Genomic DNA, 288,358 nt, shown 5'->3' with positions numbered 1-288,358 from the left:
GACGAAAATAAGTCCAGAGTTTTTGTTTTTATTTGGCACAGAGTGGGTTGCCCCTGTACAAAAAATGTAGTCATATCTGCCATGATGCACTGCTTTTGCCATGCTTTTTCAGTTCTGAAAGTCTGCCATTAAGAGATTTGAGAATAAAGTTCAGAATCGACTATGGGAAGTGCTATAAATTACATAAATGGTGCCAATTAAAGAGTTGTGAGTGCAGGGAACATGTGGGCATGATGAAGAAGGATGATTTGGGAAGGTTTGGGGATAGCTTGATTTTTTTTCCCCCAAGTGTTTTGGCGAGCACGAGAAGCAGTGTTAACACATAAAAAAGAGTAAATAATCAAAAACGATGGTACATTAAGATGCAGTAATCAGTGTGGTTGCTAGTTAGGGGAAGACAAGTATTTCAAGGTAATTTAGGAATTTATTTGTGAAAATATACATATTTAAAAAAAAGCTTTGCCATGGTTACACTGTGTTTTGTTTTGATTGGATGAGGTTTTCATATGGTTTGAAGGAATTCTTCTCGATTCAGTGTTCTGTTTGGAGTGTATCTCAAAGTCAGGCTTTGCATAAAGGTTAGAAAGAAGTAGTGTGGATGGAGATAACTGCATTATTTGATATGTTTTCAAGATTCAGCAGGAGTGACCATCTAGAGGATTATGTACATTATTTATTTGTGTTAAGTGCACGATATACACTATATAAGACTATTTGTTTGTTTGCATATTGAGATCGAGTAGAGTTTTATAAAAGTTTTCTGAAAATGCAGCAAATCACTAAGATGTGTTCATGGCTGAGCTATGGGTACATTGTGGATTATTTTGATTTGATGAGGTTTTTCACATGATGTGTAGCAGCGCTTTTCGATTCAGTGTTATCTTCCACGCGGTTCTTCGAGGTTGGTGTTTCTGTAGATTTTGCAAAAGTTAATTTGGGGATTATTTACTGTTTCATTTGGTTGAAGGGAGGATGTGAGATGTGCAAATATGGTAGATGTGTTGTTAGTTTTGGGGAAGGTGTAGTGTGTATAGAGATAAAGTTGCACTAGTTCACATGACTCCTCGATTTGTAATGTACTGGAACGAGTATAACGGAGAACGAGTAAGAGGGGAAATTATCAAACTTTGGATTCTCGAATCACTCTATACCTGTGTGCGGTTGTAGAAGTAGGTCTTCATAAAGAGTGATATCAAGGACTAATAAAATACTTGGACGTTTCAGAGGTAAAAAGAGTACAAGTTTGGGTTCCCAAATCAGTCTATTCCTTTGTGCGGTTCTCAAAGTCAAACTTTGTACAGAGTTTATAATAGTCGGTTTTAGGATGTTTAATTTTTTATTTGGTTGAAGGGGGAATGTAAGGGGTGTAAAGGAGGTAGGTGAGTGGTGTTACATTTTGGGCAAGTAAGAAAGGAAATGAGTGAGAGGGATGTATGGATATTAGTTTGAGATTTCTGATGAGTGGTACAAGTAAAGATCAGAAAAGTAAGAGGTCAATTTTACATTGTGTGGGTAGTGTACATATTAGATCTGATCGATTGTAAAAAAGGTTGATTCTTGATTCAGACTGTTTATTGCATATTAGAAGTTGATGGTGTTGTGTTCACTTTCCTATGTTTACATTAAAATACTGTGTGGGAGCGAGGAGCCAATGGGCCCCTCTCAACCATCACTTCTCAATACAAAACTTGGACCAAGTGCCTCTAGTGGTGGGTACGCCCCTCGCCCTTATGCGATGCTAACCGATGGTTATATTCGCGTAGATGGGACCACCGAGCAGGACACAGGGCATCCATTTTTTGTGCCCCCTTTCGACTTCATTTTGGTAACTAGGCCTCACTGCGATAGTACAAAATGCATCTCTCCATTTTGCCCGCCGCTGTAGCTCGGAGCACATGGCCCCCACCCTCGTCCCCACTCCAACTGGAAAACTCTGCGGCTCCATTCTCACGCTGAGGCCGGAGCTGCTTGCAACAAATAGTAAATGTAACACATCCCTTTTCCTCTGAGATCACTGTCCTGCATGTGAACCAACATGAGCCTAGCACAGTGCTCGTCCATCTCCACAAAAGTGTCCTTGCCCTCTTACCCTTGCCAGTTGAAACTTATTGCCATTCTAACCCTGTGTCCTTGCAAGGCATCCCTTTCATGTGCCAGACTGCCAACCTCACTATGAAGCCCACCCAACAGACCCCCCAACTAACATTAGACCCTGTGTAGTATATCATGCCCAATACTAACAAGTGCCACATACCTGAGATTCTTTTGAGACTAACCCTATAGTCCAATGACAGTATTATAGTGGTCAAGGCCCATACACCTGTGAACTGTATAACCCAAGTGTGTAGATAACATAAACTCTTGAGTGATTTGTATAACAACATGACACACTACTGAGAGTCTTTTGATCAACTGTTATTTAGTGCATGCATTACTCAGAATGTATTGTCTTAGCTTAGATAGTGACCATCGTGTTTCACAGCGACCTGACCTTCACCCATCCGGAGCGCAAATGTCTGACGTCAAACATCCCGCCAACCAAGTAACCAACCCGGAGGAAGAGATGATGCCCACACCTAAGTCACCACCACGGCTGACCAATCCGGTCCAACGTAGCATCATATGTTAAAAATGTAGATGTACTATATAAATGTGTTGTAACCTTGATGTTGTCAGAGCGCTCTCAGAGATCTAGATAAACATTTTCTTGAACAATCGCAGCCTGCACTTTTGTGCCTTATTCCCTGCTCAGGGAGTGTCTGTTTTATTCATTTTACACGTGTGAGTCAGGGTGGGCACAAACATTTGGTGATCCCCTACGACGTGATCGGAGAGAGGTGCCTCGAGGCCGGCGCCGTGTGGCGAGATCCGGGATGCCCCCCAGCGAAACCATTGCCTCCGCGGCCGACCAGCCTGTGCGCACTACGAAGAAGGGTCAAGGGTTCCCAGTTGACAAATACCCGACTGAAAAGCTGCTCGCCGAGGTGGGCCACGGCTTGGTTGGGGTGCGAGCCTGACTGGGGTCGGACTGCGAGCGGCGACCCTCGGGTCACCTGACTAAACACGTGAGTGCCGGTTGCGAAGGTTACGAAGGAAAGGTAAGGGGAAATAGGGGAGCCAGGTGGTAACGGGTGATAGGGAAGAGCAGGACCTGTGTGAGTGATGATGAGGCTTTTCTGATCTATCCTTAATGTGGCCATTAGGTTTTGGTAAAAAGTGAAGAGAAAAAGAGAAGTGGTATCCTAGCCCGAACGGGTTAGAAGGCGGCACCGTGTAGCATTGTCTCGTCCAGTGCAGAATAAATAAGTGAAGATAAGGAGAAAATAGTAGGAGTCTCGTATATTGAGTAGACTCGGAGTAGTTATTTAGAACATTCTTTTTCTGGGTACGAAAGGATTCTTGGAAAAGAGTAAGAAGGTGTAAGAGGTGGGGAGTGAATGAGAAGAGTAGGAGAAACAGGAAAGGGGTGGCAAAAAGGGCAACGGGGAGAAAACGCGCGCAGGTAGTGCAGGTGCATGATAAGTGTTATATGTGCTTTTGTGTTCTGTCCATTTTTTGTCAAGGATATCCAAATATTGTGATTAATTGTGGTTAAACTGGAAAAATATGCAACAATGAACTGTTGAATTTGAACATGCAATAACTAAAAGGTTAACGTTGAAAAGGGGGTTGATATATATATATATATATAAATCTTGATACATATATGTGTATACAAATTGCAAGTAATTGACAAGACTCGTGGTATATTATCCAACAAGTGAAGAAGTGATTAAGGGGAGGGAGGTTGAAGGTAAGTGCAGACAAAGGGAGGAAAGGAAATACATCGTCATGGGGGGAATAACACCACTAGCTCATATTTGTCAGCACCTTCCGTTATACAGTGAGAAAATACAAAAGTACCATGATCAATGGTTGACGGAGATTAAAGGGGACAGTGTGACGCCAATCTGGCCAAAGGGTGGGTCATTCGACAAGAGAGTATTGGATTTAGCCTCTACACACTTGTTAGCAAAGTATAAGGGGAAACAATTGCAAAACAGAAGGGAAGTACTAGACCTATGGCGAATGTTTGAAGAAGTTACGCCTACAGCAGCGGTAAATAAAGAGAAAGCGAATGAAACACAGAAAACGCAGGAAGAGGTAAGTGGAACGCCAAAGGGCGAGTGCACAACCACTACAACTGAAGGTGATACAACTAAAATATATCCTTTAATTTCAAGACCGGCAGTAGGATATAGTGAGCCCCTGTACGTACCAGCATGTCCCACTCCCACACCCACCACCGGAGCAGTTGCCACAGCACCAACCCCCTATGATAAAGGAGGTTTGTATGACCCAACAAGCGCACCCCCCGTGAATTTGGCACATATCACTGGAGAATTAGACCGCCAGCTAGCGCATGCTCAGATGGAGATAACGCAGCTACGAGCGTTGTGCAACAGGAGCCAAATGCTGCCAGGGGGAGGAAAGGTGCCACCATTTTCCATGGCGGATCTAACGCCAACATTGAGCACAGCAGGGGAAGTGGCGCAAGCAATCTCAGAGCCAGCACGGTCAGTATCATCACAAGGAACACGCATACCACAAGGGCAAGAGAAAGAGTGGCGGTCAGGGGAATTCCTGTTCCATCTAAATGACAAACCTGTGAGGATTATACGCCCACCCACCCCAGAAAGTGAGAGAGGGGAAGGATGTGAAGGGAACAATGAGCAAGAATCAGAAATAGAAGAGGTGTGGAGTGACTTAGACGAATATGAAGAGGCATCGGCCGAGACCGGGGCCCCACTGCCAAACCGCCGGTACCCACACACCATCGCCACCACTATGGCAGGGTAGACTGAGACAGCGAGGGGGAAATATGATGGTAAGTAAAATAAAGAAAGGTGTGGTAAGTAAGGTAGGGAAGAAACACAAGTTACAAATGCCATTGATACATAAAGGAGCAGGTAGGCCACATTACATTCCATGGGTGCAAATGGATAAAAACAACTTGCTAAAGGTCCTCGCCCCACTGTCGGGTGGGGCTGGGAAATGGATACACGCCTTTGAGAAAAACACAGCAGGAGTGCCGCTAGCGATAGGAGATGTGAAGATCTTATTAGTGTCAGCAATCGGTGACCAAGCAGACGCAGTGTGGGAAAAGGCCGGATTCCCCAGAGTAACAATGAGTTGTGACCGCCACGATGGATCGGCGTTCAATAACGTTCGAGCACAAGTATGGGATGCATTGAGGCGCACGTTTCCAGATATTCCAGATTTACATTTAGTGATGCAGTGCACAATGGAGGAGAACGAGGATCCGACGCAATTCATACTGCGGGTGCAGGATTTATGGAGAAGCAAAACTGGCACGGCGTAGAACCAGTCCACCGCCTTGTTTTATTTTATCATCAAAAAGGGGCTCCCGAAGGAGGTACAGATGGCCTTGGACAAAATAGCTGGGATAGAAGCCAAGGGCTGGCCTGAAATACAGAGTATATTTGTGCACCACTGCAGGAGGATCAAAGAGAGAGGAAAGGAGATAGCACAAAAAAGGCTGGCAGACGAGGCGAAGCTGGTGCAGAACAAATTAGTGAAGGTCGCCGCCGTCAACGCCAGCGCAACCACAGACAGAGAAAACGAGGGGTAGAAGGAGCGTGAAATAGACCAGCAACAATAGCAGCACTGCGGGCCACAGGGGGACAAGGGCAGTGGAACGGAGAAGAGCAATACGGTGGGCAACAGTGGCAAGAAAGACCAGCAAGAGGAAGAGGTGGGTACTGTGGCCAGAGAGGGGGGTTTGGAGGTATAGGAAATAGGGGATTTGGTGGCCAAGGAATGAGAGGCGGACCACCAGGGTCATGTTGGAACTGTGGGAGATGGGGACACTACTCTAGAGATTGTAGAATGCAGCCCTCAGGGTATTTCCAGGGGCAACAGCCCATGGAGAACGAACAAGGGTAGGGGTGTCCACACCCAGGTAGCCCCTACGGACTACCGATGGGAAGTGGGAGACAGCAAGACTACTGCTATAACGAACCCCAGGTACCACAAGGACAGCAACCACCACCACAACCAATGGCAAGACAAAATGCAGTGGGAAGCGCAACCAATAATTGTTATGCAACATCTGCAAATGGTGCGCCCGCCCCGTACCGTGGCGTGACCGGAGATAATGTCTTCTCAGTGCCAGGGCAAGAAAGACATTCAGATTAGGACAGCCCACAGGGAACACTTGCATGTCCAGTCTTATCCACCACCCTATGTGCAGAAGAGGAACCACTAGTGGGGGCAGAGATAGGAAATAAGCAGTTTATCTTTATGGTAGACTCTGGAGCGGAGAAATCATGTCTTATGGAAGGGCAGTTTCCGCTCTCAGGCAGGAATTTAGAGACGCAGGGGTTCTCTGGGGCTATTTTAAAAGTTCCTTACACTAAAGATCTTGATATAACGGTGGGGGGAAAAACTGTGCGCGCACCCTTACTGTACCACGAAGACGTGCCAATCAACTTGCTTGGGAGAGATTTGTTAAGCAAATTGAATATGACGATCTCGTTTACAGAACGAGGAATAGTGTGCTCAACACCAGCAGTATGCCCAGTACGAGCAATGTTGATGATCAGCACAGTAATGAACGAAGTTGTGGTGGGAGGAATACCCATTGATATAAGCATGTTTGTATATGGTATCAAGGTGTTAGCACGAGTGGTGCCAGAGATAACGGGAAAAGAAGGGAGAACACCATCAGATTTTATATTCCGCCCAATTGCACACACAGACATTGTGCCAGGCACGATTATGTCCATAGACATTGAGGCAGTTCAAGTATCCAACAAACGTGTTGTGGTCATAGGGTTGGATGCGCAAGGGTGCGAGTGGAGAACTGTGTTATGCATAGACCCAAACATAATGCTACGAGACATAACAGATGAGGAATTATTCACTGATGGTGAGGATGATGGAGAAATAATAATGGAGATAAACATACCATGTGACATTATGGTCCAATACAGAGAGGTCTATAACCCATTGATGGCAAGCCCCACTGACTATATTTGAGGAAGACATGGCAAAAGTAGCACCTGAAATTTGGACCACCAGGCCCCACGATGTAGGGCTGCTGCATGAGGTGACACCAATAAAAATAAAACTTAAACCAGGTGTAATGCTGCCGAGGGTAAAACAATATCCCATATCAAAAGAAGCGGAGGAGGGACTTAGAGAGACCATAAATGCACTCCTGAAACAAGGCATCATAGTGCCATCAACCTCCCCATGTAATACATCGATTTTCCTGATCGAAAAAGCAAAGGGAGGGGCGTGCAGGATGATCCAAGACCTCTGCCCACTCAATGACGTTATTCAGAAAGAGTTCCCATTAGTGCCTAACCCGGCATCAATATTGTGCAGTGTGCCAAAAGAATCAACTTGTTTCACTGTAATTGACTTGAAGAATGCTTTCTTCTCCATACGACTCGACCCAGGATCCCAGTACCTGACAGCGTTCACAATAGGGAACAACAGGTATGAACACCGCCAACTCCCGCAAGGGTATTGTGAAAGCCCCAGCATTTTTAACAGGGTGTTACGGGAAGACATTGGAAACATAGATGTAGAGAGCACCATCATTCAATATGTAGACGATTTGCTCGTCTGTAGCCATACAGAGGGAAAGTGCAGAGAAGACTCGATAGCACTACTGAATGTGCTAGCTGCCAAAGGATACAAGGTAGATAAGGGGAAGTTGCAATACTGTCTCGCCGAGGTTGTATACCTCGGACAATTAATATCAAAAGATGGGAAGCGAATACTGCCAGACAGAGCAGCTGCTATACACAACATAATAATACCAAAAACTGTAAAAAAACATGCAAAATTTCTTGGCATTTGTAATTTTTGTCGAGCATGGATCCTTGATTACGCGGCATATACATGCCCCCTAGTACAAGTATTAAAAAAGGCACAGAAAAATAGAGCAGCAATAAAATGGACGCAGGAAATGAGTACTCGAAATTAAAAGAACTCATTGCGGAAGCCCCAGTCCTCGCGAACCCAGACTATGAGAGGGAACTTTTCTTGTTTTCGCGCTGCAACGGGACACTGATGACAGCAGTACTGACACAGAAAACGTCATTAAGTCACAAACCATTGGCTTACTACAGTGAGACACTAGATCCAGTAATGCAAGGTCATTTCGCGTGCGAACAGGCTCTCGCAGCTGCGGCCTTTGCAATTGAAAAAAGCGCCACCATTGTCATGGGATGTTCGGTAATACTATATGCGGAGCATTCCCTGTTCGCCATCCTTGAGCGATCAAAATCAACACTAACGACACAAAGAGCAACAGCATACGAAGTCATAATTTCAAGCCCCAACGTACACGTTGTGAGGTGCAAGACAGTGAACCCAGCAACATTTATCACAGAACCATGCACAACAGAGGACATACAGGAACACGATTGTGCCACATATGAGGGGGAAGGTGACGACATCCCGAAAGCAAGTGAGAATGCCCTACAGGAGGGAGAAATATATTTCATAGATGGGTCAGCATCAATAGACCCCGAAACAGGGGAAAAACACGTTGGAATGGCGGTAGTGCGCATGGAAGAAGATGAATATGAGACAATTGTACAAAAGCGCCTCCCATCCCATTATTCAGCACAGGCAGCAGAATTAACTGCCCTGATTGAAGCCCTGCGCACAGCCAAAGGCTGTGCAGTGACAGTATACTCAGACCCAGCCTATGCAACTACCACGGTGCACTCAGGGCTGTCACGGTGGCGTAGAAGAGGATTCAGGAGGGCAGACAGCTCTCCAGTACAGCATGCAACAATATTGAATGAGTTGATAGAGGCATTAGCAGTACCATCGGTAGTGGCAGTGGTGAAATGCCAAGCCCATACCAACAACACAGACGCAATCTCATTGGGAAACGCGGCAGCCGACACAGCAGCGAAGGAGGCCTCGTATTTCAATGTGACACCAACACTCGAATGCATCGCAAAAACAACCTTCACAGATCCTCAAGAGGAAGCATAAAATAATACCCCAATAGCACAGATAACAGAGTTACAAAGACGAGCATCCAAAGAGGAGCAAGAACTGTGGAGCAAACAGGGATGTAGACAATCAGCCACAGATCTCATTTGGAGGCAAGAGACAACAGGAAAGGTTGTAATGCCCATAGAGTTACTAGAAATAGCATTCCAACAGTTGCATTTCCCCGGCCATGTAGCGAAACAACACATTGCTGCAAACATTTAGGAACACTGGTTCGTCCCCAATTTACAAGAGCACCTGTCAAAATTCATTGTATAATGTATAACATGCCAAACATATAATTCAGGAATTACATTAAGAACGCCGCGGAAATATGCCCCAACCAACAGGACCATTTAGAGAGCTTCACATAGACTATGCTGATATGGGAGAGCGGTGTAATGGAGCAAGATATTTGATTGTGGTGGTGTGCCCCTTTTCAAGGTGGGTGGAAGCAGGCCGATGTCCCCACCCAGACGTGAAATGTGCGGCCAAGTTCCTCATGTGGGAGGTGTTTTCACGATGGGGGATATGCGATGTGATTAGATCAGACAATGTTACGCACTTTGTGAATGACCTCTTTAAGGAAGTGACATCACTCTTGGGGGTGAAGCACACATTATGCAACATTAAAAAAGAATTGGGTGTATTGCTTGCCCCTAGCCCTGTTCCACCTCAGGACGCAACCGTGTAAAGACCACCATTTAAGCACCCACGAAATTGTAACTGGGAGGAGAATACACACACCAGTATCTCCGATTAGAAGAGCATTGGATGCACACGGGGCTGCCACAGTGCTGGGGGAAGAGTTCAAGGAATACCTAACCCAGTTAACACGCGCAGTACGCAGCATAGCGAGACAAATAGCACCGCCTTTTACTGAAAATGTGATGACTGATACTACTACACCGGCCACAGATAGTTCAAGCGGGCCACTGATGCCGGGGGCACATGTGTATGTCCGCAGCTTTGTGAGAAGGTGGAATTCACCCAGGTTTCATGGCCCCTACGAAGTGATTTATAGTACAACCACTGCGGTGAAGGTGAAGGGATTGAAGTATTGGGTGCACTTATCCGATGTGAGGAGGGCACACAATAGAACAATTCCCCAGGAGGAGCAAGACAGAGCTACTGGGACAACAAATGAGGTTGAAAGCAAATAACAAAAGAGTCAGTAAAAGAATATGCAGATATAAAAGTGATGATATGTATTTTGTTCTGAACAGCTTACCTCCTCCTTCCTTCTTTTCTGTCTCTTCCCCCTCTCCTCTTCAAGTGGCCAGCATATTGTCTATATACCTCACCTATCTCTCCCCCTCTATCTCCCACCTTCGTCTGATAATTATCTCTATAGCAAAAGTACATGAGCAATAGAATAACAGAACAAGCCTGACTGAAAATAATGAGTAAACGTGAAGTTGAACAAGAATGTAAATATATGTATATATATTGTGGTGACTTAACAAATTTATATCGCCCTTCCAGGTGAACAATGTCCCAATGACCTATGATCGGAGAGAGCGAACTAATGCTAGATAGTGATAGGGTCGCCATTAGGGCTAAAAGGTTCAGTGATGTTGAGTGTGTTTTGAAATGTGCTGCAATCTTTATGTCAGTAATGTTGTTTTTTGCAGCTTGGTACTATACCCTTTTATCTCTTGTTGATGACATGCAAAGGGGGGGGAGCGGGGCTAACATGATAAGAGAAGGATCTCAAATTATATGGACTGGGGGGAAGACTATATGGCAGGAGTCACATGAAATTAATGTTAACAAAACAGATGGAATGCAACCCTCAGACTACCTCACTGTGGGATCAACAAGTGAGCCAGTGTTACATTTTGATGTAAATATGAGTAATGCTTATGGATATAACGAATATGATGGAGATTATTATTGGACAAATGATTTAATTAACACTAGTATTAATGCACAGACAACTATACACCCTACCTCACACAATATTGCTGCTACTGATGATGATCCATATGACATATTGAATAGTAATGACACAACATGGGCTGGGATGTTTCCAATACATTACAAAAGGGTGAAAAACAATGATCAGGAAGCCAGGAGGAGGAGAAAAAGGGGGGTGGGAGGGAAAAGATACGACATCTATCAAGACCTGGGGTTAGATGAAATAGAAGATCCCTGCCACCCTGATCAATCAAATAAATGGTATTCTGACATGAGTGCCACGACGAAGCAAGCAACAAATGAGAGCTGCTACGTCTGTTCACTCATCCCGCATGCATCAGGAACACCGAAAATGTTAGTACCACAGGAAGTTCCCTTGCCGGAGGGCCAATGTTTAATTCATCTGGTTTTATGCAGAATAAAGAGCACATTCCAGGCGCACACTGTCACATTGGAAAAGCTGGAGAATGAGAAAACATGCACAAGCCGGTGCCAAGGAGTAATTTGCCTCGAGGAACCATTTCTTGTCATCAAGGGGACACGATTTGCAGAAAATAAATGGCATGAAGAAACAATCCAATGCAAAGCGGAAGCACTTCGAGGCCTTCCAATTGACACTTTCCAATGGATAAAAGGAGCATGTGAACCCATCTGGTCGCAACATGTCGCAAAGCTATCATGGGTCACGGCATTAGAGAAACCTATCAAAATACAAAAAGAAGTACCACACGAACTGTGTTTCCGTGGGGAAGGGAAAGTGAACATGGGGGAAGCAAGGAGATGTAACAAAACGGTAATAATACCCGACATGAAGAAAGGCACAGCTGCACTAATGGACATGTATTGGGTTTGCGGCAAGCAAGCTTACCTGCACCTCCCCGCATTATGGAAAGGAACTTGTGCACTAGTGCCTCTCCACACAGCCCTGATGGTAATACCAGAAAGCCATATCCAGGGGGCAGCAGGGCAATCGGCTGGCATATCGGCAGCAGGGCAATCGGCTGGCATCGTCGGCAGCAGGGCAGTCGGCTGAACCATCGACAGCGCCCCAACTAATAAGAACAGAAGCTCCAGCATATGAACTATTGTCAGAATATGAGCTAACGAAAAGATTGATGCGGAATAAAAGGTCCTCCAACTACATCTCATCCGAATCATCGAAGCTCCTTGCAGAGATCCCGCAGAAATACAAACTCTTCTCATCAGCAGAGACATTTTTCGCCTCACTTCTTGCCCCGGGACTGCAAGCACGAGCAAACGCCAAATGGTTGCAGATAGTGCGCTGGGAGCTCATTCAATTGGCCAATGACACTGAAGAGGGGTTCAACGTGATAAAGATAGAGCTCCGCACGTTGCGCCTAATGACAATGCAAAACAGATATGTCCTCGATCTCCTCACAGCGATGGACGGTTGTGTTTGCTGAAAAATTGGGGGGGCGTGTTGCACTTTCATGCCAACTGAAGATGCTGATAACGGGACACTCTCCCATGTGATAAACGCAGTGCACAATTTAGGGGAAAGAATGAGAGCAGAAGGAGGAGCAGAAGAAAGCACATGGTTCGACAATTTGTTCAGCTGGATACCATCATGGGTAAATGTGGCAATGAACATACTGATTCCCATCATCATTTTTGTGCTCCTGTTCTTTTGTGTGTGCCAACTGGGACTACGGTTTTGTGAGAAAAGCATGCCAACCACGGCTATGATGATGGTGACAATGGGCAACCGACAACGGTAGCTACTATGATAGATGCACAAATGCAAACAGGGGAATACACTACACCACAATACAGGATGACAGCAATTTACAGGCAATATGGGGATGTATTGGATAATTTGCATCATACAACAATTAAAGAACCGAGAGAGTTGCATGGGTACCAAGACGTATGGGTAGATCTAGATGGGGATGGAGGTATTTACCTAATGTGTACACCAGATGAATATGCTAGAAGAGGAAACAGCCTTAGAAGCATTTGTAGAGCATGGATGCCCATAAAAGGCACCCCCGCATGGGACGAGGCGGTGGCGGAAGCTGAGTACTACCGAAGCGAGAATGAAAAGAATAAAAAGTAGAAGTATTCGTTACTTTAGATGTAACGAAAGGGGGGAATGTGTGGGAGCGAGGGGCCAATGGGCTCCTCTCAACCATCACTTCTCAGTACAAAACTTGGATCAAGTTCCTCTAGTGGTGGGTATGCCCCTCGCCCTTATGCAATACTAACCGATGGTTATATTCGCGTAGATGGGACCACCGAGCAGGACACAGGGCATCCATTTTTTGTGCCCCCTTTCGACTCCATCTTGGTAACTAGGCCTCACTGCGATAGTACAAAATGCATCTCTCCCTTTTGCCCGCCGCTGTAGCTCGGAGCACATGGCCCCCACCCTCGTCCCCACTCCAACTGGAAAACTCTGCGGCTCCATTCTCACGCTGAGGCCGGAGCTGCTTGCAACAAATAATAAATGTAACACATCCCTTTTCCTCTGAGATCACTTTCCTGCATGTGAACCAACATGAGCCAAGCACAGTGCTCGTCCATCTCCACAAAAGTGTCCTTGCCCTCTTACCCTCGCCAGTTGAAACATATTGCCATTCTAACCCTGTGTCCTTGCAGGGCATCCCTTTTAATGTGCTAGACTGCCAACCTCACTATGAAGCCCACCCAACAGACCCCCCAACTAACATTAGACCCCTGTGTAGTATATCGTGCCCAATACTAACAAGTGTCACATACCTGAGATTCTTGTGAGACTAACCCTATAGTCCAATGACAGTATTATAGTGGTCAAGGCCCATACACCTGTGACCTGTATAACCCAAGTGTGTAGATAACATAAACTCTTGAGTGATTTGTATAACGACATGACACACTACTGAGAGTCTTTTGATCAACTGTTATTTAGTGCATGTATTACTCAGAATGTATTGTTTTAGCTTAGATAGTGACCACCGTGTTTCACAGCGACCTGACCTTCACCCATCCGGAGCGCAAATGTCTGACGTCAAACATCCCGCCAACCAAGTAACCAACCCGGAGGAAGAGATGATGGCCACACCTAAGTCACCACCACGGCTGACCAATCTGACCTAACGTAGCATCATATGTTAAAAATGTAGATGTACTATATAAATGTGTTGTAACCTTGATGTGGTCAGAGCGCTCTCAGAGATCTAGATAAACTTTTCATTGAACTCTCGCAGCCTGCTCTTTTGTGCCTTATTCCCTGCTCAGGGAGTGTCTGTTTTATTCATTTTACACGTGTGAGTCAGGGTGGGCACAAACAATACGTTGTTGACTCTTAAAAGAGCCTTTTGGGTGTTCAGTGTGTTCATAAATACTAGTCTGTGAATCAATCACTAAGGGTAGCTTTCAGATGCAAGTTTGTTGTTCTATCCGTAAATGATCTGATTAACTCACAATGTTCATTTTTCATATGAGAGGTTTGTTTTTTTCTTTGCAAAGGAACATAAAAATGTGAAACCAGTCGGGAAGAGCTGACCGCATTTTGCACATGAGGCAATTTATTCTTCAATATTGTCAAAAGTGTGGGTAAAGAACATAAATAACAATACACCCTGTGACTTTGTGTTCATCGTTATCCTCTTCTGTGCTTCCTTCTCTACTGGTAAGATCACTGTAGCTTTCTTGTGAATAGAGGACTTTAGCTGAAATGATGCTCCATTATCACCCATCTTGTACAACAGTAAGGTGTGCTATGGTAGACAAGGGAGGCAGCTAATGTGATGAGACTAGAGTATCTGAGTTCTAATTAGGCCATAGAGTCATCAGTCATAAAATGACATTGTGTTATTGGATCAATAGCTGAGAAACATGTGAGGTACTTGACACTTTATTGGTCACTTGTCAATTTCTATGAAGAGTGGGGCACCAATGACAAATGAAATAGAAAGAGTACCTCCTTCTCTGCCATGCTAATGTGTTTTAGTTTTTCATTCTAAAAAAAGGAGAAAGGGAATATTTTGAGTGTTTTGTGGAAAGTACTATGTTTGGCATGCTTTAGAATGGTTAGGAAGCAGAAGTGGTTGGAGGAGAATTTACCCTCAAAAAGGAAAATGCAGGAGGTGGACACTGAGGTACTGATGCATGGAGGAAGCTCCGGTTCTGGATTATGTGAGTTTATTGTTTATGTTCCTGTAAAATGTATTGAAGACTAATCAATGTCAGTTATAGAGATTGCTGTGGTTTTAATTATGACTTACAGTAGGAAAGTAGATAGTTATGAAATTGAATACATTTGGTTGGAGTGTTTATACATAATAATGTTTTTATTGTAGCTTAGGTTCAGGCTATAGGAGAGTGTTAGCATGAGTGCCATGGAAGAGGAATAATAGGCCACCATGATATCAGTAGTGAATTCATTTGGCAGGGTGGTTATCGGTTCTGGTAATGACATGGTGTGATGTAAAAGTACTTGGTTAATTTGCATCCAGTTTAGACCGTGAGTAAGTGTTAGCATGAGCTTCATGGAGAGAGAGGAACACGCCGCTATGATAATAGGCGGGAATACCTCTGGGCAGGGGAGTTTGGCCTGGTAATGTCATGGGCCTAATATTAAGACATCTGCCTTATTTGGATCTGTAAATCGGAGTCAGGTTTTCTGTGAGCTAGTACTAAAAGTCAGTTATAGAGATAATTGTGGTTTTAGGTATGCCTTTGCATTTTCAAGTAGTCATTATTGAAAGCCAATTTTATGAGGATGGTAGGCATTTTTAATGATGTTCTTTACTGTAGCTTATGTTTAGGTCACAGGTAAGTGTTAGCATGTGTTCCATGGAGAAGGAGGGACATGCCACCACGATAATAGGCTTGACTACTTCTGGGCAGGGGCATTATTGAGCATTGTCATGGGAGCTAATGTTAAGGCATTTGCTTAATTTGGATCTCTAAGTTGGCGTCAGATTTTCTATGGCCTACTTATTAAAAGTCAGTAATAGGGATCGTTGTAGTTTTAGGTATGACTTTGCATTTTAAACAAGATAGTATTGAAAATACAAAGGGCCTCATTAGGAGGCTGGCAGAATGGGTTTAATGGCACCGTTAAAGGTGCCAGAGCTTTTAAACCCATTCCGCCCTATTACGAGGTCCACTTGTGGGACCCGCTCTGGAAATCTGGTCAGACCAGACCTCCTTTGCGGGTCCCCTCGGGGGGCCAGGGAGCTAACAACGGGCCGTTATTAACGGGCCCGTTGTTAGCTCCCTCCCCATTCCCATTGAGCCCTATGGGGGCTCAAATGGGAATGGGGATGGGTAAATTGAATGAGGAATTACCGGGTCCTCCAAGGTTGGAAAGGCCCGGTAATTCCTCATTCAAGGAACCCGGACCCGACTTTGGAGGCAGCCATGCCCTTATTAAGGGCATGGCTGCCTCCAAAGACGTAATGAGGCCCAATATGTGAGTGAGGTAGTTATATGGAATAATGTTCTTTACTGTAGCTTAGGTTTAGGCCATAGGTACGTGTTAGCATGAATTCCATGGAGAGGGAGGAACATTCTTCCATGATACTAGCAGTGAATGCTTCTGGGCAGGGGAGTTATTTGGGTCTGGTAATGTCATGGGGTACATGTTTCAGCTGGGTTTGTAAATTGGCATCAGGGTTTGTATTACCTAAGTAATAAAGGTCAGTAATGGAGATAATAGTGGTTTTAGGTATGCCTCAGTGTGGTAAAGAAGATAGTTTTGAAGGTAAAATATGTGAGTGATTTATATTTACAGGTTTGTAATTCTTGTGCTACTAGTAAAAGTACTTTGTAGACAATTATGTGTTATTTGTTTTATAATATGTTCTAATTTTTGATAGACGAAGAAGTCATTCGTGTGAGGGGGGGATTCTTCGGCAGCCACCCGAGGAATTGCCAAAAATGACATTAAAGAATCTTTGAACCAAATTAAGGTTTTTGTACAGAATATTGAGCTGCAAATGGGGACTTCAAAAAATGAAATTATGGACCTCAAAACAAAGTTAGGTAATGTGATTGCGGTCATACTGAAGGTGATTTCTGTTTTGAAGCTAGAAAATGAAAGGGAATACTAGCAACCACCTTCCCTACTGAATAGTTTTCTTGAAAATCTTTGTTTTGCATGTTATACCTTTTACAATTGTTAGTTATCATTGTTGTCGATGGAAGACGTAGTAACAGGTAAGTAATTGAAGAGTTGTGAATAAAATTATGGTCTAGGTGGGCATGAGGGACATTTTAGGTAACTGTTTAGCTTGAATTAATGGGATGCTGTTGGATTGTGACCAGTTTATTCAAACAAAACACAAATTGTAAACAGCATTGTATGTTCAAAGGTCTGGGTGCTAACATGTATAATATATTTTAGTGTAGTTTGCACGGGTTGATAATAGGAGCAGTGGCAATTGTTGAGAATGTTCTATTGCTTGGGCCTATACCTTTGATCTTGGGGTGTTTATGACTGATGTAGTTTGGTGTGTCATGGGTTAATGCCCAATTCACCCTCTGACTCACTGCTCTCCCTCTGCTTTCTTGCCCATCACTACCGATGTGGTTCATTGTTCCCCTTTTTCTCCTTCTCCCTCATATTGTGATTATTCCTAAATTATTAAAAAAAATAGATTTTGGGTCAGATCATCAAGAAATGGAACATTTAAAAATAGAGCAGATGATATGCTATTTTTAGATGCCCCATTTTTGGAAATTCACAGGCGACCTTTTTCCCAAATGTGACCTGCACATTTACAGGAGGTTGAGTTGTAGCGGAAAGGATGTGCTGGACATCTACTATGAATATAATTTGAGTCGGGAGCACTCTCTATTGTAGGAAATGGAGATATAATCCATGGCTGTGGACTGAGACTGCTGGTAATGGTACCGCTGCCTGAGTTAAGGCACCCGTGTTTCATTTGGGTCTTTAACTTGGGTGGCAGGCGGTTACCATTAGGGTTAGCCCATTGCCATGGTGCTTAATGTTAAACCCACCTCTCCCCAGTTTTGAACTTTAAAAAAACTGTTATGGTGGCTTTGAAAAGAAAAGCTGTGATGTTAAGAAGGGGATGAGAGGTGGAGGTAGTGAATGTAGGAAACATAGGTGGAAAATTGACACTTTTTTTGGGACAGTTTTATATTTTAGATATTTTTGTAATTAAGAGTCAGGTAAAAACTAACTTGACAAAGGGATTGAAAAACTCTCAAAAACAAAACAAATCTACTTGCAATTTCACCCATGCTACACCCAGCCATCCTCAATTGTCTCAAAAGTGGCTATTGAAAATACCACCTACTGGCAACCTGAACTGGCATGGACGGTCCAATGCAGGGGCAGCAGAGGCGACACTCCTGCCATTGGCACAAGATGAAGTTGATCAGAGATGTCCAGGGGATGACGGAGATGGTGGAGGTGGTCCAGCTTCCACCTCAGCTTGGTCTTGCAGGTTCAGTGGTGGTTTGCAGGGCACTGCAACCAAGGTGGATTTCCTGTTGCTGGAACCTGCTCCTTAAACATTTGTCCACTTGCCGCTAGTTGTAAAGAATCGGTTGTTTGACGAACACCGTGGTGCCCAGGCTCTGTGCAGGAACTGAAAAGAATCATCTCCTGCACACCTCACCACAAAATGTGCACTGCCTCTTCTTGACATCTGACAGTGGAGTGTCTTGAGGCACCTTGAAATACTGCCAGTACATGGAAGGTGTGAAACCCCTGCATTAGTACTTCTTGAGTGGAGCTGGCTGATCTACCCACTCCGTGTCTCCTGGGTCTTTTCGGGAAAGTGACAGGGTTGATGACTTCATTGCTGGAGCGTGCCTTGGGATGTTGTGTTGCCATCTCCAGAAAATAATCAAAAATAAAAATCAAAGGAAAAGAAAAATAATTAAAACAATAAGGAGAAAACAATCCTTAAAATGGGAATCAAAAATGAAAACAAATATAAAACAAACAAACCAACAGAAAACAAAGTACAACCAAGAGAGAACAGACAACGAAAGCTTTGGTTAGGAAAAAGTGCACTTTGGCCAAAAATGACAGTCAAATTTGGCACCCTGACTATCTGGCTTTGTCTCCAATGCAATGAGAAAGTGTATGTTTTTCGTAGTATATAAATGTGATTATTGATCTGTGTGTCTATGAACCAATGAGAACCAATAAACACTTGTGTATGGGCGCGTTATAAATGCCATATCATACCGTATCTCAAATTTCATACCATGCACATGCCATTAGGCCAATCCGTTTAAGGCTATGAAGCATGCCCACTGATTCATAGCCAAAAGTATTAGCCAATACCTATGAATACTGAGGATTCAATTTATTTTAACTATCATTTAAAAATATGGCATTGCTTGCTCAGGAAAGTGTCCCCTGTGTTATACAGTGTACACAGCAGAGAAAAAGCATTTTTGTTCTTATTTAAATGTAATCATCCTCAATTCAGTACAATGAAAATAGGATATAACTCAAACGAACAAACTGCAATACCCTATAGTCATTTGATTAACAATAATGTATTAGCTCCCAAGCTCATGTGCGCAGAGAAATGCTGTTTCCTACAAGCATTCATTTCTCACTTACCTTTAAATATAGGGAGAAAGTACTGTTGCTTTTCACACAAAATATAAAAATATTGTATTTGGAATGAGTGTGCCTCGTGGATATCACTTCCCCAATCCCCTCCACACCCGTGCTCCAGGGATTAAGCAGGGCAATGATCCTAGAGGATGCTTTTAATGGAATTCAGGGAATCCTTGTACTCACTTTAAAATATTCTTTTTAGTGCTGAGTCAGAATGGGCCCTACTGCATTTCAGTCAGCCTCTCCTCCATCTTGGAAATGGAAAGCAGTTCTGCTCCAGATAAGCTTGTTCTCATGGGTATGGCTTAATTTGTAAGATAATATCCAAGTTCAGCACTCACCAATTTGGAACAGGTTGTATCCATTCAGTGTAGCTTTTGATGCCAGAGTCAGGTACTGATTCCTTGTGTGTTTCTGCATTTGCTATGGGTCATATTCCCACACTTAAGTCAAATTTTTTGGATTGTTTCATAGCCAAACTCTCCCACAAAATACACCCCAGTTCTTACAGTTTAATCATAATTTCAATATATGTGAAAAGAAAGAGGAAAGTGAGGGCTACTTGCTCTCCCACATTTAAATGCAGAAATAATTCTGATTCCATATTTCATAATGGCAACATGACAAATCAAAGAAATATGGATTTCTGTGATCCCCAGCCTAGAGGAATGTGTGAATATGGGGCATGAATGTGTGCCTTTATTGTTCATAAAGTTTTTGACATTAACAGTTTTAAGAATTATTAAAACTATGGCCAATTATGAATTTGGTATCTAGTGATAGAAGTGGTTCTGATGGTTATAACACATTTTACTGTTTGTTTTTAAGTGATTTGGTTGTGGGCAAAACTGCTTATTAAGGTATGAGTGATGTTAATCCAATGGTACATTATTTCTTAAGTAAAGTCCCAGCTTTAAGTTTTGCTTCTTGGGATAGTGAAACCATTATGTTACAGGCCTCTCAGCCTATAATTCCCCTGTACCTGCTGACACAGGGCATCCATTCTTTGAGTTTCTATTTTGGCTGCATCTCGTCAGCCTCATTTCCTTCACTGATGTCCACAGTGGCACATTAAATGCATCAGTGTTTCTTTGAAGCCCAGCCTTTTGGAGGGCAGTCCCAATTCAGAACACCATATTTCAGCCTGTACTGCTATTATAAGATGTATTTATAGTAACATCATCTCTTTAAATGAGTCTTGAAAAGTCCCCCAAAAACCTCCCCCACATGTGACTATCTGTGCTGGGCCGAAGTGAAGAAAGGAGTTATTTTCAGAGATTTTACTGGCGGAATAACCAGCATTGTTTAAGCCAACTCAAAATCTGCAGGGAACTAGCCAACCCCTCTGCAGTCTCCTCCTCCCCTGTTCCTTCACAAGCCCTCTACAACACACTAGCCTCTCACTTCACCACCAAAACTCAGGACATCCTAAACAGCCTTGTTACTCATTCTCCCAACCCATCTCTCACCCCCTTGCCTACCTTGGCCATTCTCCCTCCTCCTTCCTCCTTCTCCTCCTTCACCCTTGTCACACCTGAAGAAGTCACCAGAGTTGTCTCCTGCATGAAGGTCTCTTCCAAAAAGGTTTCACCATGCTCATCCAGGACCATCAAGGACAACATTGGCTCTCTTACCTCTGCACTCTCTGATCTCTGCAATCACTCCTTTGCAACTGGTTCTTTCCCCTCCTCCCTCAAGAATTTACTTTTGCACCCCCTCCTTAAAAAACCATCAGCAGACCCCACCTGTCCAGCCAACTACTGCCCTATCTCCATCACCCCCTTCCTGCTGAAAATGCTGGAGAAGCTGGCTCTGCCCCAACTCAACTCTCATGAAACGAGTAGGGAGGCGTCCTGCCACTTGTTTTTAGATCTCTTTACCTATACATTTTGGTAAAGGGTGATTATTTAGCATGCAAAAATAGGATTTGACATCAGCTTTGTTACTTAGCTAACTGTCAAAGGATATTCTAAAAAGATGAGCAAAAGAGGCCCTTGGATTGCCACATTTTTTAATTTTCTTTTTAGGAAAAAAGAATTACTTAGTGCTAGTAGCTGCACAACATCATCTATGCAATTAATTTTATAAGAAGATGTATAGGTGTTTTTTAAGGTACATCGTTCGTCAAAATACATTCATTTTCTCATTTTTAGAAGTGCATTTGAGAAAGGAACAGAAAACAAACATATTTGTGGCAAACAACTTGAAAAATACAAAAAAATATTAATAAACAAATGAAAAAACCTTGAACCATCATTAACAAAGTTTTTTGTCTTAAGTAAATAATAAGTGCAAGACAATTGGTGTCTGTAAATTCTTAGGAAAACAGGGACCTAGTCCAACTCAACTCTCACACTGAACTCGTTGGTGGTCTTCATGACCATCAATCTGGATTCCAAGGCATGGAAACTTCTCTATTGAACACCCGTGAAGAACTGCTTGTATCCCTGGATTCCAACTCCGCAGCTGTCCTCATCCTTCTTGATCTCTCCTCTCCATTTTACACTGTCAACCACTCCATTCTCATACAAAGGCTCCTCGACACCCTTGGTATCTCAGAGCGGGCACTGGACTGGCTGACTTCCTTCTGAACCGACCGTTTTTCTCAAGTCATCATGGGCACCTTCACCTCTCCAACTTCCTTCTCCACCTGTGGTGTCTCCCAAGGTTCTATCCTCTCCCCATGGCTCTTAAACAACTACATTGTTCAGCTGGCACTCTTCATCTCTTCCTTTACCCCAACTTCCAGTGCTATGTAGATGACAAGCAACTCTTTTTCAAACTTCCTTCAGACCCTCTTGCACCTTCCATGATCACTGACTGCCTATCCGCCATCCAGTCCTGGTGCACTTCCAACATGCTCTGCCTCAATGCCAGCAAAACTGAGATCCTTACCATTGGGACTCCTGCTCCCACCTTCTTCCCTTTACTCTAATCTGCCTCCATGGGCTCTCCCCTTTCTCCCTCTTCTGCAGCCAGAAAACGTAGAGTCATCTTCGACTCCTGTCTCTCCTTCCTCCCTCACAAACAGGACATTTCAAAGAAGTCCCACTTTCAACTCTTTCTTTTCAAAGGAATTCTCCCTTTTCTCACTTTCCCTCAGAAGCTCAATGTTACCTGTTGGGGAGGACCCCCAGGTATGCCAGAGGGACACTGGAAGTCTGCCAACATGGAAGGTCCAACTCCCCACCCCCAGAGGACTCAGTCAATGGCAAGTTCAAACTGTGGTTTATTACAGGCAAAACAAACAGGAATCAGCACAGGAACAGAGAAAATCCATGCACATGTCGCTCGTTCTCGGCTCGCAAGCTGGTCTCGCTACCCAATTTTGTCAGCATGACGTCACAACTTGGGCCCTTCTTCAGAAAGCCTATCGGACAATGGTATTGGGTAAAGAGCGATCTGCCACCTATAGTGGACATTATAGATGTTCCTCTACTGGCCCTCGCATGTCAGGTGGGCGGCCTGGTCCATCCCCAAGTCACTAACTATAACATTGTTGCAGTGTAGTGGACTTACCATTGGTTCTTGCCCATTGCTTCCCACACCTAGGGTACTAAACTGTGATTGGTTAGAGCCGACGTCCCAAGGCCTGAGATCCACAAAGGTTTTCAGCACGCTGTGTACCTCTTCAAGGTAACAAGAATGACTATGTGTATGCATTGTAACTTGTGTGTGCCACCTTAGCTCATGAGAGTGCTCTCCTGACCAGTGCAACACTTGTTACATATTGTTGCATAGTTGTCGCTGTCTGTGTCTGCCAGCCTGGGACCAATGCTTCTTTCCCACCTCTGCTCGCAGTCCATTGTCTACTACCGCCACATCATGTGTTCAGAAACCACAAATTTGAGCTGTGCAGCTCTGAATTATGAGGATTTATTAGTCTTTTCTGCAGCTGGTCCCTTTGTCATCTGAGGATTGGAATGTCATCCGCATCTCTTGGCTGCGGATTCTGTCTAACACATCTTGATCGCTGCACATCCTGAATCAGCTCAGCTCATCTCTTGCTCTGAGGCTCGAGACCTGCTGTAATTTTCCTAAACCTTACATTGCGGTTTCTGCGTTGCTGCGTTTGGCTAATGGCAAAAATAATAAAAGCACTGACAGTCTCTGGGGGTCATTACGACCCTGGCGTTAAGGGTTTAACGGTACCGTAAAAGGTGTCGGCGCCGTTAAACCCTTAACACCTGATTACGAGGTCCCTTTGCGGGACCCGACCTTAACGGCTGGTTTTACCAGCCGTTAAAGTAGGGTGCCGCAAAGGGACCTCGGTGCTAATTACGGTACCGCAATTTGCGGTACCGTACTTAGCGCCTTCACCAGTCCCATTGAGCCCTAGGGGGGGAAAATGGGAATGGGGAAGGGCCATGGTGAAATGGGGAAATACCACACCGCCAACCTTGGAATGGGGCGGTATTTCCCCATTTCACCATGGCGGACTCGTTACAACACCGGCACCAACCATGGTGCTAATAGCGCCATGGTTTAGCGCCGGGGTTGTAATGAGGGCCTATATTTGTATCTGTCCTCTAACTATAGAACTCTACGTTCATGTTCTTCATGTATTCGGGTGCGTTTTTTGTGTCCCGAAGTGCGGATGGCACGTGTGTTTCATGTCTAATGCTACTATGTCGTGGTGTCTCTAACAATGTCATCAACATGGCTGCTTGGTGGTCAATCCAAGCTGTCCATACATGTATCCTTAAACATGACCTGTGGCTCTTCATCCACACATGGATAGGTCTGTATGTTCCTTGGCTGGTAGGGCTGGCTGAGGGGATACCTCTCGACATATTTATGAATCATGGGTCCATTGGGGATTCGTCTGAAATAGAATGGGTGATTGCAGTGTTTTCTGGCCTTCTTCCTCGTCATGAATTTAGTAGGAGGGGAGGGAGTGGTAGCCTTCCACATCCATCTTCATTCCTCCCTCTGGTCACCCTGTTAACCACATCCTTACATGACAGTCTTTTTGCTCCTGGCTGCCATATCTTCATTATTCCTCTGAGGTGCCCATAGTAGTTAGTGTGGTCATCGAATGACCAGGTCACGTAACAGCACACTCCTTCGTGCTTACACCAAACCCACTTTCCTTCATAGTACTTTGCATCGAATGTGTTGTCCAGCTTCATTGATTAAGTTAGGAACAGTTGGCATTGTGCAATTCTTTCTCTTATCTTGTCAATTTCTACAACAATCTCGTCCTTGGCTCCTCCTATGTTTACATCCATCAGGATCTGCATCCCGATAGCTTTTTCCACCATCTTCTTGCAACTGGCCATTCAGATTCTGATCCCACACATTGATGTTGCTGCCAGCACAAGGGCTCCCATTATCACCTTTAGTCCATCTGACAGCCATGATGGCATCCATGACCATATGTGCGCTATCCAGCTTTGGACCTTTCCTGTTCCCCTTGCTTCATCTTCTATCTTGGCATGCATCTGTGCCAGCTGGGCCACTTTATCTGGGTCCCATTATCTTCATCGTTGACAGGTGTGAATGTGCAACAGGAAGTCCCAATCTTTGAGCAAACTCCTCATTCCATAGCTGGGAGTAGATCCAGAACGTATCTATTCTGGAGTGCCACCAACCTTATTGCTCATAGCTCTTCCTTTATTGCGTTGAGCCCATTCACCATTGAATTGTTAGTCACCATCAGCTACCAGCGAGTGATTTGCAACCACTTTGTGTTTGTGTACATCTGAACAGATGGTATTATCGATACAAAGAACATTTGCGTCCTGCTGAAAAGACTGTGCTCTTCTGGAACTTTGTCTAGTGCTGCTTCTGATGCTCCTGAGAAGTAATTTCCTCCTCTCTTTACTCTGCTCAATCCTACTGGCTTCTCTGCCTTCTCTGCCCTGGCTGTTGGTGCCATTTCAATCAATCTCTTCTTTCTTTTGTTATTGTGAATCTTCGGGAACTCGTCAAGCTTCAAATCCCTCCATCGCATGACCAACAAAGGCATGTTGATGTGCACCAACGAGCAAATTGCTCCACAGTCAGGTGGCAACTTGTCGTATGCTTTTCGATTGACAAGCCCAGTAATATTCCATCAGTACTGCTGTTCCTGCCTTCACAGCTGCGTGTTTTTCAATGCTTCTGCACCCAACATTCTCGCCAACCTCACCTTCGCCATTGTTCTCATAGCACAGTGCAGTTGTCTTCAGGGGTATTATCGGCTTTGGACCTGCTTCATTTTCCACCAATGTCAGTAACTTGCCACTTGTGTCCCATTCCTTCAGGCACTTGTCATTTTCTTCCTGTACCTGGTTCACTGGTAACTCTGATAGTGTTAGTGATTTGCTTCCCACCACTCCATCCTGCCATACACTGTCATGCGATTGCCCCTTTGGAGAACATGGGACCGATGGAGATTTCGGCGTCATTAGAATGTTCAGTTTTCTCACTATCTCTTCCTGCTTTGACGGTCTAGTCTTTTGCAACATGGCCACCGCTAGGAGCTCTTAGCCCTTCCACTCCTGACGGCCCTATTCACATGCTGATGCCTCTTTCCCTTTGTTGCGATACGCTTTGGTCATTTCTCTTTCTGGCATTTCGCTGCCTTTCCTAGCTTTCTGTCCCTCAGCTGCTTTGCCATGCTGTGCCTTCACGCACTCCGCTTCAGTCTTTCTCTCTGCTCGCTTCTGTCCCTCTCTCTTTTTCTTCTTTGCTACCGCATCTGCTTTTGGCTCTTTTCTCTGAGCTACCGGACCTCCAGTTTCTCTCTCCTGATTTCTCTTTCGCTGGCCGAGCCCGCCGCTCGGAGTCCCTTGCTGTTCCCTCCTCTGCCCGTGATCCTTTTGTCTTCACTTCCTTTCGCGCATTCCTCCGGCGGCAGTCCCTGCTTTCCTTGGATGCATCTGCCTCTTGTTACTATCTATTGGAGTACCACGTCTTTCCTTTAACACCTGGAAAAAGACACACACCTTACCAGCGGAATTCATACCTACCAGTTGGATCACTTGGCTCAAATCCAGCTGTGGATTTATAATTCGGCTGCATACAGCACGGACCATCTACAAGGGTTTTTTTGTGCCCGGATAGATTTTTTCCCCTTTTGGCTGCTGCAGGACCATGGCCATTGGTCGTCTGGCTGGTAACAGACCACTGTGGCATCGTCCCGCAGTAGATCATATCTCTACAAAAAGAAAACAGAATCCAAAAGCAAAGGAAGAAAGAAACTGCCAGTACGAATCACCAACACTTCAGATGAGGATTTGGACATAAGCCCTGTATTTGAGAGTGAGTTTGACAGATTGCAACACCCATCCACAGCAAAGATGTGTTAAGCATTTCAATCAGGGAATACACCCGGGTCTCAGCCTAGCATGCAATGCACAAATGAAATACTTATTTATTGTGTCTATAGGTTCAATATTCTGAGTGATATACCACTCATATCACACCCCTTCTCAAAATACCCCCAGGTCACAATGGACCAGGAATCAGGCTGGTTGGTAAAGGTAATATTTATTTATTTATTTAAAATTCAAATCAAACACATGTTTTTAAATATGGGGCAGCAATCACCAATGTGGTGATAATACAAATAAGAAAGTAAGTAAGGCAGTGAATTCACTTATAGCAACACAGAATATAAAACACAGGGGAAAGAGCAGTTTTGGCTTGTTGAAAAGATAGCGCTTAAGTTAAGATTTCCCCCTGCACATTTCTCAACTCACAAATAAACAATTCTACACAGATTTAAGGGAGCAGCAGTTATTCCTGAATATAGAACAGTGTCAGGGTTTGAATACAATATTCCCTCCCCAAACAAGAGAGAAAAACGTTTTGGAAATTTTACACTTTTAAAATGGCATTCGAAAATGGCTTAGAAAAACAATGAAAAGTGTGCAAAAAATCCTTAAATTGATATAAATCTCTATGGGAGCAACACTGAAAAGATCCTAACAAACATGAGCTATAGTATAAGCAACAGTACGCACTTTGAATCAGAATGGAAGTTGGGACCAACAACAACCCCGTGTTCAGGGGCGTTGACACTTTTTTGACACTTCTGAAGAAGACCTTTGAACGTCCTGAAGTCACTTTCATTGCATGTGAAGATTTGTTGGACATTCAGCAGGGATAGATGGATATTTTGGCCAATATTACTCTCTTCAAACGTCTCGCCACTGAAGTCGGATGGCCGGAACAAGCCCAATTTGCCATATTTAGAAGAGGACTCAAAGAGGAACTCAAAGATGAGTTGGCCAGGATTCCTCATCCTTCCTCTTTTCCTGAGTTGCTATCAATGGTCTTGGAGATCGAATTTCGGCTGGTGGAATGCAAGTAAGAAATAAAGAAAGGCAGAGGATCCAACTGGATGCCTTCTACCTCAAGTGGAGGTCCGTCCTCAACTCTACGGCAGAACAAAGATGAACCTATGCAAATAGATGCTACCCGAGCCCCACTCACACCGGAGGAAAGAAAATGCAGAAGAGATACCAGCCTATACATGTACTGCGGATCATCAGCACATCTATTGCGGATTTGTCCGGAAGTGCCTCGAAGGCGGTCAGGAAATGGGTGATCTCAGACCTAGACATCTGCACTATTCTCACAATCCTTCAGTGCTCTTGTAGGAGGAGCCTGGGGAAGATGCATGCGCCATCCAGATCCCACCTCATTGGGCATTAAAATGGTGGTTGGACGCAGGCTTATTGCGCAAGTCAAACAGTGCAAGAGGTAAACAGTGCAGCCAGTTTCTCTTAGTGCTCTGCTATGTCTTAGCTATGCAGTCCTTGAGAAGGCCGTTAAGGCATTCACACATCCAATTTACTTGCAGGTGGTACGCACAGGCACACTTGTGTTGGATGTCCAACAATGTTGTGATGTGCTGAAACACTTTGTTGGCGAAGTGAGGCCCATTGTCAGACCTCACACACTCCCCATCTTGGGAAAACCTCCCTGCCGTTCTAAGGGCATCAGCATGTGAACAGGGCCTGGACTCAATCCACCTGGAGAATGGGCATACAACCACAATCGTGTAGCGGTATCCTTAACAGACTTGGATCATGTCGAAATAATCCATGTGTAGATGGTGAAATGGGCATACTGGTCTTGGTATGGGTCCTCTCACAACTCTCAAGGTATGCCCTGCTGTAAACTGCTTGCAGGTCAAACAGTTGCTCACAAATTCAGCCACGTATTCAGTTAAATTAGGACAGAACCATGTTTCTCCAATGAGTGTATCAACTACTTCCTTCCCTGTGTGTGTTGGGTAGTGCAATTGTGTCCATGCAGTGTTCAATAATGCTAGTAGCATCACCACTTTACCTGTGTTATCCTGCTGTCACAGGGCATCTGTCGCAGACATTGAGCATCTCCTTCCTACCCACAGTTCCTTTTCTTCCCTGGGTGCAGCTCCATGCAGCGCCATAATCTGTGCTTCTGGTAATACATTGTACCTTTCCTTTAGTACCATATTCCTGGTGTAATGTCTTGTATTTGAAGCTCCTCCTGGTGTCATTGAAGGGAAGGTACGTCTGGAGACAGCTTTCTCTCTTCAAAAGAATAATTGCTCTGCCTAAAAATTCACTTTATGAGAATCTTAAGGGTGCTATGTATATTTGTGCATCTGAAGAGGATTTGATTCTTAGACCAGGGCATGTTAAAAAGATTCTGTTCAGGTCTGACTGGGCCGAAACCATTGATTGTATTCATTCATATACAAGCTTTGTGGAATATTCAAGGTTTACTCATGCTAGGGAATGTTTGCCTTTATATATTCAAAAGTTTCTGAGAAAGTTAAGAATTGGAATAGCATGACTATGCTGGATGAGTCAAATGGACTAAATAATGAAATAGGTGTTGTGGGGTAAGCAACACCAGAGAAACCCTGAAACACTTGGTAGTTGAGTGTACGTACTTTGATAAAGAACGATCTGGGTTTTTCAAGGACAACACCATTGAATGCTCAGAGGTATTGAGAAACTTGTTTTGGGGTCGTTGTATTTGGGGCACTGCTATTTCCTTAGTCTTATCTCTGAATCGATTTCTTATATTTTTAATTTCTGAGTTGAATAAGAAAAATGTATCCTTGGAAGTATGAGAATTTGTAAACTGAAGTGATTTCTGTATTTTAATGTTCCTTTGTCTTTGGATTCTTTTGGATGTTTCCTGTGGAATGTTATTTTATGCGTTTTATTATCTTTTATCTTTTTCTTTTTTTGTATTTTGTTGTGTATGGTTTTTTGTAAACTGTAAATGCAACACTAAAAAAAAAGAAAAAAAAGAACCTCCTCCTAGCTCCCATTCTTCCCCAGTCTGCTGCTTCATTTCCCCTCGAGATGGGGTCTTCCCCTTTCGTGTGTGCGTGGCACTTCACTATTGCTACCTGTGTAGGATAAGCAATTACTTCAATCAGTCTGCCCAGTAAAAGTGCATGCTGTACCGGAGTCCCGTCTGCTCTTCGGAACCCTCTCCTGAGCCATCGTGACCATCCAGAGTGTACTGTGGTTGCCACATAGGCAGAATCAGAATAGATGGTGACCTCCTTCTCAATGCTGTTTTCCAGTACTAATATTAGCGCTACCACTTCACTTGTCACGTCTTCCTTCATTCTTGCCACTGCAGACCCAGTATATCTGACCCCATCTGTCCGGTCAATTGTTGACTACCCACCATTGTAGAGCACATCTCCCGCCTCAAGTGCATCCTTCTCTACCTCTTGAATCTCCTGAATGTACTGCACAGGGTCTTCGTCATTCCCTAATTTTCCATGACGTAATTGCCCCAATGTCCGACTTGTCTAGGTATTGTGTCCTAAATGCTTGCCATACTACTGCCCTGCAGTTTGCAAATGGTGAACCGTCATGTGCTGTGTTTTGTGTCGTCACACCTGGAAACCCCGCCCTTTTCCATATGTCATCAGCTGCATCTCCTACAATCGATACTAAAAGTCCCTTTACGTCCCCTACAGCTAACCAGTGCCGCACTGTCATTTTCTCCATCTAGTATATCCATTTCCCAGCCTGTGCACTTAACAAGGGTAACCTACACTTCACATTCTCCTTGTCTTTGTGCTTCCATGGTACATACTGAGGTCAGACCCCTCCTCTCGCTAGTAAGGGCATCTGTGTGAAATCTGCTTCCTCCTCATGTGTCCTTCTAGTCAGCCTGACTTGTCGGTCCTTCTCTTACTCTCGATGCCTGCGCATACATCTATTGGCTCTAGTATGGGCACTCGCTTGCTGTCGTGATACCTCCTCATACATCATCCCCTCAAACAAGCCATTGCTGTCTCCCCCTTCCTTCATCCTGGGAGGTCTCTAAGCCTATCGATGTATGTAGTGGTGTCATGTAGGGTGTGCACGTCACCCGCCGGTCATGCCTGCTCATTCAAACTGCCCCTTCCTTCTTCCCCTGTGTGCGTCCTAAACTCCCACGATACTCACTTGTTTGCTCCTGCCCGTGTTGACTGGGGCTCGTGCTGCTCCCCCCTCTCGCCCCCACTCTGCCTGTCCTCAGGGTCAGACCCTGTGGCCATGTTGCTACAAAAATCATCTGCGAAACTCAATCTCCTCGAGGTTAAGTCTGTGTTATGTCTTGTACTTAGGTTGATGTCTCTCAAGTCGTACCTGCTTTCCCCTGCCCAAGCCCCTAGGTCTGCTCCCTCCCTGTCTACAGTATTCCTGCCTCGTGAGCTGGTGCTGTGTGGTTCTGTCCATCTGTCCTCCTCGAGCCTGTTGCCTCCCCTGTCTAGAGTTCCTTACGTCTTCACCACCTTGACTGCTTGCTCATGCGTGCTCGTTCTCTGCCAACCTCTCCAGCACTAACTTCCTCTGTTCCCATTCAGCTAACTTGCATTTTCCCCCACTCTGCTACTCCCTGTCTCCTCTCCATCTCTTCTACTTCCCTTGTCCTTTTGTCAGGCTGCTCTCGCTCAGCCCTCTTCCTTTCCTTGAGGTCTCTTTTGATCCTCTCCTCCCTCTCCCTTTCTATGTGCTCCTTCTCCTCCTCCTTGCTGTGTTCCCTATCCACCCTCTCCAGCTTCTCTTCTCTCCCGAGCCTCATGCTCCAATCTCTCCTCCCGGTCCTTCTCCTTCCTATCCTCCTCATCCATTATCTCTGCCGAGTCTGTTGCTTTGCTGATCTCTTCAGACCCTCCATTGCCTTGGATTCCCCTTCTGACTACCCATCTGTCTTCCCCTGCAATTTCAGGAGTATCTGTCCTCCTATCCATTCATTCGTAGCTATGCCCCCAAGCCCCTCATTCAGGCCCTCCTGTACCTCGCTGGTTGCCTCTCGCTCGATAGCCTGTTGCCCTACGCCTATCGGTTTTTCCTCCTTAGTGTATGGTGGTGGCTTATAAGTCGAATTTGAGTTCCCTTCTGCTGCCCTTAACTCTTGCATTGGATACCTCCCCTGCTCATCATCTGTGTCATCGGATTCTACACTTAGAGGGACATGGGGAGTTGTGGAGGGATGAGTACCTGGCTCCTTCACCTCCTGCTGGCTTAGCATCCACTGACTCCTCACAGCATCCCCCTCGCCCTCCTGAAACATGCACCACAACTCGAATATAGCCATGTGCTTTATTAATTTCTTCCCCTTATAAGTACCCTGTATGTGTGTCAGTAGTGATTGCTGCACGTCTTTGGAGAAACTTCCACAAAGTGGCCATGATTTAGTTAACTTTCCCTCAGTACTTTGGACCATTCTATGCTATTCTTGCAAATCTTTTCTCTGTAAGGCGGAAGTGTGACACAAGTGCTGAAGGGGCATGTCCCCCCGCATTTCCCCTGATACATTATTTCGTACCTTTATCTGACCTCAAGTCGAGGGTTTCGATATTCCACTGTTAAGGGAGAAAGGCAAAATGTAATGGCAATGCTTTTCAGTTTCTACAAGCTTCTCCTGTTCTGCAACTCATCAGGAATGTTCCACGCACCGCACCTCCTTTACACTCGCTGCCTTCTCATGCACACCCACAATCTTGCACACGCCGCTGGTTCACCTAGTCTGGCGATCCCAGGTTTCCAATACTAGCATGTCTCGTGCTCTCTGTGTCCTATGTGCAACCTTATGGGTGACGTCACCAGTTCTAGACAAGGTAATACACAAACAAATACTGTGCACACATGTAGCATGTTAAACATAAACCATAAAAAAACATGTCTGTCTTCCTGTCTCCAGGCAGAGTATACCAATATTCTCTTGTGATCAAACTGCAACCGATAGCGTGCAAATCGTCTCACTCCAGGAGACTTAACCATTAGACTCACCTTTCACAATCTAGGCCAGCTCCCTTGCTAACTCTTATGGAGATACCGTCATCTATGACCCATTATACCCCCAAAATACTTTCTATTGCTATCTGGGATTTAATTCATTCTTATGACATTTGTCTAAATACTCTGGATCATTGTAATCAGTTTTGGTAAGTCTTTCAACAGCGCAGGACATTTAGGGGTATCAACCGTCTTCAGACAGCCACACCACATTAGCTTTTCCTTTCAGTCTGTCCTCCTCCTCCCAAAGGTAATCAAGTTCTGTCTTCCAAAAGACCTGCTTATTCAGTTCCACCTGTAAAAGGCCATCTTAAGATTTTCCATCAGCTACTTCCAGTTGGAATCCCAATCAGCGTTTCTCCTCTTGGATGGGCACTATTGCTTTTCTGATTTCTCAAAACTTTCTTCTACCTATGTATTTGAGTTTAAATACCCAACAAACTCCAGCCATTGAACATCACTTGATGTAACAATTTTGGAATTGACAGAGCCTGTGATAGTTTCCCTTCACTCACTCACATCCTCCAGTGCTTTCTTTGCTTTCATTGGCCGCGTGAATTATCTGTGTCATATTGGGAGGTGTTAGCTGGGCTCAGTCCACCACTTAGATATGAGGAATCTAAGTGGACTGGAATATTCATTTTTGTTATAATTCTTGGTACAGACATGTGATATTGATGAGAATTATACATCCAGATTCACAAGATTGTTATGAATTCGGAGATGAGTTTTATGTTTTTGTCACTTCATGTATAACAGTTATTAAAATATGTGAATGTATTAATGCATGCTATACTTTAATATATCATTCTTACATGCATTTAGTTCGCTTTCTACTGCCAAATTCACATCAAACTTTGTTTCTCAAATCAGATAAACAGTTCTGAAGATATAGCTAACATGCTTTTCCAACTTGCCCTCTGTGAAAGTATGCTCCTCTCAACAGTGACAACTGTTGGAGAATTATATTCTTTGGGACAAAGGGATCATTTAAATAAGCTGTTTAATGGAACAGATATATTTGTCATGAGGCCTTAATGCTCTGCCAAAGTCAGCGGTTAGGGTCTGTGTAAGCAACTGCTTCTTTTGAAGCCGTATCCAATCGTCAACCAGACACGTATCAATATATTCCCAAGGTGGGCCCATTAAGTCTTTCCTGCCTTTATCAAAGTGATAGGTGATGGGGCCTATTTATTCTTGGTTAACAAAATAACTGACATCTGCACAAACAAGGGTGCATGTGAATTGAAGTTTACAGATCATGTTTACATAATGTCAAACCTACATGAGCTATATTCTGCAATATGCGACAGAAAGACTTTCACTTTAAATTGTTTCTAGTTCTATTTACACCTAAATAATAGTATTTTCCATTAACAGTACTATATTTATACTGTGATGCATAATGCATATTTTAAAGTTGTACCTAACTTTTGAATCATCACTTACTTTAAAGAACACTAACATTAAAGCTGTACAACTCACCATGTTCCCCAAGCAACATGACAACATACATGTAAAAGTATATTTCAAATTACATTTTCCTGTGTTCATTAAAGTCTACAACAAAGCATGTTTCCCTATGACTTCGTATTATCTATTTAACATTAATTTCTTGATATTTTGGTGCAAGATAAAATTCTGACCTGACATTATTTAATGGAGATTATTGCATTCAATCAAATAACACCAAGCACTGTGGACCTACATAGATAAAGGGGAGCGAGTGGTGCCAAAGAGGCCTGTTCACTGGGGATCTGTGAACTAGCCTTCTAATTGGTGATCTCCGGTTCATCTGCTGGGTGAGCTTAATCTGGATCAGCTGTACACCTGTGTGATCCAAAGGAAGTGGAAATCCATGGCAAATGTGTGGTGGGATCCTGGTCTTGGAACAGGAGCAACTTGCAGTGTATTTTCGTCGTGGTTGTTTGGTGGAAAATTCTGCAAGGTGTTTGCAGTTCATATTCCTGACCTAATGCACCATGATATCATTCTCAGCACACAACACAGGCATTATTTGTAATCCTGGGATTGTCACTCTGGATCTACAGAATATAACAGATGAGGGTGGCCACCATGAGCATTACAGCAGTTCATACAACGCTATTTAGTTCCTCAATTTGCGCTATGTCCCTGTCTGTGGTGCTCAGCAGTTTCTGGACCACAGTGTATGGTTGGCGTAGACAACCAAACTTCAATCTGTATCTGTGGTTCTAGATGACAGGTTTCTATTTGGGCATCGGAATACCTGTCAGGAGATGCAAGTAATTCAAAACTCTACCTGCGGGAGTTTCAGGTAAGAATTGGTGCAGTCACACTGGGTGAGACTACACAACACTTATCTGCTTGGTATTAGGTAACCCACCTTTTGGTATAGGCCTGTACTACACAAGTTGGTAGTGTGACTGAGCAGCCAGGACTATCTCAAGAGCGTTAAATGTGAGCTGTAGAGCTATATAATTGAAATTCATGAATACAAGTAGCCAAGTAACACTTACACTCAAGGTTTCAGTTATAAATAGTAATGTATTTATTTAACGTTAGTTTTAAATAAGCATTCTTTAAAAAGGCAATTTGTTGTAACAATTCAAATACACTTTAAAATTACTTTTCAGAATCAAATAAAGCCAGTGGCTAATCTTTGGATATGCTTAATACACTACTCCTACACCCTGAGGTGACTTCGATCATAAGGATTGTATTTGCATTTATATATCACATCAATACACTTTTGTAGACTCTGAGTTGCAGAAAGGAAAGGGTTAGGGAAGTAAAAGGTTAGAACTATTTATCAGCAATTGTGTCCTATGAACTCTAGAGAAGTCTTTCCCAGCAGTACGAATATACAACAAGCTACCACCTATGAGGGACAAACAGTATCAAAGTCAATAGATTTAGACGGGTGCATTTAGGGAGCCATGACAGCCAAAGTCATTTGGAACCAGTCTACGGAATCTGATGCACTTCTTGGACAAAAGTTGTGCACAAAGTTAGAGAGTTCTGAAAAATCGCTTGTATCTGTGAAACTTGTGAGAAGAGAGTTGAAATCAACTCTAAAAAGGTAGCCAATGCAATTCCCTAGTGAGAAAAGCACGGCTAAAGGCAATAATTTAAGTACCCCAAGCCTAAACAGTACCTCTGGTTAGAAGCAGAGTGGTCCAGCTGGATTCCGTCTTGCTATTTGCTTCCTCTTTGCTTCTGCTTTCTCTCCTCCTCTCCCCTGCTGATCTCCTGGTTCCAACTGCACTGGTTACCTGGCTACCCTCTGATCTCGGGCCCAGGTCCCCTTCCTGCCAGTTGCACACCTGCACTGCCCCCTGGCAAACCTTGCACTCTAGGTCTGTTCTGCATATCTACAGCCCCCTACCAGCACGTTGACACCTGATGTCTGCACTTACCCTCGCACTTGCCACCATCAGGGCACACTTTTTATTTACTGTCTTCATTTATTTTACTGCTGATCCTATGCACTGCACTGCCACCTCCCCCTTTCTCCCACATTGTTCCCATTCCCTCCTCCCCTGCACTTGCGCAATATCAATGTTGCCTGGCCTAGTAAGATCGTTGTCTCTGTCTTCCCTCTGTTACCCCTCCCTTGCCTCGTCGCGCCTTGAAACACTTGTGTATAGATGCGTTATGAATGCCATATCATATCATACAGCGATGCAGATCCTGGTTCCTGAGCCTCAGTCGTGGGGACAAGAGGGAAGATGTCTGGAGGGCTCTCGCGGCAGTACACAGGAAGGTTGTCATCAGCTATGGGCTCTTTTCAGTTCAGCGTCACTTTGCAGTTTCAGCGCTTAACAAACAGCACTGATGGGGATCACGGACACTGGTTGGACTTCCTTCACTCCCTCAGTCTAGCACTTTGATGAGGGGACTCTGGATCTAGATGTCCTGCTTCTTGAGGGTCCATAGGAGGCTCCTGAAGCTTCTAGCCGGATTGGTTTGACGGCAAACGTTGCACTCGAATATGAACACTCGACCCAGGGTATTGGGCTCTTGCAGCAACGGAGAGCCACAGCAAGTCAGGGATGGTGGTCCAGTGGAGTTCGTCTGAGTTAGTTGGTCCCACTAATTCAAGGGAAGAAGACCTTCCATCCGGAGCTTCTCTGTCGAGGTGAAAAAGTAGGCCAGCACAGCAGCAGGGCTTCACCGGGCAATTCAAAGGTCCAGGAGGTTGCAGCAAGCTTTGTTCACGGTTTCTTCGCTGGGTGTTTCTCCCAGTGGTTGACCCTGCCTGTAGTCCCAAAGCCCTCACCTTTTAAGCAGGTTTCTCCCATTCATGCACAGCCTGGGCTGTCAATATCACAACAGAGTGGCAGTCCTGAAAGGACAGCCAGCCAGCCAATCAGGACTAGTTTCATTCAGCCATTCCTAGAGACAAAGGACAGGGAAGTTGCGGGACCCTTGCTCACATCCTGTCCTTCCAGACACACTGGAGCCAGGGGCGGGCTTCAGGAATAAAGCCCGCCAAAGGCAAGACAAACAAAGGGCTCAAACTTGTCTCAACGCACAGAGTGAGACCCAAGAAAGACCTCACAAACAGAAAATGGTGAAAAAAGAAGACATGGGCCATTTTGACTAAATGGTCACCCATGGGTGCTGCACTGCAGCTGAGGGTTCAGCCTGTGGTAGAAAAGCACAATGGTAGGAAAATTAAACCACTGCCACAAGCCATTTAAAGTAGTGAGCGTAACATAAAATGTTTACATGATAAGGTGGGATAAGTAACTCCCCCACCACACTCCACATAAAATGGTGTGTGTTGGACCCACAAAGAGAAAAGGTAAGTAAAGTCAATTTGACTTTACTGTTCTTGGGAACTGTAGTTCACCCAAGAAAATGTATTTAAACCTTATGAAAAATCCAAAGGATTTCCCAGTGACACTGCACTGAAGGGGCTGTGTGTCCCTATACAAAAAGCAGATGCCCATGGAGCTTGTCAGATTCCAAAAACAGTGAAAACACAAAATCCAAATTAGGGAAACACACATGCGAGAGAGAAAAAGGTCTCACTCACTCCAGGGTTAAAATTAAAAAAAATCCTAAGCCCAGCAAAAGAGCTGGGGGTCTCTAAGGTTGAAGGGAATTAGCGCAGACATGGAAATTCTCCTTAACACTGCCCTCCCACCCCCCAGAGTAAGGGGCAGGAGGATTTAGTCCACTCCTGGATTAATCTCTTATTCCAGTCGGTTATACTTTCTGGAGAGACCAACAGCATTTTGGTGAATACACCCTGGCCTTGGTTCTATAGTGAAATCAAACCCTTGGAGGATGATAGACCATCTCAACAGTTTTGCATTTTCCCCCTTCATCTGCATTAACCATCTCAAGGGTTGGTGGTCAGTCTGAATAATGAAAGTAGAACCATACAATTATTGCCTAAACTTCTTCAGTGACCACACAAAGGCAAAACATTCATGTTCTATAGTTGCCCACCTTGTCTCACAATCCATCAGCGTCCTGCTGATGAAGCAGATGTGGTGTTCTCTGCCTTTCTTATCCAGTTGGCTCAAAACTGCACCTATCCCTCTAATAGAAGCATCTGTCTGTACAATGAAGGATTGGTTATAATCAGGAGCTCTCGAGATTGGTGGTTGACAAAGGGCTTTCTTCAGTCATTCAAAGGCCGGATTGCACTACTCATTCCACCTGACCTTCTTGGGGAGTGTGGGTGAGGAGATAACATAGTTCTCTATGAAATTCCTGCAGTACCCAGTGAGACCTAAGAAGGTTCTCACAAGGCTTTGAGTAGAAGGGATGGCCCAGTTTTTTACAGTTTGTACTTTGCTAGGAAATGGCCTAATTTCACCTCCTCCTACCTCATGTCCAATGTAGACCACTTTACTCTGTCCAATTTGACATTTACTAGAATTTATGGTCAGATGGGCCTGTTCTAGAGTCTGAAAAACATATTCTAGGTTGTGAAGATGCTCTTCCAAAGTGAGGCTGAACACTGCAATCCATGTATGACATGCAGAAGTCCTCCAACCCATATGGAACTTGATTCACCATCCTTTGGAATGTAGCAGGTGCATTCTTGAGCTCAAAAGGCATAACCTTAAACTGGTATACACCTCCTGAGGTAGAGAATGCCGTTTTCTCCTTGGCATGGTCTGTCAGGGCTATTTGCCAATAGCCTGAGGTCAGGTCAAATGTGCTGAGGAACTTGGTTGAACCAAGCTTATCCACCAGCTCATCTGTCCTTGGTACAGGACGGGCATCAGTCATGGTGACTGCATTAAGAGCTCTATAGTCCACGTAGAATCTCAACTCTTTGGTTCCTGCTTTGGGTACCAGTACAACTGGACTAGCCCATGGACTGGTAGATGGCTCAATAACCCCAAGGTCAAGAATATTCTTGACCTCCTCCTTTATATGAGATCTGACATGATCTGACATTCTGTAACCCATGCTTTTGACAGGGAGACTGTCACCAGTGAGAAGGTCATGCTGGCCCCAAGGGGTCAAGCCTGGTGTCAGTGAAAACACCGAGGCACATTGATTCAACAGAGCCTTGCACTCCTCCTGTTGTTGCAGAGTCGAATCTGAAAAGAGTTTCACTCCTTTAATTGTCTCATCTGAAGGTTGTCCCCTGAGGAGATCGGGGAGAGGCTCACTCTCCTCCTCCTCTTTAACAGAGGCTAGAGCAAAGCTCCTATTTCTAGTCTGGAAACATAAGCCTTCACATGGTTAGTGTGATAGACCTAGCTTATGATCGTAGGGTCCCGTAGCACACTCGCCAAGCAGTATTCAGCATACAGGAGCTTCCAACTTGGCGATGTGAAGATCAACACACTCAAGAAGGTGAAATCCCTTGGGGTCATTCTAGATCAGTATCTTTCCATGAAAGCCCATGTGGGGAGTTTGGTGTCTGGAGCAGCTTACTATCTTAGATTCTTCACCCATATGCGTCGTCTCATCTCTCGGGACAATGCAGAAACCTTAGCGAGAGCCATAGTAGGCGCTAAAATTAAATGGACTATTGTTGTAGTCTTCTGTGCAGTATTAGTAAAGCTGACACCAACTGCCTTCAGGTGATTCTAAATGGGGCCTTTAGAATGGTCATGGGCCTAGCACGACATGATCACGTCTCAGCAGCAAGATGAGCCCTGCACTGGCTCCCTGTGGAGGCGAGAATTAGCTTTCACCTCCTCACGATCACCTTTTAGTGCCTACAAGGGACTATACCGTGCTATCTGAGAGAACTGATAATGTTTAAGATCCGTACCAGAGCTCTCAGATCTAACAAGCACAAAATGCTGTCCATCCCTCGAAGCAGATCAAAACAGGCAGAAAAGGAAGCCTTTGTAGCGGCGACTCCAGCTGCCTAGAACAGCCTTCCACTGGACCTAAAACTCGAGCCTTTCAGGAAAAAGTAAAAAACTTGGCTGTTTGCCTAATCTTCGCCTAGCCCTGTGTCCTGAAGCTTCTTTGGTTCTGACTTTTCTCGCCCATTTGTTTATGTACTTGTTCTTTGTATTGTCCACGCCATCATGCCTCTGGGTCCATTGATGTGCTATATAAATATATTAAAGTAAAGTAAAGTAAAGTAAAGTTAAGTAAAGTAAAGTAAAGTAAAGACCCTAGGGGCTCTTTGAGATTGCCCAAGTCCACTAATTAATTGACCTCTCTGAGCTTGCCTACAACCTTGAAGAATCCAATCCACTTGTCCTGTAAGGCCCTCTTCCTTGTAGGCATCATAACCAATACTAACAGGTCTGGAGTGAACTCCACCATGTTGGCCTTCTGGTCATGCCAATGCTTGACCAGAGCAGGACCAGCTTTCAGGTTTTCACAAACTTCTGTCATCATCAGTGCCATCCTCTTCCTGAGGCCTAGCACACAGTGACTGACTCTCACTGGCTGTAGGGAAGGAGCACTCTCCAACCCTTCCTTAATCAGGGCAAAAGGGCCTCTGACTGGATGATCATAAAGATGTTCACAGGGGCTAAAACCCACCCCTGCTTGAGGGACTTCTATTTAAGCAAAGTGAAGGCGTGGCAGTAGAAGGTCCCTCTTTTTTCTAAGGGGTTCCTCTAAAGCACCTATAATGCTCTTTATAGTACTGTTACACCTCTCCATAAACCTATTGGTTTGGGGATGGTAGGCTGTTGAGAACTTTTAAGTCACTCCACAGTTTTTCCACATGGTCTGCATGTAGTGGGACATAAAGTTTGATCCCACGCCAGAGACGACTTCCTTAGGACCCCCACACTGGTTAACATACCAAGGAGGGCATAAGCCACTGCCTGGGTAGTAACAGTTCTCATAAGTATTGCCTCAGGATACCTGATAGCATGATCAACCACAACCATTATAAATCAGTTGCCTGAGGAGGTTGGAGGTTCTACGGGAACAACAATGTTAAACCCCACCCTCTCAAAAGGGACTCCCACCACAGTGCCACATTCTTGGGTCCACTCTTGCCAGAAATCTGACAAGTGTGGCAGCCCCTACAGAACTGATCTACATCAGCCCCCATCTTGGGCCAGTAGAAGTACAGGGATAGCCTCCCTTTGATCCTCTTGAAACTCAAGTGACCAGCCAGAGGGGTCTCATGAGCCAACTGTAGGAACTTCTTCTCACCTCCTGGGGCACTACCAGTCTCCTCTAGTCCCCTGGGGTAGACTCAGTATGTTCACTGTAGAGGAGACTGTATACAAAGTTAGAGTCTATGAGCAGCAATCTCTGCCTGACGCTCATCGATTTATCACACAATACTGGCAGAAACCCTTTGATTTAATTGTTCACACCTTCTACATCTATAGTAGCCTATAACTCGCTTAATATCCCTTTCATAAGAAGCTAACTAGAGACTCAGTTCTTGTTCTTCATTTGGTAGAGTAACAAGAGGAGAGGAGGAATACTATGGAGAAGTCCCCACTGCGAGTGAAACAGTGAAAAGATGAAAACGAACTCCAAACAATTTAAGTGAATACACTGGTAAGCAGAGTAACTTTCTGTTCAGTGACGTATAACAAATGGTATGTGTATACTACAGTGGAATACAATAGACACACATGTTATCTCTCTCTCTCTTGCTTACAGGCAGAATGTGAGAGCTGTGTGAGAACGGCAATCCTATAAGAGAAGGAATAGAGGGTAAGTCACCAGTACCTGTTTCCACATAATTTGGTTGGTCCTCCCACTCAGCATCAGCTAAGGAAGGGATCACTGGGGTGACCTGGGACAGTTCTCTCTGGGATGTCCTTCTTTTGTGCACAGTTTTTGGTTTCAGACATTTCCTCTTTCCAGAGACCCTGGATTTCTCCTTAGTCTCTTTTCTTTTTTTGGAAGTTGAAGGATGGCCTTCTTGTATACTGGAGGTATTGAATGTCTCCTTAATTGAAAAATATATCGTGCAGCCTAACAAACAACTGTTGGCGAACTGGATGTATAGAATGGTATGATTTCTTATGAACAGTTCATAGGGTGCTGCGAGTGGATGACTATATCACTCAGACTGCAGAGTGTCTCAGGAACTGGAAAATGGTCAATGGTTGTAGTCATACAGCCTGCGCACCTAATATAAAAAAAAATTAGATTTTCCAAAGTTTTTTTCAAACAAAAGTATTTGAATGTCTCCTTAACCTCAAACTGAGAGTCTCTCAAGGTTGCCTCTCTGGCCAATCTTGTTTGCTCCTGCTTCTTTTTGCTGGGATGCCTGGGGGTACTACATCCTACTCCAAGGGCCTTCAAGTCATTCCCCAACAGGATGCTCCCTGGCACTTCATTCTGTACACTAACAGGGATCATAACAGTAATGTTATTGCACTGGATGGGAGCTGGCAGAATAGGAACCATTTGGATAGGGCCTCCAGCAAGTTTAATGGGACCTTTGGGTGCCTTAGATACATCCTCAGGTTTGAAAAAACATTGACCAACCACTGTTATGCTTGCCCCAGTGTCTCTTATGGCAGGAGTCTCCTGGCCATCTGCAAGAACACTGTCCTTATAATATTCTTTGGTGTTATCTGGAATGGTGTTATACACACCCACATGCTGTTGTTCCCACAGACCCTGGGACACTAAAGCTACACTGGTTGAATTCCAATGGGGTCTTCAGCCAGTAGTTGAAAGTGTGCACTTGCCATTTGTGCTTATCCCTCAGGGATGAAGGCTAAAGAGGCAGTGTGGACCCCTGAAGGTTTACCCTTACATCTGGGATGCCCTTTCACATGATCTACAGACCCACATCCAAAACATTTACCAAATGTTCTCTGGCATGAGGAATTCTGTTGACCTCCCTCTGGTTTGGCACCAGAGGGTTCCATAGACCTAGCAGGTTTCCCATGGGATCTACCCTTGTTATGTTTGGGGCCCTCTTTTGGATGGTTGGAATACAAATTCTCTTTACCTTGTGCTGCTTCCCCTCTTTCTTCTTGTGAGTAGCCCTGGAATCCTTATGAGTGGCCCTATTAGCTACCCATAAGTCAACAGCTTGTGCTAGCTTCTTAGGATCAATTTCCTTAGAGTCAGCCAAGTTCTCTCTCAGCTCAGGGGAGCAGGCATCAACAATAGATTCAAGTAAAAAATGATTTCTCATTCCTTCATAGGAGTTTACTCTGTAACGCTTAACCCAACCATCTAAGTTCTTCAAACATTCACATACCCAGGTAGCCCTATGGGTACCATCAGTCTTTTTGAGGGGCCTAAACCTCTTAAGGTACTGGGAAGGAGTCTTCCCAAATCTGGCTATTAAAGCCACATTAACAGACTCATAGTCCTTTCTGTCACTGGCACCCAACTCCATAACAGCATCACAACCATTCTGGGGGAGCCTAGACATGAGCCATGGAATCAAATCATTCCCACGTATTCCTGGAAGACCATAGGTGTATTCGAATGTACTCAACCAATCCAACACATCAAGCTTAGGATCATACATACTCAATGCTTCTTTAGGCAGGTGGGGCCTCTTGGGACTAGTAGACCTAGAATACCCTGAAAGGGAAGCAGAATCAAAGGACATCTTTCTCATTTCCATTTCATGCTGCATTTCTCTTCCTCTGAGTTTCACTTCTTGATGTTTGTTTTTAGATTGTACATCCAGCTTTTTGAATTCCAATTCTAATCTTAGTCTCTCAAGTGAAATATATTTTGGGCTTAGATTTGGACTTTGTGGGGTCACAATAGGAAGTGACTGAGTTATCGGGGCAGGCTGTGAAAGAGGGTGGCTCCCTTCTGGAGACTCCTCTCTCTCCTCTGACTCTTCTTGCTGATTGTAGTTTAGCTCTAAACTAGCATCCCCATCATTATCTTCCACATAATTTCGGTTAGTATTAGTTACTAGCCTACTACCCATGCTTTGGTGATTAAACAACCTTGTAATTAATTCACATTTTTCTCCTTTCAGAGGCAGACCCCTAGCTTTACACAAATCATTTAGTTGATCTACAGTTAGGCTAGCGAGGTCTGACCCATTAAGGTTATCCATATTAGGCATGTTAAAAGTTGCTTATCTTTTTGGTGGAGCTTAGCCTTGTGGCTGGTTTAGTTGGGCACAAGTACAACAAATAGTCAATGTAACCACTCTACACCAATCCCACCACCTGGCACCAGTGTAAGGTAAGAATTGGTGCAGTCACACTGAATGAGACTACACAACACTTATCTGCTTGGTAATAGGTAACCCACCTTTTAGTATAGGTCTATACTACACAAGTAGGCAGTGTGACTGAGCAACCAGGCCTATCTTAAGAGGAGTAAATGTGAGCTTTAGAGATGTACAATTGAAATTTGTAAATACAAGTAGCCAAGTAACACTTACATTCAAAGTTTCAGTTATAAATAATTATTTATTTATTTAACATCAATTTTAATAAGCATTCTTTAAAAAGGCAATTTGTGATAACCATTCAAATACACTGTAAAATTACCTTTCAGGGTCAGATAAAGCCAGTGGATAATCTTTGGATATGCTTCATACACTACTCCTACACTCCTGAGGTGACTTTAATGATAAGGATAGTATTTGCATTTATATATCACACCAATACAATACACTTTTTTGTAGACTCTGAGTTGCAGAAAGGAAAGTGTTAGGGAAGTAAAAGGTTAGAACAATTTCTCAGCAATTGTGAGGACAAATGAATCCTCCAATGAAGTATATATGAATCTTTTTCAGCAGTACCAATATACAACAAGCTACCACCTATGAGGGACAAACAGTATCAAAGTCAATGGATTTACAAGGGTGCCTTTAGGGAGCCAGGACAGCCAAAGTCATTTGGACATAGACTACAGATCTGGAGCACTTCTTGGACAAAAGTCTTGCACAAGTTAGAGGGTTCAAAAAAATCACTTGTAGGGTCACAAGCTGTGAAACTTGTGAGAAGGGAGTTGTATCAGCTCAAAAAAAGGTAGCTATTGCAATTCCACAGTGTAGCTAAAGGCAATAAGGTAAGTACCCCAAGCCTAAACAGTACCTCTGGTTAGAAGAAGAGTTGTCCAGCTGGATTCTGTCTTGCTACAGCGATGCAGACCCCGGTTCCTGTGCCTCAGTCATGGGGACAAGAGGGAGGATGTTTGGAAGGATCCTGCGGAACTACTTGGGAAGGTCGTCGGTAGCTACGGGTTCTTTTCGGTTCAGCGACACTTTGCGGTTTCAACGCTTAGCAAACGGCACTGATACGGATCACAGACACCGGTTGGACTTCCTTCACTCCCTCCTTCCCACACTCTTGCCTCGGGAGGATGCCTTAGGGGCAACGTGCTCGCCTCGGAAGCAAGACGGCACAGAGCAACACAGGTTCAATCCCCGGGTCCTCGCTTAGAAACCTCTGGGTATTAAAGGAATGGTTCGGTCAAAAATGTTTATTGCCCCTACGGGTCAGCCATGTGTTTTTAAGCCTAAGTCGCTTGATTTTAGAAAAATTTCCTATGGACCTTACCTGAGTTTTCGTCCATTAAACGCATGCGAAAACAGGCAACAGGGAGCTGCCATTTTGTGATAATCCTATCATTTCCCCCATCACCCTGGCTGACCTGCTTTTGTGGCACTAAATCATGTCCCCCGCCCCTGAGCCTGTCATCAGCAGACGCGTACCGCCCATTTCACAACGCCAAAGCATGTCTCATGTCAACATTCGCTGCGCTTCAGCTAATGACGTGTCGCCATGGAAATGGCAGGACGCCTCTTTCCTCAATAAGTATAAACAGATCGTTTCACAACAAACAGCAGCAGATTTTCGATTCCATTCCTCTCTCTGTGTTACTTTGAGTATTCTCTGACTCGTTTCTGTGCTCTGGTCAGCTACCTTCGCCGCTTGTAGCCCGTGTGAACAGATACCAGTACCACCGCTATCAATTATTTTAGTTTGTTTAACACACAATGCTACAATAATGCCCTACATGTACGAGCCCGAGTATACCAAGGAGAAACTACTGGAAAGGGAAACACGTGAAAACAATGGGTCTTCGGACGGCAGTTGGGAGGACGATTCAACAGCTGAAGAGCCTGGACCTAGTCGCATGGATGGTGTTTCCACCTGGTGCACATGCAATCGGTGCGAGCTAATGCCAACCGAGGACGAGAACTGCTGCTGCTGTGAAAACTCGGGATGCATGGCCTACATTTCGGAAGGTGAGCCACGACCGCAATGCATCACCGAACTGCCAGACTTCAGGGCAGCCTGCCTCACACGGTCCGTGTTGAGGATAATGATGGTGCATATGCACGAACTTCGCGCAACTGTTCGTCCTCGTAATCCGAGTAACTAGTAAATATACTCTGCTTGTCATGCCACTCCCATTTCATGGTCTTCTACTATATCCAAAATTACATATACATATCATTGTAACGCACGAAAGTCTTTGAATAGTGTGCAGTGTCTAGATAGCATTTGTCCAAGCAGAATGTCATTAGTTACAAGAATTGTCATTGACAACAAACGTTTATTAAACTTATCTTGGTCATTTAAAAACAGTTTGTTTCATTCCTTTTCACAGGTGGTTCAGGCTGGTGGCCTATCATTCCTTTACATGGTGGCTTCACGGGAGGCTTGGACACTGCGTTCGAAGAGTGATACCCGCCTGTGCCGTTCGTGCCATAAGAGAAACGTTCCTGAGTGACAGCGGTCAGTACAGGGTATTTTCTCACGCTGTGCTGCAATGTGTAAAGTTTTGTATTTTTGTGTCATCAAAATAAGATACAAAATAAAACACCACATATATTTTAACAACGGTTGTTTCGATTTTTTAAATGAATCAAGTGTGTCTCCATTCAAGGATGGACGTCAGACATCTGTGCTCGGAATGGGTGAAGTTCGGGTCGCTGTGAAGCGGGGTTGTCAATATCTAAGCTAACATAATATATTATCAATAATGCATGCACTAAATAACACTTGTTCAAAGTCTTTCAGTCGGTCATGCCTCTATAAAAGTCACACATATATCTATACGATCAATTAACATTGGATTATACAGGCCTTAGGTCAAGGGTCTTGACCACTATAATACACTGTTTGAAGTGTGGGTCTGTGTTCACAAGAATCTCCGGTATGTGGCATTTGTTATTGATAGGCAACGATATACTGCAGTAGGGGTCTAATGTTAGTTGGGGATCTGCTAGGTGGGCATCATGGCGTGGTCAGTGGTCTGGCACATGAAGAGAATACCTTGCAGGGACACAGGGTCAGAATGGCAGTAAGTTTCCACTGGCGAGGGTGCGTGGGCAAGGACACGTTTGTGGAGATGAACGAGCTATGTGCTTGGTTCAGGCCGGTTCACATGCAGGACCGTGATCTCAGAGAGTGATGTGTTACATTTATTAGCTGTTGCAAATACCTCTGGAGTTTTCCAGTCAGAGTGGGAACGAGGGTGTGGGCCATGTGCTCTGCGCTCTGTACTATCGCAGTGAGGCCTGGTCACCAAGATGGAGTGGAAAGGGGTACAAAAATGGATGCCACGTGTCCTGCTCAGTGTTCCCATCTACGCGAATGTCATCCAAAGTTAACATCACATAAGGGCAAGGGGCGAACCCTCTACTGGAGGCACTTGGTATGAGTTTCTACTGAGAAGTAAAGGATGAGAGGGGCCTGATGGCCCCTCGCTCCCACACACTTGCCTGCACGCCCCAGGCTCTCTATCAAAGGCGGTTCGCACCCGGGGATGAGCACTGGCATGGGGGGCTGTCACGGGCATAAACAGCCAAGGTGCCAAACAGCATGTACACTTCAAAAGGTATCCCACACCCAGGGCCCATCGCTCACATGGCCTCCTCACACCCCGTGTCTCCAGGCAGGCCTCCCCAGAGGCAGGCCGCCCCCCTGCAATCCACATAAGTGTGTCTCCATTGAGCAGTCTTCCTGTGCCTTATCTGCACGCCCCAGGCCATTACATCCCACCCCCTCTATCAAAGGCGGTTCGCACCCGGGGATGAGCGCTGGCATGGGGGGCTGTCACGGGCACAAACGGCCAAGGTGCCAAACAGCATGTACACTTCACAAGGTATACCACGCCCAGGGGCCATCGCTTACATGGCCTCCTCAGACCCTGTGTCTCCAGACAGGCCTCCCCCGAGGCAGGCCGCCCCCCTGCAATCCACATAAGTGGGTCTCCATTCAGCAGTCTTCCTGTGCCTTATCTGCACGACCCAGGCCCATCCGTCCCACCCCCTCTATCAAAGGCGGTTCGCACCCGGGGATGAGCATTGGCATGGGGGGATGTCACGGGCACAAACGGCCAAGGTGCCAAACAGCATGTACACTTCAAAAGGTATCCCACGCCCAGGGGCCATCGCTCACATGGCCTCCTCAGACCCCGTGTCTCCAGGCAGGCCTACCCCGAGGCAGGCCGCCCCCCTGCAATAAACATAATACCACGACATACACACGTCATTCATTCACAAACACACCCCTGTTTCTAATACTTTATAAACCACTTGATATGTCTCATGAGAACATCTTTGTGCTTTGCAAGTCAACTCCTGAACCTTCTACCTGAGAAGCACTGAGATCTATGCTAATCTGCTCATCGCCGTGATATCTGTGGCCGCTTCGAGCAAACTCGTCAGTGTGCTACCTGTGGCCATCTACCTGTTCTCCTGCAACATACTGCTCGGCCTGCTGAATCCAACTGTTTGTTGGTCAAGGTAAGGCCATGTATCCTAGTCATATTTCGGTAATTTTTACATTTCAATCTATTTGCTATTAAAGTACCCAGTAGAGCTGTGGTCATTGGTCTAATTGCTATTGACTTGAGTTTCAATTGTTATGCTATCAATAGATCTATTTATTTTCATCTGTGTCAATTGTCATCGAATGGCATCCTTCGAGGGTCCAGTCTATAATGTAAGCATGTTTTTCTTTTTTTCGTGCAAGACAGAACATCCAAGGGACGAGTCACATGTTCAGAGTTTAGTCACATAATGAAAATAAAGATTTCTGTAACTTATGCAAATACTAAGCCGCACATGATGAACTGGTATGGTTCCGGCAACCAAAACAAACCTTGTATTGAGCATGGTATGGTTCATTTACTTTTTTATGACATTTTTATTCATCAAGGTTTTATAATAATCTTGATATTTAATTTTCAGAATTTTCAACAATGCCTGCCTGTTCGATTAGCGTTTGCCCTTCGAAGACCCATGTTAAATCTGAAGGCACTACAATGCATGTTTTCCCGAAAACTGTTGATCGAATAAGAGAATGGGTCAGACATTGCGGATATACACTGGATGAGCTGGAAAGTAGAGTCCAACAAGTCTTTGAGGACAAGAGGGGTGATCGATACCGCAGCTGCAGCATACACTTTCTCTCGAACATGTACACCACATCTTGGGTAACAAAGAAGAATAAACGGCAATCGACACGAAAATCTCTCGCAAACGCTATTCCCACTCTATTCGTCCACAATCCGCCACTGGTGAGTCAAGTGTCCATTTTTAGCTTTAGGCCTTGCGGTAGTGTGTAGGTAGCCGAATGGATTCATTGATATTTTAGGTGTTGTTTCCAATTTGTAACACTTTCGACATTGATATGAGTGTATGGCTTTTTGAATAATGACATTTATCAATATATTATTTTTAGATTTCATAACGCACAAACGAAATCTATATATGGGCACAGGCAACTGTTCTATATTGCGCATTACTCAAGTATTCTGTCTCCTTACATGGCAATTTTAAATATTGGCATTTCATTATCAAACAATAATTTACCTTTACAACTTCTTGACTATCCCTTGAATCTGAAGCAAGAACATTCTACTTTCATCACATGCTTGCTGTTATCAACCTCTTCTAGCATGTATCAGGTAATCATACTTGGCTATTCCGCTGCAGACTTGTTTTATACATGTCAAGTAATAGTTTTTATGTATCGTGTGATTATTTTACCAATTGTTTGGTTAGTGCTTTCCAATTGATATACACCTTAGTTGTCCTCCCCTGGTGTTTGTTTTCAGTTATAATTAGTGTTATCCATACTAATGCAAGTACTGTCTTTCAGGGAGATGCTGAAGCATCCACCACATTGACAACAGCCCTAGATGTTCTTCAACAGCACGAGGTATGGATACTGACAGCTCCATTGACCGTGATCATCAGGACTGCAACACTTGCCGTTTGATTGTTCTACACCATGTTTCATTCATGGTTAGCCGTTGATATGTACCTGTGCGGTCGACCCCAAGCGTGTGTTGTGTTTTCAATATTGTAATCCTTACTAATGCAAATACTATGTTTCAGGCAGTTGTTGAATCGTCAACCCACGCAGTTGATGCAGAGCCTGACATTCAAGTAATTCCGGTGGAAGCGGGACCATGCGGATACGAATCGGCGCAACAGCTTTCGGAAGTGCGCACCACATTGACAACAGCCCTAGATATTCTTCAGCAGCACGAGGTATGGATACTGACAGCTCCATCGAGCGTGATCATATAACGTGATTCCATTTGCTATACTTTCTTCCCTATTAACACAAGTACTGTGTTTCAGGGAGACGATGGAGCTTCCACTACAATCACAAGATCCCATTTAGATGATGCAGATGTAAAGAAATCGGAGAAATAAGTCGATTAAATCTGATCATATTTAAATATTCCTTGATTCTTTTAGAGAATGCAACATTTGTGGTTATCTCTTTAGATGTACCTGTCCCGTTGACCCCAAGTGTGTGTTATGTTTACAATATTGAAAACCATACTAACGCAAGTACTGTGTTTCAGGGAGTTGCTGATGCCTCCTCTTCAATACAATCATTCGTGGGAGTCCACGCAGAGCCAGAGGTATGGATACTGACAGCTCCATCGAACTAGGTCATCAGAGCTCAAATACTTGTCGTTTGATTGTTCCACACAATGTTTAAATCGTTTTTGGCTATTGAGATGTACATGTGTGTTCGTCCTCACGTGTGTTTTATGCTAACAATATTTTGATACACAGTAATGAAAATACTATGTTTCAGGGAGTCGATGGAGCCTCATTCCGTGCTGTCTATGCGGATACAGAAAATATAGTCGTTGCAGCGCAAGAGGAAGGGGAGACATGCGGATACGTATCGGAGCAACAGCTTGCAGATGTTGAAGGTCGAGTAAAAAAAGTTGCAAAAAAAAGAAACAAAAATAAGGTTAGTTACAAACAGTTCATAACTTTAGAATTTATTTTGTGCTGGTGAGTATTTTATGTTTTTTTCAAGTCAATTGTACTATAGTTTATCTTGTGTTTAAACTGAACATCCCTTTTCCAATCTATCCTCTAGTTACCCGTGGGTGTCCGAACTATACATACACAGACAGTGAAGCGAATGAGAGATGTTGCTTGCCAGACCATTTACACTATGGAGGAACTATTAATTCAGACGCCGCGTGTTGAGACTAGAGATGCTCATGTCCAATGGCCAGAACATTAAATGAATGTGTCCGGAGAATCCAGTAAAGTTGTAAAGGACCATTGCTACAGTGCGACCGCACCACCACAAGAAGCTGATACTGAACGCATTGACGATAGCTCTGAAGTAGTCGCAGATCAATTCACACAATCTACAGCCGCCAAAAAATTGCCACCCAAAAAGCTGTCGACATTGTTGTGTTCTCCCATCAAGTAGCAGATGTTGAAATGACAGGGTATGAACCAGCAGCATCATTCACCAATGCATCCGAACTTGATAGCAGCGATATTTCTTTCAAATGTGGTGATATGTCCTCAACGTCACAGGCCGAAACAACTTTGACGCAGGATGACAGTCTAATGAAAGAGGGCAAATACATAGTATTCGACAGTTGTTTGATGAATATTTTAAGTATGCTGAAATGTGGGTATTCAGTTAGAGGGAAAGTATGTGGGAAGCCATTGACTCATGTGACTCGTCAAAAACAAGGCAGTAACGTCAAAATACATGCCACCTGTAGATTACATCATACGTTCTCATGGTCTGCACAACCGATGCTGGGGAAACTGCCAGCAGGCAATCTACTGTGTGCAGCTGCCTCACTTTTTAGTGGGTCCAGTTTTAGAAAGTTAGAGTCTTTCTTTCAGTTTGTGGGACTCCATTTCATTTCAAAAACACAGTACTACAAATACCAACATGAATATCTGTTTCCGGCCATTAGTGATGCTTGGAAAATTGAACAATTGTCTCTAGCAAGTACATTCGAAGGCAAACGATTCAGGCTAGCCGGCGATGGACAGTGCGACAGCCCTGGATTTTCTGCCAAGTACTGCACCTACCACTTTCAGGACATGGATAGTAAGAAAATTGTGAGTTCGGTGATCGTGCAGGTAACACAATGTACATCCTCAGTGGCCATGGAGAAACTAGAATTTATAAAATCAGTGGAATATCTGCAATCGAGGGGAATGCACATCGACCTCATAGCCACGGACCGATACGTTTCAATTGCCAAGACAATGAGAGAGCAGTTCCCACATATTAAACATCAATGTGAAATATATCATCTTGCTAAATCAATCAATAAGAAAATCTCGGCTGCAGGGAAAAAAAAGGTTTGGAAAGTATTTCAGAGTGGTCCCCGTCTATCAGCAACCATCTTTGGTGGAGCTCCAAAACTTGTGAAGGGTCAGTGGAAATACTACTTGAAAAATGGCGGTCACTGATGCACCACTGTACCAACGTGCACCGCTGGTCAGAAAACCTACATTTCCACCAATGTGAACATGGCCCTTTGTCCCCAGTGGAGGGACAGACGAAGATGTGGTTGAATCCATCTTCACCGACACACAAAGCCATTGAGATGATTGTTTTCGATAAAACTCTATCAAGAGATTTGAGGGGACTGACAGAATTCTGTCACACAGGAGGTTTGGAGGTGTTCCACAATATGTGCCTAAAGTACAGGCCAAAGCGCTTGCATTTCAGCATACAGGGCATGAGACATAGGACTCTACTAGCGGTCTTGGCCCATAACGAGAATCTCGGCCGTTAACAATCTAGGACTAAGGGTAATGTAAGGATGCCTCACTACACTAAGGCCTTTTCAAAAAGAAGTAAGCAATGGGTGATCAAACCAGTCTATGAGGAAATGGAGTTCGACTTTGTCAAAAGCCTTATTGTTGCTGTATTAGAGAAGCACAGATATGGAATTTTGAACGTTTCTGTGCAGAGCACTGATCCATTGCCACCCAACATTGCCACTGTGCCATGTCCACCCAAAGGAGAGCTGGTTGTGAAGTACAAATCCCGGTTTAAATAATTGTAATACGATTGTCTTTTTGTAAATAAATGTTATTGTACTGTGTGCATACAAAGTACGCTAACCCTAACCCCTACCTTCACCATCCTGGGTGCCGAACAACCTGGGTGTCATCTTTGAATTCTCTCTCTATTCACCTCATATTGCTGACCTTGTCTATATGTGTATGTATATATTTTTGTTGATGTAACTAATTTTCGCAATCTCTTCTAAATGCTGGGCACTGTTAACCGAGGGGAGGCTTGCGTATTGCAAATAATAAAACAAACAAACAAACAATAAATCTCACTTTCAACTCAACTCCTCGGGTACTTTATACTTTCCCTGACCTTCCCCAAAAAATTAAAAGTCTCAATAGTTATGGTTCTTAGAGCTTCAAAGCTCGCAGACAATGAGGACAAAATTGGGGGCCTTAGAACACGCCAAGCGAGCCGTTGCAGATGGGAGAGAAGCCAGTTAGCATTTGCACATTGAGGCGCAGTACATAGATGGATTCGAAACTTCAGGTTCTCACAGATGGCTTTACTACGGGATGTTGCAAAGAAAGAATGTATGCTCATTTCTAGTGAAGGTCAGCGGCTTTGATTTTCAGCTCGCGCCCTGAAGAGGCCCACAACTCGCACTGGCAGTATAAGGTTCTATTGTTTTTTGACCTTGAGAGACAGGGACTATGCCGAAAGAACTTCATTTGAAGGGGGTGTGGGGGGTGCAATAACGTAAGAGATGATAAGGCAGAAAATTCTTAAACTAGACTGAGTTTCATGTTAGTTCAGTATACGAAAAATCGTTGTCAAGAGCACAGTGGGATTTACGGACTGCATTACGCAGAGACACAATGGAAATTGCAAATATAATGTAAGTAACTCTTTAGACGCTTTTATACGGGAATGACCAATTAATGAATGATGCATGAATAAATGAATGAATGAAGAGCTTTGAAAACGTTTGTGGGATCGTCCTTGTAGCGGGCACATGGGCATGCAGGTCCACATTCAACACGCATGTAGACAAAAAGTCGTTTCTCATTGTGTACTAACCTCGATTTATTTCGTTAGTTTTCGCATTGATTTTAGAGCTGAACATACTCCATTGCACTATCCTTGAAAGCAAATAGTTTCAGCTCGGCCGTAATAAATAAAATGAATAATGTTAATAAAGATCGGCTGGCGAGACTGATTATAAATTTTATGTTTTCAAAACAGGTATATCCTTCCCTTTTGCCACTGCCACCAGTTTCAGACACCGGCAGCTTAATGTAAACAACTGCACCATTCTGATGATCTTATGGGACGATCGCCGAGGGCCCATATGCCCTTAAACGATACTAGCGGCTAGAAGCAACATATCAACCTTTACGCTGGCCTAGTGCCTACTTGATGGAACAGCCTTGCGGTTCAACGTGCGACAAAAGTGCTTCTTTGAACGAAAACCAACACCCTGTGTACCATAAAGGAACAGCGTGTGACTCACAATAAATCTTTACGGATTTGCGGATAGAGATAAAAGAAAATAAATGACTTTCGGAGTTCATATGGCAATTGCTGAATATTCTATAAACATTTAATGTCAAATAAATGTACTTTACCAAATTTGCTGTTTGATTTTAAAGTACAGTTTCATATTCCAAATTGTGGCGCGCTGTGTTGTGAGCTGATCTGCTTTTGGTTTCCGGGTTCTGTGTGAAGTCGCGTAGAAGACGACTGGGTGTGTTTGCCTGCGCAGCACAGAAACATCACGGAGAGAGGCAGGGAATATGAATGTTTTGATAATGTCAGGCTCAGGGGCGGGGGATATGATTTAGTGCCGCAAAGGCAGGTCAGCCAGGGCGATGGGGGAAATGATAGGATTATGACAAAATGGCAGCTCCCTGATGCCTGTTTTCGCGTGCGTTTAATGGACGAAAACTCGGGTAAGGTCCATAGGAAATGTTTCTAAAATCGAGCGACTTAGGCTTAAAAACACATGGCCGACCCGTAGGGGCAATAAAATGTTTTGACCGAACCATTCCTTTAAGCGGTTTATAAATAACCTATCATATCATATCACTCTGGTGAGGGAACTCTGGATCTGGAGGTCCTGCTTATGGGGAGGCCCTAGGAGGCTCCGGGAGCTTCTAGCTGGATTCGCTCCGCAGCAGACGTTGCACTCGACCATGGACACTCGACCCCAGGCATTGGGCTCTCACAGGAATGCAGAAGCACAGCAAGTCGGGGATGGTGGTCCAGTGGAGTTCGTATCTGGGTTGGTTGATCCCACTAACCCAAGGGGAGAAGTCGGTCTGTCCGGAACTTCTCTGGTGAGGTGAAAAAGGAGGTCAGCACAGCAGCAGGGCTTCCCCGGGCAATTCAAAGGTCCAGGAGGTTGCAGCAAGCTTAGTTCATGGTTTCTTCGTCGTATGTTTTTCTGAGTGGTCGACACTGCCTGAAGACTCAAAACCCTCGCCTTTTAAGCAGGTTTCTCCTATTCATGCGCAGCCTAGGCTGTCAATCACACAACAGGGTGGCTGTCCAGCCAATCAGGACTAGTTTCATTCAGGCATTCACAGGGACAAAAGACAGGGGAGTTTCGGGGCCCTCCCTCACATCCTGTCCTTCCAGATACACTAGAGCCCGGGGCGAGCTTCAGTGCGGAAGCCCACCAAAGGCAAGACAAAGGGCTCAAGCCTGTCTCAACGCACAGAGTGAAACCAAAGAAAGACCTCACAAACAGAAAATGGCGAAAATGGAAGACATGAGCCATTTTGACAAAATGGTCACCCATGGGTGCTGCATTGCAGCTGAGGGTTCAGCCTGCTGCAAAAAAAGCACAATGATAAGAAAAAGTAAAACAATGCCACCAGCCATTTAAAGTAGTGAGGGTAACATACAAATGTTACATGACAAAGTCGGATTGAGGGCTACTAAGTAACCCCCCAGCACTCCACATAAGATGGTGTGCTCTGGACCCACAAAGAGAAAAGGTAAGTAAAGTCAATTTCACTTTACTCTCCTGGGAACTGTATTTCACCCAAGAAAATGTATTTAAACCTTATGAGAAATCTAAAGGATTTCCAAGTGATACAGCACTGAAGGTGCGGTGTGTCACTGTACAAAAAGCAGATGCCAATGGAGTTTGTCAGACTCCAAAAACAGTGAAAACACAAAATCCACATAGGGAAAAAACACATGAGAGAGTGTGAAAAAGGTCTCACTCACTCCAGAGTTAAAATTAAAAAAAAAACTAAGTCCAACAAAAGAGCTGGGGGTCTCTAAGGTTAAAGGGAATTGACACAGAAGGGAAAATTCGCCCTAACAGGGAGCCTGGCACGTGATGTAGCCATTGATTTGTGCATCTTGATTCATGGTGGGGCTCGTTCACAAAACCCATGTTGGGCTGTGACCTGTAGGAGACTGTGACATGGGTACATCTGCACTTCCCAGTGCCCCCCCTGGTAAAGCACATTTATCTTGTAGCCAGTAGTAGCATGTAAATGTGTGGCTACTGCAAGTAAAGGGATGCTCTGATATTCTCTACTATCAGATTCTCACAGTGGCAGTGGACTTCCTTACTGTCCACTTTCCATAGGAATTGAGGCATGTCTATTTCACTTTAGTCTCCCCGACCAGTGGTTTCAGTTCCTAAAGTCAATGCTCTTCTCTTGGGTCCACTGGTCATTGGCTGGTACCCTATGACTTCTCCTGATGACACATACGGCTAGTCCACATTAGTGGTGATATAGTGTAGCTGGTGGGCAATTCGAATTAGAATGGAAGTTAGCTCTGGGGTTTCTAGAAGGGTGTATGATAGGCTCTTCTGCTAGCACTGAAGAGCTTCTCTAAAAGATGTCTGATCTTGTGTACCATGCATGTGGGCTACTTCCTGTTTTGTTTTCTTAGTGCTCTCTTTTATTACCTTGGAATAGATTGGAACAGCATTCAGTTATTGTGTAGCAGAATATGTAAGGGGTAGCCTTTTGTGGATCGTCTGGCCATGCTCCTATCTTGGGAGGGAGTCTAGGTTCTGGTAAACGCTCACAAATCATTTTTATTTCTGTGCAGATGCTATTATAAGGGGCTCCTTTGGAGTTTAGCAGCATTATTCGGAGGTGTTGGCTCCTGCGTGTGGAAGTGGAGGTAGTCCCTCTGCTCTGGATTGCAGTCTATAGCTCTATTATAACATTACAAATCACCTACATGCCCAATGGGGCTTGGTCTGTAATGCCAGTATGTGGGGATGTTCTGTCCCTCGATCCTTTGGGGTGTCTTTGGTCTTGATTTTGTGGAAAGGAAATGGCTGTTTATCTCTTAGGGATTCCCATTTCTAAGTGGGATGTTCCGTGAGTTGGAGCACATGAATCATTGGTTCTCGGCAATTACTTGTTGAAGTGGATGGCACTGGCTTGCGCATCACCTAGGTGTGGCCTTATTTTGTAGGGAAGCACAGCAGTGGGTTGCTTACCTTTTTCCTTTTGCTCTGGTCGTGACTCATCTTCATTGGGTGTTTGAGTTCAGGTGTTTGGTACATGGTTAGACAACTCCCAGGATCTCCTACTTGTTTTTCAGCAGTAATGGGGGGGGGGGGGGTGACTAGGGCTCATGGAGTAAGGATGTGCTCAGACGGAGCTCCTGTCCGGATCCTGATTAAGATCCTTTAACACAAGGCAATGGTTTTATAACAAGAAACAAGAAAGCAAGTGCCTGAACATTATGAGCGTTCTTGCATCCAACCGGAACAAAACCACTGCAAAACGGAGCTCGTAACCTGCAGAACAGGACTTCTGAACCTGTGCCCCGGAGGAACCAAGATGGCGGGCAGCGTTGCGGCTTGAAGGGGAGGCGGAGCGGGCCAGTTTGGGCGACACAGCACCCCACACTGAGCATGAGCGAGGAGACAGACATCCAGTAGACAGCAGGCTGGCTGAATTGGACCGTCTTTGCCGCAGCATCAGGGCAGGCAGTGAGCGCAAGGCTACCAGCGAACCCACGAGTACTGGACACTGGCGAACCCGTCTGCTCGTGGAGAAGGAGGAGGGAGACATCGAGGTGTATGGCTGGCAGCAGTGAAGCTGCGGACCTGCAGGGCCGGACCAGCAGCGCCGTCGGAAAGACACGCAAGCTAAGACACTGGCTGTGCCTCAGCAACCAGAATAAATCCAACAGTCAAGCCACCGGGCTTGAACTGAAAATCGGGGCGCTGCGCAGGAGCGCTACGTGGAAGCCAGAGGCAAGCCCGCGTTGAACGACACAGAGGGGGGAGCATTGTGATCCAACAGGAGTAGCGAGAGGTTGGCCCCTACCCAGCAGCAACATCAATAAATGCATGCAGTGTGAGGAACATTCCGGGCTAACTCTGGTGAGAGTAGCACCGAACGTTGCAAGGGACAGTGACACCCCGAGGGGAGGCTGCACCGAGACCGTGCTCACGGCGGTAGTCAGGGCCATGATCTCATCAAGATGATGGCCCGACTGATGGCGAACAACCACGGGGCCCCGCCCAAAGCACTACTGCGCCTGAGGAAGGCAGTAAAGAATAAGGCAGCCAGGTAAAGTGAGTGGACTGAGCAGGTAGCGTGGGACAAGCTTGAAGGAAGGGGGCCCTGTCTTTTGTGGCGACACCAAGGAACAACCCTGCAGCCCACTACACATGGGGGTAGACACCGCTATGCAAGACAAGGACACTCCAAGAGACAATTCAAACAAAAGCTTGGCGAAGGGACGAAGAGGATGGCGGTACTGGACTAACAGGGTCGTTTGAAAGGTAAAGGGACACTCACACCGCTCCCTCCCCCAATATTAGAGAAAGCTGCAGCATGTGAAGGGACCTGGCAAGTAACACGAACCTGAGAGCAGGGCGACACTCCCAAGAAAACACTTACAACAAAACACAGCCACCAGGGTCAGTGGGCTACACACATGCAAACCGGGGGCAGGTGCACGAGCGGTGGAGATCCGCTGGGTGTTGAGAGAGACAGTCCAGCCATGAAACTAGGCATCCAGACCAGATGAGACACCGAGTGTTGATGGGAGCTGGAGGATAGACTGTGAAGTGCAGTACAAATGTGCCAGTGTGATGCAACTTCCCCAATTGAACTAAACTTCTGACCCAGAAGGGGAAGAAAGAACAGGCCGTCTGCTGGCAGCAAGCACCACAGGAGCAAAGGCAAACCGCTGACTCCAGCTGCCAGTTCCAATTACATTTTGGATAACTCAAAGAGAGCACAGTACCCCATCTGTCAATGCGACATAAAGGGCACAGCGGTGCAGCGGGGATAAGAGACTAGGCCACCAGAGGCTTACCTTACCATCAGTGACGGCCCCCGGTGGACGGCACTCGCCATGCACCTGTAAGCTGCAAACACCATAAGCCAGGAATCGGGAACCGGGGTAGGGGGGTGAGTGCAAGCAATTGAACGAGACAAAGCACTAAGCCTCACTCGTGGGCCAAAGCAGCCTCAGACCACTGCAGGTGGCTATGTCCCCGCCCAAATGGAAGAACAAGACCACCATCATGGAGTCCCTCGCTGCAGCCAAACCGCAAGAACAGAGGCAAGACAACAAAGGGGCCTGCACAGAACAGACGACGTCGGAGGAAAGCAATAAAGACAAACAAGTACTGGAGGCCATTGCTGGGCTTAGCTCTATTATTGATACCGAAATAGAGGAGGTGAAATCAGACATGCAGTTAATGCGCCAATACATGCACAACCTCACAGAGCACGTAACCATTACAGAGTCTGGGCAACGAGAAACAACTGAAACACTGAAAGATATGCAGGACAGAGTGCAGGAATTAGAGAGAAGAAACATGAACCTGGAGTGGAGGGCGGAAGACGCCGAAGGTCGATCTAGACGCAACAATGTGCGCCTTCTAGGAGTTCCCGAAGGGATGGAAGGGCCCAACCCCATGAATTTCATAGAACCCCTGCTACAGTAAGAAATGGGCATGGGCCGTCTCTTGCAAGGGTTTGCGGTCGAAAGGGCATACAGAGCCCTGCAAAAAAAGCCACCACCCGGATCACACCCCTGCCCGATCATAGCAAGGATCCTGAACTTTCAAGACAGGGAAATCATACTGTGCTTTTCACGAGAAGGGGGCGAAATACGAAGAAACAATGCCAAAATTGCAATATATCCAGACTACACTCCAGCACTACAAAGGGCGAGAAACTCTTTCATCCTGATTAAAGCCAGATTGCGACAACTGAACCTAAAGTACATGCTGATGTACCAGTCTAGGCTCAAGGTACTGTACAAGGGGAAAGCGTTTTCCTGGAGACACCAGCGGTGGTCAACATGTGGCTATAACATAACAACATGGTGGAGGGAGAAGCGGCCGTGTCATAGCCCATAATGCAGGAATTAAAAGGAGATACCCCGACGGCCACAGATGCACACTCAAACTCACTACAACCAAGCCAAAGTTTACGTGGAGGACGGGGGAACTGCTGGGCCATCTGACCCGAGCTGGAAGGTACTCCCCCACAAAATGACTGGTACCGGCTTGTTCAGGAGGCACCAAAACCCACTCCAGATGTCCCGGATGGGCCAAAACGAAGCGGGAGCACCTGAGCGTTGCCTTCAATGCACAACTGCTGGGTGCAGTTGGTTAAGTTTATTTTGTTGTTGTTTAATTTGTTTTACAGTCTTCACATTGATTGAGGGAATAGGGCTAAGGACACTTGGCATAGGGGACTGGGCACCATGAGATGGTGACGGCAACTGATATAAGGGTATTGACATGGCATGTCAGAGGGATGGGTACATACATGCGTATGAATAGGATTAAATTCTTCCTAAAGAGAAAGCAAGTCTCCATTGCATTATTGCAGGAAACCCACCTTAATGAGGAAGGTAATAGCAAAATGGCGGAATACTGGGTTGGGCAGGGCTTTGGCGCACCATACTCCAAATACGCACAAGGGGTATACACATGGATAAACAGCATGGTACCCTTCTGGCTAATAATGAAAGAGGCAGATGCAGAGGGGAGATACCTGATACTTGGAGGTAGCATTGAACAACTCGAAATTTGCATAGTAAACACTTACCTCCCCAATTGCGGGACCTCAGCGTATTTAACCAAGCTGGGCGCAAAGTTAGCAACTTATAGGGACTGCTTCTTCATCTGGTGGGGTGACTTTAATTGTGTACGAGATCAAGCCCTAGATAGGTCTAACCCACTGATGCTGCGGGTCAAACCGACCCACAGCTCGCTGAATGCGGTGATACGGAACCTAGGCCTAGTGGAGGTGTGGAGGGAATTACATCCAGAGCGCAAGGAATGCTCCTACTATTCATCCACCCACAAGCTTTACACCAGGATAGATTACATTTTAATTGACAAGATGCACTTACCCCAAGTGGAATTGGCGTCATACCTAGGCAGAACAATATCACACCATTCACCATTGCTCATGGAATGGAGGATATGGGGCCCCAGGGCGCCTATATCACTGTGGCGCATGCCGACGAGCACCCTGACAGATGGCGCATTTAGGGAGGGACTCTGGAGTAAAATAGTGGAGTACATGGATAACAATGTGGGGAGTGTGAAGGGCAGTCACATGGTCTGGGAGGCACTGAAAGTTGTGATCAGGGGGAGGCAATTGCCAGTGCTGGGGCATCAGGAAGACTCTGAGAAACGACCTAGAGGTGGGTGAGGAGAAGGTCAGACATATGGAAGCCAGTACAGGGAGGCGGAGAAAGAGCTAGCAGAGATCAGAGAAGATTGCCAATAGGCCGGGCCTAGACTAGCTAAGTTCCATTACATCGCAAGAACCACTAGGGCACACTCAGAGGGTGACAAACCCAGTAGGCTATTGCTGTGGCTGTGCAAGAGGGAAAACCTGAAGCACCTGATCACAGAAATTAAAGCTGCAACTGGCCTGGTACATACATCGCAAACAGCGATCAACAAGGCATTTAAGGACTTCTATTCCCAACTGTATCGCCACAAAACAGCAGTACCTCAGGGTGTCATGTTTGACAATCTAGAAGAGATTGGGCTCCCTACATTGGATGATACCCAACGGGAAATCTTGGGGGGGGGAACTACCGGTCAAGGACATAAGTGAGGCGATTAAAACACTGGCCACCAGTAAGACCCCTGGGAGCGATGGATTGCCCCCCGAGTTCTATAAGGCGTATAGCACGAAAATAGCCCCAGCACCATTTCAACTATTCATATGAAACAGGGGTGCTGCCAAAGAGCATGAGGGAGACATTGGTGGTCCCGATACCGAAACCTGGGAAACCTGTAGACAAGTGCGGTCCGTACAGGCCGCTAGCAATGTTGAATTATGACATTAAGATCTTGACGACCGTACTGGCTAAGTGCCTGTCAAAAGTTATAAGGGCAATAGTGCATGAAGACCAGAATGGGTTTATACCAAACCGAAACACGACAGCAAACCTGCGTAGACTGCAACATATCATTGTGCAAACAGGGGACTCACAGGAGCTATACGCGGCTATATCACTCGATGCCATTAAAGCGTTTGACTCTATTGGGAATGGCGGTTTTGAGAGGGTTTGGGCTAGGCGAGCACTTCATCAGGTGGATCAAGGTTCTGTATGAGGCACCAGTGGCCAGGGTAAAGACCAGAAGAATAGTGTCGGCACTGTGGGACATACAGAGGGGCACCAGACAGGGCTGCCCGCTGTCTCCGATGCTATAAGTTTTGGGGTTCGAGCCGATAGCCATATACTTTAGGAAACAATTCTTCAATGCTGGCATCTGGGTGGGAGGAGTGTACCATATTGTCTTCTTATACGCAGACGACATACTCTTGTACTTGAGGGACCCACACCTCAATGTACCAGTAATTTTAGAGGTCCTTAGGAATTTTGCACAGGTCTCAGGAATCTCTTTCAGTACAGAGAAGTCGTGCATATTCCGACTAGCGGGGATGGCAAAGAAAAGCGAAGAAGAGCTCCGGGTGGTGGGGCTTCAGTGGCAGCGGCACTTGTTCAGATACCTAGGGGTTAATATCTGGAACACACCTGAACAGACACATGAGGACAACACACTAGTAGCAGTGCAAGGACTCAGGAAGTCCATGAAGTTCTGGGCCAGATTGCCGCTGGCTGTGATGGGTAGAGTTGCTATAATTAAAATGATCGTCCTGCCAAGGTTCCTGTATTTTTTCCACAATGTTCACTACTACACACCAGCCTCCTTTTTAGACTACTGGAAAAACTGTTGAGGGAACTACTGTGGGGATCTAACAGACATAGACTAGCCCTAAGCACGCTTATGCTACCATATAAAGTGGGAGGGGTCCAACTACCGGATTTTGAGAGATATTTCCTGGCAGCTCAACTTAGCTTTGTGGCCAAGTGGTTAGCGGACGAGATCACTTCAGAAACAACTCTGCTGAAGCAGCTGAGAGCGCTGGTGCACCTAAAGGGAGCGCTGTGGATACCGCTGGGGTGCTTTGGAGAGGTCCCGATGATTGTACAGCACGGCATGAAAGTATGGATCAGGGCACTGAGGCTGCTAGGACGGGAGCGCCCCTACTCCCCTGAGACCCCGATCGCCGTCGATATCTGTGCAGCCAAGACAGATCCGGCAACTGCGAGGCAATGGGAAAGATATGGCATCTACACTTTGGGGGATGCATTCGAGGAAGGTGTTTTCAGAGAATTTGAGTCCATGGGAGAGAAAGATGGGGGTGCCCAAGGGCCAATTCTTATGATACCAAAGATCAGGAAGGTGGCAAAAGGGACATGGAAGGAGTGGCCGGGGGAACCGGTAGTAGAACCAACACTAACACTACTCCAAAGTCTGGGTGAAGGGTGGAAACCGGTGTCCAGACTTTACAGCCAACTTGCAGACAGACCCAACCCTAAAAGCGACATGTTGATGCAAAGGTGGGAGGCAGATCTGGGTATTAGCATAACAGAGAAAGAATGGGAGAGGATCCTGGCGTACCCCCGGGAGGTGTCAAGAAATGCCCGATTTAGACTTATTCAACTGCACGTCCTGTATAGGACTTACATGACACCGAACAAGATAGCCAATTTGGCCCGTTATGCCCTTGGTGCGGGTCGGAGGAGGCGGGAATGCTGCATATGTTTTGGGGGTGCTGGAAGATACAGCGCTTTTGAGCCAGGATAGAGCAAGCTTGCAGAAAAGCGGGAGTGGTGCAGTATGAATGGACACCTAAAGATTGCCTTATGGGAGCCTATCCAAGGGTAAGTAAATTTAGACATCTCATTAAATTTATGGACATGGTATGTGTGCTGGCCAAAAGGGCCTTTGCAATGGCGTGTAAAACAGAGGTGGGCCAACAATATGATTGATGGTACAGTGAAGTGGAGCATTGGACGGGGGTGGAAACTAAGGTATGGGAGGATGGTGTATCTAGGGCTGAAGGGGATGCAAGCCCTGCTCACGAGGCCTGGAAATCACTAATCTGGGCTATGTTTCACCCCCAGCCTCCTTGAAGGAACCAAATTAGCTTAAGAGATGGCCAGCAATTTGTTGGAACATAAAAAGTGGTAACTCAAAATTGCCCCACTGGGCCCCCAAAACCCCCAGGGCCGCCCTTAATGCGAGACACTATAGCTGACGGGATGGAGGCCCTCAGAAGCAAATTTAGTTGTGAAGACTGTTTGTTTGTTTGCTGTTATTGCAAAGTTACTTGTTGGTGTTAATTTGTTTTAAGTGCATATCAAAACGTGATTGCAATTGAGTAGCGAATTGCTAATGTACATTATACATGCCAATAAAAACATTTTAAAATAAATAGAGTAAGTTCTGGAACAAAGAAGAGGGACATGGAGGTACTGCTCTGATTACATAACAGTACAGTACTCTTCATTACTACTCGCTTCAATATTCCTTGTCGCAGTACTTATGAGCCTGTCCCGCCCTTTTGGTCCGATGGTCCCAGGCTCTTTTGTATAGCTGGAGGATTCTGGGCACAGTGATAGGTTATATGCCCTGGATGAGAGGTGGGAGGAACAAAAAAAAAGGGAGGGACATTTTTGGGAATGAATTGTGTTGGTTGGCGTATCACCTTCTTATAGTAATTACTGTGACAAGGAAGAATAGGGCTAGGTGTAGTGAGGATTACTGGTAAGTAATCAGTGCATTATGCTTCAGACTTACTTTTTACATACTTTTACTTATTATAGGTGGCGCAATCAGGTCAGCTGTACCTTGAGTGTTTAAACAAATAGGATACTTTTCACAACGCTGGAGCTTGTGGAATAATGTCACACAGAAGCATTTGAAAACAAACATTTAGGTTTTAAGCTACACTTTTCTATATCTGCTCACCTGCACCTACTAGTGACAAGCCTATAGAGTGCGCTTCAGAATTCCTTCGTTTTACCGTCACATTATCCCAGGCCAGACAGATGTCCCTTTTTGTGATGGAGCATCTTTTTTCATCCCACAACCCCCATCATATGCTTTTTGACTGTTTGTAGAGGAGCCCGGAGAAAGGGAGCCTCATGTTTATGTTTCCTCACTTCCTGAGGACGATGAGGGGAGACATACGATCTGCGTGATCATGGGGTCTCTGTACTGGAGGCAAACCCAGGAAAATTCCTTGTCCCAGCAGCCTCTTCTGATTCCCATAGACAGGAAAGAGGAAAATTATCAAAGCAACAATTAAAAAAACAGAACATGTGGCCACTCAGAATTGCGGTTGGTCCTGTTCTCTACTATCACAGACTCTTTCAAGAAGCACCAGCAAAAACAATCTATTTTGTCTGACTTCAAATACATTTACATGCAGTGGTCGAAGTGTACAAAAAGAAGTAGTGGAACTATGTGCCCTGCTGGTCTGCCCCAATCCAAACAAACCCCATCCCTGCACCCCCTCCCACACACAAGCCAAACACCCAAACCAGCACACCTGCTATTTATGGGAATGTGCAGTGCAGTGCACTGAAGTGCAAGCTTCAACTTCTTCCTACACTTTTATTTTAAAACGAAACCATTCCAGAACGGTTTCTTTTTTTAAAATAAAAGTATAGGACCTGTGAAACTTAAAAATAAAGTATGGGAGCACCACTCCCGACCGCTCCCGCCCACTTCGACCTCTGCTTACATGGAGGAGATGACACGCAGATGCAGAAGAAAGAGTCACACCGGACGATTACATTAATTGTTATCACATGCTTGGTATTGCTGTAATACACATAGGGCCTCATTACATGGATGGTGGTAAGGATTTACCGGTACCGGTAAATCCTTACCGCCTTACTACGAGGTCCCTTTGCGGGTTGGGGGATTTAACGCCGGCTTTTTGCAGGCGTTAAAAACCAACCCGCAAAGGGACCCACGGAGCTAATTATGGTACCGCAATTTGCGGTACCGTAATTAGCGCCTTCCCCATTCCCATTATGCCCTATGGGGCAAAAATGGGAATGGGGAAGGGCAATGGTGGAAGGGGGAATTACCGCCCTGCCAACCTTGGAATGGGGCGGTAATTCCCCTTTCCGCCAAGGCGGTGCCGGTATTTTACCGGCATGAACCATGGGGCTAATAGCGCCATGGTTCTCCGCCATCCGTGTAATGAGTCTCATAGATACTTTTTTTGGCAGAGTGAGGTGAGGGTTAAAACAAAGGGATTCCAAAGGGGAGTCAAAATGTTACGGGCAGAGGCCTGTTCGAATGTTTTTGAATCGGGGACAGTGAAGATATAACGCCAAGGTCTCTTGGGCCCTGCCACCTATGGGCATAAGACAAAAACTGATATGCAGGGATATTTCTCCTTTGTGAAAGGGACAGTGAACTAGAGACTTGGTTGAGACACTCCCAGGGGCCATCCACCCAAGAACAGGTCAATGGGCCTGTTTGTGCTGGTAGTGGGACTCCCAGAACCCCCCCTTGTTTTTCATATTCAGTAACTTTGGGTTTCACCTTAAGTTATCAGGTTAATCCAGACGTGGACCCCTTGCTCACTGTTCTTAGTGAGGCCCGACTAGGCTGAAACATGTGTCTGGGGTTGCTGTTGGTACTCTTGTTCAGAGTAGAATTGCCCAGCATTTCGGTGCTGCACTGGACAAATACTGATATACAAGGATATGTCTCCTCTGTGAAAGGGAAAGTGAGCCAAAGACTTGGTTGCCCCTCTCCCGGGGGCCATCCACCCAAGTACAGGTCAATGGGCTGTGTTCCTGCTGGTAGAAGGACTCCCAGAACCCCCCTTGCTTTGCATATATCTGGAAGATAGACAATGGAAGGAGAAGACTGAAAACATCAAAACCCTGCACATCTCAAGTGATTCAGAGACTGGTCACCAATGAATAGTTTTTTCCTGGATGCAGATAAAAAGGGGCAACTCTTCTTTGCAGCCACACTGTCCCTTGGGCTAGGCAGTGGCTGTTATGCCACTGTGAAATGCTCTATAATGGAAAAATCTGTGTAGCCCAAAATCCTCTGGTAAGATTTTAGAACAAACATAAATGTGCAGAAAAACATTCTGAGATGCTCGGGCAGAGTAATGGCCTCAAATGTTAAGATGCACGTGTTAGTGGGCATCACCATCTACTTAAATACTAAGTGGGGGCCAACGACAGGTGGTAGGCTGAGCACAACAGAGCACACTACCCCATGACCCAATTGTGCAAACATGTAATGTGGAAACATGGCAGACATAGGAAGGGAGCTAGCTAGTAATGTACAATCTGGACCTCGGCAAAGTCACCACACATAAGAATCCCTATGCATCCAGCACAGCATCCTAACACCACCATTCTGTTTCCCATGACACTGACCATGAGTGGAAAGGAAGGAAAATCATTAACAAAGTCACCACAGCACCCATGGTGTTCACTGAGCTGGAGCGTACACCAATGACCAGAACTGCCACACAGGTCCCCTGGCTTCTGACACTGATCCCACCACAGAGGCATGACTGACAGCGGCCTGCCGAAAGTAGGACACAATGAGTTCTAAATCACCTCTCCATATACCTTGCTTGTAGCATAACCTTTGTAAATTTTGCAAATGTCTATAAATATAGCCCATGCCCAAATGCAGTCTGAAGGAAACGGACTCATTGCTTCACAGCGACATAAAGGACACGCTGGCAGGGAGCCAACTGTTGACAGACATTGAAGGGGAAGCTGCAACTTTCTCTCGTGTAGGGGAGGATCTGGCCTCGGCCTCTGAGAGTTCCATTATCCAGACTGCCATACATTAGCCCTTACCACCCACACCCTACAGAGCCTGAGGCAAGCAATATCATAGACCAGTAGGTCCTACAATGCTTGGGGTCGGGAGTTGTACTACTGGTGCTCGCCATGGATGATGAAGAATTGTCACCATTGGAGTCACACCCAGAAATGCCAGAGGAAACAGTGGTGTGCCCTGAAGGACAGAAGGCCACAAGAGAATCAAACATGCTTCTGCTGTCAGGCCACCTCTGTAAGAATACTTTGCTGGTCTGTGGACAGGTTGCAAACGACAGAGACTGGCAAAGAGTAGGTGGTCTAAAACAGGAGGAAACTTGGAACATTTGCAGCAGAGCAAGCAGGCAGCCTACATCATGACAAAGGCTGAGATGTAAGAACACTCTTGAACATATAATGAGTTTGCAGCAGTGCCATTGGAAGGCAGGCCGAGACAGCTGGCGGGTATAAACAAGCAAGGCAAGAGACTAACCAGGTCCAGAGCCAATCTCCTAGCATAAAACCGGTCTTGATCCATGCTTCCTGGTCAGCCATGTATGCCCATTGTCCCCTTAGTGTCCCCAGCGACTACCTTTGATTTCAGATGGACTTGCCAATGCACCATACTAGGTATTTTGTATTAATATGATATATGGCATGGTACTTATAGAAACACTGTGCGGGAAAAGCAAACAGACCATTCCTAGACATAAGTGGTGCGTGACATTAGTTTGAGGGAAAAAAAGCATTACGAGAGGACATGATGAATTAGCAGACCCAATGGTATTATATATGGAAATGTGGTGATTCAACCAGCAGATACATTGTGTAACATTAATTTACAGCAATGCATGATATTTACAGTAATGAACAGGTGAAAACACAGAACCCAGCTGCTCTGACACTCAGAATGCTGTGAAACCTACGGCAGGGCTCTTGGACAAAGGGAAGCCTTTCATTCTTTGATTCCCGAACTTAGGGCTTTTTGCAGGCGAGTGGCAGGTGTTGGCTATCAGCAAGAGTGACCCCGAATGTGCCCTGCGAGCGGATACGGAGCAGAGCTTGCCTTTGCCTCAGAGCACTCTGCAGTGGCTGAGGACTTTGGAAAGGTCGAACTCTCCCAAAAGACTACCAAATGAATTCTTCCTTATGTCCTGGATGGCCGAAAAGTGAATTAAAAATGGAGTGTGAGACCCACTCTTTTGTAGGGAAAGGTCCAGAGGTATTCGGGCAAAAGCAAGCCTACTATAAGGGGCCCAATCCCTGCCTTCGTGACAGGAAGGTTCTTGCCAAGTGCTTTGTGCTAAAGAAAGTAGAGGATGACAGCAAGTAAAGAGAGATACAGAGAGAAGAAAGATGGTGGAATCTGTCCTCCAACTGTGTGGAGCTCCATTTTCCGGCACTGACCTGCCCCCTTGTCAGAACTAGAGCATCAAATGCCCCTGGTATGCAGCACCCTGCTGTGAGGCTACTCCTTCTCGTGTAGGGTTTGCCCTCTGATTCCTGTTTCCCAGAATAGCACCTGCTGAGGAAATGTCTTGCTGGAGTGTGGTGTTATCCAAACTCACAAAGGATCAAAATTGAGATAACTCCCAATCACTCCTGTCCTGATGGGTGCAGCAAGAGAGCCAGTCTAGGGTCAATATACATAGTGTGTTCATTGCTAGGCTGGGCTCACAGGGCTGACATAAGTATGATACCAATGTAATGGGGATTTAATAAATTATTGCTTATAATGATGATGTTTGGGAACAGGAGTGCATATTTCAAATGCAGTCCCTATGCTGAAGTGACTTGGCTGTCAATGCATCTGTCAAGAGGACACATGTGACCTCTGCACCTGATCGGTGCCACTGGAATGCAGGTGATGCAGATCAAGATACTGGTGTAGCAGTGCACAGGTGTACACAATACTTTCGCCATGAAGTTTCATGGAAACTGGGGCCTGGTTAGCAGAGTATCTGCTTCCTGTGCTAGATTCACCAGCATCATTTTATAATTAATACAATTCAAAAAAGTCAGGGCTGCTATACCCTGACCAGATTTCAATTCTTCACACCTCAGTGCAACAATCTTTACACAGCCAAGGAGTTGCTCAGCCTGCAGCACTACTTCCCACATCCCCAAGCTCACCATGCAGCTTTCCAGATGCTTCATTGATATGGTGGGAAATAATGTGAAAGAACTTAAGCAAATGCCAGATTTGGAATGGAGCAAAATGTGCTCTCATGACTGGGGATGGAGATCTGTTGGTGATAGAAAGGGAGAAGATTTTCTGTTGTGGCTGGGGATGTGGGAAATATTGTGGTTGGGGTGGTACTATCGATTGATTGACACACAGATTGCTGTTCATTATTAATTTTTCAAGTTAAAAAAATCTTTGCCATTTTGCATCCATGAGAGGTCATGGATATCCAAGCACATGGCAGAGCAGTCTGCATCTCGTACAAGCTAAAAGAAAGGGGGCTCATAGGTTATTTATCTGCTTACATTGTATGATGACAATCTATTTTTTAGAGTGAGACCTTTCTTGAGAATCACATTTCTCAGGATGTATTCTTCCAGTGATAATAAGATGAAGAATAGGAATATAGCAGTGACAGAGTTCATATTGAAAAATGAACTTAATTAAATCGAAAGATATTGTACCATTTAATGGTTTATGGGGTAGAAAAACCCTTTGTCATAGTCCAATTTGTATGTGCCACAAAACCATTGAGGCAAATCCATGAACTGATGAGGATGTTACATATACAACACATAAAATGCTGATACAGTAACTCTCCCACTCGGTGGTGATGAATCCCTTTTTCCTGTAGACCTGCTGCCTGGCCTTTGGTTGTATAAGGGCCACATGTGGACAGACCATCATACAGCAAACATTGTGGAGTCATGATGTCATATGAGCCTTCTCTTTATGCTGTTCATTGTATGCTGGTTTGTATGCGGTCCACTGTTTGATGTCATCGTTTCAAGGACCTGGCTTAGGATCTTAGAGAAAAATGAATGGGTGATACCATGAGCAAGGATAGCAGTGTTCTGCATGGAGAATATGGCACAAAAATAGGCTCCTGCATATCCTTTAACAGGGGAAAAGGGAGGTACATATCAGGCACCAAGTGATCCTGGATGTCCTCATGAAGGCATGTATGATCGCCATGTAGACCCTGTAGGTTGTATACAGCTGTTGGTCAGGCAGGTTAAGGGACCTCAACTTGGAATGATTATCCTTAGTGCCAGAACCCTTGACTGGGACTTGCCTCTGTGTTGCCTGATCCTATTTCAATACGTCTTGGTGGATAGGGTATTTGCCTGATGGCACTGTAATGCCCTCCTACAGGAATGGCCTTGTGTTGAGTCCATCAGTAGACATGTATCTCTTTACACGTGTCTAGACAGCTTCTTGCACCTGCTTATTGGTGGTGTATTTACTGAGGTATTTCTTGTGGTTTAGGGGCTTGCTCTGTGCACAGAATGGCAGGAGCCGGTTTATACACTTTGCAGATTTCCTGCATGCCATAACCTATACCGATGGATTTATCATGGTTACGTAATGTTTAAGCAATCTCCTGGTATCTCTGGTCCTGCTGTGTGTACATAGTGATACCCTTTTCCAGAAGGAGCCTTGCATTCACTCCTTCTAGTTTCACGCCTCACCTTTGAATCAGTTTTTGGCCCTTACACCCCTCCTTTATGACTTCATCTCTCTCTACTCTCCCTCTTGGGTTCTGCAACAATTTATCTCTCAATGACCTACCTGTTCTCTGCCCCCTTTTTCCTCCCCCCAATTCCACTCCTCCTTACTACAATCCCTCTCCAATGGAATGTTCCCCCCCTGCATAAAAGCAATATAATGAATAAAACTGTACAAGACCAGGAACAAGCACCATTTACTAGCCAGGGCAGGGGCATCCTCAACCTCAAACTTATTCTGCATTTCCTGCAAGAGATATAAATGCAATATATTTCATAGGTTGAATTTACATTGAATTTCATAGGTTTTCATTAGTGCAACGTAACCATAATGTCACTTTAACAACATTTTTTCAGTTAATTTTTATAGCTTTTTATTAATGCAACGTATCCATAACGTCCCTTTAACAAAGTTTTTTCAGTTAATTTCATAGGTTTTTATTAGTGCAACTTAACCATAATGTCCCTTTATCAACGTTTTTTCAGTGAATTTTATGGTTTTTTAACAGTGCATGCTAATTTCCTACAACTTACTAATATCATAAATACCCCTATATAGCAACATATTTGTCCAATTTACAAAGTTTCATCTTAAAACTCTGCCATTTCACACCTTCTAGCATCATTTTTAACACTTCTATCAACTTTTTGCAACTTTTCCCACTATTTTTATGTTCGTCGACATTCGCGAACGTCTGACATCATCGCAAACTTTTCGGACCGTGTCACGTGAACGCGTGCACGTGGAATAATGACTTGTTTGCAAAAATGTCTACAATTCGCGATCAGGTCTGTGCTGGGACAGTTCGGAGATGCACTTTTTACTGATCTAGGAAATTTTAAGCTTTTAAGCTCAACATTTTTCCCTTACAGGGCTTGTACAGCTATTCTTACTCATTTTCCGTTAATAATCTAGTACAGAGCACATATTTGGGAGAATATTAGCAAATCTGCTATTTATCTTAACAACTGCATCAGCTATTGCCATCCCTCCTCCCCAAGAGCCACCACCACCTCAAGCTGAAGGACCTACAGAACAAAAAAGCGCAGTACTTCCGAAGACAATAAAGAGGACCAAGAAGATAAGGTAGAGGATGTGACTACCTCTAGTACCAAGAGTGAATCATGGCCGTGGCAGTTCTTTAGCGCTATTGGGAATGTACCAAAGGCTAAAGCTGTCAAAGTGAAATGCACTGAGTACTCAGTTGCGGACAACCTGGACAGTACCCCTATGGGACCAACTCCATGCGTCGCCACACCCAAACCAACCATTGCAATGCTTTCAGAAAGGCTGTTCCTTTCTTAGAAAGTAGTAGGCTGTCTTGCTCCACCTCATCTTCCTCAACCAATACTGTAACCCCACAGCCTACTTCTGTGGGACACAAAATCCCACCAGCTACGTTTCAACCAATAAAAGAGGCTGTTGTTCCATACCTTTTGAAGACAATAGTTCTGTGTATATTCTGCAACACACCACTCTGCAGTGGGAAGCAATTTCGAAGTGCTTTTGAAGCTGTAACCAAGGAGCATGACAAACACTGCCCCCTACCTTAGATGTAACACACGTGCAACATCTTCCCCTGTCCACCTGCCCCTCCATTTTAGTGCTTGGTGCCTTTTCCCTCATTTCCCTCCCCACCTTACGTTCTAACCTCGCCTGTAATAAAACCCCCAAAAAATAATAAAACAACTAAAAAAGGTTCCTTCAGGAACCACCTTTCACAATTAAAAAAATAACTACAAAACAATCTTATAGATTTCATCTACTTTACATTTCTCAGTTAAGTACATAGACTCAATAAGATTTTCTAACTTTAAAAAAAAACATTTTTATTGTATATGGTTACAAAAAAAATATAACCTTTCACAAATCTCGAATCAAACACATAATTTTGCAAAAAACGAAGGGGAAAAAATGTATACAATTAACAAACAAAACATTCACATCCAGACCAATTCCAACAGAATTTACACACTCTTTAAAAGGATTTTACAGTTCTATCTTACAGTCCTCAAGCATCTTGACAACAGCAATCGTCTTTTGATGTGAATGTCCATCAATCAGACTTCCCAAAGGCAGTCATGTGCCCAGTATGTTTCATTGGACATGAATCTACTGAGAAATTGATGTCTAGAATTTCTCGTTCCCACACACTCCATCATCAGATGTTTGATTGATTGGTTTTCAGGTTTGGAACATGATTGACAAAGGCTTACTGCAGAGGCTCCCATGCCTCTTCTTGCCAGTATTTCCCCACTATGTAAAATGTTCAATCTCAGTCTGAAAAACGTATTCCTTGTTCTCCAGTCTGGAAATTTTATTAGATATTTGCTGAGGAAACCCAGTTTCCTTTCTGCTCTTTGTAGGGGATTTGGATGTAACCCTGATCTTATTTTCTCAATGGTCCTAATCCAGTCCATTTCCTTTAATGGATTTTCCTCCAACAGTTTTGAGTCTATATTCGCCCACACCTGCCATTCCTTCGCCAGTGAGTCAAGTCTGTCCAGCTGGTGAGAATTGCCACCCTCCAGATGTTTTCTCATATCTGTATAGAGGGATTGGTCTTGTGATGACATAATGCGGTGGTGCAGGATCAACAGTTTCCACTCTGCTTGGGATTTTAATGATCTTAGGCCCAGTTCGAACCTGATATTATCCAGCGATAGACTCATTGGTAGTCCCAAGGCGTGTTTCCACACCAGAATTTCCCATTTTTGCCAAGATGTGTTCCATAATTGAGGTTTGGCTTCTAGCCCATATAATAGAACAGAAACGATTTTAGCCTGATAAAACTTGAAGATAGGTATGAATGAAAATTTACCGTATTTCCAGAGGATTGTTTCCATCTGAGCTGCAAGGGGTTTTATTTTTATCTCAAGGTCAGAATCTGCTTTACTTGATGCCGGTGTGGCATAGATTTTGTAACCCAGGTAAACCAAATCTTCAACCATTTTAATTGCCTCCCCCCATTGACCATCCTGGAAATACTATTTTTTTATTCCTTTGCCTAAATACCAACACTCTTGATTTGTAAGGATTCAGAGAGAGCCCATTTTCAGCTGCATAGTGGTGAATACCATTAAGTAAATGTTGTAACCCGATGGCTGTTTTATCTAGAACTACCACATCATCGGCGTAGGCCAGCCAGTGTATTCTCTTACCATTTAGGGAGGGACTGGCCAACGCCGCGGATGCTAGAAACTCCCCCATATCCGAAGTATACAGGTTGAAGAATAGCGGGGCCTCAAGACAACCCTGTCTAACCCCCCAGTTCACTCTCACAGGTTCTGACAGATGACCCTCTGCATCTAATCTCACCCTGATATCATTCTCCTTATGGAATTCTATAAGCATTGCCAGAAGCCCCTGTGGGATGCCTTTAGCCCTTAATTTCATCCACAACCTTCCCCTGTCCACTTGGTCAAAGGCCCTGGAGAAATCTACCCAAGCACCATAGAGTGGTTCACCTCCCTTCCCATGGGTTTTTTCACTCAGAAGATTTAATGCTATACCATTCACTGCCATTGAGAGACCCCTCCTAAACCCAGTTTGGCATTGTGAGAGCATTCTGGATTTTTTTCCCCAGACTTCCAGTTCCCCCAGCAAGATTTTCATAAAAATCTTGCTTTCAATATCCAACAAGGCGATGGGGCGATAATTTTTCGCCACCTCCCTGTCTCCCCAGCTTGAATAATGGGATAACTGTAGCAGTGCGCCATGATGATGGTAATTGTTTCTGAGCCAGGATTTCCCTAAAATGCCAATTAAGCAGTCTTGCCCATAACGCTGGATTACTCTTCAGGACTTGATAAATCAGCCCATTAGGCCGTGGCGCCTTCGAGGACAAAGCCTTCATAATGATATCTTCGATATCCGTGTTAAGATCGAGCCGCCATTCTGCCTTAATGTTATAGTCACATACTGTTCTTGCTGGTTGACCAAAAATGGATTTTAGGTATTTGATCCACTCACCCTCAGGTATCAGATTGCACAATTGGGTATTTTTTCCCCCTCCATTTCATGCATGGTATCCCAAAACCCCTTAGCATCTCTCTTGCCTAAAACCTCCAATATGTGCTCTCGTCCTGTTGGAACCTTTTTACATTCTTAGCCACTGACCATTGTTTATAGCTGTTTTTAAGCTGACTTATTTGCACCCCTTGTTCAGTTTTACTGAGGGAAGAGTCTTTTTTTATGAACCTCAATCTACCATTTAGATCTTTTTTCTTAGCCATCGTTTCTTCGTCATACATGTGCCGATGGATATGTTTCGGCCCACCCCCTCCTAGCTTCGGAGGACAAGTTTGCCAAATGAATTTAATAAAGCCTGATGGGGAGAAGTTTTCTCTTTGTACTTCCCCACAGATATTCTCTGATTCCTTGGGAGATCAATGCATTGTGTGTTAAGGTCATCCCCTAAAATTATATCCGCCCCTGGGAAGGCAGATTTCATATCACCCAGTGCCTTGGCTAACACGTCAAGGAATGCAAGGAGTACCATGTTAGACGGATTCCAGTATATATTGCAGAAAATCATTGTTCTATCACTCGCCCCATTTCTAAATGTAGCCTTGCACATTTGTAGCCCTTGAGAAATCCCTTGAGTGGAGACAACATCCTTGAATTTTGAGTTTTTGAGGGCAATAAGCAGCCCCCCACTCGGCCTCCCTCTAGCTCTCTGTACTGCCCTTTGAGCCACAATTGAGTACCCTTCAACTACTATGGGGTTTACGAGCCAGGTCTCCTGCAACATTATGATGACATCTCCCACATCAAACAGATAGTTCTTTATGGCCCTTGAGGTACAGTTATTGGGCCCCCGTGGGTTCCAACAAATTACTCTCAGCCCCTTGTTTTGAAAGATGCTGGGACCCAAGACCCAGCTTCTGAAAAACCTCTGTTAGAATACTTGGCAGAAGGGCTAAGGTATTGTCCTTGTTGGAAACATTTGTCTGTTCACATGTGGCTTTAGGCATCTCAGTGGTGGTTTGCGGATTGGTGACCCCTTCTTGGAAATGAACATTCTTTCCAACTCCCACATTCCGTGGCTGCAGTAGTTTTGGTTGGCTTTTTAGAACCAATATGTCCAAGATCCTTAAGTCTGATTTTGCGTCTTCAATTGCCTGGAACACATCCCTAGATGCGCAGCCCACTTCTGCCAGGAGAGGGTCGTTTGGATCAGGGAATCTAACCGATTCTATGTCTTTACTGTTAATTAGAAACAAACTCAGAACTTTTTTCAAAAGAGAAAGTATGGTCCCACGGTTTAAAATTGTTGCCTGCTTTTTGGCAGTTAAAGAGAGCCAAATAATTGGCATCGCATAGAGTGAGTCCGTAGTAGTTTTTTCCTCCCTCTGTGGGGACATTTGTTCCAGATTTCCAGTAATCACCTCAGATAAACTTGCACTTTCTTCCAATAGTCTTGATTTTTCCAAGACAAGGGCTGTGTCTCCCAAGCACCTAAATTTACCTTCGCCCAGTTTTATTTCTACCGCTGGAGATGCCGGTTTCTTCTGATTTTGCACTGTAGGTTTTTTCAGAAAAATTGGGGCGATCTTTACATTAGTTTTTGGTTCGACTGTGGCCCCACCCTTAACCGGGGATGATTTCGACCCTGATTTTTGTTTTACTTTAAGCTTGATAACCTTCTTCAAATTAGATGAAGCTGGGGCCGCTTCCTGTTTGTTCAGAGTGTTATCTGTTTGTGAGCCTCTTGATGTCACACTCGAAGTGGCCTTGATTTTATTAAGGCCAGTTTTCTTTCCGTCTTTCTGGGCAACCTGGGGGCTCTTCCCTGGTTGTTCTTCATCTTCGCACCCTCACTTTTTCCCTGTGAACTATTCACTGAATCAAGTTCAACAATTTCTTGGTCATCCTCAGCTACCGCTGGATGAGAAAAAACAGCTTTCTTCGCAGATGAGTTAGTATCTGGCTTCTTATGTTTTACTTTCAATTGTTTCTTTGATTTTCTTTCCCATTTTTTGCCGGCATCTTTTTCTTTGAGTCTTTTCACCCTTCTTGCTTCCCTTTTTCGATTCTTTTTCCCCCCAAGGTTTGCACTTTGGGGACGAGCTGCTGGTGTCTCCACGCCTTGAGAGTCCGACTGAATGCTGGGGATGACTGGGGGCGGATTTCCAGCTGGATCTTCTTCTTGAAACCCCTCTACCACATTGGCCAGTCTGCGAAAGTCTTCCAGAATCGACTCTGACAATGGGTTGTCATCCATTTGTTGACTAATCACCTCTAGTGGCTCCGACGCTGTCCGCTCCAATTGTTTTTGATTTAATAATTGGAGTTTGGACAGCAAAGCATGGTTCAGAGATCTGTCAATCTCTTCCAATTTATTTTTGGCTGCCCAAGACCTTTGAAGAGCTTAGATGTCCAGCCCATGTTTAACTGACTCTAGCTGTATTTCATGCAGTTTCGACAGCACATTTGTATTGATGACATTACAACAACCCACTACTGCCCCGTCTAGAGCAGCCACCTCCTTCATCATTTCCATTAGCGAGCCCGATTGAAGTTGCACCTCAGTTTTCAAAAGTTCGAACACGAACACTAACGAGTTCAAAACATAATTGAGTGCACTCAATGTGTTATCATTTGACTGGACCCTTTTTCGGCATTTTCCCCATCGGGGTCACTTAAGTCTAGGACTGGTGGTACTTTAATTACTGCTTCCTGCGATGGACCCGCAAGCTCTAGGTTAGTGTCTGGACCAGATAGGTTAAGAGAACTTAATGTTTGATCACTTGTGTCCAGGTCCAGAACAGGCCTGGCAGACTCATTAGACTCTTTATGATTTCTTATAAGGCTTGAGGATGTATCCATATCTGTATTCATTTCCGGTACATAAAACTGTTTCCTTTCTCCAAAATGTTCATCAATCTTTTTTTGAGTTTTGGTTGTAGTTATTGTAAATTGGAGACCCTTTTTCCAGTTATCTGCCAGGATAGATTCTGCTTCCTGCCCTCCAAAAGTTCTTACTGGTGTAGTAAGGGGGGACAGAGATGGATCTGCATGCACTTGTACCCAAAGCTGTTGAACCCCTAATGCCGCAGACAGGGCCTTCTCATTTACTTCTAAAGGCCCCCTCATGCCATGAGTTAGCGGGCTGCTGGCCATTTTTGGCTCCTCCCATTCTGGGGCTCTCGGGTCATTCTGAAGTGCATTGCTCCGCAGTTTCATCGCCCTAATTGATACCAACTATGGACAATTCCAAACGGGCCTCACTCACAAATTTGAACCCCTCTGGCCCCTCTGTCCTCCCACACGGGACTTAAAAGAGATATGAGCCCTTGCGGCTCAAGGCTCAAAGGCTCAAGGCTCGAAGGCCAAAAGCCCACCGTCACAACACAGGTATCAAACCGGCACCTCTGTGCACAAAGGCACCCTTGTTTTCCTTCGCGCAGGGTTCCCAGCCACCAGGGACTTGAACGGCTCAAAGGCAACAAGCCCGCAGTCACTGTTCAAATCACAAGCAAACAGGCCCTGTGCGCTCACACAATAGTGGATAGTGAGGAATTGTTCAAGTGCTGGATAACCTCTACTATCTCCACTGCCAGGTATCACTAGGCTGGGTTAGCAGGCTGGGCTTGGCTGAGTTAATAGACTAGGCTATGTTTAACTGTGCTTAACGCTGCTGTAACAGCCCCATTAGCAAAAGCAATAGCCCACACAATCAGTTTAATCTAATTGCTCAAAACAGTTTTACTTTTGGCAGCAGATAAATAGATTTGCTATACATTACTGCTGTGCATTACTGAACTGAACTGCAATTTGCCGTATATAATCCACAGCAGGTTAAGCAGGTTAGGCAGGTTAGGCAGTACAATAACTCAATAGCTCATTGACCGCAATACCCACATATACCCACACTCTGGAGCTCAGCTCAGTTGCCGCGTGGTTTTCCTGAGCATTTCTGAGCGTTTCTGAGGTTTTTCTGAGGTTTTTCTGAGGCTATATTGAGGTTATATTGAGCGTGATCACCCTAGCCTCACCTCTCTTATGGGCGTTGAGCACAGCACAGGCACAGGCAGCTATGACAGTGGTTTGTTTTTTGGAGCGCTGGCGTGGACCCAACCTCCAGCATTCAACTCCAGCTCGGCCCACTGCACCGGCACCCGGCTTCAAACTTCAGCCGCGGCTCCTGCTCCCACTCCGCCCACTCGTGTCCTCACTCCTCGTTCCTCGCTACTGCAGGCTTTCCTGCCTCCGTTAGAGGAAAGGACCCATAGAATAGTCAAGCCGCACCAGGATAGCAGAATGTCTGCTGCACTGCTCTCTCTCACGAACTGCAGTTTCTCTCTGGCCACTTCCGACAATGTAACTTCAGGGGCAAGAACAACATTTCGATTAGCATTTTGTGATATGCTAATGGGAATAATGTGTCGTTCATCCCTCGTTCTAGGGACTGGAATGGGGGATAATGGCCCGCCATCCCAAGTTATCGGCCCAAGCAAGGTGAAGGTGGAAAACGAGGGCTCCCGACCATTATCTCCCATTCCAGCCCCTGCAATGGGGGATGAAGGCCATTAAAACCCCAGGTTGCCAAAAGCACTAATTCGGGGTGCTACAAAAAAAGATTTTTCTTCCTGAACCGGGACCCGCGCGGTGCCCTGCTGTAGGAAGGAAAATCCTTTCCAAAATGGCTACCATGGAACAAGAAGGCGGGGCTCTGTACACAACCCATATTCCCTTTCCATGGCGGCCTGCAGAAGGCGAGAAAGAACCCTTTGACAATATTATCACAAGCACATTTTTTTTTTCCTTTTCAAATCTATACCAATTTCGAAAAACTTTACCAAATAGCCGTTCCCTGGTGGACATGGCCACGTTATCCCTATTGGTCGGCCCTTGTAGGAATGGCCAGTGGCCAGATTGTCCCGTTCATGACCTTATGACATGCCCCGGACAATCTAGCCAGTGCCCATGGCCACAGGGTATACCTCAATCACCAAAGTTATATCACTATTCTTTGTACCTACATTATGATGTCCACATTTGTGAAACAGCAACAAAGTTACAAGCAATCTAAAAATGTTGAGACCCCCCTCTAATTTAGCCCCCTCTTGACAAAACTCCACCAAACACTTTTATATCTAGATCTAAAATCTTTCTGCAAACTTTTGTGCAGATTCCGCAAATGGCACCACATTTATAAGCCTTTACAATATTTTGGGTTCCCCCTCTAATTTTGTTCCCTCTTGAGTAAATAGCACCACACTTTCCAGAACCATTCGGAATCAAGTCTAGAATGATATTACACAATTTCATGCAGTTTCATTTAGTGGTGCCAAAGTTATAAGCCATCCAAAAACTGATTTTCACCAACCCTGTAATACACAAATAAGCATAGATACCCCCGAAAATCTCAGATATTCGCGAACATCTCAGGACTGCCCCAGGCTGTTTGCAGATATCGGGGGAAGAAAAACACCAATATTTTTGGCTTTTTTTTATGCCATATCATATCCCATCCTCATACCCCCTCACCTCCTCAGAGATTAATTGATAAGTTTGACAAGTGCAATGTTGTGTGTTTTATAGTTTTACCACGATGTTCACAGACAATGGGCACTGTCCGCGAATCCAACATGATTTCTGTTTCCAAATAATATGATGCACCTCACGCATTCAGCCATTGGCCACTGTACATGTTGCACTAATATGTTTCTTTGGGGCCCACAGCCATGGCCTTCGGCTGTGTCCACTGTCCATGGTGCACAAGTAGGTTTCTTGGGGCCCACTAACTATGTAATTCAGCCTTTACCACTATACATGTAGCATCAATAGGTTTCTTTGGGGCCTACTATCCATGGCCATCTGCCATTGCCACTGTCCAGGGCGCATCAGTAGATTTTCTTGGGGCCCACTAGCGTGGCCTTTGACCTTCGGCACTGTACATGTTGCACCAATAGGTTTCTTTTGGGCCCTCTTGTCATGACCTTTGGCCATGGCCAGTGGCCACAGCCTTTACCCTTGGCCACTGTACATGTTGCACTAATAGGTAATTTTAGGGCCCAATAGCCATGGCCTTCAAACATACCAAGTGGCCACGGCAATACATGTTGCATTAGTAGGTTTCTCTGGGGCACACTATCCATCGCCTTCAGCAGTGGCCACTGTCTGTGGAGCACCAATAGGTTTCTTTGGGCCCACTAACCATGGCCTTCCACCGTTGCCACTGTCAATGATGCACCAATAGGTTTCTTTGGGGCCCTCTAGCCATGGACTTCAGACATGTGAAGTGGTCGCGGCCTTCGCCTTTGGTAACCGTACATGTTATGTTATGTTATGTTATGTCATGTTACTTTGCATTTATATAGCGCCTTATATACCATTGGTATGGTCTGAAGGCGCTGGTAGGTTGAACGCCCTTGGGAACCAAAGTTCAGGTCAGTAGAGAGAGTAGAAGGAGTCAAAAGGTGCACGTGGGCACCGGGTATGTGTGCAGCTTGTGCGGTATATGTGTAATAGCTGCTTCATAGCGGTAGGTGTGGTGGTGGAGAGATCAGGAGTATGTGTTCGCTCTGGCAGGATTTATCCGGACCGGATGTGCTGCGTTAGGCCTGAGGAGAACGCCTGGCTGGGGGGTGTGTAACCAGCAGTGTGTACTTAGAATGATGTGAAGTGAGCGACGGATGTTGGTATGAGAACAGTTATAACGAATGGTGTCATAGTATCACTGTGTTCTATTTGAGTGGTGATGTAAAGGAGAGAGTAAGCGTGGTGGTGTGATATGATAAGTTGTATGCTCTTCCAAACGTTCTCAGAATTCCAAATCATACTATATACGTCACGCAACTCTATGCACTCCAGTCCGTTCCATGCACTTCTATCCACGCCATGCACCCCAGTCTGCTCGATACACTCCGGTCTGTTCCACGCACTCATGGATTCCAGCTCTCCCCGCTCGCTCCTGCCGTCCCCGCGCGCTCCAGTCGGCCCTGTGTGCTCCAGTCCGCCCTGCATGCTCCAGTCCGCCCTGCACGTGCACTCTTGTCTGCTCCACGCATGAACTCTTGTCTGCCCCACGTAAATACTCTTGTCAGCCCCACACATGCACTCCTGTCTGCTCCACGCATGGGTGCCCTAATAGGTTTCTTCAGTGCCAACTAGCCATGGCCTTCAGAAATGTCAAGTGGCCATGGCCTTCACCCTTGTCTACTGTACATGTTGCACTAATAGGTTTTTTGGTGCCCACTAGCCATTGCCCATGATGCACCAATAGGTTTATTTGTGCCTACTAGACATAGCCTTTGGCCGTGGCCTCTGTCCATGCTGCACAAATATGTATCTTTGGAGACCACTAGCCATGGATTTTGCCCTTGGCCACTGTACATGTTGCACAAATACATTTCTTTGGGGCCCACTAGCCATGGCCTTATCGCTGCAGCGATCTTGCAAGATTTCCCCAGTAAACTGAACAAGTTAGAAATGTAACTGGCTCCCCAGACCGCCCACAACTCCCCAGCTTCACATAGTGGCCTCTTTCACCATCCCCACCTCTATGCTGATTCAATTCTATCAATTTTCCTCCTCCGAATAGCTTTTGGAGAACTTTTTCGGATTCCCCAAGCATTATCATTGGAATCGCTAGAATTGAGCAAAAAGAAAATAGTGTCTTTTCATTTCTGAAAAGTCTGACAGCCTCTCTGCTGCAAAGCACCATGGGCGATATATAAAGATTTTTGGGAACCAGTCTAGGAAATCAAGTCAGCGCTTTGTGCCCAAGTCATTTCTAATTTGATCCAAATCCAACCAGCAGTTTTGTGCTAACGCTTCCCACAAATGCACTTTTTCCCTATGGGAAAATTAACGGGAGTGGGCTGAAAATTAACTATTCTTTCCCTAAAATGTCCAGCTTGGAGTGGCACACTACACAATTTTTGTTTGGAAAATGTCACCCAAATCTGTCTAGCAATTCAAATGTCATTAGCAATAGAATTTCGCTAAAGTCTATGAAGAAGGTTTTCAACTTAACAATAGGGGGGTGACTGCCACTCTATAATGTAGATTGCCCCTGTGTAAATACTTGCCCATGCCCTAAATATTGATGATGCATTTAGTAAACTAGCAAAGTGCCTGGATGAGGTCAGTGTCTGGATGTCCCATAATCAGCTACAGTTGAATGCTGTCAAAACAGAGCTGATTTTAATTGGACCTAAACATCTTCTAGCTGTTGCTGAGAAGCTACCCATTCCAATACTGCTGGGGTCAAACCTGAAATGTGTCTCTAATGTTAAAAACCTTGGTTGCATTTGGCAGGACAACCTGGGCAGCGAGGCCCAAGTCAGAGCAAAGGTTAAGGCGGTACATTTCATCCTTAGGCTCCTTAGGCAGGTACTACCTTTCATCCCTAGGGAGGATTATGCCATGGTAGTTGGCGCTCTAGCCAATGGGCATTTGGAATATTGCAATAGCCAACTGTTTGGCATTCCTCACAAACAAATGTTAAGATTACAGAAAGCTCAAATGCTGTAGTAAGAATTATCTTCGGTGTAGATCGTCATGCAGAAGTCTCATCAACTCGGCGAGCACTACACTGGCTGGCCGTGGAAGACGGGATCAGATTCAAAGTAGCATGTCTAATCCTTAACTGCATTAATGGGTCCGCCCTAGAATATCTAAGAACTCTGATTCAAGTTTATCAACCATCAAGATCCCGACGCTCTAACGATCAACGCCTTCTGGTGATTCCCCGCTCTGTTTATAACTCAAGGGGAGATAGGAGATTAGCTGTATTTGGGCCAAAATTATGGAATTCACTACCATTGGAAATTAGGACCCTACAGTCACTCCCACAATTTCGGAAACACTGAAGACCTTCCTATTCAGATAGCTGTATTCCTCCATTTCTGTATGAGCTACCTCCCGCTGGACTTTAGTCCAACCTATGTACAATGTTGGTTTCCATCTGTGTCTACATACGGTTCACTCCGTCAAGAGCGCGTTACAAATGTAAAAAATCAAAAACAAATAATTTTAAAAATCAAATCATAGCGTCTATCATATTTCTGTTTTGTTCCCTAGGAAAAGTACCCTCCCCCTTTCCGCCAACTGCATTGCCTTTCCACCAAATGGTCTGTTCTCAACAATACAATTATTGGTCACAGGTGCCTTGCTTAGGGACTAACTCTGATGCTTGTACTGTATCCTATGCATAACATTTCTGGTAGAAATAGTTCTAAACTATCAAGCAAATAAAAATGAATACAAATGCTGACCTCCCCCAGGCATCGGAATTAGCAGCTACCGAAAATGCCCAAGGAAATGCTATTTCACCTGGATAATGACCGTATCCGGTAGCCTCTTAGAGAAAGTGAATATCCGGTTAATTGAACCTGTCTCCAGAGTTTGATATGCCTATTTAATTTGTCTTAACATCCATATCTAATAGAATCATTCTAAATAGTTTAGTGCTGATAGAGAACAAACCTTATTCTTGAAATACGAACATGTATTGTTCCTTCTGACCATAGTCTAATGCTCCTATACAGAATTTTTACGAAAGACTCCATTTTGCAACTCCCAATGTGCCGGGTCTATCGTGCAACATGAGTTGTGAAATTAATAGATGTTCCCACCATGGCACTCACCCACCTCCCGGCTAATTCCCCTGCATTTCCATGAACAGCCGTGCAACCTCCACCCTTTCCTTTGGCCGTCCCTCTACCACACCACTTGCCAAAACAGGGGACACCCCGGAACCCCTGCAACTCCAGCCTACTATCTGCGTTGTTCCCAGCCAAATTTCCATTCTACTCGCTCCCCGTCCCCAATCTGTGCCCTCTCGCACTTTTCCCGACCATCTCCTCCATCCGTCTGGCTCGTCCTGTTCCCTTTCATGGCCCATGAATTCTGGAAAGACGTTTTATCCTGGATGATGTGCACCGTCCCTTTTCCGAGATGCATGGTGGCCACCAGTCCAATACAGTCTGTTTCCAACACTGCAGTGTTCACAACAACAGCAGGGTTTTCTTACAGTGAACACAATGGCAGTTTTAACATAGAATACGCAACACATTTCTGCAATTCCATAAATAATAAGCTGCAAAATCATTAAAAAAAGGCGAAGCGTATAGTTATGGGATAGATTGAGATTTAATATAAGACAGCACAACAAAAGATTGAATTAAGGAGGAAGAGAACTCAAAAGTAAAAATCCTAAACAAAACCTCAAAATAATCGTTTCTTACATCAGTAAGAAATGTATAATGAAGAAACAAGCATTGTAACTTCTCACTTCACTGACTGTGGCAATTTCTATAACCAACACTTTAATTTACAACTGCATTACAGCTCTTTATTGATTGAAAAAAAGTTCTAGTCACATTTTTTCAGGAGTATAAAAGAAGCCAGTAAAAAATATATCACAGTTAACATCTTTTTAAAGATACTGTTGAACAATTATGATCATACAATAATTTCCCACAAACAATCATCTTTACACATATGTTATGACTGTCTCAGTTCCGGGAGCCTGTTTGCTTTCACTTGGTTCTTTATTCAGAGTTGTCTTAGTTTTCTTTTTACGGTTGACCTCATAGCATGAAATCATTGCACTTGTCACAGCCCCCAAGCTGCCTCCGACTGCCATCCACAGGGAATATCCATACTCAAAGCTAGGGAACCCTGGGATTTTTAGGGATACCTGGAATAAACAAGACATGTCACAGTCAATAGTTGTTTTACTTTAAAGAAGAATATTGTTGCGAATTCTCAAGAGAGTCGTCGTTCTGGTAATGTGCAATAGAATACATGAAAGTGTGCGTAACTATGAATCTGCTCAACACAATACATGTCTACCGTTGCGCTATCTTGTTCTTATGCAAGTTGTATTGAGGGTACCCTTGTACATTTTGTCACAAGACTACCATTTGCCCACTTCAGACGAAAGGTTCCCTAAAACACAACTGCCCTCAAACATGAAGAGGCCAATTTCTTTGCAGAGTATATTAAAAACAACAGGAATAAAAGGCCAAGAAACAAAGACGCAGGGACTATAAAAAAATACTACAATTAAAAACACACAATGGCAACAAAATACTACTCACAACATGCAATAACTATTTCTAAATAACACCATTCTACTGAGCTGCCAGTCTGAGCAAGAGGCAACAGCAAACAATACAATTATAGTGCCTCCTACATCAAGGGACCTCACCTTTACAGAACAGCAGAAGGGTGGTGACATGAGGCCATCTGACCGCGCTCTGACAGAGGGAAACATGGAGCTGGGGAGACCAGGGCAAGGTCACCTTCTCCTTGTGGAATCCAAGAATAAATAGACCCTTTCCCACCTTTACAAGATCAGATAATTCACATGTGAGGGGTCCGGCACTTATCAAGGAGCCCAGTAACCAAGATATGGCATCATTGTTCTATGGGAAAGTGGCAACTATGAAGGCAACCTCCCCCTAGGTTGGGGCAACCTGGGTGTTATGTTCCTTTCAACACTCCAAAACTTTTTCAATTGTGCCTTCCACAAATCAATTATGTCTTCATTGATTGCTTCCACGTTTTAATCATTTCCTTTTTGACTTTATATGCAAGTCAATTACTTTTCTTCATTGATTCTTTTCACTTTCAATAGATATCCTCATGGATAATATTCTCAATGTAGTCACATCTCCCCATATCAATTGTATATCAGATTGGTCTCTTCTCTCAATGTAGTCACATCTCCCCAAATCAATTGTATCTCAGATTGGTCTCTTATCTCAATGTAGTCACATCTCCCCAAATCAATTGTATCTCAGATTGGTCTCTTCTCTCTACACGTGTTTCCCACATTTATTTTTTCTTCCTATTCTTAGATCCATTAGTAAGTAGTCTATGATTTCATAATACTTACCCTAATGTACCACTTTCTAGTCTTTCCTCGTTGGCTTCTTGCTTTCTTTTAATCCAATTATAAAAAATGTCATACATTAAAAGGCCAAAATTGTAACTTTGAAAAAATGGTTCTCCAAGCTAGATTCTCTCCTGAAGAACCATGGAAATTATCCCATGGGGAAACACGTGTTGAGAGAAGAGACCAATACAATATACATCTGGCGCCTGTTTTTGTTTGGTTAATTTATTCTTTTCTGTTACTAATGCTTTAAATTAAGATAATGGGTCTCAATATAAATGTGCCGGTCTGGAATTAACGTGCAGGTAATTACGTTTACTGGCACGTTTATGGATGTTTGCTGGTGGGTGGCCTGATTTACCCCCATCAAGAGCAGGAGGTAAATCAGGGACCACATCAGCAAAAAACAGCCAGTATTACCAACACCAGTATTGCCGGTGCCGGTAATACTGGCAATACCTCCTTCCTGGCACCTGTAATCTTCTGGCTATTCTGGCAGACAAGGCGCCGGTAACAGTAATAACGTTTGCTGGTATCCTGCTACTACCAAGCTACAGGAAAACTTTAATGAGGGCAAATGTGCCTATAAAAGTGTTTTTATTTGATGTGCAATTGGAGCAAACAAAATGCGCATTCAGCCTCATATTCCGCTTTAGCCAAATACTAAACCTGGTATCGGTAATAACCTTCTGAAATTCACGAGTTTACCATGACTAGGCCTCTCACGTACTGATCTCTAACACAAGCCAAATTCACATGACAGGGCGATAGGGCTATTTTCCACGTGCTCCAAAATGACAACTCCTTGCGTTGCTGAACTACCCACTGGTTACCCACTGTCATGTATAAAAGCATACACCCAGAATTTCTCACGTTACAGTGCTCATGAGCTTGCTCGCGTATCCCCCTACGATAAATCATAGGACCTCATGTCCTGCCCATAAGCTTTCTTTCCTCCAGAGGCGTAGACAGGGCAGGGCCTGAGCGGCAAGGCCAGCCCAAAATCTGTAAATGGCCGCTCAGCATCGCTGTGTGGACCTTTACAGATGTTAATGTCCCTACGGTGGGCCCAACTACATTAGCTTCAGGCCCCACTTGTTAGACAATCCTGGCTACGGCTCTGCCTTCCTCAGACATGCCCTAGCCATTCAGAGAGTGACAGCGACAGAATAGATAGAAACGAAACATAGCCACTCGGACCGAGAAAGAAGTGTGGGTGCTCGGAAAATTCATTCAATGTTCCACCAAAACAGATCTGCCAGGAAATGTGGTACGCAGTCAGTAAGAGAATGTATATACGTGTGACACAAGCTTACGTTTTTTTTTTTCGAGAAATTACAACCGTAACCATTTGAACAAAATTGACCAATATAAAGCAGCACTAACGAAAGCAGGCAGCATACCTCATGCTGGTGGACATGGTAGACATACACGCAGTACCTTACGACACCAGCACAGGACGAAATACCTACAAGAAAATGAATAAGTCAATTCACAATATGCAAGTCTTCATTATATTGATATATTCAATTTGAAAAGGAATATTATGTAATATTTCGGTATTGTACAAAATTACCTACTCCCAAATGTTCGACCCCCAAAAGTTCGAACCCCAATTTTCCGCATATATATATATGTGGGGGGGTAAAGTGAATAAAAAATGTATATGGGTAAGGTATGGGGCTATGGGGGGTCCCCCCACATATATATTTGCAGAAAATTGAAAAAACTAAAAAACAAAAACAGACTTTTGGGAGTCGGATTTTTGGTTCGGTAAAATCACGTAGATTCAAAATTTCATGCCAGCAAATCAGGTTGGGGGGTGAGGGCATTGTTTACTGGTACAAGCACACATTCCACTGCAGAATGACTACAAGAGTGCTAATGCATCATGGACCACTTCATTTCCACTGCTCCGAACTCTTGTTGCTCCTTCCTGATTTGACTTTCTGCATCTAAAAAAGGAAATACCACTTATTCCACCAACCCAACCTCCTCTTTTGACTTTTAATATATTTATAATGCACACCTCGGTGCCCAGAGGCTTAAGGGTGCAACAAACAAACAGACAATCTGAAACAGGTATAAAGAGAGACGCCGACCAGTCTAGGAGAAAGTCAGAAAACTATCCTCCTCTCTAAATAGCAGAACATGGACCGACAAAAGAGCCTCTTTCTTGAGGGCCCTTCCTGGTTTACTATGTGGCCATTTTGTTTGTGCTATATCTCCTTTCATAAAAGGACATTCGCTCCTGTGTCATTTCTTGACAGAAAGTTACATCTTCCATTGAGTGGGTGCTAATGGTGGCAATGGCAACCAGGTCTTGCAGCACTGGCTGTTAATGGCTCTCCCTCTACTTGGGCCATTACTTCATATCAGTGGGCCATTACCAGCTCTTACAGCCCAATACAGCTCATTGAATTGTATTACCGTATTAGCACCCGGTTCACGGGAGCCAGCCAATCAGCTCCCTCCAATACAGGGCTGAATCCTGCAGCTAATTCCTGCGTGAGGAGGAAGCTGGATTGGGCTCCCTCACATGGTGGACTCTGTCACTGTGTCCCATTCAGACCGCCTTCTTCCCTGCTTCCTCCAACACATCCGGATCACTCCCGTTCACCACCCATACCACAACTTTCCCGTTCATGCCGCTCCTCTCCAAATTCACCATTCCAACACCTGTATTCTGATGCTGCCATGGAAAGCAAGAAGGTGTCCACTAGTGAGCACTGATCTTTCTGTAGTTCCCATTTTTTTTTTTTGCACCATTGTTTCTCTTTAATGAAAGGGCATATGACTGTGCACCCTTTCTTCACAAGAAACGTTTTTGGTTATGATTTGAAGATGTCAGGATGCTCATTTCGCTGATGGCTGGCATTGTTTGGCTTAAATAGGTGGGTAATGCCAAAGCCGTTTTGAAGGCCCTCGCTTTATTCTGGCTTGTTAAATCGGGCTAATCAGCCATGGAAGCCCCCTGCTGTTCTGGCAGTTAGAGATTGGCATGCACATTTGCTGGGATTTCCAGCAAATATACATGTTTGCACTATACTTTTCAGAACACAGAATTATGAAAGTGAGTTCTGATTAGCTGATCTCACTTTCTGAGATAGTATTTCCAGTATCCTTCGGTATTAACAATAAAAAACAGATGGTTATTACACCAGCACAGTTGGCATTCTGTCACAAATGGATAAAGGGATAAACAGAAGATGAAACAAAGGAGAATAGGGAGATGGGATGAGTGGAAGGAAGGTGATACAAGAGGAAGAAATGAAAGAGAAGAGATTTGTATAGAAGAAAGGAGAGGTGAAAGGGAGATGGTTGCCAATGGTGCACTGGCATAACATCAAGGGAGCTAATGGATACATTTTATTATGGAAAGAAATCTTAGTTTGGGCTGAGCAAAGATTGTTTGAAATAAAAAAATATGAGGTGGCTACCAGAAAATTAGAGAAGAGTCAATTTTCCATGTTCCTGGTATCCAGCAGGTTATGGCGGCAGTGAGTAGAGGAAGTGGTAAAGTTTACTTTACTTTTTAATAAAAGGTGGCAGTAGGAAAAGGTGGATGTTGAGGGGCATGGAGGAGTTGGGCATCTATGGGGAAAGAGGGAGCCAGCCAGAGTTACTTGCCCATCTTCCTTAGAAGAGCATTAGCAGCACACACAGAAAATTACTTTATTTTGGTTCTTTATGGTTCAAGCCACAGCAACCTGCCGTTTGTTTTTTCTGTTAATTAAGCTAAATTATATATACTGGCTATGCTTGCTATACTTATCTAGACCATTTTGCCCCTTAATGACTTTTAGGAGGCACATGCCATGCTTTGCTTATCCTACTTTAGTAGTGCTAGAATTACCAAGAATGGTATAGCAACATTACAATATTATTTGTTTCCTCTGAAAAGGGCTATGGGTATGGAAATATTCCTGGAAATACTCATCCAATTTCCATGGCATAAGAGCAATAGGTATTCTGAAATGTGCAAAGCTTTTCCAGCAATCTGCATATATTCCCAGTTTGCAGTGTTACATGGGGAATAGCCATTAATGAATGAAATGCCCAATCAGATCTCTAACATAAATGAATGTATCACTGAGCACTTGTATCACCATACCCAAACACATTAGGGAGAGGGAGAGGGATGCTACAAACCATATTGTTTACCCTGCAAAAGTATTGTGTATGCAAACTCATGTAATGTTCTGATTTTCTGGTGCTTCTTTGACTGCAGGGAAATATATCAAGGTTAGGCGTTCAATATTTGGTTGCATTCAGATTATTGTGGAAATGCAAACATCGAATGAGATATTTCATCGATACAATCACCACATGAGCCCATCTCACTGTTTACTGAGCCCTGGCAACTAGAACTGGTGGTCAGCACAGGAGAAGGGGCAGAATTTAGAGGAGGGGGACAGGAACATCACCCTTGGAGGAGAAGGACAATAAGGACAAATGATCCACATTCTAAATCAAGGTCGGATGTTTCAGCAGTCCAACACAGTGGAGGAAACACACTGTTTGCTTGCATTGAAGGGCAATAACCTCTAGTAACATTGTAGGAAACTGCCTCTTCTGTTTTATGTTGTGCTCGGCTGCTGAGAATTTGATATATTCATGTATTCTGTGTTAGACCCCTATCCTCTTATACATCTTTCTTAACCATTAATGTTCAATTGCATACATTACAGGAGAATATACAACAATGAAGCTGTTAACATATAATGCACAACTGTGTGATTTTATTTAAAATCACACGCAAACTATGAAAGGCATGTTCCCCTTCCCTTGAATTACTTAATTCTACTGGCTTAGTAGAATTTTGTTCTGGCACACTATCTTTGGTTGCCATTACTCCATCTTACAAATAATGTATCTTGTCTGAATTATGGTAACCAATCTTTGTAAACCATTTCAGATAAGTGTTTTTTTGTGGTACCATAACACATTTCCACTTTGAAGTCTTAGAACCATCATCATCATGTGTATTGGAGGAATATAATTCCATGAAACATTAACAGACAATCATAAAAACAAACAGTTAATAGTACAGTGTGAAAAATCCACGCCCAGTCAATAAAAAACAAAAAAGGAAACAATCACAACTGGATCAAAACAAGTTATACAATAATGGTTGCAAGTATGATAATAGTGTCCAGGCAATTACTGGTGTGTCAGCTTCAGTAAAAAACATAGGGCCGCCTGACATTGTATAAAGCCTGCCTCTCTTAGAGCCAGTACAATCATTTGTTTCCTAACATTATGATAAGCTTGGCAAAAATGCATCAATTCTTTACATGGCTCAGGACATATTGGACACTTTTTTCCAACAGAGTGACCCAACCCGTTTGCAGTTATTGCTCTGAGTGGGATGGTATTAAAACATGCATGAGTGATTTAAAATCTATCATAAGACTTGCTACTCCATAAAAGATAATCCAGAATAGCACTTGTCACATGTATAATGTCTGATAACCATCTATATAAAAATTGTTTTTAGCTGGTATATGTTGAAAAGTGCTGTACGGTGTACCTTTTATACCGATCTGTAAAGCGGTACAGTGGTTGAGGAGAAGGAGAAATGAACCTCTGCTATCTCTTCTGTAGGGAATGTAATTCAAAGAAGAGATACAGATCAGCGTGCTATTTTAAAAACAAACATGTAGTCTGCGTTCTGCGCACAGCATTTGAAAAGCAATATTTTCAAGTCCTTCACTCACATCAAGTGACAAGGACTGAGATAAAAATTTCAACTTCAAGAAAATATCTTGCAACTTTTATTAAAATGGGAGGCTGCTGAAAATGACGAAAAAACAAACAGCAGTTTCAAGTCACAGAAAGAAAATTGAATGTGTATTTTATGCTGCTGTGTTTATTTCCTTTACCAAAATCAGGGGTCATGGTTATGGCACCTACAGAGGTTGAAATTGTGGACCTTTGATGGGAATTTTTATATGCCAATGCAATGGATACATTGATGAGTTTTTGGTGAAAATTTAAAATCTAGGGGCAAAGAAAAGTGGGATTTTAAAAAGTGGCAATTGGGAGAAACCAATCTCAATGAAGCGTCAGCAATAGGACTGAACTCTGACATTCCAATTCCCCTCCCAGCAATTAGATGTGAAAACAGATCCCATGCTTGCTCACTGTGAAGGACCGAGGGAGGCTCAGCCATAAAGATAACGATTGGCCCCTGCGACTCAGTTACAGGGAGGACAACATTGCTATCAATTCTAAGGCAACATTTTAATGGCCTGCATCTACGTGTATGGTGGGCTTAAGATAATGAACAAATAATGGGAGTTTAGTTTGACCAGCAGATCTGTTTTGCCTAATCTGAGATTTTGATCTCCCAGCCCTTGATATCTGGAAAAACAAAGTGTTTATATGAAAATCTACCAGTACCCCAAACTGGCACGAGACAGGAAGGCACCAAAGTCATAAACCCTGAGGACTTCAAACTTCAAAAACTGTACCACTGCCAGGCTGGTCAGACATACCTTTATCCCTGAACTGACAGCTAAAGAACTAAAGACATTTTAATGGCCTGCATCTACGTTTATGGTAGGCTTAAGATAATGAACAAATAATGGGAGTTTAGTTTGACCAGCGGATCTGTTTTGCCTAATCTGAGATTTTGATCTCCCAGCCATTGATATCTGGAAAAACAAAGTGTTTATAAGAAAATCTACCAGTACCCCAAACTGGCACGAGACGGGAAGGCACAAAAGTCATAAACCCTGAGGACTTCAAACTTCAAAAACTGTACCACTGCCAGGCTTGTCATAAATACCCTTATCCCTGAACTGACAGCTAAAGAACTAAAGACACCAGATGGTCTGTTATTAATTGCACTATCTATTTATAGAAAACAAATGTCTTTTATAAGTTACATAGGGACGTACTATTTTGCCCAAAATTCAGAAACGGAATGGCACAGAAAAATCATTCGGTTTATACAGAGTTCAGCTTGAGGGGCTCTGCCTACTGGCATAAAAACAATGTTTCTAATTTGGATTATTAATGATGCAAATTAGATGCATTTTTTTGTTACACAAATGGTGTATGCAAGTTTGTCATAATGTGCAACATCAGTAGTGGTGAGCATTTTACATTGACTTTAGAGAAATCATTTGTATATAAAGGTACGAGTGGGTTAAACAGAAAAATCTGTCACTCAGTAATCGTTTGGGATATCTTGGTGAAAATTGTGTTGCTTGAATTGTGTCAGAGAGTGAAATCTGGATAGCCGATTAGAAAACTGGCCATATTTGTGGAATTTACCATTTCAGAATGTTACAATGTTTAATGCTAGAAATCCCTGACATGACATCACATTAAATGGAGGGAATCTGGGTGTAGAGGTTACTCCCATCAGACTGCCCCATTCATTAAGATGCCCATTGACTTCAGAGGGGTATGTCTATTGTGATGTCACATTGTAACACTCTCCAATCACATACAATGACCAATTAGATTGGGGAAAGTATAGACACCACACAAAGGTGGTGTTACTGTTCAATATAAGATTTAACACACACTTACTGGGGAGATAGAAAAGGAAAGGCCAGACTCAATCACTCGCTCACTCACTGACTGATGGAGAGGAAGATGAAGAATTGATAACAACAGGAAGGAGAAGGAATAGATTGCTCTAGGTTTGGACCCATTTATGGAATATCACCAGCACTGAGAAAGTGAGGCCTATGAAGGAGTTAAAGTCCCAGGCCTTCTTCAGAGGGAGAGACAGCAGACATGCAGTGGAGGAAAGCTGATCCCATCTTTCTGACTGTTGCCCACCTGTTCTGAAAGGGGGATAATCGAACCAGTCCTTAAGAGGTTGCCCACCTGTCTGTGATAAAGCCAAATGGCATTCATATATGACTATGATCTAAAGGGGAAATATTCCTAAAGGGAGTGATACTATGAAGGGAATTAGATTAAATCCTGGCCCCTGTTATTTGTCAGTACTGAGGGGTGGGGGATACATAGATTGATTGTGTGTCCACTCAATCTTTCTCTGTGTAATGATGTCTAGCATGGACGAATTATCTGGGAGTTAAATTGACATCTCACTGTGTGCATACGTTGAGAAATAATCTAATTGAGGTAATTCCACAAGTAGAATAGTGTTGTTAATGCTAAATTGTTTCATATAAAAGGGAAGGGGTGTTTCTGCGCTACCCATTTTCACTGTTTAAGGTGTCCATTGAAAGAGAGAGAGGTACATGTTTACATGGTCATTAAATAGAAACATCACTGAAGGGAATATAGCTTGCATACTTGTGGAACATATATTTTCCATTCTACATGCCATTTACATACCTGAAGTTCCAGTAGTTTATTGAAATTGAGTTTAAAATGTGCTTGAAATTGTGACATGTCTGTTGAGTAAAGGGGACAGGTATTTTGAATAAAGGGGAGGTAGAGATAATTGAAAAGTCAGGTATAATATAAACTGATTTGTTGTTTTTCACAAGTAAAAGATTCCTCCTGGACTCTCATGCATTCAATGCATGGTGCATGCGCGCTCAGGGTGAATTACATTTATAGATACCTATGGTGAGATGTGTGTTGCAAAAGTTTCTATTTCTATAGCTGTAGCATTAGAAACTGAGGTAAATAGCATGTTGATTATTTCTTAACATTGGCCTTTAATAAGGAACAATTTGTTTATCTTTAAACTGATTCAATTATTTTGCTAATAAATAGACGTTCTGTGCAACCATGAGTGTTTCTTGTCCTGAAAGGGGAGGGAATCTGTAAGGAATCAATGCTATTAAATTAGGGTCCCATATTCATAAAACAAATTGTATTAAATTAAGGAAAGTTGAGCATGGCTGGTTTGAGGTGGGTGGGAAAAGTCCCCTGAATTAGATGTCGCCTGATTAAAACATTCTACGCTTCAGAGATGGTATCTCACTAACTAAACATATTTACAAAGGTCCCAATTCATGAAATCTGGTGCAAAAATGGTGCAAGGGCAGCACAGTGAGCAGGAACCCGAGCGAGCCATGGCACAGAGAAAGTATTACGTGCCACACGTATTCATGGATTTCAAGACTCAATACTAGTCGTCATGCAAGCAACAACAAGTAGCACGAGGAACGCCCACAACACACTCCCACACACACCAAAAAGCAAGCTAAAGGACTAACACATCTCAAGCCTCCGCTCCACCCTTGGCCCAGCATCCAGTGTCCCAGCAAAATCGCGTGCCTCACCTCGTAATCCCAGTCTGTACCCCAGCATAATCACGTGCCTCACCTTGCAATCGCAGTCCGCACCCCAGAGAAAATGTGTGTACGCCCTCGTAAGCCCAGGCCGCACCCCATTGAAATAGCGTGCCTCACTTTACAATCCCAGATTGCAACCCAGAGAAAATGCGTGCCCTTCCTTGCAAGACCAGGACCCACCCCAGCAAAATCCTGCACCTCACCTGGTAATCCCAGGCTGCACCCCAGAGAAAACAGGTGCCCTCCCTCGCAAGTCCAGGCCACAACCCAGCAAAATCACGTGCCTCACCTGGCAATCCCAGCCCGCACCGCAGAGAAAATGCGTGCCTTCCCTCGCATGCCCAGGCTGCACCCCAGTAAAATCACGCACCTTAACTGGCAATCGCAGCCCGCACCCCAGAGAAAAGGCATGCCCTCCCTCGCAAGCCCAGGCCTCAACCCAGTGAAATTGTGCACTCACCTTGCAAGCCCAGGCTGCACCCCAGTGAAAAGGCAGGCCCACCTTGCAAGTGTAGGTGACACCCCTTACAAAAACCTGAGTCCCCACTACACCCTCGACACTCATCCTGTCCACATAACCCCCTACTGAACATCAACCACTGTAGTCCACACACTACCCTTCAGCCCCCTCACCTGTGACACCAACCACAGGCAGTCCCCTCCAGACTGCACACCCCTCACAGGCAGCCCCCTCCAGACTGGACATTACCCCCCAGTCCCCCTTTACCTGTGATACTACCCACAGGCAGCCCCCTTCAGACTGGAGAGCCCCCACAGGAAGACCCGTTCAGACTGGACACCTCCCACAGGCAGCCCCCTTCAGACTTCATCCCCCCACCCCCCACAGGCAGCCCCCTCCAGATGTAACAAACCCTACAGGAAGACCTATCCAGACTGGACACCACCCACCAGCCACCCTCACCCGTGACACCCCCACAGCCAGCCCCCTCCAGACTGGACACCAACCCCCAAACCCCCTCACCTGTAACACGATCCACTGGCAGCCCTGTCCAGACTGGACACCCCCCACAGGCGGCCACCTCCAGACTGGACACCCCCCAGAGACAGCCCCCTTCAGACTTCACAACCCCACAGGCAGCCCCAAAAACCTCACCCCCCACACAAGCAGCCCCCACCAGACTGGACACCACCCCTAAGACCTCCTCACCTGTGACACCGCCCACAGCTAGCACCCTCCAGGCTGGACACCACCACCCATCCCTCTTCATCTGTGACATCCCTCCAGGCAGCCCCCTCCAGGCTGTACACCGCCACCCATTCCCCCTCATCTGTGACACCCTACACACGCAGCCCCCACCAAACCGCACCCCCCACAGGCATCCTCCTCCACACTGGACACCACCCCCCAGGCTCCCTAACCAGTGACACCACCCACAGGTAGCCCTCTCCAGGCTGGCCACCACTCCCCAACCCGCCTCACCTGTGACACCTCCCACAGGCAGCCCCCTCCAGACTGGACATCCCCCACTGGACATCGCCAACAGGCAGCCCCATCCAGACTGGACACCCCCCACAGGCATCGCCCTTCAGACTGGACACCATCCCTGTTAGGGAGAATTCTCTGTTTAGGCTGAATTTCCTAACCTAGTGAGTCCCCCAGCAGCTTTGCTGGATTTCTGGAGTTTGTTTTTTTTCCATCCTGCCAATAGTGAGACACTTTTCTCCCACTCTTGGACATGTATGTGTGTAATTCCTTTGAAATGGCAATGTGTTCGATGGGCTATGGGGTCATTTACTCCATAGGGTCTCATATGTTTATCTATGTGTGTTACACCGCACCCTACGTGTCGTAACACGGGGGCGCCCTAGCGGGTCCCCCACCATAGACTCCATACCCGGGGACTGACTACTGTCTCCCCGGGCATGTAAAGTCACCATTGGCTTTACTAGGCCTAAAATTACTAACAGAACTAGTACCAACCATCTTATTGTGGACGTACTAGTAGGGGTAATTCGATTACTCCTGGATCTGTTACTCGAGGGGGCACTGTCCCGTCCCCCCTCGTCGAGTTTTGGCTGGTGGCAGTGGAAACTACTTGTTATGTTCGATCCCGAACATAACCCTATGAGATTCGTCCCATTGTTGGAGATTGATACTTTTTCTCATTTATCTCTGACGTACCACCGATCTACTTATCTTAAATAAGTTTATCGAGTGGTATTTTCTGCCAGAACTCGGTTTTAAAATGGCGTCTGTGTTCGTCTCTGTGACTCCTAAACCAAAGGTTGAGCCCTTTGTTCCACATTTGGCGGGCCTCTGTACAGAGACCCTCCAAAGTGGTGCCATTCTGTATGGGTTACCTCAGGGGTGTGGGAGGGGGTTTAGGCACCCTGGACCGAGTTGCCTTGCCAACTCAGGTCGCACTCTGGAGTGATTGGCCCAGGTGGTGAGCCTTCCCGCTCACCACTTAGCATGTGTTGATTGACAGCTAGGCTGAATGAATGGGGGTCTTCTGCATAAAAGCAGGGCTTTTGGGACTGGATCTTCAGAAGTCGCCACAGGACCTAAGAATCCGACAAGGGTAACGCTGAGCCGACCTGCAACGACGACACCTCCGGTGGAGCCCTGCTGAGCCGACTCACCACTTCCCGACGACAGAGGAGATCTCCCTGCCGGAGAGTCTCTTCCCCTGACTGGTGGGAACAACCAGTCCCCTTTGCTTTTTATTCGCCTCAGGACGCAGTGGTCGAATTGCCCATGCAGAGTACCTCGGCAACCGGATAGCCACTACCCCTGTACCGTGACCAAAAGGTGGTGCCTTGTGACGGAGAACTCCGCGGCTGTTCTCTTCCCTGGTGGTGCACCGGACTTCACTTTCCTTCGATGACGAGATCATCTCTACTCTTGGCCAAGACCCGACGTGCATCCACCACCAGGAACAACTGCCCCCGCCGGAGCTGCCCTCCACAACAAGGTACCGTGTCCGCCTGGCTTCCCCTTCGTTCGGTTCGAGTGAGGTGTCTTAATCCTCTCCGTTCCGCTGGTCCGCCTCCAAGCTTTGCTCATTCTTTGTTCTGAACTGGTTCAATCTGCCGATAACAATTTGCTATAAAGACTTGAATGCATCTCTATGAGACTTTTTGGGACCTCGCGCCTTGCCTCTCTCCAAGTGGGCCTGGCCTCTGAACTTTACGATCTATTGTGATTCTTGCCTTCCTGCCTTGCATTTTATCCGCATAGGATTGAACTGTGTTGATTTCATAACCTGCCTATCTTTTTCTCTCCCGTCCTAATTAATATTCGAGTGTCATCTAGGTTGAGGTATTCACCTCTGTCTGAAAATAAGTGGTACCGGTAGAACCTAGAGTAGTCGATATTTTCCTAGGGGGATTGATCGTTTTCTACCTCGTAGATTAATAGTGTTTGATTTGTTTGCCGTGATTTGCTTTAGTGTTTTCCATAGATGTTGTGTTATAAATAAATACCTTACTATCTTTACACTAAGCCTCATTGCGTGTTTACTTGTCTTACTATGAAGAATTGCCCTATGTTGTATACTCCACATCCTGCTCAACTTTTCTTGAGAGAAGTCTGACTGCTCAGCCACAGCTACTAAGTGAATCTGTGTGGTACAGACTGCTACCAAGTGGGTTCACCGCCAACGCCTGTAGTCCTAAATCTTTTGCAGTGGTCCCAGAGGGAACTGCACAGGTTTCCGCCTAACAATCCCCCAGCCCCTCTCATCTGTTACACCCCCCACAGGCAGCCCTCTCCAGACTGGACACCACCCCACAGCCCCCCTCACCTGTTACACCACCCACGGCAGCCCCCTCCAGACTGGATACCCCCCACAGGCAGCCTCCTCCAGACTGGACACCAGCCTCCAGCCCCCCTCATCTGTGACACTCCCCACAGGCAGTCCCCTCCAGACCTCACCCCCCGCCACAAGCAGCCCCCTCCAGACTGGGCACCACCCCTAAAACCTCCTCACCTGTGACACCGCCCACAGGTAGCACCCTCCAGGCTGGACACCACCACCCATCCCTCTTCATCTGTGACATCCTTCCAGGCAGCCCCCTTCAGACTGGACACCACCCCTAAGACCTCCTCACCTGTGACACCCTCCACAGGCAGCCCCCACCAAACCTCACCCCCCACAGGCAGCCTCCTCCAGACTGGACACCACCCCCCAGGACCCCTAACCAGTGACACCACCCACAGGTAGCCCTCTCCAGGCTGGCCACCACTCCCCAACCCGACTCACCTGTGACACCTCCCACAGGCAGCCCCCTCCAGACTGGACATCACCCACAGGCAGCGCCTCCAGACTGGACACCACCAACAGGCAGCCCCCTCCAGACTGGACACCCCCCACAGGCATCCCCCTCCAGACTGGACACCACCCCACAGCCCTCCTCACCTGTGACACCACCCACGGCAGCCCCCTCCAGACTGGACACCCCCCACAGGCAGCCCCCTCCAGGCTGGACACCACCCTCCAGCCCCCCTCATCTGTGGCAATCTGCACAGGCAGTCCCCTCCAGTCAGGACACCCCCCCACAGGCAGCCCCCTCCAGACTGGACACTCCCCTCAGGGAGCCCCCTCCAAACTGGACACCCCCACAGGCAGCCCACTGCAGACTGGACACCCCCCACAGGCATCCCCCTCCAGAATGGAAACCCCCCACAGGCAGCCCCCTCCAGACTGGACACCCCTCACAGGCAACCCCCTCCAGACTTCAAACTCCCACAGGCAGCACCCTGATGGTCTGACATAGTACCAGTTCAATTCATGTGTGCTGCGCTCTTGAACTTCTGTAGTCTGACTGCACCATGAATTTCAACACCAACATGTAGTCTGCAAATCCAAACAACTGGAATCACTGAAGTCCATCCATGAGTGGAGCATCTGCTCAAAGACCCTTCCAGATCTTAATCATCCCCCACCATACACATGCGACAAGTGAATGCAAAAACATGTGCGTGTTGCCCATGGCACATTGCCAAGGCATCAAAGCACAGTGAAGAATGTGTGCCCACGACAGAAGCAAACCTACAAAAACTTGTTGCAAGATCCACAAACAATGGCCAGGCAGGTCACAGCCTGAGCATGAGTGAGCTGGGTGGCAAAATACCTGTCAGGGCACAATCATATTACAGGGCCATGCATGGGTGATGACAGGGCAGTCAGAGAGAGCATGACTCAGAGACTGGAGATTGTGCTGCCACTCTGGAAGAGCAAATATGGGCCACTACTGCATTCCAGTGGTAGAGGCTGAGCAACACATGAGAGAAGGTATTGTGTGACTGCACATGCTGACGAAGGTGTCTGCACGACATATATTTTACATAGCAATGACAAACAAATGTGCTATGAACGTGACCTTGAACACTCCCACAGTGAGCCCACCTCCCTCCAACCCAACCACACTGATGCCAAACACACTGTGATGCAGCACAGGTAAAAGCTAATATAAAAATACAGTGCAGACCCAGTTGTCTGATGGTCCCACCACCTCATGCCAAACACATATGCATCCAGCCATCCTCAACCATCCCAGCAAAAATAATACACAAGCATGCACGCCACAAGACACATGACTTGCAATGGAGAGAAGCACTGGCTGAAAATAGAAGTTGAAAAGAGGCTGACACACAAATGAACTCCACGAAGCATGGAATGTAACAAATTGAACGATGGATTTCAAAGAAATATGCACAAAAATAAACTTCGAATTAAGCAAAAAGTAGTCCATGGTAAAGATGTACAAAAATCATGATCTAATGCCTAAACAACAATGTACAATAAAAACGAGGAAAGTCTGGGGAAAATAATACAGAAAGGAAACCTAACTAAGGAATTATGTACACAGGCAGCGGGCTAGCCCAACTTCTCCTCGACAATCTCACTTAGCCTTTCCACCAGGGCTGAGTCCAGCGCCACGTCCTCACTACTCATGAGGGCTTCCGTTCTTGCCTGTAGGGCTTGCAGGGTCTCAAGCATCTGTGTCTCTACCACCTCAGCCTCCCTGCAAATGTCCTCCAGGATGGCAGACGCCTCCTCGCCCGATGCAGTGCAATCTCACCTCTGGCCAACACAATCCTCGCTTCCCGAGCACACTGTCTCACTGCTCCAATCTGCTGCCCATATCCTTGGAACACGCAAGACATACTGTCCCTCAGGGCCACGTGTGCCTCCTGCCTCACACAGCACACCTGCCCCCTTTGAATGTTCTGCCCTGAATAATGTTGTCTCCTCCTTGTTGCCACCGGCTGCCACAATGCCCCGTGCCTGCTATGTGTGTACACCCTATGCCCTATGAGCTGATGATGCTACCCTGGGGTGTACGGCCTGTGCACTGCTTCTGGGTGCCTGCTGTCTCTCCATTGCTGGTGACCCTGTTGGTGCCTGGGTAGGCATGGTGACCACCTTAGCTGATTGACCTTGGACTCCCAACTCAGGGAGGGATGTTGGCTCCATCAGACTGGGCAATTTGGGTGGGATTGGTGCACAGGGGGCCCTGGTGTAATCTTCGCCGGAAGGCACACTGGAGGATGACTGGTGCACAGAGGAGAAAGACGAGGAGGGGGTTGCAGCAGTGAACAGCCCATGGAGCACAACACAGAGCAGGCATGTTGCAAGCCATTTGATGAGGCAACATACCTCACTGTGCTGTTGTGCAAGCAGACTATGTGTAGCCTGCATATCATCATGAATGATGGCTGTACATCGGGGATACATACGTACGTGTAGAAGCAACTCCGACCGTGCGTGGATGAGTGAAGTACGGCGAACTTTGGGGTGCCACGCAATCTGTTCACTTCAGGGACAATATAAACTTCTTATTTTGGTGGGGGATTTGCCTCAGCGCATCTACTTTTGTATTTTTCGAGGCTAACGGTGAATCGCGTATCTATTCTTCGTACTCTGGGTGCCCCTGAGTATCGTGTACCTCAATTCTTACCTTTAGTGTAGCTTTCTGGGGTTCACATATGCTTTTTTTGTATTGCTTGGAGCCACTGCGTATCACGTACAGCTTTTTCTTTTTACGGAAGCTTTCCTGGTCTCACATATGCATTATTTCATTTTTTGGGTACCTGTGCGTTACGTATCCTGCATTTTTGATACATGGGGTACTTTTGAGCCTTGCTGGACCACAGAAGTATGTCTTCCATCACATACACTGCCCCTTCACTCTAATTGCCCAAGACAATTGCTTGGTGTGCCTTCCATGGTTCACTTACACCTGGAACATGAGTGGAAAGGCCCTAAGAGGGAAAGGGGGCAAAGGTGGTCGGGGTCAGGGACCTCCTACAGAAGCAGCTGTCCCAAACACAGGGGTCCAAGGACTTCCTGCGGAAGTAGCTGTCCTAGGTCCAAGGGTCCAGGGACATCCTGGGGAAGCAGCTGTCCCAGCCCCGAAGGGTAAGGGACGTGCAGCTGAAGCAGCTGTCCTAGCCCCTAAAGGTTGTGGGACGTGCAGCTGAAGCAGCTAACCCAGCCCCAGGGGTAATTCCTTTCCTCTCCTTCCCCCAGAAGCTCACCATCTCCAGAGCCCTGGTTCTCTCTAGGCTGGACTATTGTAACAGTGTCTATCTTAATCTGCCTGCCTCTACTCTCCGCCCTCTTGAACTTATCCAGAACAGGACTGCGAGAATTATCCTTGGCCTCAAGCCCAGGGATCGTATCTCTGCAGGACTGAAATCTCTGCACTGGCTCCCAGTGGCTGCAAGGATTAAGTTCAAAACCCTCTGCATTGTCCACAAGGCCTTCTGGGGCCGCATTACCTTCAGCTCTCTCTTCCCAAACATCTTCCTTCTCAAGCTCTTCGCTCATCTGCCTCCAACTGCCTCAGGGTCAGTCGCTTCTCCAAGCAACGAGTTGGTGGTAGATCTCTCTCTTCAGAAGGGGCCTCCCTGCCTCTTTGAAAATTGAGGAGAACCATCTCCGGTTCCGGAAGCACCTCAAAACCTTACTCTTTGCTTCCGCTTTCTCTCCCTCTCTGCCCTGCTGAATTCCTGGCTGAAACTGCACTGGTTACTTGGCCACCCTTTCTGATCTCGGGCCGAGGCCCAACCAGATGCACACCTGCACTGCCTCCCGGGCAACCCCTGGGACTGTTTTTCTGCATCCCTACAGTCCCCCTACCAGCCCTTATGTCTGCACTTACCCTGCACTTGCCACCAGTTGGCCGTTTTATTATCTTATTTATTCTACTATCCGTGTACTGCACTTTCCCCTCTCCCCTCCCCCACGCACTTTCCCTCTCCCTCCTTCCCTGCACTCACGCGATTTGAATGACACCTGGCCTAATAAGATCGGTGTCTCTCCTCCCTTGGTCCCCCTCCCTTTCCTCGTTGCGCCTTGAAACACTTGTGTATAGGCACGTTATAAATGCCATATCATATCATGCCCCAGGCAACTAGTGGTTCGGCATCTGGAGCTTTGAGTGGTCCCAGCCACATAGGGCCAACAGCAACACCACGTGGCACAAAGGCAAAGCCTGCATAACAGGAACAGGCTCAACCCCATGGCATGGCACAGGACACTGGCACGTTGAGGAAGAGGAACTTCCATGATGATGAACTCCAGATCCTCATTGACTATGTGACCATGCACCACCATGACATGTGCCTCCAACCAGGGAGCACACATCCACCTGCTCATCGTATGGTGCACTGGGAGCATGTCACGGATGAGATCAACGCCTTAGGGTTTGAGAAGTGCACTGCTGCTCAGGTAGTGAACTGCTGGATTGACCTCATCCTTCGCACTAAGTCCAAGCTGGGTGCCAAACTCACCTCTGCTATGGCAATTGGCACGGATCACCAGAGGAGGAAGAGCTGACCAAGCATGAAGAGACTATGAGCCAATTAATTCTAATGGAGCAGGTGCATGGTGTGGGAGGCCTGCCAAATTACAAGGGCACATCTGGTGAGTGACCAAGATTGTGCATCCTGAGTACGTGTAGTGAACCATCACCAAGATGTATGATTGTGGTGTGCATCAGGATGCATTTGAATGACTGCCCTGGGTGAACCATGTCGTGGTGTACTGACTCCTGTCCAGTGTACTCAAGAGTGGATACAACCCATGGGTTGTACATCAGTTGAACATGGCCGTGTGACAGTACTCACCCCACACTAGCATACCCACCCAACATCTGCAACATGATACCACAACGTGCCCTCTTGTTAGTTGCATCCTTGATATCAGTGACTCTGATCTGCTAGACATGTGCTTGTTTCTGAGAAATGAGTTGCACTTCATGCACTGCAGGGTATAGATTATCTAATCACACATGTACGTAGGTGCTTCCATGCTACATAGAACATCCAAGATGACAACCAACATGCCTTGCGGCGTGCTATGAGTGAGTGTGCATATGTCTAGACTGTGCACATCCCCGCTGCCATTATGGCAATGACTCCTGAGTCAAATAATTGTAAGGCCTGATCCCTGTTACCCTCCCACACTCAGCACACACTCCATGGGTCAATGCCCCTGTCCCTCTTGTGGGTCACTATACCTTGTGCCTATCTCCAACTCCATTTACTTAATCTCTCCACATCACATACCTTGGCTAGGTGCTACTCTTACAGTCATACATCAACTGGGACTGTTTCCTTTTTTCCACACTTATGGCATGTTCCCATTGTGTACAGTGCCTGTGCAAAGTCAACTCTGGTGTGGCAAGTGATGGATGTGGACTTGGATGTGAATATGTGTGCCTTCTGTTGATATGTCTTGCATTTGCACATCACAGAGCCACATGACCATGCCCATTTCATTGGTATTAGTCAACAGTTAGCTGTGCCATAGTGTGCTTGCTAGCAACCCAGTGTGTTGGCAATGTGTCCACTGGCGGCATGGCCCTGAGCAGGGAATGTTGTTGCCAGTGAATAGAGGGTCCTGGCACCCTCTCTTGGGCTTGCAACCCCGGTATCAGGAAAGGGAGGTGGAAGCACATCAAGACACTCAAACTGGATTTCAAAGGCATCTGTTTATTCTTTTCAGCAGGGCAGGACACAGCATACAGCATACTCAAGACAAATCTGCAACTCCCAATTTCCCTGAGCTCTCAGCCCCTTATATACACCCTAGAAAGGTGAGGTAATGCAATGATTAATGTACAACCTTTTTCCTGTTTGTGATTAGTTGGCCTGCCTGCCACTCAGAACCAGTTTGAACAGGTCTCATCTGACTCATTCTACACCAGTAGACTCTTCATGAACTTCTATGACAAAAGTTATCCACTGACCTCATCATGACTAGCAGAAATCCACCATTTTAGAAATTGCCTGACCATGCCTGGCTTATCACAAAATGGTGGATCAACCTATTCTTCATTAGAACTTGGTACATGCTCCGATTTGAATCTAGATTTTTAGTAACCTATAATAAGCATGCACTACTTAACATATTCTCTACTATGCATGACATTCTGACCCCACAAAATAGATTTTAGAAATAGCTTTTCTGAAAGGCACTACATTTCTGATTTTTGCAATATTAGAATCATTAATCAACCCGACAAGTTAGGGGGGTGGGGTCTATCTCCTATACAGTCAGTTTGAGGGGTGGAGGGGGGCTCGTCCCTATACACCAGTCTGCATATACCATGATCAGTTAGCTTCTTGTATATTGTGTGTGGATGCTGTTTCTCTCATGGTGACATGCCCTGCATTTTGTTGCATGACAGCAATGTGATACATATGTTTACTGTAGACTCGTTGCACATGAATCATCATGTCTTTTTCTGTGGATATGCAGTTGAGGAGGCACCAGATGCAGAGGAGGAGGAGGAGGAGGAGGAAGAGGAAGAAGAGTCTGTGGAGGTTCAGACCACCAGTGGAGTACAAGGCATGGCAGGCCGTGTGAATCCACAGGTGCTACAGACCATCCTGAGCCTTGCTGCATAGAATTCTGACTCTTTTGACTCCAGTAGCTCTGATGCTAAGCCAGATGGGCGGTCCTCAATGCTGGCGGAGGTGAGTCCACCAATTGTTGGAGCAGTTGGGGCCTGTTAGTCTGCAGGGGGTCAGGTGCCTTCACAAGGCCAGTAAGTGGTGTCATGGCCGTCTGTGGTGGTTACGGGTGCATGGCCACGCTCCCATGTATTGGTTTCTGGTCCTGGGACAGATGTGCAAGGGAGGGTTGCAGTCCTGCAGCCAGGGACAGTGGCATCACAGCAAGGGCCATGCTATCTATCTGCATTTTTCAGTAGCACCACTAACCCATAGGCCTCAGGGCGCTTAGAAAGAGAAACAGAGAGACACGAGAAGAAAATTGAGGAAATACCGGGAAACATGCTGAAAGCCAAAGCAAACGAAGAGTTAGGGTGTTAGCTTATCGTTCAACCACGTTTGGCATCGTAGAGAGGGGTTTTCATATGTTTCTTGAAAATAATAGTTGAGTCGCTATCAGCCAGACGTTTGGGGAGAGTATTGCATAGGACAGGAGCCCAGAAATTGAAGCTGGCTCCACCAAATTTCTTCAAGATTATGCGAGGTTGATTCAAGTGAGTCGAGTCATTAGAGCGCAAGGAGCATCCAGTAGGCTTCTTCTTTAATCTAGTTTTCAGATAAGATGCTGCTTCATCCTGAAGTCATTTGAAAATTATGACTAGGACCTTAAATTGTATTCTTTGTCTGATGATCAGCCAATGTAGGCTGACAGACTCTTGGGCTGGCAGCTTGGGAAACACATTTGGGGTTATTTGGTGACTCAAAGAGGGTTTGGGTGGACAGCTTAGTTTATTTGGTGACTGAAAGAAGGCTTGGGTGGACAGCTTGAGAAACACATTTGGGGTTATTTGCTGACTGCAAGCGAGCTAGACCAGGGTATGGGAGTGGAATGTAGATGCTATGGGGATATTTGCATAGGTGAAAAATAGGGTTGACAGTCCATTTCGATGTCTGCATATGTCATTTGAATTGGGAAGTTCAGGGCAAGTTGTGGTGTGGTGGTTGTGGCCATATTCCTGGGTGCATGGCTGTATTATGCTGTAGTGGCTGTGGCCAGTGCCTAGATTCTAGAATCTACACACTGGCCACAACCACCACAGTATAATACGGCCATGCACCCAAGAATCTGGCCACTGGCCACAACCATTGTAATAATGGGCCTCATTACGACCCAGGCGGTAAGTTACCGCCTGGGCCGTGACTTTACCACCATGGCGTAAACTACGTTTACGCCATGGTGGTTGGCGGACTTACCGCCCCATTCCGACCTAGGCGGGGCGGTAAGTCCCCAATCCCCATTTACCCTTCCCCATTCCCATTTTTGCCCCATAGGGCATAATGGGAGTGGGGAAGGCGTTAATTACGCCACCGTAAATTACGGTGGCGTAATTAACTCCATGGTCCCTTAGCGCCATGGATTTTAACACCTGCTAAAAGCAGGTGTTAAAAGCACCATGGCGCTAGGGGACCTCGTAATTGGCGGTAAGGGGTCGGCGCAGCTAACGCTGGCGTTAACCCCTTACCGCCAGGGTCGTAATGAGGCCCAATATGTGTACAGAAATTAAATGCATCCATTGGAAACAACCATTATAATAATATGTGTATAGTAATTATACATAGTGTGTGGACAGTGTACAGTATTTGTAACATGGTGACACAATACAATTAAAGTGCAATGATTGATGTACCATTGGACATACAGGTTGAGTTGTTGTACATGGTAATGCAGGAAAAATCTTTGCTTCTTTTTCTGTCAAAAAAAAACAGCATAATATGTTAGGTAGGATAGTTTACAATGTCATATTGCATACAATCTCACATAGTCATGTACTTGTAAGACCCTCCTAATCTGTACATTCTAGGTACTATGTTTGAAACAACATTACTGTGAATTTTGCACAGTTGCTGTTTTTGTTTGCATAATCATTGGGTCATTGGGAAAGAAAATCCCTACAGGATTTCAAAAAACCTACTACATTTATTTGACATTACGTGTCACAGTGTGTTTGTTTGAAGTGTGCAGTACTTAAGGGAATGTTTAAGGTGTACAAATAAGTGTATTTGTTGTTGCAAGCAGTATTTTAGTAGCAATAATTGTAATGGTGTATTTGCAATGAAGTGAAATGAAGTGTATTTTTTAAGTAGTTAGATACCTGTTGGTGTATTGTAAGTGTTTTTCTCCTCGAAAGTGCTGGTGGACTCTTTTTTTAAAGGAATGTTTGAAGTACTTAGATATCTGTTGGTGTATTGAAACTGTTTTCTATTTCAAACATAGCATTGCAGTACTATGGATGTAGTTAGATACCAGTTGGCGTATTCAAACTGTTGGTGGTTTTATAGTTCTGAAGGGTATTTTTTGAAGCAGTTAGATACCTGGTGGTGTATTCTAACTATTTTGCTATTCAAAAGTAATATTGCAGTACTATGGATGCAGTTAGATACCAATTGGTGTATTCTAACTGTTGATCGTTTTATAATTCTGAAGGGTATTTTTTGAAGCAGTTCTATTCCTGTTGGTGTATTCTAACAATGTTTCTATTCAAAAGTAGCATTGAAGTAGCATGGCTACTGTTAGATACCAGTTGGTGTATTCTAACTGTTGATAGTTCAACAGGTCAGTGACTAAACTTTGTAAACCCTCATAATCAGTACATTGTAATTACTATGGTTGAAACAACATTACTGTGTGTTTTGCATAGTTGTTGTTTCTGTTTCCATAATCATTGGTTCATTGGAAAAAATCTATAGAGCATTAACAAAAATGTACTACTTAAGTTAATGTCTAAAGTGCACAAATAACTGTTGATAGTTTCACAGCTCAGTGAATACATTTAGGTTTAGAGAATATTAAGAAGGCATTTGTTAGATTTGCTGGTGATCTCCGTTTTAGGGTAATGGAAGTGGTGTTGCATTCAAACCGACCATATCTTTTTTTAATGTAAGCAGTATAGTGACCTGAAGTGGTTGTGGCACCATCGTGGTGGATAAGCCCACTGTTATGAAGGTTTCCTTGCCAAGAGATACTTGCCCGTGTGTGAAGCTAGTTAGCTTTCAGTTGTTATCTTGTACCATCTGCGTTGTGCCGTAAAAGCATTAGTATTACACATTGGATATGTGCGTTTATGTGTTAGGTGGAACGATTGTCTGAATTAAAACAGAGCATATTATGGCATGATTTGCATTTTTCACCAGCTGATGAAACGGAATGGATTCTCATAGATACATACACAAATGGTTCATTAAGGATGGTTGCAGAGAGTGCATGTATGTTTCCACATGTATGAAATATAGAAGATTTCATTTATTGGTATGTTGTTGGTTTTCAGTACTTGCAGAAAGTAGATTAAACATTCTTGTGGATCTTCCTGTGTGTTAGTGATGAATGTTACCATTCCTGCACAGTAGTCCAATTATTGCCTTATTCCTGAGACACAGTAGTCCAATTATTGCCTTATTACTGAGACACTGTAAGTGTTGTCAGGATTATTTGTGGCATTTCTATTAAGGACAAGTATGTGGAAGCACAACTGGTCTGAGCCGTTCAAATAAATGTTTTGAAGAATTGGTGGCAATTGGAAAATAAGATTGATTGCTACATTTGCATAGCAATTTAAACCAGTTGTTTTGGAAAATTTAAATGTACTGGAGAGTTATGTATCTGTGTCATTTGCTGGACATCCACTTGTTTTTTAGAAGAAATATTTCTCTTTATATCTGCTGATGGGTGTGCACTTGCATTTGCACTAGATAGTTTTGTGGTTGTACTACTTAATGGAGTAGCAGTTGTTTTTAATTTCTTTGCTGATATTGTTGGGAGATCTCTTATAAGTTCTGTTTGCATTCATTTTCTTTTCAACGATTTACTTTTTTCAGGAACAGGGTGCATATTGAGATGGGGTGTGTAGACTGCATGTATTCTGTTGTACTCTAGCATGCAAGTAATGTCAGCCTTGACTTTGTTTGCATCAAAATGTATTAGAAATGGTCCTTCGAGTGTAAGTAGACATGAAAGTGCTACATAACTCATGCCTTCTTTAACAACTGTGCTGCCAATGTCAATCAATGCCTTATCTAGGGTTAGACCTTGCAATTTGTGAATAGTGACTCTATATGAAAGAGACAGAGAGAATTCGTCTCTGCATACATACATGTCTTTGAAAAGAAGGAATCGTGCTGTTGAGAATCCTATCGTTTTAACTTCTGAAAGTTAGTCAAAGTGGATGTTGACAAATTGGATGTTGTTGTCATGTGGATACAACTGGAAGCCAACAACAGTACAAATTGTTGCATTGACTAAACCTTGCTCCACGTCAAGGTTACGTTTCAGAATTACTCTGCAGTTTAAACACAACATTAACATTTTCTCCAAACCAACTCTGTTGGAGATACATTTGTCCAAACTATTTAGTTGTGCTGTTGCTTGTTGACACATAGGGAGTGTCATGCCGTCTACTTCCAGTTTGTCTGCGGAGCTAATATGCACTATTGGTTACATTTCTTTTTTTAACATTGTCTCATTGAATTGCGAACAGCTTTCTGGGGTTGGCATTAAGGACATACATTTTACATTTGTTTGTGGTAACTGTTCCATGACATAAGGATTAGATGTGTCATGCCCATATAGCTCATGGATGAGTGTACTATTTAAGATAGATTGTGCATCTTTGGAAAGAAGACCAGTCCTAATGCTTTTTAAAATGTTAGCATAGGTGAGGTCTGCAGACTGACACATGTTTTGAGTTAGTTCTCTCTATTGAAAATGTTGCCCGAGATTTACGTTTTCTATGCCGCCAAGTGTGTTGTAGCACTGTTTGTGTCCTAAGGTTTCAAAAATAGGTTCACCTTTCACTGGTGTTAATTGTAGGAGATCTCAAAAAACGTGTTTCCTCTAAAGAGTTCTTCATATTCCGTTTAAGGACTTCTTGTAATCTGAGGTAAATTACAGCCAAAATTAGGTTGGAAACCATGCTGACCTCATCTATTGGGAGCAATTTCATTTGTTCCAGAATTCTGCATACTTCAGTAGCAGCTTCTGTTGATAGTTTGTAGTACTCTTATTTGTTTTGGTGTTCTATTGGAAGGAGCAGTAGTTGGTGTAAAGTAACACCTCCTATGTTTTAGGCAGCTAAACCTGTGGGGGCTGTTACAACAGCTGAAAGGTTGTTTGTTAATTTTTGTAGGAATTTGCTGATGATTTTAATAAAAAATGTTTTTCCAGAACCAGCTTCAACACTTACATAAAGACGTTGAGGTTTTATATATTATCAGCTACAAGTTTTACTTTTATGCCCCAAACCATGTTCAATTTCTTTAGTCACTGCTAGGAAAATGCTAAGTCTTTGGAGTGTAGTCGGTGAATTGTGGATTGGGCTAAACTATTGGATGCAGTAATAGGATGTACAAGTTCAGATTGGCCAGTTGGTGATGAATACCAGAATTATTTGGGTGGTTTCCCTTAAGTTCTGTTCAATGTTTATATTTTTGTAGTAGTCATTGTTTTCTTTCAGAGATTCTAGGGATTTTCTAACTTTGTTTAAGTCTACTAGTTGTTGCCACATTTTTTGTCTTTTATTGGTACACTATTAACTAGGATAATCAAAGATTGATCTATGGGCCGTTGCGCTTCAAGAGTTTCTACATTTTCAATAAGATCTAATGGCAAATAAACTACTTTGCCACAAATGCCTTTTAGTAATTCAGAAGGAGGCAATTTGGCTGTTTTGGGTTGAAGGCGTATTATAGCTTGAAATTGTTGTACTGTTTGGGTTGTAATGCTCCCATACAAATTAAGCTGCTGGAGAGGTTTTGGAAGTGTGGAATATTTCCAAGTGATTAGTGACAGCATGTGATGGCATTTGGTTATTATCAAGCATTGTATTGCAGTATGTGCAAAGTATTGTGGGGTAACTTATTTTGTATTTGTTTTCTATTATAATATATAGAGCTAATTGGAACCATTGGGATTCCTCATTGTCTTCTATTTTTTTAAAGTCATATCTACAATTGCTGTGCTCTTTTTATAAACAGTCCTGCAACAACACACACATACTTGGTTTGGTACTTCAACAGATGTGCTTTTAAACTTTACTATTTCTTTTTTGTATGTGTTTATTAGACGATTGGTCTTTGTTGGGTTTTTGCTAATGTTCTCTAAAGTTACTGAATTGTCTAAGTGGAATGGTGTGTTGATAACATTTTGATGTGGTAGAAGGTGCTTTTGCAAGAAGGTGTCACAATGGTCTGTTATATCCTCTTCTTCAAAAGAGGACTCTGTCTCTCCACCCTCCCCTTCCTCCTCACCTTTACTTTTCCACTTGGGTTCTGGCTTCTTTCTCCCTTTATTCCCGGGTCTCTCCTTTTTTTATGTAGATAAGGGCGCCCACGGAGGGACACCACAGTGTCACCGTATAGGTGGGCTGTGGGCAATCCTCTGTGGTAGCCAGGTATGGGGAAAAAGCCAGAGGCACAAAAAACCCCAATGAAGTCTCCAAGGATGGAAGGAGGTAAATCCTAGGCTCACGGGTAGACCCCGAAGTACAAAACTTGTGAGGATTCAGCAGTCCGAGAGCAGAAAAGGGTTCTGTTACACAGCTAATCAAGAAGCACAAGAAGGTTGAGCAGAGGCAAATCCGAGGACAGGCAAAGATATCCGGTGCACAGGTAAGCAGTACAGCAAAATGGGTTGAACAGAGGCAATCCGAGGGCAGGCAAGATATCTGGTACACAGGCAAGCAGAACAGCACAAGCAGGTAAGCAGGAAGGAAAGTAGAAATGGGAAAAGAAGCAGTCAGGGTAAACGAAGGCTAGACAAGAACAGGGAAAAAAGAAAGCGGGAGGGATGGCGAAAGAGAGAGGCAGGACCCGAGGGTGGAGGGAGAGATGGCGAAAAATTAGGCAAAGGAAAAAAGCAGGCGGACAACTCCGCTCGGAAGTACACGGGAGTGAAAAGCAACAGCAAAAGGAAAAAAAACCTAGGGTCGTTGCAACGCGTCCGAGAGCCGAAGTGACGGTAGATAACAACCAGCGTCGGACGCGAAGCAAAAAAAAAAGAACTAGACCTGCACGCGACGTGGCAAAGTGCGTGATGGAACAATCAATGGTAGACCTCTTTCCCAACGGTTCCAGACGCGCCACCTCCCCCAGGTCATGACAGCAGGTCCCGAAATGCAGAATAATGAATGTCCTCACAGTCCAGTGTAGTTGAGCACTGGACTTGAGTCCATGGTTTCTAACATTTTTATTCTAGTTTTGTCTTTTACATTCACAAAGTGATTGAGGAATTGTCATAAGGATTTGAAGGATTGTTTCTGTATTTTACACATTGAGTTGCATGGCCAATTGTAGGCTGGACGGATTGGTTGGGTTGAAGGAACAGTTGATTCCAAGCTTGTTGGGGATGTTTTTTCAACAAGGGTTTCTTGTGCCATAATGGTGTTTTCTAGCATTTCATACCCGCAGCCATTACTATGTATGGCATTTGGGTTTTTCTGTTCTTGTTTATAACCCTCTTCATTGAAATATGGTTCTGTGCAGCTTGTGTGAATCCATTGACCATCACAGAAGTTCACAAAAGTATCTATGTGGACATTGCACATGCTTAGAAGTACTTTATGTTGTTAACTGATCCATTTTGTTAGTGGTTTCATTCTGGTTAAAATTAATATAAAAACGTTCTTTTGAGCAGAATTGAGAGCTTCCAGGATTAGTCTTCTGAAGTAATTTTTGGAGGGTTGAGCGTGACTTTTCTGCTGTTTTCATAAGATTGTGAAGTATTCAATGGTGGAACATTTTTTGTAAAATTAATTTTTGGAAATGCTTTACTGTGGCTACTTTAACATTGGTAGATATAGTGGAAGGCTCATTAGCAGTTTTATTCTTCTTTATACATTTTTTTAATTATTTTTCGGAACAGGGGCCCTGTTTGTTTTGTGCTGGCTGGTTAAGTTTTGTTGACTGACTGTATTAGCAGTTTTGTTTGAATATTTGCTATAAATTCTGCTAGAGGTGGATGAGTATTTTACATGCTTTGATTTTTATCTGCCCTATTTTTTCTTTGTTTTCAGTTGGTGAAAAAAAGAAATTGTGCATTTGAAAGTTGTGGAACATATTTGTGTGTATTGTGAATGATAATATGATCGATTTTCTGAACACACTTGCCTAGACTGTTCCTGGTAGTTGCACTTTAGAAACGTTTACAAATAGCGGGAGTTTCTTGTCTATCTAGTTGAGTGCCATCCTTGTCACTCATACATCACCACTACTAAGGTCATATGTGATAGTTTAATCCTTAAAACTGGAAGTCAGCTGATTGTGCAGAATGGGAGGGGTCAAATGCAAGTGAAACTTGTGGATGGAGAATAAGACAAAAGGTACCTAGAGATCTTCTCCATGCGCATATACTAAGCCACTTCAAAAGCATCAAGACACCCTTAAAACTTTTCTAAGACCGGCTCTGGCTCATAATCATTAAACATCAAAAAAACGTCTTCAATGAGCTGGCTGGAAGAGACTAACATCTCAATCCAAGGGCTGTAGTTACTCCCTTTATCCCCCAAAACACCTACTTCAATCTAAAAATGGTCTGCCATTTCATGCCCACATTTGAAGTACATCCAAGGTTTTGTAACTCTTTTCTAATAGCGTTATAAAAGAGTGTGGGAGCCCCTCTACTGAGAACGTACACGGGTCAAATACCTTGTTCTATGGAATTTCTTCTACTCAGGAGGGTCTTCAGCCACGTTTTAGCTCACTGCACCCTTCACAGAGGAGAAATAGCCATTTGCATATCAGTCTTTGTCCCACACACAAGGGCAGTCCAGCACCGAAAGGCTAGGCAAATCTCCTCTGAACAAGAATATCATCAGCAACCCCAGACACGTGTTTCGGCCTAGTCAGGCCTCATCAGTGAGGTGAAGCTGAGCCTCTCTAAGACACAGTGAGCAAGGGGTCCACGTCTGGATTACCCTAGGTTACTCAGACGAAAACCCCAAGTTGTTACAACGTTAGAAAGGAGTCTGGGAGCCCCTCTACTGAGATCGAACATGGGTCAAATAACCTGTTCTATGGAATTTCTTCCAAATATAGTTTTAGACCCTCGTGAGTGGAATACATTCCGTAGAATAGGGTATTTGACCCATGTTCGTTCTCAGTAGAGGGGCTCTCACAATCTTTTTTTTTTCTAACAGCACCTGCCCCTCAACCACATTATGTAATTCTGCGAGCATACTGGGAATGCCAAACTCACTGGTAACCTACTGAGAATCTCATACTGCAAGTGTACTAGTGTACTGAGAATGTCAAGCTTACTGGGAGAGTAATTCAAACCATAGTGGCCACGCAGACTGGTTACTGGTAATCCTAAACTGGAAGCTGACTCTGAATGTCAAGCTTTCCGTGAATGTCAAACTGGGAGCTTACTGTGAAATTTCAACTTACCTGGAATGTCGATTGCGAGTTTACTGTTGGACTTGGAGCTTTTTAGGAACATCAATGTCACTGGGAATACTAAATGGGAGTTTACTGTGAATGCCTAAGCAGGCACCTTCTGGGAATATCATGGCATACCATGACAGATCATGAAATAGCAAATCACAGCATGACTCTTAATGTCACATATTATGACAAGTGGGATGGCATGACATATCATGACATTGTGCCAACAAAGCTAGAAGTGACATATTCATATTAATATACCCGTTGTGTCCTTATAAAACATAGACAAGTCTCAACTTTGTATTGCTGTGTCCGAAATATGCCAACCTGCATGAACAATACTTGATCCCTGTTTTGAGATGTATTAATGTAAGACTGTGTGCTCTGGCTATTCACTGTCTGATTTTATGTAAAGAATTATGGGTCTCTACATTGCTGAATAACTGTTTGAGAAAAGCTGTCCGTCTTTGACATCTAACTCTTTTTACCTGATTCTCCCTCACGTTTTCTTTTAGCCAATTGTTAAGATATAATATGTACTTTTATGTATTGCAACGATCAATTCGTAGAACGTTTTTTGGATGATGATATATTGATATCCCCATATACTCAGTTCTGGAACAAGAGATGTTTACCCCACCAGCTTCATGGTGCAGTTCCTCAAGGAGATAGTGGATCCACACGCTTCCCAGTACATTCCTAGCCTTGTGCATTTGCCTAGTGACATCCCTGGTACAATTCCTTTTCAACCTGGGAAACATTATTGCAGAGGGAAAATCACGAGAGCTTGGAGACGCTCAGACCATGCAACACGATTTGCGAGATCTGCCTGTCAGGATGACTGTGACTCCCTCTTGTCCCCGATTGTGTCGTCCTGTGAACACATTAGTACAGCAATTGTGAAAACATTTCAGAGATGCAGGATGGAGGATGCCGCAGCCCTCCAAGACTGCGTGAATCAAAGAAAGCAGATGCATGCTTAGAAGCCCCGGCCCATGGAGCTAAAGTGTGGTTCACAAGGCAACCCAGAAGAGTTGCGAGCTCACGCAGACCATGTCCAATAAACAGTTTCACTTGCACTACATAACAGGTTGAGCACAATTAGCACATTACATGCTGCAGCATCAAACCCACTTCTGTTGCAATAGGGACTGGCTAACCAGAGCGAATTTAGGTGTAAGGAATCAGAGATTGATATGATATGAGCTATTTATAATGCGCCTCTACACAAGTGTTTCTAGGCACGACAAGAAAAGGGAGGGAAGACAGTGGGAGGACAAAACATACGATCTTACTAGGCCTTGTGTGTCATTCAGATCGTGCAAGTGGAAGACACAAAGTGCAGGGGGGAAGGAGAGGGGGAAGTGCCAGGGTGAGGGTAGGGGGAAGTGCAATCAGGGTAGTAATACTGGGAGTAAGTGCAGTCAGGGCAGCTTGTCTCTGGATCAATTCAAGGAGGCAGGGGACTGTAGGTCCAGATACAGCCCCTAAGTGTGCAGTAGGCCTGGAGGTAGCACAGGGGCTACTGGTCAAGAGGAGCCCTGGTACTCATGAGACTCTGATGGTAGCCAGGCAGACAGTCAGCGCAGCATAGCGGTTGGTCAGCAGGGGGAGAGAGAGAAAGCAGAAGTGAAGAGGAAGGTCTTGAGCTGCTTCTGGAACTTCAGGTGGTCCGTCTAAAATTTGAGAGGGGCAGACACACCATTCCAGAGGGAGGCACCTGCAGAGGAGCAAGAACTACCCCCTACTCTCTGCCTAGAGAATTGTCTGACCTTCAGAGAGTTGAAGTTGGCTGACTAAAGGGCTCGAGAAGGAAGGTGCTTGGGAGGAGAGAGATGGATGTAGTGCAGGCCCCGGCCTCAGAAAGCCTTGTGGACAATACAGAGGAGAGATTGGGGCAGGTGCAGAGTTTGGCAGTGCAGAGTTTGGCAGTGCAGTGAGGAGGTGACGGAGAGCAAAGAGTGGCGAGCAGAGGAGAGAGAAGGAGGTGAAGGAGTGTAGAAAACAGGGAGGTGAAGAGGGGAGATGGCAATGAGGAGCAGGTGTGGAGAAAGCGAACGCACGGAGAAGGAGGTGGAGAGTGGAAAGAGCAGATCAGAAGAAGCAGAGAAAAGAGGAGAACAGAAGAGGTGGATGAGAGAGATGAAGGCGAGGCGAGAAAGAGGAGCAGAGAAGGAAAGAAAGGGAGTATTGGAAGAGGTTAGTGCATGCTAAGGAGGCAGACAGAGTGAGAGGTAAGAGAGCAGGGCCGAGCAGGGAGAAGGTGAAGGGCAGCAAAAAAGAAAAATCACAGTTGATTAAGGGAGGAACAGATAGACTAACAGGGAGGATTAAAGAAGGAGGGAAGATAAAAAAGGACAAGGAGGGGATTTTGACATTAAAAGTCAGAACATTAGAATATTTGCAGTCAAGATTACCAATCATAAGGTGGGGAATCCTGAAAATCTCTGGAGGGCAACTTTGCTAAAAAGTATGACGCCTACTCCCAGACAATATGACCCACGGCTCAAGGGGTGTCAAGTACTTAACAAATCTTGGAGGGCCAACTCGACATCCTGACAAGTGTTAAGAAAGCCCAGAAAGATCTAAGAAAATGTGAAGAAAAAATGTGGGGCTCTAGAAGTCCAAGAGACTGTGAGTGACTGTTTTGCCACCATGAAGGCTGGTCAGAATCAGGGGATAGTGGAAAGGAATATGTTCCGTGACCCTTTATTAAACTACACTGAGCTGTGTTTCAACATCCCCAGCATAGGCAACAATTAAGTCATAATCGCCTATTTGTTGTTTTTGGAAAAGGAAAAGGAAAAGTGAATCTATTTACCATGTCAAGTTGATAATTTGGTAGTAGCATGTCATAACATGAAATAACTTATCACAATATGACATATTACAATATGGCATGCCATACAACATGATATAACTTGTCAAATCACAGCATTTATCATGACATAACCTATTATGGCATGATATAACATAAATGTACCTCAATATAACGACATGACATAAAATTTGACATGGCAAATGACATTTCAGGACAGATTATTTACATGACAAATAATGACATGCCATGATCGATCATGTCATGAACTGTCATGATATGCTGTATGGAAATTAGGAGTGTGCCAGGATTGCCAAATGTCTCAGTATGAAAAATGTTTGCGCAGTAAGCCTCGAATGCTGGCTGTAGAGACCGCATGATGTTCAGGTGTGTGCTGGACTTAGCGCAAGTGCAAAGATAGTAAGTGCACAAGTTGTTCTGGTGTTAGTTCCACAGCTATGGCTAGTGCAAATGTTATAATCAGAAAAGGATGAATATCGAAACACTTGGCAATCCTTCTGTAGTCACAATTAGTAATACAAATAACAATAACCCTACTTTTGATGTCTTACCAATGGTTGGAAGACAGGATTTCTATTAGTGCCTCCAACGGTGAAAATCCTGGCCCTGCATCAATCAGTGGGAAACCCTGTAATATGTATTAATTGCATTAGCACTAGACTAAGTGCGCATTCAGCTCTGCTTCAGCACGAACCGCAATGCAATATGGGTAATTTCCCCAGTGATATGGCATGTAATGTACGTGCAAATAAGGATGTTCCCAGATGGGAGTGATCTTACAAGTCAGACCAAGATCTGTGTGAAGGCTAACAGGGTAATTCATAGAATTTCGCAGAAAAGTGTCGCAATCGGCTGGCGCAGAGTGTCCGCGTGCGATTGACTGCGCCAGGCACGTGCGATAAAACCGATTTCCGCGCACAGCGTATTCATGGATTTCATGCTCCCAAACCAGCCGTGGCGCAGAGTATCGCAGCGACCCTGCAGCAGCGCCAGTAACGCCCCCAAGAACGCCCTCGCGCAAGGAAAAGCCAGCAAAATCGCTAAATCATCGCAAAGGGCTGCGCTAACCCTGGACCAGTTTACAGGGCAGCCAAACAAGGAATGCAAAGCGGGTAACGTGCATATCAGGGGTACACGTGAAGTCATACACGCGATTAGCCAGGGTAAGTGTATTACAGGGGTACACGTGAAGTCATACACGCGATTAGCCAGGGTACGTGTATTACAGGGGTACGCGGGAAGTTTAACACGCGATTGGCCAGGGTACGTGTATTACAGGGGTACGCGGGAAGTTTAACACGCGATTGGCCAGGGTACGTGTATTACAGGGGTACGCGGGAAGTTTAACACGCGATTAGCCAGGGTAAGTGTATTACAGGGGTACACGTGAAGTCATACACGCGATTAGCCAGGGTACGTGTATTACAGGGGTACGCGGGAAGTTTAACACGCGATTGGCCAGGGTACGTGTATTACAGGGGTACGCGGGAAGTTTAACACGCGATTAGCCAGTGTAAGTGTATTACAGGGGTACACGTGAAGTCATACACGCGATTAGCCAGGGTACGTGTATTACAGGGGTACGCGGGAAGTTTAACATGCGATTGGCCAGGGTACGTGTATTACAGGGGTATGCGGGAAGTTTAACACGCGATTAGCCAGGGTAAGTGTATTACAGGGGTACGCGGGAAGTTTAACACGCGATTAGCCAGGGTACGTGTATTACAGGGGTACGCGGGAAGTTTAACACGTGATTGGCCAGGGTACGTGTATTACAGGGGTACGCGGGAAGTTTAACACGCGATTGGCCAGGGTACGTGTATTACAGGGGTACGCGTGAAATTATACACGCGATTAGCCAGGGTACGTGTATTACAGGGGTACGCGGGAAGTTTAACACGCGATTGGCCAGGGTACGTGTATTACAGGGGTACGCGGGAAGTTCAACACGCGATTGGCCAGGGTACGTGTATTACAGGGGTACGCGGGAAGTTTCACATGCGATTTGGCCAGGTACGTGTATTACAGGGGTGCGTGGGAATTATCACACGCGATTTGGCTTGGTACGTGTATTACAGGGGTGTGCGGGAATTATCACACGCAATCAGGCTGGGTGGGTCCTCACAGGTGTTCCCTGTACACCCTCCACAGCCCCTGCAGGCAGCCCACAAAACAGGGGACTACCCTGCACACCTGCTCATGTCCCCCTGCACCCCCACCCCCCAGCAGTGCAGGGGCACCCTCCACCAGGCCCCCACTCATGTCTCCCACCACCCCCACCCCCCAGCCACCAGGGTCACCCTCCACCAGGCCCCCACTCATGTCTCCCACCACCCCCACCCCCCAGCAGTGCAGGGGCACCCTCCACCAGGCCCCCACTCATGTCTCCCACCACCCCCACCCCCCAGCAGTGCAGGGGCAGCCTCCACCAGGCCCCCACTCATGTCTCCCACCACCCCCACCCCCCAGCAGTGCAGGGGCAGCCTCCACCAGGCCCCCACTCATGTCTCCCACCACCCCCACCCCCCAGCCACCAGGGTCACCCTCCACCAGGCCCCCACTCATGTCTCCCACCACCCCCACCCCCCAGCAGTGCAGGGGCACCCTCCACCAGGCCCCCACTCATGTCTCCCACCACCCCCACCCCCCAGCAGTGCAGGGGCACCCTCCACCAGGCCCCCACTCATGTCTCCCACCACCCCCACCCCCCAGCAGTGCAGGGGCAGCCTCCACCAGGCCCCCACTCATGTCTCCCACCACCCCCACCCCCCAGCAGTGCAGGGGCAGCCTCCACCAGGCCCCCACTCATGTCTCCCACCACCCCCACCCCCCAGCACTGTGGGGCACCTGCCAGCAGGCCCCCACCCATGTCCAACTCATGTCTCCCACCACCCCCACCCCCCAGCACTGTGGGGCACCTGCCAGTAGGCCCCCACCCATGTCCAACTCATGTCTCCCACCACCCCCACCCCCCAGCCACCAGGGTCACCCTCCACCAGGGCCCCACTCATGTCTCCCACCACCCCCACCCCCCAGCACTGTGGGGCACCTGCCAGCAGGCCCCCACCCATGTCCAACTCATGTCTCCCACCACCCCCACCCCCCAGCCACCAGGGTCAGCCTCCACCAGGCCCCCACTCATGTCCCCTATCACCCCCACCCCCCCGCCACCAGGGGCACCCTCCACCAGGCCCCCACTCATGTCTCCCACCACCCCCACCCCCCAGCAGTGCAGGGGCACCCTCCACCAGGCCCCCACTCATGTCTCCCACCACCCCCACCCCCCAGCACTGTGGGGCACCTGCCAGCAGGCCCCCACCCATGTCCAACTCATGTCTCCCACCACCCCCACCCCCCAGCACTGTGGGGCACCTGCCAGTAGGCCCCCACCCATGTCCAACTCATGTCTCCCACCACCCCCACCCCCCAGCACTGTGGGGCACCTGCCAGCAGGCCCCCACCCATGTCCAACTCATGTCACCCACCACCCCCACCCCCCAGCACTGTGGGGCACCTGCCAGTAGGCCCCCACCCATGTCCAACTCATGTCTCCCACCACCCCCACCCCCCAGCCACCAGGGTCACCCTCCACCAGGGCCCCACTCATGTCTCCCACCACCCCCACCCCCCAGCACTGTGGGGCACCTGCCAGTAGGCCCCCACCCATGTCCAACTCATGTCTCCCACCACCCCCACCCCCCAGCCACCAGGGTCACCCTCCACCAGGGCCCCACTCATGTCTCCCACCACCCCCACCCCCCAGCACTGTGGGGCACCTGCCAGCAGGCCCCCACCCATGTCCAACTCATGTCTCCCACCACCCCCACCCCCCAGCCACCAGGGTCAGCCTCCACCAGGCCCCCACTCATGTCCCCTATCACCCCCACCCCCCCGCCACCAGGGGCACCCTCCACCAGGCCCCCACTCATGTCTCCCACCACCCCCACCCCCCAGCAGTGCAGGGGCAGCCTCCACCAGGCCCCCACTCATGTCCCCTATCACCCCACCCCCCCGCCACCAGGGTCACCCTCCACCAGGCCCCCACTCATGTCTCCCACCACCCCCACCCCCCAGCAGTGCAGGGGCACCCTCCACCAGGCCCCCACTCATGTCTCCCACCACCCCCACCCCCCAGCCACCAGGGTCACCCTCCACCAGGCCCCCACTCATGTCTCCCACCACCCCCACCCCCCAGCACTGTGGGGCACCTGCCAGCAGGCCCCCACCCATGTCCAACTCATGTCTCCCACCACCCCCACCCCCCAGCCACCAGGGTCACCCTTCACCAGGCCCCCACTCATGTCCCCTATCACCCCCACCCCCCCGCCACCAGGGGCACCCTCCACCAGGCCCCCACTCATGGCTCCCACCACCCCCACCCCCCAGCAGTGCAGGGGCACCCTCCACCAGGCCCCCACTCATGTCTCCCACCACCCCCACCCCCCAGCACTGTGGGGCACCTGCCAGTAGGCCCCCACCCATGTCCAACTCATGTCTCCCACCACCCCCACCCCCCAGCACTGTGGGGCACCTGCCAGCAGGCCCCCACCCATGTCCAACTCATGTCTCCCACCACCCCCACCCCCCAGCCACCAGGGTCACCCTCCACCAGGGCCCCACTCATGTCTCCCACCACCCCCACCCCCCAGCAGTGCAGGGGCACCCTCCACCAGGGCCCCACTCATGTCTCCCACCACCCCCACCCCCCAGCAGTGCAGGGGCACCCTCCACCAGGCCCCCACTCATGTCTCCCACCACCCCCACCCCCCTGCCACCATGTGCAGCCCCCACCAGGTCCTCACAATGTGCGTAATGGTCAGCCTCCACAGCCAAAAAGCCCTACCAAGTAACCCATTCACCCACATGGAAATGGAAATCACATGTTACACCCCCAATGTTCATGAAGCAAATGAACCCATGTCCGTCACATACATATTTTCCAATTGAATGGGAAAACACACAACATGACATGCATGAAACCAATGAGATGAAACCACACAGTGAACAATGTAAAAAAAAATGTATTAGAAAAAAATACGAATGCTAAAGAAAGAAAACTAACTACAATGTAAATGTGAAAAAAGAAGCTGCATGTCCGCATAAAAACACAAAACTAGAAAATCTAATCCAAAAAATTTTGTCCAAAGTGAAATGCCAAAACTCTCCGTGCAACAAAGAACTATGTACAAAAATAAAAAGGGTCCATCATCACAACAGAACTAAGGAAACCTCCTAAAAAACCTACCTAAATATCAACTATATACAAAAAGTGGAGCAGTGTCCGTCGACTCCAAATCATAAGAAAAAACAAAGGAAACCTAAAACTAAAGAACTATATACAAAGGCGGCGGGCAAGTCCAGCGGCTCACTCTGTGGTGTTCCGGGCCAGGGCATCATCGAACTCCTGTTCGATGTCCCGGAGGCGGTCCAGTTCCATGGCCCCGAGGGTCCGCAGGGACGACGCCGTGTCCTCCTCCAACCCCCTGCGGATTGCCTCGAGGCACTCGGCCCGCCTCAGGGCCCTCCGCATGGAGTTCTCCGCCCTGACCATTGTGAGCCGCGCCTCTTCCGCCCGCCGCCGCTCCGCACCTATGGCGTGGCACAACCGCTGCCACACGGAAGACACTCTCTGTCCTGGGTCCTCCTGCCCTCCGGCCGTTGCCTGCCCCTCCGATGTCGAAGGCCCCGAGCCTTCATGGCTCCCACCATCTTGCTGCTGCTGCTGCTCTGCCTCTGCCCGTGCACTGCCTCCTGCTGCCTGCACATCCTCCGCCGGCTGGGGTGCAGTTGTTGATGTGGCCACCCCTGCTGGACGTCCGACTCCCGACTGTGGCAGGGATGCCTCCTCCACCAGCCTGGCCGCACTGTCAGAGGCAGCTCCACAGGGCACCCAGGTGACTGATGGGTGGGAAGATGGCACAGAGGACGACTGGCGCGTAGGGGGTCCAGTTGAGGAGGGGGTCGGAACAAGCCCCATCAGACGGAGGAATCCGGTCTGGGTGACCTGTCCCAGCAGGCTGACGTGGTCAACGAGCCATTCGAGATGACGTGCAGTCTCTCCATGAAAAGACTGCAGGTCACCTCGCATGGCCCGTTGACACAACGCCACACCAGCCAGGACAGGCTCAACCCGGACCTGGATAGCCACGTCCGCAGGCAGAGGAAGGCCAGTTGACGTCAGCTCATCCCCTGCCTGAAAACAGGTCTGGACGTAGGCATCCCTGCTGGTGCAAGATGATGCAGGGACAGGATCGGGGACAGGATTGCACACAGGCACCTCCGCGGCCGCCTGTGCTGCCTCCTGTCCCTGGTCCTGGACTGCACCACTAGCACCAGTGGGATCCCCACCTCCAGACCCCGTCTCTGGTGCTTGCGCGGCCCCCTCCTCCACCAAACCCCCCACCAACCTGGATGACTCTGTGCCATCTTCCCCTGTTGGGCCCTGTGGGGTCCCAGCTGCCCCTTCTGCTGCCGAGGAGTCCAACTGCAACCTCCGCCTCTTGGACCTCCCCCCGGCAGCTGCGGCCTGGGACGCGGCACCGGACTCCTCACTCCCCGACGAGATGACAACACGGGAGGGGAGCCGGGCCTTGCGTCTCCGGCTGGCGGTCGGATCCCCGCCGCTGTGCTCCACAGCACCTTCTCCGCCCTCTTCATCAGTTGACGCTGCAGACAGGGAGAAACAAAACACAGGCATCAGGGCACTGTACAATGGACACATACACGCATGACAGTTGCACATGAGTGGCATTGGCAAACCTCAGACATGTCATCACAATCCCCAACACACATGTCATTGCAACTGGCACACATGAGCCATACCACAGCCATATCGCAACTGCCACCACCATCCCTACACATACAACAGCATCAGCAGCCAAAGGGGAGCCATACATCACATGCAACCCAGGAAGTGCAACACACATGTACACACACCACCACACTTGCATGCATGTCTACACCTCTGCCAAGTGTCGCACTGTTCAGACGGGCATCCATGTCACATCTGCCAATCAGGCTTCCACATACCGCTGTCACATGCATCCATGTAGCATCACTGTTGCACCTTTGACAAATACACACACATGCACATGTACACAGTGCTCATACATGCAGCCGAAAACAACATACATGCCTGACATCACGGACATGTCTACTTACATACACATTCATCCAAACATGGGTGCACGCACAACTGCATTTGCCATGCAAGCCCACACACACAAGCACCATCCATGTCTCACACATTACAGCCCTCGCATGTGTCAGCCCCACGGCCCTGTACACCCCCACCCATACTCCACCCCATACAAACAGATGTGCAACCGGCACAATGGGGAATGATCACCACACGCCCTGCTCACAACCAGGATGCATGTACACTCACCGCTCGACTCCAGACGGCTCTGCTTCTCTAGGACCTGGACGTGGAGCGCTGGGGATATGCGTTCCAGGACCCCCATCTGTTCTTCCGACAAGTGGCCCCGGCGCCCCTTGGCATCCGCTGCCTTCAAGAGGCGCCGGGCCTTGTTCAGGGTCCTGGACCTGAAGTTTTCCCAGCGCTTCCTGACATGTTGTAAGTCCCGGACTGCCACCCCCTCCGCGTTGATGGCAGTCACGATGTCTGTCCAGATCCGAGTCCGTCCTTCCTTGTCGGCGCGGGAATTTCCAAAGAGGGCATCATACTGCCCCAGGACTTGCTCCACCAGGACACCAACTTCGGTGGCACTGAAGCTGGTGCCCCTCTGCCTCTCTGGCCGGGGGTTGTCAGTGGTCACAGATGGTGTTAGCCCCGACATGACAACCCCAGAGGCAGGAGTGGGTGGGCAACTGGGTCCTGGGGCTGGGCTGTGGAGCGATGGGATTCCAGTCGGGAGTCTTCTGTTCCAGCAGGGGTGGTCACAGCAACAGCACCCCTGGCTGATGTGCAGGCAGCAAATGGCAGTGCACGTGGGCAGCAGGCAGTCAGGCAGCAGCAGATAGCAGGTGGGAGCGTGCTCGGGGGTCTGGGGGGCAGTAATTCGGCCTTCTGGGCAGGAGCGTGGTCTCCCGTGTGCTCACGCGTGGCCAGCTTGGTACGGAGTGAATTGGCACGTGAAAATCCTGCACGTCAGCGTGAAAACCGAGGAAAGGCCCTAAGCGCGTAAGCGCGTCAGCACGCATACGCGATTCCATTGGACCAAAGGCCCTCAGCGCGTAAGCGCGTCTGTGACGTGACCCGCACGGGTGTTTCCCACACTGCACGTGATGACAGAGCACACGTGGAAAGACTGCACGTCAGAGTCTCATCGCGTGTGATTGGTGGAAATGGCCGTACACCGGGATACAGGTGCGCTGACGTGCTTGCGTGTGTAAGTGTCCGCGCACACCTCATATACACGTACATAGGCCAATCGCGTGTACACGCACTTTTGTCCAATTACACGCTGATGAAGAGGGCGGAGAAGGTGCTGTGGAGCACAGCGGCGGGGATCCGACCGCCAGCCGGAGACGCAAGGCCCGGCTCCCCTCCCGTGTTGTCATCTCGTCGGGGAGTGAGGAGTCCGGTGCCGCGTCCCAGGCCGCAGCTGCCGGGGGGAGGTCCAAGAGGCGGAGGTTGCAGTTGGACTCCTCGGCAGCAGAAGGGGCAGCTGGGACCCCACAGGGCCCAACAGGGGAAGATGGCACAGAGTCATCCAGGTTGGTGGGGGGTTTGGTGGAGGAGGGGGCCGCGCAAGCACCAGAGACGGGGTCTGGAGGTGGGGATCCCACTGGTGCTAGTGGTGCAGTCCAGGACCAGGGACAGGAGGCAGCACAGGCGGCCGCGGAGGTGCCTGTGTGCAATCCTGTCCCCGATCCTGTCCCTGCATCATCTTGCACCAGCAGGGATGCCTACGTCCAGACCCGTTTTCAGGCAGGGGATGAGCTGACGTCAACTGGCCTTCCTCTGCCTGCGGACGTGGCCATCCGGGACCGGGTTGAGCCTGTCCTGGCTGGTGTGGCGTTGCGTCAACGGGCCATGCGAGGTGACCTGCAGTCTTTTCATGGAGAGACTGCACGTCATCTCGAATGGCTCGTTGACCACGTCAGCCTGCTGGGACAGGTCACCCAGACCGGATTCCGCTGTCTGATGGGGCTTGCTCCGACCCCCTCCTCAACTGGACCCCCTACGCGCCAGTCGTCCTCTGTGCCATCTTCCCACCCATCAGTCACCTGGGTGCCCTGTGGAGCTGCCTCTGACAGTGCGGCCAGGCTGGTGGAGGAGGCATCCCTGCCACAGTCGGGAGTCGGACGTCCAGCAGGGGTGGCCACATCAACAGGTGCACCCCAGCCGGCGGAGGATGTGCAGGCAGCAGGAGGCAGTGCACGGGCAGAGGCAGAGCAGCAGCAGCAGCAAGATGGTGGGAGCCATGAAGGCTCGGGGCCTTCGACATCGGAGGGGCAGGCATCGGCCGGAGGGCAGGAGGACCCAGGACAGAGAGTGTCTTCCGTGTGGCAGCGGTTGTGCCACGCCATAGGTGCGGAGCGGCGGCGGGCGGAAGAGGCGCGGCTCACAATGGTCAGGGCGGAGAACTCCATGCGGAGGGCCCTGAGGCGGGCCGAGTGCCTCGAGGCAATCCGCAGGGGGTTGGAGGTGGACACGGCGTCGTCCCTGCGGACCCTCGGGGCCATGGAACTGGACCGCCTCCGGGACATCGAACAGGAGTTCGATGATGCCCTGGCCCGGAACACCACAGAGTGAGCCGCTGGACTTGCCCGCCGCCTTTGTATATAGTTCTTTAGTTTTAGGTTTCCTTTCGTTCTTATTATTATTTGGAGTCGACGGACACTGCTCCACTTTTTGTATATAGTTGATATTTAGGTAGGTTTTTTAGGAGGTTTCCTTAGTTCAGTTGTGATGATGGACCCTTGTTATTTTTGTACATAGTTCTTTGTTGCATGGAGACTTTTTACATTTCACTTTGGACATTTTTTTTGAATTGATTTTCTAGTTTTGTGTTTTTATGCGGACATGCAGCTTATTTTTTCACATTTAAATTGTAGTTAGTTTTCTTTCTTTGGCATTTGTATTTTTTTCAATACATTTTTTTTCCATTGTTCACTGTGTGGTTTCATCTCCTTGGTTTCATGCATGTCATGTTGTGTGTTTTCCCATTCAATTTGAAAATATGTGTGTGACGGACATGGGTTCATTTGCTTCATGTACATTGGGGGTGTAACATGTGATTTCCATTTCCATGTGGGTGAATGGGTTACTTGGTAGGTCTTTTTGGCTGTGGAGGCTGACCATTACGCACATGATTGGGGATTGTGAGGACCTGGTGGGGGCTGCACATGGTGGCAGGGGGGTGGGGGTGCAGGGGGACATGAGTGGGGGCCTGGTGGAGGTTGAGCCTGCACTGCTGGGGGGTGGGGGTGGTGGGAGACATGAGTGGGGGCCTGGTGGAGGGTGACCCTGCACTGCTGGGGTGTGGGGGTGATGGGAGACATGAGTGGGGGCCTGGTGGAGGGTGACCCTGGTGGCTGGGGGGTGGGGGTGATAGGGGACATGAGTGGGGGCCTGGTGGAGGGTGACCCTGGTGGCTGGGGGGTGGGGGTGGTGGTAGACATGAGTGGGGGCCTGGTGGAGGGTGACCCTGCACTGCTGGGGGGTGGGGGTGGTGGGAGACATGAGTGGGCCCCTGGTGGAGGGTGACCCTGGTGGCTGGGGGGTGGGGGTGGTGGGGGACATGAGTTGGACATGGGTGGGGGCCTGCTGGCAGGTGCCCCACAGTGCTGGGGGGTGGGGGTGGTGGGAGACATGAGTGGGGCCCTGGTGGAGGGTGACCCTGCACTGCTGGGGGGTGGGGGTGGTGGGAGACATGAGTGGGGCCCTGGTGGAGGGTGACCCTGGTGGCTGGGGGGTGGGGGTGGTGGGAGACATGAGTTGGACATGGGTGGGGGCCTGCTGGCAGGTGCCCCACAGTGCTGGGGTGTGGGGGTGGTGGGAGACATGAGTTGAACATGGGTGGGGGCCTGCTGGCAGGTGCCCCACAGTGCTGGGGTGTGGGGGTGGTGGGAGACATGAGTTGGACATGGGTGGGGGCCTGCTGGCAGGTGCCCCACAGTGCTGGGGGGTGGGGGTGGTGGGAGACATGAGTGGGGCCCTGGTGGAGGGTGACCCTGGTGGCTGGGGGGTGGGGGTGGTGGGAGACATGAGTTGGACATGGGTGGGGGCCTGCTGGCAGGTGCCCCACAGTGCTGGGGTGTGGGGGTGGTGGGAGACATGAGTTGAACATGGGTGGGGGCCTGCTGGCAGGTGCCCCACAGTGCTGGGGTGTGGGGGTGGTGGGAGACATGAGTTGGACATGGGTGGGGGCCTACTGGCAGGTGCCCCACAGTGCTGGGGGGTGGGGTGGTGGGGGACATGAGTTGGACATGGGTGGGGGACTGCTGGCATGTGCCCCACAGTGCTGGGGGGTGGGGGTGCAAGGGGACATGTGTTGGTGTTCATTAGTTCAAGGAGACATGTGCCTTTGCTGGGGGGCATGCCCATGTTGGGTGGGCTGCCTGCGGGACATGACCAGGGATGCAGGGTAGTCCCCTGTGGTGTGGGCTGCCTGCAGGGGCCGTGGAGGGTGTACAGGGTACACCTGGGAGGACCCACACTGTCAAATCACATGTGGGACTCCCCGGCACCCCTGAAATACACGTACCGTGCAGAAATCGCGTGTTAAACTTCCCGCGCACCCCTGAAATACACGCGCCCAGGCTATTCGCGTGTAAAACTTCCCGCGCACCCCTGAAATACACGCGCCCAGGCTATTCGCGTGTAAAACTTCCCGCGCACCCCTGAAATACACGCGCCCAGGCTATTCGCGTGTGGAACTTCCCGCGCACCCCTGAAATACCCCGGCCCAGGCTATTCGCGTGTGGAACTCCCCGCGCACCCCTGAAATACACGGGCCCAGGCTATTCGCGTGTGGAACTTCCCGCGCACCCCTCAAATTCACGCGCCCAGGCTATTCGCGTGTGGAACTTCCCGCGAACCCCTGAAATACACGCGCCCAGGCTATTCGCGTGTGGAACTTCCCGCGCACCCCTGAAATACACGCGCCCAGCCTATTCGCGTGTGGAACTTCCCGCGCACCCCTGAAATACACGCGCCCAGGCTATTCGCGTGTGGAACGCTCCCCCAGGCCCGATCGCGTGAGGAACTTCCCGCGCACCCCTCAAATTCACGCGCCCAGGCTATTCGCGTGTGAAACTTCACGCGAACCCCTGAAATACACGTAGCACACTCCCCCAGGCCCGATCGCGTGAGGAACTTCACGCGAACCCCTGTAATACACGTAGCCCGCTCCCCCAGGCCCGATCGCGTGTGGAACTTCACGCGAACCCCTCAAATTCACGCGCCCAGGCTATTCGCGTGTGAAACTTCACGCGAACCCCTGAAATACACGTAGCACGCTCCCCCAGGCCCGATCGCGTGAGGAACTTCACGCGAACCCCTGAAATACACGTAGCACGCTCCCCCAGGCCCGATCGCGTGAGGAACTTCACGCGAACCCCTGTAATACACGTAGCCCGCTCCCCCAGGCCCGATCGTGTGTGGAACTTCACGCGAACCCCTCAAATTCACGCGCCCAGGCTATTCGCGTGTGAAACTTCACGCGAACCCCTGAAATACACGTAGCACGCTCCCCCAGGCCCGATCGCGTGAGGAACTTCACGCGAACCCCTGTAATACACGTAGCCCGCTCCCCCAGGCCCGATCGCGTGTGGAACTTCACGCGAACCCCTGTAATACACGTAGCCCGCTCCCCCAGGCCCGATCGCGTGTGGAACTTCACGCGAACCCCTCAAATTCACGCGCCCAGGCTATTCGCGTGTGAAACTTCACGCGAACCCCTGAAATACACGTAGCACGCTCCCCCAGGCCCGATCGCGTGAGGAACTTCACGCGAACCCCTGTAATACACGTAGCCCGCTCCCCCAGGCCCGATCGCGTGTGGAACTTCACGCGAACCCCTGTAATACACGTAGCCCGCTCCCCCATGCCCGATCGCGTGTGGAACTTCACGCGAACCCCTGAAATACACGTAGCCCGCTCCCCCAGGCCCGATCGTGTGAGGAACTTCACGCGAACCCCTGTAATACACGTAGCCCGCTCCCCCAGGCCCGATCGCGTGAGGAACTTCACGCGAACCCCTGTAACACGTATTTTTTGTCAGCGGGTGTCCGTGTTTGTGGGTACCCCTTTGCACGTCATTTTTCCTGGAGGGCCACAGTATGGGACATTCATCATGGCAGTATATAGGTGCTATTTGTTGGCGCACCTTTTGGCGCACATTTCTTACAGCCGCAGAGACGCTACCGCCTCCTTTCTTGTGGCGGTCGTGTTTGTGCCTGTGCGCTGGTTTGAGCGTGCGCTTTTTTCCCCTATTCTATTCCATGAATACGTGTTGTAGGCGAGCGTGTGGGCGTTCCGCGCACTTGTGCCCTGTACTTCCCCCGTGACGCCCACGTTTTGGCTAGTTGTTCCCCATTCCGAGTGTTACGCCCGTGTTCCGCCTACTTTTATTGCGTGCGCCGCGCTATGTGCGAATTTCGCTGTGGCCTGTGCGATTTTCGCTGTGACCTGGCGCACGCTGTTAGATGGCCTGTGCGCCAACGTGCGCCAACGTGCGCCGCGCACTTTTTTTTCGCACATCCGCTGGTTTTCTCGCGCACGGCCTTCCATGAATCGACGTGCGCTGCTTTTCGTGCGATTTTCGCACGTTCACTGCGATTTTCGCTATTCCACTGCGAATCGCACGTTTTTGCCCACTTGCGCCGCGCTAATTATTCCATGAATCGGCCTATAGATGTAGTGGGGTGGACCTGGCAGACTGCCTAGGGTGCAGTCTTTTCTGCTAGTTTTGGTTTCAGGAGCACTGCCCATAGAAGCACACTACCCTCCTATCTTTCTATCTTTCCGGCACCAGCAGCAGAAAGCACCACCTGCTGCTGGGGGGGAGTTAAGTCTGGGTATTGATGGGTTAAGTGAACATAATGATGTGAGTCTCTACGGAAAATGTCAGCATAATATAAACTAGAAATGATGTTCTAAGAAGATATACTAGTACATCTGCCATGCTAACTGGGTGCAATGGAAACTAGCAATGACCTGCTAAATGTGTATCACATTACTTAATAATTGAGCATAATGTAAATGGGTAATGATGTGCTACATGAGTTTGCTGGAAACCAGCAATGATGTGCTAACTTGGCAGAAATTAAACTTGCATTAATGTGCTAGAAAATGTGCTGGAACCAAATATTCATATATAAAAAACAGCTAGACTAATATTTATTCAACAGAATATTTGGTGCCATACGGTGCCATTCATTTAAATTTGAAATCAGTGTGACCACACATTGACCTGCTATTAAATTGTTTTTAAAGGATTCCACCTAACTGGTGAGACATGTCACCTGTTATATTTTACCATTACTATGCAAAATAGGTCTCTGAACAAGTTGGCACCAATTAAGCAAAATAAAACAGAACCACAATGTATAACATCATTCTTAATTAGCACCAGCCAGTGCAGTTGATGTTCTCCTATCCCACCCCTTTCTCCTCCACGTATGCTCCTACAAATCCATCACTAGCTCTCTCTCATCTCCAAACCGCCTGTAACAGGCAAGCAACTTTTCAATGCAGGTTTTACTACAATGTACATTCTGACAGTTTAACATCCTACTCATTCAAATATGGTGCTATGTTCTCTTGCTTTGTTTGTAGTTCCTCTAGCCAAAAGGTTGCCCCTCTCTATGATGCATTGCTCTTCGCTTGATAATGACCCATGGCTGCAGGGTAATAACAAATCCACATTTTAAAATAAGGATGATGAAACAATTTTAAAAAAACATACCAACAAGTAAATAAAGTCCAGAAGAAAGTTGAAGGAATTGATGTTTGGTGAGAGACTCGTGGCACACACTGAAATGTTTGAATCCCAGTAGCAGGAAGACGAATGCCACCACGCTGACTAAACTGGAGGTGATTATCAGGGACCTGGTCAGAATGATTGAGCCTGGAAGGAAGACAGATGCAACAGAACATGAAGAGAGCCATATTTATAGTTGTAAAATGGTGTGTAAACTACAGGCATTCACGTGAATAAGGAAACGCTGCTGTAATGCCTGCATACACTGTGGTAAACATCACAGTAGATACTGATAGATATTGGGGGGGGTTCTAAGCAGTTTACTATCTGAAGGTCTTTTCTTGCCATCTAACAGATTGACTACTGACACAATTTGAAAGTCACTTTGGAAAATCTGGGTGTAACGGTTCTCTCCGATGTTAAATCACACCTTGTACCTGGAACTTTCAGTGTACAGTGATTTGTGCTCCTCTTCGGATTCAATAGTAGCACAAGTTATTAGTAATTTCAAAAGAAGGGAACAGAAAGAGGCACGCTTAACTTAATTATGTTTTGTTAAAAGGCAGCAAAGTAATTACATGACGTTTACACATATTATTATTGTTTAACTTAATGTCCAATTATAATCTATAATGCACCGGTCAAAGGAATAATTAAAGTGCATAATTTGCATAATCACATAATTAAATTGAAAAATAGCAATACCATCTGTCTACAGTGCTACAAAAAAGTAATCACTGTGGTAGAGTGGCGAGCACTAAATATGAAAATCAAGCTATGTCTTCCAGTGAACACACACTACACAGAACAGCATTGGGAGCAAGAGCAAACAGAAATGTATTGGTTAACTGCTATTCTGGGAAATTTCTTAAGAACACCAGAATTAGGTAGCTACTTCAAATGAATATTCTAAAGACTACGTCACTTGACATCGTTGACTATAGCAGAATCGTATACAATTCTAAATATGTCATCTAGAGAATCATTACGTGAAGAGAATTTAAAACACTTCATTTTGTGTTGAAGCTTTTAAACTTTCAGCATTTGTCACAAAGAAATTGCAACAGCGCCCTGTACTTAATGATCCAGAGACTGAAAGCTGGGCAATGCAACACCTTAGCCGGTCTCTGTGGATTAAAAGTAAACGTTTAGAATCAAGCTTTCACTTCTGCACTGAGCAACATTTATTTACTGGGAGTAGGTCAGGTGTGTTTCCGAGTTAATGGATATAATTTATTCTGTGACTTGCACACATTGTTACTGCGAGTAAGTTAGCAGTAAACCAGAACCTCCCTGTCCAACTTCTTTTGTGAATGACATAACCCTCTCCAGGGGTAGGCTGTGGGTAAGCCAGGCTTACTCAGTGTAACTTCCTGTTGATTTCATCCTATAGTGTGCTGGATAAAAATGATTTGTAGAAATTCAAACAATGATCTATCATATGAAAATGTCGGTCAATAATTTGGTTTTCAAATGATTTGGTGAAAATAAAATGATGGCATTTCATATGAATAAGTCATTCAATCAAATTATGTTGGTATTCCATTATTTATCTCATTGTTGGGAAACCCAATTTCTGAAGACACCATTACATTCTGAATGGGGTGAGTGCATCTGTTGCAGTATATATAAAGCACAACATCCACTTCGGTCGGGTATGCTACAGAATAGAGGCAAAATATGCGTAGGTGTTTGTCTGTTGGTGTGCAAGCCTCTCTGAAAGCCAAGAAAGCCACTCCTAGCAGTACAGTTTAAATAAAACCCATCAAACGACTGAAAGGGGCAGGTAACACTTCCTACTGTTTATCCAACCAGGCAGATTACAGAAACTTTGCACCAGTGCAAGTGCAAAGTCTGCATGGTATTAGCACTAGGGCAAAGTTTGCCCTATTTGAAAAAACTCTGGGAAATATTAGAAAACTATTACACCATGACAAGTGCAGTTTGGCTCAAAACACTGATCAAATAAGTGAACTGTGACACGGAGCAGGCACCGCCCACCAGTTCTTAGCATTATAGGCATTTCAATATTTTGACATTTTCCAAAACATGCACCACAACCGTAATCCCTGTTTTTTATTTTTTTTGACACTTCATACTCTAATCATTGACATACTTTTTTTATCATTATCTGGCTGTGTCTTGATCTATGCAGCAACATGTGCTCATGTGTTGCCGGAAATAAAGCGGAATGTGCTGGAGAGAGGGGTCCTTTATTCTGCAAAATTCAAGACCCTTTTGGTCTACCAATGTGGAAAACTGAAAATGTGAAACATCAACAATGTGTATCAGATCACAAATTGGTGTCCTAACTTGAGTAGGCGGCCAGGCCCCATTTTAGATTTTGGAAACATGTTCACTCTATGCAGCTGGCATTGGAAGATTCTGCCTGCCCCCACACCCTATGCAACAGGGATATTTTAAGGCTATTCCCAAGGTGATCACAACATGGCAGCAAGTGCATGGGAAGCTGCAATGTATGTGAGCCAGATTATCCAACAATTTATAATGAACGAACACTCAATTTTGATTTGATTTGATTTTTGATTATTGAATTTATATCGCACACATGACGGAACAAACCGTATAGAGGCGCAGATGTGACAATCAATTGAGCATAGGTTAGATTGAGATCCAGAGAGTGAAGCAGCTCAGTACAAAAAAAAGAAGCTGAGTCTATCTGAATAGAAAGGTGTTCAGTGCCCTCGGAAATTGCGGTAATGACTAGACAGGCCTAATTTCCAATGGGAGTGAATTCCATAATGTTGGCCCAGGCACAGTAAATTTTCTGTCTCCCCTTGAGCTATATACAGAGCAGGGGGATGACCAGAAAATACCGGTCATTAGAACGTAAAGATCTTGGAGGTTGATATAGTTGGATCAGATCTCTTAGATATTCTGGGGCAAGACCATTAATACATTTGAAGACTAGACAAGCCACTTTGAAATTAATCCAGTCTTCAACGGCCAACCAGTGTAGCGCACGCCACGATGGTGAAACATGTGCCCGTCGACCAAAGCCAAAAATTGTTCTTACTGTGGCATTCTGAGCTTTTTGCAGTCTTAGTATTCGTTTGAGCGGGATGCCGAGCAGCTGGCTATTACAATAGCCCAGGTGCCCGTTGGTTAGTGCACCTACCACCATAGCATAGTCCTCCCTGGGAATGTAAGGTAACACCCGTCGGAAAAGCCTAAGGACAAAGTGTACCGCCCAAACCTTTGCTGCGACTTGAGCTTCACTACACAGGTCGTCCTGCCAAATGCAGCCTAGATCCTTGACTTTGGAAACAAATTTCAAATTTGACCCCAGCAATATTGGGGATGGTAATTTCTTAGTAGCGGCTAAGAGATGTTTAAGAGATGTTTAGGTCCAAATAGAATCAGCTCTGTTTTGGCAACATTCAACTGAAGCTGATTACAGGACATCCAACTACTTACCTCATCCAGGCACTGTGCCAATTTAGCAAATGCATCGTCAAAATTGGAAACTCTGATAAAGATCTGAGTGTCATCTGCGTAGGAATGAAAATTCAGTCCATGACGGCTCAAGATCTCTAGGAGAGGCCAGATGTACAAGTTAAATAGTAATGGTGACAATGAGGACCCCTGTGGCACACCGCAAATCATTCTTATAGCATCTGACTAGAAACCTTCCAACCCTACTTGCTGGTAGCGTTTGGTGAGAAATTATCTGAACCAGTGCAGGGCATGTTCTGATACCCTTCCCACTTCTTGTAATTAACCCAAAAGGGTAGTATGGTCGACTGTATCAAAGGCCGTGGACAGGTCGAGCATCACCAAAAGGGACAGCTCACCCTGATCCGCCTCCCTCAATAGGTCATCCTGTATGGCCAGGAGGACCGTTTCTGTTCCAAACCTAGGTCTGAACCCGTATTGAAATTTGTCCAATAACATTTTCCTCTCTACAAAATCCTGTAGTTGACCAGTAACTACCTTTTCTAAAATGTCTAGAGTGGGTTTTTTTAATAAAGGAGTGACTATCGCATGTTTCAGGCTGGAGGGAACCATACCATGGGACAGGGATTTATTAACAAATTTAGTTCATTTAAAGTATAATCAATGATGAGCACATCAGCATTTAATATATGAGGCCTCGCCATTTTCAATTTACATGTTCTTAACCTCAGCCACTATTAGGTAATAAGTAGTTCGACCAGCTGTAACCGCATGATAGATTTTTCTTGACCCAGCAGCCTCTCGCCCCCGCCTCTTTCCTGAGGATCTAGAAAAGGGTTGGTTGGCATGTTTTCTGTGGCCTACTCACTAATGCCAGGGATGCCCTATATGGGTCACCAGCGAGATCCAATTGCAATTCCTATTCTTATTTTTTCGACCCCCTACAAATGCCTTTTTTGGTTTCTGTGAAACTGAAGAGTTATTTAGAGTAAAACAAATATGGACACATTGAAGTTTGGCTGATTTTTCCCATGAATTACTGCTACCCATTACTGCATACAGTAATAACCAGTACTGCGTGCAGTAGTTCTCAGAATATGCTTTCTTACAAAGAGTCCACTGGGTCGGCCTTAACAGATGCTGGTTTTCCGAAAAAACGCAAGTGGAATTTTGAAAAACTGCATGCATTGCATGCTTTCATTTTTTTGCCATTTCAGCATTTGTTCTGAGGCTCTAAATGGATTGTGTATAGTAGCCGATCATGCAGCTGCTATGATATGTTTGGGATATTTCTTCTCTGTGAAAGATAGTGAGCTAAAGACTCTAGGTAAGTCTCTCGTAACCAGGACTAATGTCTGGCAGAGAGACTCCCAGGACCCCCCTTGTCAATTTGCATATTTAAGTAACTTTGGGTCTCACCCTAAGTTACTAGGGGAATCCAGACGTGGACCCCTTGCTCACTATTCTTAGAGAGGCACAGCTCCTCCCTACTGATGAGGTCCAACCAGACCGAAACACGTGTCTGGGGATGCTGTTGGTACTCTTGTTCAGAGGAGATTTGCCTAGCATTTCGGTGCTGGACTGCCCCAGGGCAGGACAAAGACTGATATGTTTGGGATATTTCTTCTCTGTGAAAGATAGTGAGCTAAAGACTCTGGATAAGTCTCTCGTAACCAGGACTAATGTCTGGCAGAGAGACTCCCAGGACCCCCCTTGTCAAAATCCCCTTGAGCTATACACAGAGCAGGGGATTACCAGAAAATGCCAATCATTGGAGCGTAGATGTTTTGAAGACAGTAAAAACTGCTAGGCGGATGTACACCCAACATGCGCTAGGCTAGGCCAACATGTGATCCTCACTGGGCTGCTAAAAATGCTACAGACTACTCTCTTGCTCTCTCCCTCTTAATCCATCTCTCTCTCTCATATGACACAATGCCACTGAGTAACCATCGCTGGAAGTGCCCCTCCAGTTCAAAGCCCTATCAGCAAGGCATTCCAGGCATGCAAATGAGCTCAAATGCAAGCCTTTTGCTCCAGAAATGTGCCTTATAGGGCAGTGCTATTTTACACAATGGAATATTTAATATCATCAGATGCCTGTTCTACAGAAGAGGAACTTGCCCCCTTAACATCAAACACTGGGACAAGTAACCACGATTTCTTTAGGAGAAATGTACACACTGTATACAGAAAGGGGCATGTCAAAAGGACCAACCAATAAAAATACAAAATTAGAAGACAAAGAAGGAGGAAGAGGCAAAAGGAGGTGGCAGAGGAAGGGGCAAGGGTAAACCATCGGAAAGATGGCGGAAAGTACAGACAACAATTTTTACAGGATCGATCACAAATGAACCAGAATTGAATGATACACCATCATCAGTGATCACCATTTCAAACACAGCCCCAAAAGGAGAAATGGACGACCTCCTGAGCAAGGGCCTGTCTTTTGCCCTTAGTCAAAATGTGGACATGATAGATGTATTTATTGATGTCTTTAAGTTTTGTAAGAAATTAAGGTTACACAAGTTTTACAAAAAATCGGGAAATGATATCCAGTCCTGAAATGCATGTTCTAAGTAACATTTCTACTAGGTAAATAGAAACTTTGGAATGCTTAGAAACAATGTTTTCTGAAGGGTAACTCAGAAGGCACCGATATCGCTACCATGTACGCTCAAAGTTTATCCCAAACCATGTTTAGGCACTTTCAACCTAAATCCATATTCGTACCTATGCGTACATTACCCTTTAATAAATCTAGTGACATCAGATTTTAAAAAACTAAATTGGTTTGAAATTCCATATACCAATTTAACTAAACTGCCACAGTCCACCAACACATTTCTGCACACAAATAATGCATAAGTAATTAAAGAGCTGATAAAGGTTGCAACATTGTAGTGTGGGGTAATCCTAAATGACCTTACTAAATCTGACGAATTACTGGAAAAAAGAACATGACATAGACAGCATTTTTTTAAATAAATTGATAATGTATTTTTATGTTGTTACCATAACGTTATGACTTCTTTTGTTTGTGGACTTTTGTTGGCTTAACCCCTTAACTATTTTGTAAACATTTTTTTCAAATAATTGCCTGTGTTTTTTTAAAGGTTTTTAATTGTTTGCAAAATCGTATAAGTGCTGTTTAATTGTTATACTTTATTATGTTATAATGTATTGCATTGACATATACAAATGTTTGTTGTAATTGTGTTATTTTGATCTAGTTGTGTAAAATTGAAATTATATATATTTGTGAAAACTTGAATATAATGTTTGTGATGGCCTCTGCCCCACCCCTTAAAACTACCCCTTACCTCTAATTTTAATAATAACCTTTGAAAAAGAGTCCAATTGAAAATAACAAATGTGAACTTTAACAATTTCAGTTACACTTTATTTACATGGCAAAGCTTATTAAAAATACCTATTGAATGTTCTTTAAGTTATGATATGAACACCTTTATGTACCTGTTCAATTATTTCTGGGTAGCATTATGAAAATCACCAGAAATTGAGGAAGTATGTAAAAGTACCCTTACATGTTATTAATATTAAATAATATGTGGTGAATTTGTATGTAAAATGTTTTAAAGTACTATTTTATTTTGATAAGTGTGTTATAATGTATTTAATTTAATTGTATGATTTTTTTGTAATTCTATTTTTGATGTAGTTGTGTAAAATTGGCATTATTTATATTTGTGAAAATGGAAATACAATTTTTGTGATGGCCTCCACATCACTCCTTAAAGCCGTCCCTCAGCTTGAATTTTGATAAGACCCATTGAAAAAGAGTCCAAATGAAATAAAAACAATTTTGAAAGTTTAAAAATTGTGATTACACTTTATATATGTAAAATAGCTTTTAGAATAATACCAATTAAAGGTTTTTCAAATTATAATGTGAAAACTTTTATGTACTTGATCAATTTTTTCTGGGCATCATAACGAACATTGCCAGAAATTGAGGGAGTATGTTCAATTAGACTTACATGTTATTGATAAATATATATATATATATATATATATATATATGTACTTTTATTTTATTTTATTGATGTTGGTAGTTTTAAATGTGTTTAATTAGTAAAAACTTTTTTGTTAGCCTGCTTAGTACAACATGAAGCAAAATGTAAAATTAGCATATGTTTTGTATGCATGTTTAATGTTAATGGATTGATTTTTTTAAACTGGTATAACATGTATTTGTGTTTGTTGTCTTTTTTGTGGTGGGATGTATCGTTATTTTTAAAAACATTTGATTTTACTTTGAAAATATACACATATTTTATTGTAATATGTTCTAATTGTTAATATACTCATATTTTATTTATTGCATTACATTGATTATTATTGAATAACAATGGCCCATATTTATAAATGCACACTAAAATGCAAATTTACATTTCAAATTAATAATTTTAAAATGTATACTATTTTGTAAAAAGAATGTGTTTTAATAAATATGTACTTTTTAGAAGCATGTCTTAATAGATGATACTTTATTTTTTGCAAACGAGTGGCTATTGCCTGCATTTTTATTGACCTCTTCTATATAGTCATATTACTTATACGCTAGTACCTACATTTATATTGACATTTTGTATATAGTGCTACTAGCAGTATGTATATTAATTTGTATTTAGCATGACAAACATACCTGAATATACTTGTGTGCTATAATTGTAAGGACACTTGCTGTTACTGCTTATATTCATATTAACATTTTCCATATGGTGCTATGTTTACTACGCTAGTCCCTACAGTCATATTAACATTTTCTATATATTGCTATTAACAGTACAGCAGTGGCAAAATCTGGTTACATTTTTAGCTAGTATTACGAACATAACACAATTTTGTGTACACACTTGTTGAAGCTATGAGCATATGAAGCGTATTAACGCATCCAACTGTCTACTGTACACATCTGTACATTATTCTTGTTAGGAAATTACATGCTACTTATTACATTTGTATTAACATTTTCTATCTAATACTATTCATAGTATGCTAGTGACTACATTCGTAGTGAGATTTTATATATAGTGCTATTAACAGTACTTTAGTGGCTACACTCATTTTATTATCTATTCTTAATGGTAATGAATGTTCACTTTCACAAATGAAGACATGATAAATATAAATTGTGCTGTTTACTGTATACACCTGTTTGTTATGATTGTAAGGAAATGTGATGCTACTGCTAACATTCATATTAACATTATGTATATACCTCTATGTTATAACTGTAAGGATATTAGATGATACTGCTTACATTAGTATTTACACTTTCTATGTAGCACTATTTATAGGACACTAGTGGCTACATTTGTATTGAGCTTTTGTATATAGTACTCTTAATCGTACACGAGTGTGTACATTTGTATTGACATTTTGTATGTAATCTGAATAACAGTATGTTAGTGGCTACATTCCTACTAGCTTTCATCCAGCATTGCACACATTACTGAATTATTTTGTGCAAACACTTGCTGAAGCTATGCAGCATAAAATGCATATTGACCCTTGGAAAATTAATAGTACCCTACTGTTTAAAGTTGTATTTAAAGTTTATATGTGTGGGTGGGACAAAGACTGATATGCAAATGGATATTCCTCCTTTGTGAAAGGTACAGTTAGCAAAACGCGATGGCTGTAAACTCTCAAAGTGGGTAAAAAACACAGAACAGGTTATCATATCATGTTCTTTCTAGAGAGGGGCATCTGCTACCTTTTTTGCATTTTTGCAAGAAACTTAGAGTTGGTCACCATAAGTTACCTGGGGGAACCCAGACGTGGACGCCTTGCTCACTGTGCTCAGAGAGGCACAGCTCCAACTCACTGATGAGGCCTGACTAGGCCGAAACATGTGTCTGGGGATGCTGTTGGCACTCTTGTTCAAAGGAGGTTTGCCAGGCCTTTTGGTGCTGGACTGCCCTTGTGGGCGGTGCAAAGAATGATATGCAAACGGATATTCCTCCATTGTGAAAAGTACTTTGAGCAAACAGCAATGGACTCTCAAAGTGGGTAAAAACCACAGAACAGGTAATCATGCCATGTTCTTTCTAGAGAGGGGCCCCCGATACCTTTTTTGTAGTTTATATCTATTGGTGTATTGCATCATGAAATGAGTACCTGAAATTGAAGGTTTTTTTATTTACAATGTTAACATTTAAACAATAGTAGCATTCACTGGTTTAGGGAAGGCTCTAAAGGCGATCTTGCAGTTGCCATTTTTAAATTTGCTACAATAAAATTGTAATACATTATTTATTTCAATATGTACGATTAAAACATTACAAGTTTAATATTATTATTAAAAATGCATGTAAGTGTGTAAAGGGTACTTACTTTGAATCAGTACTGGACACTGTCTTCAATTTAAGTGTTTAATATTGTTAGTATGTGTGGTTCAATACGTTGCTCTTTTGGGTGTGGTCTATAGCTCAAATGGCACATTTGTTGTAACATAAGTTCAGCAGAGTTTTTCTGTATGTTGATTGGTTGTTGTATATTACACATGTGCAATTGGTAATTATTTGCACATGCTGTTTGTAAACCAAGGAGTGTTTTATTTTAGCAACAAAGCTCATGTTGCAGTTTTTTTTTTAAATGGAACACCAGGTATGTGTATAAGCAAACGTGTTGTGTATGTATTATGTGGGTTTTCAATATTATGTTTTGAAAGTTTTTTATCTGCAATGTAAGTGTATTTGGCATTATGAATGCGTACATTTTTGTAGTGTTGCAGCATTATTCCAGTCATTACACTTGCTTGCATATTTGTAGTGTTGTAGTTTTATTCCAGTCACGTGAGTATAAGTATGGTGCAGCATTATCAAACTATGTGTATTGCATGTTAGGCATGTGTGCACGTATGCTGTTTTGTATGGAATGCAAATTAGTGTAGTTTACGTTTCGCATTGTAAAAGTAGGCTGAAAAATCAATCCAGGAAACAATAATGAGAGGCACCAATTGCAAGAAAAAACCCATGCATGCAATTAACAGCTGGGAGGTCAGTCTAGTCTCAGGAGAGTCTTTGGATTGGAACATGTAAATATGCCACCAAGAGGTGGCAATAGTGTAAAACTTCTTAGACAACGAGAGACAACTTGGATTTATCTTATGGACAGTTGTACCTCAGGATTAAATATTGACACAGAAATGGGGCACTTCCTGTAAAGCAATAAGAAATTTCAACAACAACAAAAATTGAGGACAGAGGAAGTCAAACAATTGTCAAAACCATGTGCACATATGCATCATATTTTACATATGTATGTTTAGATGTAATGTAAAATTGTCAAAAAATGTTTTTTCGTGCTTCAACAATTACCATCATTCATCATGATTTCAATCCTAAATCACTGTTTTATGTAAAGATGTGTTATAAAATTGTTTTTTAAACAAGTTGAATTAGATCCAGAGCAAAATCTGCATAAAAATATCAGCGTAGAACGAGATAAGTACTAGCAAATGTACCATCCTGTTAAAATTCAAACCCAATCCAAGATGACCGCAACCCTGATGACACCAGCACGCAACCCTCACAGCATCAGCCTCACCAGGCAATGTATAAAAGCGGCCATCTTTGATTTCGCAATCGGTTATCATGCCGATGCGATTCACATTGAAAGGAGGTGAAAACGCTCTCAGCATAGAAAGGTAAGGGCACAAGAATAAACCGTACACACATTAGAAAATAGATATGAACAGATAGATTACATCTGTTATATATACAAACCATCATATGTATACATTTTGTTGTTACATCAGGTACGAGTTTGACAAAAAATCAGACTAGACAAGTATCACAAGCTGCATTTCAGAACTTCGAGAACATAGAACGCATGTAGCAAATATGTGAGTTACACTAAGATCATTCAATATTTTTTGTTTAAACATGTATGATTTGTTCATAAGAGTGAGCATATTGTGCAAATCAGTACATATACCAAAAATGCCCAAAAAATATATATATAAAATAGTGAAGTAGACTAACATATTCATTTTATGTCTCTTGTACCAATTAGATCACAACATTTAAAAAAAGAAAACTCCTGGAGAACCTTTAAAAACCAATGGGGAAACACCTGTTGAAGGAAAAAAGGGAACACTGATTGAATGTTTGAACGTATTATATAACCATACCGTGTGAAATGAAAATATGTCAATTAACATAAAGAGGCAACACCAATTGAATGTATGAATGCAATACATGCAATTTGCTAAAGAGGGAATATTGATAGAATGTATGCATGTAAATACATACAATTTGCAACAAAAGCTGTACTGGCAGTAAGATTCATTGTACAGTGTCAAAATCAAAATTTGCTAAATAAAAAAGATTGGAGCGCCCAATAAAGGATACTTGAACAGTGTTTTCATTTTTGCATCTCTATTGGGCAGCCTGAATAACCAAGTATCCACCTTGTGCAGCTCTAAAACAACAATACACTACAAACAATAAGGACACTCGCCATTCAGTTGAATAAAGGCTGCATCAACAGTATTACAGTTAATCCTACGCAACAGAGGCTGAGTCTTAGTATTTACATAACAAACAATAATATAATTATTAACAAAGAACAAGATAGAGATCATACAATGGAGCACCAATTCAGAACAAGATAACAAGAGGCAGAACAACTTTTTCAGGAATCCAGGCACAAACAGCAAATAAGATTGACAGCAATACAAAATCATTGAAAAAACTCTTCGTACAACTAGAACATCTATCCAAAAGAGAATAAGCAAGGTGGTCGGAGGTCACCAAATTAGAAAATTATCTACAGGTTGGTAGGATCCCAAGAGGCCAGAGGATCTGAATATTCCCCTTATTCGAGGAAGATGAAATTGAAGACCTAAAAGGTTGGGAAGAATTGCTAGTTACAACGTCGAAAGAAATGATGCATAGAATCATCATGAATACAAAAAAGGTACATGACATCTTGATCCAAGAAATGGACAAAATCAAAACAGTAATAGAAAAGCTCAATATACCGGCAGCAACATTTAAGAATTATCAGATTCTGGATAAATATCTGAATAAATATGAAAATGAACAAAAAATTTAAAAATAACAAAAATACCATAGAGATTAAATGGATTATAAATTCAAGAGAGTCTACACATTCCAAAGAAGGCAACCAAATAAACCAACTGGACCCCCTAGCAAACCAGTGATAAAAAAAACCTGTGTAACCAACAGTATCTCCACAGTCATCTGAAGCAGGATCAGCCAGTGAAGGTGACATTGAAATTTCAAATGAAAGAAATGAGACGATCACAGAATCAGTTCCGACATACTCTTTTTTTAGAAGAATATCAAAAGTTCAGGCAATCCAGAACATATCCTCCTGAAGAGGGAAAATCGAGATCAAACTGCTGCCCCCTCACCCCAGGCACATCGACAGACAGGACAGAAGGAAGAATAAGGAGCGCACTTATCATTTAAACCAGGCCCCAGCGCACCCATGGGCGACAAATATGCTGAAAAGACACCCACTTCACCAACATTGCAACCTACATGCTACATTAGCCTAAATGCAGCAGTATCAGAATCTACAAAACAAAAGGATCCCTGTTTAAAGGCTGCAGATGCCTATATGAATTAACCTGATCTACTTGCACAGTGAAAAGCCATGTTTTAAGAAAATTATAGCTAAGTAGCCAAGTGCATTTGTCTCACTGAACACCAGCCGCAGTGGGGATTCGTGCTGACTTCAGCAATGCTCCTCGGAAACCCAGGAGCAGCCAAGGTCGCACAGTAAGATAAGATTACTTTCTTTTGAACGACAGTGAACCCTGGCAGACAAACATTTTGAATTCTTCACAAATATGAGTAAGCCACGGCAGAACATCCAGAGCCCAGTGTTTTTCCCTGGGAACAAAAGAGATTTTCGCAAGACTCACACACCATTTGAAACATAATTGTAACAAGAATGGCTCAGCTCTGGCCAATCAACACTGAGAGCCCACGGGCGAAAAGCCTGATTCAGCTAAAAGTGATGGGAACAGATTCATACTGCAACAATTTCAGAGTTAGGTAATGGGGGTGGCGCAGCTAAACCAACCCACTGACGCAAAAGTCCAATTTCCAATTATCAGGCTTCCTATAAGGGCTACATAGGTAACCTATCACTTAGCAGCCAATAGCAGGACGAGATAGGTTTCTGCGAGCTGATCCAATTCTGTGAGGTCAGTCTGCAGTGTGTTACAAAGCTGGCTTGCAAACCAGCCCCAGGGAGAAGGTGCCGGGACTTTCGCTGTGCACGAAGCTCTCTGTGTGTTTTTCTTTTTTTTGCTGCCCAGAAATAAACGCAGTTTGGAACATGGTGCTGCCTGCTTGGGACTCTGCTGCATTTCTTTGGGCAAAATGGGAGGTTTTGGGGTCTCCCATGGCTCGGACCCCCAGAAGCCTTGGTGCTGGTCCAACTTCTCCCCAACAAGTTGGTGCCCTCTGTGAGGCTCATTGCTCATTGTAAGACATGGGTGAAAGGGGACTGCCTGCACAAGCCCTGCATTGAACTGCACTCCCTGCCGCCGACTCAAGGAAGCTGAGGGACCCTCGCCTGCACCTGAAGAGCACCGGAAAATGCGTATCTGGCTAAAGACATCAGGGGCCACTTGGAAATACCCCACTTGAGGGCAGGTGAGAGCCCTGCAGGAAAGGGGTCCAGTGAAGCGCCTTGAATGGGGGGTCCGGTAGCAGAGCAAGTGCCAGTGCAGCATAGGAAATGTAAGTACAGGTTCAAGCAACCAGCAACATGGGCTTTGATGGAGGGGTGTGATTGTATGGGGTAACAATGGGCAAATGTTTCAAGTATTATGATGTATTGTTGATCAGTATGTTGCAGACATTTTAAGTTGTTTTGTTTGGGTAGAAACTGGGGGAGGTATTGTAAATTGGGTGGTGGGAGATTGTACAATGTCGCAAAAATTCAGCGTATTGGTGGTGATCGGCACGTGAATTGTTAGTTGGGACTGGAGCGGTTGCAGTGGTCCCTTCTTGTGTTTATGAGGATATTGGGTGGGGTAGTGACTCCCCACGTATAGGATCGGAGTGCCGCGCTGGTTGGTCTGGATGGCGATTACATGTGCGGGGGTATGGCTTTCCTATGAATTGATGTTGTAGATCAATGAGTAGATGAGGTTCCCTGCTAATTGAGCGTTTTAGTTCGGTGAGTGGGTGATGTTTCCCCGCAGGAGGTAGCTAGATTGTTCCTGAGTGCAGAAGATAATTGGCTGGTTAAGCTCCCCTGGTGAGGGGCGTATCACACGCGAGGCGACGCAGTGTGCGCAGTCCGATTATAAGAGTTTTATTGTGGTTTACCTTGTTCCAGTTGAAGCAGGAAGACAGCTCTGGCGATTGTGGGGTTTTATTTAAGGATTTTTGTGGGGTTGGAAGAAATGGGTTATTGCTCTGAGTCTGCACATTTGACTATTCATTTGTACTGTGTTTTTAGTTGGTGACGTCACCTTCAGATTGATGCATAGGACACAGAGTTTTGATGGTGAGGTGATAGTGGTGTGGATTTGGAGAGGAAGAAGAGGTGACCCAGAGGCGTTGTGTGGAAGACACATGCGAAAGATTGTGGGGGTGTGCCGGAGAACGCAATGGTTTGGTGAAGATGGGCTGCCCGTGGAGTGCACTGGCTAAGGTGCAGAGCCAAGAAGGCTGATAGAAATTTAAGAAAAAAAAAGAGAAGAGAAATGTTACACTATTTTCTAACTTTTGCTCCCTGAACAGCAGACTATCGAAATGTTCAACTTGAAGTGAGGTAGAAGGTATCACACAATAGAGAAATGACTCCCCTTCAACTGTTATGTAGGACACAGCCCCATGCCAAAATAAGTTAGTAAAACATAGTGTGCAAATATTCAAAAGTACTGAAGGAAAATAAAAAATACCATGGCTGCCATAGGCGGCTTCTTCAGAGGCGTGCAGCATTTGCTACTGACACACATACACAGCACTTACACGGGAAGAGGCTTACAAGCACCTGGCTACAGTTGAACGGTGCGCATGAAGGAAAGGGAAGATCCGAGGCGTCAGCAGATGCTGAACTAGCACGAGCAGAGGGAAGAGGGGTCTCACCCTTCTGCACCTCCGGGAGTGTAATATTTGAGGACACAGATGGTAAGAAAGGAATGCATTCTATGAGAGAATTTAAAGCAGCAGAAGGACATTTAAACACCACACACAAACAATCACAATACACTATAGAGAACAAACAGGAAGGTGCAGAACAACCCGCTAGCAGCACCGGAGCGAGCATGGGAGGGCTGCAGTGCATGAAAGCAGATTTGAAGGCACAGGTACAGAGGAATTGAATTTAAAGGGAAGATAACGGGGGAGGTGCAAGGAGTAACAATAGCAACAGAGAGTGGGGAGAAGGAGCACAAAAAGCTTGACTGGGCAGTGCAAATCGAGAGAGAAGAGAGATGGGAGAGGGACCACGAAAAGAATGTGCAGTGCGAGGAGAGAGACAGGAAGAGAGCGGGGGAACTGGAAAAGGAAGAAAGGGAATGGCGGAGGATGGATGAGAGGGAGCTTATGGGAAAAGAGCGTGGTGAAGAGATAGATGGCACGGGAATGGGTACAAAAGCAGGAGGATGAACGAGCCATAAAAGTGGTAAGGGAGCGGGTTGCACTGGAATGGGAAAGGAAGAGATGGGAGGTGGGGAGAAGGAATGAATAAGACATAATTGCAAAATATGATAGAGGCTCGGTAGGGGGTGGTGCAGCATGCATGGGGTTATGGAAGGGAGGCAGGAAGTATAGCACGCTAGAAATTGACTGTGCGCATTGTAGATTGTGGCAAGAGAAGATGGTTAAACAAACGGCAGAGGCAGAGAAAGGCAGATGAGGCCAAGTAAGCACTAAATAAATTATTAAAGTATGCAATGAAGGGGCACTTAAAATCAGCCCCGACTCAAACGGACAAGCATCACAATAGCAGTATCAACAACCACCACAATATGCACCGTCCATGTGGGGAGGATACATGGGGCAGGACAGGATTATTTCAGCAGACACCACAAGCACCAACGCAGGCACTGTCACTACTACATGTATAGACAAAGACACAACAAATGCAGCACCACTACCCCAGGACTCACAAGCATCACAACGCAGGGGCACCGCACAGCAGCCAGCACCCATACAGAACAATGACACAATAGCAACAATACCGTTTACATGACTGGGAGGAGTCTTCTTGATGGGGAACAAACCTTTCAAAGGACATAGATTGACACTGTACCCTTAATAGGACAGCCCAAGACAAACTTGATTTTTCTCACTCTGCCAAACACGCTCATGCTCCACCTGCCCGACAGAGCGGGCGAGACGCACTCCGACACACACACTCACGTACACTCAATACTGCAGAGGACAATTGCACAGGGTTGTGATAGGTAACAAAACATTGTCTTTTCTGGGTGACAGTAGGGCGACTAGCCAATCCATCAGGGAAGGGGCATTTGTGACATCACGAGTAGACTGGATATGACTATTTTATTCACAGACAAAGCCATAACTTGTTAAACACCAGGCATACACATGTTGGAAGTAAGAAACATTGTTTAGGTATGTTGGGGGTGCACGGTATCGAGGGGGGGTGCACAAAGATAGTGCATTACAGGAGGGTAAATTCAGCTACATTATGAGCGCACAGCTTTCAGCGAGGAGACTGGGCTCATGCATACACGAATAACACAGAGCAATAAAATGAGACACACAAGGTAGAGAAAAGTGCACTTGGGGGGAGGTGTGCATCTTATTGACAGTTCACTATGGGAGGAGAGAAGTGCGGGTAAAGGGTGGATGAGCCATGTTCCCAACAAACACCCTTTCGCGACAAAATAAGACAGTGCAAGTCAAGTGGTAATGCCACTAGCGCTTTTTGAACACAGCACTGGCACAAATGCATTGGCTAACACACATAGGGAAAGAGGTCATTGCTGCATGATTTGGAGAATAATGGTTGTATTCAAATTTGGGAGTAGAAATATATTGTTTAAATGTAACAGTAGTGAAAGTAGTGGAGTAATACAATGCTAGGCCTAAATACATGAGTAGTTAATAGACTAGGGTTTTACAAGTGGAAATGTAGTGGGATACAGGACATGGGAGTAAATTGTGACGGTTGGGATTGAAAGAAAAGAGGAAATAAATAAATAAATAAATAAATAAATAAATGGAAGAGGGGGGAGGGACAGGTAGCGAATAGTTGGTAGCAAATTTCATTAGTACCAGCTTAAAGTGCCTGCAGTTCACTGCGGGGCACGCCCTGAGAAGTTGTGAGAGGAGCCACAGAAAAAAGATTTTAAAACCCTGCGATTATCTTAACTAAGGAACATGACCCTTTTAATTTAGATACACAGCCACCCTACATGACAGATTTACCACCCTGATGCTTCCCTGTTTAGCTTGTCAGTGCCTAATGCCGCCCGGGGACAAAGGCGCGCACTATAAATAGCTTAAAGTAAAGTACAGTAAATACAAGACTCAAAGGCCCATTTGTACACCACCACCTAAATTACGTATATATGATCCAAGTGTGTCATGAGTATACTCACCTAAATTAAGTACAGATGATCCAGATGTGTTAAGGATACAGCTACAGGATAGTGGTTGTCTACCCATTTTCCAGGTAAATTTCTAATTGTGTAACAATTTACGGTCAGACCGCCATTGAACGCCACCAGGTGGTGACAGGATGGTGCATAAATGTACCATTGGCTCCTCCCACTAGGACACTGAATAGTGCAAGAGTAGTGCAGAGAGGTTAGGTCAAGAAATTAAAGAATATGTCAATTTTCAGGTCTGAAGCGCTTCTTTTTCATTTCTCGCCTGATACAAAGGACCCAGGGCAGGCCTGGAGACAACGGACGACTAAAATTCAATGGCTATGGACTAGAGTGGCACATTTTGCCCTCCTGACAGAATCTGTTAGATGTGTAAGGCGTCAAGCCCTACAAAGCGGTGGCCACCCTGGCAACGAGGGGGCAACGATCAACAGGGCCAACGCAAGAGATTTTCATGAACTGCAAGACAGCACGAACACTCTTGAGTTAGGGAAACATGGACATCCTATGGTCCAACACACACAAGCAGCTAGATTAGGGACCAACAACCCAATGTGCATAGCATGCTGAAAAAGGATTTAAATTATATTTTGTGCACTGTAACACTTTTTGTTCTTTCTCTTTTCCTCGCACATGCAGGTTGTTGCGTATGTATGCTGTTAGAATTGTGTAGGAAATTTCCTTAATGTTATCACCTATTAATCACCCTGAGGCCTACTCATTCAACCATTCTGAATCCTTTCCCACTCAATTGCCCACTATGTCAGGAACCTCAGACCCCTTAGAGCACGTTTCCCTGAAGTATATTTCCTTGCTTCCATTGAATACAAAGCCCAAACTTTTCCCCAACTTGAATACAGTGCATATACTGTCCGACCCACATTGAGAAACCCTCAACAAGAAGTGTCTGGGGGAGGTTTCATTTTTGCCCTTAGTGATTGTTTAGTTCACAGAGCTTGAGGTTACTAACAAGTACTAACGTATTAATGCCTTTCTTGCGATTTTCAGGCGGGCAACTTTATCATCTCATCAGCTGCAAGGACCCAGCAGCATAAGTGGTTATGGGCAAGCCAATAAGGACTATTGTCTTCATGATGGGACTGTTAATGACGAACGAAATAATGGGGGGTGGTCATTTAAAAATTATATGTAATAGTGTATCCCCTACTAACATTCCCTAACCCAAGCAGGAAGACTTATGGTGTCAGTGGGTGAGGAAAAGCTGCTGCAAAAGTAAGGAGAGGTATGTGCAGACACAAAGGGAGTAAAACATACACATAACACACATAGCAGAAGTAACAAACAACATGAACACATGTACAAAATTGGTAGGGACACCACTGGGGAGAGCTGTCCTGACTGCTCTTTAATAAATTATGCCTTGAGAGAATTGATTACAACAGAAATGACTACAGCAGAGCATGACGCCCATGTACCTCAAAGTGTTCCAAACGTGAAGAAGATTGCAAGGGAAGACAGCAACATTGAGATTGATTAAAAAAAAAAAGAAAAGGCAATCCCCTATGAAAGAAGATTACATAAGGACACTATCAATGATGAACAACTACTGGCAGCTCATTGAAGAACAACTGTATGTAGCAAGGGCCCAGAGAGAGAAGAAACCACTAGCAAATGCACCAGTGAGCAAGCTGAAAAAGAAAAGAAGAAAGAAAAAAACAAAAGAGAGAATGAAGAAGGACCTATACTGCGAAGGCACCAGCCTTAATATTACCAGCACAACAGTGAAAAGAAGTGGACACAAATGCTGGATGCAAGAAGGTTGAGGAAAGTAGGGAGATGAGAGCAGGAACATCAGTGCTTATGGACAACTATTAAGCATATGGATCTAAAGCTCAAGAGAAACTACCACCGAATTGGGGAGGAGACTGTTCATTGGTGCGCATCAGCATGCCCTTGTTAGTGATGCCCAAGGAAGATGTGAAGAATGACACATTCCCCAAGATGGAAAACAACGGAAGAAGAGAAACAGACAGAGGAGTGAAAAGAGGGGGGAATGACTTCTCGAGCGAGACAGAAGCAACATTGGATGAAGTACCAGCACACAAAAGACTGTTCAGCAGAATACACATGTGAACACAGAAAGACAAGAACTGGCTAGAGTTTCCATAGTAATGGATGCCATCATGACTGGCTGGTTGATTGAAGGTGATGACGAAAGCACTAGTACCGAGCGCAGCATCATTTTGCAAGATCAAAATACATTGCAAGATGCGAGAGACCAGCAGAAAATGAGATCGGAAGCAAATAAGAGACATGGTGAAAGGAAGAGCCGGACGAAGGGAGAAGATAGCGGTGTGCGACAAGGTTCCAGCAGTAATAAAGGTGGACACTCCCTGTGATCCGAGGAAGTACGAAGGGAAGTGAGCATGGTGGAACGCAGAAGGAGAACACTCCTACATGTACTGTTCATCGACAACAATGTGAACAATTATGGACACTTCAAAGAATTGACAAAGATATGCAGACCGGAAGGAGGTGAATGTTGCTTGGTGGTGTGGTCGACAAAGTCGACCAGAGGGGGGACTGAAGAGGGAAAATCGAGATCAAACTCCTGCCCCTCGTCCCAGGCACATTGACAGACAGGACAGCAGGAAGAATAAGGAGCGCACTTATCATTTGAACCTGGCCCCAGCGCACCCATGGGTGACAAATATGCTGAAATACACCCACTTCACCAACATTGCAACCTACATGCTACATTAGCCTAAATGCAGCAGTACCAGAATCTACAAACCACAAGGATCCCTGTTTAAAGGCTGCAGATGCCTATATGAATTAACCTGATCTAATTGCACAGTGTAAATCCATGTTTTAAGAAAATTACAGCCAAGTAGCCAAGTGCATTTGTCTCACTGAACACCAGCCGCAATGGGGATTCATGCTGACTTCAGCAATGCCCTTCACAAACCCAGGAGCAGCCAAGGTTGCACAGTAAGATAAGATTACTTTCTTTGAACGACAGTGAACCCTGGCAGACAAACATTTTTAATTCTTCACAAATATGAGTAAGCCACGGCAGAACATCCAGAGCCCAGTGTTTTTCCCTGGGAACGAAAGACATTTTCGCAAGACTCACACACCATTTGAAACATAATTGTAACAAGAATGGCTCAGCTCTGGCCAATGAACACTGAGAGCCCAGGGGCAAAAAGCCTGATTCAGCTAAAAGTGATGGGAACAGATTCATACTGCAACAATTTCAGAGTTAGGTGGCACAGCTAAACCAACCCACTTACACAAAAGTCCAATGTACAATTATCAGGCTTCCTATAAGGGCTACATAGGTAACATATCACTTAGCAGCCAATAGCAGGACGATATAGGTTTCTCTGAGATGGTCCAATTCTGTGAGGTCAGTCTGCAGTGTGTTACAAAGCTGGCTTGCAAGCCAGCCCCGGGGTAGACGGTGCCGGGACTTTCGCTGTGCACGAAGCTCTCTGTGTGTTTTCTTTTTTTTGCTGCCCAGAAATAAACGCAGTTTGGAACATGGTGCTGCCTGCTTGGGACTCTGCTGCATTTATTTGGGCAAAATGGGAGGTGTTGCGGTCTCCCATGGCTCGGACCCCCAGAAGCCTTGGTGGGGGTCCAACTTCTCCCCAACACTCCATTCAAACCACCTAAAAACCCAAGGAACGCAACATCACAACCTTCCACTGTAAATGGAGGCCAGCAAAGAGGTGCCAAAGGGGTGGGGGGAGCATCATCAGACAAAGACAAAAATCTAGGAATGCTCACTAGGTCCAAAAATTATCAACAGAAGAGGACTTAGTAATTAATGTAACAGACAAGGAATTAACCCCAGATTTGTTATCAGCTCTAAACAAAGGACTTTCCTACGGCCCCTCAAACTATATGGATAATTTTCAAACAAACTTAGATCTATACAAATTCAGCAGAACATTAAAACTAAAAAGACTCCTGAAGAAACATTAAAAACCAATGGGGAAACACGTGTTGAGGGAACAAAGGGAACACTCATTGAATGTATGAACGTAATACATGCAATTTTCTAAAGAGGGAATATTGATAGAATGTATGCATGTAAATACTGACAGTAAGAATCACTATACAGTGTCAAAATCAAAATATTGCCTAGTAAAAAAAGATTGGAGCGCACAATCAAGGATACTTGAACATTGTTTTCATTTTTGCATCTCTATTGGGCAGCCTCAATAACCAAGTATCCACCTTGATATGATATGATATGGCATTTATAACGCGCCTTTTCACAAGTGGCTCTAAAACAACAATACACTACAAACAACAAGGAAACTCGTCATCAGTTGAATAAAGGCTGCATCAACAGTATTATAGTCTCATATTATAGTCTCAAGAGACCAACAGCTGAGAACGCTCAACCCTCCCACATTGGGTTACAATATTTAAAGACAAAACCGCAAAATTTGACTACATTAGAGTATATTACAAAATGACAGGTGTATGATGATTCCATCATCCCCATTAGCACCTACCTATATAACAATATAAAGAATGATATACATTTACCAACTCAATTGGTTAATACATTTCTAGTGATGTTATGAGTGCATCCCCCTGCAGATGACCTAATTGTGTGTATCGTTACGGAGGAGAGTGAAGTCAATACTTTGTGGCAACCAAACTAGACACAGTAAATTCTGCTCCCATGGAACTAGGCAGCTGGCAACCCAGACAGTTAGAAGCCCTTGCAGCTTCCTCAAGTTTGAAACATATCTTTTGCAATTAGCATATTGAAACATTTGCTATCCCCATTACTCTTCCTTCTAGCGAAGCCAAGAACGGAAACTGTTAGTTTGCAGGGCCTCAGAAAATATGTGGCAGATGCTCCATTCTCAAGGAGTAATTTCTTATAATGTTTGTACAGAGTCAGTCGCAGAGTCTTAGGTGCAGAGACTCTGAAGGATTTTCTTGGTGTTCCAGTCCTCTTTCTACATCCATTGGGGAGAAGAAGTTAAAAACTCCCATAACCCGTGGAGCGGCCGCGAAGTCAGTCGCAGAGTCTTAGGTGCAGAGACTCTGAAGGATTTTCTTGGTGTTCCAGTCCTCTTTCGACATCCATTGGGGAGAAGAAGTTAAAAACTCCCATATCCCGCGGAGCGGCCACGGAGTCAGTCACAGAGTCTTTGGGTCTTTGGGCTCTGGGGCGACCCTGCGACTTCTTCTGAATCTCCAATTTGCCTTGTGGTGGCAGGACATTTCATCAAGTGCTTGTACTTCTGTGCCCATTGGCCTCTGCCAATAGATTCACATCTTTTACACCCTTTTCCCCCCGTTCTGCATCATGAGCCAGAAGAAGAATGGTGAGGAAATGAAGCAGTCACCTCTCCCGTTAAATGTGTCCAGACCCAGGCCTCGGTTGAGAGGAAAAACTGAACCGAGTACAACTATAAACCCACCACGTGCTAAAAAACAACCTTCAATCTCTCAAGTTTTTGCCACACTCACTAAAGAGAAAAGTAAGCTTCCCCCGATGATTCGAACAAAGAGCAATGTAAAATCGACGGCATGGGAAAAGAAGGTAAGCGACCATAACACAACAATTGCAGCTCCTGAATTATGCTCTAATAGTTGGAACAATGATATGAAAAGTCTTTTTACTACTCAAGCTGAAAGCGTTAACATTATTGACTTGACACCTGCGGGTAAAAGCATACCTTACAAACCTTCTCCTGTGCTGGCGACCCCCCACCTGCTCTCCCCCATACCTCGAGAGTCGCCGCCGCTGCTCCCATCTGCTGCGTCCGGCGCTGGTGGGTGTGCCACGTATCCACATGGAATGGTGGGGGGGAGTCGACCGGCCGTTGGTGCCCAGAGCGCTCCTGATGGAGGGTGGGGGGAGAAGGCGGTCCCCCCGGCCGTAGAGCCCCCTGGTGCGGGAGGGGCTGGTAGCCGGGGGGACATTAAGGGGCTGATGCACCGCGATGCTGTGGAGAGGGTGGCGCTGACTCCCAAAGTGCGGAGCAAGGACTCGGATGAGGTATCGAGGGTGGAGGCTCGGACGACGCTGCCCTCTGGTGCCGCTGCCGAGGAACTGCATTCTGTCAATGTGATGACAGAGCCAGGAGAGGAATTACAGCCAGCTCTCCCAGATGCTGACCAGGCTGATAGAATGGGAGAGCCCCTCGATGACCCTGAGCGAATATTAAAACAGGCTAAAAGTGAGAATCACTCGATGCAAACTAATATAAACGAAACTACAGCCCAAAGGAAAATGAAAGCGTTACATGCAAGAGCTTTGTGGGTACAAGTGCAAGAAAAAAATATGATAAAAAGTTCAAATAAACAGGAATTTGAACAACAAAAACCTTATAGAGCAGCACGCCTTTCACTGGACATGATGGAACTAAACTCACTTATGAGTTCACATGAGTTATCAGTAGCCCAAGAGCAAAACTCAAAAGGCACAAATCTGAAAACAAAGTGCCACACATCTACCCCGGCACCGAACCAGAGAGATGTAAACTCTTTTTTCTCCTGGAAAGAGAATCCAACAGTATTCCAGGACAAAATGCAGGAGGACACAGAGATCAGACAACGGCCGTTAAAGAGAGAACAACGGCCCACTTCAGAGCCCGGCCCAGCTGAATACATAATCCCAGAAGATCTGAAAGAGTACTCGAATATGGCCCGGTTACCAACAACAATGATGGAATTACAAAATATAGTGATTACAACAACATCACAGTCACTTATTCCGTTCCTAAAATTGCATGAGACGAATGTTGATGCTATTAAAGATCAAGCCACTCTGATCGCTCTGATGCACACCAAACAGATTCCCATGGAGAACTTTATCTGCCAAATACAACAGCGGTTGGATACTGAGGCAGAAACAAGCCGCATATGGCAAAAATAGACTGGCTGATATTGCCAGTGCAGATCCAATGGAGCGAATACAGGCAAACTCAGCTTTCTTGTCACTTATGAAAGAAATGGCAAAGATAACGGCAAAATTAACAGACCTGTCTGTCTCACAGAATTTACCAGCACAGAATGTTCAGAGCCAAAAAGGAATACAGTAGGAGCTCACAACTCCTCTGGAATCACCATTCTTAGAGATAAATCAAGCACGAATAGAGATGCAATCTCTTCAAAAATCAGATCCTCTGCCTTTTGATCTATTTTTAAAGCATGATGGCGAAAGAAACCTAAAAGCAAAGGCCAATAATGAAAACAAAAATAACAAACGACAAACAGGTTCACGTGCGTTCTTAAGGAATCTCAATATTCCTCAGCGACATGAGGGTTTACTGACGGTTCAAAGCAATACCCAGAATGTAAATGAACAAAACATACAAGACACTAATCAACAAAAAATATAAAATAATAAGACAGATATCTTACCACCAATAAGAACGCAACTACAACGAGAGGAGACAAAATAAGACGCTGAACTGTTAGACCTGTCTTCTTATCCGGATGTGAATGTTTTGGATGTTTCTGAGATAGATCAAGAGCAGAACATCAAAGACATGATACTTTTAGATCTATAGCCAAACATTAATCTGAATGTCAACCAACAAATTGACCTCACCTGTATTAATATATCTGATGAAGAACTGGAAAGTGATTACAGTATGGAAAAGTCCAAACCAAATGGTGAAAAAAAACAAGAAAGTTTGACCAGAAACAAACAAGAGAACGTACAAATGAACCGCTCCAAAACGGACCTTGTTTGCCGATTCATGACGAGAGGAGCTTCACATACCCTTTGTTGAAAACACCTATATTTGTCGATCCACTAAAATGACAAGAGAAATATATAATTGCAAAGCCTGCGATTATACTAAACCGGACACACAGTATACGTGTAATTCAGGCAATTCCAGAACTGAAACATATCAGTACGAAACACATAAATCTGGTTAAATTTCTAGATGACGAGAACCTTGATAAAGTTGAAATACAACTAATGAATCAAACAATCATGAATAAAATTTTAAAAGCTGATGACCAGTTACAATGTATTAGCTTCAAATGTACTAAGAAGAAGGACACGGACCAGGGGACAATACATGACAGTGTGATGAATAAAATGGATGATCGGCCTCCAATCTGGCGAGATTTTGAGAAGTCAGACATGAACCTCGCCTCAACAAGAAACGAGGAATCTTCATATACATCCTTGTCTTACAGAATGGAAGATGAAACTCATACTAACCAAGGCCTGTCCGCATCAAGATATATCCATAGAGAATACACATTTCGAACGAAAGAAAACGAAAGTAGCTTATCGGTGTCCTCATAACAATGAGTGGAAAAACAGAATGAACAGATCATACTGACCTCATGGAACACTAGAGGACATGGTCATTTATTCTATCAAACACATCCACAGTTACAACAATCCCAAATAATCTGTTTACAAGAGACATGGTTGTCCCATCCTCCTACGTGTGAAGGATATAACATTTTTACTAATCCAGCCATCACACAACAAAAAGGAAAGCCATCATCTGGTCAGATTAAGATGATAAAAATTACCTCTTATTGGACCCCAACTGAAGCAAGACATTTGAACCCATGGATTCAATATGTGGTGTTACAACATCAACACCAATTCCTTTGTAAACAGATCGCTTGGACTGTCATATTTAACATGTATTGGAATCCCTTAGCGGTTAAGGAAACACAATATCTAGATACATTGTTGACAGCTCTCGATAAATTAGAAAACATGTTTCCAGCAATTGACATAATAATCTGTGGTGATCTAAATATTCATATTTTTGATAAATCTGGAATTCAAAATGAAAAGAACGAATTGTCCCAGAGAGCTAAATCTTGGATGAAAGAAATGAAAAGAAGAAACCTTAGTCTTACTGGAACTTATCAGAATGACAATGATCAATTAAATCCAACATGGTCACAGGGTACATCAGAAGCAGTACTGGATTATATATATATATATATCTCAGAGAATATCGTGAAGACACTAATAAAAACTGAGATAACAGTGAATATTAATAGTTACCATCGCATGATATCAATGACATGGATAAAGCAAGACCACTACCAAGAGAAAATTACACTCCCTACCATGGAACTGAATGCAAAAGCAACAAGATTGAGACTTAAGCCAGTCGATGTACTAAGTCTAAATCAGACTTATCAAGCCACAGAAAAGAAAGATGTGGAGAAAATAAATTATGAGTGGTTATTTGAACCACATTACCAACCTCAAAAAGATCTAAAAAAAACAACATTGGCCTTACACCCATAGTTACAATCCGTTGATTGCAACGAAAAAAAGAGAGTATTAAAAACTATGTAGAGAACTATATAAGATAAAAACTAAAGAATCACAGCTTGCAATCCACACAGCTAAACAAAAATATAGGAATTGGATAAAATCCCATAAAAGCTGTATGTTACAACAGGATTCAGAGCAAATGCTAACATGCCTTACTAACCGTAGCACACAAGATTTATGGAATTTATTAAATCCAATTCAATGTGTCCAACATCGGAGGATACAAAATGTTAGTGAGGCCCGTTGGCTGGATCACTTCACTGCGCTATACAAAAAGAAGGCTACTCCTGAACTGACAGTGCTTCCGAAAATGAACAAATGGCAAATTACAATAACTAGACAACAAATTCTACAAATAATCCCGAAATTGAACAATTCTCGAGCACCAGGGCCAGATGGCCTTACAAATGCAAAAATCAAAGAAACACCTGAGATATGGGCGGATATGATATTACAAATTATCATATTGATCAACCAAATGAACCAAATACCCTCAACTTGGCGACTGGCGGTCCTGATACCGATTTTTAAACAAGGAGACAAAGAGATTCCCACAAATGACAGGCCCATTGCATTATTAGACCACCTGGGGAAAATATTTGCTACCATATTACTGAGAGCACTTACGGAATGGGCTACGGAAAATAAACAGATTGCGAGTCGACAAACCGGTTTTGTCCGTGCAGTCGGCACAAACATCAATCTATTTCTCCTGAACCTTATAAAACATGAAGCAAAGACCGCCAACCAACAGGTTTGGATAGCTCTCGTGGACCTACATCTTGCGTTCGACTGTGTGAACAGACAACTGTTATGGAACAAATTGGAAAAGTGGAATTCCCCTACACATATATTACAACCAATAAGGTTACTCTACTCTTCAACGAAAATACGAGTAAGGCTAACTGAAGATGGGCAAATGACCGCCTACATTGAGACCTGGAATGGGCTAAAACAAGGTTGCCCACTCACAGCCACTCTTTTCAATCTGTTCACATCAGATCTCCCATGTGAAATGATGTCGGATAGAATATTCCCTCCAAAAATAAATTCAGTAAAGATACCAATAATGATGTATGCAGACGACATCGTATTACTTGATAAAACATCGAAAGGGCTACAGGAGAGTCTTGGATTGTTGGCAGACTACATGGAAAGAAACAACTTAAAAATAAATATAGAAAAAAACAAAATCATGGCTATTATGAAACTGAAACAAAATGAAAAGAAACCACTGATACATATTAACAACAGCCCAATTAGCATTGTACCCTCTTACAAGTACCTGGGAATTGTGATTAGTCAGACAATGGAAGAAAAAGAATGGGAGATACATCTAAAAAAAAAAAGTAATGGTATTGGCAAGACAAGGGTACATGCTTCATGAAAAATTTGGTAAATTCTCGTTCTGACCAATTATCACATTTTACAGGAGTAAGGTTATTCCGATCCTTACATAAGGAAGTGAAACACCACTAAATTTTCCTGAAAAAATATGGCCTACATTGGAAGCGAGTTTCTGGCAGAAAATAATGAAGCTGCCTAAATCTTTCCCAATAGCCCGTGTTCGAGCTGAAGTAGCAGTACAATCACTTTCGTCTGTGGTACGCTGGAAAAAACTTGATCTTTACCGAAAAATAACATGGGAACAAAAAGTGCCAGCATTAGAATTCTTCAAGTCAAAATCGAATCCTATAAATGCAAGGGCATTATTAAAATGGAAACAACAAATATTAATAGCATTAAGAAAGGAAGATATAACAGAAGAAATGCTACAAATGAGGCCCCAACGTGCCAAGAAACAATTAATGTATAATCACTGGATATCCACGAATGAACATATAACCCGGTATTAGACTAGAGCTATCAATGAATTGCCATCGTATCTGTTTATATTCCCTAATAAAGAAATAAGAACATTCTTTGTGAAATTTCGGTTGAACATATTATCTACCAGGGAAAGAATAGTAAGAATTAAACAGCAAGTAAATAAAGACATCTCTTGTCGGATATGTAAAAACCAGATGGAAACAGAAAGCTTGTATCATCTGATTATGTCCTGTCCTGCTCTCGAGCAAGAGAGAAATGTATGCCGATCCTACTTTGAGATTGCACATAAGACAATGAACGCGGAGGAAAGATGGGCATGGATAATGCTAGGGACTGAGAAACGGATGATTTATATAATTTTTCATTTTTGGAAGAAGATTATGGATAAAATCGAAAATGAAAATTGATTTATATGTATAACTGAAATGAAAGATGTTTTGATAAGACAAAATGAAAAGTTTATTGTAAACTGTATCATTTTATTTAAAAAAAAAATAATAATAATAATGTTTGTACTACCAGCCATTCGGCAATCCTAGAATACTCAAGTGGGCAGTAGATTCACAGCCTAATTCAACACGTTGGCAATGCCTCAACCCGAGGCCCTGGTTAACACCAAAATATGTCTTCTGCAACTACTGTATTCTCATCTTCCTAATGCTAAAAACATAAACTGAAATTATTCACTGTGCTCACATCCTCTGGGAAGACCTTCATGAGAAGGGATGACAGGAACATACTCCTTGCAACAATAAATGTTTGCTCGTCACCCTTCCGCTGTGGACATTGGCAATCATAATAATTTCTGGAAAGTAGCTGAAATAAAGGCTAATTAAATGAAATGACAGAAGCTGAGAACCTATAGTGTCAGTCTAATAACAAAAACTCCAACAGGGCCTACTTCAAAATGGCTGGTTTCTGGTTAACGTAGCAGGAGCCCCCTAATGCTAATAAAAACCTTGATAATGAATTATGTTTAATATTTGCACTGCCTGGCCATCCTGCGTGTACCTTGCCAACTTTAAAAGCTCTCTGGAATTCGGCAGAAACAAAGCCTAATTGGAAGGGGCAGAGACACTAAAACACAAAACAACTTGAAGGAGCAGAGGGAAATGTAAACCACCAAGCGATCCCTCAACAAAGGATAGCAACCTTTAATAAACCAACACAAAGAGCTTGTGGTTTATGAGGTTCATTAATACGAGAAGACATTCACTACTCCAGCCTAACTTGAGGCAACAAGGACCCATATGTCAAGTAGTATGATAACAATGAACAAGTTACTTACCAACTGGTAACGTTCTTTCGATTGGATGTTCCTCCAACATATTCCTCATCTTGGATGTATTCCATCCAGCTTCAGCTGCTTCTGAACTTTTTTTCGGCAGAGGGCGCCGTGCGTCGATGTCGTCGAGTCGATGGTCCCTCGAAGGCCTCCGTCGAGGGTGACATCATCGGGTGTATAAGTAGCACGCGCTGCGCCCGTTGGCCTCAGTTCTGTTTTTCCCCCTTCATTATTGATTTTTCACTGTGTAGACTGTGCCGATAGACAGGTATTTGCCTTGCGAGAGTTGAAGTGGCAACAGCCCGGGAAAAAATCTACAGAGGGGTAGGTTGGGAGGGCGATGAGGAATACGTTGGAGGAACATCCAATCGAAAGAACGTTACCAGTTGGTAAGTAACTTGTTCTTCGAGTGAATTGTGTCCTCCAACGTATTCCTCATCTTTGATAGACTCCCAAAGCAGTAAGGATAATTTTTATGGAGGAGGGATTAGATATTTTTTTTTTCGATATCTTTAGATGGCTGAGGATATGACTGCTCTACCAAAATTCAGCTCCTTAGATTGGGAAGCATCTAAGCTGTAGAACTTTGAAAAAGTATGCAGCGATGACCAAGTCGCTGCTTCACAAATGGACCTTATAGGAACACCTCTTTGTAGGGCTGTAGACGAAGCGATGCCCCTGGTAGATTGAGCCCTTAGACCTTCTGGTGGGTCTTTTCCCACCAGTCTGTAGCATTCCGAAATGCAAAGCACAATCCAACGTGATATTGTTTGTTTTTTTACTGACTGCCCCAATCTTTTTTCTGTGTAGCCAATAAACAGTTGGCTGTCCACTCTAAGCCTAGAAAGCCTAGATATAAAAGCTTAAAGCTCTTTTTGGATCCAATCTGTGTAATCGTTCCTCCTCCTTACTAGGATGAGGTGGAGTATAGAATGCGTGTAACACCATTTTTTTATTTAAATGAAACTCAGAAACTACTTTTGGTAAAAATGAGGGTTTAACCCTCAACACCACTCTGTCCTTATGGAACACAGTGTAGGGTGGCCCAGAAGAAAGTGCCTGCAATTCGCTCACTCTTCTTGCAGATGTTAAAGCAACTAGGAAAGCAGTTTTCCATGTCAGTAATCTTAATGGACAAGTGTGCAAAGGCTCAAAAGGAGCACACATTAAGAATTTTAGGACCAAATTGAGATCACAAATTGCCACTTGAAATGGGTGAGGAGGAAACACATTAGTGAGTAATTTTAAGAAATGTACTATCAAAGGAATTTTGAAGTAGGAGCATTCTTCCGACAAGCGCTTGAAGATGGAAAGCGCCGCAAGATAACCTTAAATGGTTCCAACATTCAGACCTCTATGTGCTAGGGTCAGAAGGAAGGACAGTATTTCCGGAATAGTACATAGAAAAGGATCGACATTCTTTTCTCTGCACCAGTTGCACATTTTTTTCCAACGGCAACGGTATAGAGACTTTGTTGCTGGCCTTCTTGCCAAAAGCAACACCTCCATGACATCATCTGGAAGGTTCCAATCCTTGTATATCAGCCTTTCAGATACCAAGCGTGAAGGTTGAGCGTTTTGACCGCTGGATGGAGAACCTGACCCTCCATTTGAGAGAGAAGGTTCTCTCTCTGAGGAAGACGTACTGGGGGACAGATGGACATGTCTAGAAGGTCCGGGTACCACGTTCTACTGGCCCAATCTGGGGCAATTAGGATCATGTGGCTCCCGAAGCGTCTCAGTCTCCTGATGACCTGAGGAATGATGGGAATCGGAGGGAACGCATACAATAGTGGGAAATTCCACTCCACCACAAACGCTTCCCCCAGGGCTCCTCTCGGGGGAAATTCCCTTGAGCAATACCTTTCGCACTTCCAGTTGATTCCGGTCGCAAATAGGTCCACTTGAGGGGTTCCCCAAAGGGCGAAGATCTCTTGAATGACTTCCTGAGCCAGTTCCCATTCGTGGGATACTGTGCTCTGCCTGCTCAGAGCATCTGCCGTCATATTCTCTTATCCGGCTAGGTGAACTGCCGTTAAAGAGATTCCTTCTTGAATTGCCCAATACCAGAGTTGCATTGCCTCTCTGCACAGAGGTAATAACCCTACACCTCCTCTTTTGTTTAGATAATGCATGGCCACTGTGTTTCCGTCATTATCAGGACATTCTTCCCTCTGACAGATGGCAGGAAAGCCTTTATCACTAGTCTGATTGCTCTCAGCTCCAGAAGGTTAATGTGTAGTTTGGACTCTGAGGGAGACCAACGACCGCTTATTGTCAGATCGTTGGCATGAGCTCCCCACCCCTTGAGTGAGGCGTCCGTCACTACTGTGATCTCCGGCCATGGTTGCCAAAAAGGTTCTCCTTTCAGGATATTCTCTGAATAAGTCCACCATAGAAGATCTTGACGAACCTTGTTCGGAATCTGGAGAAGATCCATCATTCGACCTGAGAACTGGGACCATTGAGTCTTTAGGGCCCATTGAAGGGATCTCAATCTCAGACGTGCCTCTGGCACCAGAAAGATGCAGGATGCCATGAGGCCGAGTAACCTTAAGAAGTCATATGCCTGAAGATTTTGGGCGTTTTGGATTTTGGAAACCATCTGAAGAATGTCTTGAGCCCTCAACCTGGGAGGCGAGCTCTTTCCCAGGGATGTGTCTAATACAACTCCTATATATTGGAGCCGTTGAGAAGGTGTCATTTGTGACTTCTTGAAATTGAGGGAGAAGCCCAGACTGTGGAGGAAGTGGCAGGTGACTTTCAGGTGATCCAGTGCCTGTTCGGCAGAGCGTGCTCTGATCAGCCAATCGTCCAGATAGGGGTAGACATGAATCCTCCCTCTCCTGAGGTGCGCGGCCACTACTACTATCAGTTTGGGGAAGACCCTCGGGGCGAAGGTCAATCCGAATGGTAGGACTCAAAACTGATAATTTGAGTCGCCAACCACGAACCTCAGGTATTTTCTGTGCTTGAGATGAATCGGCACATGAAAATAAGCATCCTGGAGGTCCAATGACACCAACCAGTCCTGAAGTTGAAGGGCCTGAAGGATCTGAGAAAGGGTAACCATCTTGAACTTGTCCTTCCTGAAGAACTTGTTCAAGTTTCTGAAGTCCAGGATGGGTCTCAGTCCTCCGTCTGTTTTGGGGATCAAAAAATACAGGGAGTACGATCCCATGTTCCTCTCCGCTTTAGGTACCGGTTCTATAGCACCTTTCTCCAGCAGGGTTACAACTTCCTACTGTAGGAGCGGGTCTGAAAACTTCAACGGGTGTCTCCCTGGTGGATTGCTTTGAGATTGCGTTAGAAAAGGAAGGCAGTAACCTTGGGCTATTATTTCTAGAGCCCAAACATCTGAAGTAATGGCTCGCCATTCTTGCAGATGCTGTGACAGCCTGCCTTCTACATGTGTCTTGTGATACAAGTCCTCAAAGTGGTTTTGTGGTGGTTGCTGCAGCCGCTGATGGCAAAGAGGCTGTAGCTGGAGCTGGCTTTGCACGTTTTGCTCGTCCACCGCGATTGGCCTTTCTTTGGCCCTTTTGACTGGCCATTCCTCTCGTTCTTCCATATGAGAAGTAGTAACGATAGGATCGTCCCTTCCAAGATTGACTTGTCGCACGAAAAGGTTGAGGTTGACTGATAGCAGCTCCCAACGACTTGGCAGCTGCCTTTGAGGTCTGCAGCCTCTCAATGTTCTCGTCAGCCTTGCTGCCAAAAAGGTGAGACCCGTCAAAGGACATGTTCAGAAGACGATTCTGTACATCTGGTGCAAAACCTGACTTCCGTAACCATGCAAATCTACGCATTACCGTGCTAGTGGCCATGGACCTGCTCACACTATCAACAGTGTCTAAACCAGATTCAAGGGATTCCTGCATAGCTTCCTTTCCATCTCTAACAATGGCTAGAAATCCTTCCCTTCCTTCCCCTTCTGGTATGTGCTCCGCCGCCATTGCAATGCACTCCCACAGAGTGTAGGAAAACTTTGCCAAGGCACATGTGGAGTTGGCTGATTTGAATGCCATGCTCCCAGCTGAAAATACCATCCGTGCCCAGCCATCCACACGCTTATCGTCCCTGTTTGGAGGGATAGACAGGTACACAAGTTTGTTAGAAGCTGTGGCTGTCTGTATGATGAAACTTTCGGGAGTGGGATGTTTAGACAGATATCCGGGCTCGCTACTGGCAGGGTGGTATTTTGAAGCAAGGGATTTATTCACTGGAGGAATAGAATCCGGACTCTCCCAATTTTTGGCCACCCTATTTTGTAAGGCCACATGAAAAGGCAGATTTGGGTCTTCAGTAGGACCATGGTCCAGTATGTCTGTAAGATCATGTTGGACAAATTGGGCTGTAGGTCTGGCCCAACCCAAATAATCTACTACCTTAGTCATTAACTGACGGTATGATGGATAGGCATGTTCACCTGGCTCTGGTCTACCAAATTCATTTTCTGGGGATGTATCAATACCACTTGCATTGTGCAATGATCCAACCCGATCTTTCATTCTGTTTTCCTCTGAAATCAGGCATTCAGGAACATTTGGAGTACCAAATTCAAGCCCAAAAGGTACATTCTCCTCATCAGATTTTTCTTGTTCCTCAAAAATTGAGGTCAAGGATTTGAAAAACTCCTTCCTAGGTAGAGGTTTGAAAACCTTCTCTGGAGGAGGTGGAGGAGGAGTGCTAATGGGTCCTGAATGCAACATAGGTGTGTTAGCCTTTTCTTTCTCGCTTCCTAGCTGATCTTGTCAAGCTGGAAGTTTCGGCATCAAGGGCTTCGGCGTCGACGTCGACAAAGGCTTCGATAATGTCGACGTAGTACCCGACTTCGACGGCATCAGCTTCTAGGGCATCGAGGCACTCTTCCAAGACTTGCCCTTTGAGGTATGTTCGGTGTCGGACGGCGTCGGTGACCTCGAGCGGTTGACTCGACTCGAGTGATTTTTTTCGCTCTGTGTCCTAGAAGGTTCTCTATCCTTCCTCCTTCGATCACCCGGCTCAAGGGCACGCAAGTGTCGTAGCGATAATGCACCCGGCCGACTTCCGAGGAAGGCGCGGACCGAGGCTTTGCTTTCTCGAACACCTCCATCATTTTTACTCTAAATGCTTCCCACTCTTCGGATGATGAATGTTTTGTGGGATATTTCATCCTTTTTGGGGATTCGCCCAAAGACGAAGTGGAGGGGCACCTGGGGCATCGTTTCTTCGATTTTTTCATTGAAGACAATGAGCGATGGGAATCGCTTCAGGATCTGGATAGATGCCTCTCGCGTCGAGGAGATTTCTCCTCACGGGACTTCGACTCGACGCCTAGCATTTCGGTGCTGGACTGCCCCAGGGCAGGTCAAAGACTGATATGTTTGGGATATTTCTTCTCTGTGAAAGATAGTGAGCGAAAGACTCTGGGTAAGTCTCTCGTAACCAGGAATAATGTCTGGCAGAAGGACTCCCAGGACCCCCCCTTGTTAATTTGCATATTTAAGTAACTTTGGGTCTCACCCTAAGTTACTAGGGGAATCCAGATGTGGACCCCTTGCTCACTATTCCTAGAGAGGCACAGATCCAACCTACTGATGAGGTCCAACCAGACCGAAACACGTGTCTGGGGTTTCTGTTGGTACTCTTGTTCAGAGGAGAATTGCCTAGCATTTCGGTGCTGGACTGCCCCACGGCAGGACAAAGACTGATATGTTTGGGATATTTCTTCTCTGTGAAAGATAGTGAGCTAGAGACTCTGGGTAAGTCTCTCGTAACCAGGACTAATGTCTGGCAGAGGGACTCCCAGGACCCCCCCTTGTTAATTTGCATATTTAAGTAACTTTGGGTCTCACCCTAAGTTACTAGGGGAATCCAGACGTGGACCCCTTGCTCACTATTCTTAGAGAGGCACAGATCCACCCTACTGATGAGGTCCAACTAGACCGAAACACGTGTCTGGGGTTTCTGTTGGTACTCTTGTTCAGAGGAGAATTGCCTAGCATTTCGGTGCTGGACTGCCCCAGGGCAGGACAAAGACTGATATGTTTGGGATATTTCTTCTCTGTGAAAGATAGTGAGCTAAAGTCTCTCGTAGCCAGGACTAATGTCTGGCAGAGGGACTCCCAGGACCCCCCCTTGTTAAATTTCATACAGGCCTCCATGTCGTGGCCTTCTCCAAGGCACCATAAACACTCTCAGTGCGGATCGGTAATCAACATTTTTGAGCCGCACGACTTGCACTTTTTGAAACCCGATTTTGGGGTTGTGGTCGGTGTCAATGACGAAGACATATTTCGTATTTATTCTTTCTTCACAGAACTCGAGGCGCGCCGAATCTCCGAAGCAACGTACACTGCGGAAAAACATCACTGAGGCCAACTGGCGCCGCGCGTGCTACTTATACACCCGATGACATCACCCTCGACGGAGGCCTTCGAGGGACCATTGACTCGACGACATCGACGCATGGCGCCCTCTGTCGAAACATTTTTCCGAAGCAGCTGAAGCTGGATGGATTACATCAAAGATGAGGAATACGTTGGAGGACACAATCCACTCGAAACATATTTTAATAATTATACTCCAAAATTTAAAAGCATGATGCTGATTAATCAGGCATTAATTAGACAAATAATCAGAGCTATCTGTATAAAACACACCAGTTCATAAAGCAATTTGTTTCAATTTCTTGCTATAAAAGTGACTCGTGCTTTGCAAATTCATGCTGGACATACCTCATTCAAAAGCACTAATCCACTTGCATACCATTCATATCGTTCTCATCATCCCAAATACATGCTCAATGTATAAAAAACATATAAAACAATGTGCCCAACATGTTTCTTTCCTTTCAGGTTTTAGTGTGTAAGGAAAGTGGACATTTGTCAGGGGCTATTGGTTTTGTAAATTACACCTCTTTATCTTTAATGAGCCGTCTCTGCATCTTGTGGGATGTATTTACCCATGCATCCGAGCCCTACCTCAAAACTGTGCAGTACTGACATGAAAACATCATGATGGCCAGAGCTTCCCAGAAAATGCACAGGGAAATGCAGGAAGAATAGGCTGCCACCCATTTTTGCCGATGTTATGGGCACAGAAGGACACTGCCTAAAACCACCATTGGACTACCCGCACAGTAGTCTGAAACCATTGGGAATGGCAATGCTGATTGCCAAATGCAACCTAGAATTGTGGGGAATTCATTTTCTTAAATCCCAAAAATGGGTGCAGTACCAGTACTCACCACTATCCAAAAGCCGGCAGTTTAAAACCACCCTGTGTTTCTCTGAAGGCAAGCCAAAGTGCCTATTTCAAACATTGCAATATGTGCAAAATATTCACTGAACACCAGCAGACATTTGGCAGAATGAGGTTTTGTGTGCTTACAAAATCTGCGAAATGAAGAGCCCAAAACAGTGCTTATAACAAAACTGCTATGGAGTCAGCAGTTTAAGTTGCACTGGATTTAAAGACACTAAAATCGAAAATGTTTAGATTAAATGAGTGACCTATGTTTGGTGTCACATGCCTTTGTAACTGTTTAAATGTCATAGTTTTAAACTTAGAATCAGCATTCTAGCTGCATATGTGAAAATGTTTAGTTTTATTTGAATGCAGAAACTGGGGAACAGAAATGACAGCTTAAAGAGATTCCAATTTGCCTGGCAACTACCCCCATCAGGAGTGAAACTTGAGTCACAGCTGTGTTCCCAGGCCTAGCTGCCCTTTTGCTGCTCACACTAAGGATATGCCATCTATCTGATAATTGAATTACCTGTGCTCTGCAGGAAAGTGAACAAAGCCCTGTCCTTGCTCAGGCAAAGGTTTTATTGGCAGGAGTCGTAAATGGTCGTAAAAAGTGGCTTCCTCCTGAGGAAAGGGGAGGGGCACTGCCTGTGAGAGCAAGCTGGCTTGGCAGAACTGGATAAACCAGTATTTCCACCATGTGACCTGGGAAACCACACCCCTTTGGAGCCAGAACATAACTTTAAAAAGATGGATCATTCATAGAGCGGACATGTGAAAATTTTATAAATGATACCATAATTCTTGTGATTTTTCTGCCCACAGTTTAAGAGGTTTTTAGAACCGGTGGTATGTTCAGGGGGGTTTTAGCGGAAAAGTGGATATTACTCTAAATGTATGCATGTTAAAAATCTGAAACTTCATCAGTTAATGTCCATACTCCCTGCGCACACGTATGTAAAGTTGGGTCAATGTCAGAAATTGAAAAATCAGTTAAAAAGTCAATTATGTGCCATTTCTGAATGCAAGCTCTTAGAAACAGCAGATTTGGACAGAGACATGGCTAAATTCAGCCACACCATGTATATGTAATTTCAAGCAACTGTGTAACTGTGAAATATGTCTTTTATTATCAAATATAGAATATGTGCAATCTGACAGAGGAGTGTCCTATCTGCAAGCCATAAAATGACATCACCCTGACACACAGTTCATTCCCCAATCAAATGATAAATGGAAGTTTGACCAATTAGAAGCTGAGAGAGAGGTAGGGTCAGTGATGCTAGAACACACCCACATTCTAAACACATAAAAGCAGACAGACAGGACAGATTGGGACCTTCAATTCCATTTGCTGCAACGCGCTCTGCTGGACCATACAACATCCAGAGATCCATACTTTACCTCCATCAAACCTCCAGAGAGCCAAACTAGAGACTTCAATCTATCCAGAACTAGAGACCCAGACCAGAGAACCAGAGAGAGCTGACCCAGATCACTGTGAAGTGCAGAGACCAGAGGCGAGTTTAAAACCTGACCAGATCCATGGCGAGGCCCATTTCACTCAAGAATATAGTGTGAGTACCTAGAAAACTGTGCAGAACCAATCTCCTAGTTAAAATAATATAATTCAATCTATTTAATCTAAGTAGAACTGCCTCCTAACTGTCACCTGTCATTTGTAAAGCTGTCACTTGTCATTTCCTAGTTGCAAGCTGCACTTGTCTTTTTGAACTTTAAAATTTCAAATCTGAAAAACGACCTTCACAAAATCGCTCATATCTCCGCAACCGTTTGTGCTAAAGACTTGCAATAACTTTCATCTGAAAGGTTAGAATCGTGGCTTTCCTACGAACCTAGAACCGCATTCCTACCCCTTATAGTTTTACCGCAATCGCGGAACACGCATTCGCGAATTTTACCGCGATGTGCAAATTTCTTCACATGTAAAAACTGCTGCTGCTTGCCTTCGATTTGCCAGAAATTCGTTTAACCTGCTAACTATCCCTGCCTCATTGCTAGTGTGAGCCTGGACTAATATTAACTAGATACCACTCACCCTGAACCTCTGAAAGGGAATTAAAAGCATTTCCAGCATATTTCTCATCCATTGCTAGCACATATCAAAGCATTTTGCCTGTGTTTTCAAAACTCCTATCTGTTTTCTGTAGTGTAAGCTTGCTGGGGTGAACTGATTTACATTGATTGCATTTCTGAGAACTGTGTGTTTTCCTTCCATTTCCTTGCCTTGCATCAAGGGGGGGGAGGGGATTGCCAGAGAAAAGTGATTACATTGTTTGGTTGAAATCATATTGAGTATTTTCTGTACTGCATTCATTGAATATTGCATCCATTGGAAACCATAAAAGTATTGTTGCTATTTTATCCATCCTATAACCACTCATCATTGATTATAAAGAAGTGTGCTAGTGCCAGATTCTCCGTTGTTAATCTTTATCATATCAGATTAAGTGTGCTATTCAATTATTAATTTATTATAAAGTGTGATATATATCTATTTTAAATTATCAAATAAACCTTTTAAACTTGCAAAACAGAACTACTTCTTGGCTCAGTGGGGTCAGGGGGATTCCAAGAGAGGGGTGTTATATAGGGGTAGTCATCCAGAACGCATGAACTGGACATAAAGATATATCAATAAGGGTTTTCATTCAGTATTATAGACTAGGCGTTGACTTAGCTGTAGTGTTGAATTGAATCCTCTTACAATCTATTTTAGGTTAGTGCTCCTCATTCAATCTGTATCCCAAATCTTCAATCCTTGAGCACGCCTAATACTTATGCAACAGCAGATGTCTTCACCATAACAAAACAACACATATAGGAAATTAAATATCCATATGTACGTGAATCTAAATTTCAAAACAGGGGCCTGTTCGTAATCAATCAATACAGGCATCGTGCCAATTAATCACACCTGTTATCTCAAAACGAAGTCACTCCCTCCTCTTAAATAAATCCACAACAACAGGTCTTACACAAATTAGTTATGGGCACGAATTGCGAAAAATATCACAGACTGCTATTTCTACTGAGCGTAAATCTCATTTGTAGCAGACACCAAAAATGTCAGGATCTTACCCATTCTGTTCCATAATTAACAAGGCCTCTCATTAGAGGAACATAGTTAAAAAATGAGATTAGTAGCATAAATGAAGGGCAAGATAAACAACATGTTGCTTACCACACTTGCAATTTTCCTTAAATCAAAACGACAAGCCGGGGTACTTTCATCCATCAATGGGTCATTAGGTAAGGATTATCCTCGATATCCTTCAGTCCAAGATACTACAGACCAAATGGAGAGGATCTATAACTTGACCTTGCTGTATCAATGCTAATGACCTTGTTACTATTTGTCACCCAGTTATTCTCCAGGTCTCAGATCGACCAGGTCCCCTTACCCGTTAACAAAGGTTCACGCCTCCTACTCGAGGCTCTTGGCATTCTTCGACATGCGTCAAAAGTTGTTTCCTTCACGGCTATACCATTGTCATTCCCACCATTTCAATGCTACCAAATGCAGTCAGTGTCACAGAGACTATTGGGAAGAAAGACAGAAATTACACCATGGGTCCGTGATTGTATTTTATGGCTACCTCGGAGTCGAAAATCCCATTCTTTTAAACTAGGCCGGGGATACATTAACCCCTCAGTTAGTCCTAAATTAGAGTAAATCGACTCAATAGGCATCTTACCCATGTCCGCGGCAGAAAAAAGTACAGCTGGTTGATTGCTTGATGCTTTAACTCCTTTAGCGAATCGTGCCTTTCAACATTAATGGTCGCAGGCTACAGTGAGATTTACGACCTGCCCTTCTGCTGAGTGCAACGGTAAAGAGACAAGCCCCCCTTGCTAAAATTAAATCAAAGACGGGACGTGATGTAACATGGCCTTCTATCATAGGGAACAAAATACCAAAGCTGAAGTCAACATAGAAGTCTTACTGTTAGCCATTCTAATGGAGCGTTTCAGTCTCGTCCGACGCAGCAGTCGTCTCTTCGGGACGTCAATACGTTCAACACCATTAGCTACTCGCTTCTAACCTTTCATATCCGTATGAGCTCAATTCTCATTGGATCATGTTGAACCTCCTGTTTGCGGTGGTTGAGAGTCCTCTTTCTACTTCTTGTAAACTTGCTCTCCACCGTGCATGCCCATCACGCCACACTCCGGGGGGAGAGAGAGAGAGAGCATGTGACCAAAGCTGCAGAAGCACTCCCGGCACCTCCCGGCCATCGGGTTATGTACATAGTTCTTTTACTCATAGTTTTACCATTGTGGACATGACTGACCTTTAACAGGATTCAATGATTCTTGGTATAAGTTAAATGCTGTACCGAATTTTCCTGTAGTTACAGGGCATAGGTCAACTAGTGGATTGGTAAAGTCTATTATCACAACTAAACCATCCAATCAATTTTTCCATTAAGTCCTTTCTGCATACTATTAGTCAAAAAAATGAACTGCTGTTCTTTTTTCAATAGCAACCTTTTATCTTGGTTGCTATCTGTTCCTGGTTTCAACTTGTACAGGATGGACCATTTGACATCCTCTACACCGTGTAAATGCTCAATCCGGTGGTCCACAAGTGGGGCATTTGTAGTGCAATTTTTAATGCAGCTTCTGTGCTCACTTATTCTCAATTTAGCTTTTCTGTCTGTTTTGCCGATGTATATCTTTCTGCATGGGCACCATACAATGTAAATGACCATGCATGAATTACAATTGATGTGGGTCTTTTTTTGCCATGGAGTTTGTAGACCATTATCTACTGATGTACTCTTGCATGTAGAAGGGCAGCATGTACAATCTTCACATGGATAATGACCGCACACCTCGGGCAAGCCCCATTGCTGCAGTAGTGTTCTCGGTTTTGGTGGTCTAAGGCTGACGTCATTGCATGTAGTGTGGTCTTTAATGTTAGGGCTCCTTTTGAAGGCAATGATTTGTCTGGGTATTGGCTGTTGGCATTTCTCCAGAATATTCCAGTGTTTAACTTATGATTTTTTTTTATTGAATTTGACAAATGTCTATAAGTGTTAACAAACACAATCCGTTCTTCTTTTTCTTTTTGCACTCTCTGTTCCTTATATTCAAGGAGAACCTTTCTGTTGTTCTTATTTATACTCTTGAGCATGATGGTTGTAACTTTAATGGGATATCCTCTTTTTATCAATAGTTCTTGCATTTTGGTTGCTTCCATTTTATAATCAGACACTAAAACACCATGGCATCAGTACCATCTTTGTAATGGCGGAAATCCTCACTTTTTGTAGATTCTCTTAACTTTTATTTTATTTCATATTTCGGATGTTGTACCCCCATTTGAGCATCCCCTACTAGTTAATTTATTAACTACATCTTGTTGCTCTTTCATTTTGTCAAAAGAGGTTTTTGGTACCCACAATTGAAAAATATTTTTTCGATCTCCCATGTATTCTTCTGGACTAAATGTTAAAGAACAATGGTCCAACAGTCACCATCCCCAGCAGGGTCTACATAACATTCAAAATAGTTTTCAGGGTCATCAGGGCACTTGGACAATGTTCCTGGGGGATTGATTGACTGCTCTATTCCAACCATGTGAGACTTATCTTTGTGTGCACATTGTTCTGTCCGGCAATAAGCATTTTTCAACAGGGGAATACCATTTGCAGATTTCAGTGAGAGGTGCATCATGGGCAGTGTTTTAGACATCATTTTCTTGGACCATTCCCATAATCAATTGACAGGTGCAGAGAAAAGCAAGCAACAAAACAAGAACAGGAACCAGCAGTGTGAAAATATTACAATGCTGTAAACCAATCGTTTTCCTTCACTCCATGCTCGTCCTTCATCGTGGTGCGCAAATTGTGTATTGCATGTATTGCTTTGGTAAAAGTTCCATTGTTCTTGTCGTTGGAAGGTATGTAAGACAGCAAGAATTACCTATATTCGGGCAGACGCCACCCTCCATTGCAGTTAGTAAGTCGAGGACGTAGCTTTTTCAGCAACACTAAGCCACCCTTTCTCCTTTATAGTGCTCCTTGATTTAGCCACCTGTGTCATACTCTCCTGACACTGCAAAATGGTTTGCTTGCTCACAATGCACTTGTTACACTTTTTCCTGGCTCTTGCCAATGGGATTTTCTCATAACATAGAGTTATTTGCCTTCTCGTGGCTTTTGCCAATGTTTGCTTTCTTATATTATACAGTTCCTTAGAATTCTTTTGGCTTGTGGCAATGCTCATTTCCTTTACAATTCACCTGGTAGATTCACAATCTTTCTTTCACTCTGTTCAATATTCACAAGTGCTCCCAACTTGCTTTCATTCTGTTCGGTATTCAAAATTGTTTATAATTGCTTTCCGTTTGTTTGGAATTCAAAAGTACTTTACTTTCACTTTGTTCGGCCTTCACAGTAATGCTCAGTTCGGTTTAAATCAATGTTCATTGTCTGATTTACATATTTGCCTGCCAGCCCAGCGTTCCCCCACTGAGGTGCATTCACCGGTTGGAGCTTAGGGCTTTGCTGCAAGGTCTTTCTCCTCCTGGAGAGTAAAGCTACATGCTGTACTGGAGTGCCCCCTGATCTTTTGAACTCTCTGCTCCGCCATCTCTCATAGACCTGAATGTACAGTTGTTGTAACATAAGCTGAATCAGCATAAATGGTAGTGTAACACCCTTTGGATATTTATAACGCTGTTATTGGTGCTATGAGCTCTGTTGCTTTTGCTGAGTAATGCTAGGGCAGTTGTACCTTAGCTATCACTTTGTATTCTCCTTCTTCAATCCCTACTCCTGCTGACCTCATGTGCTTGACCCCAGTGTTCTGATCGATTGTCAATGACATATCAATGGAGAACACTTGACCTTCTTCCAGCGCATCCTCCCTAACGCTGATGCTTTCATCAGAGGTGTCTTCATATGTAGTGCAATTGTGTACTGAGTCATTTGGTTGCACTGGTTCTGCAATATATTTTGCTGGGTTGACAGTGTGGCAGCTGATAATATTTATGCAGAGGTTTGACAAAATGACCTCGTATCCTGATGCCCATTGGGTAGTCAGAGTGGGTTTAGACATTTCTAACACGGCAAAAAGTGCATGTTCCACATAAAGAGTAACAGTGCATCCCATGGTAATGCCAGACGGTTTCTGTATAGCAAAGCAGCTGCTGTGAGAGCTTGTACACGGCAAATGGCCCTGCATTACTGGGTCTAAGAGACCACTGTAATAAGCCAAATGCTTATATCCCATTGAGGTTCGTTGGGTGATGACAGCAATCATCACCTGACCATTAGAATGTGAGAACAAGAAGAATTGTTTTTTGTAGTCTGGTGTTGCTAAAATGAGTGCACTAAAAATTGCATTTTTTAAGTTCCTGAAATGAATTGATAATTTCTTCTGTCCACATGATTGGATCCTTTGCTTTCTGTGCTTCCTTTAGCCCTTGCAATAGGGGTTTGGTGTAAGTTGAATAATCAAGTATCCACGCACAACAGAGATGACACAAGTCTAGGAATGGTTGCATCTGTTTGCCCGTGGTTGGCTGTGGTGTGTTGTGTATTGCTGTTGCTCTATCTGGCTTTACTCTTCTCCCTTTGGATGATAGTATTTGTTCAAGGTACACAACCTCTTGCTGGCAATACTGCTGTTTGTCTTTGTCTACTTTGGAACCCTTTTCTTCCAGTAAAGACAAAAGTTGCAGTGAGCCATTTCTACATTGCTCTTCTGTCATGCTACATATTAGCAGGTCATCCACAAATTGAATCACTGTGCTTTGTGCTTGTAAGTTTCCAAAATCCATCTGTAAGACCCTGTTGAAGATGCCTTGGGACTCAAAATACCCATGAGGCAACGAGTGTGTTGGAATCGCTGGCCCCTGTAAGTAAATGCTTTGAGGAGCAGTGAATGAGGGTGCAATGGGATGGAGAAAAATGCATCCTTGAGGTCTACTACAGTGAAATATGTTGCTTCCGTGGGGATGTTACACAGGATAGTGGTGGAATTGGGGACCACTGGGAATTCTGCATCCAAGAAGACCCTTTTGCTTTTTTGATATGGTATATAGCCATGTCGCATGGTGATTCTGATGGCTGGATTATGTCTTGTTGCCATGAAGCTACAATTGCTGAATACATCCTGTCCTCAGCCTCTTTTGACATTGGGTACTGTTTACTCAGGACAACACTGTGCCTGGTTTCAGCATGTTGCAAACCCCACCTGTCCCTTCTAATAGCCCCACATTGTGGGGATTACTGGTCCATACCTGATCTGGTACTTTCTCCAATTCTCTCAGTATATGTGGTGTAGTGTATTAGCAAGGAGCAGCTTAAGGGATACTTCTCTGTGTTCTAAAAGTATCTGACCAGGTTTTCTGATTTGGAAGACCCTTTCCCCAGTGTCATCAGTGTCTTTAAACAGCTGTTCATCGGACATATCCCTCAATTGTTGTGTTGGATCAATACATAAAACTGTGCGCCATTCAATATCATCCTCATCCAGGCCAGACAGGATTATTTTATCTGCCCTTGTGATCACTGCTTCGACATACAATGTGATGATAGTGTCTGGTGCCCTTTTCCTGGGGGACAGCTGATCTAAATCGGAACACTGCAGGGATAGTCAAAGTTTTGTTCTCAATCACGGGCACCCAACCTAACAGTACCATTACACCATAGAGAAATAAATCAGGGTGGAGTGATACACCCCGCAGGGCAATGTGGCCACAGAGTGATTGCATCACTGCAACAGTCCTACCATTGTTTGTGCCTGGTGTAGAACATATTATACCTTCCTCTGTGAATGAGATGGTCATATTCAGCTTGCTCATGAGATTCATGCCCAAAAATGTTACTGGCGTGTCTCGTGAGTATAATAGCGGTGCTATACCTTCTTGTGTATACACAAGATTTGTTCCCACCAGGCTTATTTAAAAAAACCCTTTGGATATTTAGATTGGTTTATAGTGATAATGTCGAAAAAAAAATTCAACTTACAAAAATGTTGAAAAAAAATGTCGAAAACAATAATGTCGAAAACCTATACATATAATGAAAAGAGTCAATTTTTAGAAAAAAAAATGTCGAAAAAAAATGTCAATTAGCACTATCAATAAATACATAAACAAGAAGAGTATCATTTACTAGGGGGGTCCCCCCCCAACCCCCCTCACCAAACACCACCCGGCCACCCCCACCCACCCCCCCACCACCCTCTCACCCCTCATACTCAACACATTTTAATTATATATATATATTTATTTTTTTTGAAAAATTCGAAAAAATGTAGAAAAAATTCGACATTATTGGTTTTCGAGATTATTGTTTTCTAAACATTTTTTTCGACATTTTGACTTTCGACATTATTTCATTCTACATTATGACTGACCACCATTTAGATTCTATGTAAGCTATTGCTTTACCCAAACTAATAAGTAGATCTGCTATCAATTTGAAGATTTAATGAATACATCTTTGTGCATAGTATATTGAATGACTCAAACACACATTTATTCAAATCAATCTTACATTTGAAAAATATACAACTATTCAATTTAAAAAAGCTTAAAACGGCCCTGAAGGGCAACACTCACACATGTAAACAAATACTAAACACAGAGTCATTTGATGCTCAAACACATTGATGCCTAATATACACATCCCAGGTCCCTTCTTGTCTGCCTCCAGTAATGGGTAAGTCTTCAGTAAAAGGAATTGATACATTAGCCCCAGAAATTCCTAGCATGTCCATCATTATGTCCAACAAAGGGAATCTTCCCTCCTTAATGCAGGACTTGGTGGCCTCTGTGTCGATCAAAAAACAAAATGTTCGATCTCCTATCTTAACTCTCACGCAAGGTTCCTCATCCGGGTCAGCAGTTGCTGATAGTACTGGGCATGTCAGAGTTCTCTATGCGCTGTAATATTGTGTATGCAATCTTGTGCCTGGGAGTGGGAAAGGATTGCCCCCTAACACACTTGCACCTCTGTAGTGTGTTACTGAGCCCTTTGGCAAGGGGTTATTGTCCCACAGCTGAACAGGTGACTGCTGTGTATGTGACTGGATGAGATTTGGTGCTGGGTACTGTATTGGTTGTTGTTGCACGGAACCTGCGGTGTATGTGGCAAACTGGGGCTGAAAAAATGGTGGTTGTTGGTAAAAGGTGGGACGATACCCTGGGACGTTAGTGTGGCAGTGCATGGTTAGTGTACTTCTGCATTGTCGTGCATAATGGACTATCCTTCCACAGGACCAACACTGTCCCCCAAATCTGGGTCTCATGCCCCCAAATACACCCCTCAACCTCTATGAAAACCTGCACTTCCCCTCTGGAAACCTCCCATTTCCCCTCTATTATTTGTTGACCCCTCTGTACCTCTGTGCATGAGGCTATGTTTATGTTGCCCTTTCATGGTGCTGGTTATCACTGCCCCTTCCATGATTAACTTAGCCAGTTCTTTTCTGCACCAGCTTTGCCTCTGCCGTCTGTGTTTGCTCTGCCCTTATCCTTATCACTCTCCTGTTTCTGTCTGCAATAATGTATTATGTGTGCCTGTACCTTGGGCCATCCCTTTCCTTCAATCCCAACCACCCTGTTCAAATCTGCTTGCATAACATGTGTTAGAAAATGGCAATGTTTTGCCCCATCCCACCTGTGTCTCTAACCACCACATATCCTGATTCTGCTGAATATAGATTGCAGGGTCCTCATCTACCTTCATTGTGCAGGCCATGATGGAGTTTATGTCAGATCTGTGGGGTACTTTAAGGGTGTAGAAGTAGGACTCACATAGAGTGGGCTCATGTTGATTGGCATACATTTTTATTGAAAGTAAAAGACTGGGGGTTGGGGAAACTCCTACCTTTCCCTAAAGCTAAGATGGGTTTGCCTACTTCAACCAAAACTAAGGAAACTGTCATGATGTCTTTGTCTAAAGTAAATAGTCCACTGTCACAAGTCCAAAGCCTATTTGCAACCCTTACACTATTGACTAAGGTATAAAGAAAAAAAGGTCTTCTTAACTCAGAAGACAAGGTTGTAGATCCAATCATCGTAGGGGAAGAGTTCTTCTGGGAGAAAGTCTCCCTTCTTCGGGTCCTGTTCCTCTTTTCAAGAGAGCGTCAAATAACAAAAGTTTCAAACACAAAATTCTTAAATGTAAAACAAAGTTCCATACATTTCTTACATATTTATATGTAACACGTGCTTCGTAACAACGAGGGGCAATGATTTGCTTGCCCTGGTTCCTTTTCTTTACAGTCCTCTATTTCTTGTAACACAACAACCAGAGGCAACAACTCCCTTGCCCTGATTCTTTCTCTTGGCCATTCTCTGTTTCTTGAAACACAACAACCAGGGGCAATGACTCCCTTGCCTTGGTTCATTCTCTTGGCAATTCTGTTTTGCCTGTAACACAACAACCAGAGGAAATGACTTCCTTGCCCTGGTTCCTTCTATTGGCAATTCTCTTATAGGTCCCATAACTCTGCTTCTCTCTCTTTCTGCTTGGGTCAACTTGGTTCACTTCTCTGCCACGTATTTTCCTGAGAAAAGTCTATTGTAGGTCCCATACGCTTCTCTATCTTTCTGCTTGGGCCAACTTGGTTCACTTTCCTGCCAGTATGGTCCTTAGTAAATTGCTATGTGGTTTCCCTTTCTTCTCATGGGAGTGGGTCATAGAACCCTCTTCTTTATATTCAGTACTTGTAGCCCTCTTCCCCCGATTCTAAGTGATCCGACCGTGGCTGATTTTGCCGTGGCCAGAAAGTTTGCATGAGAAAGGTGCGAACTACCAAAAGTTTGCACCTTTCTAATGCGAAAACACTTACATAGTACAGGTGCTGCAGGGGTTTCCGCCGCAACCCCCGCTCACTATACTGTAAAGTGTTCGAACCTTTGGTGGTAGCATTTTTCGGTCGTATTGTATGGTTGGACCTTTTTTTACGGTCGGATCGTACAAAACCCTTCCCCCAAGTACCACCATGAGGAAAATTATTCATGTGATTCTCGTGTAGTGGGTCCCAGACCCTTCTTCTTTGTGTGAAGGTACTTGGGGCCCTTTCCTCCCAAGTCCTGCCACAAGGAATATGACCCTTGTTCCTCTTGTGTGGTGGGTCCCAGACCACTCTTCTTTGTGTTTGGATACTTCGGGCCCTTTCCTCCCAAGTTACACCATGAGGAAGATGATTTGTGTTGTTCTCACATAGTGGTGGGTTCCAGACCCCTTTTCTTTGCCTTCAGATACCTGGGGCCCTTTCCGCCCAAGCACCGCCACAAGGAAGATGGCTTGTGTTGTTTTAACATAGTGGTCGTCCCAGATCCCTTTTCCTTGCCTTCGGATACTTGGGACCCTTTCCTCCCAAGCACCGCCACAAGGAAGTTGACTCGTGTTTTTTCTCACATAGTGGTGGGTCCCAGACCACTCTTCATTTTTGCCTTTGGATACTTGAGGCCATTCATTCCAAGTACTGCTATGAGGAAAATTACTTCTGTTGATTTTATTTGGTGGGTCCCAGACCCTTAAGCTTCTCTTGTTGCTGGGCATACCTGGTTCAGTTGCCTGCCATGTACTGTAACTATGAAGATGCTGATTGCATCTTTCTAGTTTCCCATCAGCCAGCCCAAGTTCTCCCCCTACCTTTAGGGAGCATTGCAGTGGGATCTGGTCCACCCGGCAACACTGCAGTCTCAGTCTTCCGCTTGGCAACGCAGCCTTCCCTTCACACACTTTCCAGGCTTCAGGAACACAGGGAGCTTCTCTCTGCTAGCTCGCCTTCTTGGTCCTTTCACTCTGGACTGGCCCTGGTTCTTCCAGCTCCCCATTGGCATCCTGGTCTGCTTCCTCCCACCATGCTGCACCGTGCTAGCTCCTCCAGAGAGGACTAGACAACTGCTTCCTGAGTCGCTCTTCCTTTTCTACTCTACATTGACCAATGCGCAACCGACAGCAACTACACTGTTCATTGTGGTTCTTAGTAGCCCTCTTCATGCCTTCTCTTCATCCCAGTACTTATTCCTAGTTGTCTAGACCACTTATGTTGGTTCTGCGGGCAATTTGCATTGCTCCATGCATCTTCTTCCTCTCAGTGTTTGTCAATGGTATATCTTTCAACTTGTTCCTATTCTTCCTCATTTCATTATTTAGACCCTTGATCTCCCTTGAGTCAGTTGTGCTCTTCATAGTCCCAGTACTTTCTAGGCAAATGGTAGGGTGACTATAACTCATGCCCTTCTTAGTTAAGGGGTTGTTGTTAAGGTTATAGGAAAGTGTTCTAGGGTCAAGTGATTGGCAGGGATACCAGTTTCTCCCAATATGGACATCACTGGTCCCACGGGGGTTTCCCCTCCAATGAGAGCAACCCGCTTAGTACTACCCAAAGGGAGACTATCGGATAGTGGCCTCACCTCACCTCACCTCCCTGGCCTCATGGGAAGGGGCTTTCCCGATGGAAGCAGTGACGATACCCTTGGATTCATCACAGTACATGGTTCCTCAAAACTTTCCATGTTTGTGCCTCAACAGTTATTAAACGGAGCACCATTGTGGGCAGTATCACTCAACGTCACTCCCGTATACCCCAAACTTTGTATGTCTCCTGCAGTGTGTTTTTCGAGCGCATAGATCCACTTAACTGCTCCTGCAGAGAGGGAGGGCAAGGTGCGCATTAAGTTATCCTGGTCCATATGCGGCCAAGGCACATAGTGATATCTCCCTGGTCCCTTCTGCAGCAACGGGAACTCTGTTCCTGGCTTCTTATGCTACGGCACTTTTCTTTGTGTGTTACTCTTGGCTAGGGGCATTCCACCAAGCCATGGCCACATGGTGTTACTTCTTCCTGGTCCTCTGTCTCCTATGTCTCCCACCCATCGTCATTGTCCTCTACCTCAACTTCGATCTATACCAAATCAAAGTCTATAGTGTGGTTGCGACTGTCCATATCTTGTGGTCCCCTATAACTTCCCCTATGTTGGGTGTTTCCTCTTTTGCAGCTATCTGAGGATCTTCGATAGCTTTACCATCAATCTTAAAAATAATCTGTTCTGCCCTCCATTGGTCTTTGCCTATTGGCGCACTCTGTCCAAACCCTTGCCCCTGTGCTGATTTTGCTAGCTCCCCATCTGCCATCTGTATCGCTGCTTCTAATTGGGGGTGAGCCTGATTCTCAATTTCTAAAATCAATCTGCCTCTGGTGTTCTCCTTGGATTTCCCTAATGTTTCCTTTGTGTCTTTGGTTGTGGGAGTGAACTTGGGGGTTAGTGTATCCTACTGCAGACTGCAGAGGGTAGTACCCATAAAGGGGTGGGGCAATGTCTTTACTGTACATGTGATTGGATCCCTCTTTACTATTCTCAGGTACATTCTCCGTTTCTACAAACATTTTCCATAAATCAACTATGCTCTGTCTATTTTTCCCTTTATATGTTGACAGCAAATACATTTTTCTCGTGTGTGCCCTCTTTGGGCCATGATTTAAAAAGCTTACCATCAGTACCCTGAAACTGCTCTTTGTGATTTTTAAAACATTTTCCTTGTATTGCGGAAGTGCTTTACACATATGCTCCAAAGCACTATCCATAGCACCACAAAGCTCTAACCTTGCTAAAAATAAAATCCACAACCACTGATCCAGCAGTGCCTTGTCTCCAATTCTCAATACACACTAATAAACCAATGACTCATACAAACAACAAATGACACCTGACCCTAAGACACCTCCCTCTCCTTGTTTGTTCACAATTCCTAATAACAAAACGTCATCATCTACACAATTACTACGTTTATGCGCACATGGCCTACAATACCAAATTTGAACACCTGTTAGCAATACCCCCAATTAAACACCTTTAGAGCGAGCAAGAAAGAGAAAAAACAGATAGATACAGAGAGAGAGAGGCTGAGAGAGAGAGAGAGAGAGAGAGAGACAGAGACAGAGAGAGGCAGAGAGGGAGAGCGAGAACAATTAGTTCAATTATGTCATAGCACCAATCAACTTTCTGAAAAAACACCTATTTTACACAATAATGTAGATTCTTCCTCTGTCTCCTTACCTCGAGGCGAGGCTATTCAGCTCTCCTCAAGTTCCCTTCACTCTAGAACTGAGGGATAGCCCATCCTTTATAGGATTGTCACTTTCTATATAGTGATGTCTTTCCTAACTAGGAGGTGCTTCCCCTCCTTAATTCATCACTTTGATCACTTTTTATGATGTAATCTTTTTCCACACCAAGGGGAGCTTTACCTCTATGTCTTATCAACACTTTATGCATCACTCTATAAGGTTATCTTCCCCTTTTAGAGGACCTTTTCCCTTGTTAATTCATTAATTCCTAAACAATAGCAACTCACAAATGATAATAGAAAGAAGAATACTTTTCGTCACGGAAAAGGTGTACTCACGTACTATGTGTACGCTGAGTCACCTCAATGCTGTACCCCCTCAACTACTTACAAAGCCGGACAGAGCACCCTCCCCCTGGACCTGAAAGGCCTTCAGATAAACAGGGCGTCTGTTCACCTCTTCATTTGTGTGCACAAAAACTGCTCTCAGGAGGTGGGGTACCACAGTCCAGACTGTGCAACGGCAGACCCCCAGGGTTCTCGGGGAAGGGAGGGGGGGCACTGGAGATCACCTCAGCAAGTCAACAAAATGTAAAAGTAGGCCCAGAAATCAATATAGGAAACAATAATGAGAGGCACCAATTGCAAGAAAAATAGATTTAATGCTTACAATTAACGGCCGGGAGGTCAGTCTAGTCTCAGTAGTCCAAAAGCAGAGAGACCCTCCCACATTGGGTTACACTATTTTAAAGACCAAATGACAACATTTGAATACATTAGAATATATTACAAAAGATTTTACATGTCAAAGAACCTTTGTCACTCTGTAATCTCATGATTGGCCCTATTGAACCATGTTATACAACCAATTGAATCACCGACACTATTTAATTTATTCATCAGCATTGCTTATCACAATATTACTTGTAACTGGAAAAATACTTCCAACTTGTCTTACAACATCTGGTGGAACTCTATTTGCTCTACTCATCGGATTGAAAAATGTCATGCATTCTCTGCTGATTGTTTACATGAATTCAACAAAAAATGGAATGTGTTTATTCAATACTGTAACAACTCTGAATAAGAAAGACTAATTTTATATCACTCATATCACCTCCTACTCCTTCCCTAATGTACGCTGTCTTGTTTGTCTCCCCATTCATTTTATTATTAATTTACAGAACTAATTGTATCATATCTATTATATTAACTTTTACATCACATTTTAAGGTTGTTATGCTCTAGAAAGCACTAATATAAAAATGTTTATACTTTATGTTTATATTACTTGTTTACAAACTTACCTAATAAAAATTATAAAACAAAAATAAAATGTAACAAAATGTCAGGTGTGTGTTAATTCCCTTGTCCCCATTTGCTCCTACCTATATAACAATCTAGAGAACTATCTAGTGACGTTATGAGAGCATCCCCCGGCAGAAGACAAAATCGTGTGTGAGTGGTCAGTGAGGAGAGTGAAGTCAACACCTCATGGCAGCCAAACTAGACATCTGACAACCCAGACGGTTTTCAGACCTTATAGCTTCTTCAAGTTTGAAACATATCTTTTGTGACTACCATATAGAAACATGTTGCTATCCCTCTAACTCATCCTTCTAGCTAAGCAAAGAACAGAAACTGTTAGTTTACAAGGCCTCGGAAAGTTTGTGGCAGAGGCTCCTTTCTCAAGGAGTAATTTCTTATATTATTTGTACTACCAGCCACTCTGCAATCCTAGAATCCTCTAGAAGGCAACAGATTCACAGCCTAATTCAACACTTAGGCAATGCCTCAACCTGCGGCCCTGGTTCACACCAAAACATGTCTTCTGCAACTATTGTATTTTCATCTTCCTAATGATAAGAACATTAATTGATTTTATTCACTGTGCTCACATCCTCTGGGAAGATCTTCATAAGAAAGGATGACAGGAACATACTCCTTACAACAATAACTAATGTTTTCTCTGCTCCCTTCTACTGTGGACCATGGAAATCATAAGATCTTCTGGAGAGAAGTAGAAATAAAGGCTAATTAAATGAAATGTCGGAAGATGAGAAATTAGACCTAGTGTAGTTAATAGCAGAACCTATCGTGTAAGTGTAATAACAGAAACTCCAACAGGCCCTAATTCAAAATGGCTGGGCTCTGGTTAACATGGAAAGAGGCCCCTAATGCTGCAAAAAAACATCTGTAATGTATAATGTTTAATATTTGCACTGCCTGGCCATCCAGCCACATAACATGGCAAATTTAAAAGCGTGCTTGAATGTGGCAGAAAGAAAACCTAATTGCAAGGGGCAGAGAAACTAACACACTGTGGACTCAGTACCATAATTGTAATGGCAGAAGTCCTCATGCTTTTTGTATTCTCTTAACTTATATTTTCGTTCACATTTTGGACACTGTACCCCCATATGAGCATCATGCTTGTCTGTAGATATGTATGCACATGTGTATTATTAGGCCTGCTTTTTAAAATATATTGTTAACGTGTGTGTGTGGTTATCTAAACCTTTCTTTTCTCAAATGTTGGGAAATAAATTGTTGATTGTTGGAGACTTCTGGATATGTTGGCTGGAGCATTGTTAGAGAGAATTCTCATAAATTTGCTTAATTCCCTTCACCTTAGAGACCCCCAGCAACTTTGCTGGATTTTGAGGACTTGACTTTTTTTACCTGGAAAGAGTATGAGCCTTGGGCATCTTTTCATGTGTGTTACACAGCATCCTCAGTGCAGTGACAAAGGGATGTCTTTTTAGACTTCCAAAAGGTTTAAATACCTTCTCTGGGATAAACTAGTATTTATCCAGAGAATGTAAGGTTAAATTGACTTTACTAGTCTTTTTAAATTCCTAGACCCAACACAAACTATCTTCCTATAGACTGCTGGAGGGGTCACCTAGTATCCCCTGTGTCTAGAAACTCATGTAGCAGTCAAATGCTACCCTTTCCTATCAAAATGGCTGGTGGCGGTGGTATTACAACATCTGGGGTGGGCAGGAAGTGAGGCAGGTGCCCGAAACTCCCTGTGCTTAGTCTCCTAGGAGACCCAAATGCACTCTGTCTTGATTGGCTGGCTGACTGTCCGGCAAGGACAGCCACCCTGCTGGGTGAGTAACAGCTAGGCTGGAATGAAAGGGAGAAGGTGAGTCTCTTGGACTGGAAAGCAGAGTCGACCACTGGAACGAAATAACCGAAGACGAGCTGGAAGAGGACGGCTGCTGCAACTCCTGGACCGTTGGTTTGCCCGGTGAAGCCCTGCTGCAGGTCCGAATTGCCAAGTTCATCTCGACAGAGAAGCCCCTTCAAGGAGGACTTCTTCCATTGAGTTGGTGGGACCAATCAACTTGTAAGCCACCTGGATACCATTCTCAGAGCTGGTTAGGATTAACCAGGGGGAAGGACAACAGCTTGTGCACTTGACGACAGCTACTCGAACAGAAGATCTCCCATTTTGCCAGCTTGTTTGACCCGTCCCCATGCAGTGCAGCAGTCCCCCGATGTCCTCCCTATTGTCCCCACGACTGAGGCTCAGGAACAGTGAGATCCGCAGGAACTGCCAGGAACCAACTTCTTCAGCTGCATCTTTTCTTCATATTAAGGTACTGTGCCAACACGATTGAGAGTACTTACCTCTTGCTGTGAAAGTTTGTGAAACTTTCCCAACTTGCAGGCCTAATCAGCTTGTGACCCATCATATGATTCTTTTTCGTACAAACTACTTCTGAGAACTTTGGCAAAGACCTTACCGTTTACTACAAGAACTGCTCTTTCCCATTCAAGACAATAGCCCATTGATTTTGGCCTAGGCCTATTGAACTGAATCAAGTCCTCTAGTGAACTAAAACTATTTGCACTGCCTAAGAAAGTATTTGTGATCTATTTTATTAACTTGTGCCTTTTTCCTCCTATTTAAAGTAACTGAAATGCCGTTTTGCCACTATTTCAGGGGAGCCTAATTTACTCAGAAACTTATTGGTTTGGAACTGAAGTATATTTGTGTATGATATTAAGTTGCCACCTTCTAGTGAATGTTTTCTAAATGACTGTGTAATAAATTATTAAGTGTTTTACCAAGAAACCTTGAGTGTAAGTGTCTACTCGAACCACTGTGATTGTAAGACCTCTGTGTAACATCCTTTTACTGCTCACATTCCCTCTTGAAATAAGTCTGGCTGCTCAGCTCGCTACCAAAAACTGTGTAGTACAGACTAATAACAAAGGTTGGTTTTACTTACATCTGTCGGCCTAATTGTATGTGGTGGTCCCAGAGGGTACTGCATGCAATTGTGCCTAACACTGGTGGCAAGCGGTGAGGATAAAGTATAGTTGTTACATTGAGAGTTCTGGTCTTACTTTTGTTCAAGTAACCTTCACAAGGCTAAGCACCACTAGAAAAGCAATTGTTTTATAAATGTCAGATATGGATAACTTCAAACAGGTAGCCCTGATTATTATAAAAGTAGATCAACTGAAAGATATGTGTAAGGACAGGTCTCTCTCCGTTAAAGGCAAGAAAAAAGAATTGATTGAGAAATTGTTGAATCATCCAAAACTGGGAGGTAGAGCTATAACCCCTACCCCCCCAGCAAATGTGCATAGTGTTGATGAGGATGATAATGATTCAGAGTCTAGCTCTAATGTTATTGGGGAGACAGAAGAGTCAGAGGCGTCTCAGGATGTGAGCCACACTGCACCTCTACCTGCTCTAGGCCCTCAACCTATAGCCACAGGGACCCTACCAGGTCCAGTACTGAGTCCAGAATGTGTCTCTCTTGAAAATATGAGACTTGAGTTAGAGTTCAAAAGGCTCCAAATGCAAACTGAAAGTAAACATCAAGAAATCAAACTCAGAGAAATGGAAATGCATCATGCTCTTGAAATGAAGAAATTGTCTCTTGAAAATGGTTCTATCCAAGAGTATTCTAGGTCTTCCAGTAATAAGAGACCTTGCATGCCTGAAGAAGTATTTATGAGGTGAGACTTGATATTTTGGATTGGTTGGCTGCTTTTAAGTATAACTATGGGATTCAGGGTTTCACAGGGAATCAGTTGATTCCTTGTCTTTTGTCTAGGCTCCCCCAGGTTGTAACTGATCCTGTAATGGAGATGGGGGAACTTGAAAGATCGGATATAAAAATGTCAAGCAAGCTTTGATAGCTAGATTTAGGAAAACTCCTCCCAGTACCTTAAGAGGTTTAGGACCCTCACAAAGCATGATGGTACCCCTTGGTCTACCTGGGTGTGTGAATGTTTGAAGTACTTAGATGGTTGTGTAAAGGGTTACATAGTTAACACTTTTGAAGGAATGAGAAATCTATTTTTGTTAGAATCTATTGTTGATGCCTGCTCTCCTGAGCTGAGACAGCACTTGGCTGACTCTAAGGAAATTGATCCAAAGAAGTTAGCAAAGGCTGCTGACTTGTGGGTTGCCAACAGGGCTACTCACAAGGATTCTGGCGCAACCCAGACGAAGGATGATGCGAAGCAGCAAAAGAAAGATGGCAAAGATAATTCTAATACCTCCAATCCAAAAGAGGGCCCCAAACAGAAAAAAGGAAAAGCCACAAGGGAAAGCGAATCAAGCTAGTGAAACCTCTGGGTCTAAACCGGAGGGAGGTCAGCAGAAACCCCCATTTGTCAAAACATTTGGAAAATGTTATGCTTGTGGGTCTACTGACCATGTGAAAGGGGATCCCAGATGAAAGGGTAAACCTTCAGGTGTCCACACTCCCTCCTTAGCCTTTCCCCCAGAGGGAGAAGTACAAATGGCAAGTGGAAACTTTCAACTGCTGGCTGAAGACCCCATTGGAGTCTCTGCCAGTGTTTCTTTAGTGTCCCTGGGTCTGTGGGAACAGCAGAAGTTAGATTTCTATAATTCAATTCCAGATAACACAAAAGAGTATTGCAAGGACAGTGTACTTGTAAATGGTCAGGAGACCCCTGCCATTAGAGACACTGGGGCCAGCATTACAGTGGTGGATTAATCTTTTTTCAAACCTGAGGATGTTGTCAAGGCACCCAAAGGCCTCACTAAGCTTGCTGGAGGCCCTGCCCAAATCCTTCCTAGACTACCAGCTCTCATCCAGTGCAACAACATGACTGTCAAGATACCTGTTAGTGTACAAAGTGAAGTGCCTAGGAGAGTCCTGTTGGGGAATGACTTAAAAACTCTTGGAGTTGTATCAAGCACCCCCAGGCCTCCCAGTAAAAAGAAACAGGAGCAGACAAGGAAGGCCAGAGAGAGTACCTTAACTGACTCTCCAGCGGATGTTACAGAGGAATCTATAACACCCAGTCCACAGGAATTACTAACTGCTGTTTCCAAGAAGAATGAGACAAAGGGGAAACCCAAGATCTCAAAGAAAAGGCCAGAAAAGCACTCCTGTGCTACCAACAAGGACATCCCCGAGAGTACTGTCCAAAGTCACACCTGTGACTGCTCCACCAGCAGAGGCTGAGTGTGAGGAACAACCAGGAAAGGTTGAATTAGCTGCTGAAGATTCAGAGCTGGAAGAAGTCCTTACCCCTGTTGGAGATTTAAGTGCCGCGTACATGTGCTTGGTTACTGTGCTGTGTGTAGATTTCTTTGCAGTGGGTGTCTTGAAGGATTGGACTATTGGAGTATCAGTGGGTCTATTGAAGGATTAAACTATTGGGTGCATGGCCGAAGGCCGTAGGCCGGCACCCATGCACTGAAGAGCCTAGGGCTTGAGTGCACCCACTGTAGCAATGCATGTTAGACTCTGTATCTGGTAGAGGGGGGTGCGTGCATAGTGTGGTGTGTGCAGTTTGTTTGGAGTAGGGTTACTGTTCGGAACAGTATGTGGGTAGGTTGGCATTGACACAATACTTAGTGAATGGAAGTCGGTACGTCCATAGTATGTGAATTACAGTATTTTACAATATGGTAAATGTTGTAATTTTGTACTGGATAGCTGAATGGAGGTGCAGAGGTTGGGTAGGAGTGCTGGTGGGAGTGTTGTGTATGTGGATTGTGTTAGTTGGTGACATGTTGACATGTATGGTGCCATTACGTTGGGGTGGGTGTGTGCAAGGCCTAGACTATTGGGTGCATGGCCGAAGGCCGTAGGCCGGAGGCCTTGCACTCAAGAGCCTAGGCGTTGAGCAGAACGATGGCACTAATGTATTGTTGACTCTGCATCTTGTCAGTATGGTAGAGGGTATGGTTGAAGGGCAGTTTATTTGTGCTTAGTTAGTGTGCTATGTGCAGATTGCTTGTAGTATGGGCACTGTTGTGAGTAGTTTGTGGTTAGGTTGGCAGTGACACAATACTTTCTGGATGGAAGTGGGTAAGACAATAGTATGTGAATGAAAGGGCGTAGGGGTGCCGGAGACAGTGTAATGTGAGTACATTATGATGACTGTTGCATTTAGCGATGTGCATATGCATTGCGGTGTGGAGGTTGGGTAGGAGTGCTGGTGCCAGTGGTGCATGTGTGCATAGTGGTACATGGTGAAATGATGACATGAATGGTAGAGTTACGGTGCGGGGAATGTGTGCAAGGAGCACACCCACTGCAGCCTTGCAGGTTTGACAGTGCATTAAGCACAGGGTGGTGATGCTTGGAGAATGGGTGTGGAGCACATTGTACACATGCTACAGCAGCACAAGTGAGTTCCAAAGAGTGTATTGTACGTTCCATGGTTCTGGTGAAAGTTGCAACATGGTACAGTATTTGGTGTACGGCAGGAGATAGTGCAGTGAGAAGTTGTGTAGTGTGGCCACAGGGTGCACTGTTTATGTAATGTGAGTATGGAAGAGGGTATGGTTGAAGTGGCGCTTACATGTGCTTGGTTACTGTGATGTGTGCACATTTATTGAAGTAGGCCCAATGCTGTGCAGCTGTTGTGAATAGGTTGCCAGTGACACAATATTTTGTGAATGGCAGTTGGTAAGGGTGGTGCGGGCTGTGGTATGTTTGTGGATTCCACTAATTGTTGCACTTTTCCGTGAATGGGTGTTATTTGGTGTGGGGGAGTTGGGTAGAAGTGGCGCTACCTATGTTACGTTTGTGCATTATGATAGGTGGCGAAATGGTGGTATGCATGGATCCATGGGACTATGGCATTTGGCCAATCAGGTGTTCAGTGTGTACGTGACAGGAAAGAGCACCAATAGGAAGAAGGACTCCTCCTGCTTCACTGGGGCGGGGCCCTTGCGCTAGTTCGGAAAGCGCACGTGCCACATTGTGCCCTTGTAAGCATGCTGGGCAATGGGAACGTGCCTGTCGGAATTATACAATTAACTTCTTAGGTTCCGCCTCATAGGAAGGGGCGGTAACAAATTGTTACTGGTAGAAATTGAGAGACGCACAGTGCTGTTCATGGGTGATGGCTTTGTGGTAGATTTGCACAGGTATGCCCAGGAAAAGACTTGCATGACAATTTCGGGATGGAAGGAGTGAAGGCATTGTGGTGCGCTATTGATGTCTGCAATTTCAGAATTGTCATTGACCTTTGCAAAGAAGTGGTCACTTTCGGGCATTTTCATGTTGTTGTACTACACTACGGAGCTCAGCATGTGGGTCGCGCCTCTTCTTCATATGTGGTGCATCAACTGAAGAGATTGTTGACAGCAGTGAGGCGTTTCTTTCCCACTGCGAAAATTCTGTTTTCATTGATACCAACAAACAGAATGTGGTCCTGTTGGAATGGAGTTTCTTCCCATCCATTGGGCGAAAGGTGTACCATCAATGGAAAAATGGCTACTTTTTTTTACCGAAGCTGGAAAGTCCTTCTGCAACAATGACATCATTGGGTGTAGAAATGCGTTTTTTTTCCCATTACAATGGCCTGTCTTTGTCGAACATTGACAATGGTATTTTGTTGCAGCATTTACAAGATGCATTGAAAACCTTACTTTAAGAATGCGCGGAGTACATGAAATGAAAAATCTGTATAGAAAGCGAACATTCTTTGTATTATCCATACCACTAACAAGACTATGCACCTGTTCTAATGCAGTTTGTTCCCTGCGAGAGGGCGGTAGATGTGCAATGGAAGCATTTTCTATATTTTTGTATGATGCTGCAATGTTTTTCTGCAAGAATTACATCATTCTGTTGGGATCTCGCATGACACCCAAGTCTCGCCAGACTTTGCGCAAACCCCGAAGAGCCAGGAAGAAAGAGCGCAAAGCTGGCAACGACTCAGACTAAGCCGGCAGAGGATACCGAGCAGGTCGAGCTTCGGGCCCTCCTCTCAAATGAACTGGAAACGACTCCAGAGTCTGCATTTCATTGCATCACCCTGCACTGTTGAAGGCTAGCTACCATTGGACTAAATGCTGCACTTGCTGTCTGTCTTGCACTTCTGATTTTGCTGCAGTAATAAAGAGTTACGCTTTTAACACAAGAGCTTCTGCTACATAATTTTACAAGACATTGCTTCAGAAAATGCAGACTTCTTCCATGACAATGGCATTTCTTTGTGCAATATTGGTAATGGTGTTTTGTAGTTGCATGTACAGGATGCGGTGAGGAGGTTGTTGTAAAAATGGGCGGAGTGCACAAATATAAAAATCTCTATAGAAACCACAGAAAGAGTTGTCCCTTAAAAGCATATACACAAACAAAACCATGACCACCTCTTTTTAGAGCCACCACTACATATAAAATCCACTGTCCTGGTTGAAATGTATTCTGCCACGTCTGCACACAGCACGAAAAGTGAACGTTACGGCCATTTGCAGAATGATGCGCATGTAAATGGGTCTGTAGAAGCTACCACATCGTGCAATAAGGCTTCTGGGTGTGGTGTGAGCAAGAATGAGTTGGAAGCATAACGTTTGTAAATTAGTCACCAACGGAATATTACAGCACTGTATATGATGTTAACAGGTAATTGGAATAGCTACTGCAAACGGTGGACAGGGAGTTGGATACGCTTTGCGAATGAAAGCCCTTGACTGCAACTAGGTCCCAATGCGCAGTGTGTTCCCTATGAGCAAAGGGCAACTCTACAGGTTGCGATCAACAGTACAATAGAACAGCGAATGTATGCATCCAACCTCTCATGCACTACTCCTACACAGCTTGTGCAGTGGCGCTGCCATATGTGTGAATGTCTCACCACGGGTAATTTGTTCTCGTACTTATTGATATGCAGCATATTCTATGCCATATATTACGCCACAATACTGCTATTTGTTTGTCTTCTAATATAGCAATCTGTGCATCCAAGCAAAAGTTCCCTCACTTGATGGTACGATATTAGTGGTATCTGTAGCATTAATGGAGATGAGTACATTTTGCCACATAAGAATGCTTTTCATCAGGAGACACGCAGTTTCATTAGGAAGTGCAACAAGACAGTTGTTCAGGCAGCGCCACACGGCCACAATACTTTTGTAACCGGCACAGTTAATGTTTGAGATCGCAAGATTTTGTTGTTTACTCAGCTGTGCTCACATGCAACTGTCTGGGATTTAGCAAGCAGCTACAGCGTTCATATTTTCCAGAGTCACTACTGATTGTCACATGTTCAGTGCAATATTTTATGCACTTGTGCAAACGGTAGTGAGAAACTTGCTACGTACCATGACATTGCTAAGTGAAGAGATGGTGTGTGAGTTTCACACGTAATCGAACAACAAGCATCTCATCAAACAAGGCAACGACCCATTTAACACACCCACTGTACACTGGAGCATTCTGCTCCTTGCTCACAATGGGCCCCAGGCAGCCAGGCATGACGCAGTCATAAATTGGTAGCTTTGCAACACGAAATCCGTAGGCAGCAGCACACTTTGAAATGAGGTAGTGTGTGGCATGATTCGGTAGGTGTGGCAACAGGGGAGGCATTATCAGGAGACAGAGGATAGCATACGCATATGTATAGCTGTGTAAGTGACAGACGTCCGGTGCTACGACTTATTAAAAAGGGAATGAGAAGATGCAGACATGAGGCAAGTTCTGTATTCGTATGGACACTTCCAATGCAATTGAACATATGCCGGCCACATGCACTCTCAGTAGGAAACCCCCATTTTGCTTACCTGCAGGCATCTCTGGCAGCGCTGTGCGCTACAGAGTCACAATGCATTGACAGCACCAAAGCAACAAATATGCACACACTCACAAACAGTTTTCATGTACACGTTTAATTTGTAAGAAACATCAGCCGTATTTGGACAGGGTAGGGATACTAGTAATTGTTTAGCAATTGTTCAATTTGTACGTACTGGCTTTGTACATTACTTTTTACAGTGTCTCATAGATTTTGTGTGGCTACATGCTGTTGTGGAAGAGGTGCCGCTATTGATGCATTCCTTCAATGTAAAGTATGTCCTCTTACACACAAACACATGTGTGAAGTGTACATAAAGCAATACATATTACCTACATTTCTTTTCACACTGTGCTGCTTGCCCATGGAGTTAGTATCCTTACTTATTTAGGGAAGAGAGACGTTATTTTCCAGCCATTCTAGGGTGCTTGGCATTGTTGCGGAAAAAAAACAAATATTGTTTGCTATTGTGGTGCACTGCATTAATAGGAGACACTTTAGCGTAGTTACCACATTGGAGTTACGTTTTGCTCTCAATACTTTGCATTCCTTACTCTGCTATTTGTTTAATCGTTTTCATGTGTAGCTGCAGTGTGGTAACATTGCTGGATGCACACCCATTATGGTGCATAGTGTATGCCTTTGGTCTGTTTTCACACTTGCCTTACTTCATTCTCCATGCGATCTACATAGATGGTGCTATTTATAAATGTTTATTCACTTTGATGAATGGTAGCAGTATGTAAAACAACTAATGCTGTTTCCAGCAGTTGGAATGCTAGCCACTATATGCGCTCAGGCATATATTTTGAGGTTATTGTCCTCCTTGGTATGGAGACATCAATTTCCTATGATGTATGGTACATCTACGCAACCCAATGGCTAGGTGGTCACAATCTATTAAATTCAGTGAAAGAACTTTGTTAAAGGGACGCTATGTTTACGTTGCACTAATAAAAACCTATTAAATTGAATGAAAAAACTTTGTTAAAGGGACGTTATGGTTAAGTTGCACTACCAAAAACCTATGAAATTCAGTGGAAAAGCGTTGTTACAAGGACATTATGGGTAGAGGTAAAACCGAAAAACCCCAGAAATTCGCCAGTTATGGTAAGGTAAGCAACCATAACTCGTGCCACCAGTGTGCACTGCAAGGACTAACACCCATGACATCAAAGATGCCATCACAAATCTCATTGATGACATCTGGTGGCACGAGTTATGGTAGTTTACCTTAACACAACTGGTGAATTGCTGGGGGTTTTCGGTTTTACCTGTAACCATAACGTCCCTGTAACGTTTTTCCATTGAATTTCATAGGTTTTTGGTAGTGCAACTTAACCAAAACGTTCTTTAACAAACCTTTTTCATTGAATATATAAATATACATATGTAACTATATTTATTTTTTTAAACATACTTTCATAACTGCAGCTACAGCAGCAGCCAACGAGATGCCAAGCTTACGAGGCACGGTTAATTGCAGCAATGACTGGAGGTCATAGCTGCAGCTACGAAAGTGCCAATCACAGCGTGACACACCCAGTTGCGGCTATCTTCATGATGCACTTCTAGGCGTGGCTATCTTCAGACCAATGGGACTCTGTATTTTGGGCGAGTCTATAACAGTTCTTTTATAGCTGGGGCTATAATTTGGTGATGTAAACCCATGTGTAATTGGTTAAATAAAGACATATTATGGAACATGTTGTTGTAATGGAGGGTGGTGTGTACTTTGTATTGTACTGAGTGTGACCTGTGTCATTGGACGTTCAGAGGTTGAAGAGTGCACATTTGATATTTGAGTGGATTTTTGAGGAACATTTTTCTAGGTTGAAAAATTGATAGAAATACTGAAGAAGACACTGACAACTCTTCCACTGATTGCTCATGTACTGACTCTTTTTCAGAAGATTGCGGAGGAAAAGGTGATTTTGATTTAACATCAAACATTGATGTGGATGAAATTGTACAATATTTTTAGAAGTATTGGCTTAGTTCATTTGTTTTGGTTCGAGGATAGTGATGTCGGAACATTTGCAGCATGTATGATTTGTGGGGAGCAGATTTTCGTAGGGAGTAGAAAATATTTTATTTTTGGGGAAACTGCATGTAATACAGCATCTAAGGAAAGTGCACAGAGATGAATTGAATTTGTTTTTGAAATCTTGAAATGGGCATCATAAGGGAATTGAAGAGTGTGACACATTGTCCGAATAAAATAGTATAACACCAAATCAGTACTCAAAATGTGCTGAAATACTACATTCAGTGTACCCCAAAACAGTTCTTTTATTTATATATATATATATATATATATATATATATATATATATATATATATATAACTTTCTTTTTCTGACCATCATCCCATACCTGCGGCTATAAAAAGTCAATGAATACTATAGCTGCAGGTCTAAAGTAATATTTCCAATCATTGATTTTTATAACTTAGAAGATCGCCCTTAAAAATACCTTATGTGGGGATGGAAAGAGGGGGGCGGGACAGGTAAGGAAAAAACATGTATTTATTTACAATGTATAAAGCACTACTAAGGCCCAACAGGGCGCCTAGGCGCTGACAACGGACAAAAGGGCAGGCTCAAATACTCAACCAGTGTCATTAGCAAAGTCGAAGAAAAAGAGAAACAGGTATGTCTTCAGGGCTTTCCTAAAAGGAGAGTAATCAACCAAGGTTCTCAGTTCTAGTGGGAGAGCATTCCATAAACTGGGCACCAGCACCGAGAAGGAGCAGCCACCCAGCCACTTCCGACAGAATTTAAGGACCCTAAGAAGCTGATGAGAATCTGACCATAGGTGTCGCGTAGGACAATATTTTGGCAACTTGTTTTTCAAGAAATTTGGGCCCATGTTGTGGATAGCTCTGTAAACAATACACAAAATCTTAAAACCTATGCGAGCCGCCACAGGGAGCCAATGCAGGGACCATAGCAGGGGCAGGTTAGGAGTCAGACGGTGGGCCCCAAGTGCCAGGCGAGCTGCTGCATTCTGCAAGACTAGCAAATGTTGGATCTGATAGTCTGCCATTGCAATAGTCAAGTGAGCTAATCACAGTGGATGCCACCAGAGCTGACTGGTTTTCAGCAGGGAGCAAAGGGAACATTTTTCTTAGGGCCTTTAGTCTCAAACATCTAACAAAGGGAATTTTGTTTGGTCTTTTTTGTGGGGTTTTTCTTGTTTTTCTTTTTTTCAGCAAACAAAAGGGGGGGGGATTGCCAGTTAAAAAAGAATTAGGGATGGCAATGAACTTGATATTCAGAGACAGTCTTTTGCCAATCCCCTGGTGTGACACCTCCCAGGACAACCCAATTGTGGCATATAGTGATTAAGGTTTTCATCACTGGAACATTGTGTGCAGGTAGAATGGCAGCAGTTGATTTGAGGAACCAGTGGAAGTTGTGGCTTCCATGGTGGTTGGAGGTGTTGTGATGGTGAATGGAGGTGCTGATGGAGGAGCTGCAGATGCTCCCCAACGTTGTGAACAAGGTCAATGCATCCTCCCATTATGGTGCCAATGGGCATTCCTGTATGCATCATCAACATCATTCCAGTGGACACGAACAAGATGATTTATAGCTCTGATGGAACAGTCGAAGGGCCATGACGTAGTAGCTTCTGGTACAAGGTGCATTGCACCTCCTCAGCCTCCTTTCTGGAACAGTGCTCCTTGACACGGAAGTACCTCCAACTGTCTGAATAGAGCTTCAATCCAGAAGGCCTCTTCCGCGGCGGGGACAGATTCGGAACGCAAACCACATCATCCTCGCTGCTGCCACTTCTGTCAGACATGATGTTAAAAGAGTGACAGGGGAGGAAAATATAAAACAAAAATGACAACACAAAAAGGGCAATGCAACAAAAAATACAAATGTTTTTAAAAAACTAAAACAAACCATAGACAAACAGAGCAAATAACAAGACAATGGAAAAGAGGATTAGGTACAAAATGGGTAAAAAGGATGGAAAAATAAGGTATAAGAAGCCAAAAGTTCTTGCAGTAACTCAGAACACCTGTTCACTAGCAAGGACTGAAAGCAATAATAAATATTAACTGATTTAATATGGGTGTGGTGAATATCAATGGCTACGCAGGTCCCATTGTCATTGGTTGATGATGTTGATGTGGATATATGTCATGTGTACCCGCGCAGCCACAGTGCATATTCCAGTTGGTCAATGCCACATGTGCAGGTTTCTTCAAACTGTGCATGCGTAGCCACGTCTCCGCAGCTTGCATTGTCATTGGTTGAGGATGTTGATGCAGATATATGTACACATGCAGCTGCAGCACGCATTTCATTTGGTCAATGCTGCATGTGTGGATTTCATCATACGTGCAGGTGAAGCTGCATCTAAGTAGCTTGCGCTGTCATTGATTGAAGATGCTGATGCAGATATAAGTCATGTATACCCATGCGGCTGCATTGTGTATTCCAATTGGTCAATGTTGCATGCATGGGTCATATGGCATGGGCGTTGCCACGTCTACACAGCTTGCGCTGTCATTGGTTGAGGATGCGGACGCGGATATATGTACCTGTGCAGCAGCATGCGTTCCGACTAGTAAATGTTGCACGCTCAGATTTCTTCATACGTTTGGGCGTAGCTGCATCTACGCAGCTTGCGTTGTCATTGGTTGAGGATGTTGACACAGATATAAGTCATGTGTACCCGTGCAGCTGCAGGCCACATTCTGATTGGTCAATGCTGCACACACAGATCTCACCATACGGTGCAGACGAAGCCACGTCTGCTCAGCCTGCGCTGTCATTGGTTGAGGATGTTGACGCGGATATAGGTTATGTGTAACCACGCAGCTGCACCACATGTTCCGATTGGTCAATGCTGCAAGCGTGAATTTCTTCATAACCTCGGCTACAAAAAGCGAACAGTGATTGTTTTGTGGGCATAGCTGTGAATAACCTCTATACTTTCAGGAAGCCCCTTTACTTTTCCTCATTGCTTTTTGGATCTTGGTTCCTGACTGTGTAATCCTCCAAGAAATGTCTAAAATTGCAAACTTTATTTTTCCAATCCCTTTTTGCCCTCCCTTACTCCCAAATCTCTTTCCTTTGTCTTATGTTTTGTGGTTTGTCTACATTTATCATTTCACTTTATTATTTTCTTTTCTAAAAATGTTTTTTATTTTAAGTGGCAAAGTCTTTTGTTTGTGGTGTCTTTTTTAAAATAATTTCATTCTCCTCCCTGTCCGTCATGTCATCCGAAAACAGCAGCGACAAGGAGGTGGTATGGGTCTCTACTGCTCTACCTGCTCGCGGCTGCAAGAAGCAGTGTGGGATGAAGACAACAGCGAACAGCTGGACATATTTCATGGTGCAAAAACACTGTAGCCAGAAGGGGGTAGAGGACATCATGTGCACTTTGGAACTGCGGAGGGGTCCAGCGTCAGCACCATCACAGAGTCTCGGGACTTCTGCGCTCACCACTTAGTGAGAGTCCACTGGAATAACGTCAATCAGCCATACTGACTAGTTTATTATAAACATAAACTAAAGGCCCACAGACCCCAGTCGGTGCAGCGATATCTTAGAAACACCTCCACCTCTGTCCCTATAACATCTTCTGTTCATCTGGCTACATCACCACCAGGAACAAATGCATCCTCAGCTGGTACCCCACCATCAAGAACTACTACTGAACCGTCTCAACTGCTGCCTGCCCGGAATCTGATGCAGTACAATGTTATGTGCTGCATATGTCATAATTAGGTTGTGGCGGGGGATGCCACCCACCTGGATGTGTAAGAACCATTTCTAAACAGCAGGTTCACTGCCACCAGTAGGCATCTTTTATTTATCTGGCAATCCCCTTTTGTGACAACATTAAAGTAAATAAAAACTAAAACAAGTAGAATCACCACAAAATGTGTGCCCTTTTATACCCATTGCTATATGTATCAAACCATAATGTTCTTCCCTTGATAGTTCCACCCTCCTCCTTCTCTCTCCCCCAAAACAGCACTTTTCCTGACCAGGTTTTCAGTTATAAAAGTGGACAATAAAAAACACGCACTGTATAAATGGATCAATAATCCATAATTAGTCCTTTCAATACAGTGGACCTCATTACAACGAGGGCAGCCGCGGAATGACCAGTGCCGGTAAGGGACCGGCACTGTTCACTCCGGGCCGCCACATTACGAGGTCTGCAGCGGGTCCCGCTCTGGACGCCTGCCAAGACCAGACGTGCAAAGTGGGACCCGCTAGCAGTTCCAGGATGCTAACAACGGGCCCGTCATTAATTGTTAGCATCCTCCCCATTCCCATTGAGCCCTATGGGGGCTCAAATGGAAACGCGGACGTACCGGGTCCGGGTCCCGCGAAAGGGAATTACTGGGCCATCCAAGGTCGGAATGGCCCGGTAATTCCCTATTTCTGGGACCCGGACCCGGTACCCGGTTTGGGGGTAGCCATGCCGGTAAGAACGGCATGGCTACCTTTAAACTCCTAATGAGGCCTAGTGTGCGTTAAAAAAAGTACATTTGTTTGTGCTTTTTATTATAGCTATGGCTACAATGAATGTTAGGCTATGTTATGTTATGCTATGATATGTTTTATAGACGTGGCATACATATGTATATATGTGTGTGGTAGGTAGTCCTGAAAAGTTCTATTTTGAGATATGTTGAGTGTAGTATTTGTGAAAATGTACTGTAACACTTTAATTACATTCTCTTCATCTCTATGAATATAAAAGGAACATATGTGGATATGTTTGTGTGTAAGCCCGCAGGGTGGAAAGGGCGCAGGTGTTTGCTCCTGCCTGGGGTCCACTTTCAGTGCCGCAATGGTGTTCCCGCCTAAGCCCCGCCCCCAACAAGATAAGGACTGCTGGCTTCACCTGCGAGGGTGTAAGCCCATGGGGTGGAAAAGGGGCAGGTGTTTGCTCCCGCCTGGGGAGCCTGGTATCCACTTTCTGTGCTGCATTTCTGTTCCTGCCTAAGCCCTGCCCCCAACAAGATAAGGACTGCAGGCTTCACCCGCGAGGTCGTAAGCCCACGGGGTGGAAGGATGCATGTGCTTGCTCCCACCTGGGGAGCCTGGAGTCCTCTTTCCTTCCACCCAGTGGGCTTACGACCTCGCGGGTGAAGCCTGCAGTACTTATCTTGTTGGGGGCAGATAAGGACTGCATTCTTCACACGCAATGGTGTAAGCCCACGGGGTGGAAAGGGCGCAGGTGTTTGCTCCCGCCTGGGGAGCCTGGAGTCCTCTTTCTGTGCGGCATTGGTATTCCTGCCTAAGCCCCACCCCCAACAAGATAAGGACTGCGGGATTCACCCGCGAGGGTGAAAGCCCGCGGGGTGGAAAAGGCACAGGTGTTTGCTTCCGCCTTGGTGTTCGTGACTCGCCGGGGAAACAGGAAACTGCAGCAAACCATTGTGAGGCGAGACTAACATTTGGGTCCTGAGTTCCTGCTCAACCTGTTCCTATTGTTCCCATTGCAGGAGATGGCTAGTTTGCCCTGGAGTACTGCTGCAGTTATGGCTTGCTGACACTATTTGTGACCTGTGGGGTACATGGGGAGCCAGCCCTTGAGATCCTGAACACTGGTAGCCTTGAAGAGGGGCTTCTCCCACAACCACCTGGGTTTGCCCTAGCACCTGCTTTGAAATCCCTGCCCGCTCCCCCCCATCCCAGTTTATTTCCTGATGCACAAGTGCCCGATGTTAACCTACTAACTCCTGGAGGGGGCCTTGACTGTATGGCCACCGCTGATCTTCTTGATACCCTGGGCAACGGTTGTGAGTGGATTATTTTTGGTATCGCCAAACCTACTGGTGGTTGTGCTCCTTCGGCCACATCTCCGGTGCCACCAAATCCCAGCCCTGGATCTACTCGTTTGACCACAGACCCATGGATGATACTGGCTGAAGCTGAGTGCAACGGATATCTAAAAGTGTTCTAAATAATAGGGCGGATGGGCTCTCTTACTTCACTTAGCTACGTTATGGTCACGAATGCATGTGCGTGCTATACGGTTTGCTATTTTAGCTTCCCACGAACTGCAGTGCGGCTTCACGGAATGCTGCGCTCACATCGTAGACAGCTCTAAGGTAAGCCAGTCTCTCAACACTGAGAGGGATACATGTGATGAGATACATTGGGAATGTGTTCTGAGCAATTAACTGAGCCAAACACGTGGTTTATGTACCCACAGAGCGTGATTATGTGATACATCAAGCACCTTGAAGGTAGGGGTGATACTATTTGGGATAACAATGAGATGTTGTAGATTAATGAAAAATAACACGGATGATGTTTGAATACCATTTAGGTACACATTACGTATGAGAAGACGGATCTTGGTTTTAATATTGACAACACATTCAGGTGAACAAGTTACTTCTTACCTGGTAACGTTCTTTCGACGGGATGTTGCTCCGATGTATTCCTTATCTTTGATAAAACGTTTCCAGCTTGCCGGCCTCGGAAATTTTTTCTGTAGAGGGCGCTGCGCGTTGACGTCCGCCTAGTCGATGTCCTTTGACGGCCACCGTATCAGCGCCGACGTCACCATGCCCATAAATATCCACGCGCTGCGTCCGTTGCTCAGTTCCATTTTGTAGCATAAGAAAAGTCATGCCTGAATTGGTTATTGACCTTGAAGGAGCGTAAGCTGCAACCACAAGGGAAGTTATCACTGCGGGGATGGTTGGGAGGGGCGATAAGGAATATGTCGGAGGAGCATCCCATTGAAAGAACGTTACCAGGTAAGAAGTAACTTGTTCCTCAAAGGGATTGTGTCCTCTGACGTATTCCTTATCTTTGATATACTCCCATAGCAGTGACATGTAATTGGAGGTGGGAGTGAGAGTGTTATGTATCCCTTTAGGGAGGGACCGAATGTAATACGGCCTTGCCAAATCTGGTCTCTTGAGCAGTGGAGGAATCCAGATTGTAAAATTTTGTGAATGTATGTGCGGACGACCATGTGGCAGCCGCACATATGTCCCGTACCGGTACCCCTCTTTGGAGAGCCGAAGAGGCTGCGATACCCCTGGTTGAATGAGCCCTGAGATTTTGGGGTGGATCTTTCCCTGCTAGTCTATAACATTCCAGGATGGCCAAAATAATCCACCTGGAGATGGTTTGTTTTGTTATGGGTAGTCCCAACTTATGACCTGAGTATCCTACAAACAGTTGGTCTGCTTGCCTGATCCTAGCCATTCTGCTGGTGTAAAAGCTGAGAGCTCGCCTAGGGTCCAGCCTATGTAGCCTTTCTTCCTCTTTCCCCGGATGGGGAGGAGGGTAGAACGAAGGTAAGGTAATTTTCTGAGTAATATGAAATTCAGAAACCACCTTTGGGAGGAAATTAGGCTTCAGCTGTAGGACAACTTTGTCCTTGTGGAAGATTGTATGTGGGGGTTTACAGGAGAGAGCTTGTAGCTCGCTCACCCTCCTGGCAGATGTTAGTGCTACCAATAGGACAGTTTTAAGCGTGAGAAATCTCAGTGCGCAAGAGTGAAGTGGTTCGAATGGAGTGCCCATTAAGAGGTTTAAGACTAAATTTAAATCCCATAAGGGAACCTGGAATGGTTTTGGAGGGTAAACAATAGTTAGTCCCTTGAGAAATTGTACCACTAGAGGAAGTTTGAAATACGATGGTTCCTCTGCAGTGTGCTAGAAAGAGCTGCGAGATAGCCTTTTACAGTGCCCACTTGAAGGCCTGAGTTTGCCAAGTAGAGTAGAAACGATAACACTGTTGGTGTACCACATGAAAAAGGGTTGATATTCTCTTCCCTACACCAGCTGCAAAATTTGTTCCAACGGCAGCGGTATAAAGACTTTGTTGCAGGTCTTCTGGCCGAAAGCAACACCTCCATGACGTCATCAGGGAGATCCCAATCCGTGTACCTCAACCTTTCAGAAGCCAAGCGTGAAGGTTGAGGGTTCTGGTGTCTGGATGGAGAACCTGACCTCCCTTCTGCGAGAGAAGATTCTCTTTGAGTGGAAGACGGATTGGAGGACAGATGGACATGTGTAGAAGATCCGGGTACCACGTTCTCCTGGCCCAATCCGGGGCAATTAGGATCATGGTCTTCCGGAATCTTCTCAACCTCCTGATCATTTGAGGAATAACAGGGACTGGAGGGAACGCGTAAAGGAGTGGAAACTCCCAGTCCACTACAAACGCATCTCCTAGAGCTCCTCTCGGGGGAAATTCCCTTGAACAGAACAGATCGCACTTCTTGTTGTTTCTTGTGGCGAACAGATCCACCTGAGGGGTTCCCCAAAGGGTGAAGATCTCTTGAAGGACTTCCTGAGCTAGCTCCCACTCGTGGGAGACTGTGCTCTGCCTGCTCAGAGTGTCCGCTGTCAAGTTCTTCTCTCCTGCTAGGTGGACAGCCGATAGAGAGATTCCTTCTTGGATTGCCCAAAACCAGAGCTGCATCGCCTCTCTGCACAGTGGCAGTGATCCTACGCCTCCTCTTTTGTTGAGGTAGTGTATGGCCACCGTGTTGTCCGTCATTATCAGCACATTTCTCCCCTGTACTGATGGCAGGAAAGCTTTCAGCGCTAGTCTGATTGCTCTCAGCTCTAATAGGTTGATGTGTAGTCTGGACTCCGATGGAGACCAACGACCGCTGATGGTCAAGTCGTTGGCATGGGCTCCCCACCCCGTGAGTGAGGCGTCTGTGACTACTGTTATCTCCGGCCATGGTTGCCAAAACAGTTCTCCTTTCAAGATGTTCTCTGTATAGGCCCAGCATTGAAGGTCGCGGGCTACCTTGTCCGGAATCCGGAGGAGATCTGTCATTCTCCCTGAGAATTGCGACCACTGACTTCTCAGTGCCCACTAAAGAGATTTCATTCTCAGGCGATCCGCTGGTACAAGGAAGATGCAGGATGCCATGAGGCCTAGCAACCTCAAAAAGTCGAAGGCTGGGAGACTTTGGGCATTTTGAAACTTGGCGACCATCTGTAGAATATCTTGAGCCCTCACCTCTGGTGGCGAGGCTTTTCCCAGGGAAGTGTCCAGGACCGCTCCAATGAACTGGAGTCTCTGTGATGGTATCATCTGTGACTTCTTTAAATTGTGGGAGAAGCCCAGTCTGTGAAGGAAGTGGCAGACATAATCTAGCTGGGCCTAGGCCTGTTCCGAAGATACAGCCCTGATCAGCCAGTCGTCCAGGTAGGGGCAGACGTGGATCCCTTCCCTCCTTAGACTCGCCGCCACTACCAACATCAGCTTTGTGAAGACCCTCGGGGCGGAGGTCAGCCCAAATGGCAGAACTCGAAATTGATAATGAGAGTTGCCAATTGCGAACCTCAGGTATTTCCTGTGTTTGAGATGGATTGGCACATGGAAATAAGCATCCTGAAGGTCCAGAGATACCAGCCAGTCCTGGAGCTGGAGGGCCTGAAGGATCTGAGAGACAGTTACCATCTTGAACTTGTCCTTCCTGAGGAATTTGTTGAATTCTCGTAAATCCAGGATGGGTCTCAGTCCTCCGTCCTTCTTTGGTATGAGAAAATAGGGGGAGTACCAGCACTTGTTCCTGTCCGCTACAGGTAGCGGTTCTATGGCACCTTTCTCTAGCAGGTCTATAATCTCCTGCAAGAGGAGCGGATCTGGAACTTTTAGAGAGCTGTTCCGCGGTGGATGACTCTGAGGAATGTGTAGAAAGGGTAGGGTGGTGAGTTAACGTTCCCCCTACAGGTGTACTGTGTGGAAAGGCCACAGAGCTGTTTGGGGGCGGCTGATGCAGATGCCGATGGTAAAGAGGCACCTGCTGCGGCCTTAGTACTTTTGACCCGTCCACCTCGGGTGGATCTCCTTTGGCCTCTTTGAGCCGGCTGTCCTCTGTCTTTCCCGAATGTGGAATAATAGCGAAAGGACTTTCCTCTTCCAGAGGTTCCTGAGGGGCGAAAAGAAGGTTGGCGGATAGCAGCTCCTAAAGATTTTGCCGCTGCTTTAGAAGTCTGTAACTTTTCCAGACTGTCATCAGCCTTTTTCCCGAATAATGAAGAGCCGTCAAAGGGCATATTCAAAATTCTGGCCTGTACATCTGGAGCAAAGCCCGACTTTGGAAACCATGCACGCCTGCGGATTATTGTACTTGCCACCACGGCCCTGCTGATACTGTCAGCGGAATCAATGCCAGTTTGAAGTGATTCGCACATGGCATCCTTGCCATCTTTAATAATGTTAAGGAAGGCTTCCTTTTCCTCTCTTTCGGGTATGCAGTCAGCCGCTGATGAAGCACACTCCCATAGTGAGTGACTGAACCTGGCGAGCATACAGGTGGCGTTGATGGACTTCAACGCCATACTACAGGCAGAGAAAACTTTCTTCGCCATAGAGTCGTACCTCTTGTCATCTCTATCCTGTGGGACAGTAGGGTAAGCGGTCCTACTGCTAGATGAAGTTGCCGCTTGAACCACCAGGCTCTCTGGAGTCGGGTGTTTCGATAAGTATTCAGGGTCAGCAGCCGGTACCCTGCACTTGGTTGACAATCTTTTATTGACTGCAGGGATAACTTCGGGAGTTTCCCAATTAGATGCAATTTTCCTTTGTAAGGCTGCATGGAAGGGGACCACTGGGTCCTCCTGTGGGCCTTTGTCTAATATATCTGTTAGGTCATCCTGTTGAAAAACAGGTGAAGGCGCAGACCATCCCATAAATTCAATCATTCTTGCCATCAGGGTTTTATAGGGTGTTTCAGCATGTTCCCCTGGGTCTGGCTTAACAAATTTCACTTCTGGGGAAGTGTCCAGCCCACTTGCCTCATGTAGTGACTCCTGTAGGCCCTTCAGCCTTCTTTCCTCAGAGGTGAAATCCTCTGCAATAGGCAGTGTGGTCCTCTGTAACCCGAATATTTCCTGGTCAGAATCTTCCCCCTCTTCATAAATTGAAGAAAGTCCAGGGTACTCTGACCTCTGAAATGGAGTAAAACCCATCTCTAGGGCAGAAGGAGCCAAACTCGTCGTTATTGGACGAGAAAACGTTGATGTCGTCGGCGCCGATGTAACAGGCTTCGAAGGCGCCAAAAACGGCGTCGAAAAAACTGGAAGGGGTCTCGAAGAACTCGAGAGGATCGGGATCCTACTCGAGGGCATCGACGACGGTCTCGGCGTCGTGCCGGAGGCCCTTGAAATCACCCTTGGCTGTGGAGTGGCCTTGGTCCTCTCTTTCATCGGCGTCGACGTCGGAGTCAATGATGGCGTCGTGTCGATCGACCGATGCGTCGAGGAACCCTTCGACAACGGCGTCAATGGTCGACGATCCGTGCGTCGAGGGAATCTTCGACGACGGCGTCGAAGATGGTGCCTTCTTACCCGATGGCTCATGCCGCTCTCGGGTGGAATGTTTCGGCGGGTGCTGCGACTCGCCGCGTTTTTATTTTTTGGGTTTTTCCCCCGGGGTATCACCCTCAGCTGTCTTCGAGGGGGTCGAGGCCACGTTCTCGAAGACGCTTAACATTTTCTTTCTGAATTCCTCCCACTCAGCTTGAGAACTGTGTTTAGTGGGACAGGAGACCCTTTCTGGGGACACAGAAGACGACGAGGAATGGGACCTTCGACGTCTCTTTTTTGAGTGTCTCGATCTCGACGAATGGTGGGAGCGACTTCGAGATCTAGAATGGGAATGTTTTCGATGGCGAGGAGACGAATGCCTCGACTCAGCCGACGAAACTTTCGAGGAGGTTTTGGCTGACTTACCTCTCTCGAGCTTCCCCTTGCGCTCCTTCAAGGCTTTCGCCGTCATGGACATGCAGTCCTCACACTCCAAACAATGGTGCTCGGATCCCAAGCACCATAAGCAGATCCTGTGAGGATCCGTTATTGACATTTATTTACTGCAGTCTCGACATTTCTTGAAGTCGGATTGCGGCGTCGTCGGTTCTGATGAAGAAGCCATCAAGAACGATAAGGAGTATTTGAGTAGAAATAGTTAGTTATCCTGACTGAACTGAGCAACGACGTTCCGACGCCCCATGAAGCGCGGAAAAATGGAACTGAGCAACGGACGCAGCGCGTGGCTATTTATGGGCATGGTGGCGTTTGCGCCGATATGGTGGTCGTCGAAGGACATCGACTCGCCAGACGTCAACGCGCAGCGCCCTCTACAGAAAAAAATTCCGAGGCCAGCAAGCTGGAAACCTATTATCAAAGATAAGGAATACGTCGGAGGACACAATCCCTTCTAAATTGTTTTTCTACATAGATAAGTCCAAGAGAGACGTTGAGCATGGATCAGTAACAGTTTATGTGTTTTCATTTATTTTGCTTTTTTCTGTCTTTGTTGCCATTGCGAACTTCACAAACGGTATGTGAATTTCTGTTATATTTCGTGATTGATGATGTTTATTTGTTTATTTATAATTTGATGATTATGTGGATTATGTATATCAGTGTCAAAAAACGCCCTGACAATGGACTATGTCTGAAATGCATTGGCACTATGATTTTGAGAACTGAGATGTCAGGCAGGATTGATGCCTATCATTAAATATTCTGAAATTTGAATCGCAAAGGAGAGTAGTTTCTTCCACAAATGGAGATTGAACTGCAATTTGCCTGAAATTGTCTGATTTGGATTTTTTGATTTTGGATTGAAATTTCTAGTAACTCCAGCAGGAGTACATAGAGTGAGCACACATAGAATCAAATTGGCTGTTTGGTTTTACTTCCCATTCATATAGTCTTACCTTGTGCCGAGGCATCAGGGTGTGCTCCAAGTTATAATATGAATTAGTATTTAAATTACATTGAATTCCCTTTATAACGTTTTCTAAAAAAGCGGTGCCCACCCTACATCTTTTAAAGCTGAGGCAGACCATCTTCTGTCTTTCTCTGTTCTCCCCCCCCCCCCGGCAGCGTATTAAATGAAATTGGGCCCATATGGATCAGGGGAGGGAAAGCAGCCCAGCCCTCCCTGCAGTACTTGGAGCCGGTCCATGTCAGCAGTTCTCTCGGGGCCAGCTCCTTTCTACGTCTAAGCGAACTCTGGGTACATAAGCCCTTTACCCAAGGAAACCAATGTCCACCAGTATCACCTTCTACATCACCTATCACCATATCAGGGTGCGCTTGCAATCATGTGCTCTCCAAATTGATTGAAAACGACTTTGGGTTCTGATCAAGGGGGTGACAGGGGCCTGGGAGGTGGGAGGCTCGGGGAGGGGTGGAGAGAGCTCAGTAGGGATTAGGCCTGGGGGTCTGGGGCCAGCTGCTACCACAGGGCCTTATCCCTGTCGTCCTTGTTTTCTCTCTCTCTATGATTGATAGAATAACTTACTATAACTGTATTGCTAGGTTGTACGCTGATGGCCTCACAGGCTGAATAAAGTTGTTTGATGATGGTGTGTGTCTGTTTGAAATTTTCAACCTATTTCCCAACATGCTACAAACCTTAAAGTGTAGACAATGTAACTTTTTCAGATTTGTCTTTTAAGTGGTCTGCAGTGCTTACCCCTGACACATGGCTCTTCGCGCCATAGTTCTGCCGTAGTTCTATGTTCATTGGTCCTAAAGTTCAGCAGTTCATGAAAACTTCAGCAGTTCATTGTTCCTAAACTTTCCACACTATCACCATTCTAGCTGACGTTAGCAGCACTAACTTTTGAAGTCATGCAGGTGACACAATACAGTGCTTTTGTAGCGATGCATATGACAGGAAATGGTGCCTGTCTCTTCAATAGTGTTTCCAATGACTTTATCCGACACATCATGGCAAATCTCTCATGATAATTACAAAAACTTAATTTCCCACAAAGGTTGATGAATGTATGCCATTTCAACAGTACGAAGCTTACATGCTTCAGCCGTACACATAGGGGTATGGCACTTCAAGCTTTCATGTCTCAGACCTACACGTATCACACTTATGTTCAGGGCGCTAGTGCCTTGGCTGTAGATCGGGACACCAATAATGCTGCTGCGCAATCTCAACACTCCAACTCAAAGTAGTTGGAACCGATTTACGAGATTCATGCTTTTCTCATGATCAGCTTTATGTGGCTTGCTCCAGAGTTGGAAACAAAGACAATTTGTTCACACTAGCTCCTACAGTAAAGACTAGCAATATTGTCTACAGAAAAGCACTGGTTTACTTCATTAAATAAACTTCAAACTAGGACTGAAGTAGGAATTACCATGCGAAGCATGGGTGCACCTGCTAGTCAACACTAAATATAACTGTAAATCATTTTTGAAAGTTAAATAAGTATGCAAACAAAGTTTTTTGTACACATATTTATTTGGGGGTGATTGTGGGATTTATTTTTCTTTTAGTATTTACACATGATAAATCTTCATCATCAACCCAGTTGTCCGCATTTTTACTATCTATTTTTCATTTCAGGTCTTTGATGTCCTTTTTTATTGATTCCATATAATTTTGAAGATTCATTAAAATGGCTTTAATTTCTTTTTTAAAGTATCCATGATTGTATTTGTAGGGAATTCGTCAAGTGGTTCATGTTTGAAAATATTTTAAATATTTTTAAACAATTGAAGACATAATTGATTTAAAAGTGCTTTTCTTGGTAGCACAAACATTTAAAAACAGTTAGTGTATATAGTAAGTGTTTATATACTTTTGATGACTTTTTTCTTCTTTTCCAAGGAACACATATTAGGACATACTTGTGGATTTAATGTAAGCTAAAGTAAAGAACGTAATTACTTCTAATAACTTCAGTTACATATTCAACGTTCATTACTGTTTATTTTAATACAGATTGCTATAGTAAAAAGCACAATGCACTTTATTATTCACTTTGCAAAACAATATGGGCCTCATTACGGGTCCAGTGGTAACCCTGCTGGTGCTACCGGCGGGTTGCCGCCAGACCTGTGATAATTTACTAGCGCCTGATTTCCTGGTGCCACTGGCTCATTATGAGTCCGGCGGCCCAGGAAGTCAGTCGCTGGCAAATTGTTAGTCCCCATTCCCATTGCGTCCTATGGGACTCTATGGGAGTGGGGACACAGGAGCACCGGCACCGTTATAAACGGTGCCGGTCCTCCCGTGAAGAGTCCCCCTACTGTGGCCGCTGCACCTGCCAGGGTCAGACCTGTCAGGCACAGCGGCCAAGGCAGGCAGGCAGAGAGTTTGCCGATCTGGAAACAAGGGTGCCGGTGAACTTACCAGCACCCTTGTTTACGGACCGGCACCTCCTAATGAGGCACTATGTCATCTAAATACCTCAGTGATATGTTTTACTTTGAATAGCATTGTCTTACAATGCTCAGTTATAACTATATGTTGAATGATATTTGTTAAATACAAATATTATCATTCCTCACATTTTACATGATCGTAAAAAATAAACTAAAAGAAAATTCAGAGCATCCAGGCCGAATCTTTCTGAGTCACAAAAAAGGCATTCACACACTGAATAAACCCTGGTGTGTGAATGGCTTTCACCCCCTTGGCGTGGGGCTGAAATAGCCGTTAACAGACCTCAGATAGGTCCTTGCAGTGCTTGGCCGTATCATGGCGAGGTGTGGCGGGCTGTTACCATCCATGTCAGATCCCCGACGTAGAGGTGAAAGCTGCAATCATGTATAGAAAATGAATGTTTTAACAATACTTACTCTACATATTAGTGACGTTTTTTAGGAAATATTACACAATTAAGTCATTATTTTTAATAGTGTTGTTTTAGATTATTTTTATGTTAGACATAGAAAACAGTTTAGATGTAAAAGTAACATTTATGCATACAATTTAGTTCAGAGAGTAGAGGTTTATTTTTTCTCAGAAGGTCATCACTAGTGGCTGGTTAGTGTTGGATAGTATACAGTGGGCAAGGCCACTGGAGATGGACAAAGGCCATGGCTAGTGGCACGTGAGTGTTTTAAAATATACAGTAGGCACGGCCAAAGGTAGTGGCCACTGGTCATGGTCAAAGGCCATGGCTAGTCGCCCATTAATATGTTTGAATATACCATGGGCATGGCTGAAGGCTGTGTCACTGGCCATGGCTGAAGGCCTTGGCTAGTGGCTGGTCTGTGCTGTATAATACCATATAATGGTTGGTAGCCTGTTAGTGTTTTAAAATATACAGTGGGCATGGCCGAACACCATGACTAGTGGTCCATTAATGTGTTAAAATATATCCGGTCATACTCACTATGGCCAAAGGACATGCGTATTGCTGGTTACTATTGTAATGTAATTAGTGATATCACCAGTGATATCATCTGTGATGTTATCACTGTGGTCGTACGCTGCGCAACAAATGGGCCACAAAGTTAAGATTGCTTTAGCTGAATTTCAGGGGTTCTGTTGCGTTAAGTTCTCACCTTAACATTTCTGCAATTTAAGTTATTTCCTTCAAAACCGTTCAGAGCACCCAGGGCCGAACAAACCCTCTCCCGGTTTACAGATGGGCAAGGCAAGTTAGAACTGTCCATTATTTTCCATAACAGACAGGGATCAGACAGGAAATAGGAAAATCGCCAGCAATCACAGCTCCTGAGCCCGTGTCAGGGGCTTTTGCTGGGTTGCATACAGCCGGCACCTATAGAAGTTACCTAACTGGCCCTCTCATGTCAGGTGGCTTTGCTTGAGCCTTCCCCAGAAACTATCTATTACATTGTTGCAGGGTTGCGGGATTAACATTGGCCCTTGCCCTTTGCCATCCACCCCTGGATTTGTGTTCCCTGATTGGCTGGAGCTGGTCTCCTCAGGCCTGGGACCCAGCTCTGTTCTCAGCACTCTGTGTACCTTCTCAAGGTGATGAGGAAGACTATGTGTCAACGTTGTTGCTACCAGGTTAACCACTTTGCCTTAGAGAGAGCCTGCAGGTTGCAACATTGTAAAACTCCACATGTATGATTTCTTGTCTGCTTTACTGGGAACTGCTCCTCTTCCCACCATGGGTGAATGGCCATTGTTCGGCTCGGCCACACCACGTGTGTGAAGACGGCAAAATTTAACTCTACGGTCTGCAATTAGTGAGGATTTATTCTGCTATTTTGCAGGTGGCTCCTTGTCTCTGGATTTTAGGAATGTTCTGCTCGTCTCTGACCTTGGCTGCGAGCACCACCCCTGGACAGTGTGGTGCAAAATCTGTTTTCCTTCGGCCCATATTATGAGGCCTTTGGCTTCATGTAATTCTCCTATAGTTATGCTGTGATTTCTATATAACTAATTAAGGAAAGAAAGCCAGGCGTATTGGTACAGCTGGTCTATTAGGCGACTTGTTAATCTCAATTAAACCTCAAATGAAAGAATTCCAAAAAAATCCATTAATTGGAGCAAGTTAAACAAATGTGGAATCGGAACAGGAATAACCCCTTAATTTCACATGTCCAAAAATCATCGTGTCCTTGCAGGTCCCTGGCTTGACGGTAAGCCAAGAAAAACCCGTCATGAACTATAGTGCAAGTATGCAAAAGCATTCAAAAAGATCCAGGTCATTGCGCCCATTTAAATTGGAAAATGTTTTATTATTGTCCAATCTTCAAATTCGCCCTTTACTGATAACACGTGTAATCAGCGTTTTCTATTTAACTATATTGTACTATTTTCTTTATGGGTTAGTGGTACTTGGTCCTTCCAGGTTCCTTACACGATCTTGTAGTTCCATAGGGTTACTTGCTCTGCATCTCTTGCTTTTCTTGCATCCGTGCGTTTGTGTGTTTCTGCATTTGGCTAATGAGAGAAAATAAAAAAGGCGTTCGACAATTTGTATATCTATCTGTGATTCCACAGGTAGTCAAGTCGCACTCCCAATAGGGTGAATTCCACATACGGTTTCAGAGTCCAGATAACGATTAAACCATATCTTTATTCTTGTTGCATAAAATCTACAATCCCAAAATAAAGCCAAAGTACGCCGGAATCACGACAACGTGTTTCGCAAAGAACCTGTTGCTTGTTCATATTACCCAACCCTTGGTGAAACACATTAAGATGTACAAGTGGTGGGAGTGATATAGAAGGGAGACATGGCAGAAAGTAAAACAACCATTGGTCCTCAGATCATAGTCCATCATTCCTGTTTAGTCTCACAATACACTCTGCACTAGCTATCGATGGACACAGAAATCATGTATGCCATCTTTGGCTGTCTACCATGTGTAGGGCAGTGATATATTGAACCCAAAAAGTGCACACACTCAGACTAGAACGTGATCTAAAGAGCATATATGCATGTACAGTCATTGTATGTTGTACATTTCATATTTACATTTTTAAAAACGGGACGATGCTTGAGTAGAAACGATATCCCATATTATCCATATACACTCAAGGCATTATGACATATGCGCGCTGTTCTCTTCTTCAGAGTAATGACATGCTATGTGCTCAATATAGCCGGCACATGCAAAGGCAGCTCAAAAGACAATAATTATGCAATCACTATGATGATGGACAAGATCCACACTATAACTCTAAGAGATATATATATAACAAAAGGTTATTCTAGTTTGCCTCAGATGTGCAAACTGGATTTGCAATTCTCCAAGTATTAGCAGCTCCTTTCCCAGAGATAGCTGACCTTCTCATGTGGGCCTCGTGGCAGTTTGACCTTTATAGTGCAATGCTTTCAATGACTGACAATAGCATGGTTTTAAAAACAAAATGTGGATGCCATGTGTTTCTTATTGTGTTATGAGATAGTTAAAACTAAGAAAACACTGCATTCAGAACTGTGGACTGTCTCCCATTTGTGCAGTTACCAAGGCAAACCCTGCTTACCTTCAAAGCGAGGAAGTGGCTGGCCCGCTCAGGCCATATTGCTCTAAGTGGTCATGTAACTTGTGCTAATATTTTGGGCAACATGGTGTGAGGGGCCGGTCCCTTCCTCACTTTGAAGCTAAGCAGGGTAGGTCCAGGTTACTGCATAGGTGGGAATCCCGGATGCCTAGCGTGTTACTGGCCGTAGCTGTAAATATTTCTACTATTTTTGTTTCCACCTCAAAAGTTACTAGCAATTCATTTTTTGGGATTTCCTATGTAACTTCATTTGATCTTAACCATAGGGCTGGGACCACCACCCTACAATATATTCATAGTTCTCTCAAGATGCAGCACACAGATTCAGGAAAAGAAAATAGCTGAAAAAAATCATCAAGACGTTGTATGGAAAAGTCAGGAAAATGAAGAGAGAAGATCTTTTGATAACTAAGAACACAGAGTGCCAAGGTGAAGAAAAGAAAGAGTAATTACGGTTGTTAATAACATACAACAAGCAATTTGGACAAGTGTGTACAATTCTAGATAAACTTTGGAGGATCCCAAAACAAGATAAGGATATTGAGGAGCAAATGGAAAAAGAGCAATGATAACCTATAGAAAGCCTCTATCAATTAGAAATGTGCTGGTACCCAGCTTCCTAGCACCAAAAACCGCCAAAAAGGATTGGTTATCCTCACAAAGATTGGGATTTATAAAATGCGAAAAATGCAAAGCATGCAGATATGGGATTAACACAGCAGATTATATACATCCACGAACAGGATGGGTTTTTTTTCTTTAAAATTTATAAGTATATAGCTATGCACTACTCCAGTATCCAAAAAGAGAATAGGAGTATAAAAAAATATCAAGATATCAGATAAAAAACAAAATATGAACAATTAGTTTTAGAACATCAGGCATTCGGGTACTGTTCTGCACATGTAAGATGCATTATGTATTACGGATCTTGTTATTCATATGTATTATGCTACATGTTGCACAAACATCATGCACTATGCACTTTAATAGTGAAGAAATGTTAAATGTTGCACAAACATATTGCACTATGCGCTTTAATATTGAAGAGATGCGCTCTTTACATTTAAATATATTCAAGGAAAAACTTTAATTGCAGGGACGTTAAAGTGAACAATACATTGTAACAAAATCTTTGAAATTCAAGGAAAATTTTTTAGTTGCAGGGGCGTTAAGGGGAGAACATAACGCAAAAAACCCTCTGAAATTTGGCTAATGCTACCTTAACTTTGCACCCCCTGTTGAGCAGCCTATGAACACAATGATGACATACCAGATGACATCACTGATGACATCACTAATTACATTACAACAGTAACTGCCATTAAGCATGGCCTTAAGCCCTGGTCAGTGTGCATGGCCAAATATATTTTAACAAATTAATGGGTGCTAGTCACGGCCTTCAGTTATAGACTGAACCCATATGCACTGAATATTTTAAAACACTAACAGGCTACCAACCATAGATTTTGAACTTTACTAGTGGCTACAGCTTTCAAACGTGTCCACTGTATATTATATACACTGATCAGGCCTAGCCATGGACTTCAGCACAATACTGGCCAGAAGCCACAATCTTCGGCTGTGCCCACTGTGTAGTCTAACATATAAGCGGGCCACTATCCATGGCCTTTGACCTTGAGCAGTTTGTACATCTTTTGGCCATGTCCACCGTATATTTTAAAAAAAATTCAAATGCAATAAGCGATGGCCTTCGGCCTTGTCCACTGTGTAATATACAACACTAACCAGCCATTAGCAATGGCCTTCGGCTGTGCCCACTGTATATCATATACACTAACCAGCCACTAGCCATTGTCTTCAACACAATACTAGCCAGTGACCTCGGCCGTTGGCTGTGCAGATGGTATATTCTAGCATATTAATGGGCACTAGCTATGGCCTTTAGCCATGGCCACTGATTGCAGCTTTCAACGTTGCTCACTATATATTTTAAAACAGTGATGGGCTACTATGCATGGCTTTAAACCATGCACATTGGTATTTTTTAACACTAACGAACCACTAGCAATGGCCTTTGGTGCTGGCCAGTGACCACAGCCTTTGTCATGACCAGGTCCACGGCCTAAATTGTTATTATGGTAATCAAAGTTTTCATGAGATAACTTATAAATGATGTTATGTCTAATTCCATTATTGATGTAATCAGTTATATACAATGTAATTCGTGTTGTCACCCTGATGGCATCAGTGATGTGATTTGTAATGTCATCAGTGTTCTCATACAACATGTAATTAATGATGTCATCAGTGATGTCATCTAGGATGTAATCATTGTGGTCATAAATTGTGCAACAGGGGGTGCGAAGTTAAGGTGGCTTTAGCTGAATTTCAGGTGTTTGTTGCATTAAGTTCTCACCTTAACGTCCCTGCAACTAAAGGTTTTCCTTGAATTTCAAGGGTTTTGTTATTCCATAGATTTTTAGAACGCTTCCAGACCACTAGCATGGTCTTCTGCCATGGTCAGTGGGCATGGCCAAACACTACGGCTGGTGGGCACAGCCACACTATATTTTAAAAAACCTGCAACCCATCGCTCAAAGATGTTCATCAATCACAAACTGATTTTGTCCTGTTTTGACAGTGGTATTGTTATGCATAAAAGATTACAGGCTTTGAGAACTCAAATGTTTTTAGGCAATGCACAGTGAGATTACATTATTTGCTATCGACCAAACACTTTGGTTAAGCACCGGGCGCCAAGCCTCTTGTTTTATAGACGGTCTCTTGGTGACTGTTGTGGTACATCACACTACACCAACCCCATATAACCATATTTAAGCAGCATGGAAACAGGGAAGAAAATGACTGACTGCAAGAATAACATATACCCACGTACATTCTGCACCCATAGTGAAAATCAAAATCTGGCACCCATGTACATATGCATAGCAGGTGAACATATATCTTAAAGTGAAATATACAAATGTAGTTAATTTGACCTTCTCCTTAGAATAAAGTACGGAAGACAAAATAGCACTGGACTTTTTAATAAAGTAATGAACACCAGAACAATAACCTGAGAGAGGACATTTTCCAATAAGTATGCAGACAGTAATCTGTCGCGAAATATTCCCTGGTAAACAAAATCCCAATATGAAACAAGTGCTTGTGGTCTTGTGGATAGGTGTCTGCACTGGGAACATGACAACCTCAGTAAAATCCTGGTAGTCAAATACTTTAGCAGGCTTGGGAACCTAAAAAAAAACGTGTTGCATCTGTCCTCTGAAAGAAAGTTACGCTCTTCACTCACATGTGTCCTTTACTTGTTCCCTGAAAAGCAGCCACAAACAGGGGAGAATAACTGCACCAGTGTCCAGGATTACAAACTCTCTTGCTACATTGTGGCCAAATACTCATGATTTACTTGCCCTCTCATCATTTCCCCTCCTCACCCTCATGTCTGGCTTTCAAAATTACTCTGCTTTATAAAGATAACTTGAAAAGTACACATTCCATAGTGTTACTCAAATATATAAATCCTTATTGAACTATGTTAGGCAAAAGTGTACAATTGTACCATTATACCCCCACCCCCTCTTGTCTGGCTGTCTACACTACAAATACCTGAATGCAAATCAGCAAAAGGCATAAAAATGGTCTCTGAGTGGAATACTTTCAAGGACTGACAGAGGCAAGGTTTTAAAATAAAAGTGGACGCCATGTGTTTTCTTAATATGTTATGAGGTATTTAAAATGAAGAACATACACAGCACCAGCCTATGGATTGTCTCCCATCCATGCAGTAACCAGGACCAACCCTGCTTAGCTTCAAATTGAGGAAAGGCCCAGCCCCCTCAGGCCATGTTCCTCTAAGTGGTCTTGAAACTTTGCTTCACTTATTAGGAACCATGGACTGAGGGGGCTGCCCCCTTCCTTGCGTTGAAGCTCTGTAGGGTCGCTCCTGGTTACTGCATGGGTGGGAGACCGGGGTCCCCAGTGATTTGTCACCCCCGATGTCACTGTAGCTGTAAAAATATCTATTTTTTTTATTATGTATAAAAGATTGCAGGCTTTGAGAACTCCCAATGTTCTTAGCTAATGACAAGAGAGATTAAATTATTTGCCATGGATCACACACTTTGGTTAAGTAGCATCCTACAAGCCCCTCGTTTTATGGCTGGTCTCTTGGCGACTGTTGTGATACATCGCACAGCCCCAAATAAATACATTTAAGCAGCACATAAAAGGGAAACAAATGGCCAGCTGCAAAAATAAGATATAACCTAAAAATAAACATGTGTTGCGTCCGTCCTCTGAAAGAAAGTTACGCTCTTCACTCACATGTGACCTTTACTTGTGCCCTGAAAAGCAGCCACAAACAGGGGAGAATAACTGCACCAGTGTCTAGGATTACAAACTCTCTTGCCACATTGTGGCCAAATACTCATGATTTACTTGCCCTCTCATCATTTCCCCTCCTCACCCTCAACCAAAAGTAAGATATGCCCAGGTACCTTTCCCCCCATAACGAAAATCCAAACCTGACACCCATGAATATATGCAGAGCAAGTAAACATATATCTTAAAGTGAAATATACAAATGTAGTTCAATAGACCTACTCCTAAGATGAAAGTGTGCAAGACAAAATAGCATCGGACTTTTAAAAAAAGTAATGAACACCAGAAAAATAACATGAGAGAGGAAATGTTCAAATGAATATGCTGAAAAATATAAAAGGTGCTCACCTTTTAAACCCAACAATCTGTCATGAAATATTCCCTAGAAAACGAAATCCCATGCAAAACAAGTGCTTGTGGTCTTGTGAGTAAGCGTCTGCACTGGGAACACGACAACCTGAGTAAAATTCTGGTAGCCAAATACTTGAGCAAGCTTGCCAACCTCAAAAAAAAATTGGTTGCGTCCGCCCTCTGAAGAAAGCTTACACTGTTCACCCACATGTGTCCTTTACTTGTGCCCTGAAAAGCAGCCACAATTAGGGGAAAATAACTACACCAGTGTCCAGGATTGCAAACTATCTTGCCACATCGTGGGCAAATACTCGTGACTTACTTGCCCTCACATAATTTCCACTCCTCACCCCCATGTCTAGCTTTCAACAATACTATGCTTTATAAATATAACTTGAAAATGTCACATACCATTGTGTCACTCAAATACAAAAATCCTCATAGAACTATGTTAGACAAAAAGTGTGCAATTGTGGCATTATTCCCCCAATCTTGCAATTCAGCAAAAGGCAAACAAATGGTCTCTGACTGCAAAGCTTTCAAGGACTGACAATAGCATGGTGTAAAATGAAATGTATGTGGATGCCGTGTTTAGGAGATATTTAAAACTAGGAAAACATAGTATTCGGGACTGTGGACTGTCTCCCACACATGCAGCAATGACGCTGCTTAGCTTCAAAGTGAGGAAGGGTCAAGCCCCCTCAGGCCATGCTGCTCTAAGAGGTCTTGTACGGTGGACTTGTTTATTAGGCAACATGGCCTGAGTGCGCCAGCCCATTCTGTGATTTGAAGCTAAGCAGTGTTGGTCCCATTTACTGCATCGATGGGAACCCACTGTAGCTTTAAACATATCTACTGTTTTACATTTTTATTATATATAAAAGATTGCAGGATTTGAGAACTCACAATGTTTTTAGTTAATGTGCAGTGAGTTTAAATTATTTGCTGAGTATAACACGCTTTGGTTAAGCAGCGTGCTCCAAGCCCCTGTTTTATGGCTGGTCTTTTGATGACTGTTGTGATAAATACCCCAACTAACCGCATTTAAGCACCCATGTATATATGCACAGTAAGTGACCATATATTTTAAAGTGAAACATACAAATGTAGTTTAATTAACCTTCTCCTTAGAAGAAAGTGTGCAAGACAAAATAGCATTGGACTTTAAAAATAAAGTAATGAACACCAGAAAAATAACTTGAGAGAGGAAATCTTCAAATAAATATGCACGCAAAGTGTAAAAGGTGCTCACCTTTTAAACCCAGCCATCTGTAGTGAAATATTCCATGGAAAACAAAATCCCAATACAAAAGAAGTACTTGTGGTCTTGTGGGTAAGCGTCTGCACTGGGGACATGACAACCTGAGTAAAATCCTGGTATCCAAATACTTGAGCAAGCTTGCCAACCTTAAACAAAACCAAGCGGTTGAGTCCACCCTCTGAAAAAAAGTTACATTGTCCAGCCACAATCAGGGGAAAATAACTGCACCAGTGTCCAGGATTGTGAACTCTCTTGACACATTGTTGGCAAATACTCTTGACTTATTTGCCCTCTCGTCATTTCCTCTCCTCAGCACCATGTCTGGATTTCACCAATACTCTGCTTTATAAAGCTAACTTGAAAAGTACACATACCATAGTGTCAATCAAATATATGCATCCTTAAAGAACTATGTTACGCATAAAGTGTACAATGGTGCCATTATTCCCTGTAAGGATTCCGCCGGCCTTGTACTCATAGTGTAGCCGAGGAGTTCCTCAAGGCAATAGGTCTCCTGTGTGTAGGCAAATGATAAACACACAGGAGAGGTATTGACCAGAAGATGGATACCACTGGAGGTCGTAGAGGCCGGTAATTCCGAAGTAAACCAACAAGACGTCCCAATATCAACCAAAGACGGTATCTGCAGACAGCCCAGTATCTGGAGGACAACAGGAATAATTACCACCAACAATAATTTCAGAACAAAACCTCCTCAAAACCGATAAGGGAATGAGGCACTAACCTGGGCTTGCATCTGCAGCTATGTGGATACCATAGGGACGTAACCACCGGAAACCAATAGCCTCCTACAATACAATATTAATAAAATCAAAGCCCAGACCAAACACAATAACGTAGAAGACTACTTATAGAACAGTTCCTGACTAATGGCGTGGGATTCACACTTACCAATGTCCGGAAATGGATAGTTGCAGCACTTCTTGTCCACAGGAGTAATAGAGGAGTAGAAACAATCCCCAAATATGACACTAATCGTGGACAGTCTCTAGTTCCCCTGGAGGCCACAGTAATCGACAGCACAAGGACGCCAAACCCTGAGGTGGTCAGTCTCTAGTCCTCACCGGACCATCGGACACGACGACACAAGGATGCCTAAAGCAGGTAGAGGCTCCTCTGGTGGACCAGAAGCTTGTATGGACCCAATCTTCCTTAATAACTACGTGACGTTAAAATTCCACAGTTATCTTGATAGTCTGAACGTCAGATGTGGTAATAACGGTGGAAAGGTACCTGGTAGTGCCTACATCTCCAGAGACACCAGCAAGGTGTAGCAGGCCACCAGATTCCCAGGTATGCAGCAAGATGTTATGTGCCAAGCAATTGTAATAGAGGAAAAGCAAAAGTTCAGCAAAGTGCGGGCGATATCCAATGGCAAAAACAGAAGACCGAGGCAATCCAAAAATCAGGCAAAAGGTCGAAATCCAAACAGGCAAAAACACAGCAGACGAGGGTAAGACAAAACAGAACCCCTTAAGCAAAAACAGGCCGAAGTCAAAAATACACCAGGAATCAATTAAACAGCAAGACGGAACGAAGCAACTCAATTAGGAGTGTCGTGGCATAGTTCTGGGATCCCTTAAATGATGTCATGTGATGGAACACAACGCCGTGTGCATGAGGTACGCTGCTGATGCTGGCCCAATCGCCATGGCAACCTGCAACGCTCCAGGATATGAGTCCTGGCTGTCAAAAAGAAGCATTGCGCTAGCGAACGTGAACCAAAGGAGGAGAAGGTTTTACTTCTAAATACACGTATCGGCCTGGAAGTACTTTTGACGGTACCATGAACATTAGCAGGCAATACAACAGGAAGTGGTTTCCTAACAGTTCCCTTCCTCAAAGAAAACCCCCTTCTTCTAGAGGCCCAAAACTGGGAAATCAACTTGGGAGCATGAAGATTGTTAACAGGTTCCCATGTCCGATCCTCAGGCCCATAACCCAACCAGTCTATAAAGTACTGCCATTGACCCCTCGGAACCCTGGTATCTAAGATCTGTCGAACCTCAAATTCCACAGACCCCTGCACAACAACAGGACAAGGACGCGTAGGTAATCGAGTAGAAGGCGGACAAGGCTTCAACAACGAAACATGGAAAACCGGATGGATCTTCCACCGATCTGGCAATTGTAATCGTACTACCACAGGATTCAAAACTGCCGACACAGTGTAGGGACCCACGAAACGAGGCAACAAAGCTCTACGCCCCTAGACCTTCAGGTGCTTAAATGACAACCACACCTGTGAACCCACCTGATACTCCGGTGATGGCAGTCTATGGTGATCCGCAGCAGATTTTGCTGTAGTCTGCACATCTTGTAAGTGCAACTTTATACTGTCACGTAACTTGACTAGATCGCAAATACAAGAGAAGGCAGCGGGAACATCAGAGGTAGAAACCGGAGACAAAGGAAGAGAGCACGGATGGAAACCGTACAAGGCATAAAACGGGGAGGACCTAGTAGATGAGTGCATTATTTAGAGTTATTATAAGCGAACTTCGCCATCCCCAACACAGAGAGCCAAGTGTCATGATGTTGCAAGATAAGACATCACAGATATTGTTCCATAGTCAAGTTCAATCGCTCTGTTTGCCCATCCATCTGGGGATGGTAAGCCGAAGAATAGCGGTCATCTATCCCTAAAGCTGCATTGAGTGCCTTCCAGAATCGGGATGTAAATTGGGATCCCCTGTCAGAGATGATGATCGTAGGCAAACCAAAGAAATGAAAGACGTTCTGTAAAAACATCTCTGCCAAGACCGGGGCCGAAGGCAATCCCCTGCAGGGCACAAAAAGGGCCATCTTCATGAAATAGTCCACAACTATCCACAGTGTATTATAGCCACGCACTGGAGGCAAGTCTACGACAAAATCTATTGATAGCATGGTCCATGGTGTGGCAGGAATCGGAAGCGGTTGCAAGAGACCCATAGGTTGTGAACGTAAACCTTTAGCCTGGGCACAAACCGCACAGGACGAGACGTATGAACGTACGGTCTTAGTCATTGATGGCCACCAACACCAAATTGTGAGAAATTCAAGGGTTTTCCTCAATCCCGGGTGAGCTGCGACTTTGGAGTCATGACATCAATTGAGTGCATGGCTACGAGCCTGATCGTGCGATAAGTAAATCCTCCCCTGCACGTATGGTAACCCATGGATCAAAACCATTTTATATTCCGTTATCTCAGACGGGTTCGAGTGGACCCAATCAAGTAATCGTGTTCTCAATGATGGTTATATATATAACCACAAGCCACTTGAGTAGGAAGGACTGCCACATCTTCGCGTACGGGTGCTTTATCGGATGCAAAAAGGCAAGAAAGTGCATGGACGGTACGTGATAGTGAAATTATATGTTGAGAAAAACATGACAATGAGTGTGTCTGGCTGTATTGCACTTCACGGATCGTAAGGCAACAAGATTTCTATGGTCCGTAATCACTTGCACCGGTGTATTAGTGCCCAACAAATGGTGGCGCCAAACCACAAACGCTTCACATACAGCCAGGAGCTCTTTTTCCGTAACAGAATAATTCCTTCATAGGGGGTGAGTTTCTGGGAATGAAAAGCAACTGGATGTTGGTTGCATGTATCCAGACATGTCTCAGACAATATTGCACCAACTGAGACATCTGAAGCATCAGCCTCCACTATAAAGGGCAAAGTAGGATCAGGGTATTTCAACACCGGAGCAGTTGTAAAAGCCTTCTTCAAAAGATCAAAGGCCTTTTGAGTTGCAGGATTCCACATAAAACATTCCTTACTGCTAGTCAAAGCGGTTAACGGGGCCACAATGGTTGAAAATGAACGTATAAATCGCATATAAAAATCTGGGAATCCCAAAAAGTACGGTAGAGCCTTCAGATTTGGTGGTACCGGCCAATTTAAAACTGATTCCACCTTGGAGTCGCTCATACAGATACCCCGATTGGTGATGATGTAACCAAGAAACTCTACTGAAGGGACATGGAATACACATTTCTCAAGTTTGTCATATAGGCGGTTTTCCCTTAATCTTTGTAAGACCGATGAGACATGCTGGATATGGACTTCCAAACTAGGTGAATATATGAGAATGTCATCTAAATAGATCACCACATATATATCCAACATGTCCTTAAATACGTCGTTGATGAAGTGTTGGAATGTTGCTGGTGCATTTGCAAAGGCCAAACGGCATTACACAATACTCAAAAAGACTCTAGCGCGTCTTGAATGCTGTTTTCCACTCATCACCTTGGCGTATTCTGACAAAATTGTAGGCACCCCACAAGTCTAGTTTTGTGAACCCCTCCGATGACCCCAGTCTGTCAAGCAGAACAGAAATCAGTGGTATGGGATATTGGTTTCTGATCGTGATGGTATTCAACTCCCGATAATCGATACACGGTCTCAATTCACACTCTTTCTTAGGCACAAAAACATAGTGGAGGCGGCAGGTGATTTAGAGGGTCGGATGAAGCCAGACTTGAGTGACTTATCAATGTACTCCTTTAGCAGGACATCCTTCTTGACTGTCAATGAATAGACCCTACCAACCAGTACTTTAGCCCCTGGCACTAGGTCGATCGGACAATCATACGGCCTGTGCGGGGGTAAGACTTCCGCGCCCTTGGGATCAAAAAACATCTTGGTACCCGACGTACTGTTTTGGTAAACAAACAGACATAGCTGCCCCGACCGAGTAGGCCACCATCAACAATGGCTTACAGGGATTAGTTGAAACTTCAGGCGAGGACCTACATGACTCTGCACAGTACTCTGAGGTAAACACAACTTCCCTGTCCTCCAGTCAATCCAGGGGTTGTGCAAGGACAACCAGGGTAAACCGAGTATAACTCGGAAGTGAGGTGCGGCGATGACATCAAAAACAATGTGTTCTGAATGACATGCGGTGGTGGTCTTGAGTAGCGGGGTCGTGCTCTCAGTAACCAGACCAGACAAAAGCGTAGTACCATCAACCGCATTCACTAACTCTGGTTTAGGTTTATTGACCAAAGGTATTCCCAAAGCATGGGCGTACTGGTTGTCTATGTAATTTCCTGTGGCCCCAGAATCAATAACTGCCCTGACTGTCCATGATGAACCAACATGAACCTCCAACTGAGATAGAACCGTAAACACTGCTGAAAAAGCAGGGTCTGTAGAACCAAGGCTCGGCGATAGGACCCTATCTATTGCTGGGCCTTCAATGTTTCCCTGTTTCTTAGGCTTACGAGGGCATAGACACAACATATGCTCTGGAGATATGCAATAGAAGCATAAATTATCTCTCCTACGCAGTTCCCTTTCTTCCTGAGTCAATGGACCCAGATCGCGCCGATCTGCATGGGTTCAGTGCCCCCTCAACTTGCCATGGGAACCGGCACTGGAACATGACTATTTCGTTCCCCTTTTCTCTCCGAGCGTCTGGCGTTGATCTGAAGAACCATATCCAATAGTTCTGGGAAGGTGGTAGGAAGAACAGGTACAGTAGCCAGGATGTCCTTTAATGCATCAGACAAACCTTTTTAGAACAGCAAGGATTTCTTCTCCTCTGGCCAATTAGTTTCAGCCGAAAATTGGTTAAACTTAGCCAGATAAGAGAACAAAGTGGAATCCCCTTGTTTCAAATCCAGGAGTTCTAAATCCATGGCTTCAGATTTATATCGAGTATCGAAAACCTGACTCATAGCAGTTAACAAAGCGTCACAATCATACAATAAGTGACTCCCTTCTTCGAGAAGAGGGTTAGCCCAGGCCCCCGCTGTGCCCCCCAAATGAGATAGCACAAAAGCGGCTTTCGTAGTTGCATCGGGAAATTAATTTGGGCAGCACAAGACATGTAATCGACATTGGTTCACAAAAGTCCTGAACACTCGGGGATCACCGGTAAACCTTTCTGGCGGGGCAAGTGGAAATTGGGCAGTCATATAAACAGGTCCCTGGGTTTGACTCCCTGAAGGCAGCCCGGAAATAGACCCCCTGGAACTGAGGGCCCACTTGTAGTGGGAGCGGGAATGGCTGACAGGAGCTGGTCCATACGTTGTTGTGTGGCATTGTGAGCGGCCGCCATGTCGGTATGTAAATCAGCAACTAGTTGCATAATACCCGATAGATTCTCACTGGTCTCTATTTTGTAGGCTCCTAATTATGTAAGGATTCCGCCGGCCTTGCACTCGTAGTGTAGCCGAGGAATTCCTCAAGGCAATAGGTCTCCTGTGTGTAGACAAATGAAAAACACACCAGGAGAGGTATTAACCAGAAGATGGATACCAGTGGAGGTCATAAAGGCTGGTAATTCCAAGTTAAACCAACAAGACGTCCCGATATCAACCAAAGACGGTATCTGAGGACATCCCAGTATCTGTAGGACAACAGGAATAATTACCACCAACAATAATTTCAGAACAAAACCTCCTCAAAACCATAAGGGAATGAGGCACTAACCTGGGCTTGCATCTGCAGATATATGAATACCACAGGGACGTAACCACCGGAAACCAATAGCCTATTACAATACAATATTCATAAAATCAAAGCCCAGACCAAACACAATAACGTAGAAGACTACTTATAGAACAGTTCCTGACTAATGCCGTGGGATTCACACTTACCAATGTCCGGAAATGGATAGTCAAAGCACTTCTTGTCCACAGGAGTACTAGAGGAGTAGAAACAATCCCCAAATATGACACTAATCATGGCCAGTCTCTAGTTCCCCTGGAGGCCACAGTAATGGACGGCACGAGGACGCCTAACCCTGAGGTGGTCAGCCTCTAGTCCTCACCGGAGCACCGGACACGACGACACGAGGACGCCTAAAGCATGTAGAGGCTCCTCTGTTGGACCAGAAGCTTGAATGGACCCAATCTTCCTTAGTAACTACGTGACGTGAAAATTCCACAGTTATCTTGATAGACTGATCTTCAGATGTGGTAAGAACGGTGGAAAGGTACCTGGTAGTGCCTATATCTCCAGAGACACCAGCAAGGTGTAGCAGGCCACCAGAGTCCCAGGTATGCAGCAAGAGGTTATGTGCCAAAAAATCGTAACAGAGGAAAAGCAAAAGTTCTGCAAAGTGCGGGCAATATCCAATGGCAAAAACAGCAGACCGAGGCAATCCAAAAAGCAGGCAAAAGGTCGAAATCCAAACGGACAAAAACACAGCAGACGAGGGTAAGACAAGACAGAATCTGTGAAGCAAAAACAGGCCAAACTCAAAAATACACCAGGAATCAATTAAACAGCAAGACGGAACGAAGCAACTCCATTAGGAGCGCCGCGGCATAGTTCCGGGATCCCTTAAATGATGTCACGTGACGGACCACAATGCTGTATGCGCGAGGTACGCTGCTGATGCTGGCCCAATCACCATGGCAGCATGCAACGCTCCAGGATACGAGTCCTGGCTCTCAAAAAGAAGGGTTGCGCTAGCGAACATGAACCAAAGGAGGAGAAGGTTTTACTGCTAAATGCACATATCAGCCTGGAAGTACTTTTGACGGTAGCATGAACATAAGCAGGCAATACAACAGGAAGTGGTTTCCTAACATTCCCCCATCTTGACTTGTGAGTCTACAAATACCACAATGCAATTCAGCAAAAGGCAAAGAAATTATCTCTGAGTGGAAAACTTTCAAGGGCTGACATTAGCATGGTTTAAAAAAAATAATGCGGATGCTGTGTATTATGAGATATTTAAAACTAGGAAAACACACAGCATTCGGGACTGTGGACTGCCTCCCATCCATGCAGTAAACGGGACAGAGCCTGGTTAGTTTCAAAGCGAGGAAGGATCCAGCCCCCTTAGGCCATGTTTCTCTAAGTGGTCTTGTAAGGTGGGCTGATTTATAAGGCAACATAGCCTTAGGGGGCTGACCCCTTCCTCACTTTGAAGCTAAGCAGGGTTCATTCCACTGCAAAGATGGGGAACTCACTATTTCTGTAAACATATCTATTTTTTATTTATTATTTACTGAGAGACTACAAATACCAGAATTCAATTCAGCAAAAGGCAAAACATTGTCTCTGAGTGCTAAACTTTAAAGGACTGACAGTAGCATGTTTTTTTTTAAAAAAAATGTGGAAGCCCATTCGGTGGCCCATCCATGCAGTAACCAGGAATGACCCTGCTTAGCTTCAAAGGAGGACTGATCCTGCTTAGCATCAAAGCAACGAAAGGGTCGGCCTATTTCTCTAAGTGGTCTTGTAAATTGGGTACATTTATCGGGCAACATGGCCTGAGGAGGCTGACCCCTTCCTCCCTTTGAAGCTAAGCAGGGTCGGTTTTGGTTACTACATGTATGGGAGACCTGGATGGGAATTGTGGAACTGCCCATTGGCCATAGCCAGTGTTTTCTCAACATCACTATAACTGTAAAAATAACTTTACTAAAAATAACTGTAACCACAGGTATTGAACTACACATATCCTCTATTATCGATTGTCCTTTATAGCTGCGATTAACGGAAAAACGGCCCCAAATAAAATGCTTTTCAGGCCTTCACCAAGTGCCGCCTCATCTGTTCCACCTCCCCCCACTTCCCAGATGGCCTCCTCATCTCCCTCTCCCTTTCCCCCACAACACACGCTGTTTCTGTGATGCAGGTTGCTTTGAGACGGCGGCTATAGCCGAGGTTAGAGAAAGCTTTGTGTTGCAAACTCAGTCCCTAGACCTCCTACAACTCCCAAATGTCACTTGGTGTCCTCAAGCAACCCCCACACCACCTGATACCATTTGCATGTTTTTTACCTGCAAATAGCTTTTTCCTGTATTATATTTTCCCCTATTCTCGGCTATAGCTAATGTTATCTCTTGCACTGAGAAAAAAAACAAGATTGCAGGCACAGGGGCTACCAGGATGGCAGACTCACCTCATAGAAACTGCAAAGGAGTGTCAAGGGGCAAGTGTGGGGGCCCTAGACCCTTGTTGGGTATCTGCAGGGCTGCACAGCCCAATCAGAGGATGAGGGCGGGAAGGGAGGCCGTGTCACAACCCGTGACCCAGAGCCCCATTGGCATGGTCACATGCCAGGTAGGGTCAGGATTCAGAGTTCATTTGGGGCCCCAAGGGCCTTGCATTATCATCATAGACTCTCCTGGAGTCAGTCCTGGCACCTTTGGCCCTCTCTGATCTCGTTAAAAGGAGTCCAGAGCATGCTGGGCTTTGCAAACTTTTACCGTCGATTCATTCCAGACTTCTCTCAGATTGTGCATCCGATCACGTTACTTCTGCGAAAAAATAATAATAAATTCATGTGGACAGAAGACGCCAAAAAGGCCTTCCAAGAACTTAAGGAAAGGTTCATCTCAGCCCTGATTTTACGACACCCTCGTCCGGATCTCCCTTCCATCGTGGAAACAGATGCTTCCAGCATGGCTATGGGGACGGTTCTTTCTCAGAAAGACCCTGAAACGGCCAATTGCACCCCGTGGCCTTTTGGTCGCGAAAATTCACACCTCCTTAACTCAATTATGCCATCACCGATGAGGAACTGCTTGCTATAAAATCCGCCTTCAAGGCATGGCGACATTATCTCTTGGGGGCCAGGCATACAGTCACTGTAATTACAGACCATCGGAACTTACAATATTTTAAAACAGCAAAAGCACAATCCTCGCGCCAATTACGATGGGCCCTTTTCTTCGCCGAGTATGACTATGTAATCACTTATCGACTAGACATAAGAAACGGGAAAGCTGACGCACTATCTTTCATGGGCATCGATGAAAAAGAATATGCAACCCCAGATCCAGTGGCCATTATACCCGAGGACAAGCTTTTAGGCCTCACCACAGATTTAACACAAACTGAGCTTAGAAACGTGATCCAACGTGAAATAACCCCGAACGAGTTACTGGAATGGCATACCAAAGGAAAACAATACACCGTTAAAAATCAATTGCCATATTTTGATGAACACCTGTACGTGCCTAAAACCGAACTACAACAACAATTCATTTCGGACTATCATAATTCTTTGATGGAGGGTCATCCCGAAATAGCCAAAGTGAAATGCAATTATTGGTGGCCCACTTGGCGTTGAGATGTCATCCAATACGTTCAGTCATGTGGGGTGTGTGCACAAAACAAGTCATTGAAGCAAAAACCAGCTGGCCTCCTGCAACCATTAGAAACACCTCCGGCACCATGGCACACACTTTCTCTCGACTTCATTACCGATTTACCTCCCAGCCAAGGGTTCAATACCATTTTAGTAGTAGTGGACTTATTTTCTAAAATGGCACACTTTATCCCTGTCAAAGACTGTCCGGATGCATCCCATCTAGCAAAGGTGTTTTTGGTAAACATTATCAAACTGCATGGATTCCCTTCAGTCCTGGTCTCTGATCAACGCAGCCAATTCGTATCTAACTTCTGCAAAAATTGCTGCGCTATGGCTCACATCGACATCTGGCTATCCACCAGCCATCACCCCCAAACGGATGGTCAAACAGAGAGGACAAACCATACTCTCGAACAATACTTACAATGCATGCTGCACTAAGTCGAAGGAACCTGGAGAGACCTATTATGGATAGCCGAATATGCTTACAACAATTCATTGCATTCCAGTACTGATCAGACACCTTTCTACACCCTCTACGGCAGACATCCACGTACTTCCGAACTAGACAGCCCTCCCAGTCTAGAAATGCCGGCTGTAAAGACTCTTCATGCAAACATCACTCAACATCAAGGAAACAGAACAGTTAATCCAAGCCAAAAATAAGCAAAAAAGGTTGCTGACCAACATGGGAAAAAGGCCCCTGACTATCAGGTAGGAGACAGAGTTTGGCTAGCTACAAAGTACATACTACTAAAAGGAACCCAGACTTTTCACCCTCATTATTTGGGACCTTATCCTGTTCAAGCCATCATCAACCCAGCAGCAGTTAAACTAGCATTACCAGCCAACATGCGAATTCACCCAGTATTCCACGTCTCACGGCAAAAACCAGTACAACCCGGTACACGAGTTAAACCACCACCTGAACCTATAATGGTCGAAGGAGAACCCGAATTTGAAGTGAAAGAAATCCTGGATTCCAAATATACCAGATCCAAACTATACTATCTAGTTGATTGGAAGGATTATGGCCCTCAAGACAGATCTTGGGAACCTAGTGAGAACATTCATGCACCACGTTTAATTAGAACGTTTCATCGAAACTTTCCAGACAAGCCTGGACCAGGCAGGAGAATCACCTTAGGAGGGGCCTTGGGGGGGAGTGCTGTCACAACCCGTGACCCAGAACCCCACTGGCATGGTCACATGCAAGGTAGGGTCAGGACTCCAGGTTCATTTGGGGTCCAAGGCCCTTGCATTATCATCATAGACTCTCCTGGAGTCAGTCCTGGCGCCTTTGGCACCAGGCTCATGTTCAGATTGGGACTTTACCTTGAAGGGACTACTTTTCCTGTGAAGGCCTGCAGGCAACATGGAGGCACCCATACAGTCTAGTTCCTAGGAACCAGACTGTGCGGTGCAGTGTTTTAGGGTGTGGTAGCCTGGACTACTTTACCTGGACTACTTTACAGAGGGCTATATAAACCGCTCCCAAGGTACAGAACGTGCTTCGCGTTATTTTGCAGCCAGCAGCGTGACGCTCATCGTGCTCAGAGACCAGCACCCGGCGATCCTTGAATAGCAGACCTGCAGAGGAGACAAAAAAACATCATTAGCAGTCTCTGCTTACCTGCAACTTTCCATCCGTCATTTCCTGCTGCTCGCGGCCTTCCATCCAGTTGGCAGTATCATCAGGACACCACGCTCGCACCGCAACAAAGCACCTGGAGGGAGAGAGAAAGAAGGACAATGTTAAACAGGTTACTCAAGGCATTCATGGCAGTAATCACAAAATCCTCACCTGGCTGGCCATTTCTTGACTGGTTCCGCTACAGAAATCTTCACACGCCCAGAAAGACCATCGCGACCTGAAAAGGAATAAAGAATACAGGTTAGCAAGAAAAGACGTTACGGCGCAGCACTTCGCGCTTAACCTACCATCCATCATACGCTCCTGCGTCCATCATCCTGACAGGAGCCCGGTCCAAGTAGCGCACCCACTGAACCTCTGTGCACCTAAGGGGAAACAAACAAGAAAATACATTGTTAGCAAGAAAGGAAAGCAAAGACATTTAAAGACTGCTATAAACAGACTTACCTCCTTAAAGACACTTGAATGGGTTAGCACCAGTGAAGTTAACTTGGTTGCTTCAACCCGCAGAAGACTACACGCCCCTGCACAGAAGGCAGGACGGAGAGCACGCCAGACATCATAACAAGGTGAGGAGTGGGCCATCAGGTCGAGTCCAGGGGGCTGGTGGGAGGAAACAAAGTCTGTTCCTAAACCCAGTCCTCCTGTGTTTTCAGGCCCGACCGCCACGGAAGGCATCGTCCAGAATTGGGAACATCCAGGGTGAATCCGGCAACCAGGGCATAAGGGCGTCCCTGTGGATACCAGGTGAGCGTAACAGGCAGGGGAATCAGGAAACAGGCACGGAGGGGAGTGGGGAGAGGCATTTGGACCATGGAAAGTGCCTAAATGAAAAGAAAAGCAAAACGCTGCCAAAAGTGTCACAGACCAAGGGCTACCTGGATGCCAGACTCACCTTATGGAAACTGCAATCGAGTGGCAAAGGGCAAGCGCTGGGGTCATAGACCCTCATTGGGCTTCCGCATGGCTGCATGCCCCAATCACAGGCTGGGGACGGGAAGGGAGGTGGTGGAGGCAGGGGATTCAGGAAGCAGGTGGAGAGGGGAGTGGGGAGAGGGATTTGGAGCACGGAAAGCGTTTACCTGAAAATAAAATAAAAGCAAAACGCTGCCAAAAGGGTCACAGACCCAGGGCCTACGAGGATGGCAGACTCACAATGGAGGCAATAGGTGTTCAGGGGCTGTGAAGACATCCTGAGTCAGACACAGACAACAGATTGGACAAGGTTTTATTAACTCAGAAAGGCAGGATAGAGTAATGCCTACCTTGCCCCATTCTAAGGTGGGATTTCCCTACCTAGAGAAAACTAAGGTTAGTCTGTGTCAAGAAGTCTAAAGTAATTATCTGGACTATGTTTGCATCCTTGGTTGTGGATTGCTTTAAGGAAGGTCAGAAAAGCCTTAAGGTTTGCGCCAAGTTTGTTTTTCAATTTCTGTGCATGCAAGCGCTAATGGTTTTCATAGCACATATAGTGCAATTCACATGTGAAAAAGCCAACATGTGTTTCGAACCAAGTCTTTATCAAGGCGTGGTAAGAGGATGGTGGAAGTCCTTGATCAGCAGCCCTCATCACTCAGTATCCGGCTCCCCAGTGGCTATTCAGCCTTAACATTGAAGAACAAGCCACCCCCACTACCCAGTGGATTATTTTCCTTAATCAAGGACTTCCACCATCCTTAAATCAATCTGCAACCAAGGATGCGAACAAAGTCCAGCGCCATTATAAACAAGGTTTGCCCTTCTATCCGTGTACTTTCTCGCTTTGGGAATTTCAGAGTTTGTCCTAAACAAACCTTGTTCCTGGATGCAGGAACCAACTAATTCATTGATAGACTAAACAATAGCAGAGGGGTATTGTGTTCCTTCAAGCTCTCAACCCTCCTATACAAAGTAAGTATCCGTCCGTGTCCTGTAGGATGCTATGGTATATGGCCGGATTTTCAACGGAGGCAGCCAGTAAAGATGAGTGCATATGGGAACAGCAAATTATTCAGATTAAAAATAATACATTGGGTTCATGAAGCAGGGAACTTGGCTATCAATGGTGTCAGCAAAATGGATATAAAAGACAGCAGATTTATTATGCACTGAGCACATGTAAAAGTGATTAATTTTGTAAGCAAATTCACCATCTGTGTAGTCTTGCATTGAACAAACTAGCACAGATTAATCAGCTAACCATTCCTATTAAATAATATCCCAGTAATTAATTAGTGCTCCTGTTAACATTGAAATGCAAGCAAGCCCAGATGGAAAATTCAGTTTTTCATTCTGTGGGGGTAAAGGTGTTGCAAGATGAATGAGCTGTCTTTTTCACTCATAGAAGCTATTGTTTGTGCAGGAAATAAAGTGGATACATATAATCTCTCGCTAGGATTGGACAGAGAAATGCTATGGGTCTGGAAACTTGCTGGAGCACAGAGGACGTCAAAAAAAGGGCAGGTTTAGTTTTTGAATGACAGGCATCAGGCATGAATAGAGGAGGCAGAAAGGGTGTGTTTTTTTTTGCTGCTGGCTGTCGGGAGGAAGGGAACAGAGAGAAGCGCTGAGCTGACCCAGCCTTGGATGCTGCTGGGACTCTGAGGCTGACCTTTGGCGGCGCGAAAAGCAGTGCAGAGTTTGCAACACTTCTTTGCAGATAACCCCAGCAGAGAGGGATTCTTCCTGATAAAGTGCAGGGACTTCATAGTTCAATCTGAGTATTTGTAAAAAAAAAAAAAAAACTGAGCAGTATGGACGTTTCCCTGTGCGGTTCCAATCAGTTGGTTAGGACAAAAGGTTATTTTTAACAAAATGTTTGCTGTTTTTTTCTCTCAAATGTTTTCAATGGTAAATGACAAATGACGATGAAAGAAACTTTTTTTCATTTATTGTGCTGTGCTTCATATTTCTTCTCTTAGATAACCACGGCAGTGTCGATGCATTGGTAAGAACAAACAAATGTGTTATTGTGAACTGAGATAAGGTTTTATTGCAACTAATGTTATTTTAACACGTGTATAAAAATGGTAGAAAACTGAACTGAAGGGATTGTTTATTGTGTCTCTGGTGATTATTTTCATATGAGGGGAGGTAACAAGGGAGTGCCTTAGCGCATATACCACAGTGGTAAAATATTTACCGCCGGTGGTTGAGTAAAAATAAAGGTTAGGGAACCAGAAGGGCAAGCTAGAAACTTATGATACCTGTGTGAGTGTGTTCAGCTGTGCATGCTGGAGGCTGAACACAACCGTTAAATACGGTAGACTGATGTCGTATATAAGTCATCAGCACAACATGTGGTAATATTTTATTCCTACTAAATGTGTAAGTTCCGGTAAATTGTACTTACAGTCAACCCTAAAACAGAATACAAATACAAAAAGGGGGAGAATTTGTCTCATCATCTAGGGCAGTACTAAAAATATGCTTACCACTGTTATACTACCATACTAAATCACCACCAATTTACCGCAAATTTACCATGATACTAAAATAGCACCCAAGTTAGCTAATAGCTCTATGACAAAACCCCCAACAGTGCAAAACCTTTACCTGCCCTCACAACTAACTCTCTCTTGTTTTCTCTCCATCTCCATTTAAATATGGTGTTCTCATAAATGTTTAAACTTCGAAGTTATCATCACAAAAGTGATGCCTATTTTTGGATGATTGTGACAATGCTGCCAGCACTTATTGATGAGGGTTCAAACTATGGGAAATGCTATGCTTTCATTTATTCTCATTCAGTCATTCATTTTGAAGCTGCCTAAAATATTAATGCAATACGCTAGGTATAATGATGCAATACTTTAATAAAACTTCCACATTAATTTTTGGTACTTTTTATGACAACATAAAGCAGGTGTTTGTCTTGATACATAAATTATACTGAATACAAATTCCCAGTGGTAAAGGAACAGAAGAGTTGAGTGGGTCACTCGTTATCCAGAATCGACCTGATCAATTATGCTTTTGAAGCTGCAGTACCCCTTTAAATACCGGTAAATGATGTTCTTATTTCAGGCTAGTTATGACATCACTACAGACCTGTAATGAGAAAACAACATCACTAATTCCCTGTAATTTATTACACTTCAGTTGTGATATCAAAATACATACAGCTTGAGCTAGTGCAGAGCAGAATTCCAGCTGCCACTTCAGCACTTAATTAAAACCTTGAGCAGCTTTTCAAATTACTTTTTTCTAAAAATAGCTTTAACTTTGAGAGACTGGGGGTGGCGGTTAAAACTCCATGCTTTACTGGACGAAAAAGGAGCCTGCACCTGTAATTTAGTAGTGGTGGCGAAGGAGACGCTTGACTACAAAGATTCTAGTCGCATAAGCCAAAAGCAACTAAGTGCAGTTTTGCAGTATAGGCTGGAGCTGCTGGTTCAGAGCTCTGTGCTTTGCCTTATGAAAATTGAGCCTGCACCTTTAATCAGTAGCAGCTACGAAGAAGGTGCTTCACTTCAACCAAGTGCGACTATGACATCCATTTCACCAACTACGCGGATGATACTCAGCTCTTGTTGAGACTTGAGGGTAATTATGACCAGGACACTCTTATACTAAATGATACTTTTCAAGTACTAAATCAATTGATGTTAAAGCACTGGATGTGTATAAATGGCTCTAAATCAGAACTGCTACTCTTCAGCTCTACCCATCAGAGATCTACATTAGATCACAGATATAAAAACATTTTGTTGGACGGCAGTGTCACTAAAATAGAGACAAGGATTAGGCAACTTCCTGTACTGTAATATTAGCGAACCTTAGTGAACAGCATCATACATAATACCACTTCATTCATAATACTACTTGAAACTTTTGAGAACATTGAGACCACTGATCTCGGACAAGAACTGTGAACCATTGGCAAGGGCTATGGTTCCATCAAGAATGGACTACTGTAATGCCCTATTTTGCGGTGCATATAAAAAGAACTTGCACGCCCTTCAAGTGGTTCCAAATGTTTGCATCATTAAACAAGTGCCACGAGGCAAGTATATTACAGTACATGAAAGTCCCTTCACTGGCTCCTTATAAGCAATAGAATCCAAATTAAAATGGCTGTCTTTGTGTCTTTGTTTATAAGGCAGTATGGATCAGCCCCAGAATATCTCAAGAGAAGAATAACTACTTATCAACCTATTTAAACACTGTGCTCTAGCAACACATGTTATTAAACGGTCTGCACCCAAAAAGGCTGAAAGTAAATGGCAATTCCTTCCCATACACTGCATCCACTGCCTCGAACGGCCTCCCACCCAACTTGCGCTTAGAAAGTCATTTGTTTTCATTCCAAAAGGGACTGAAAACCTATCTGTTTGAGTAGAAATCCTACTGCGCTCATTGTAGACCCTGATAAGGCCCGGTCTTGTGCTTTTATGTTGTGTCCTGCATGTGGCAATCCTGACTTCTGTGAAATATCTTTGCAATATGTTGGTATTTAACCAACACCAAGACAACTCACCATGCATGGAAACAGGCTTTCTGCATCCTGATCTGCTGCATGATATCCCTTCCACAATCCCAAATCTGACCATTCATTCCACTTCTGCTGACAATAACATACAGGTAACAGAAGAAAACAATCAAGAGGTAGGAATGGTGGAGTTACTAGGCCTCAACAAAACTTAGTTACTGTTGAAGAAGAACATTAGCCCACAAAAAGAGAGGAGAGCGGAGGCATCACAAATCAACAAAGAAATGAAATAAAGGATCTTGTGGAAGAAAGAAAGAAATGGCTAATTTCTCATCAAAAATAGGCAATGAGCACATGTTAATCGAGACAGAAGGGGGCAAATTAAAATAAAAAATATCACAATACTGGCAATTAGGGAGGTGATCTTTTGAAACTGTAGGAGAAAAGTGCAAAAAGGAAAAGACAGATTGAGCCTGAGGTTGAAGCTCTGAATCTCACTCTGGTGTCAGAGGGCATAGATACTTCTTTGAATACACCTCTGTCCCATGAGGTGTTTTCATCTAGTATAACTTCTTCTACTGGGCTGCTAAAGTCCATTAAACAACAGGTAACAAATCAACACAATAGTTCACTTATTGAGGCCTTAGAAAACAAGCAGAAAAGGAGGATGTTTACTGAATTAAATCTTGACAATTATATATGGCCAAATGGCACTTTACATGGAAGATATCTTTCAGGACAACCATCACCCGGGTATTCGTGCTCAGGTACTAGAAGTGCTGTATTTAGTGATCATGCTACACACGATAACATCAGAATGCACTTTCCTGATCACTTTTCGGGATGATGCTAATCTAACCAGGTTAAAGATCTCCCTAAAGTCGCATCTGATCATAAAAATGATCCTTGAGAATGCTCACCTTTTGAGAGTGAACGGGTTTGATATTCTAAGAGACAAGGAATGTGAAAGGAACCAGAGCCCAGTGAAAACCAACTGCAAGTATGCCTCACTAGGGTGGTGGTCCCCACCAAGTGTGAAAAACGAAACATGCAAAACTCAGAACTGGAAAAAAGGGACGATTGGTCTTGGCTTCCAGGTATTTTGGCTGACAAAATAAAGCCTCAATCCTGATAATCAGCCCAACACTAAATGGTGTTTGTTGTCTTGGAATTCGAGGGGCCATGAGAACCTTTTAACAAATCAAAGGCTGATTGAATGGTTAACTGGGCATGACATCATTGCTCTACAAAAAACATGGCTGACGTTGAATGTGTATAGATAGATGTGTACGATTTTGCTCCTGGGTGAAACAGAGGCTAAAAGGGTGACCAAAAGTGGGCCTTGTGACTGTGATAAACAATAAATGATCTGCCCAAGCATACATGGAACACATCACTTAGGCCTTTATTCAAGCAACAGTAATTGAAGCCAAGGAGCTTTTTGCACCTCTGAAGATTCTAATTGTTAATATATGTGCACTCAATTGTTGTGTAATTTGAATACAATTATGTATAATCTATATGAGGTAATGGAGCAATGGTTTAGTGTCCACCCTGATGCCCCCGATAGTTTGCTGCATAGACCTCAATGCAAAATGTCCTCCAGGGCACTGCTTAGATAAGATCCATAATGTTCAAATAGATGTCCTGATCCCCACTTTTCTTCTGCAAAAATAAAGCATGGTTGGCGATGGGTAGAACTTTTTGCAAATTGGTACCTTGCCATGCTAAGTTGTCGTAATCCCTTTTGAGTTAAAGAATTACCAAATCATGTGAAAAATTGATCTCTCAGAAAAGGAAATTCTCCTCGAGATAAGGAAAAGGAAAAATTCCAGGGTCCCTGGCCCAGATGGGGTCAACAATATGATTTTAAAAAATTGCCAACTTGAATGGGCTCGGCTTCTCAGACCAATATTTAAGATCATAATTAACAATGGCAATATTTCCAACTCTTGGAAAGAGGTATTCTTCTTTCCCATATATAAAAAGGGCTCTCATAGTGGTGCTGGGGCAAGTTATTTGGTGACTAACAGCTACAAAAGTGGGATCTACATAAGTCCATCTTGAGTCACAACCAGATAGACTTTAGAAAGGATTGTGCGACCTCTTACAATATACTGATATTAAACACAGTATGGATCCAATAGGTTATGCCGTAACTGCCTACGGAGAAAATTAGAGAACACAAAAGTGGATCCTAGTCTTTTAAAATGCATTATAGGCCTGCACGATCAGACAAGGGTGAAGATCAGATTTAATCAAAAGGATCATTAAACAAGTGAAATTCGTATGCATCATGGTTTAAAACAGTGATGTGTTTGTGCCCCTTTTTGTTTAACAACTGGTTTTCTGACTTTGATAAATATATTAATCGAAATACACTTAGATCTCCAAAACTGGGCATGTAGCACAACACCTGGTTATCATATGTGGATAATATTAAATTAATTAATCATAACTAGAGGGGACTACAATCAGCACTGAATTATCTAGTTGGATTTTCAAACAAATTGCACTTACAAATACATTTTATTAATACTGAAATTCTGAAGTATGGAAAAAATTATTAAAAACGCTGTTTTGCCTGACTTTGCGATTCCACCCCGATCGAAGTATAGTCTTTTTAAACAAAAGTTCCTCGGAGGGACAATTTACGGAAAGTAGGCTTAGAAGTGGGAATATTTTGGCCACAAGACTTTGTATCCTCCATAGAAAGCTTGGGGACGTTTTCCTTAGACCAGCACTACTTGTATATATAAGCACAAATTCACTTCAGTGATATCATACGGCCTTGAGACCACTGTAATGATGTAAGGAGATGGCTCGACAGACTGGAAGGAATATTTTGGAGGAAATGTGTTGGTTTAGCCAAATATGCTCCCCTGTGCCTTATCTGCTGTGAATTGGGCGTCAGTCCCTAAGAACAGTTGAAAAAATCAGAAAAGGAGCCATCTTCTTAAAAATCATGTTAAAACAATCTAACACCATATCAGAAATCTTGAAAAAAGAATTAATGAGAAGTGATAACTCGCAGCTAGCAAAAAAAAAGAGTGAAATTGAAACGTTTTTGGATGCAATTGAATTCACCTGGAACCCTACAAACCCTCTGTCAGCCCAGTTGAATTTGAATGGAAAAAAGAGCTAGAGGTTGGGACTAGGTCTAGAACACTCTGGAAATATTTAAACTAGCATTTCATAAGAATATTATAAACACATGTCAGTATACATCCGCCCCCAAGTTTATGTTAATCTATTTCCAGTAAGAATTGCTCATCGCATTTTCTATAAATTTATATTGAGTCATTAGGAAACACAGGAAATCAAGGGGGGGCTCGCACACAGCTGGAACTGAATTGTCGCATATGTCATTTGTGCGCATCTCCAGGCGCAATTGAAACACTATAATCTGTACCTGGTATGTCCCTGTCTTAATGAGCCTAGGCGGAAAATATTTCTAAAATGTGTGCATTGAGAACATACACGTCAGGATGATGAATTTTGGTCAAGAGACCTGAGTGGCACACAAGTGAATCTTAATTTAGCCATTGTCACATTTTGTGGGTAAGTGGAGACATTGCTTCTTAAGTTGGCACTGTAAGATGCATTGAATATTTGTATGAGGTTTCCTAGTAGAATTAATGAATTGGTAATGTAACGTTGTGTCTGTCTTTTTTATTTAGAAATGTAAAGTCCTGTTTTTTTTATGTATTTGTACATATTCGGGCATAACGTTTCTTGCAAACCATAAATGCTCGTTAAATAAAAAATAAAAAAACTACAAAATAGCTTTCTGTGACACTTTAAAGCCATAAACTGATGAGGAACTGTGTATGGTAATGTGTTTATCTTGTACACGGCTGGAATGTAGCACATGAGAGCAAGAATCATGTTTTTTCTCATTTTACAGCACACAAAAACAACTTTTTGGATGGAATTTATTAAACTGCGTGCTGTATTTTTCTGCAAAACATTAGCCACCCAAAAACAGTTCCACATATTAGCCATCACTGGAATTTCAACTTCTGTTCGAATCCACACAACAATGCACTATGGTGGTTATGCAAATTAGCTGAATAGATTTCTTTTTCCACAATAGGAAATTGTCGTTGGCAGATCTGAAGGATGCAACAAGCAACCTCCCCTTTGAGGGACATCTGTGTGCTGTAAGTTAATATCCTCTAGATAGGAGCATTAGGGCTTTCAATTTACCATCAATATTATGCTGGGTTAAAAAATGCAAGAGAAATATACTTGTAACTTTTACCTGTGATATATGAATACAATAACCTATTTCAGCTTAAAGCCTCTCAATGCTCATCACACGAGGTTCATCTCCACATAAGCACCACACAGCAATGGGTATGCGAATTAGCTGAAAATGTTGCTTTCCACTCCATAGAACATTGTCACCTCATAAAGCTTTGCATTTTTACACATCTTTAGCAATCCAAGTCCGTCCGTTTTCAAGAACTCCCCTAAACACACGCTACACATTTCACCTTTACTAGGGATCATCAATGTGGCTTAGATTGAACACCTTGATGTGATTGAACGCATTGGACTGTGTTTTCCATTCACCATCAATATTATGGTGGCTTAAAAAAGGAGGCAAAACTCCTATCTGTGATGTGCTATTAAATATTGTAATGCAAGCTAAAAATCCACACACGCAGAGCACAACCTAATAGCAATCACTGGAAGTTCGCCTCCATATCCAAGCCAAACAGCAATGCACTGTGAGTATGCAAATAAGCTAAAGATTGCTTTTTGCTTCATAGTTAATGGTCAAAGCCACATACTAGTATTTCCATTTTATTGGGGATCATCAGTATGGCATAGAATGACATGCTTGAGACTGGAGCAATGGGAAATGTTTACGATTCACCATCAATAATATGGTGGGTTTATATAAAAGCAAACACAGCTACCTGTAAGATGAGAGTAGAACAGACCAGAATAGGCCACTTTAGCTAAAAGACACACAAGAACACGCCACCTAGTAGCCATCACTGCAAGTCCACTTGTTATCTGGATGTGAATTACCAGTGATTGCTACTAGGTGGTGCTGTGCTTGTGTAGCTATTTAGCTCATGTGGCCTATTTTTTGTAAATATTTTATTGTATATGGTTAAAATAAGTTCAGCCTTCATAATACACAAATAACAAAGTTCAGCAATTGTCATGTGGCCTATTCTACTCAACACTACATGTAGGAGTTCTTATTGCGTTTTTGAAAATCACTAGAATATTGATGATAAATGGTAAACATGTTCCATACATTATGAAATGATGATATACGTGAGTTTTACTCTATTTGTCTGGTGAAAAACATAAACAGCAAGAATATGAATGAATGGAACAAATGTCAATTTATCTTAAGTTTGTCAATGTTTGTGGTTTAAAGGTCTGACTCCCAAAGACGTTTCTAGTATGAAACTATGACACACTTTTGAATTACTCTTCAAGATTGACTATTCGATTAAGAAATAAATTACTAGGATGGTGTCTGGTTCACTCTTGGAAACAGAATGATAAGTCAAGAGTAAGTAAGTGCTACTAACAGTAACATCTATTGTGAATGAATAGTCTCTACCCAGTAGAAACTGAGAGTTTCTCCTCCAAACCTCTTTGTGAATCAACCCCAATGTTTCTTGTGACAACCTGATCTCATGTAATAGAGTGGGATTGCTATATTCTCTACAGGGTATGCTGGAAACTGATCAAATCCTATTCACCAAGGATTTCCCAAAATAGAAGTTGGTTGATATGGTTCTACGTTATTTCGCCGAACGAAATTTCATCGTGGGACTTTTCATCGCCGACCCTTTCATCGCCAACATTTTTATTTTTATTTATTTTTTTATTTATGGGGGGACTGCGCCCCCCAAACCACTCCCTTACTTAAATAATCATACCCCAACCCGCACAAACACCCCCCCTAAAAAAAAAAAAATTTAAAAAAATGTTGTCGATGAAAGGGTCGGCGATGAAAAGTCCCACAATGAAAAACACTTCAACGAAATGCAAGTATACCGTTGATATGTGGTGCCATTTTAACGTATCTACTCCCTCTGGGAGTTTAGGACCTAAACTGAGGTGGGAAATTCAATGTCACAATTGAGTTAGAGATGGGATGATGTGCTAGTAGTAGGCAATTTCATAAGGAATATAATAAGGACTGCAGAAAACTGGTGGCTCATTTAGACTTAGTGGACCCCTTGATCGCTGTAGCCGAGGGAAAGGTGCTACACATTTTCCTTTGGTGACCATTTCAGTTTTCTGAGAATATATTACATACGGGTGCCCAGCGGCCTCCTAGGGAGCAGGCAGAGATTGGTAGAATATGTATCTTGGATCATGCGATATACACAGATTTGAAGTTCAGATGTATTGGAACCTCACAAAAATTCAGCTTCAAGATTGGCACCTGCGTTTTATATATTTGTAAATGCTTCCCGTTTGAGGTTGAATTTCCATGAAATAAACAACAACTCTGGAAGTGTATGTTAGAATATTTAGGGAAGGATTGTATTTGAGCATCAGGTGTTCACCTAACAGAAGTTCTCTTTCTATTTTCTTTGTTTTGTAAGTGCTTCCATGTTAGGTGAGCAATTGTTGCAATATGTTGCAATAACTCTACGACAGAAAACCAAAATCTTAATTAAACCTCTCTTAAACCTCTATTAAATCTCTATTAAACTTATTGGCCTTTGTGTGTACTTCCACCTAACAGCCTGACATAACTTACTTTGTCTCTATGCAACCCTAGGCTCTTCCCTCTAATGGCTAGCCATACTTTGTGTTTTGTGTCCTTTCTCTAGGTCACCTCCTATTAGGCTCTCTCCCACTCTCTAGGTCCCCTTCAACTGTGCTTACTGTTATACAGCGAACTATGTCCCACTAGGTTCACTCCCGCTCTCAAGGTCCCCACATCTGTGGTTACTGTACTGTAAACTGTGCTCCCATTAGGCCCTCTCCCACTCTCTAGATTCCCTGCGACTGTGGCTACTATTGTGCTGTAAACTGTGTCTCATTACTCTCTCCTGCTCTCTAGGTCCCCACCACGCAGGGGGTACAATTGTTTTTGTTTGTCACCTGTCTGCTCCTCCTGTGTGCTCCCTACTGTGTGACCCCCTCAGCAGATGCACTGTACAGTGCTGGACCCTGCATCTCTCCTCCTATCTTTTGCTCCCCCCTCCTCCTAATTTCCACTTTGCACCCCCAATGGTGCTCTCCATTTCTCCAATCTTCTCTAACTTGTACCCTATCTCCTATCCTATCCTCTCACCAAGTCTGGAAGAAAGAAGTTCAAGAGGGATATCCTGGTCTCCAACCCAGGCCTCCCTATCGCTGACACCTACATCAGTGCTTCCTCCAGACATACTCTCACAAACATCCTCTTTATCGTTCCGTCACCAGACCTATGGACCCCTGATATTTCTCAGCTCTCTCTTTCCTATCTCTTCCTCTCCCATTAATGGTGGCCCTCTTGGCCTTCTTCCACTCCTCGAAGACCATCGTGAATGTCTGTCTGAATGGCAGTGTCTTGGTCCAGGGTACTCAGCCCGATCACCTCCTTTTTGATAGGCATCTGCCATGTCTCATCAACTTCCTTCCTTCTCCTGCAACTCCTTCTTGAACCTCTTGAACTCCTCTGCCTCCTCCCTCTTCTGCTGCCTCTATGGCACCTTCCTTCTACTCTGTGGCTACTATGCAACCTCCTTTTACCACCTCTGTCCACTCTCAGGTCCCTCTACCACTTCTGCTGGACGTACCTCAAGACTGTACAATACCCCAGAAGTCTTTCAAATGTGGCAACCTGCTCCACATTGCTTTTCGCAACACTTGCTCTGCTGTCAAACACTCCTTTGACAATGCCATCTGCATGAAGAACTTGACTTGGATGTCCTCGGTCCCACCAAGACATGCTTCACAGCCACCTCTGTCACGAGTTTTGACACTCTCCTCATTGATAGCTACAAGATCCTCTTGGAACCCAGAACAACCGATCTGAAGATGAAGTAGATCTGATCTTTCTGGAGTGGATCCCTGCTTCTGTCACTCCTATGCAGGCCTACTCCTCCTTTGAATGCCTGGTCTGGAGGCTCTCTATGTCTCCTGGCCTCTGTCTGACTGTGGCCATCATCTACAAGCCACCTGGCCAGGTTGCCCTTTTCCTCTCAGAATGGGCTGACCTCTCCTCTTCTCTCCTTGCCTCCACCTCTCACCTTCTCCGGAGAGACCTCAACATCCACCTGGATGCTTCTAATCCCTGGGCTCTTTCACAACCTCTGCAACACTCTCTCTCATTCTACTCGACCCTCTCGTCCGACACACTCTGCCAGACACTGGTTCTCATCTCCTCGACAACACCCTCTCTAACCCTCTCACCACCCCTCTCTCTTGGTCTGACCACTTTCTGCCCTCCTCTCACCTGAAACTCTCTGTCCCTCGGGCTAGGCATACACCAGCACTGCCACCTACCTTCTCGGACATTCAACCCATGAAGCATGTGTCAGTGGATGCCTTTGCTTCTACTTTCTTTGCTCCTCCAATGCCTGTGGCCGACTCACACTCTGAAACATCCCTCTATAACCTACATCTTTCTATCTCCAACCCTCTGTATGTCCTTGTTCCTGTCATGAGGATCCATCTGAAGCCTACCTCCAAGTGCAACTCTTGGTATGACTCCGACCTCGTCGCCCTGAAATGCAAGTGCAGGGTGGCTGAGAGGAAGTGGGCTTTGGACGCATCCTCTGGCAAACTGGCCTGCTGCCTGATCCGAAGGCAATACAGACTCTCCTGTCCAAGAAGAGAGACCACATCCAACCCTGCATCTCTGCAGTCTCTAACAGCATGGAAAAAAAACACTTTAAAATCTGCAAGGTAGCTGGGCAATCCTTCTACAGTCTCCACCTCCCCTGTTCCCTCCCAGGCCCTCTGCATGGCTCTGGCTTCTCACTTCTCCTCTCCCATTACCTGTCTCGGCCCTCCTCTGGCCGCCTCTTCCTCTTCTCCTCCTTTCTCCTCTTCCTCTCTGACAACACCTAACAACGTTTCTAGACTAGTCCGATCTATGAATGCGTCATCCAAACAGGTGCTCTCTTGCTCCTCCAGAACCATTAAGAACCACATTGACACCCTTGCTTCAGCCTTCGCCAATTTCTGCAATTGCTCTTTTGCCCGTGGATCTTTCCCCTCTCTCCTCAAGCACTGCCTTGTGCAACCTCTCCTTAAAAATCCTTCTGCAGATCCTACCTTTCTGGCAAACTATCGCCCGATATCCATCACTCCTTTCCTGGGCAAACTCTTGGAAAAGCTGGCCATCTTCCAGCTTACTCTCCACACTGAATCTGTTGGTTGTCTCCATGACCATCAGTCTGGCTTTAGAGCAGCCAGAGGCACAGAAACTGCTCTTCTGAACACCGATGAAGTTCTGCTCACTAATCTTGATTCCATCCTTCCTTCTGTCCTCATCCTCCTTGACCTTTCTTCTGCTTTTGACATGGTCAATCATGCCATCCTGTCCAAACGACTCCGTGAGAACTTGGGCATCATGGATCAGGCCCCGGAGTGGTTGACCTCCTTCCTCCTGAACCGACCCTACCAGGTCCAACTTGGGTCCTTTTTCTCCACCAGCTCTCTCTCCACCTGTGGTGTTCCCCAGGGCTCGATCCTCTCACCCTGGCTCTTCAATGTCTGCTTGGCTTGTTTTGCCTACCTGATTTCTACCTTCTCCTCTAACTTCCAGTGTGATGCAGATGACACTCAGCTTCCTTTCAGGCTCCCCCAAGCCTACTCTCCTCTTTCGCTCATTCCTGACTATCTGCAATTTAGGACTGGTGCACCTCCAATGATGTATGTAATGCCAGTAAAACAGAGATCATTCTCATTGGGACCACTGCTACCACTTTCCTGCTCTCTCTCTCTGGCTGCCCTCCTTGGGCCCTCTTCCTTTGCCTTCCTGTGAGCCCAAAAACTTTGGTGTCATCTTCAACTCCACTCTCTCCTTCTCTCCTCACATTATGGGCCTTGCTAAGAAGAAACACTACCAGCTTCACCTCTAACAGCTGCATTCTTCCTTTTCTCAGGTTCCTCCAAAATCTCACTGTCTCCAGAGACCTGCTTCTCTCTAGGCTGGTCTACTGCAACAGCCTCTTTCTCAGTCTGCCTTCCTCTACTCTCCGCCCTCTGCAACTAAACCAGAACAGGACTGCAAGACTTGTGCTTGGTCTCAACCCCGGGACTGTATCTCTCCAGCCCTGAAATCTCTCCACTGGCTCCCGTTGGCTGCAAGGATGAAGTTCAAGACCCTCTGCATCGTCCTCTGGGCTTTATGGGGTCGGGGCTAGCACTACATCCAACTCACTCTTCCAAAATGCCTTCGTTCTCGAGGCCTTAGCTTAGCTACCTCAAACTCTCTGAGGGTCAGACACTTCTCCAGGCAGAGAGTGGGGGTAGATCTCTTTCCTCTACAGGTGCCTCCTTCTGGAATGGCCTCCCTGTCCCTCTCAAACTTGAGCTGGACCACCTGAAGTTCTGAAAGCAGCTCAAAACCTTCCTCTTCTCCTCTGCTTTCTCTCTCTCTCCCCTGATGACCTACCTTTCTGCGGCACCAACTGGTTGCTTGACTACCCTCAGAGTCTTATTGGGTGCCAGGCTCCTCCATGATCAGTCTCCCCTGCACTGCCCCAGGGCCTACCATGCACTTAGGGGCTGTATCTGTAACCACACAACCCCCTGCCTCCTGTACCCAGTGCCGCGCTGCTCTGGCTGCACTTACTCAGAGCATTGCTGCCCTGATTGCACTTCCCCCTTCCCTCTCCCTGGCACTTCTCCCTCCTCCCGTCCCCTTGCACTTTACATTGTCGCACTTGCATGATCTGAATGACACAAGGCCTCGTAAGATTGTTTGTCTTGTCCCCCTGTCCTCTACTATCCCTTGTCTTGTCATGCCTAGAAACTCTTGTCTACAGGCACGTTATAAATGACTCATATCATATCACAATGAAGATTTGTCTGGCAGGAGGGATATGCTCACCTGAGGAATTAGAGGTTAAACAGAGGTAATTTTGTCAGATGATCACATGACCAACAGTTTCGGCATTGAAATAAAACATTCTTGGGAAGAGAACATCAAATGAGTGAGTAGCTGCGGGTTTGCTTGAAGTCTGTTTTGTAAGGATGGCTAGTCAATGGCCTTGAAAAGGGATACATTTAAGCTTGAGAAATGTCTTGGCAAAGACTTATTTGTATGGGAAAAAGGTTTTGGAGAACTGATGACAGTGATGATCAGCAAGAAATGGCCAGAGATAAAGGTGCCCTGCATGTATTTCAAGTAACCAGGCACGACAGTTATTGAACAAGAGCAAACATCATGTTTTGGGATAATGAGGACAAAGCCAGCAGGCTACTGGCATTAATACAGAAGCTTGAAGAATCACATTTTGTTTTGGCGCTGAACGATGACACGGGCGAGCTATTGAAGATTTACTCAGCTGTATTGTGCACAAAGGATAAAATTGGTTTTGATGATGTCATAATGGGCTCCTTAATGGGGCTGAAACAGGGCAGCATGACTGGATAGGATGCAAATGGTCTACATAGGGCTATTTTGGAGGAGGAGAAATGGGAAATAAATAAGTGGTTAAAGGCAGGAAATCACCGGGTCTTGATGGATTTCAAATTGAATTCTTTATGAGTTTTAAAGACCATCTGGTGCTAAGAAATTGCACAGTATATAACAATCCTTGATGGCTGGGTTCAGACCATGATTTTGGTTATTTCTGAGGGGAATGTGGACAGGCTGAAATGTGCAAACTATTAGCCAATGTTCATGTTACACTACCACCTTAAAATCCTGTGGATGATAATGGCCAACCATATTGGTGACCTTGTGCCCCAAAAAAGTGCACTCCTCTGACGCTGGCTTTATTAAAGAGAGCAGTGGTCCCTTGAACATTTAGTGTCTCCTGGACCTGGGAACTGATCAGAGGTTCTAATGAGGGGGAGATGGCTTCAAACCTAGTCGGGGAAAGGGTAATCAGCCTGGTAAACTGGATATTCCTAAGGGAATGCCTGATTAAGTTTGTGTTTCCCAACACGCTCAGAGCATTTGTGAACATGATATGAGATTGTGCAAGAGCAAATGGGGTCACACATGGCCTGGTATTAGCAGACTTTCATCTACATAAGGGGACAAGGAAGTTATGTCTTTTGTCTCCCTTCCTCCTCTATAACCTATCTCTTGAGCCATTCCTGAGGGTCGATTCATCAGAACTATGGAATTAAGGGGATTCCATTTGGGAAGAGTTGCTGCAAGCATCCTGTGAATGCCACAATGTTCTAATGTTACTGTTGGACCCGTGTAGCTCTATTCCAGAACTGATGGGAACTACGCATAACTACATTGAAGTGCTTGGCTAGAAACTGTATGTTGATTTGATAGAGACCATACATGACTCTCATACATGCCATGAAGGTAATCAGGAAGGATGTGGATTAGAGTGTTGTAATGGAGGCGTTAGGAACCTTGTGGTTGACATATGGAGATAGGTCACATAAGTAATGCAACATAACTTGCTGAGGGTGATTGATAATTCGTGGGTGGTATTTATGAGATGATCAGCACCTAATTTCAGCCTCTAGGAAAAATTAATATTGTAAAAATGAAGGTGCTTTTGAAAAATATTTATGTGCTCAGTTCTGTACCATACAAGGATAGAAAAACTATGTTGAAGGTGCTTTATAAAGAAATAGCTGTTTCCTATGGGGACATAGTAAAAGGGCCCATTGCTCATGGACAGCCCTGAGGCAATGTGGGGAATGAGGGGTGCATTGGGTATCCGGATGTTTGCTGAAACAATTAGTCTTGCTTCCTGGGACAGCTCTTAGAGGGCCAAAGTGGCCAGGAGACAGACACTTGGAAAGAAAAGTCTGCAAAACTCAGACCCCACTTAGTGTAAAGAAAGTTGGTACATTTGGAAACCCTATGACTGGGAAACAGTGCTTAATGCTTGAAGCCACAAAGGGTGGTATAGGGACCTGTTGTAGGGCGCAAGTGAGGAAATGCTGAACCCGTCTACAATTTGCAAGACTCTGAAATTCACAGTAAATGGTAGGAAACTGTTTTGGAAAAAGTGGATCTGTAGTGGTATAACCTCAGTGGATCACCTTTAGTGGGATGGTGGCTATTAAGTTAGGAATTTTCTTCATTACACATACTACATTGGCGGTACAGATGAGAAGCAATACAAGATGCCTAGTTGGGGGTTGCATAATTTCTGCATGTGCTCCTCTCTCGGGCCCAGAAACTGGCTGCCCTGTCTTGTTCTCAGCAACTACTATAGAAAAAGTGGGAATAAGACATCTATTGAATCCGTTGAACACGGCTGGCGAGGGGGCGATATGCAAAAGGTAGTGCCAGAAGGAGCCCCTGAAACTCGAAAGGGAACTAGGGCAAGATATGGTGGAAATGTTACTGAAGGGAAACTTTTGGATCTCCCTACATCAGTCTTTGATTTGTAGTTGGTTGAATGATTCAGGAGGAACCTCTTTTTATATTTCTTCATAGGAAAAAGTGGTTACTTTGTTCACCTTATCTCAGCCGGCAGCCGGAAGGCAGAATACTGCGATGGCAATCTGCATTCTGAGGAGCGTTTCCCAGTAATCAAAATCTATACTCTTCTCCCTCATTCGGGGCCATAGTATTTTTTGAACAGTAATAAATGAAGAATTATTTCTGTCCTCCTTCTCCCCAGAAAAATTACCTGGATGTGGATTCAAGTAAGAGCCAAAAATATCGCAAGTCCAAATCTTCACAAATTTGTCCCAGACACACTCTCTCCAAAGTCCTTTGCAGCGAGTACTCAGCACTACGGAACCTTTACTGTTGATCTGGTAAAAACAAATATACAAAAATGGCATTATTATAGACAATATGAACAATGCATTTGATTTCTTTTGGATTTATTGAGTGTGCACCTAGAGCCAGGTAGATATGGAATGCTGGGCATCAGTAAGATTTACAGGCATATCGATGCATGCCATTACTGCAATCTCACATCTTTCATGAATGTTCCTCTTCAACATACATACTGTTGATCATGAACATCCGCACATACAAACACACTGGAGTAAAAGACAACCAAACCTACTAAACCTATTCATTTCCCATACTATTGCATTAACTGGAGACAATACAATGTCCCTGGTTATCCCACATGTGCTTCCCTTCCAATACAGGGACGGGGTCAAAGCCCCGGCATATCAAAAGAGCAGCGCAAAGTTTCTCATGCCATCTCGTGAACAGAAACAAGCCAATCAAAGTTTGCCATGCCGCTGTGTGAACCTAGCATGGATCAAAAAGAACGGCATGAAGTTTTTCATGCCGTTGCGCAAACCTAGCACGAATTGCAAAGAGCAGCATGAAGGTTCTTGTGCTACGGCACGAACCTAGCATGAATCGAAAAGAGCAGCACAAAGTTTCTTGTGCCGATGCGCAAACCAAGCATGGTTCGAAAAAAACATGCAACGTTTCTCGTGTCGCAATGCGAAACTAATATGGATCTAAAGTAAGCCTGTGTGAAGTTCCTCTTGCAGCTGCATGAAGCTACATGAATCGAAAAAGACCCAAACTAAGCTTCTGGTGCCGCTGCACGAAACTAGTACGGATCGAAAAAAGACCTGTACAAAATAGCTGGTGTCTTGAACCTAGAACAGATCAAAAAAAAACCTGCATGACGCTTCTCATGTCGCTGCGCGAACCTATCACGAATGGAAGAACTGCACAAAGTATCTCGTGGCAGTGTGAGAAATTAGCACGGTTTGGAAAAGCCTGCACAAAGTTACTCATGTCACTGCACAAAACTAGCATGCATAAAAAAAAGAGCTGTGCAAAGTTTCTCATTCCGCTACTCAAAACTAACATGGCAACGAAACACCACACTCAGTGCAAAACTACACAAAACCAAGTATAATTTCAGTGGCAGCGGAACAGTAATGCCGATTTTATGGCACGGGTGGAAGCGGATTCCAGTGTGGATTCTGCACTTTTCACTTAGTGGGCAAAAATGTCACTCACTCCTAGTGAGAAGGCACCAGACTTGTGAGCAATCCATGGTCCTGAACCATTCATACTAGTCTCCCTCCAGATAAAAAATGTTATGCTCCCAGAATCTATTGTAGCACTCTCAGAGAAGTACAGGGATTAATACTGGACTTTAATTCCCACTCTCCTACTACTGCCCTGCCAATTGCAACTCTGGTATTCTTAATATGTTTTTTATTTTATATATGCCAGGGCCCATACCATTTACTGACTAGGACCTATAGATTTTCTGTGTAAGATATAAATATATGGTGAAGAAATGATGCAATAATATATTATATGACGCATTGCATCTATTTCACATGATATATTATACATTTTCAGGCTTCATTACAAGTTGGGCAGTGATGATGGTGGTGATTGTGCTGGACGGAATTACTATTACCGCTGTGGTGACTGGTGGAATTACTGCTGCATTACAAGGTTACGGCAGCGTGCACACGCCATTGGTGGTAACAGTAATTCCCTCTGGTGGAGTTACTACCATAAATTAACATTGGACAGTGATTCCTAGCATTGGTGGAATTACCATTACCGCCAGTCAACTTGTAGCTATTTCCACCACCCAAATTACTTCCATGCAGAAACAGCATGGTCGCAGAAAATGGAAGCCTGGCAGTAGCCATCTATAAAAATCCAGTCCACCCTGAATCACCCATGTCCTGGTGCCATCCAAAGACAACAGTCATGTGAAATATGTCTCAGGAAAATGGGGAAAGGCAACATGCCAGATATGAGGCTACAAAAGCAAAAATTCAGTTATGTGGACCTGCAGATGCTGGTCACTCATGCGCAAGAGCTGTGTGGCACAAGACAATGGAGGACCCGTGGCCAAAGGAAGGCTGCCACCTGTGCCACCATCAGGGACATGGTTATGGCAGTGGGCATTGCCCACGGGGCAGAGAGGGCTGCCACAAACGATGGAACGACCTCAAGGACAGGGTCAGAAGCCTCATTGGCAAACACAGGTGGCAGGCATCCGCCACAGGTGTCAGCACTGTTGAACCACTCATCCTTACCCCATGAGAAGAAAAGGCCAGCAGCATCCTCCACATGGAAGGGATAAAAGCCGTTGGAAGTGCCAAAGCGGGAGCAAGCAGCCAAGGAGATGCTGGTTCATCTTCAAGTTCCCTCTCCCATGAGAATGCACTAGGTAAAAACATGTGTCTCCAGCATAAATGGGCCTAATTGACAGAGGAATGGTCAACCACATGTCAATCTGTACGAAGGCACTGTGACTACATGCATGTTCAATGAAAGGTGGGATACTGTTAAAATATACATGCACCATAGGGGAAATGTGCTTATGAAGCCATGGAATCATGAGAAGCGCCCATGTGTGCTGTGAAAATTCCAAATAGCAAACTGAACCCCCTGTGCCACCACATCAACAAGACATATTGGCAGGCCAATCGGCAATGAGCCCATGCATGTCCCGTGTACACCGTCAGCAGACACTATTCTGACCTTGAAAGAGCTGTACTCATTGACCTGAACCTGACCCTGCCCATTAGACAGAATGTGTGAAAGATGCCCATTCATCATGTTGCATGAGAGTCTTGCTAGCCCACATACTACTATAAATGACGACTGAGAGCATGTCATTATCCACCCAACAGGTTCACAGTCAACTCAGGCTGATGAGGTGGGGGGCTCCACTTCCTAGGAGACCTCCACTTGTGCCAGTACACCAACCACCACCCCTGCACAGGCCAGCCATGAGAAAATGCTGGAGGAAGACCAGGAGGGAGGCACCATGGCCACAGATGCACCATGACAGCCGTACCAAGTGGTGAGACAGCCACATTCCCCACAAGTGTGGCCAGTGGCCCCTCTGCCAGCACTGCACATGGCACAGATGACAAAGCACCTGATGGAGGCACTTAACATGCAGTTACAGGTGCAGTACCCCCATCAGCTGCGAACGCTACCCCACAACCAGCCCCTGTGATGATCCCTGAGGAGCAACAACCTGCCAATGCCACACATGGCACAACATCTGCACCCAATCTTCAGCCCCCTGAGTACCCCTTATCATCTGAGGTATCGTCACCTCCTTACCACTGCCAGGGTGAGCTGGATACAGGGAGTGATGGCAGTCATACACCTGATGGAGATGATACTGGCTTCAGGTACCCCTGCTTCAGCCCTGGCCCTCTCCATAGTACACAGGCTATGCAACAGCATTCACTAGATACAATATGAGGCCTGATTGCATGGAGCTCTGCCAGGTAACCATTGACAACCTAGCATAGATACTGGTGCAGCATATGCAGGCCATAGGGGACAATGTGCAGGGCTACAACCGTAGAATAGCCAAGTCATTGGACCACCAATACTGACAGTTGTCCATGGTGTCTGCTGTATTAATAGCTGTGGGCCAGAGGATGAGGCAGCATACAGAGGGCATTTTGGTGTTTACCGCAACCATGCACACCAGCATGCTCCTTATCCTGCAACACATCTGAGGCCAGGATTCTGAGCCTTCTACCTGTGTCACCCCCATGGAGGGGTAACTGCCTGGGATCCCATGGTACTGCTCCTTGCACAATGTCAACCATACACTGCCCTATCAGGCTGACAAGGGCAAGAGGCCACAAAAAATGCCTTGAAATTACATGACACTGTTTCACATGGCACAGGGGAGGAGTGTGGGAAGGAGCATTGGGGATGTGAAATGTGAGTGGGAAGGGGTGTTGGGGATGGGGTAGGTGGGTGGAAAGTTGTGTTGAGGATGGATGCTCCCTACAATTGTCAATAAAGTACAAGTTCCCTTGAAGAAATGCAAGGACAATGCTTTTTGTGTGACGTTGATATATTCAAAACCTGCCTATATACAAAAGTGTGATGCATGTGAAAAGTAATGTATCTAGATGTCCGTCCCTGGCTTCCTCGTGCTCGCAGTAAGGCAGCACTGCATCTGCAGACAGTGTATCATTGTCTGCTGGGAGAGGCATATCCACATCAGGGGGGCATTTCGTCTGAGGCAGATGCTGTGCAGCATGGCACAGGTAACAAACATGTGGGCAATGTTCTCTGGTCTGTACTGCAGGGCCCCTCAGGTACAAATGTGGGACTGGATACATCCCTTCAGCAGGTCAAAGGTTCGTCAATTGCAGAGCCTGATCCTGATGTGTGCCTCATTGTGGGCAATCTGCTGTGGTGTATGTGGATTGTGCACATGTGTCATCACCCATGAGAGTTGGGGGTAACCAGAGTCACCTGGAAGAGCATAGGACACAGCTATCAGTTACAGTGCATTGAGCATGTGTGGCATGTGATATGTCTTGTTGATGGACACTCTCTTGATGCATTTACGGTGCATTTGTACAACATGGTTTTCATTCCCACTAATTAAATGAAGTGTTACATACTGGTGGGCATGTGCATTGTCACTTAGAGGAACCCTGTGTACACAGTTTACACACACCAGTTGTGCCAGATATGGTTTGTGTTAGGATTGCAAATGTGCATGTTGTCTGTGTTGGGCCCGTGCTGTGCTGTCAAGCATGTGACCTGCTGAGTGATTGGTTGTTCTTTTGCATGTTTGTGGTTTCTGCGATCCTGCTGCAATGGATTCACATGCATAGTTTGCAGTGTACATGGCATCACTGTCTGGCAGTATTTCATTGTCATTGTGCAGTGTTGTACTGTTGCATTAGTTGTGTATGTATGTGTGCCCTATGCATTGTGGTTCCTGTAGTCCTCTTTTTCTGCATGAGTTGCTTGTTGGTGCATTGATGTCAAGACCCATCTTCTTAATCCGTAAACGCTGCTTGTCCCCAGATTCCTCAGAGCGTTCAACCTTGAGATTATTAAAATGCTAGATGAAGGACACTCCAACGGGAAAGGGGAAGTGGATGAAATAAAAAACACAGGTTCACATTCTCTCTTCCTGTATCCGATAACCTGTGGTGTGGTAAAAACAAAAACATAGAATCTACATTAATTCCTACTCCTTATTCTCATTCCTATTTGCCTATTCCTTCTATTTCCAAAGATAACTCTCAATTTACCTGTTTCCTTCTCTGTGGATGATCAGAGATGTTTAAACCCTTAATCTGCTTTTGTTTTCTTCTAGGCTTCTGTTTTATTTATTTTTCTTGAGTAAGCGAATAAATACGTGCAAATTACATTTTCACCATAAGGCTAAAGGTTCTTGAGGTTTTGGTTCTTATTTTCTCCAAATTCAAAAGATTAGCTCTCATGAGGGTTATTTGCACTCTTAAAACTGTCAGTTCCCAGCTTTACACTCCGTGGCTGCTTTTTTTGGTAACAAAACTACATCTAAATTGAAGTGTACTTCATTCTACTCCCTGCAGGCTGTAAAGTGAAAATCATTGCCTGAGACGAACTGCTAACAATATCACGTTCCCAATCGATCGCGTGCTGGTTCCGGGTGCACCGCTGCTCCACAAGCCATGCTACTCACATGCTGCAAGCCAGTGGTTTCCCTCTATATCCGTGTGTAAGGCTTCTCCTGCGTGTCAAAGCTCACGTTCTTTCTCCGCACACCCAGACCCAGCCACCCTCACACATTCACTGTGACTGTCTGAAGTAAATAACAAACTCGAAAAATAAAGCTGTTCGCTGGAAGGTGTTACTCTTAAGTGACCACACAAATCTGGTAATGAGGCTTCAGCTTCATCTAAACTTGTTAATAAGCTGCTTAAACCTAAATAAAAAATAACTAGTAACTTTGAAAATAAAACTCCCAGGGTAGGAAAGTATTACCTGCGCTTAGTTTTTTTAAATGTCCTCCTTCTAGTTAATAATTTTCTGCTCTATGACCATATTTTCTAGATGCTGTCTTTCAGTCACTCTAGAAGTAGATCTTTTCTTTCCCAACTCCTTGTTTGGGGCTCACTTCAGAAGAGCCCCTCCCAAACAGTTGTCCAAAATAACAAAGGCAGTTATAGAATGCCCAGTTGAGTTACATTCCAAATGAAGATTCTAATTCATTCCGACTCCTGTCATCTCCCCATCTTGATTTGGGACTATCTGGAATTCCTGTAGCTATAGTTAAGGAATGAATAACCTCCTTCTTGTTCCTAACCTAGTGGTTCATCAACACGTCCTTATTCCAATTCAAATAGAACACCTTCCCACTCTGTGTGTCACAGCCCCCTGTTGGTAGGCCTATTAATTACTGACATGCCACTGCACATTCCTGCTGGGTCTAGTGCCGTGGGTTGATGGATGTAATTTGTGGGGCAAGAGTGCAGATCCTGCATGTACAAGGTCTAGATAGGGCATGCACTGATCAGTAGTATTAATGTTGCACCCCGCCTACCCCTTCACATGGAATTATGTGTGCTGAAAGATTGTATTGTGTGACGGCACTTGTACTCACCCATCATCTATTTCCGTGGCCCTCTGTAGCTCTCCATGTGAGTAGGCAGGGTGGTATTATGCAAGATCGTGGCATCATGGGTGGATCCAGGATAGCGTGAGCAGCAGTGTTTTATTGTCAGGTCAGCGCGACACGTAACCTGAACATTTATTGAGTGCAATTGCTGCCTGTTATGGAATGTCCCCTCAGATGCCTGGGGGGAAATCAATGCCACATAGGTGCAGTCCAGCATAGAAATTACATTGGGGCTGTGGGCTGCTGTGTAGAAATATGCCTCTGTGGTATTTATCTGTGCCATTAGCCAAATGTAGCAACACAGAAACCGCAAGAGACAAGAGATCCTGAGCAAAGCTTGCAGATGCTTACATGTGAATAACCATATGGAACTCCAGGAACGCCTACGGGACCTGACAGAGCCTAATGTGACTAAACCATGGAAACGTAGTATAGGATGGACACTGTAGAAAGCACATTATAAGGTTTAGGAAAATTACAGCAGGGCTCCAGGCCTCAGAGCAAGAGACAAGCTGAGCTGATTCAGGCTGCACAGAGAGCAGGACGTGTGAGAAAGAACCCACAGACATGGCCGTGAGATATGGATGACATTCCAATCCCCTGACGACAAAGGTACCAGCTTCAGAAAATGCTAATAAATCCTCTTAATTCAGAGTGGCACAGCTAAAATGTGTGGTCTCTGAACAGGTGACATGGCCAAAGCAGACAATGGACAGCGACCAGCAGTGGGAAAAGAGCACTGGTCCCTGGCCACCAGACACAGACAGCGACAAGCATTCAACAATATGCAACAAGTGTTGCGCCGATCAGGAGAGCACTGTCATGACCTAGGGTGGCACACACAAGTTACAATGCAGACACATAGTCATTCTTGTTACTTTGAGGAGGTACACAGCGAGCTGAGAACCTTTGCGGATCCCAGCCCTCAGGACGTCAGCTCTAGTTAATCACAGTTTAGTGCCCTAGGGGTGGGTAGCAACGGGCAAGACCCAATCGTAAGTCCACAACACTGCAAAAATGTTATAGTTAGTTATGTGGGGATGGATCAGGCCAGCCACCTGACATGCAAAGGTCAGTAGAGTAACATCTGCAATGTTCACTATAGGGGGTAGATCGCTCAATACCCAATCCTATGGTCCGATAGCTTTTCTGGAGAAGGGCCCAGATTCTGACATCATGGTGACAAAATTGGGTAGCAAAACCGGCCTGCCAGCCGAGGAAGAGTGAGATGTGCATAGATTTTCTCTTTTCCAGTGCTGATCCCTGTTGGGTTTGCCTGCAATAAACCACAGTTTGAACTTGCCATTGACTGATTCCTCAGTGTATCCTAGGGGGAGGGAGTTGGGTCATCCAAGTCCGTGGACTTCCAGTGTCCCTCTGGCATATCTGGGGGACCTCCCCAACAGATAGCCTGCCTCAGCTCATACCAACAACTTCACTGTGGACATTCCACAGTCAGGTTTACGGTTGCCCTTATCACACAGTTCATTTAGTTCCCACAATGTGTCAATGACTTTTGACTGTACAAGAGATTTGGCTACACCCTTATATGACCACTTTGACACCTCACGCCAGCCTCCCCTTCGTATTTTTAGTTTCAAGAATGTTAGCTCAATACATTCTCTTTGTTCAGGAGAGAGCGACCAGCCAGAGTCCTTCAAATAAACACCCTTGTGTCGCTAGACCACTCTTTTTCTGGCATCAATTTTCCTCACAACAGACCTTTGTCTATTATCTTCTTTCTTCATATTCAATGTTGCCACTGCAACCTTGAGTCTAAAACAGTCCGGTTGTCATGCAACCTCTGACCTCTACTATGGTGCGGTGTCCTGCTGGGGGTCCGGCCCAACATCAGCAGAGGTTGCGCTTGCCCTCGGCCCCCGGGCCTGCCTGCGGGTCATGCTTACCAGTTGCCGCCGTGCCTCGGAGGCACTTTATCGGCCCCTCGGCCTGGCGGGCATCCGTGGCGCTGCAGGCATCATTATACTTGGAGGTGGCCATGGCGCTTGTTGTCCGGATGGAATCCCGGCCGCTCACGTGACCGCTTGCGCGACGCTCCACAACATAGAAAGTGGTTGTGCGTCGGTCACGTGACACAAGTCTAATAGATCACGTGACTTAGAACAGCCATCACGTGACCAGGAAGTCAAGTATAAAAGAAGCCTGGTTCATTTGCTCAGTGCTTCTCAGCTGTCCTGATGGCGTTTGGCGACTCCTGGATTTTGAATCTGTCATTTTCTTGATCTCTGGATTTTTTTACCTTGTTTCTGGTTCTGGACTGCTTTGGATTTGCCCTCTTGGATTTGATGATATTTGGACTGCCACTTTGAACTGCTGCTACTTCTGGCCTTTGTATTAATGGACTGCTTTTTCTTCATGTTTTGATATTTGGCCTTTTGAAATCCGGAATCCATTTTCAGGACTCAAGCACCTTTGGCTATCACTGTCCTGAACCAAGTTGTGCTCACGGTGGACCCTGTGATAACTGAGGTATCTTCCATCTCCTCTACTTTCATCCAACACCTACACTCACAGGGGGAACAGTTAGGTTTAAGGCTGTCTTCGGTCTTCCTACGGGTAGGTGCCCTTGTCTTTTTGTTCCATACCTTGTCACAGTCATAGGGCCTCATTACGAGGTGGGAGGTAAGGGATTACTGGCACCGGTAAGGGCACCGGTGCCGGTAATCCCTTACCGCCCTACTACGAGGTCCCTTAGCGGGTCCCTTCCATAACGCCTGGTTTTACCAGGCGTTATGGAAGGGACCCGTTAAGGGACTTCAGAGCTAATAACGGTACCGCAATTTGCGGTACCGTTATTAGCACCTTCCCATTGAGCCCTATGGGGGCTGAAATGGGAATAGGGAATGGCTTTTTCAATGGGGACTTACCGGTCCCGCAAAGGTCGGAATAGACCGGTAAGTCCCCATTGAACGGGACCGGACACGGTACGGGTATTGGAGGTAGTAATAGCGCCATGATTACCTCCAACCTCGTAATGAGGCCCATAGTCTTTGTACATTGCATTGCATACCTAACCCAGTGCTTTACTTTGCAGCTATCCGGGACCCAGAGTTCCTGTTCCACCCACCTGTGGCCTCAATAACCGGTCAGCGAGTTGTTGCTATCTCCCTGACTGGTACTTGGGTACGGAGGTATACTAATCCATGTGGACCTCAGATCTTGACAGACTGAGAAGCCTATCCCACAGGATTATGGATACCTCCGCTGGGGACCCGGTGGCTGCTCTTGTACAAGCCATCACGGTGATTAGGGCTGACATGACTGCCGCTATGATGGCGATCCACCAACGCTTAGATGCTATACAAAGCGAAAGACATGCTTTACCACTGATGAGGAGTTTGGGGACATCCCTGTTCAACCAGAACTCCCTACTGCGGTGGTAGCTCCGGCCCCGGTATACGTAACCACTCCTTTCCCTTTGGCGGCACCAGAAAAATTCCAAGGTGATCCACGTAAGTTCTGTACATTCTTGAATCAATGTAAGTTACATTTCTTATGCCGTCTACAGGCCTTCCCTGATTCCACCACCAAGGCTGCCTTCACCTTATCCCATTTTAGTGGTATTGCAGCCACCTGGGCAAACCCATTGTTAGAGAGCGATAGTCCAGTCCTTTATGACTATGATCAGCTGGTAGCCAAAATGACCCGAGTGATTGATACACGCCACAAGGCCCAAACCCGCGACCTGGAGCTGCTTGAGTTAACACAAGGGAAGACCTTGTTAATTGACTATATTACACTGTTGAAACCGCGTGGCCCGAAAAAAAGAAATCAGTCGTATTCTACAAGGGGCTTAATGACCTAATGAAAGATGCCCTTGCGGTGGTACCAGCACTGCCGATTCAGTATACCGAGTCAGTAGATCTAGCACTTCCGGTCGATGCCAGGCACACGGAACGAAAAACCGAGGACCGGAAAACAACCCCCGTACTTTCAACCAGTACTACAAGCACTGAACCAGCCAGTGAACCCATGCAAATAGGGGGTATCCGCAGTCCCATCTCACCCAGAGAGCGTGAACGTCGCCGACAAGCTAATGCTTGTTTCTACTGTGGAACCACGGGTCACTTTGTTAAGGAATGTCACAGAAGGGCCAAGTTGAAGTCCCCGGGTTTTCAGAAGGCTTGCCCCTAGAACAGGGGGCACGGACAAGCCAGTCTGTACAACACCACATTCCCCGTTCCCTATCAGAAGCAGCTAGGCTTTTATATTTACAGGCTCTCTTGTTTTCCACTGACAACATCAAACTCCAGGTGCATCTCGTTATTGACTCTGGTGCTACAGGGACCTATATAGACATATCTCTGGCCACGTCCCTGAATCTACCCATACAAAACAAAAGGCACCACGAACCGGTACAGGCCGTGGATGGTTCTCCTCTGATTTCTGGACCCATCAAACAACAAACCGCCCCTTTAACCATGATCCTACAGGATAAACATCATGAGTCTATCACTTTCGATTTGATAACCACCCCTCAATATGGCCTTATACTCGGCATCCCATGGTTGCGTACCCACAATCCTGTCATTAAATGGGTCCGGGGTTCCATCGTTTTTTTTATTCAATAACATTGTCTATCAGCTCCTGAATTAGCAAACACACCCGCTCAAGCTCTGGGGGCTCTGGCCCAATTGTCAATACACGAACCACAAGCTATGGACGTTACTACCCCAGGACATACCCATTGAACGAGAGACGTACCGTCTGGTAACTTGGAACTCGAGGGGCCATCGGCATCTGATAAACTCCATCACACACGAATTGGAGCTATATGAAATTGTAGCTATACAAGAATCTTGGCTACATACCACGCCTATCTGGGACAAATACGAGATAAGCATGATTCCAGCCGATACTTCAACTCAGGGGAGGCCCACCTCAGGCCTACTAATTGCAGTCAACAAAACCAAAGGCTTTGCAATTAAACCACGGCTTTCCACTAGCAAACATGTCCAATTAGTAAAAGTAACTATACAACATCATGTGATTGCCATACTAAACATATACTGTGGTCGAGCCAGCTTAACCCCGGTTGACTTTTTTAAACAAATTGAATTCACACTCAAAGCCATATCACTAGATTGTGATGTAACATGCACCATAATAATGGGTGACCTGAATCTCCATCTCCTGAAAAAAGAGAATGGCACTGAGCATCAAATAAAAGAAAGATGGAAAACAATAATGAAGGAGCATTTGATGATGATGTTAAATGGTTCAATACCAGGTGACATTCCTGCCAAAAAACCTGGCAGAGAGGATTTCAAGAAGCCACGATTTCATCTACTGCGATACCTCATTGATGCATTTTTGTGAAAAACTTGAAATAAAACATAATGCACAAAGCGACCACAAACAGCTCTGTCTTGAATGGACCTCTACTAAATCGAGAAAATCAATTGAAAATACCAAAAACCCTCTCATGATAAAAGTAAACAATCAAAGAAATAGGATAAGATGGACATCTGAGAAATTAGTAAAATTTCAAACAAACCTAGAGAAAAATATAAATATATACGAAGGAAACACTGATACCGACATATACATCTCATCAATACAACTATTCAAAACTTTTTCCAAGAACAATCGTGAAATTGTAGTTAAGCACACCCATGCCTTTGCCAGTGAAATTAAAATTGAAAAGAACTTGTTAAGGAAAAAAATAAAACAACTTCTAAAGTTTCCTACTGACACCGCTACTTCGCAAATCAAACACTTGAAATGTAATTACAGAAATTGGATAAGGAATCAAAACCACTTAATTGTGCAGCATGATGGAGAGCTAATGCTGGGAAAAATTGTTTCCAAGTCAGCTGCTGGGATATGGCAATTGCTAAACATCGCATCAAACAAAAGACAAACATTGGTGCAACTAAATGCTGTGACTGAACAGAATTGGAAGCAATATTATGAAAATAAATACGAAACTCCATTTCCCAATTGTCTGAACAATCTTAAGACATCACTGATGGCTCACACCTTTTGCTTTGATCGAGAAGACATACTACATTCAATCTCTATTTTAAGTTCTTCTCGTGCCCCCGGACCAAATGGGCTATCAAACAAAATCATGAAATCTGATCAAGAACAATGGGCCACTATTCTTCACATCATCTTCAAACAAATTGTGCTGAGGGGCGTCATCCCTCCATCCTGGAAAAAAGCAAGCCCTAATAACACGTATTTTCAAGAAGGGAGATAGAGCAGATCCAGCAGTTTATAGACCGATTGCCCTTTTGGATACGCCAGGTAAAATATTTACCGGCCTCTTGTTAAGGGAATTCAACTTATGGAAAAAAAGGAAAAAAATAAATGATCCCTTTCAGACGGGATTCATTCGAGGACCCAGCACAAATATCAACCTGCTATATATCGAAATTCTAAAGACAAATGCCGAAGAGAACAATCAAATGATATATATGTCCTTTATAGACTTTAAAATGGCATTTCATTCCATTCCAAGAGAAGTGTTGATAAAAAAACAAATTGACGCAGAGTGCCCTGAATTCCTAATAAAATATATTCATCAACTACACATGGGAACAACTGTCCAAATTCGGATTTCCACAAATGGAGTTTTCACGAGCCCTATTGACACCAGAAAAGGCTTAAAACAAGGATGTACTTTCGCCTCTGCCTTATTCAATTTTTACATCTCTGACATAGGCAAAGGTTTCACTAAAACAAATAGCGATTCTCCGAAACTAGGAAATTAATACATCAAATGGTTATTATATGCCGATGACCTGGTTTTAATCTCCAAAACTCTGAAAGGCATGAAACTACTACTAAATGAATTGTCAATATATGCAGAAAGAAACTGCTTAACTATAAATGTTAAAAAGTCAGAAACAGTCCAACACGGTCAAATCAAAAAACGGCAACAATTGGGGACATGGATTTTGCAAAACCAAATACTGTCAATAGCCAATGAATACGTATATTTAGGCCTTAATATCAACAATCATCGAAAAGACGAGCCCTATGAAAAAAGAATACAAAATAAAGTCAATACTGCAATCTCGCAATCAAAAATCATAAATGCGAAGTATGGGAAATTTTCGATCATCCCGGTCATTACCTATTACAAGCAGAAGGTCATACCCACCATTCTATATGGCTCAGAGGCAAAGGATGAAAGATCAGATGTATATTGGCAAATAATTGAAGCACCATATTGGAGAGCAGTTTTGCAAATGCCAAACTCACAGCCAATGCCAAAATTGCGTCATGAGCTGGGCCTATTATCATTGTCTGCTATGTATAAATGGTGAAAATGCGCGCTATATAGCAAATGCACAACAACCAAAGAAACAAATAGTGCCCTCTTTTTTTGATGGAATATTTGAACACTTCCAATCGTAAATTCATTGATCGATGGAGAAGATCATTAGAATTAATCTTACAGGAAGCTGGAACAACTGTGGACCTCCTTGAGACCAATCCAGACAAAGTGAAACAAAAGATTTGGCAAATGGACTGGATAACAACCAGACAGCAATGTACCATGTATAAAGACTTTGACTCAAAACCATTCAACATAAGAAAATATGGAGAACTCCAAAAACACTTGACCCTATCTCCAAGCATAACCTATAGAATAGCAATCATGAAATTCCGAATGAATCTATGTAACACCAACGATCTGAGAGCTAGACGAAAACTCATCACATCAGAGCAGAATATCTGTCGATTATGTAATTCAACTAAAGAAACCATGAAGCATCTGATGACGGAATGCCTAACATTAACAGAATCAAGGATATTCTATTTTAAAGACTTATTCAAAAATGTTCATATCCATGATAAGGATGAGCTGTGGCAAAGACTGACGTCAGTTGATAATAGAAGATTGGGTTACGCTATAATTAATTCTTTAAACAAAATAAACTTGATAAATGAAGACATTGTAATTGAAACTTTAGAACAGAAATTCATGTTCTATTTCAGTAATTCTTTTAATTTTTCTTTCTTTCTCTCCATTGTTTTTTTCTTTTGTCTCTTTTCTATGTCATTATTTATGAATAATATTCAAAAGTTGATTGTAATCAGCTATGTCAATAAAAATAAAAAAATACCCCAGGACATGTGGTGGGTCTCCTTACGACCGACTTGCCGCCTGAATATCATGATTTCGCAGACGTATTTGACAAAGGGTCTGCAGAACATCTACCCCCACATCGCCCCTATGATTGCCCCATTGATTTAGTCCCGGGGGGCCTCTATACCATACAGGCGTATATACTCCTTATCTCCGTCGGAGGACTTGATCTTGAGAGAATACTTGCAACACTCTCTCCGGTTGGGGCATATACGACCTTCCCAATCTCCCGCGGCAAGTCCGATATTTTTTGTATCAAAGAGAGAAGGATATCTCCGCCCTTGTATAGACTATCGTCAGCTCAATCACATCACTGTCAAGAACCAATATCCGATTCCGCTCATCACACCTATATTGGATCGCCTGACACACGCCACAGTGTTTACCAAATTAGATCTAAGAGGCGCGTATAATCTGATTCGAATCTGAAAGGGTGATGAGTGGAAAACGGCCTTCTGTACCTGATACAGACTCTGAGTATACCGTCATGCCATTCGGGCTATGCCACGCCCCTGCTATCTTTCAAAGGTTCATGAATGAGATACTCCATGATGTTATTGATAGCTTTGTCGTGTTATACCTCGACGACATTCTGGTATTTTCACAGTCATTACAGGAACCTATCAAGCAGGTGCGAGAAGTTCTTAGTCGACTTTCTTCCCACTGTCTCTATGCCAAGTCCGAAAAATGTCTGTTTTATGCCCAGGAAGTGGACTTCCTAGGATTTCACATCACCCCTCGGGTTCTAACAATGAATACCACCAAAGTACGTGCCGTTCTCGATTGGCCTGTTCCCAACACCATCAAGGAGTTACAGTCCTTTCTGGGTTTTGACAATTTTTACAGACGTTTCGTTGCGGGATTTTCTGCCATAACTGCACCTTTGACACAACTCACGAGTCCTCATGTCCCGTTTGTCTGGACGCCATTACATCAGGATGCCTTTGTGGCTCTCAAAATGGCGTTTACCACTGCTCCTATCCTGCAACACCCCAATCCCGAATTACCCTATGTACTAGAGGAGAACGCCTCGTCCTACGCTTTAGGTGCGGTACTGTCACAATCTTGTCTGTCCACTGGGTTATTGCATCCAGTGGCCTTCCATTCACATAAATTCCCCCCAACAGAGAGTGATTACACTGTCACCGAAAAAGAGCTCATGGCAGTGAAAGACGCTTCCCAGGTATGGAGACATCACTTACTCGGGGACAAGCACCAAGTTGTGGGGTATACAGACCATCAGAATCTCCAGGACCTGGCTACGTTCAAATGTACTAACAGCTGACAGGTTCGATAGCACCTGTTTTTTTTGGCCTATGACTTTGTCATAAAGCATCATCCAGGCACCGCTCATGGCAAAGCAAACGCCCTATCCCGTATGCCTGGGGGTGTATCCCTTCCTGTCTAGCCTGAAACAGTGTTGGAGAATAAACATGTGATATGTTTATGCACGCCATTTCTTGATCTCATTTCTCTGATACGCCAATGGGTTACCACACACCCCGAACAGTTACGGGAATGGGATTTAGTTTTACACAATGGACTACCGTTTATACAGAACAAACTCTACCTACCCACGCCTAATACACGGGCAATAGCCCTAGATTGGTCCCAAGATGCAGTCATCAACGGGCATCCTGGTCAAGCTCGGACAGTAGCTCTGCTCAGCCGTTGGTGCTGGTGGCCTTCCATGCATAAAGATACAGTTTCATATGTAGCTTCTTGCTCTGTCTGTGTACAGTGCAAGAACCGGAAAGGTTGACCTCAAGGTTTGTTGCAGCCCTTACCACTCCCATCTAGACCATGGCACACCATCACCATGGATTTCGTTACTGATATGCCCAGGGTGAAGGGTTACGACACGATCTGGGTAGTGGTGGATTCATTCACAAAGATGGCCCGTTTTGTCCCATGCACCGGTATCCCCACAGCATCTGTGTTGGATGACCTGTTTTTTCGCCATGTGTTTTGTCTCTTTCGGTTGCCTTCCATTGTGGTTTCTGATCGTGGTTCTCAGTTTACTTCACATTTCCGGCAATCCCTCACAAAATTGCTAGGCATAGACTTCCGCTATTCCTCATCTTATCATCCAGAGACAGACGGGCAGACCAAATGGGTCAATCAGACTATGGAGCAATATCTACGCTGTCTCTCTTTACAACATCAACATTCTTGGCACCAGCTCTTACACATCGCCGAGTTTGCCTATAACAATGCACCACATTCTTCCACTGGCACGTCACCCTTCTACTCACTGTATGGTGAACACCCTCATGTCCTGCCCTACCCAGACCTCTCCCTTACTCATCTGTCCGCCATTACCACTTGTATGAGGACAAGAAAGACGTCCACAATCAGACGTTAATGCACCTTAGAGAAGCGCAAGACTCCATGCGCCAGAAGGCCGATAGAAAACGTACCGTAGCCTCCATGTACACCGTGGGAGATAGAGTATGGCTCTCCACAAGACACTTACTTATACCGGGTTGCCGGAAGCTACTACCTCGTTTTGTTGGCCCTTATCAAGTGACGACAGTCATCAATCCAGTGACCTATGGTGTCTCCCTACCTAGTGCATGGCGTATCCATCCTGTCTTTCATACGTCTCTCCTCAAACATTGCCCTGCTTCCATGTGTATTGTCCTGCCCCAATCACCTGTGATGAAGGGTTCCTTGGTAGAATACAAGGTTAGTGGAATTCTGGGGTCTCCTATCTGCAGAGGGCGCCTGTACTATCTGGTGGACTGGTTGGGGTGTGGTCCAGAGGAGAGGTCCTGGGAACCCGCTAGCGAGGTACATGCTCCGCTCCTAGTATCACGTTTTCACAGGGATTTTCCTCATAGCCCACGTGGATGTGGGCCTTTAAGGGGGGGCTCTGTCATGCAACCTCTTACCTCTACTATGGTGCGGCGTCTTGCTGTGGGTCCGGCCCAACATCGGTGGAGGTTGCGCTTGCCCTCGGCCCCCGGGCCTGCCTGCGGGTCAAGCTTACCTGTTGCCGCCATGCCTCGCCAGCGCTTTTTCGGCCCCTCGGCCTGGCGGCATCCGTGGCGCTGCTGGCCTCGTTATGCTTGGAGGTGGCCATGGCGCTTGTTGTCCGGATGGAATCTCGGCCACTCACGTGACCGCTCGCGTGACGCTCCACAACATAGAAAGTGGTTGTGCGTCAGTCACGTGACGTGAGTCTAATAGATCACGTGACTTAGAACAGCCATCATGTGACCAGGAAGTCACGTATAAAAGAAGCCTAGTTCATTTGCTCAGTGCTTCTCAGCTGTCCTGACGGCGTTTGGTGACTCCTGGATTTTGAATCTGTCATTTTCTTGATCTCTGGATTTTTTTACCTTGTTTCTGGTTCTGGACTGCTTTGGATTTGCCCTCTTGGATTTGATGATATTTGGACTGCCACTTTGAACTGCTGCTACTTCTGGCCTTTGTATTCCTGGACTGCCTTTTCTTCATGTTTTGATATTTGGCCTTTTGAAATCCGGAATCAATTTTCAGGAATCAAGCACCTTTGCCTATCACTGTCCTGAACCAAGTTGTGCTCACGGTGGACCCTGTGATAACTGAGGTATCTTCCATCTCCTCTACTTTCATCAAACACCTACACTTACAGGGGGAACAGTTAGGTTTAAGGCTGTCTTTGGTCATCCTACGGGTAGGTGCCCTTGTCTTTTCGTTCCATACCTTGTGACAGTCATAGTGTTTGTACATTGCATTGTATACCTAACCCAGTGCTTTACTTTGCAGCTATCCGGGAGCCAGAGTTCCTGTTCCACCCACCTGTGGCCTCAATAACCGGTCAGCGAATTGTTGCTATCTCCCTGACTGGTACTTGGGGATGTAGGTTTACTAATCCACGTGGACCTCAGATCTTCACACCGGTCCACTATCAGTTTCTTCTGACTCACCGACTGTGCTGAACTCGTTGGTGTTTCTTTTGATGCTGGTGTCAAGGACGGTTTGTAAGGTGGTAATATGGAGTAGCTCTTTGACTTCTGCCATACGTTTGCTCAAAAAATTCTGACCTGATCAGTTTGTTTTTATTTGGGAACACCAACCCTGGAAAAATATGTAGGAGATGTTTAATGATTTGTTGTATGGTATTTTTTCGGATTGTGAATGGTTCAAGGTACCTGGTTGCATAGTAAAATATCACAAGGACATATTTGTTGCCTAGTTTGGGTGTTTCTAGAGGTCCAATGATGTCCATTTGATCCTTGAAAAGGGGACTTCTATGATTGGTAAAGGATTCAGAGGGGCAGGTAATGGGATGTGCGAAGTGGTTTTCTCACATATTTCAGATATCTGAATAAAGGTTTTTATATCAGCATATATACCTGGACAGTAAAACTTCCCACTGATAAGTGCCTGAGGTTTGCATTCTCCTAAGTGTCCCACGGTAAAATGGGATTGCGCAATCTCTAGTAAAACCTTTCTGTGGGCCGTGAGGAGTACTAACTGTGTTTTTACTATGCCTTCTGTAGATGTTTCTCTCCTATATAACAATCCCTGCTTTAAGAAGAAAAAAGGGCTTCCCTTCTCTATACCTTCTCCTTCCGGAATAGCTTGTTAAAACGCTTCAGCGAGAGCTGGATCATTTCGCTGGGTGAAGGCTAGGTTGGGATAGCTAGAAGGCTCTTCTCCCTTCCTTTCTTCGATGTTAAAAGTTTTATCAGCTTCCCCAAAGCCTAATGTACCTCTTTCTGTTTCATCTGGTTTGCCTTCTTTAAACTGAGGAAACAGAGCCCTTTCCAAAATTCCTTGAGCAACTTGATCCCCACGATGTACTTCAAATAGGATTTCACCCTGATTCTGTAAGAGAACCTTTACTTCTCCCCATTCTCTCGGGTTCGATGATGCCGGCTAAAACGTCTATACCGAACTTCCATACTAAACCAGATTTTGGGGCCAACCTATGTAACACCCCAGAGGTGGTATCAAAACCCAATCTGTAGGAATCATTCCTCTTTTCCCAGTAGGGATAACAGCTTCCCTACTGCTACAGATATCGAAACCTATTGATTATTTCATGGCAACAGAGGGGCTAGAAGCTATATGACTACTTTTTAGAAATTGTAGGGTTCCCCAATTAGTTTCAATTGAGTCACATCCCACAGCTGACACCATATGTAAGGAAGGCATGGTATCAAAGCAAGACAGATGCAAGTAATCACAGTTCAGGTGAGTTTATTAAACTGTAAAATGGTTGAGATAAACACCTAATCTAAACCTAAATCTAAGATGGGAGCAAGCTACGACCATCAAATAATAGTAATACAGTCCTAATAGTGTCTAGTCAAATAATCGGCCTATACTAAAATAAAATTGACAATCCTTACCGCTATGCTACAAAATAGTGTGGGATAATGTTGACAAGAAAAGAAAGAAGTGTTTACCAAATGATAAGTAAGGATGTTATGGCCGGGTTCTCCCTTCCCTGTGTTTTAGCACAGAACAAGGTGGGACTCTTGAGCACAGCACACTCCTGTCCTTCTTCAGCTCGAGCTTACAGTTCCTTTCCTCTTTATCAGGGCCTTCTGTGCCCAAGTCTCTTTCATGCAAAGTATTTTGCCTCAGAGAGCCTGATATACCAAATACAATAAGATAACAGTTCCTTCGGTTAATCTCCACATCGGGTGATTATCCGTCACCCTTGGATCTCCTCAGCCAGGATCCTATCCTTCTCTCAACAATAGCCTCCCTCAGCTCCCACAGACCAAAACTTAATTGTTGACATCCTTCAGTCGGGTTCACGCTTGTTGTCACAATTTTCAAGGGTGTGTCACTATTCACTCTAATTCACAGGCATCCCTCAGTCGGGTTCACAGTTGCCCTTATCACACAGTTCATTTAGTTTCCACAACATGTCAAAGACTTTCGACTGTACGAGGGATTTGGCTTCACCCTTGTATGACCACTTTGACACCTCATGCCGGCCATGCCTAAGGCCTCTTGGTATTTTTAGTTTCCACAATGGTATCTCCAATCATTCTCTTTGTTCAGGAGAGGGCGATCAGCCAGTCCTTCGAATGAACACCCACGTGGTGCCGGACCACTCTGTTTCTGGTATAAATTTTCCTCACAACAGACCTTTGTCTATTATCTTCTTTCTTTATATACAATGTTGCCACTACAATCTTGAGCCTAACACAGTCCCGTCCACTATCAGTTTCTTCCGACTCACCGGCTGAGCTGAACTTGTTGGCATTTCTTTTGCCGCTGGAGTCAAGGACGGTACCACGATGGCGATCGCTTCTCCCCGCCCTGGCTATCAGTGCGGGAGGGTCCCATGTACTAATGACATCCGTCACACCACTCTCCAGCTGCGATTCCCAGTTTTACGTTTCCTTTTTCTGAGGCTTCACGGGTCTAGGTTGAAAAGGGCAAGGGCGATTCCCTCCTGGTCATCCTTTCCAGTTACCTTGCCCTTCTCACCATTTGAACTTCCACCCTGGAATAGCTGCTTCCTCGTGCGGTCGGCCTTGCTCAAAGTGTGCTCTCGTGCTCTGCCTTTTATCCCTGTGGGGAAGGGAAAGGGCAGTCAGGTGTGTGTAGATATTGGCAATTGCCTGACTCTCTCTGACCATTGAATCGGGACATATTAGGTAAATGGCTCTGGTGTTAGTCTGTTATCGCTCACAGTGTGAGAAAATGTTTGTGTCGGAAAAGGGCAGGGGTAGAGTTTCTAAATATCCTACTGCGCAGGATCGGGAAAAGGTGTCAAAAGGAAGGGGATAACGCATCTCACCCTTCATTGTCCCACTTTCACTCCCCGAAGACCCCCCATACAGGTGATCCTCCCACACTGGTCCCTCCCTCCAGTAACTGGATCCAATATCGATGGCCGTGTCCTGGCCACCTGGATGACAGATCTTCGGGGACTAGCGGGTGAGACACCCTCAGGTTTCTCACAGTGGATTGGGTGCACATGTGACTTGATTTCCATTACCTGTATGCCTTAACTGCCCTGTATTTTTGGAAGAATGTCTGCCCATTTTCAGCAGTAGTTTGACAGTATTTCAACTTGTAATGCAGTGGAAATAACATTTTGTATCTTGATGGTAATTCCGCCTGTGAAATTTGCACCAATGGTAATTCCGCCATATGTTGGTGGTAATTCCACTGGCCCTATTTCTGCCAACACTATTTCCGCAAGCAGAATTAGCACCCTTTTTCATGAACCCCTAATTCGGCGGTGTGGAAAAAGTGGCAGTAATTCTATTACTGCCACTTTTACTACACACCGCCCAACTCGTAATAAGCCCCTTCAAGTAATATTAAAAAACAAATTAACATTTTACAAAACGTAATTTCAAGTACATATATAATTTGTATTTTTCTAACATAATAATGCAATTATTGTGACATGACCATGAGGAGAATTTGTGACACATACAGAAGTACTGTATAATTTTACTTCAGGATTCATCATATTTATTTTAAAATCACAAATTGTCCTTTTGTTACAAACCTGAAAAGAATGTGGGCCGCTAAATCAACACTGCCTCTTGTTCTACAGATCAAAAATATCTTGAAAACAAGTTCTTCCATCTGAAATCTAGAAGACCACTCATTTCTGTGGGTGCAGATGTCTTAACCACTTAGCATTGGCCCAATCACATCTTGACTACTCAACTCTATCGCCTTGGGTTGCTCAAGTACCTGATCAATGATTCCAAAGACTTCAAAAATGACATGGACAGCGTAACAGAGAACATCCTTTTGTGCATTTCCAGCCTTCTACTACCGTGGAACCGGACTTCACCTTTCCAAGGATCAGTACTGCCCTCTGAGAGACTGCTCACCCAGTGTGGTCATCATCAGCACTACTCATGCTCACCCCAAAGTGCAATCACACGTGCAATGGTTGCTGCAGCTTTCCATTTGGGCCACCACCGACATTGAATTCATTACCATTATCATTGTGAAGACAGAAAACCATATAAAATGTTGGAAACCCCTAGAAACATGACTTTTCTATATATATCTATATATATTTCATCTAGCCGCCATATTTGTTAGTTCATCGTGAACACTGGTAAAGTCCTGCCTTTAAAAAGTATTTCCCAGGGCTTTAAGTGGGCCAGGGCTGGCCTGGGCTCAGCCACGGCAGTCTCCAAATATTGGCATTGAGTCAGGGCTGTGCCAGGGCTCCCCAAACTGACTTTTCTGACCAGATGTATTCCCTACAGTAATGCAAATGAAAATGAGTGTGAATACTCCTCTTCAAAAGTAGATGTCACTTTCAGCCATGTTTAGAGCCATAAGTTAAAGAAATGTGCTTGTTTTCAAACACTGAATGGAAATTATAACAGAATGCATTTTTTACAGCACATATTAAAGAATTGTCATTATAATGATTTTAATTTGTAAGAATCATGGATTTCTTTCAAAAGACCTCTTGGATTGGATGATCCACTGACCTGTTTTGAGTTAATGTTCTATTTTATATTTGAATATATTTAGTTTGGTAAATAAATATTTGTGCACACATTCATGATATTTTAATACATCTTTAAAGTCAAATGTACTCCTTTTTATTGCACATTTGAAAGCTTGATTGGTGCTGTTGGGTCACACCTCTAGTTACATAGGCCCTACCACTTTTAAAGGTTTATTATCTACTTGATATGATATGGCACTTATATCGCGCCTATACACAAGTGTTTTAAGGTGCGCCACGTGGGAAGTGATGCTGCGCAAGAGCCTTTTTAGGACCCGCCCCCAAATATTGCATTATGATGAGTTACAGCACCCCCCCCCCCCCCCCCCCCATCGTGTTCTTATCCCACTTAAAGCACTGGTAATTAAATAATACAACTTACATTTGAAGCAATTACTTATCAACTCCGCATGGCTGGGTGCCAAGTCAACCCTTTTACCATCTAAACTTGTTACCAATCTTTAAGCTTCGTATTTTTCTGAATGCTTTGTGCATGAACCTCAGTGGACTGATTCCATGTAGATCGGGCTCCTACTCATCCATTCCCAGCCGCTTAAACCAGCCAAGTTTGATTCAATTGCAGAACTCTGCTTTTCAGTTTCTAACACGGTGGTGCACTTGAAGTGAATTTACGACTAACACGTGAAACACCATTTGTTGTATTGGCGCATTATAAATACCCAATCAATAAAAATAAATAAATAAGCATGCACAATTCACTTGCGATGCATTTGGCAAACTGCCAAATGTGACACAATAGCCAGCTGCTTACAGTCGGGTATATAGCCTAAAGGCTATACTGCATTACGCTTTCTTAATATCTGCAACCTAGTGCCGATGGCAGCTTCGTCAAAGCGTTGTTTTCATGGTTTCATGACTCATCCACCAGCCCAAACCTCCCCAAAACACAGCACGTTCAGCATCGTCAGTTTATAGAGATAAACCAAATACAATCGAAATGGAAAACAGATTAGGACATTTTCGAGCACATAACATGAAGTACCCATAATTTCAGAGAACATAATTCTCTCACATCAGAAGGTGCCGCTATTTAAGAGTCCATCTCTAAAGTCGCATCACATGTAGAGCAAAGGACAGCTTGTACTACTAAAATAAACGTGTGCCTTACCTGCCAGCAGTCTGTCCAAAGAGAAGCGATAGTGCCCGCCATTGCAAACGCGCCGCAGAGCATCGAAAACAAATGCAGTTCGCTGCCCATTTCATAGGTCCGAAATGGAGATGTTTTATTTACTCTGAATTTTATTTTTCCGTTTGAAAGCAGTAACGCTCCAACATCCGGGCTCCTAGGTAATCTTCGGAGAAAGCTTTTGGCATTTACAAAGTCTAATAGGAATGTCCAGGGCTGCCTGTTTCATGACCCTGCGTTATATCAGCGGAGCCGGCTTGCGGGTGGGAAGCTTGCTTCGATTGAACCAGACATGATTTGCCTATATCGCTTTAAGAACTCCGATGGTAGATAAGCAGCGTGCAGGCAAAATTCATACATTGGTTGTGGACAGGAAACAATCAGGGTTGCGTGACTAAATTGCAGTGCACAACTCCACTTCCAAATGTCAAGCAGAACAAATGGGAAAACCCAGGAGCTACAGAGCCTGCCCAGTCTAACGGAAACCTGTTCACACTCTGCAGAGATCTGCACTTTAAAAACGAACACGAAAAAAAACAAATTTCATTGCAACGGCTTTTTCTGTCTCCATGAGGTGTGATTTTCTCTTACAGAAGAAAAAATGCATGTCTCAAAATAAACAATTCTGAGGCCTAAGACACCCAGTGCCTGATTTACAAAAGCTTTCCAAGCCTCAATTCATAACCATTGGCAATCGTATGTATTTGGCAACATGCCTGTGCCCTTTCCTGTTCATTATGTGCATCTAATGGAAACCCTCTATGTTGCTTAAAAAATGAAAGATACAGGAAGAAGGGGCAAACTATGAGAGATATGATAGTTGGCATAATGGATTGGAAATATGGTACCTTCTTAAGAAAATTCGTTATGCAGTTGTCAAAAATCTGATATTTAACAGACGTCGCAGGCTAAGGGGGTCATTACGAGTTTGGAGGTAGCCATGGTGCTATTAGCCGATTGGCACCGACAAACTAATGTCGTCGGGTGGTAATTCATAAATCATGGCTGCATCCACAGAATTGTGGGTGACCAGATCCACAGAGTGACGCTGATCACCCTCAAGGAACTGCTGGATTACGAACAGAAAAGGGCGTAACGACTTTGCCTCGCTCGTTATCTACCATCCCCACTGTAAATCTTACGCAAGATTGCTAGAAACCTCCAACCTGATCTCCAGATAGACCAAAAGTTGAACAAAGACTTCCCAAAACACATCTGGCCAATCTTCAGAAACCTAACAATTTGCAAAAAATGATTGTCAAAAGCCCATTTTCAAATCCAACAACAAAACAAGGGAAGCAGCCGTGCCAAAAAAATGCCAAAAACCAATGAAAAACCTCTTCCCACATCATTGGATGAAATTAACAGACCACACAGCAACCAAATCTTTAAACTATGTGGTTCTTTCACCTGCACAGCCACTAATGTAGTGCATGTGATAACATTCCCTAAATGCCCAGCTGGGATTTTCTATGTTGGTGGAACCAGCCAATCACTCTGGTAACGAATGAATGTGCATCCCTAAAGCAACACCCACAGAAATAAAGACCTCCCTGTTGGGGAACATTTGTATGCCCGAATGCACTGTATTAAGGTATTAAGGCCCTCATTACGAGTTTGGCGGTAACCATGGCGCTATTGGCGGCATGGCTGCTGCCGAAATCGCGTCGGGGTCCGGGTCCTCGGAATGAGGATTTACCGGGCCATTCCGAGTTTGGATGGCCCGGTAATTCCTCACTCAAGGACACGGACACGGTTCATCCCCATTCCCATTTCAGCCCCTATAGGGCTGAAATGGGAATGGGAGAGGGAGCAAACAACGGGCCATTACGAGATGGCCCATTGTTTGCTCCCTCTTCCCCTCGCGGGACCCGGTAAGCACGCCTGGTTTTCCCAGGCGTGCTTACCTTGTCCCGCGAGGGGAACTCGTAATGCGGCGGTACGGAGTGAACGGCGCCGGCACCTTTTACGGCGCCGTTTACTCCGTACCGCCAGGGTCGTAATGAGGCCCTAAGTGTGCCTACCCACGATGGGAACTTCAAACATTTGAATTTCAAGATGATGCAAGCCTTCAGCACACTACAAACTGGATTGATTAAGCACCAGAGTTTTATGCCAAGCTATCCAACACGAATCCTCATTGCTCTGAATTCCCCTCTAATACTGCACCCAGGTAAATACTTGTTCGTGCTCCCCAAGCTGACACAGACCCCCCAAAAGAAGAGCGGACCTATCACTATGTAATGTAATGCAATTTGTCATTTGTATAGCGCCTTTTCCCACTGGTATGGCCTCAAAGCGCTATTGGTTGAATGATCTTGGGGCAGTGGCATAGCACAAAATTTGGGGGGCCCCTGCGAGGCATGTTTTTATTTTAGTTGCCCAGCAAATATTAGTTTGAAATCATCATACCAATTCTGACAGGGTATGTTATACTTTAGACCATGCCTGCTTATTATTTTACCTCCATACTGTTATAGTTCCCTAACAAACCACTTTGAGCTTATGTTTTCTGTGTCTGGTGAGTGATCCCAGTCACCAACATGACACTTACCATAAAATGTACACAAGTGCCATCGTTTACTGTGCTTACTTGCAATCAACCTGCTCTTCCCTATGTATATTGTCTGACCATCACGAGCTGTCTTTTATAAACGACCATGTCTTTGGAGCAGTTGTATTTTACATCACGATATAAATGTATGAGTAACCTGTTGCTTCCTCGCACACACTGTACCACGCTACGGAAATGAAAGGGGTCAAAAAGAAATCAAAGCGTATTCATTTTGTCACCAAATTCACTTTTCCCCGTTAGCCACCATAAAATGCAAACACACTTTTCCTGTGTTAACTTGTACTCAAACTGTTCTTCCCCATCAGTGAAGGAACTGTTTCTCTTGTAGTATTACTGCCTGAGGAAGAGACACATGTTGCCTTGAAAGCTAGCAGACAAAAACATGGAGTTAGCCCAACAAAGGTACCATCTCCGCAAGATCCTGTATTGTTCTTTGTATTACTTTTACCCAAAAACAACAACCTGTCCTCATTAAGGTAGTCAGAAATTGATCAGCCAGACTGGTTGCTGGTAACCTACTCTGGGACTCCATTTCTCCAAAGCTGAAAATACCCTATTAACTGCCTCCAAACACCCATATCACCATTGACAGAATTAGCTTTACAGCCCAATGTATCCACACAAAAACCCGAAAAGCTAGAGCATTGAAACATAACACTCCACATCTGACCACCATATTCTGATCAACTAACCCAACTCATCAACGTGACAACGTAATACATCTTCGAAGCAAGTTGACTCTTTGCAGGCCAAGTATTTGCAAATATTGTTTATTCTTCAGTAAACAACACAAGAGATAAAGTGCCTCTGCTTAGAAAAGCTCACCTCTTCTGCAGACTATATGGGAACACTCGATTACTCAAAGAAGGTCCTTTAAGCGCTCGAGTACACACATTTGGAATATGGAAATACCACTATTCCTTCAGAATAATAAATGGCACCATAGCCATTGCTCAGTGGACAAATGGCTCTCATCAATGAGTACCATGTGATGTTAAGTGTCCCCTAGAACAGATATTTCAATCCAGAGCCTTGCATTCTTGAGCACAACACTACAAAGTGTTTTGTAGTTAATTTCAAAAGAACGTATATATAATTGTGTGATATAAATCTATGCTTTATATGCTTTATAATGTATTTGTACATGCAATATACATTCGTACGAAAGGCCATGGCTAGTGGACCTCAATGAAACCTAGTGGGCAACATGTTAAAGGGCCATGGCGAAAGGCCATGGCTAGTGTGCCCAAAAGAACCCTAATTGTGGGCCATGGCCAAAGGCTGAGGCCACTTGTGAAGGCCGAAGGCAATGTCTAGTGGGCCCGTTTAGGAAACCCATTGGAGCAATAACTAGAGTGGCCAGGACCAAATGCTGTGGGCACTGGGCATTACCAAAGGCCATGGCTAGTGGGAATGGAAGAAAGCTATTAGGGCAACATGTAAAGGGGCCACGGCTGAAGGCCAATGGTCATGGGCAAAGCCCATAGCTAGTGAGCGGAAAAGAAAGGTAGTGTTTTAAATGATAGGCCCTGAATAGCAGGTCTGAAAGACAAGTATAGTTGGCCGTGGCCACCTAGCAGCCCTGAATGAACTATATTGGGGAAAAATGTACAGTGGAAACAGCACTTAGTGGGTAACATGTCAAGGCGCCATGGTGAAAGTCTGTGGACAAAGGCTATGGCTAGTATACCCAAAAGAAACAGAGTGGTGTGGCCATGGTCAAAGGTCATGGCTAGTGGGCCCGTTTAGGAAACCTACTGGAGCAATATGTAGAATGGCCATGGCGAAAGGCCGTGGGCACTGGGCATGGCCGAAAGCCATGGCTAGCTGGACCAGAAGAAATCTATTGGGGCAGCTTGTAAAGGGGCCACGGCTGAAGGCTGGGGCCAATGGTTATGGGCCATGGCCATGGCTAGTGAGCGGGAAAGAAAGGTAGTGTTTTAAATGATACAGTGGGCACTGGTATCCCTGGCTAGTGGACTGGAAAACCATGCATTGTGGCCACGGCAAAGTTGTGTTGCCACCTAGTGGGTCCAAAAGAAAGATATTGAGGGAACATGTACAGTGGACATGGCCAAAGGCCATGGCTAGTGGCCCATAGAAAAGCTATGGTATAACAAAACCCTCGAAAGTCACTGAAAAAACTGTTGTTAAGGTGTAGTTAAGTTGAGCAGATTTAACGCAACAAAGCCCTTAAAATTGAGTGAATGTGGGAAGTCATGACCAGCTTAACTCGGCACGTTCCTGTTGGTGTCCCCAATAATGCCATGTTCCCCATAATGCCATTTTGTACATCAATGTAACTCCCTTCTCTTATAATATGATATGTGCTCATGGGCTTTGCAACGGGAATGTGCCGCGTTAAGCTGGTCATGACTTCCCACATCCACTGAATTTCAAGGTTTTTTTGCATTAAATCTGCTCAATTGAATTACACTTTAACTAAAAACACTGTAAAACACTTTATCTGGAAATACTTTTGTGCAGGCACATACAAAAGTCCAATAAAATAAAAACAAAATAAAAATAAGTTTTTTTGTGAATATATACACACACACATATGCATATATAAGCTTGAAGCATCGAGAAAGAGAGCGAGAAATACTGCATCAGCATGTGACAATGTGGGGACAGTGAAAGGGAGCATGCTTCAACAACAGGACTGTGTTGTGAAGCTCTCAGATTATACCTCTGCAAAGGCAGAACATTCAGTAAAGCAAGCTCGCTTGCTGCCCTTCTAAAACCATTGACAAAATAGAACTGTGCAGCGATCGTGAGGCCCTCTTTAGACAACTCAGATTAAAGGGATTCTTTCATGACAAACCGGATGACAGCCAGGACAACAAAAAAATGTCAACATCTGGGACACAAACAAAGCCAGAAAACAAAATGCCAACTAGACTCTGGACATGAGGCGCAACCCAAAGCTGGATCAATACATTGAAAGCTTCAGACATAGAGCAAACTGAGCCATTCTGGTCAAACGCGTGAAACATTCCTATAACCTGACACCTCCAAAAAAAGGGGCTGTACAATCTCTCAACAAGAGTATTACAATCAAACCAGCTCACAAAGAAAGAGCAGTTGTCATAATGAACACAGGTGACTATGTGCAGGAGGTGCACAGACAACTTTCTGACACAAGCTATTGCAAAAAGCTGCAGGAAGACCCAAATGAAACAATATATAAGAGCACTCAACAAAATCATCACGAAACCTCAGAATGACTTCCAGGAAAACATTCAGGGCCTAATAACAGCAGGCCAATACTTGATACTTTCTACATGCTCCCCAAATTTCACAAAGAAAACCACCCTGGACGACCAATCATCTCTGGGTCAGGCACACTGACTGATAACATCTCAGGCTGGGTAAAGAACATTATGAAGCCACTGGTACGAGAACACCCAGCTGCATCCAGGACACAGATGAACTACTCAACAAACTGAATGATATAGGGCCCCTCCCGAGAAGCACATTACTGGCAACCATGGATGTGGAGTCACTCTACACAAAAATTCCCCACATCAATGGCACTGAGGCATGTAAGAATGCTCTTGGCAATCAAACCCCACTTGCTGACACCATATGCAAGTGCATAGAATTCATCTTCACCCACAGCTATTTCACATTTGCTACTGATTCTTATCTCCAAATGATTGGGTTGACCATGGGTACTCAAATGGCGCTGCAGTATCCAAATGTATTTGTGGCACAATTAGAGACATCTTTCCTTGGCAGCTGTGACTGCGGACATTTGAGATACCTGCTTTACATCTCTGATATATTCCTGATTTGGACTGCTCGGGAACGGGGCCTCCTAAACTTCCACGGAAGATTTAATGACATGCAACTATCAACCTCAAACTCTCCTACTCACTGGAAAAAGTTTATTTCCTCGACACCACCATAACAATAAAAGTTGGCCAGCCACAGACCACAGTATATCGCAAACCAACCGACCATGCTAGCTACTTGAAGAGTGACAGCTTCCACCCAATGCACAAAAAACATGCTACAATATTCAGCAAAGCGTTAAGATACAATTGAATATGCTCAGACACAAGGGTCAGGGAAAAACATACACACTTGAAGATCAGACTTCATAAACTGTGGATACAAGTAGAGAATTGTGGGCAGCAAGATTCACAAGGCAACACAAATCTCTGCAAAAAACCTCTTAGAATACATAGCGAAAAGAATCACAAACCCGTGTGCCACTGGTTGTCACATACAATCCAGAGTTGGAAGCCTGCCACAATATTGCTAAGGAACTCTAACCCATCCTGCAACAAGATGAACATCTGAGAGAAGGTTTGCCTGAGATTCTCCTGCCAATCTGAAGAGAATTATGTTAAGAAGCAAACTGCACACAAATAATACAGATTGTGGAACTGTGCCTTGGAGAAACCAAAGATGCCTAACCTGCTAACATATAAATATTTCCGACACAATCAAGATACCCCACACAGAGCAGGAGTACAAGATTATGGTGTGTTTTACATGTGCATACAGAAATATGTTTACTTGATTATGTGCGTGAAATGTCCTAGGAGGAGCTACTGTGGTGGGGAAACTAGTCAACCTCAACATAAACGC

General features: G+C 44.7%; 1 protein-coding gene across 1 annotated transcript; it reads right to left on the bottom strand.

Moving 5' to 3' along the window:
- Positions 1–86,294: 86,294 nt before the first annotated feature.
- On the bottom strand, positions 86,295–281,589 carry LOC138473635 (claudin-16-like). The gene is made up of 5 exons (XM_069612169.1): positions 281,167–281,589; positions 256,756–256,882; positions 135,383–135,544; positions 89,470–89,534; positions 86,295–86,863 (listed from the first exon to the last, which is right to left on the bottom strand). Exons 1-5 carry the CDS (start codon positions 281,254–281,256, stop codon positions 86,657–86,659), a joined length of 651 nt encoding a protein of 216 aa, XP_069468270.1. The 5' UTR covers positions 281,257–281,589; the 3' UTR covers positions 86,295–86,656.
- Between the last annotated feature and the right edge of the window lie 6,769 nt (positions 281,590–288,358).

Source organism: Ambystoma mexicanum, chromosome 8, assembly GCF_040938575.1.
Source record: "Ambystoma mexicanum isolate Mex_15411 chromosome 8, UKY_AmexF1_1, whole genome shotgun sequence".
NCBI lineage: Eukaryota > Metazoa > Chordata > Amphibia > Caudata > Ambystomatidae > Ambystoma > Ambystoma mexicanum.
This window is presented reverse-complemented; position numbering and strand designations above follow the sequence as displayed.

Excerpts from the sequence above, each read along its gene's own strand:
- LOC138473635 (XM_069612169.1), bottom strand. The coding sequence starts at position 281,256 with ATGGGCAGCGAACTGCATTTGTTTTCGATGCTCTGCGGCGCGTTTGCA. Across the intron at positions 89,535-135,382 it reads TGGACTTTATTTACTTGTTG|GTATTTCGTCCTGTGCTGGT; the intron begins GTATGTTTTTTT and ends ATTTTCTTGTAG. Across the intron at positions 86,864-89,469 it reads ACCATGTCCACCAGCATGAG|GTATCCCTAAAAATCCCAGG; the intron begins GTATGCTGCCTG and ends TGTTTATTCCAG.